Raw genomic sequence first — 288,265 nt, 5'->3', positions numbered from 1 at the left:
ATTATTTGTTCGTTGTCAGAAAAATTTCTCCTCAATGAAACAATAGCTGTAATGAAACTGGGCAACGCACGAGCATGGGTGGATTTTGTCAACCTTCCCTGCCACACTCCATTTTGTTGGCTGTCCAGTAAGAGGAGTTGTTGAGTAGAAACCCCTGTTTGTTTAACGGATTATTAATGCCTGTGCAGGCCTCACAAAATGCCTATATCAGGAGGCTCATGTGGACTTCCATTACTGCCCGGGTCAGAATGCAGTAAAGCAAGCAGTGTGCCCATCCAAGTCAACTCTTGTCCAAAGCATTGCTGGAGGAAATCATCACATGACCTGCCCATCTCCAGTTGCCCCACCCTTCATGTTTCTGCCACTGGACAGCTGACATGCGCACCCTCATGGGGTATGGCCTTGCCACACTGATCAGGAAAGCAAATTGTGCAAAAATTGTCGCCGTTATTGGCTGATTCTAGAATGTCATTCAAGCAGACCTTCAATCAAAATCTTCAATATTTTACATTTACATTTAGTGACACCATCTAGTTTAACTACCCAGATTTCTAATTACACCACCAGGATGTGGGAATCACACCCAGCACTTTACCTGGAAGGTGTTATCTTAGTGGGACTGCACAAAGCGCCCAATGCTGGGCCTCTTCCATTGCACAATTTAGTGCGATGTTAACTATAAGCCTGATGCTTACCGACACTTTCAGGAGGAATGGCGAGGCTTCCCTTCCCTCCATGCGCAGAGTGAGAATTAATGAAGTGAAATGTGTTATTTGATACAATCAAGCTGGCTGGATGATTGGAGTGCTCTGCATGACAAGTACAAAACTCAACCTTGCATGATAAAGTCATAGGGTCATAGAGGTTTACAGCATGGAAACAGGCCCTTCGGCCCAACTTGTCCATGCTGCCCTTTTTTTTAAAAAACCCCTAAGCTAATCCCAATTGCCCGCATTTGGCCCATACCCCTCTACACTCATCGTACCCATGTAACTATCTAAATACTACTACCTCTGGCAGCTTGTTCCAGAAACTCACCACCCTCTGTGTGAAAAAATTGCCCCTCTGGACACTTTTGTATCTCTCCCCTCTCACCTTAAACCTATGCCCTCTAGTTTTAGACTCCCCTACCTTTGGGAAAAGATATTGACTATATACCTTGTCTATGCCCCTCATTATTTTATAGGCCTCTATAAGGTCACCCCTCAGCCTCCTATGCTCCAGAGAAAAAAGTCCCAGTCTATTCAGCCTCTCCTTATAACTCAATCCATCAAGTCCCGGTAGCATCCTAGTAAATCTTTTCTGCATTCTTCCTAGTTTAATAATATCCTTTCTATAATGAGGTGACCAAAATTGCACACAGTATTCCAAGTGTGGCCTTACCAATGTCTTGTACAACTTCAAAAAGATGTCCCAACTCCTGTATTCAATGATGCTTCAACACATTTCAGCACGAGTGCAACACTAACACATATAATACAGCGCTAACACCATACCAATATAGCACTGCTAATACAGCGCTAACACCACAGGAACACAGCACTGCTAAGACAGCATTAAAACCATGCTAACAGCAAAGAACAAACAAAGAACAAAGAACAGTACAGCATAGGAAACAGGCACTAACACCATGCTGACATAGCACTGCTAATACAGCGCTAATGCCACACTAACGCAACACTTTAATACAGCACTAACACCACATTAACACAGCACTGCTAATACAGCACTAACACCATGCTAACATAGCACTGCTTATACAGTGCTAACGCCACACTAACACAGTACTGCTAATACAGCACTAACACCACATTAACACAGCACTGCTAATACAGCACTAACGTCACACTAACACAGCACTGCTAATAAGAACAAAGAACAAAGAACAATACAGCGCAGGAACAGGCCCTTCGGCCCTCCAAGCCTGCACCGATCATGTGTTCCTAACTAGACCATCCGTTTGTATCCCTCTATTCCCAGTCTGTTCATGTGGCTATCTAGATATGTCTTAAATGATCCTAGCGTGTCTGCCTCAACCACCTTACTTGGTAGTGCATTCCAGGCCCCCACCACCCTCTGTGTAAAATACGTCCCCCGCATATCTGTATTGAACCTTGCCCCCCTTACCTTGAACTTGTGACCCCCTGTGTTTGTCATTTCTGACCTGGGAAAAAGCTTCCAACTGTTCACCCTATCTATGCCCTTCATAATTTTATAAACTTCTATTAGGTCACCCCTCAACCTCCGTCTTTCCAGGGAGAACAACCCTAGTTTACTCAATCTCTCCTCATAGCCAATACCCTCCATACCAGGCAACATCCTGGTAAACCTTTTCTGCACTCTCTCCAAAGCCTCCACGTACTTCTGGTAGTGTGGCGGCCAGAACTGGATGCAGTATTCCAAATGTGGCCTAACCAACATTATATATAACTTCAACATCATATGCCAACTTTTACACTCTATGCCCCGTCCAATAAAGGCAAGCATGACATATGCCTTCTTCACCACCCTCTCCACCTGTGCTGCCACCTTTAAGGATCTGTGGACTTGCACACCCAGATTCCTCTGTGTGTTAATACTCCTGATGGTTCTGCCATTTATTGTATAGCTCCTCCCTGCATTAGTTCTACCAAAATGCATCACTTCGCATTATCTGGATTAAATTCCACCTGCCATTTCTCCGCCCAATTTTCCAGCCTATCTATATCCTGCTGTATTCTCTGACAATGTTCATCACTATCCGCAACTCCAGTAATCTTTGTGTCGTCCGCAAACTTATTAATCAGACCAGCTACACCTCCTTCCAAATCATTTATATATATCACAAACAGCAGAGGTCCCAGTACAGAGCCCTCCGGAACTCCACTAGTCACAGACCTCCAATCAGAAAAAGACCCCTCCACTGCTACCCTCTGTCTCCGATGGCCAAGCCAGTTCTGTACCCATCTAGCTAGTTCACCTTTGATCCCGTGAGATTTAACCTTTTGCACCAGCCTGCCATGAGGGACCTTGTCAAATGCTTTACTAAAATCCATGGAGAACACATCCATGGCCCTTCCCTCGTCAATTATTTTTGTCACCTCCTCAAAAAACTTAACCAAATTTGTGAGGCACGATCTCCCTCATACAAAACCATGTTGTCTATTGCTAATGAGATTATTCAGTTCTAAATGTGCATAGATCCTATCTCTAAGAATCTTCTCCAACAATTTCCCTACCACGGACGTCAAGCTCACTGGCCTAGAATTACCCGGGTTATACTTGCTACCCTTCTTAAATAACGGGACTACATTTGCTATCCTCCAATCCTCTGGGACCTCACCTGTGTCCAATGAAGAAACAAAGATTTCTGTGAGAGGCCAAGCAATTACATCCTTTGTCTCTTTCAGTAATCTAGGACAGATGCCATCTGGCCCTGGGGATATGTCTACCTTAATGCTTCCTGAAACACCTAACACTTCCTCCCTTGTAATTGAGATTTGTTCTAACTGGTCTACACATCCCTACCCTCTCCTTTATGAAAACTGATGCAAAGTATTAATTTAGGATCTCACCTACTTCCTTGGGTTCTAAGCAAAATTCCCCTCCTTCGTTCTTGAGAGGTCCGACTCTTTCTCTGACAACCCTCTTGTTCCTAACGTATGTATAAAATACAGCACTAACACCACACTAACACAGCACTGCGAATACAACGCAAACAACTAACACAGTACCGCTATTACAGGCTAACACCACACTCACACAGCACTGCTAATACAGTGCTAACACCATATAACACAGCACTGCTAATAGGCACTAACACCACACTGACACAGGACTGCTAATACAGCGCAAACACCACACTAACACAGCACTGCTAATACAGTGCTAACAACGAACACAGGTCTGCTATTACAATGCTAACAACTAACACGGCACCGCTAGTACAGCACTAACACGGCACTGTTTTACAGCACTAACAACTAACACAACACTGCAATTACAGGCTAACACCAAACTATCACAGCACTGCGCATACTGTGCTAACACCATGCTAAAACAGGACTGCTACTACAGCACTAACACCACACTAACACAGCACTGCTAATACAGCACTAACACCACACTAACACAGCACTGCTAATACAGCGCTAACAGCACACTAACACAGCAATGCTAATACAGTGCTAACACCACACTAACACAGCACTGCAAATACAGCACTAACACCATACTAACACAGCACTACAAATACAGTGCTAACAACGAACATAGTATTGCTATTACAACGCGAACAACTAACACGGCACTGCTAATACAGCACTAACAACTAACACAACACTGCTTTTACAGGCTAACACCACACTAACACAGCACTGCTAACACTGCGCTAATATCATGCTAACATAGCACTGCTAATACAGCGCTAATATCACACCAACACAGCACTGCTAATACTGCGCTAACATCACACTAACACAGCACTGCTAATACAGCGCTAACACCACACTAACACAGCACTGCTAATACAGCGCTAACACCACATTAACACAGTACTGCTAATATAGCGCTAATACCACACTAACACAGCACTGCTAATACAGTGCTGACAACTAACACAGCACTGCCATTACAACGCTAACAGCTAACACGGCACTGCTAATACAGCACTAGCAACTAACACAACACTGCTGTTACAGGCTAACACCACACTAATACAGCACTGCTAATACAGCACTAACACCACACTAACACAGCACTGCTAATACAGCGCTAACACCAGACTAACATAGCACTGCTAATACAGCACTAACACCACACTAACACAGCACTGCTAATACAGCGCTAACACCATGCTAACATAGCACTGCTAATACAGCACTAACACCACACTAATACAGCACTGCTAATACAGTGCTAACAACTAACACAGGTCTGCTATTACAATGCTAACAACTAACACGGCACCGCTCGTACAGGACTAACACGGCACTTCTATTACAGCACTAACAACTAACACAACACTGCAATTACAGGCTAACACCAAACTATCACAGCACTGCGCATACTGTGCTAACACCATGCTAAAACAGGACTGCTACTATAGCACTAACACCACACTAACTCAGCACTGCTAATACAGTGCTAACACCACATTAACACAGCACTGCTACTACAGCACTAACACCATACTAACACAGCACTGCTAATACAGCGCAAACAGGACACTAACGCAGCACTGCTAATACAGCGCTAACACCACACTAAAACAGCACTCCTAATACAGCGCAAACAGGACACTAACGCAGCACTGCTAATACAGCGCTAACACCATGCTAACACAGCACTGCTAATACAGCGCTAACATCACACTAACACAGCAATGCTAATACAGCGCTAACAACTAACACAGTACTGCCATTACAACGCTAACAGCTAACACAGCACTGCTATTACAGCACTAACAACTAACACAACACTGCTATTACAGGCTAACACCAAACTATCACAGCACTGCGCATACCGTGCTAACACCGTGCTAAAACAGGACTGCTAATACAGCACTAACACCAAACTAACACAGCAATGCTAATACAGTGCTAACACCACACTAACACAGCACTGCAAATACAGCACTAACACCATACTAACACAGCACTGCAAATACAGTGCTAACAACGAACATAGTATTGCTATTACAACGCGAACAACTAACACGGCACTGCTAATACAGCACTAACAACTAACACAATACTGCTTTTACAGGCTAACACCACACTAACACAGCACTGCTAACACTGCGCTAATATCATGCTAACATAGCACTGCTAATACAGCGCTAATATCACACCAACACAGCACTGCTAATACTGCGCTAACATCACACTAACACAGCACTGCTAATACAGCGCTAACACCACATTAACACAGCACTGCTAATATAGCGCTAATACCACACTAACACAGCACTGCTAATACAGTGCTGACAACTAACACAGCACTGCCATTACAACGCTAACAGCTAACACGGCACTGCTAATACAGCACTAGCAACTAACACAACACTGCTGTTACAGGCTAACACCACACTAATACAGCACTGCTAATACAGCACTAACACCACACTAACACAGCACTGCTAATACAGCGCTAACACCATACTAACATAGCACTGCTAATACAGCACTAACACCACACTAACACAGCACTGCTAATACAGCGCTAACACCATGCTAACATAGCACTGCTAATACAGCACTAACACCACACTAATACAGCACTGCTAATACAGTGCTAACAACTAACACAGGTCTGCTATTACAATGCTAACAACTAACACGGCACCGCTAGTACAGGACTAACACGGCACTTCTATTACAGCACTAACAACTAACACAACACTGCAATTACAGGCTAACACCAAACTATCACAGCACTGCGCATACTGTGCTAACACCGTGCTAAAACAGGACTGCTACTACAGCACTAACACCACACTAACTCAGCACTGCTAATACAGCGCTAACACCACACTAACACAGCACTGCTACTACAGCACTAACACCAAACTAACATAGTACTGCTAATACAGCACTAACACCACACTAACACAGCACTGCTACTACAGCACTAACACCAAACTAACATAGTACTGCTAATACAGCACTAACACCAAACTAACATAGTACTGCTAATACAGCACTAACACCACACTAAAACAGCACTCCTAATACAGCGCAAACAGGACACTAATGCAGCACTGCTAATACAGCGCTAACACCATGCTAACACAGCACTGCTAATACAGCACTAACATCACACTAACACAGCAATGCTAATACAGCGCTAACAACTAACACAGTACTGCCATTACAACGCTAACAGCTAACACAGCACTGCTATTACAGCACTAACAACTAACACAACACTGCTATTACAGGCTAACACCAAACTATCACAGCACTGCGCATACCGTGTTAACACCATGCTAAAACAGGACTGCTACTACAGCACTAACACCAAACTAACATAGTACTGCTAATACAGCACTAACACCACACTAACACAGCACTGCTACTACAGCACTAACACCAAACTAACATAGTACTGCTAATACAGCACTAACACCAAACTAACATAGTACTGCTAATACAGCACTAACACCACACTAACACAGCACTGCTACTACAGCACTAACATCAAACTAACACAACACTGCCCATACAGCACTAACACCACACTAACACAGCACTGCTAATACAGCGTTAACACCACACTAACACAGCACTGCTAATACAGCGCTAACACCACACTAACACAGCACTGCTAATACAGTGCTAACACCACAGTAAGAAAGCGTAGCTAAGACAGCATTAACACCATGCTAACATAGCACTGCTGATACAGTACTAACAACATACTAACACAGCACTGCTAATACAGCACTAACAACACAGTAACACAGCACTGCTAATACAATGCTAACACCATGCGAACATAGCACTGCTAATACACCGCTAGCACCACACAAACACAGCACTGCTATCACAGGCTAACACCAAACTAACACAGCACTGCTAATACAGCGCTAACAACTAACACTCTACTGCTATTACAAATCTAACAACTAACACAGCACTGCTAATACAGCGCTAACAACTAACACGGCTCTGCTAATACAGCACCAACACCATACTAACACGGCACTGCTATTACAGCACTAACAATTAACACAACACTGCTATTACAGGCTAACACCAAACTATCACAGCACTGCTAATACTGCGCTAATACCATGTTAACACAGCACTGCTACTACAGCACAAACACCACACTAACACAGCACTGCTAATACAGCGCTAACACCACACTAACACAGCAGTGCTAATACAGCGCTAACACCACACTAACACAGCACTGCTAATACAGCACTAACACCACACTAACACAGCACTGCTAATACAGCGCTAACACCACACTAACACAGCACTGCTAATACAGTGCTAACACCACAGTAAGAAAGCGTAGCTAAGACAGCATTAACACCATGCTAACATAGCACTGCTGATACAGTACTAACAACATACTAACACAGCACTGCTAATACAGCACTAACAACACAGTAACACAGCACTGCTAATACAGCACTAACAACACAGTAACACAGCACTGCTAATACAATGCTAACACCATGCGAACATAGCACTGCTAATACACCGCTAGCACCACACAAACACAGCACTGCTATCACAGGCTAACACCAAACTAACACAGCACTGCTAATACAGCGCAAACACACGAACACAGCACTGCTAATACAGCGCTAACAACTAACACTCTACTGCTATTACAAATCTAACAACTAACACAGCACTGCTAATACAGCGCTAACAACTAACACGGCTCTGCTAATACAGCACCAACACCATACTAACACGGCACTGCTATTACAGCACTAACAATTAACACAACACTGCTATTACAGGCTAACACCAAACTATCACAGCACTGCTAATACTGCGCTAATACCATGTTAACACAGCACTGCTACTACAGCACAAACACCACACTAACACAGCACTGCTAATACATCGCTAGCACCACACAAACACAGCACTGCTAATACAGCGCTAACACCATGCTAACATAGTACTGCCAATACAGCACGAACACCACACTAACACAGCACTGCTAATACAGCGCTAATACCATGCTAACATAGTACTGCTAATACAGCACTAACACCACACTAACACAGCACTGCTAATACAGCGCTAACACCACACTAACACAACACTGCTATTGCAGGCGAACACCACATTAACACAGCACTGCTAATACTGCGCTAACACCACACTAACACAGCACTGCTAATACAGCGCTAACAACTAACACAGCACTGCTAATACAGTGCTAACACCACACTAACACAGCACTGCTAATACAGCACTAACAACTAACACAACACTGCTATTACAGGCTAACACCACATTAACACAGCACTGCTAATACAGCGCTAAATACTAACACATCACTGCTAATACAGCACTAACAACTAACACAGTACAGCTATTACAGGCTAACGCCACATTAACACAGCACTGCTAATACAGCGCTAACACCACACTAACACAGCACGCTAATACAGCGCTAACACTATGCTAACATAGCACTGATGATACAGTCCTAACACCATGCTAACACAGCACAGCTATTATAACACTAACACCATGCTAACACAGCACTGCTAATACAGCACTAACACCACACTAACAAGCACTGCGAAGACAGCATTAACACCATGCTAACATAGCACTGATAATACAGAGCTAACACCACACTAACACAGCACTGCTAGTACAGCGCTAACACCACACTAACACAGGACTGCTAATGCAGCGCTAACACCACACTAACAAAGCACTGCTCAGACAGCATTAACACCATGCTAACATAGCACTGCTAATACAGCATGACATCACACTAACACAGCACTGCTAATACATCGCTAACACCACACGAACACAGCACTGCTAATACAGGCTAACACCACACTAACACAGCACTGCTAATATTGCGCTGACAGCATGCTAACACAACACTGCTAATACAGTGCTAACAACTAACACAGTCCTCCTATTACAATACTAACAAATAACATGGCACTGCTAATACAGCACTAGCAACTAACACAACACTGCTATTACAGGCTAACACCAAATTAACACAGCACTGCTAATAATGCGCTAACACCATGCTAACACAGCACTGCTAATACAATACTAGCGCCACACTAACACAGCACTGCTAATACAGCGCGAACCCCACACTAACACGGCACTGCTAATACAGCACTAACCCCACACTAACACAGCACTGCTACTACAGCGCTAACAACCTAGCACAGCACTGCTAATAAAGCGCCAACACCATGCTAACATAGCACTGCTAATACAGCACTAACACCACACTAACACAGCACTGCTAATACAGCACTAACACCACACTAACATAGTACTGCTAATACAGCGCTATCTCACTAACACAGCACTGCTAATACAGCGCTAACACCATGCTAACATAGCACTGCTAATACAGCGCTAACACCACACTAACACAGCACTGCTAATACAGCGCTATCTCACTAACACAGCACTGCTAATACAGCGCTAACACCATGCTAATATAGCACTGCTAATACAGTATGAACACCATGCTAACACAGCACTGCTTTTACAACGCTAACATCACACTAACACAGCACTGCTAATACAGCGCCATCACCACACAAACACAGCACTGCTTTTACAGGCTAACATCACACTAACACAGCACTGCTAATATTGCGCTGACAACATGCTAACACAGCACTGCTAGTACAGCGCTAACACCACACTAACACAGGACTGCTAATACAGCGCTAACACCACACTAACACAGGACTGCTAATGCAGCGCTAACACCACACTAACAAAGCACTGCTCAGACAGCATTAACACCATGCTAACACAGCACTGCTAATACAACATGACATCACACTAACACAGCACTGCTAATACATCGCTAACACCACACGAACACAGCACTGCTAATACAGGCTAACACCACACTAACACAGCACTGCTAATATTGCGCTGACAGCATGCTAACACAACACTGCTAATACAGTGCTAACAACTAACACAGTCCTCCTATTACAATACTAACAAATAACATGGCACTGCTAATACAGCACTAGCAACTAACACAACACTGCTATTACAGGCTAACACCAAATTAACACAGCACTGCTAATAATGCGCTAACACCATGCTAACACAGCACTGCTAATACAATACTAGCGCCACACTAACACAGCACTGCTAATACAGCGCGAACCCCACACTAACACGGCACTGCTAATACAGCACTAACCCCACACTAACACAGCACTGCTACTACAGCGCTAACAACCTAGCACAGCACTGCTAATACAGCGCTAACACCATGCTAACATAGCACTGCTAATTTGGCACTAACACCACACTAACACAGCACTGCTAATACAGCGCTAACTCACTAACACAGCACTGCTAATACAGCGCTAACAACCTAGCACAGCACTGCTAATAAAGCGCCAACACCATGCTAACATAGCACTGCTAATTTGGCACTAACACCACACTAACACAGCACTGCTAATACAGCGCTAACTCACTAACACAGCACTGCTAATACAGCGCTAACACCATGCTAACATAGCACTGCTAATACAGTACGAACACCATGCTAACACAGCACTGCTTTTACAACGCTAACATCACACTAACACAGCACTGCTAATATTGCGCTGACAACATGCTAACACAGCACTGCTAATACAGTGCTAACAACTAACACAACACTGCTATTTCAGGCTAACTCAACACTAACACAGCACTGCTAATACAGCGCTAACACCATGCTAACATAGTACTGCTAATACAGCACTAACACCACACTAACATAGTACTGCTAATACAGCACTAACACCACACTAACACAGCACTGCTAATACAGCGCTAACACCATGCTAACATAGTACTGCTAATACAGCACTAACACCACACTAACATAGTACTGCTAATACAGCACGAACACCACACTGACAAAGCACTGCTAATACAGCACTAACACCACACTAACACAGCACTGCTAATACAGCGCTAACAACTAACACAGTACTGCTATTACAATGCTAACAACTAACACAGCACCGCTAATACAGCACTAACAATTAACACAACACTGCTATTACAGGTTAATACCACACTAACACAGCACTGCTAATAATGCGCTAACACCATGCTAACACAGCACTGCTAATACAATGCTAGCACCACACTAACACAGCACTGCTAATTCAGCGCCACCCCCACACTAACACAGCACTGCTAATACAGCACTAACCCCACACTAACACAGCACTGCTACTACAGCACTAACACCACACGAACACAGCACTGCTATTACAGGCTAACACCACACGAACACAGCACTGCTATTACAGGCTAACACCACACTAACACAGCACTGCTAATATTGCGCTGACAACATGCTAACACAGCACTGCTAATACAGTGCTAACAACTAACACAGTCCTGCTATTACAAATCTAATAAGTAACATGGCACTGCCAGTACAGCACTAACAACTAATACAACACTGTTATTACAGGCTAACACCAAACTAACACAGCACTGCTAATAATGCGCTAACACCATTCTAACACAGCACTGCTAATACAGTGCTAACAACTAACACAGTCCTGCTATTACAAATCTAATAAGTAACATGGCACTGCTAATACAGCACTAACAACTAATACAACACTGTTATTACAGGCTAACACCAAACTAACACAGCACTGCTAATAATGCGCTAACACCATTCTAACACAGCACTGCTAATACAGCGTGAACCCCACACTAACACAGCACTGCTAATACAGCGCTAACACACTAGCACAGCACTGCTAATAAAGCGCCAACACCACATTAACACAGCACTGCTAATACAGCGCTATCACCACACTAACACAGCACTGCTAATACAGCGCTAACAACTAACACAGTACTGCTATTACAACACTAACAACTAACACAGCACTGCTAATACAGCGCTATCACCACACTAACACAGCACTGCTAATACAGCGCTAACAACTAACACAGTACTGCTATTACAACACTAACAACTAACACAGCACCGCTAATACAGCACTAACACCACACTAACACAGCACTGCTGATACAGCGCTAACACAGTAACACAGCACTGCTAATACAGCGCTAACACCATGCTAACATAGCACTGCTAATGCAGCACTAACACCACACTAACACAGCACTGTTACTACAGCGCGAACACATCACGAACACAGCACTGCTAATACATCGCTAACACCATGCTAACATAGCACTGCTAATACAGTATGAACACCATGCTAACACAGAACTGCTATTACAACGCTAGCACCATGCTAACATAGCACTGCTAATACAGCATAACATCACACTAACTCAGCACTGCTAATACAGTGCTAACACCACACGAACACAGCACTGCTAATACAGCGCTAACAGCATGCCAACACAGCACTGCTAATACAGCGCTAACACCACACTAACGCAGCACTGCTAATACAGCGCTAACACACTGTGGTGAACCATCGTTGGTTCACCACTGGGGTTTGTTACTATGTTACTGTTGGGCTAGGGTGTTGTTACTGTGGGGGTTGTACTATGTTGTTGGGTTAGGGTGTTTACCTGTTATAAGAGTTATCATGGCACATTCCAGTGGGGTCCCGCCTCCGGTGGCAAGGTATAAGACCCCCTGCTCCGGCAGGACCCCTTCAGTCTGAACTGGTGTATTCGTGTTAGTAGTTCCCTTGTTACTTTATTAAAGCCTTCAATACCGAAGCCTTGGTTCCATGTGCTTATTGACGCGCATCACACACTAACACAGCACTGCTAATACAGCGCGAACAACTAACACAGTACAGCTATTACAATGCCAACAACTAACACAGCACTACTAATACAGAATTAACAACTAACACAACACTGCTATTTCAGGCTAACTCAACACTAACACAGCACTGCTAATATAGCACTAACACCACACTAACACAGCACTGCTAATACAGTGCTAACAACTAACACAGTACTGCTATTACAACGCTAACAACTAACACGTCACTCCTAATACAGCACTGACAATTAAATCAACAGTGCTACTACAGGCTAGCACCACACTAACGCAGCCCTGCTATTACAGGCTAACATCACATGAACACAGCATTGCTAGTACTGCGCCATCACCACACTAACACAGCATTGCTAATACTGCGCTGACACCATGCTAACACCGCACTGCTAATAGAGAGCTAACACCACACAAACACAGCAGTGCTAATACAGCACTAACACACTAACACAGCCCTGCTAATACAGCGGTAACACCACACTAACGCAGCACTGCTAATACAGTGCTAACACCACGCTAACACAGCACTGCTAATACAGCGCTAACACCACACGAACACAGCACTGCTAATACAGCGCTAACACACTAACACCGCACTGCTAATAGAGAGCTAACACCACACGAACACAGCAGTGCTAATACAGCGCTAACACACTAATGCAGCACTGCTAATACAGCGCTAACACCATGCTAACACAGCATTGCTAATACAGTGCTAATACCATACTAACGCAGCACTGCTAATACAGCGCAAACACCACACGAGCACAGCAGTGCTAATACAGCGTTCACACCACACTAACGCAGCACTGCTAATACAGTGCTAATACCATACTAACACAGCACTGCTAATACAGCGCAAACACCACACGAGCACAGCAGTGCTAATACAGCGTTAACACCACACTAACGCAGCACTGCTAATACAGCGCTAACACACTAACACAGCACTGCTAATACAGCGCTAACAACTAATACAGTACTGCTATTACAATCCTAACAACTAACACAGCACTACTAATACAGCGCTAACAACTAACACAACACTGCTATTACAGGCTAACACCACACGAACACAGCGCTGCTAATACAGCACTAACACCACACTAATACAGCACTGCTAATACACCGCTAACAACTAACACAGTACTGCTATTACAGCACTATCAATTAACACAACACTGTTATTACAGGCTAAAACCACACTAACACAGCACTACTAAAACTGCGCTAACACCAGTCTAACACAGCACTGCTAATACACCGCTAACACCACACGAACACAGCACTGCTAATACAGCGCTAACACCACACTAACGCAGCACTGCTAAAACAGTGCGAACACATCACGAACACAGCACTGCTAATACATCGCTAACACCATGCTAACAGAGCACTGCTAATACAGCGCAAACAACTAATACTGTACTGCTATTACAATCCTAACAACTAACACAGCACTACTAATACAGCGCTAACAACTAACACAACACTGCTATTACAGGCTAACACCACATTAACACAGCACAACTAGTACAGCACTAACACCACACTAACACAGCACTGCTAATACAGCGCTAACAACTAACACAGTACTGCAATTACAACGCTAACAACTAACACGGCACTGCTAATACAGCACTATCAATTAACACAACACTGCTAGTACAGGCTAACACCACACTAACACAGCACTGCTAATACAGCACTAAACCACACGAACAAAGCACTGCTAAAACAGCATTAACACCATGCTAACATGGCACTGCTGGTACAGTACTAACACCGAGCAAACACAGCACTGCTATTACAATGCAAACACCATGCTAACATAGCACTGCTAATACAGCACTACCACACTAACACAGCACTGCTAATACAGCGCTAACACCACACTAACAAAGCACTGCTCAGACAGCATTAACACCAGGCTAACACAGCACTGCTATTACAAGCCAACACCACACTAACACAGCACTGCTAATACAGCGCTAACAGCATGCTAACACAGCACTGCTAATACAGCGCTAACACCACACTAACACAGCACTGCTAATACAGCGCTAACAACTCACACAGTACAGCTATTACAATGCCAACAACTAACACAGCACTACTAATACAGTGCTAACAACTAACACAACACTGCTATTACAGGCTAACACCACACTAACACAGCACAGCTAATACAGCGCTAACAACTAACACAGTACTGCTATTACAATGCTAACACCTAACACGGCACTCGTAATACAGCACTAACAACACAACACTGCTATTACAGGCGAACACCACACTAACACAGCACTGCTAATACTGCACTAACACCACATTAACACAGCACTGCTAATACTGCGCTAACACAAAACTAATACAGCACTGCTAATGCAGCGCTAACCTCCATGTTAACATAGCACTGCTATTACAGGCTAACACCACACTGACACATCACTGCTAATACAGCACTAACACCACACTAAGACACCACAGCTAATACAGCACTAACACCACACTAACACAGCACTGCTAATACATCGCTAACATCTAACACAGCACTGCTATTACAGCGCTAACACCACACTAACACTGCACTGCTAATACAGCACTTACACCACACTAACACAGCATTGCTAATACAGCGCTAACATCATGCTAACATATCACTGCTAATACAGCATTAACACTACATTAACACAGCACTGCTCATACAGCGCTAACACCATGCTAACATAGCACTGCTAATGCAGTGCTAACATTACACTAACACAGCACTGCCAATACAGCGCTAACACCTCACTAACGCAGCACTGCTAATACAGTGCTAACACCGTACCAACATAGCACTGCTAATACAGCACCACAACTAACACAGCACTGCTAATACAGCGCTAACAACTAACACAGCACTGCTAATACAGCGCTAACAACTAACACAGCACTGCTAATATAGTGCTAATAACTAACATAGCAGTGCAATTACTGCGCTAACACCACACTAACACAGCTTTGCTAATACAGCGCTAACACCACACTAACGCAGGGTTAATGTAGCACCACCACAGGATTAACATTATGCTGTCACGGAAGAATAACACAGCACAAATGTTGCAATTGCACCACTCTAACACAGGACTAACACCATAATATGGCAATGCCAATTCAGAATTAATCTGTCAATAATAGAGCATTAACACAGAACAATTGCAGAACTATTACAGGGCAAACATAACACTGATGAGGTGCTACTGCAAGATTAAAGCAACACTAAATCATGACTAACGCAGCACTCCCACAACACCATGACAAACAGAGGACTAGCAACATACCAACAAAACTCTAACACCGGACGGACACAGCACTAACACTGAATTAATAGGATTCGCAGCACTAACACTGCATGAACATATGACTAACACAGAACTAATTCAGCATTAACAGAACACAAATACAGTATCAGTGTTCAGCTGGGAGGATGTTTATTTATTCAATTGTAGGTCAAAATTACAATCAATACATGGAAATATTGTAATACATGTGTGGGAATTATAGCTGGATTGCTGGCATCTGAGTCTGATTTAAAGGGCATCTAACATTCCTGGGATGGTGCCATTTGAAAACTCAAAGAGAGTGAGTCAGTGGGATTCAAAGAATTTCAGGAATTCCTAAACTTGTGTGAAAGAATGCCATCAGGCATTTACATCAACGCTGGCCTTTCACATTCATGGGAGGACAGTTAGTAATGGGTTATCGTGGAGGAAAATGCCATGCGGCAATTCTGACAAAATGCCCAAGATGTTTACCCATCTGCAGTTGCTGAATAATCCCTAATATGCCCCTATTTCTCCTTCAGATCTCCAACAGCTTATTTATAATGCTTTAATTTGTCTCGAGACACCTCTGACTTTTTACCAAAACACATTCACGGATTTAGTGACCCAGAATGCTCCAGTCTTTTGCCCTCATGGCCACATAGGTGTGTACCAAAGAGGATTTCACGTAGAACTACACAGCACAGCAGCAGGCCATTCAGCCCAACCACACCCACCCCTCCAAATGGAAGAAAACTTGGTAATGAAGTAAAACCTGTCTAAACTGGTCTTACCATAAAATGGAACCCCAGTATCACTTGGGGCCGGTATTACTGTTTTTCAATGAGGTTTGACAAATTTGAACTGTTTTTTCCCTTTGCTTGATATCCATTCCTTTCCCCTACATGTGTTTACCTAGCTTCCCCTTCAATATATCTATGTTATTCCCTCACCAACTTCTTGTGATTGGTTTAGCTCAGTTGGCTGGACAGGTGGTGAGTAATGCCAATAGTGTGGGGTTCAATTCCTGTTCTGGCTTGAGGTTATTCATGAAGGCCCTGCCTTGTCCCCTCCCTGAGGTGTGGTGATTAAATTGCCACCAGTCAGCTCTTTCCCACTCAAAGAGTAAAATGGACAATGGTGACTTTACTTACTTTTTAACCTTGTGGTAGCAAGTTCCGCATTCTTATCACTCTCTTGGTGAAATAAATTCCTGTATTGGGTTGTTAATGACTACCTCATGTGTATGACACCTAGTTTAGTTCACCCTGGTTAATTCTAATTATGATGTGGAGATGCCGGCGTTGGACTGGGGTAAGCACAGTAAGAAGTCTCACAACACCAGGTTAAAGTCCAACAGGTTTATTTGGTAGCAAATACCATAAGCTTTCGGAGCTCGCTGCTCCTTCGTCAGATGGAGTGGTCTCTGTTCTCCAGCAGTGCACAGATACAGAAATCAAGTTACAGAATACTAATTAGAATGCAAATCTCTACAGCCAGCCAGGTCTTAAAAGGTACAGATAATGAGGTTATTCATGAGGATAATGAGGATGATGAGGATAATTAGGTTATTCATTATCTGTACCTTTTAAGACCTGGCTGGCTGTAGAGATTTGCATTCTAATTAGTATTCTGTAACTTGATTTCTGTGTCTGTGCACTGTTGGAGAACAGAGGCCACTCCATCTGACGAAGGAGCAGCAAGCTCCGAAAGCTTATGGTATTTGCTACCAAATAAACCTGTTGGACTTTAACCTGGTGTTGTGAGACTTCTTACTGTAATTCTAATTAGACAGCACCCTTTTTATCTTAAAAATGTAATCATTGTGATTAATCATTAATCATCATGACTGTTGCTGACGACACAAAGATTGGTGGAATTGCGGATGAGGACCGTCAGAGGATACATCAGGATATAGGTCGGTTGGAGACTTGGGCGGAAAGATGGCAGATGGAGTTTAATCCGGACAAATTTGAGGTAATGCATTTTGGAAAGTCTAACACAGATGGGAACTATACAGTAAATGGCAGAACCCTTAAGAGTATTGATAGGCAGAGGGATCTGGGTGTACAGATACACAGGTCACTGAAAGTGGCCATGTAGGTTGAGAAAGTAATCAAGAAGACATACGGCATGCTTGCCTTCATCGGCCAGGGTATTGAGTTTAAAAATTGACAAGTATTTATAGAACGTTAGTTAGGCCGCACTTGGAATATAGTGTTCAATTCTGGTCGCCATACCACGAGAAGGATGAGGAGGCTTTGGAGAGGGTACAGAAAAGATTTACCAGGATGTTGCTTGGTATGGAGGGCATTAGTTATGAGGAGAGGTTGGAGAAACTTGGTTTGTTCTCACTTAAACGACGGAGGTTGAGGGGAGACTTGATAGAAGTCTACAAGATTATGAGGGGCATGGACAGAGTGGATAGTCAGACGCCTTTTCCTAGGGTGGAAGAGTCAATTACGAGGGGGCATAAGTTTAAGTGCGAGGGGCAAGGTTTAAAGGAGATGTACGAGGCAAGTTTTTTACACAGAGGATGGTGGGTGCCTGGAACTCGCTACTGAGGGAGGTAGTGGAAGCAGATATGATAGTGACTTGTAAGGAGCGTCTTGATGGGAGTAGAGGGATATGGTCTCCAGTAGGGTAGGGGCTTTTAGTTCAGTCAGGCAGCATGGTCGGTGCAGGCTTGGAGGGCCAAAGGGCCTGTTCCTGTGCTCTAATTTTCTTTGTTCTTCTTTGTTCTTTGTTTTGTCAGTACATTAGCACCATCCATGTACAAATGTTGCCCATTCATGTTGAAGCTCCTCAGAGCTAGTGCCAATTCCCAAAAAGATGGAGTGCCCCTTCCTGTCACAATATATTTAGCCCTGCGTTGTCCCTCTTATCCATCTGAGTTTAATACTCATGAAGTTCTTTTCCTGGACTTTGGAACTAACCTCTTAAGTCCACCTGGCATGATTTCAGGTCTTTGCATCTATCATTAGATTCTCACATGGTCTATGATGATCACTAACTATCCCTTACCATTGCAAAATCTATCTCTGGGATGACGATAGTTGACTTCATGTTGGAGTTCTTTTTGTTTTGATAACTTAAGTGAACTGCAATGACTCCAGGTGCTTGATGCTAAGGAGCAAATAAGAAAGAGGATACGTTGGGGAGAACAAGAAAGCTAAAGATTCATAGAGCAGCATTCATTGTCTCAGAGCATCTCAAAGCATTTGCAGCCAATGAAGTGTATTTAATATGTGGTCACCATTACAGCAGCTAATTTGGACACTGTGTGTTCCCAAAGCAGCCCCAAGGTCTTTTTGACTCAGGAATGTTGCCCAGGATATGGGTGAACTCTTCTGTTCTTTCCTGATCTCTGTGGGTTCTTTTGATCTTGCACTGACAAGGTGGTTCAACCTCTCATACATAAGATAGTACCTTTGACACTGCTACACTCCTTCAGTATCAAATCGGAATATCAATCTGGCACCTGCTATGATTGTCTTCAGCTTCTCTACACCAAAGGAGTGAGGGGAAGAGGTGGGAATCATCCAGGGTTCTTACACCCCTCCCCCACTTCCTCCCTCCCCCCCACCATTACAAAGTGCACGTAGAAGGATGTTGGAAGCAGACTGGAACTGAACTGAACTATCATGCCTCCTGTAGTTGAATGGCATGCTGCCATCTACCCTTGAACCTCTGATCAACATAAAAGCAACTCTTGATGATATGTCCAAGGGCTTCAGGTTCAAATCCTGCTTCAGGTTCAAACCCCACTCCAGGACTTAAGCATGAAAATCTAAACTGGTGATTCAATGTAGGATTGAGGAAGTGCTGCACTGTTGGAGGTGCTGTTATTTTTTTGGATGAATTGTTAAACTGAGGTCCCACCTGCCTACTCCAATGGATGTAAAGATTTCATGGCACTATTTTGAAGAAGAGCAGGAGAGTTATTCTTGGGCCAAATGCTTACCCTTCAATTAAGCTCATTAAAAACTGTATTCTCTGGTCATTATCACATTGCTGCTTCCAGGCATCAACAATGTACAATTTTGGCTGACGTAATTTCCACTTTACAACATGTCTGTAAAACACTTTGCTCATACCTGATGTCCGTAAAATTGCAAATCAATGAAAAGCTTTCTTTTTGACTGCTCAGTATGTTTATTATTAATATTGTAAAAAGTAGATGATCAAAGTTACTTCTTGATGATGATTATTTGTTAAGCAGAATTTGCACTAAAGACTATTTTGGACTCTAATAAACTGATTTTAAAAATCATGAATCCTTCATTTTTGGTTAATTTTAGCATGAAAAAAGGTTTTTAAATGCAAATAATATATTTCTAATCCTTGTTCCTTATTTCAGTCGAATATTAATATTGGATATATATATAAATAAATATATCTACTTGGAACAGAACAAAAAATGCAGGGCTATGGGAAAAAGTAAGGAAGTGGGACTACTTGGATAATCATTTTTAAAAGACAGCAGGAGCACAATGGGCCAAATAGCCTCCTGGTGTGTAGTAAAATTTGATGATCCCATGATGTTGCAGAGTCACTCCTGTTATTTTCTCCTTCATTCATTTTACTGTTGTATTAGTTACTTTTTCTGCTGCTAGCTCCTTTTCCTGACTCACACAGCCAGGAGACAAGTGCTAAGCTTAGTACCATGTGAACACTATCCAGATGAAATCAGTGATGCCCAGGTTACCCACCCAATGCCTTTTACTAGTGCCCACTGCAAATGTAAAAGTTAGGCTCTCCAGGCAAGCCTGTGCCTCGTGTGAGAATCTGGCATAGATCTACCTCAGAGTTAACAGTAACCCTAGCTATCATTGAGGAATGCACTGGGCATAAAACACCTACAAGATGCACTGCAGGAACTATCCAAGGCTCTTTAGGCAGCATCCTGTAAACCCAGGACCACTGCCATCTGGAAGGGCAAGGGCAGCAGATACCCTGGGAACACCACTGCAAAAGGTTTTCCCTACAAACCACTCACCATCCTGACTAGGAAATATATCGCCACCGTTCCTTACTGTCACTGGGTCAAAATCCTGGAATTTCTGCCTCCCTCCCCCTTCCCCCCAACAGCACTGTGGGTGTGCCTACCTACACCTCAGGGACTGTAGTGGCTCAAGCAGGCAGCTCACCACTAGCTTCTCAGGAACAATTAGGGATGGGTGATAAAAAATGCTGGCCGAGCCAGTGACACCCACATCCTATGAATTTCTTTTTAAACAGGGCACAAAGGAACAACAAGACATCAAGTTGCTCTTATAGTACCTGCTTGTTCAAGTCTGGTTACTGTCCTTTTTTCAGAGTTGAGTCAACACAAATTGTTGTGAATACCTTGTTCATGGTTCATCTTGTTCTGCTCTGGGAAGATTATTGTTGTAAAGATAAATTAATTAAAATGCTGGGCTTTAGTGATTGCCAGAAAATGGAAAGAGTGGCAGCTCAGAATCATGTTTGTTTAATTGAGTCAGAATGGAAGTGATTAAGTTGAGAATCGCAAGTGGGCTTACTTAACCAGAGAAATTGCAAATGAAGGATAATTAGCTTAAAGGTCAGTTTGAGGATAGTCCAAAGCAGGCGATGTAGTTATGGAGATGGGTGGAGCTTCGAAAAAGCTCCCTGGTTTCAATTTATTTGAGTGTTTGCTGGAGGTGATGTTTAGTTACAGTTTGGACCTTATGTGGTTTGCAGCTCACTGAGAAACATTAATCAAAAATAAATTATAGTTTGACAGATCTTCACTGTAAGCAGATCATCAATAATGTGGAAGGTGGGTGAGGCTTAATCTCAGTTTGGGTGTTGTGAGGAACAGAGGCTGGAAGATTGCCTAGTTCAATGCCAATGGGTGAATCTACAGTCGGCCTCATGGTGTCTTGTTAAAGACTAAAGTAACCAGCCAATTAGCTTGGAAGTTTTGGAAAAGTAACCAGAGCTAGGGATTGAGACCTCCTCCAGAGGGCAAATTCGAGCTTACTTTAAAAAAAAATCCTTTCTCAGAGTTACAAAGTCAATGTGCAGAGTGGTAGGCCCTTAATCCAACTCCTTGATTGCTCAAAAAAAAACATTCAAATTGAATCCAATGCATAGTCCTCAGATGAAGATATACTACATCCAAGCTGACAAGAACAAGCACTGCACCTCATTTCATGCTTGATCCTACACTTGATCTTGCCAAAAGATTGAATTGGAGAGTAGCTGGAGTTGAGAAAAATATTCATTGTTGGTCCCTACCAAAGTAAATAAAACTTTAAGGATAAGACCATAAGACATAAGAGCAGAATTAGGCCACTCAGCCCATCGAGTCTGCTCCGCCATTCAATCATGGCTGATATTTTTCTCATCCCCATTCTCCTGCCTTTTCCCCAAAACCCCTAATCGCCTTATTAATCAAGAAACTATCCATCTCTGTTTTAAAGACACCCAATGACCTGGCCTCCACAGCCTTCTGCGGCAAAGAGTTCCATAGATTCACCACTCTCTGGCTGAAGAAATTCCTCCTCATCTCTGTTTTAAAGGATCATCCCTTTAGCCTGAGTTTATGCACTCTGGTTCTAGTTTTTCCTACTAGTGGAAACATCCTCTCCACGTCCACTCTATCCAGGCCTTGCAGTATTCTGTAAGTTTCAATAAGATCCCCCCTCATCCTTCTAAACTCCAACAAGTACAGACCCAGAGTCCTCAACTGTTCCTCATACGACAAGCTCTTCATTCCAGGGATCATTCTTGTAAACCTCCTCTGGACCTTTTCCAAGGCCAGCACATCTTTCCTTAGATATGGGGCCCAAAACTGGTCACAATACTCCAAATGGGGTACATCCCTGCTCTTGTATTCTAGCCCTCTCGACATGAATGCTAACATTGCATTTGCCTTCCTCACTGCCGACTGAACCTGCACGTTAACCTTAAGAGAATCTGGAGCAATGAATCCCAAGTCCCTTCGTGTTTCTGATTTCCTAAGCATTTCCCAATTTAGAAAATAGTCTAGGCCTCCATTCTTCCTTCCAAAGTGCATAACCTCACACTTTTCCACATTGTATTCCATCTGCCACTTCTTTGTCCACTCTCCTGACCTGTCCAAGTCCTTCTGCAGCCCCCCTGCTTCCTGAATACTACCTGTCCCTCTACATATCTTTGTATCATCTGCAAACTTAGCAACAGTGCCTTCAGTTCCTTCCTCCAAATCATTAATGTATATTGTGAAAAGCTGTGGTCCCAGCACTGACCCCTGATGTACACCACTAGTCACCGGCTGCCAACCTGAAAAAGACCCCTTTATTCCCACTCTCTGCCTTCTGCCAGTCAGCCAATCCTCTAATAGGAAGGATCTTACCCTTAACACCATGGGCACTTAACTTATTTAACAGTCTCCTATACGGCACCTTGTCAAAGCCTTTTGGAAATCTAAATAAACCATGTCCACTGGTTCTCCTTCATCTAACTTCCTTGTTAACTCCTCAAAGAATTCTAACAGATTTGTCAGACGTGACCTCCCCTTGACAAAGCCGTGCTGACTCAGTCGTACTTTATCATGCACTTCCAAGTACTCTGCGATCTCATCTTTAATAATGGACTCTAAAATCTTGCCAATGACCGATGTCAGGCTAACTGGCGTATAATTTCCCGTCTGCTGCCTCCCTCCCTCCCTTCTTAAACAGCGGTGTTACATTAGCTACTTTCCAGTCCTCTGGTATCCTCCCTTCCTCCAGTGATTCCTGAAAGATCACCACCAATGCCTCCACAATTTCCTCAGCTATCTCTTTTAGAACCCTGGAATGTAATCCAGGTGATTTATCCACCTTCAGACCTTTCAGTTTCCCTCGAACGTTTTCCTTAGTGATGGCCACTACACTCACCTGTCCCCCCCCTGACTCTCCTGGAGCCCTGGCATCCCACTGATTTCTTCAGTGAAGACTGCTGCAAAGTAACTATTCCGTTCCTCTGCCATTGCTTTGTTTCCTATTATTACTTCTCCAGCCTCATTTTCCAGTGGTCCAATGGCCTTTTTTGCCTCTCTCTTACTTTTTATATATTGAAAAAAATTCTTCCTATCTTCTTTTATATTACTAGCTCGCTCACACTCATATTTCATCCTCTCCCCCCTTATTGCTTTTTAGTTGTCCTCTGCTCACTTTTAAAGGGTTCCCAAACCTCTGGCTTCCCACTAATCCTTGCCACTTTGTATGCTTTTTCTTTTGCTTTTATGCTGTCCTTGACTATGCTTCTCCTTTAATGTATCTTATAAGATAATTCTTGAGAGAAATAAGAAGTAAATCTGAGTGCATAACATGGAAACCATTCTGTGACGTTAATAGTGTTTGTTTTGTCTCAATCTTTTATAGACAATAATGTTTGTTTTTTGAAGAAAATGGTGTAATTCTATTGGTTAAAATGAGGTATTTGGATGTGTTTTTAAATGTTAGTGTTCCCCTCAGCAGATTGTAACAAGAATACGTATGACTTAGCTTTGAAAGTGGAATCCATACATATCCATAAGCCACAGGACCAGATTCTCCAACTTTGCCTGCAGCTAGGATTCTCCTGTCCTGAATGGAGATTTTGCTGAGTGCCAAATTCTCCATTCTCACTGGCTGCAGTGGCGGGTCATGAACAGCTGGAGAATTCTGACCATAGTTAAAGTTTAAGGTCAATGGAAAATTCAACAACCCGAATTTCTTGCATGCGCGGATCAAGTTTGAAGCAATTAGTCCAAATGTTTTCGCTTCATGGATACTTAATGAGACAATTGAAGACCTGAAAGATGTTCAACATGCATCACTGTCTGTTGTTCATGCACTGAATAGAAGGCATGTAAAATTGTTTCCTTTCTTGATTCGCTATTTCAAGGCTTATGAAAGCAGTTCAAGTTAAGTTTGTGGATTTGGTCGAACTGACAAGTTGGATGTCAGAACATATTGCAGCTGAGATAAGAAAGGTCATGCACAATTATGGAAGTGAAAATAAGGATGTGGCATTATCACCAAATAATTATATTACAATCTTTTGAGAACCAGACAGGAAGCCTGCATTTCAAAGTAAAGTTGAGTTTGAAATGGGAACACCCTTGATCATCCTGCTCACACTGTGCACAAACTGTTATCAGCATCGACAGTCTTGGATGTGATTGCCATAGATCTGAATTTACAGATCAGGCTAGAACTAGACTGTTAAAACTTTACCTTTTATTGATCTTTATATTAATTATTTATAATACAGATTCAGCACGAGGCTCCACATAGAAATTTCTCTTTCCATATCTGTTATAATCTTACATCACTGATGACATAGACATTGGGCTTGCACGAATCGAGAAGCGTAATGGGATGGGAAATATGAGCAAGAGACAAAAAATCAGGCTCGGGTCCGATTTCTTGCCTTTCCTGGTATTGCTGGCCCCGTTCTACGGCATAAGCCACCTTGCACCCTTCCAGGCCCATTTAAATATTTATTATCCCATTTTAATGTTATTAATGAGCCCAGGACATAATAGTCCGAGCTCACTTAGCTTTCAGACCTCGTTGTTGGAGGTCCTCACTGGCAAACATCACAGATGATCCCCACCAATGGGGACCAGGTGTGATGGCCTCGCCTTTGGGACTGGAGGCCATTGAAGCCTCACCCTGGTGGTTGGGGGCAGGGGCAGTAGTGGCCCTTGGGGGGAGCAAGGCCTGAAGGGGTGGGGTCTGATGGGGCGGGGTCTGGTGGGGATAGAGTTCCCAGCCCGCGCCCTGGCTGGCTGGCATGTTTCCTGTGATGTATTATTTTGCATCGATCAGGTGGGTGAATCCTACCTGGCAGGTGCTGCCAATGCCAGCATGAAATATTCCAGTTTTCCTGTTGGTGTGAACACTTAAGTTTAAGTTTATTCATTAGTGTCACAAGTAGGCTTACATTAATGACGCAATGTAGTTGAAAATCCCTTAGTCGCCACACTCCGACACCTGTTCAGGTACACTGAAGGAGAATTTAGCATGGCCAATGCACCTAACCAGCACTGTGGGAGGAAACTGGAGTATCCAGAGGAAACCCACGCAGGCATGGTGAGAACGTGCAGACAGTGACTCAAGCCGGGAATTGAATCCGGGTCCCTGGCGTTGTGAGGCAGCAGTGCTAACAACTGTGCCACCGTGCTGCCATGTGCCACCATGCCACTCTACACTTAGTGCTGATTGGGTGAATTGCGGCCATTATTTCCTCTGGTTGGAGAATCTAGAACACGGTGGCGGGGGGGGGGGGGGGGGGGGGGGGCATTCTCAAGATAAGGAGCCAATCATTTCGGACTGACATGAGGAGAAATATTCTTCACTCAAAGTACTGTGAATCTTTGGAATTTTCTATCCTACAAAGTTGTGGATGCTCCACCATTGCATATATTTAAGACTAAGATAGACAGAATTTTGATCTCTTGTAGAATGAAGGGATATGGGCGCGGGCAAGAAAGTATAGTTGAAACCCAAGATTAGCCATGACCATATCGAACGGTGGAGCAGTCTCAATGAGCTATATGGCCCACTCCTGCTCCTACCTTAAGATAGGGAAACTGTGTAAATGGAATGACAGAGCTACAATTAATGTTCACTTGATTGATTCCAAGAGTGAGAGCATTGTCTTACAGCAAGAGATTGTGTTTCCTTTGCCAGTTTCCTTTATAACTGTGTGTCACACTGAAGAGTCTTGGAACGGTTTGTTTACATAATCACCTCTACCACATCAATCAAAACATAAGGAATGCAATCAGGACAATGCCATCAACCACTTGAGCCTGCTCCTCCTTCCAATATGATCACAACACTTTGAGAGGAATAATTCCTCCTCATCTCTGTTTTAAATCTGCTATCCCTTAGCCTAAATTTATGACCTCTTGTTCTAGATTGCCCCACAAGAGGAAACATCCTCTCTATATTTACTTTGTCAATCCCTTTTATCATCTTATATACCTCAAATAGATTTCCTCTCATTCTTCTAAACTCTGGAGAGTGTAGGCCTAAACTGTTCAAACTCTCTTCATAAGACAAACCGCTCATCTTTGGAATCAATCCAATGAACCTCCTCTGGCAGAACTGATCGTGTGCCTGCAGTGTAGCGGGATCTTTCTCTTTATTCCACTTACAGGCCGGTATTTGGGGGTCTGCCGATAGCTGCAAGTGTCTCTCTCTTACAGGCCTTGAAATTTAAAGGCCGGGGAATGCTGCACTGGGGCAACTCCGCAGGAGAGAGAGCGCTGAACCAGGCTCACCGTTTATACCTGACCGGTAACCTGATACTTATATCATACAGCCATCCTAAAACCGCCACCAAGGCCTGAGTGGTTCTCTCCCTTGTTGGTGGGACAATGGCCACCCAGCACCCACTCCACTCGAGTAGGTCCCCAAGAGAGGGAACAGAGAGACTCTGTCCTTTTTATCTCCTGACCAGCAGTCTCCCTTGAGTGAGCGGGTTCAAATCGCTCAGATCACCCTCACTTCTAGACTCCGGATTTATGGTAAGGGATATTGAAACTGTGACCTCGTCAGAGTGCGCTGATGAGAGGACAAGAGGCAAGACAAACTCCAAACGAGTTTCAAAACTTACACTGATTTATTTAACAATAAAATCAACCTCTCCAATACCCCACCACACAGGAATAAAACTTATACTTTATACTATCACTATGGGAGAAATGCTAACGGGTACAACGTAAAATCTTATTTTACACAGTTCACAACAAGATTACTAAACTTTAAAATTACAATACACCACCCCTCCCCTTGCCTCAACCTCTATCCTATCCTCGGGAGCTTCACAAGGTTGGCTGGGATACTCACAATTCTAAAAGGGGTTCCTTTGTGGTGGGCTCGAATGTCTCAGTGCAGGGTCGAAACTGGGCTGCTGTTGGTCTTCACCTCTGCACATCAGCTTGCGATTCTGGAAGAGAGCTCCGTCCTGCTTGTCTGTCTCCCTTGATCTTAACTTCAGCCTAATTTAACAACCAACTTCCCTGCCCCCGTAGGTGATTTCCAAGGACAATGGGCTTCCGATCACCGGCAGTCTCGGTTTAATTTATTCAAGTCCAAACACAAAAGGCTGGAACTGCCTTGACCCCCGTGGGTCGTTATTTTAATGTCTTCTTAGTGCTCCTCCAGAGCTTCCTGAACAGTATCCCATTAGTGGGATGGGTCTTCTTGTCTTCTGTGGATGGGCCGATTTCCATGGCCATTGTCTCCCTGCTGGTCTGTTTACTGTTCGTCTGCTGGTCTCCATCTCCCTTTGTCCTTCTGATGATTAGATCACTGGTGTGTCTGCCTTTCTGACCACTTGCATATTCAGGGGGCTCACACCTTTTCTTAGCACAGTCCACAGGCAGGTTTTGTTTGTCCTGCCGAGCCTTCTGGGAGGTTTTTATCAGCCAGCAGCCAGAGTTGGCCACTTTTAAACTGTCAGGTTTCTCCTGAGTCCTTTTAAAATATGGAGGATTTCCCTGAAACTTACAGCAGTTCTGCTTCATAGAATCATAGAATCCCTGGCAGAATAGCAGAAAGAGGCTATTCGGCCCATTGAGCCTGCACTGACAACAATCCCACCCATGCCCTATCCCAGTAATCCCACGTTTTTACCTTACTAAGCCCCCTGACACTAAGGGACAATTTAGCATGACCAATCAACCTAACCTGCACATGTTTAGATTGTGGGAGGAAACCCACGCAGACACGGGGAGAATGTGCAAACTCCACACACACAGTCACCCATGGCTGGAATTGAACCCAGATCCCTGGTGCTGTGAGGCAGCAATGCTAACCACTGTGCCACCGTGCTGCCAGAGCATAGCAGAGCATCCTTTCTGTCATGAACATCCCTTGGACAAGCAGAAAAATCCAGATCCAAGATCGAACCTGTGAAACCATTCTCACTGTCAAAACAAATTTCACTTTGCAGTGTCTTGAACTCTTCACCAAACTGAGCAAGAACTTTTAAATTCCAAAGCAGATACATTGATAAAGCAGATACAGCTGATACTCCAGTAAGTGTCTGTTGTGTTACCAGCATCAGGAATACTGTGGACACAATTTCTCATGTGCATCTAACAGTGGGATGTTTTTGACTACAGCCAATATCCATCTCCTAGACATTTTTGGAGAACTGTGAAAATTAAGATTGATAATTTTATATTACTCTACCTGCAAGCTGTGTAAATCATTTTGTTTGTAATTTTGTAATGTGCCACTAGGTGGCAAACATCACCTTTGTTCATTCTCATTGAAATTTTAAGACTGATTCTATCTAAATTAGCGTTAACCACAGTCATAATACGTCAGTGAAAAATAGATCACTTAAGGAGAATGATGTAAAGAAAGATAGCTTATAGACAGTGAGCATGAAAATCTGCCGTTCTTGAGTATTATATTCTTTATAAATAGTGTTTGATTGCTCTTCGACACTGTGACATCACATCTGCAGTAACTGTTCCTTTTACATTTGTATTTACTGTTGAAAACATTTTGCTTCGCAGCCTATGTATTGAGCACTGGTTGCTTCGCTGTGTTCTTGCTCTGTGTGTAGCCAAAAAACATGATCACCCCCTAGTAAGGATAGAGAACAAGCTTTGCTCTTGCTTACAACAGCTGAAAAAATTATTTTAAAATATGCAACTTCAAGAGTGCTGAATTCTTCGACCGAGCATTCATTCGTTGCATGAATTTATACATCGAAGTTTTTAAGGTAAAATATTGAACCATAATTCCTTCCTTTACATTCTTACCCAAACGCGTTTACATTTTAGGCTTCAGTTCATCCATGTAGGCTCAGTCTTCTTCTGAAACCCTATCCTCTTTACTCCAGAACCAAAAGAAAGAAACTTTTGCATTTATATAACACTTTTCATTATCTCATGTCATCCCAAATTGTCTTATGGCCAATGAAGTCCTTTCGGAGTGTAGTCCTAGTTTTATCGTAGAAAACAAAAAGCAGCCAATTTGTGCACAGCAAGCTCGCAGAAAGAGTAATGTGGTCATGACCAGATAATGTGCTTTAGTGATGTTGGTTGAGGTTAAATATTGTCCGGGACACTTTGTCCTTTTCTGAATGGCGCCAGGATATCTTTTTCATCCAGCTCGGAGGGAAGATAGGAATTTGCTTGAAACATCTCATGCATCAAACAGAATTGGATGTCAATGATCTCACCAAGTTAACAATGGACATTCACACTTTGTGCAGATGCCACTTCACATTTGATTAATGTGCAATAACAGGTGTAAGAAGTGAACAGCTTCATATCATATGAGTCATTCACCGCTTCCCTGCATATTAGGTTATGAGTGAAGGAACAATGGCAGGGGATTTGAACTAAGAGTCAGAGAGACTGTCACAGAGGCAAATACCTTACTCTTTCTCTGAAACCTCTCTCATCAAAGCTGAACTCTTTGTGGTTTAAAAACTCACTTATTGCTGTAAAGATAGAGTTCTTAAAGAAAGATTCCAAATCAATTTACAGAATTATTTTTCTAGTGGGAAACCCAGTACCAGTCGTTATTTTAGAAAGTGATCCTTCAGCAGTAAACAAGGATCCGGACAATCTGTGAATAATTGTTTTTTGTAATAACTCCACGGAGGCGAAAGTCCCGTCACCAAGTTACTTTATTTACACCATACACCTGTACACAGCCAGCTCTCCAATTGCTCACTGCTGAATGCAGGCTGGGGGTCTGACACACCTGCTTTAAATAGGGAGCAAGCAGGCTCCCTGATTTAACCATCAATTAAGACTCATCAGGTAGTTCATACTCTAGCAAGCCAACCTCATTAGCCTGGCTGAAGTCATCACATTTTTAATGTTACTTTTTACTTGCCCAAGTTTTAAGCTCTGATACTTCATTGATCATTGAATTTTGTATCTTTTATGCATGAATGGGGTGTGTGTGTGTGTCTGTGTGCATGTGTGTGTGTGTGTGTGTGTGTGTGGGCGCGCACGCTCATGCGCATGTGTGCGCGTGTGTATGTATGTGTTGTTTTTGCATTAATCGATAGTACATCTTAAACTTTTTTTGTTAATACTTTACCTGAATGACCTTTAGTAACAAAATTGCCCCTTCACTTGTTAACTTAAGGAACCTGGCTGGTTTATTTCTTACATTGAGTGACGCACAGGTAATATATATTTTAAAATTCAACCTTGCTCTAGCCAACCCAGGAGTGGGATAGCAATTGGAGTCAGTTCATTCTTCCTAATCTGGTGATAACAAGAAACAAATACAGCAAATTGGAGGGGGAGGGGGGTAATGTTAGAAAGATGGCGAGTGGGTTGCTGAGACGAAGTGGAAAAAGGGATTTGTTCACTGGATTGTAGATCAATCACGCATCTTTAAAAAGAAGATTGCAAAGTTGTTGAGTAAATCCATCCAGTTAAAAAAGAGACTACTTCTAGACTCAGGATGGCATGAACAATTAGAGGTTAGAAATGAACTAAAATTGAAGAAGAGGACATGTCGGTGTGTTAGAACTGATGAAAAAGGAGAATATATAAGTAAAGACAAGTAAATAAGTGAAGAGAGGGAAAATGAGGATATATGAAGGGAGTCTGCTGATCGTTCATTTCCTGAAATACCTCCTCCAAGCCTGGTAGACCCTTCAGCAAATTTAGATTTATTTTACATATTCAGCAACACTCAGACAGGTACTTCCTCATACAGAGTATAAGTCCAGAGTGCCAGTAACCCTGACACTCCACATAATGTACACATGCAGGGCTCCCTGATTGGACAAACCATTTCTGCCTTAATCAGAGAGCTAGTATTCTAAGAGGTCCACATTGTGGGCCTCGTTAAAATCTTTACGTCCCTCCCCCTCTGGGACCAAGGAACACCAGCAGTTTGTTCCTGTTGTGAGCTTCTTGAGATGTTTAAGCATTGGGTTCAGTTCCTCAAGCTCTGCGTCCGATATAGGCGAGGTGTAGTGAACCGGTGCTCATCTCTTTTGTCCAGCGCACTTTCTTCAGGTAGTGAGGGAATAGACTGGGCTACGTCCGCTATGTCCATTTTGGACTCAGAGGTTCCAATAACTGGAGATGGAGAGTGGGAACTGGCGGCTCTCAAAAGTCTTTCTACGGCTTCCGACATGCTGGCATGGTTTGTTCCGAAAGGCCTGAGAATTTAAGGCTTTTGAACGGTCCAGGTGTTTCCTTAGGATGGCATCCCCCATGCGGGGGTGGAGGGAGTGCATAAAGTGACTTAAAAATAAACGTGGGGATTTCAAAACTCGGACCGGAGTGAGAGTGAACTTGCAGATTAGCATCCATCTAAGCTGGAATGACAAAGAGTTGAAAACAGTCTTTTGCACATTATTCTGAGACTGTGTTTCAAAAGCTTCATAGCGTGACTTACTTCTGTTTGTTTGGTGCATTTCATGTCTTTGATGACAGGGAGGGAGGTGCCTGGATAATATATTTATCCAGAGTTGCCTGTGGACTGAACTCACAGAATTCAACACACCACAAGCTGCAACTATCCGTGAATCAATTTCCCAAACTGTTGGTTTATTCTTCTTGTCTGGTAAGTCGCTTAATTCCGTCAAACACAAGTTAACATTTTTTAAATTTAAATTTAACACAACTTGCTTTCTAATCTTACCGTGCATATAAAGGGTTTCTCACCATCGCTGCTGAAGAAAGAACTTGTTTTATTCAGTGATGCTCGCAATCAAGGCAGTCACAGTAGTGTAAGAAATGGGGCATGAAGTTTATATACAGCAATTTGATTTGATTGGATTTGATTTGATTTATTATTGTCACATGTATTAATATACAGTGAAAAGTATTGTTTCTTATGCGCTATACAGACAAAGCATACCATTCATAGAGAAGGAAATAAGAGAGTGCAGAATGTAGTATTATAGTCATAGCTAGGGTGTAGAGAAAGATCAACTTAATGCAAGGTAAGTCCATTTCAAAAGTCTGACAGCAGCAGGGAAGAAACTGTTCTTGAGTCGGTTGGTACGTGACCTCAGACTTTTGCATCTTTTTCCTGAAGGAAGAAGGTGGAAGAGAGAATGTCCGGGGTGCCTGGGGTCCTTAATTATGCTGGCTGCTTTGCTGAGGCAGCGGGACATGTAGACAGAGTCAATGGATGGGAGGCTGCTTTGCATGATGAATTGGGCTACATTCGCGACCTTTTGTAGTTCCTTGCGGTCTTGGGCAGAGCAGGAGCCATATCAACCAGAAAGAATGCTTTCTATGGTGCATCTGTAAAATCTGTAAAAGAATGTCCCACGGTCAGCAATGGGAAATAGGCTGTAGATAAACTGGTTTGGTGATGTTGGTTGAGAGATAACTGCTGACCAGGAAAATATCTTCCCTCTTTGGAGTCATCTGGGTGCAGTCAAAACCAGAAAGGGGAGATGGGCAACCAGAGTGATCTATCTCCTCACCACTGGCAATCTGCAGCACCCCTGTGCCGCCCCGACCCATGCCTCCACCCCACAGCTGCCACTTCATACATGATTCAGACTGAACACCAGTTCAACACTGACAACATGACACTCTTTGCAGGGCGTACTGCTGCAATACATGCCTTGATGTTTAATTTATTTAATCTGTCAATACTTGCAGTTAATCACCCAGATTCTGTGGAATACAGGGAATTTCTCAGCGTTCCCTTGTTAATTAGGCTTTCCCTCTCACCTCTCACCTCTCAGCTTGAAAACTGTTTCTATCACAAGTTACCTGAAATGTAAGTGGATAATGATGCGATGTGGGCACGGGGGTTCTGGAACCTTGGTAAGTGACGGGACAGATAGTCTATTGCCTTAACTGATGAAATTTAAATATCAAAAAAGAAATCGACATCAACAGCAAAAGACATCGCAGTGAATTTTACAACTCTTTCCGCTGGTGGGATTTTCCAGTCCCGCCAATGGCAATCCTGTACAGCAGGTTCCCCGGTGGCAAGGCTGTTGACCAACACAAAAGACTGTAGACATCAGCAGGACTGGAAGACCCCACCACTGACCAATGGTGGGTTGCCTCAGCTGCCGGAAAACACAGGGTGGGTGGGGCAAAAATCCCATCCAAGTGATTTAGAGTCCAGTCGGAAACAGAATGAGAAAATAAAAGAGACAGGAAGATTAGATTAATAGAGAAAGAAAAACGAGACCTAAAATTAAAGTAAGAAACAGGAATACATTTTGTGTGCAGCAATTTGTTGAATCTCAGGAGTTGAGAGTGAGCTATCGTTTTTGTGCGGATAAAGGGGGAGCAACTTGTGGTGATTCATAACCCACAGAGTATCTCTTCCTCACCACAGGTTGCTGTATGGTTTACATACAAGTACCAGCATATTATAGTGCCGCCCTTGTTTTGCCAGCAAGTTCAGGCCCAATAATTAATAAATGGCCAGTGTAATTATTGGATACCACTGTTCAAATTAGAGAGCAAGACTCTTTCAGACTGACTACATCTGGTTTTTTTGGGGGCTTTTTCAAGCTTGTGTTTAGATGATGTTTGACTAATAAATACTTTGCTTCGGTTAAAAACCAGATGTAGGCGTTTACAAGTCCTTGAATGGACTAGGACAAGCTAAGATCGCGTACAGTTTGAGAGAGGAAGTTTCTCCCACTGCACTGCTATGTGAGGTCAGAAACCAGAGTCCAGTGTTTGATGGACATGATAGACCTTGTTTCTCATGAAGAGTGTAGCCTGGCTCAGTTATTTACTTAAAACTGTTTATTTTATACTATGTACAAGGTGTGTTACAATATATAAAAGGTGGATTACTGCGCGGGCACATCCCCTGTCTGCTGTACACAGTCTTTGACATCTGATTGCTGATGTCTCAAATATATCAGCTGTTTTTCCAGCTGTTCCCGGTGAGGGGATCTTCCGGTTCTGCCGACTATGATACCTGCCATGGGTTCCCCAATGGCAGAGGATCCAAACAATGGGAAAACCCATTGACAGTTGCAAATGGCGGGCCACCTCCATCACTGCATAGCATACAGCAAGAGGGTGGAAAATTCTGCCCATAATCGACACTCATTAGCATCTCTATTGTTTTAACTATAGGCGGGATTTTATGGCCTCACTCAAATGAGACCAGGGCTTCCCGCCCAAGGTCAACAGACATTCCCATTGTCCACCCCCCGCTCGCTCCAATTCCATGGCGGGCGAGGCTGTAGAATTCCGGTGTACACCTCCCCACAAGTATACTATCTGCTTTTTTGAGAACAGTGTCAACTATATCAAAACTACGTACATCACATTTACTTTCAACTATTTACACATGTTCAGGAACACCAATTGCGTGTGAAGCAAAAAGGTCATTTTAAGGGATTAGTGACTGGAGGATGAATGCAGGCCGGGGTGACTGGAATAGTATTAATTCAGGGTTGTACGTCAGGTTGGATAATTTCCAAGATCGCTGATCATGTCACAAGTCATTTGATCACATGACAGTTAAGTGCACGGAGTCTGATCACATGGCACTTGCCCACAATTTGCAAAGGTTGTTTGCATTTACCTCATCAAGCCTGCCCTCCCTATGTTTATGTATCTTTGCTCACAGTTCTCGCTACCTTGTGGAAGGTTTTGATAATCGGGAGGCGACCCCCCCGTAAGAGGAAAGTTAAGTAGACAGCCAAATGGAAACCACAATCCCTAATTTGCCCCCAGGTTTCTGGCAGTCATGCCCAAGGGTTACAGTTTCCAGTCTGTCAGACTCCTCAACAATTCAGGAGGGTCAGCAACCCAACTGAAGGGGCAACTAACCTGTCAACTGTCTAATAACAAACACAAACTAGTAATCATGTCAAGAGAGAGAAAAATGGTTTGCACCTTTGGTTCAATGTGTTGAAGAGAAGATACAAATCTTCTAAAGAAAGGGTATAAAAAAAACAACAGAATTCCTGTCATTGATGTCATTGGGGCAAAGGTTGAATGCTGCTACCAACTGAAATGAAATGCACATTCAATATAATTAGAAAAAATTGAAACTTGAGATTGGTAACCAAGGGAATGCTAACTAGGAGTATTGTGACTGGAGGAGCGGTGATGGAGGAGGGGTGCTGAGAGGGATGAAGGGTGAATGAGGAGGGGCGAAGGGTGATGGGTGATGTGGAGGGGTGATGGGGAGGAGTGATGGAGAGGGATCTTGATAATGGGGATAGGTGATGAGGGAGAGGGGCAGGAGAGTAGTGCTGGCATTGTGGTAACTAAGAGTATTATGGACTCGTAACTAAGGCTATTATGGACTGGGGGTAGTGCATGAGAAAATGAATTAAGATGAGGGGATTGGTGACTGGAGGCATGTTGACTGACAAAGTGCTTGTGGGGTGAGACAGCTGGGGGTGTATGATTGGAGAAAGTTGATCCCCAGTGGCAGAGACTGTTGACTTGGGGAGTGGTAAAACTTGGAATTTGCTTAGATAGTTTGAGGCAGTGAATTGCAGCAGAGAATGGTGAGTGAGTGTTATAGAATATAGACATAGAACATTACAGCGCAGTACAGGCCCTTCGGCCCTCGATGTTGCGCCGACCAGTGAAACCAATCTAAAGCCCATCTAACCTACACTATTCAAATATCATCCATATGTTTATCCAATAATCATTTGAATGGTTCTTTTTCCCTTGGGACGGTAACTCATCTCATAAACTGATGCTTCAATGAATGTCAAGTCTTTTAAAACAAAGGCAGTGATAAAGGAGGGAGGATATCAGACGAGGTGCAGATCAGCAGTGGTAGTATAAATTCCATCCATTGGTAGGTTAATGGAAGAATATAAATGCTTAAAGTCAGAGCCAGTAGGTGCATTGAGTCCCAGTTGAGATGAAGGCAGACTGCAGCTCACAGAGCTGAACAACAGAGAGAAACTGGGTGTGAGAAACCTGAGGATATACGCCATGCTGGAGCCGAAGAGCACAGGAACAGCAGTAGGCCATTCAGCTTCTTGTGCCTGTTCTACCATTTAATTAAACATTGGCTGATCTTCACTTTGACTCCATTTAATAGCCTTTGCTCCATCTCTCTTAATACATTTACGAAACAAAAATTGAAATATCTCTGCCTTGAAAGGTTTGATTGTCACCCAATATCTATTGCCCTTTGGGAGAGAGAATTCCAGATTGCTACTAACTTTCTTGTGAAAAATGCTTCTTGATTTCATTGCTGAATTACAAATGTTAATTATAAGATTATGTCTCAATATTAGAACCATAGAGTCCCTACAGTGCAGAAGGAGGCCATTCAGCCCATTGAGTCTGCACCGACTCTCTGGAAGAGCATCTTACGCAGATCCAACCCCCCACACCCCCACCCTATCCCTGTAACCCTGAACATTTACCATTGCCAATCCACCTAACCTACATATCTTGACACACCAAGGGGCAGCTTTAGCATGGCCAATCCACCTAACTTGCGTATCTTTGGACTATTAGAGGAAACCAGAGCACCCAGAGGAAACCCACGCAGACACAGGAAGAACGTGCAAACTCCACACAGACAGTCACCCAAGGCCAGAATTGAACCCAGGTCCCTGGTGCTGTGAGGCAGCAGTGCTAACCACTGTTATGAATGAATATTGGCTTGTCACTTGTTGCAAATCCAGTGCGGCCTGTTCCCTTGTCGCTTCTAAAACACATTGTTGCAGAAACCTCTCCTGGACAAACTCTAGTAAAACTGATCCTATACAATTAAATATTGAGACAAATATGGTGCAGTGTTGAGATTTTAGATGCTTTTCTGTTCTGAGTCCTAGGCTCAGGAAGAGAGAAATGGGGAAGAGGACTCTGAATAGATCAGAACCTCATTGGAATGAATGAGCAAAGTAAACCAGATATTTGCCAATTTAATATTGGATCAATAATATTCCTGTTAAATTCTCCTACAGGCCTACAAATCATTTCTATTGAAAATGGGCTACTGTGGATTGAGGAACGGAGTGCAGATTGCATGTGTTCTGGGTGTTATCATCAGTCTCTCTTCCCCTGTCACTTATGGAGCTAAGATTTTGGTCGTACCTATTGATGGAAGCCATTGGATCAACATGAAGATTCTAATTGAAGAACTGAGATGCCATGGTCACAACATTACTACGCTTTATTCGTCAAAGGCTTGGTACATCAAAGAGAGTCCTGATCTCTATCAATCAATCACTGTCCAATTGCAGGGTGGAACTACCAATTTTGATGATTCAAGCGGAATACAACATTTTCTTCATAAGTTGCTGACAGCCTTAAGACGTGGCCTTACGCCATGGGCTTTTATTCAGATCCAGTATCAGATGGTATCCTTCCTGCGTGCATGGCATCTTTGGGCTGGAGAGTTCATTACTAGAATTTTTGAAGATGAGGAATTGTTGAAAAAGCTCGAGGAAGCAAACTTTGACTTAGTACTCACGGATCCCGCTCTTGGTATCGGTTCAATGCTTGCCTATTATTTGCGAGCTCCTTTGGTTTACAATGTTCGATGGATCACCAGAGGAGAGGCTCATTTCCTCTTTGCCCCATCACCGCTCTCCTATGTCCCTCTACGAGGGTCACATCTGACGGACAAGATGAGCTTTCTCCAAAGAATTCAAAATGTTTTACAGCATCTCCTTGAGCTATTCATTTCTGAGTTTTTTATTCACCCTATATACAATGAAGCCTGCAGGCGTTATCTAGGCACAGACATAGACATCAAGACTATTCTTCTCCAGGCAGATGTGTGGCTGATGAGAGTAGATTTTGTATTTGAATTCCCAAGGCCAACCATGCCAAACATTGTGTACATTGGAGGTTTCCAATGTAAATCACCAAAACCTTTGCCTGTGGGGCTTGAGGAGTTTGTGCAGACCTCAGGGAAGTATGGGATTATCGTCATGTCTCTAGGGAGCCTCGTCAACTCTTTGCCAATGAACATTACAATGAAAATAGCGGAGGCCTTTGCTCAGGTACCTCAGAAAGTAATTTGGAGACACAATGGAGAGATTCCTCCCAATATAGCCAATAACACACTACTAGTAAAATGGATCCCTCAGAATGATCTGCTGGGACATCCTAAGACACAAGCCTTTGTTGCGCATGGTGGGACAAATGGAATTTATGAAGCCATCTACCATGGGGTGCCAGTCGTTGGTCTCCCTCTGTTTTACGACCAGTTTGACAACTTAATTAGGCTTAAAGTCCGAGGAGCGGCCAAAATGGTTGACGCCGCGACCATGCAGTCAGCGGATCTACTGCAGGCACTCAATGAAGTCATAAATAACACATCCTATCGGGCTAACATGCGGCAGCTGTCTGCTCTCCACAGAGACCAACTGGAGTCTCCAATGCAGAGAGCTGTTTTCTGGATTGAGTACGTGGCACGGCACAGAGGGGCAGCCCATTTACGCTCTGAATTTTACCACCTCCCCTGGTACGCTTACTATTGCGTAGACGTGGTTGCCTTGCTCCTGTCTGTGTTTCTAATTGCTGCAATGCTGATCGTTTTAATCTTGAAGAGATTTTGTAACATCACGGGGAAGAAGAAACAAAAAATTCAGTAGGATCCACCCAACTGATATAATTATTACTTTGAATTTCACACAGAAATTTATATCCCTGTATTAGTGCTCCTCAATGTCTTTAATAATGCCAATTAGTATAATGATTGCTTGGCAATGTATTAAGTGAGTGATCTGTCACAGGCAAAAGTAACATTTTGTGTGTGGGCACTGAGAAGCACATTATGTATTGAGTGGAAGGGAACAACAGCCTGCATTCTAATTACTGTTTTGGAATAATCCAATGAATCACAGAATCATACAGCACAAAGGAATACCATTTGGTCCATCACACCTGTACTGACTATCCCACTATCACATTCTTCCCATAATGCTGCAAACCCTTTCTTTCTAAGTATATATCCAATTCTCTTTTGAAAGCTACCACTGTATTTGTTTCCCCCACCCTATCAGATACCATAACAACTCACTGCATCACCCTGCTTACTTTTACCCCCTGCTCCAAAGCCTTAATATTTCCCTTACAACAAAGGCAACTTTCCCACCATGCCTCCCCCCCCCCCCACCCCTCCCTTTAATAGTTTAAAGCCAAAATGATGAAGTAGGTAATGGTGAGATGGGTAAGAGTTGCAGAATGTGAGAAAGGAATCAGGAAAGGTGGGAGAGCAGGAGTCTCTTTTTCAGAGATTTGTGTTGTTACACATTATCAGGGCGGGATTTTCCGTCCACCACCATGGTGTGTTTTGCGGAGGTGGAGGAGGCCCACAATTAGCCTGCAATGCGATTTTTTGCTCCTGTCACTGTCAAAGGGGTTTCCCATTATATGCACTCCCTGCTGCTGAGAAACCCACTACCAGGATTCACTGTCAATGAGACCTGAAGATCCCGCTGGTGGAAACGGCCGGAAAATTCCGGCCAAACTTTTGAACTGCCTTTCCCAGAAGGAAAAACCCAGTAAATCTTTGGAAATGACTGGTCTGAACTGGAATTTGGTGTTAAGGTATACAATCCAAAGATGTGCCGGTTAGCTGGATTGGCCATGGTAAATTGCCCCTTAGTGTCTTCCGAGATGAATAGGCTAGGGGAATTAGCCATGGTAAATGTGTGGAACTCCGGGGATAGGGTAGAGAGAGGGCCTGGATAAATGCTCCTTCAGAGAGCCGGTGCAGACTCGATGGGCCGAATGGCTTCCTTCTGCACTGTAAGAATTCTATGATTCTGAGACCTGTTCAGACCAACACCGGTCATTTCTCAAGATTTACTGTTTGTTCTTCTGGTTGGCAGAGCAATTGAAGCCTGGCTCCCGAACCTGGAAAATGTGCTACTCTTTCAGCCTCCTCAATCCCCCAGTATGCTGCAGCCATTATTCCAAAACATTATGTTTGACATTATCTCATCTGTCATGCTACTGAACAAAGATTACAGTGGTCCAGGGTGAGGGACAAGTACATTAGCAAACCGGAGTGAACTTTCCAATTCTCCACCATCAACTCATATAAAAGGAGGAACTGATGAGAAACCATTGGCATTTCCAACCACTTGTTTAATTTTTGTGGGTGGGAACTGAGGTAGCTTTAATTTTATCTGCTGTATTTTTCAGAAACAGCGACTGGATTTGAATCTTAGCCCTGACCAATCGGACACATGTCTCTCATTGGTTGTGAAAGACACAAAGTAAAAGAGTCCAGCTAACACAGTGTGTGCCTTCATGAGATGGAGGCTGACAATGCAGGGCTGACTGCAACATGGCAGTCATTGGAATTAGGAATCTGCCATGCAGCTATGTGCGGGAGTAAAAGTGGGGTTTAGCTGCCTAGCTTTGGGCTGTTTTTATTTAAATTGGGGAATAATCAGGAGCTTCGACAGCATTGGAAGGTGAGGAATGGAGGCGGGGGGAAGGATCAGACTGCAGCATCAGCCTCCTGGGCAAAAATCGTGGCCCAAAGTTTTGTGCCTGGGGCGGGTGCACAGAATTGGGAGACTTCCTGACTCTGCAAATCCACAATTTTAAAATGCCTGCTCACAAGTCAGATTTCTGGTTGGTAGAGGGGCGATTGGGGGCAGGTGGATTTGGGTTGAAAAAGGAGTTGAGGCAGGTGTCCATGGAATGAGTGAGGCATCTGTTGAGTACAGAGGCAGACTGGGCACAAAGTCTGCCTCTGTACACCAGCACTGTCTTCAAATAACTCCAAGAAAAGATTAAAATAAAAACAGCCTTCCATACACTCCATTCATGCCAACCTATGCCCTCAACATCCACTCCCCCATGGCCTTTCATACCGTTTCTGCAAACCCATGCCCCCACCCACAGCCCTTTGCCCTTACCCGCTCCATGCCAACCCATCTAGTATTCTTGGACTCTTCCTTGACAGATTTGACAACTTTGACAGTTCCTTGCCAGTTCTTTAATGGCTGGACAATCCTTTGACAGTGCTTTAACAGGTAGATGGTTCTTTGACAGCTGGACAGTTTTTTGATAGCTGGACAGTTCTGTGGCAGCCTAACAGTTCCAATGAACTTACGTTTAATGTTAACAACCCCAAATGGTGCTTTACCTCTCCCAAAAGGCCTTACTTTATCCATGGACCATATTCAAAGAGGTACCTTACCTTTTCAAAGGCTGCCCAAAAAAGGTCCACCAAACCAGACATCCCCTTATGTGTTCTAATGTGCAATTTCTGGATTTCCACTCCTGGCCTCAAAAAAAGGTCCTACTTCTATGCAGGCAGCAGGTGATTTAATTGGCCAGCTGCCTCTGTGAATCACGTAGGCAATAACCCTGGCCTGACTACAGACCTACCCCCCTGAGGATGGGAAATGTCAGGTTCAGGCGTGGTATTTAGGATTTTTGGTCATTTCTGGAATTTTTGCCACAATGAAGAGCCTCTCCATTGTGGTGAAAATCTGGACCATCATGGAATGTGAGTCTCACATGATCTGTGATAGTCATGTTTTGCACGCATAAGGATGGCCTCAACCAGGATCTTGGGTTCATGTCACATTACATGCAACCCCCACCGTTTAGCCTGGGCTTGCAAAATCCTGCTAACTGTCCTGGTTTGAGACAATTCACACCTCTTTAACCTTTGATTATCCCTTTCTCCATTCGCACTGTAAAAACTTGATTACCTGAAAAGACTTGCATTCCAACCATTATCTTCCAATTGTGTTTTGTCTATATATGTCGTGTTTGTGAAACCTACCTCTTCATTCACCTGATGAAGGTGCAGTGCTCCAAAAGCTCGTGATTCTAAATAAACCTCTTGGACTTTAATCTGGTGTTGTGAGACTTCTTACTGTGCCCACCTCAGTCCAACGCCGGCATCTCCAAATCAATAACAAAGGGAGAGCCATAGAAGTTTGTTATACCTGCAGAGGTGCTAAATGCCACCACCTATCTTCAAAGGTAAACAATGGATTTTGACCAAAGGCACAGAAATGACTTGTTAGCCTGCAACCAGCTCATTCATGGACCACAATACATGAACTAAGCTTCTGTTCTTTGGAAAGTTTTAATATTACGTTCTGAGACTCATAAGTCAGCCTTCTCTAAGCTCCAGCCTTCAAACATCAAAACAGGACTCCAGGCTGACCAACAGTCTGCATCGAGTCTAAGCCTCCTCAAAGCCTATTTCTTTGGAAGATTCCTGCTATCACCTGTTGAACAGACCGAGTTTCTTGGTACCAATATCATCTCACTGTGTCACCAAGACATCTGCAAAATCCTGCTTAAGCTAGCAGAACTGTAACTCCTCTATGAAGGAACCTTCATTGGACTTTGGGTTTCTGAGCTCTGGCAATCACATGAACTGGTATCCATATCTGTGGTGATTTTTCTTTAGGTTATTCATAGATGCTAAATCTCCTCTTTCCTATTTTCTTATTGTGTGCTTGTGAATGCATGTGAAGTTGCCACCCATGTTTTGAATGTGTGATTTAGTTTTGATTTAACCTTAAAGCGAGTTTGTTGCAATTCACTTCAAAAATTTATCCCACGAAACAAAGGGTTTGGGGAACCACAGCACAGCCTATTTCAAAAATTAAAGTACCTCTGCTTAAGAACAGATGAGAAAAATAAAGGAGTTCGGTTTTTCTCTGTAACAGTATTTTCATGCCACTAATTCCGAGAACTTTTGTGTTTTGGGGAAGCGAGAGATTTTAATACTGGTAAAATTCAGATTCCCCATTCACTCACAACGAAAATAATCTTTCCATTTCCACCCACAATAAGATCAGCAGCTTTCGCTCAGTCTCTCTCAGTGTCATCTCAGCATGCACTGCGGTTCTCAACAATTAAATTAAAGGTGGTTCCCATGGCCAGCCCAGCCCAGCCCCCCTCTCTTATTCCCTGACCGTCTGTCTCCCTCTCTCCCTCTTCAAGAGCCCGAATGCCCTATCTTCTAACCACAAAATTCACGGTTTCTCAGTCTTCCCCATGTCCAAATGCCAAACTCCAGTCCCACTCTCTTCCCATTAAGCCTCGTAGTCCTGCCACCATTCCTCTCTCTATTCCATTCTTTCTCCCACCCAGCTGAAACACTCCACTTCCTTCTTGAAGACTCCTGGGCGATCAGGGAAGGTTGTTGTCTTTACCCAAGATTCAACCTGTGGTCTTTGTGGACCTTTATCAGTCATAGTTTGGAAAAGATGAAGAAATGCCGGAATTATCCTCAGTACCTCTGGATGTGGAAACCGATATCAGAAAGGCTGCTCTCTCTTGAACTCTGTTAAATTTTTAACAAAGCAAAATATCCCACAACACCTCACATAGGGTTTTAGATATTAGGATATATAAAGCTTGGTCATAAAGATGTATGTTTTAGTGGACATATTAAGGGAAGCATGAAAGGTATAAAAGCAGAATTTTCGAGAGAGAATTCCGGAGCTTAGGGCCAAGGCAACAGAAGGCAAGACCACCAATCATAGAATCATAGAAACCCTACAGTGCAGAAGGAGGCCATTCGGCCCATCGAGTCTGCACCGACCACAATCCCACCCAGGCCCTACCCGCTAATCCCTTTTTTTTTACCCGCTAATCCCTCTAACCTACGCATCCCAGGACTCTAAGGGGCAATTTTTAACCTGGCCAATCAACCTAACCCGCACATCTTTGGACTGTGGGAGGAAACCGGAGCACCCGGAGGAAACCCACGCAGACACGAGGAGAATGTGCAAACTCCACACAGACAGTGACCCGAGCCGGGAATCGAACCCGGGACCCTGGAGCTGTGAAGCAGCAGTGCTAACCACTGTGCTACCGTGCCGCCCAATGATTGATCAATTAAAATCATGGATATACAAAATGCCAAAATGGGAGGAATGGAGAGAATTTTTATTCCTTCATGGAAAGTGAGTATTGCCAGCATTCCCAACATCTATTTTCCATCATTAATTGCCCTTGATAAAGTGATCACTTCAATTGCTACAGTCCATTTGGTCCAAGTACACTTTTAGTCTTTCGAGAAGGACGTCCAAGATTTTAGCCCAGTTGACATTGAAGGAACAGCAAACTAGTTCCAAGTCAGGATGGTATGTGACATGGAAGGAAACTTGGTGGTGTTCCCGTGCATCAGTTATCTTTGTTTTTCATGGTGGGAGAGATCGGAGGTTTGGAAGGTGCTGTTGGAGCAGCGTAGAATCATAGACCGAAACTCTACCATCTTGCCCGTCACGGAATTGAAGCCCAAGTGAAGTCGTAAAATCCCACCCATAGAGTCATCAAGGTTTACAGCATGGAAACAGGCCCTTCAGCCCAACTTGTCCATGCCACCCAGTTTTTACCATTTAGTCCCAATTGCCTGTGTTTAGCCCATATCCCTCTACACCAACCTTACCCATGTAACTGTCTAAATGCTTTTTAAAAGACAAAATTGTACCCGCCTCTACTACTACCTCTGGCATCTTGTTCCAGACACTCACCACCCTCTGTGTGAAAAAATTGCCCCTCTGGACCCTTTTGTATTTTTCCCTTTTCACCTTAAACCTATGCCCTCTAGTTTTAGACTCCCCTGCCTTTGGGAAAAGATGTTGACTATACCTTATCTATGCCCCTCAGTATTTTATAGACCTCTGTAAGATCACCCCTAAGCCTCCTACACTCCAGGGAAAGAAATCCCAGTCTATCCAGCCTCTCCTTATAACTCAAATCATCAAGTCCCGGTAGCATCCTAGTAAATCTTTTCTGCACTCTTTCCAGTTTAATAATATCCTTCCTATAATAGGGTGACCAGAACTGTACACAGTATTCCAAGTGTGGCCTTACTAATGTCTTGTACAACTTCAACAAGATGTCGCAACTCCTGTATTCAGTGTTCTGACCAATGAAACCAAGCATGCTGAATGCCTTCTTCACCACCCTGTCCACCTGTGATTCCACTTTCAAGGAGCTATGAACGTGTACCCCTAGATCTCTTTGATCTATAACTCTCCCCAGTGCTCTGCCATTAACTGAGAAAACCCTGACCTGGTTCGATCTATCAAAATGCATCACCTCGCATTTATCTAAATTAAACTCTATCTGCCATTCGTCAACTCACTGGCCCAATTGATCAAGATCCTGTTGCAATTGGAGATAACTTTCTTCACTGTCCACTATGCCACCAATCTTAGTGTCATCCGCAAACTTACTAACCATGCCTCCTATATTCTCATCCAAATCATTAATATAAATGACAAATAACAGTGGACCCAGCACTGATCCCTGAGGCATATTGCTGGTCACAGGCCTCCAGTTTGAAAAACAACCCTCTACAATCACCCTATGTCCTCTGTCATCAAGCCAATTCTGTATCCAACTGGCTACCTCACCCTGGATGCCATGAGGTTTAATCTTAACATGCCAAGTTGTTGCAGTGAATCATTTAAACAGTATACCCTGTTGCCACTGATAACTGAATGTTGAAGGTGGTGGATGGGGTGCCAATCAAGCAGGCTGTTTTGTCCTAGGTGGTGTTGAGCTTCTTGAGTTTTGTTGGAGTTGCATTCATCCAGGCAAGTTGTTAGTATTCCATCAAACTTATAGATGATGGGCAAGCTTTGGAGAATCAGAAGGTGAATTTCTGCTGCAGAATTCCCAGCTACTTAAATGCTCTTGTAACCACAGTTATTTATTTAGCTGGTCCAGTTCCATTTCTGGTCAATGGTAACTCCCAGGATGTTGGTGGTAGAGCATTCAGCGAGGATCATGCCATTGAATTTCAAGGGCAAATGGTTAGATTATCTATTGTTGGAGATGATCATTGCTTGGCACTTGTGTGGCATGAATGTTACTTGCTATTTATCAGCCCAAACCTTATTGATGTCCAGGTCTTGCTGCAAGTGGACACCGCTTCCTTCGTTATCTGATGAATTGTAACTGATGCGGAGCATTGTGCAATCAGCAACAAAACATCTCCACTCCTGATCTTGTGATGCAAGGAGAACTGTTGAAATAACTAAAAATGGTGGGGCAATATTTCAGGACTGCAATGTTTGGCTTCCAATAACCACAATCACCTTCCCTTGTGGTAGGCTTGATCCCAGCAGTGGAAGTTTCGGGTGGTGGGGGGAAGGGGATGGGAGAGAAAGGGGAGGGGAGAGATGGGGGAAAGAGGGGGTGTCCTCCTCCATTCCTATTGACTTCAATTTTGCTGAGCCTCCTTGATGCCAAGGGCAGCCAATCTCACCTGAACTCTGGGATTCCTTTCTTGTGTATATCTTTGGACTGAGTTTATATAATCCCGACACTGCAGAAGGAGGCCATTCGGCCCATCAGAACTTCACCGACCACAATCCCACTCAGGCCCTATCCCCATAACCCCAAGTATTTACCCTTCTAATCCCCTGACACTAAAAGGTAATTTAGCATGGCCAATCCACCTAACCTGCACATCTTTAGACTGTGGGAGGAAACAGGAGCACCCATGCAGACACAGGGAGAATGTACAAACTCCATACAATCACCTGTGGTGAACCATCATTGGTTCCCACTGGATAGTACTGAGCCAGGGTCTGGCCACTACTACAAGGATGTACATATGTTACTGTTGGGTTGTGCTATTGTTGCTGTTGGGGTTAGGGTGGGGTTGTTACACCTTTGTACTGTAGCGTTGTGGAACATCCCAGTCGGGCTCCGCCTCCTGGGAGAGGTATAAAAGTCCCTGCTCTGGCCGGGACCCCTTCAGTCTGGGATAGTGTATATAATTACTGACTGCTTCATTACAGTAAATAAAAGCCTTTCATTTACCGAGCTTCAGGCCTCGTGTTTGAGTAGCGCATCAATTTTATTTACTGTAGTTAAACTCTCGTCGGAGAAAAAAAAAAGAGAGAGTATGGAGCAAATCCTGAAGCCGGAACGCCTTACACTAGATCCACGTGCGGTGGGCGCTTCTAACACCTTCGACCACTGGCTGAAGTGTTTCGAAGACTACCTGGCAGCCTCCGCAGCAGTCACCACAGATGATGACAGACTCCAGGTCCTCCATGCGTGGGTAAGCGACACTGTCTACCTCGCGATCCGTGCGGCCACCGATTATACTAAGGCCCTCGAGCTTCTGAAGAAGCGCTATATCAAACCACCCAATGAAATACACGCTCGTTACCTCCTAGCCACTCGACGATGGCAGTCTGGCGAAACGATGGAGGAATATGCGAACGAGCTCCTACAGCTAGCCAGGGGCTGTAACTGCAAAGCTGTATCGGCTGAGCAGAGCATGAACGACCTCGCCCGAGATGCGTTTGTGGCGGGGGGGCGGATCGTCGTACATTCGACTTAAACTGTTGGAGAAGGGTAACCTTGATCTTACCCAGGCCATCGAGCTAGCGGAGATGCTCGAGACGGCCTCCAAAAGCTTAGTATTATATCTGGAGGACCATGTGGAGACAACGTGGCAGGAGCAGTCGCCAATCCCTCCTCGTCCCTCGGGTTCGAAATGCTGCGTAATGGCGTGCTCACACTCGGGCCAGACGACGGCAGCAGCCCCGGGCGGCCCGCGGTGCTATTTCTGAGGGGGAGCGAAGCATACTCGGCAACGGTGTCCCGCTAAAGCTGTGTTGTGCACCGCATGCGGTAAAAAAGGGCGCTATTCGAAAGTGTGCCGATCTAAACCCAGGAACGGCAGTGCGGCCTGCGACTCTTCAGAGCTCGGGTCTTCGTCGTCGAAGTCATCGAGGGGTTCGTCCACGTGCGAGGCCAGGACGACGCCATTACGGTCGACGGAGTCGGAGGTGTGTGACCACCAGGGGTCGCTGAGTTTGGCGCCCTCACCCACGTGCGACTCATGGGAGCGGCCATGTTGGTCGACACTGACCGCGAACGACCAGCAGGGGTCCTCCTCATCGGTTTCAGCTGCCTGCAGTGGCGCTCATGAACCAACAGTGGCGTCGGTCATCCTGGACCAGGCCAAGCCTCATAGACTTGACAAATCTATGATGAATATCCAGGTAAATGACCACGTGATTTATTGTCTGTTTGACAGCGGGAGCATTGAGAGCTTTATCCACCCAGACACTGTGAAGCGGTGTGGACTCCAGATTCAACCTGCCAAACAGACAATCTCTATGGCATCAAGGTCCCAGTCTGTTGCCGTGCTAGGGAGTTGCGTGGTAACTTTGAAGGTGCAAGGCACAGTTTACGAGCGTTTCAAGCTCCTCGTGTTGCCGTATCTTTGCGCGCCGATACTTCTCAGACTAAACTTCATGGTCCACTTGAGGAGTGTAATCCTACAGTACGGTGGGCCACTCCCTTCACTGGCAGTGGGAAAACAGCAGCAGCCTCTCGACGCTGAAGATCACCACACCCTCCTTGTTCCAGAATCTTGTGCCAGGCTGCAAGCCCATCGCGACTAAAAGTAGGCGTTACAGCGCTGAGGATCGGATCTTCATTCGATCTGAGGTTCAGCGGCTCCTCAAAGAAAGGATCATACAACCCAGCGCTAGTCCATGGAGAGTGCAGGTCGTGGTGGTCAAGAGCGGGAACAAACCCCGGATGGTCATTGACTACAGTCAGACCATTAACCGATATACGCAGCTGGATGCGTATCCTCTCCCGCGCATATCTGATATGGTCAATCAGATTGCGCAGTACCGGGTGTTCTCCACCATAGACCTCAAGTCTGCCTACCACCAACTCCCCATTCGCCCAGAGGACCGACAATACACGGCTTTTGAGGCGGATGGTCGCTTGTATCACTTTCTCAGGGTTCCCTTTGGTGTCACCAATGGGGTCTCAGTCTTCCAGCATGCTATGGACCAAATGGTGGACCAGAACGGGCTGCGGGCTACCTTCCCATACCTGGATAATGTCACCATCTGCGGCCATGACCAGCAGGACCACGACACGAATCTCCTGAACTTCCTACGCACTGCATCTCGCCTGAACTTGACCTACAACAGGGAGAAGTGCGTGTTTCGTACGCGCCGTTTAGCCATCCTAGGATACGTGGTGGAAAATGGGGTCATTGGCCCTGATCCAGACCGTATGCGCCCCCTTTCTGAACTTCCCTTGCCTGCTAGTGCAAAAGCACTGAGAAGATGCTTAGGCTTCTTCTCTTATTATGCGCAGTGGGTTCCCAACTACGCGGACAAAGCCCGTCCGCTCATTAAGTCCACGACTTTTCCCCTAACGTCAGAGGCCCGATTGACCTTCGATAATTTGAAAGCCGACATTGCGAAAGCTACGATGCACGCTGTTGACGAGTCCATCCCCTTTCAGGTGGAGAGCGATGCATCTGATTTCGCCCTGGCCGCCACACTTAACCAGGCGGGCAGGCCCGTCGCATTTTTTTCCCGCACCCTCCAAGGCCCCGAAATTCGGCATTCAGCGGTGGAAAAGGAGGCCCAGGCCATTGTGGAGGCCATCAGGCACTGGCGCCATTACTTGGCGGGAAAACGGTTCACCCTGATCTCGGACCAGCGGTCCGTGGCGTTCATGTTTAACAACACGCAGAGGGGCAAGATCAAGAATGACAAGATCTTGCAGTGGAGAATTGAACTCTCCACCTATAACTATGACATCATGTACCGTCCAGGGAAACTCAATGAGCCCTCGGATGCCCTTTCGCGTGGAACATGCGCCAGTATACAGGAGGACCGTTTGCAGGCCCTCCATAATGACCTATGCCATCCTGGGGTCACTCAGCTCTACCACTTTGTCAAAGCCCGCAACCTGCCTTACTCGGTGGAGGACGTCAGGTCAGTAACAAGAAGCTGTCGGGTTTGCACGGAATGCAAACTGCACTTTTACCGACCTGACCGGGCACATTTAGTCAAGGCCACTCGTCCCTTCGAGAGACTGAGTGTCGATTTTAAGGGCCCCCTTCCCTCAACAGATCGGAATGTGTACTTCCTCAATATCATTGACGAGTACTCTCGGTTCCCTTTTGTTGTTCCCTGCTCTGATACATCCGCTGCCACGGTTATCAAGGCATTCCATGATCTCTTTACCCTGTTCGGGTACCCCGGCTACATCCATAGCGACAGGGGCTCGTCGTTCATGAGCGATGACTTGAGGCAATTCCTGCTCTCATACGGGATTGCTTCTAGTAGGACCACGAGCTACAACCCTAGGGGTAACGGACGGGTGGAACGAGAGAATGCTACAGTCTGGAAGGCTGTCTTACTGGCGTTGAAGTCAAAAGGTCTTCCAGTCTCCCGTTGGCAAGAGGTGCTCCTTGATGCGCTCCATTCTATTCGCTCCCTCCTGTGTACGGCAACCAATGCTACTCCCCACGAGAGGATGTTCTCATTCCCTCGGAAGTCTTCCTCGGGGACCTCATTACCGTCTTGGTTGACGTACTCAGGACCCATCCTCCTGCGGCGACATGTAAGGGCCCGCAAGTCCAACCCGTTGGTTGAACAGGTCCATCTCCTCCACGCCAACCCTCAGTATGCCTATGTGGCATACCCTGATGGGCGAGAGGACACGGTCTCGATCCGAGACCTGGCACCAGCAGGGGACGTAGCAACCCCTGTCGCTCCCATACCCCCTGTTACAAACCCTTTAACTCTTGGTTTCTTCCCCGGACACGGCGCGGGCAGCATCGGGACCATTGCTTAACCATTTTACTCCCATGTACAGCTTGCCTGAGCCCAGAAGATGGTCGCCACTGCAGGGCATGTCAGGATCCCATGGACTACCGTCACCTCAGGGTCAATCGGCCTGTGAGTCTGTGGAAGAACAGCTGGACGCCGCCTTGGGGAGAACGCCACCGCAAGTGCCTACTCCGGCGTCACCGCCGGTATTGAGGAGGTCACAACGACGGTGCGGTCCCCCTGACCGTCTGAACTTATAGACTGCTGACACTTTATTCTGTTTTTGTACCCCGCCGGCCTTTGTTCTCAAAGGAGGGGTGAATGTGGTGAACCATCGTTGGTTCCCACTGGATAGTACTGAGCCAGGATCTGGCCACTACTACAAGGATGTACATATGTTACTGTTGGGTTGTGCTATTGTTGCTGTTGGGGTTAGGGTGGGGTTGTTACACCTTTGTACTGTAGTGTTGTGGTACATCCCAGTCGGGCTCCGCCTCCTGGGAGAGGTATAAAAGTCCCTGCTCTGGCCGGGACCCCTTCAGTCTGGGATAGTGTATATAATTACTGGCTGCTTCATTACAGTAAATAAAAGCCTTTCATTTACCGAGCATCAGGCCTCGTGTTTGAGTAGCGCATCATCACCCAAGGCTGGAATTGAACTCGGGTCCCTGGCGCTGAGAGGCAGCAGTACTAACCACTGTGCCACCATGCCACCCCATTGTTATGATGGGTTCTGGAGCTGCGTGATCCTGGCATCATTGCCGAGCAGGTTATTACTGCTCTGTAAGTGCCACTGGATAGCATTGTCGGTGACACCTTTTGTCACTTTGAGTAGGGTGACGGGGTGGTAATTCACTGGATTAGATTTGTGCCTTTTTCTGGACAGGACATACTTGGGCATTTTTCCACATTGTCAGGTGGATGCCAGTGTTTCAGCTGTGGGATAGGTTTCACAGGCTTGTGGGGCTGGAGGAGGTTTCTGAGAAGGGAGATGGAAGAATTTTTAAAAGTCGGATGAGAATTTTAAAATTGAAGTTTTGACAGACCAGGAGCCAATGCAGGTCAGCGAGCAGACGTGAGATGGGTGAATGGGACTGAGTGAATGTTAGGATATGAGAAACAGAATTACGATGAGCTGAATTTTATCCAGAGTGGAAAACAGAAAGTTAGCCAGGCTTGCATTTTAATAATCAGACCTTGCCCAATAGGTTTGCCTTTCTGTTCAATGGCTGGTGGCTTCAAACCTGAAGAACCACTCACCTGAAGAAGGGGCTTAGAGCTTCGAAAGCTTGTGTGGCTTTTGCTACCAAATAAACCTGTTGGACTTTAACCTGGTGTTGTTAAACTTCTTACTGTGTTTACCCCAGTCCAACGCCGGCATCTCCACATCATGGCTTCAAACCACCAGAGGGCAGAAGTGCATTTTTCATTCAATTGCAGCATGTTCACCCACAAAAAAATGTCAACATTCCAACACGTGGTGAAAGACTCCACCAGTATGTAGGCAACAAGAAAATCTTTGCACCCTGGGTCGTGGTAATGTTTTCTGAAAGGCAACATTGTTGCAAGTTTCCACAATCCCCAGGTTCGGAGGTGAATAGGTTGAACATGGCTGACCAGAATAACAGAAAATCCTTTCTGTATGAAGATAAATTCATACAGAAAAGACAGAAAAACCCAAGGGGACTGAAAATCAGAGTGAACTCTTCCTGTTCAATCGAGGAACAACTCAGTAGATGGGGATGAGGCCAATATAGGTTTGAAAGCGTACACACTGGAAAAGATCTTCTGGTCTATTCAGCTCGTCCCAGTCAATATATGCACTACCCACCCCCCCACTATATGTTCTCCTGGAACAGCTGATGGTATATATTAATGTGGTCAGCTCACTTGTACAGCACATGGTGGGTTACTTAACCAGTTTGTGGAGATGTAATAGTGCTTGCTTACAGTCCATGCTGCACATGGAAGAGAGGGAAAAACCCACTGCTACACATCACGTGACTATTGGTTTACAATGCATAACAGCTGATAAAACAGTAAAGAATTTGGGTCACTTTGAGGAAAATAAATTGGAAAGTCTTTTCCAGCCCGCAAAGGCAAACAGAACGAGTCCATTTTAAAAAAAATTAATTTATTATTGTCACAAATAGGCTTACATTAACACTGCAATGAAGTTGCTGTGAAAATCCCCTAGTCGCCACTCTCCGGCAACTGTTCGGGGACACTGAGGGAGAATTTAGTATGGCCAATGCACCTAACCTGCATGTCTTTCAGACTGTGGGAGGGAACCAGAACACCCGGAGGAAACCCACACAGACACAGGGAGAACGCGCAGACTCCACACAGAGAGTGACCCAAGCCAGGAATCGAACCCAGGTCCCTGCTGCTGTGAGGCAGCAGTGCTAACCACTGTGCTGCCGTGCTGCCCAGATCATTCTGGCCCTGACATTTCTATGCTGTGCCTTTCTTTTATATGAGCTGATCTCAGCCAGAAACAGATCTGGCCCCTCACTCGAAAGAATTCAGTGAAGCAATGTCCACCACACGAGTCGGCATCCTAATCCAAACGTTCATCATTCCCAGGAAAGAGCAACCTCCTGACATTCAACTGGAGTTTTTATTTATTTGTTCATGTGATGTGGGCATCGGTGGCTAATCCAGCCCATTCCTAATTGCCTTCGAGAGCTCCTTTCTGAACCATTGTAGTCCATCAGGTGTAGGTACACCCCCACTGCTGTTAGGGAAGGAGTTCCAGCATTTTAACCCAACTAAAGTGAAGGAACAGCAATATATTTCCAAGTCGAGCTGATGAATGGCTTGGAGGGGAACCTGTGCCTGGTGGTGTTCCCATGCATGCGGCATGGTGGCACAGTGGTTAGCACTGCTGCCTCACAGCGCCAGGGACCCGGGTTCGATTCCTGGCTTTGGTCACTGTCTGTGCGGAGTCTGCACGTCCTCCCCATGTCTGCGTAGGTTCCCTCCGGGTGCTCCGGCTTTCTTCCACAGTCTGAAGATATGTAGGTTAGGTTGATTGGCTATGCTCAATTGCCCCTTAGTGTCAGGGATTAGCAGAGTGAATACGTGGGGTTAAGAGGATAGGGCCTGGTTGGGATTGTTGTCGATGCAGACTCGATGGACTGAATGGCCTCCTTCTGCACTACAGGGATCAGCAGCCCTGATGGTTGGCTTCTGAGTGACAAGGGTTATCCACTGAAGTGATGGCTCATGACACCAGTGAGGGCACCCAGAACAGAGACGATATAATAACAGCCACGGGAGCACCAGTGCCATTGTCGGGCAGACTACCAACTTCTTGAAAATGAGGTTCAGATGTCCTGACAGATCAGGAGGGGCATTACACAGATGTGATCACATGTGTCCCTGATGGTGATGGTATGCCACACCCTCCATAACATTGCTATCCCTTTGAGGATGAGGACAGAGCAGATAGGCTGAGGGCGAGGATGAGGCGTAGTTAACAGTGCTATCAAGTGGCACTTATTAACCAATAATTTTCTCACCAATGCTCAGTTTGGGTTCTGCTAGGGCCATTTGGTTCCTGACCTCATTACAACCTTGGTCCAAACATGGACAAACATGCTGAATGCAAGTGGTGAAGTGACAGTGACCATTAAGACACAGCATTTGGTCAAGTTTGGTACCAAGGAGTTCCAGCAAAACTGAATTCAATGGGAATCAGGGGAAAAACTCTCTACTAGTTGGAGCCAAACCTAGCACAAAGGAAGGTGATTGTTGTTGTTGGAGGTTAATCCTCTCAGACCCAGGATATAGTTGCAGGAGTTCCTCGGGGTTGTACCCTGAATGCAAGCATCTTCAGCTGCTTCATCAATGACTTTCCTCCATCGTAAGGTCAGGAGTGGGGATGCTCATGGATAGTTAGCATCATTCATGACACCTGATACTGAAGCAGTTTGTGTCCATATGCAGCAACACCTGACAACATTTGTGCTTGGGTTGATTGTGACAAGTAGCAGTCATGTCACTTAAGTGCCAGGCAACAACCATCTCCAACACGAGAGAATTGAACCTTGAAACTCAACAGCATTATAATTGTTCAAATTCCCCACTGTCAATATCTGAACCAACCATATAAAAACTGTGGCTAGCAGAGCAGGTCAGAGGCTGTGAATTCTGCAGTCACTTCCTGACTCTCAAAAGTCTAGCAACCATCCATTATGCACAAATGAACAGTGTGTTGTAATATTCTCCACTTTTCGGGATGAGTGTGGTCCTTGAGAAGACCAGGATAAAGCAGCTCATTTGAATGGCACCCCATCCACTATCTTAACCGTTCACTCCCTCCACCACTGATACACTATAGCAGCAGGATATACTATCTATAAGATGCACTACCGTAATTGGCCAAACCTCCTTTGGCACCACCTTCCAAACTCATGACCTCTACCACCTCAAAGGATAAGGGGAGCAGACACATGGGAATAGTATCAACTACAAGTTCTCCTCCAAGCCACTCACCATCCTGACTTGGAAATACATTGCTGCTCCTTCACTGTCGCTGGGTCTAAATCCTGGAACTTCCTCCCTAACAGCACTATGGGTGTATCTGCACCAGATGGGCTGCAGCAGTTCAAGAAGGCAGCTCACAACCACCATCTCAAATGGGCAGCAAATGCTGGTCTTGACAGCGATGCCCACATCCCCTGTGAGAATAAAGAAAGATAAAGATCTGCACGTGATGGCATGATTTCTATTTTCTATGCAATAAAAATCAAGTATTTTTCAGCATTTTTAAATTCCTACAAGTTTGGTTTTGAAAAATCCCATTGCAATATCCAGATTTTGGGTTATGCCCCAGTATTTAATTTTTAAAAGAAAAATTGACAATTTGCTGACAAACTGTAAGTAAACATTTTTAATAAGTGAATGTGAAGTATCTTTCCTTCTATAATAGGTTCTGCTGGATGTTTTATGCTACTGCTTAGAGTGGTTCCTTGTTTAGTAGGACCACTCAAACAGATTCACTTCTGATGATGAGGAGCTCATACTAGACTGAATGAGCAGTTAGCAGCTGTCATTAATTCGCAAGACATCCGGATCACATGCTCTGAATGCACACCGCAAAAGTTCAAAGATTTTTTTGTTGCCTAACCACGTGAACAGAGGTTGTCATGATGTTCACATCTGCTTCATTCTCTGCTCTCACACCATGCATTCATCACTAGCTCACAATGTACGCAGACTAGCATCCATTTTTTAAGCTTCCTCTGAGACTTATACAAGAGTGGCCCTAACTACATTTTCCATCCAAACTGTTCAGCTCCTCCATCTCAGGAGATGGCCAATATGTATCCAACTTCAGCGTGGTTACATAATGCACAAAACCAGTGAAGCAGCAATCCGTACACTCAGTGAATTGACAGACTAATTCAGTGTTACGCAGTGAATTCACGTTGGGAGGCATGATCCATGTCGGAGTAGAACTTGTAATGATATTGTGCTGAGGGTATTTAAGGAGGTAGGATTCAAATTAAAGCAAAAAGCTTAAAGGTAATAATCGCCGGGTTGTGACCTCAGCCACCTGCCAATTGGCATCGGATCAAGCAGATCTCAGGATTAAACATCTAACTCAAAGGGCCCTATTTTACCATTGGCTTGCGCCCGTTTTCGGGTGTGAAAAAATGGTAAAGTCGGGTGAGAGGCCATTATCGCGATCCGCACCCACATCTGCGCAGATTGTCACTTTACCGAAACCCGGGAATGGCGGCGATTCGATTCGCGCCCAAAACGGGCGATTTAAATGCATTTGAATCATAGAATAGAATCCCTACAGTGCAGAAGGAGGCCATTCGGCCCATCGAGTCTGCACCGACCACAATCCCACCCAGGCCCTATCCCCACATATTTACCCGCTAATCCCTCTAACCTACGCATCTCAGGACTCTAAGGGGCAATTTTTAACCTGGCCAATCAACCTAACCCGCACATCTTTAGACTGTGGGAGGAAACCAGAGCACCCGGAGGAAACCCACGCAGACACGAGGAGAATGTGCAAACTCCACACAGACAGTGACGCGAGCCAGGAATCGAACCCGGGACCCTGGAGCTGTGAAGCAGCAGTGCTAACCACTGTGCTACCGTGCCGCCCCATGCATTTAATTTGAATTAATGAACTGCCCGCTCAACTTTATCAGCATTTCCCCCTTTACCACCGCGTTTGCCAATCCGGAACCGCACCGCAATGGACCTGCTAAATAAAAGTCTGAAACGGATGCTCCAGCTTCTGAAGAGCTCGTTCAGTGTTTCCAACGGCTCTCTGACTCAGATCAGTGGGGGAGGGGGGGGGGAGAAGAGGGAGGTGGGTCAGATCATTCTCTGGTTGGGGGCGGGGGGGGGGAGGAGGAGGGGAGTGAGGCCAGTTCGTTGTCTGGTTGGGGGGTGGGGAGGAGGAGGCGGGTCAGATGTATCTCGGGGGGGGGGGGGGGGAGCGAGAAGGCCGACCGTTGTCTGGTGGTGCGGGGGGGAAGGGCCGACCATTGTCTGGTGGTGGTGGGGGAGGTTGGGCTGACCGTTGTCTGGTGGGGATGGAGGAGGAGACGGGTCAGATATTCCTCTGGAGAGGAGGGGGAGTGAGGCCAGACCATCAGACCATTCTCTGAGGGGGGGAGGGGGAAAGAGGGAAGCCAGTTCATTGCCCGGGGGGGGGTGGGGGGGGTGGGGGGGGAGTGAGGCCAGATCGTTGTTTGGGGGGGGGGAGGAGGGAGGCGGGTAAGATGTATCTCGGGGGGGGTGGGGGGGCGGAGGGGAGACCCATCCACTCACTGGTGGGGGAGGGTGATGGATCTCTGGTGGGGAGGGGGGCAGATGGATCTCTGGTGGTAGGGGGGCAGATGGATCTCTGGTGGTGGGGGGGACAGATGAAGTTCTGGTGGGGGGGGGCAGATGGATTTCTGGTGGGGGCAGGGGGGTCCGCTGCCACTCTGCGGGCGATCGGTGGGGATAGTGGGGGGGGTGGATATGTGATATGTAAGTGATATGTGTGGCTGGTGGAGGGGGTGGATAAGGGGGACAGCGATGTCTGTGGGTAGTGGGGGGGATAGACATGGGGAACAGTGATGTGTGTGGGTAGTGGGGGGCTGGATAAGGGGGACAGTGATGTGTGTGGGTAGTGGGGGGGTTGATAAGGGGGACAATGATGTGTGTGGGGGCTATCGCTACGGCTTTTCACTCCCAGGCCGCTTTCTCCGCTTTCTGCGGCCTGGGAGCGATCTGACACGGGCGCGCTTTTTCAAATTTTTTTCAAACTGTGCATGCGCAGTTCAGAGCTCCGATTGTTTCGGCCGCGCTAAGCCCCGCCCACAGCACGAATGGGACTGGAGATGGCTGAGAGCATATGGGGGCACCTGAAAGCAGATTTCTCAGTCGGATCTGCATTACGCCCAGATTCGGCACTTAGAAAATGGTAAAATCAGGCCCAAAGAGTGGAGTTGTAAGAGGGGGTTCAATTATGGGGCACTGACCCTGATACTGGGGAAAGAGGGAGCTGGCACACTTAAATCAGGCTGTATTATTGTGATCAGTTGAGACAGGAGCCGGTTTGTTGCAAACAAACATGAACTTTATTGGGATGTTCACAGGTTCGTCGCCATTTTACTACCTGCAGCGCAGCATGAATGCCACCCACCAGTTACTTGATAGGAGGGAGGGGCAACCATTCCCATTGCCACAATTAGTAATAAGGTTGTTGAACTAGCGGTACTAATAGAGATAAATGGTTGATATATACTCACCATTACAGATATATGGTTACAAGGTGACAATGTTGGGAAATAAACATTCCAGAGTTCACAACATTTCAAGACAAACAGAATAGCAAGTGAGGAGCTTTAATTGTAAAGGATGACATAATGACAGCAGTGAGAAAGGATCCTGACTTGTAGAACAGGAAGGAGAATTAGTATGGGTGGAAGTTAGAAAAAAAGTGATCAGGAAACACTGGTGGAAATAGTTTATATACTGCCTAATTGCAGTTACACCATTGGACAGAACATAAAGCATGAAATAGTTGGAGCTTGAAACAAATGCAATGTAATAAACGGGGGGGGGGGGGGTCAAGGAGGGGTCTAAGCTTCATTTAGATTGGACAAATCGCATTGGCAAAGGTTGTTTTGAAGACATATTTGTAGAATGCTTTTATGACAATATGTTGTGCAACCAACTGGAGTAAAGCTATTTTAGAGCCAATATTGTGCAAGTTTAATTAGTAATCTCATGCAACAAAATGCTATGAAAAAAAAAGGAATCATAAAACAATTTAATTAAGCAACACCCTCCGGTTCCAAACAAGAATCTTTAATTTAATCCAATTCAATTACATATGGCACAGTGGTTAGCAATGCTGCCTCACAGCGCCAGGGACCCGGGTTTGATTCCCAGCTTGGGTCACTGTATGTGTGAAGTCTGCATGTTCTCCCGTGTCTGTGTGGGTTTCCTCCGGGTGCTCCATTTTCCTTCCGCAGTGTGAAAGTTATGCTGGTAAGGTGCACTGGTCATGCTAAATCCTCCCTCAATGTACCCAAACAGGTGTGGGAGTGTGGCGACGAGAGATTTTCACAGTAACTTCATTGCAGTGTTAATGTAAGCCTACTAGTGACACTAATAATTAAACTTAAAACTTAAATTTACATAGGTATGAGGGTAGAGTTGGATAAGGCTGATTAGATAAATGACTAAATGAACATACTCAAGGGGCCGAATGGCCAACTCCTGTTCCAATTATATAACATCCAATAGAAAAGGAAATTCAGTTACCAATGTAGCATTCGCAGTGTTCTCTCATTTCAAAAGGAGCTAGCTTTTGTCACAGGTAGCAGTAGCCCTTAACCAGCACAGTGGCCGGAATTCTCTAGGCATTCACGCTGGTGGGATCTTCTGGTCATGTCGACAGCACACCTCCGCCACGGATTTCCAAGCAGCAAGGAGTACATTCAACGGGAAATCTATTGAGAATGGTGGGAACCAGAAGATCCTGCTGCTGGCCAATGGCAGGCTACCTTTGTGAAACACAGTGGATTGTGCAGAAAATCCTACCCAGTGTGTGTCATCCGGCTAAATCAACCACCTTGAGCCACATAGTCAAGCTCAATCCTGCCATAATCCTCAACACACAGCCTTGCCAATTAAATTCAGCTTAATGAATTCATGTAAACTAAATGGTGTTATCAGCGAAGTTGTGGAACTCAAAATATGCACATTTTCTTAAACTTAAAAATTTGCTGGAAAACATGAAATGAAAATAAATACAAGAGAAAAATGGGATGACAGAGCAGAAACATGTAAATGCATTAATCTTTGAATGCAATTAGATTTTTATATATGTTTACTTGGTCATCCCATGATTAGAGTGGAGCTAACTTTTTAAGTATTCACAGTGGTGTAATGATATTGTTGCTGGACTAGTAATCAGGAGACTCAGGATGATACACTGAGAACCCAGGTTTGAATCCCACCGTGGCTAATGGTGAAATCTGGAATTAAAAGCAGTGTGGTTGACTCTAAATGCCCTCAGGGATGGGCAATAAATGCTGGCCCAGCCAGCGATGCCCACATCCCATGAACAAATAAATTTTTTTTTTTTTAAAGTTTCGAATATATTTTATTCAATTTCATTTCTCTGTTAGTCCACTGGGTGGTGACTGAATACCATTGTTAGCAAGTGGTTAGTCACATGATGTTGAGATGCCATTTTATGTCAGGCAGCGGAGGCTATTTTTGAGGGGGTGGAAACTAAAAGAGACCTTGGGAACTTTAGCAATTGTGTTTTCAAAAAGTGGACATGATGCCAGAAATACAAGAAGCTAACACCATGCCTGCTAAAGGCACGCCCCCAATGGAAGTGACTAGTCATACACCTTTAACCCTCAGAGTTGGGTCAGCTCAGGGGCCTGTATTTGTTAGTTTAACAAATGCACCAGAGTTGATTTCAAGCACATTTTTTTACAGAAGCGTTCCCTTCCTCCTCCCCTGAAATATTTCACCAGACCTTTAAACTGGCAGAATGGGCAAAATGCCTAATGTCTGGCGTTCACAGAGAAATTGCTTGCAATGAACTGGAACACAGTCAAAATGAAAATGATAAATTCAACACAGTGTGTCCTTGGGAAGCCATATTTGCATAAATTTATTAGTCCAAGACATGTACTGTAGATACAAACATAATTAAATACAAGAAACAATTTCTAAACATCAATCACCTTGGTAAAGTTGTCCTTACATCTTTTTAAATCACAGGCATTTTTTTTGGAAGAAAATGGTAATTAAAAATAGTCAGCTATTCAAACCTCATTAACTACAGAAGATTTTAGTGTTTTTGTTTGGAATCTGAACTGAACCAATGTGAGCAACACACCCAGTACATCCTGGAACACTGGGTCAACACACCTCCCATTTAACTCCGAGTTCTTGGCTGCATCATGCTGTCTGTAAGCTGCATGTACGATGAAACACTCCAATGCATCAGTAGAAATTAAGTAAAGCATTAGATATTTGAAAGCCTTCATCAGTTGGCATGTCAATTAAATACTGGATAAAGGGACAAAGGAGATGCGCTGCTCAGTTATTATTGAGCCACAATAATTAGATAAAATGATGGACAGATGGCAGCTATTTGAGGTCTCGTGGCCAAAGTTATTGTGAATTTACCCTGTTTCTTTCAATTCAGTTCCTTCTCCCAATTTAGAATGAGAGGGTAACTGCATTTAGTTCCCACTAGACAGCAAATTCTCCATGAGACATGGTTGCTTTCTGTACTACTGTGGACTGTAATCTTCATTGATCTCCGATGGCTTTGATTTTAAAATGTGACCTATTTGGAAGTATTTTTCAATCAAGTACTAATAAGACCCAGGTCCCTTTGTCTAAGTGGGTTTATAATCCATCTCACTCATTTTTATAATAAATCCCCCACCTTTAGATCTTGGGAAAGTTCTGAGGAGAAAATGGGACTGTATGGTCAGGGCGCTATTTTAGCAAGGCTTTCCCTCACCAAATCCCACAAGAGACCACGTTCTGTTGGAGGAGGGGGTTCTCTCATGTCCCTGCTTTCCTTTTAATCTGATGAAAGGAATACGTTCATCATTGCGTCAAAGTACTGTTCTTCCATTCTCTGACAAGCTCATCATTTACAATGGAAGATATGCCTGTGAGAGGAAAAGGGGCATGTTATTCATCTAAGAACAGCATCCCAGCTGTACGGGGGTGTGGGGGGTGAGTTACTTCTTTTTAAAAAAAAACAGGGTTTCTCGTAGATGTTTATAAGTGAAGCTGGCTACAGGTTTGACTATACAGCTTGTACTCAAACAAACATGAAGTATCGGAAGCATTTGTTTGAGGGCTCCCTAGTCATATCATTGCTAAATATTCCACTAACACATTGCTGGTTGGAGGAAATAATCCAGGAGCATTGAAAAAAAACCAATATGCTGCTTTTGTACTGTTTTAAGGCTGGATAAAATATATTCATTAAAATAAGTCCTTGCTAAGGAGAGGGTCATGGTAGTACTAACACACAGATGTAATACCTCATGGTTAGTCTCTAAGTAGGGTGGTGTTGAGAGGTAGTATGTGCGTGTTTGTGTGTGCGCATACACACACATACAGGCAAGCAGCAAAATAAAGAGTGTGAAAGCACTTTAGGTCTCTGAAGTAATGCAATGTATGACTTGACGAGCCAATTCCTAGAAAATTCAGCATCATGCACAAGGTTTAACATGAATACACATCACGACTATTGTTCTTTAAAAGGATGCATTGATTACAGAGTGTTTGACGCTATAGCCAAGAAATTATGAAGAAAAAATTACAACTTTTTTCAGGGCGCGCTGCGAATTTGACAGATCAGCCCATGAATCAATCAGATTTATTTTCACAATTCTGTCCCCCACCTTCTCTCGAGGGGGGAGGGGAGGGGAAGGAGGAGGCGATTGCCTTCAAAAGAAAATTGTCTGGGAAGCGTCATCTCTGAAGAGGAATTGAGAGGGTTGCTTAACGGCATGACAACCTGAAGTGACTAAACGTTGGAGCTGATGCAATTTAGAAGCGAAGCCAATTTGTCCAGAAACAGAGGGAAAAGAAAGATTTACCTGACACGTTTTTCAGAGGGACAGTTTCACCATATGAATACTTGTGTTTGAATTACAGGACTTCAAAGGGCATGGTCAAATTTGATACGAAGTCAGAGCCAAAATTTCAATGAAGAGTGAGAACTGTGTAAACCATCAGTTCTTTCCTCAAATTAGTCACGACACTTAAGCAGAAGGTTCACAAACGTAGGATTATGGGGATAGGGCCTGGGTGGTATTGTGGTCGGTGCAGACTCGATGGGCCGAATTTCTACCTTCTGCACTGTAGGGATTCTATGAATCACAGGTAATACATGAGGTTTAAATCAGAAGTGGACCTGATGCCTATTCTGAGGGGCAATGCAGAAATTTAAATAAGGTGAGTTATTTCCTTTGGGATGGACAGCGGGGGCGGTGAGAGGGGATGGGGAAATGTTGTGAAAACAAATTAATAGAAAAATCTGTAATCTTTGCATCCCTACTATCAACTTGTAAACTGTGACAGCTTAAGGCTAAATAAATGAAAACAAGACATTCTTAAAGCGATGGCAAAGTAGCATTTCTCATCAATAAGGCTTGAGGCACTGTTTATATTCAATCCAAAGTAACCATTTATTTTGTTTTCTTTTGTAGGACAAACACAATTATCTTTTTTTGCTTTTCTTTGCAATACGTCATCAATACAGCACAATTTCTTTCTTCTCTCCCCCTCTTTCTCTCTCTCTCCTTTCCCACTGCAAGCTTCAACTGAGCGAGGTGATGTTTGAGCGGCCACCAGGAGGCGCGACGATGCGATGACCACTGCGACGAGGACCGTCGTCCACCTGAGCCCCTGTGAAGTGAAAGGAAGGGAATGGGCATGAAGCAGAGCAGCCCTCGCAGGATACCAAAAATCCCCATCCCCCCCACCCGTTCTCCCCTCCCCCTCACCTAATATTCCCCCCCCCCCCCCCACCGACCCTCTCCCCATACACTCAACAAACACCAGCTTTTTTTTGGTCCTTGATAAGGTCAGTCCGGTTTGTGTCAAATCAGTGACTCATCTTACTCAATCCAATGAAATCCCCATGTGACTTGCTAAACTGTAGACAGCACACACAGGATTTGTCCCAATATTGCAGCAGTAATTCAGTCAGTCTACACTAATTAGCATGAGTGCCATTGGCCTTGACATCTTAACACAGCAAAGGTGTCTTCAGGTGATATCTCTGTTCTCCACTTTCTGAATCCCCCTCACCTTTGGCATCCGCCTACAGTTAACAAGGATAATTTTTTTTTCACCCTCCATCTTGGTTACCCCCATCCCTCCCCTGCCTCGTTCATCGTTCCGCCGTTAGCCACTAAATTAGGTAGCCAAGCAAACAACTGATGCTGATAAACTAAATGGAAAGCAGGCCGCTTATTGACTGGGAGACAGGTGGAAACTCGGTAACCTGTCATGTGAACTCCTCAGTTTGGAGCATGATAGAAAGAATCGGAGGCAGATTGTACTCTCCCTAACTTCTCCAACGTCATTTGTTTGCTGACCTCAATCATAAATTCACCTTTCCTGTATCCACTGCGCACTCTCAACTACATAAAGCGTCAGCGTTCACTTCCCAGCTTAGGCTAGCCAATATGGGTATTTATCAACATACGAAATAGGAGCAGACATTGGCCATTCAGTCCCTCGGGTCTGCTCCACCATTCAGTAAGATCATGGCTGATCTGTTTGTGTTTGTGTTTCCAAATACACATTGCCATCTACCCTACACCCCTCCCCCTAACCTATGATTCACTTGCCTAACAAGAATCTATCTACCTCCACCTTAAAAATATTCAATGACTCTGCCTCTACCGCCTTCTGAGGCAGTGAGTTCCAAAGTCACAAAATCCTCAGAAAAAATTCTCATCTCAAAGAGCAACGCCTGATCTTGAAACAGTTCCCCCTAGTTCTGAACTTGCCCACAAGAGGAAACATCCTTTCCCCATTCACCTTGTCAAGACTGCTCAGGATCTTGTATTCGTCAATCACATCACCCCTCACTCTTCTAAACTCCAGTGGAAACTAACCCAGCCTTTCAAACCTATCCTCTTAAGACAACCTGCTCATTCCAAGTACCAATCTAGTAAATCTCTTCTGAACCACCTCCAAAGCATTTACATCCTTCCTTAAATACGGAGACCGAAGATGTGGTCTCATCAATGCCCTGTATAACTGAAGTATAACATCCTTACTTTTATGTTCAATTTTGACACATATGGGTTGACAAGATCGACTGGATAAACACAGGGGGCACTGAGGTGGTGCAGTGGAGCCAGAGGGGTATTAAATTACCAGAGGGGTAATTTAAATCTCTCTCTTCGCATAGGTACCATGAGCTGATGCGGTTCCAAAACCAGTTACTGCCTTAGCTTAAGGCTGTCGACCTATTGACCAGATTGGAGGAATGGCTGTTGTGGGAAGTGTACCATTGGAGGTTTGGGATAGAAGGGGTCCTAATGCCCAGAAAGGGATCTCAAATGAGATTGAAGGGGTTAGAAAACAGAGTACAAGAGAACATCACACAACCTTATGGTCTGTCCTGGAATTGACCCGAGAATGTTTGACCATAACACTGGGCGGGGGCAAGGTGTTTCGCTCCCCATTCAACTCTTCACCTTCATCAGAACCAAGATCCATATATATATTTTTTTAAAACCACAAAAGGAAAGTAGCAACTAAGAGTTAGGGAAGCTGAGCACTCACCCATCAACATCATGCATCATTACAGGGAAGCTTTGTGCCTCGCAGGAAGGTTTAAAGTGATTAAAAAAGCAAAGATCCCAGAAACAGTAAATGTATTCGCTCAAGGCACAGACAACAGATCAACTGTTTGGCTTTCCTTCAGGGCCAATATCAAAATAATCTTCAAACCATATTAAAAAAAAACTGTCTGCAATTCCAAGCTAACACTTTCTGCATTACTTCACACTCCACCAGTTTAGAAGTAAAGACAACAGAGTTGGAGAGTGGGGGAATGTGGAATGTTCGCTTAGGCCTGTGTCCAATCTATTTCAGTAGATTAAATCCAGTCAGTTGTATTCACAAAAAAAAAATCTCCCTTTGCCTCGAGGGCACAAGTAATTTTGATTTTTAAACTTGATTGTTCCATACCTGCATTTGGTTTTGTAAAACCATCAGTAGTTCTTCCTATTGAAATGAACGGAAATGTTTAATTGACAACGGCAATTGGCCAATTTTCTGAAGGGCTCTAATAACAGCTTCAAATCATCACCTTTGGTGATATTGTTTTTTCATCAAATAATTGCTTCACAGAGTACTCTCTGGTATTTTGAATAATTTTAATGAAAATTTCATTCTCACTAAAAACAGACATAAACATCAACAACATTAATAAGGCACCTTGAATGTAGTAAAATTGCTTCACATGGGCAAAGGTCAAACAACACCACTGGTCTGGTGGAATGCCCCCTCTGTGAGTGTGGACTTCAGTCGATCAATCAGCTGTGTGAAAGCCCCAGGGCAACACAATCCTTACTTGTGATTGGATGGGGATGATCATGGTGCCAACTCTGCACTGCCGCAACATCAAATGACCCAGACCCAAAAGAAGGCAAGGCCGTCGTGGGGGTAGGAGGTAATGGGGGTCTAGATTGGGGTCGGGATTCCTTGAGCAGCAGCAGGTTTTCCAGAGCCCGGGGGAACATTTCTGCTCCTCACCAGCCCCATGAAAATATATGTAGCAAGTACCCGCAGACTCCTTCCATCTATATATAAATATATCTCTGGTGGGACTCCAACTCACAAGTTTAAAGGGATCAGCATTTTGAGTCAGGCATCTGCTGTGGCCACCCGCAGGTAATCCCGGTGGAGGTTTGCTATGGTGAAAGCAATGAATGAAACGGTGCAGTAGGCCATTCCTCTGCTAGCAACATGACAACATGTTCAGCACAACATTGTGGGCCAAAGGGCCTGTTCCTGTGCTGTACTGTTCTAAGTTCTATTTAACTACTGATCACACCCCTGCCCTCCTCCACCCGTTTTCACTAGACTGCTGACCTCGTGATCTTCCCTTGTAACACTAAATGTAAAGTATGGCATTGGTTATTCGATTAGTTTGATTAATCTTTCTGTCATCCAAATATCGCAGTGTTATTTTTTGCAGATGTGCAGAAGCTTGAAGCATGATTAAAATGGTCAAAACGGAGCAGCCAGCAGTAAAGTATTGAAACCAACTGACTGAGGTCACTTCAATGACTAACACCACATATTGTAATAGGCATTCCTTAGAAACTTCTCAGAAGCTAGCATCTCCAAAAGCCAGTCCTTGAACTTTATACTTGAGCGGTATTCTCTTCTGATTCAGTACTTTCTACTCAGTCCTGCAGTAAAGTAAAACACTGATCTAAAAGGAAAGTGAAGGCCTAACTGATGAAGAAGCCTCAGTATTGTGAACGCGATGGGAGAGACTAGTTGGTGGGGGGTGGGCGGTGGGAAATCAGCCAGAAACAATGCTCTTGATTTTCATCCCGTGCTGGCAGGTATGGACATCAACTGAGAGAAGAATGTAGCCCTGCGCTTCCAAGGACTTACTGATCCAAAGATGTGCGGGTTATCTGAATTGGCCATGCTAAATTGCCCTTCGTGTCAGGGGAACTAGCTAGGGTAAATGCATTGGATTATGGGGATAGGGCCTGGATGGGATTGTGGTCAGTGCAGATGGGCCGAATGGCCTCCTTCTGCACGTAGGATTCTATGATCCCTTCTGGACCCTCACCCTGACATGAAGACCAGGGGTGAGGTACCAGACAGCTACAAAGTGCGCATGTCAGCATACTCCATTATGTTTTGGACAGTGGTAAGAAAATAGGCAAGAATTTCGAAGGGGAGAAAGTTAAAAGAAATTCACGGTAAAACAGCACATTTAAATTTCATTTCTAAATCAAGTAAAGAATACTCACCAAAGCCTGGTGTAGCTCAATCCTTCGAATCAAACACTCCTTCATAAACCATGGGGAATGATCCAAAGCTAGCATAGCTTGACTGGACAAATTTTCTGGTTACCTGTCCTTTTAAGATCTCTTGTCCCTCAAATCTGCACCCTGTACAATGCCCTCAAAGGCTCTCTTGTTCCCTTCAACTAGCCATGGCCTCAATTCAGCACTTTTGCCAAACATAACAGAGAAAGCACCTTCCCTTTGAAGAGCTGATATCCATCGACTTAAGAGCACATTTCCCAATCAAAACAAGGCTCAATCTCTTCCCACTCACACATATGTCTTCTTGAATTGCCTTTCAAGCACAATGAAGAGCCAGATGGAAGCTGGTGGGAAGGCTGGTACGTTCAGAAATTTATCTGGAATATGAGTACAACCTTCCCACACAGTAACCTTTCTTCATCTTTCTCCTTATAAGCTATCACTCATAAGATGGAAGTTCCGAAGGTGAAATAAATTCACGGTGGAATGTTGCTAATTTACATGTTGTTCCGATAAAAATACAATTAATGTCTACTCTCTGTCTAAATATCCTTGTGTTGAGCACCACTCAACAGAGCAGGGTTGAGGATTGGTAAGGCTCTATCAATTCTACTCCATCCAGCCCTGGGCAAGTCTGCTACCCATCCCCCCCACCCACATTCCAGTATTTCTCCTGACTGTGGATGAGCAGGCCCATTTTCATTTTGACTGCATTCCTCAATGACGTGACTGAGGTTTTAAACTCCCCATGGAGTTGTAAACTCCCCATTACCGTCTTGGATCCCCCCTCCCTCCCCACACCATCTGAGGGAATGAGAGAGAGAGCAAGCTGAACTTCCTGAGCGATGGTTCAGGAATGTGGCTGGGCAGCAGATATTTAACTGCATAGAATCTTACAGCATAGAGACAGGCTATTCAGCTGATGGTGCTGACATCTGCTATTCAAAAACTTTGTCCAATTAGTTCCAGTCCCCTGCTCTGTTCCCCATAGTCCTACAAATTTCTCATTTTCAATTATATATCCAAATCTCTTTTGAAAGTTACAACTCTATCGGTCTCCACTAGCTTTCATCCACAGCATTCCTGACCATAGTAACTCGTTGGATTAATACATTTCACCTCATCATCCCCAGCGGTTTATTTCGCTAAGTACCTTAAACCTCTGTCTTCTTGTTACTGACCAACCAATCAGTGAAAATATTCTCCCCAGAAATTCTATAAAAATCTCTCAGAAAATGTAAAAACCTCGATTACATCTCCACATAATCCTCTTTTCTATAAGGGGGATGATTCTGGCTTCTCTAGTCTCTCCATAAAACTGGACCCCCTCATCCTGATACCAATATAGTAAATCTCTACTGAAACCTCTCCAAGGCCTTGATCCTTTTTAAAATGGGATTCCCAGAACTGGTGACAATAGCCTAGCCATTTACACAGAAACTTATAAAGGGTTACCATTACTTCCTTGCTTTTGCATTCTATGCCTAAGAAAGCCTTTTTCCTAAAAAAGCTTTGCAAACGTTTCTTGCCATCCTTCAAAGTACAAGTTAATCCCACAAGTCTTTCTGTTCCTGCACCCCCTTTAAGTGTACAATTACCTCTCCTCATTTCTGATTCCAAAATGCATCACTTAGCACTTCTCTTCAGCATCTTCAAGGCTTTACATTCTTTCTAAAGTGTGATACTCAGAGGGGCACAATAATCTAGCCAAGCTCAAAGCAATGATTTATAAAAGTATGCCATAAACATGCTGGTACGCCACCCAACTGACAAGAACCCAGTGTTTTCTTAAAGTGACAAGGATCCCATCATGTTGTCCTGCTGGCTATTGTTGTCTTTGAATAGCACACCATGGTACATGGAAGATTCAAATTGGATTATCTGGAGTTAGAAATGGGCCTCTTGATGCTGAGCTCTTACCTGAAAGACTGAAGCCGGATTGGTGTAGATTTCGAACTGGTTGAGGCTGTTTGGAAGGGGATGTCTTGGCTGATGCTGATGGAGTTCCTGCTTTGGGGGTTCCTAGGTCGTACACTGGGCCATCGTACATTCCCCTAGGTACACCACGCACTTGTGCCAACTAGGAAAGATAAAGGTATACATTAGATGTAGATTGCATCTATACAGGGCCAACGGTCAGGCCTGGCCATGATGACGCCAAGAAAGAACTTTCCCTGTCTCTCAATGATTGAATTTCTCATAGTCTATCTCTTAACGTACTTCCTTCTATCACTTGGCCATCAAACACTCAATTCTTTCACTAAGGCAGTGGCAAGGCAGCTCATCCCCAGATCTTTGCCGGCTATGCGGCTGCTAGATGGTACATTGTCAGAGCAACTCGCCCTGTTTCTCCAGAATGGCCACCACACGAGGCGGATTAACCGAGGTGGAAAAGATCTTGCCAGAGCCAGATCCATTTCAGTGCAATGTGTGGCCAAACTGTAGATAAGAAAGCACGGAATAAGAGAAAAAAACAACATTCAACCAGTGAAGCCTAGCAAATATACACAAAATGCACAAAGAATTCCCACACATCCTTTCCACAGCTGACAATTCCCTCAGGAATAATAGCATTCCATGGATTACTTCTAATAATCTTGAATTCCTTTCCGAACCATTTATTCCTCATCAAAATAAAAGAAAGAGAATTTATAGATTGTCCTTCATGATCTCAGGGCAACGCAAATTGCTTTGCAACCAGTGAAATGTGGTCACTGTTGTAATGTTGAAGTAAAACTCTCCCTAACCCATGCCATCCAGGGGAGGATTGTGAACGGCATAATTCTTTCACGGAATGTGGGCACCATTAACAAGGCCAGTGTATGTTGCCCATCCTTAATTGCCTTTGAGAAGGTGGTGGTGAGCCACCTTATGGAACAGTTACAGTTCATGTGATGCAGGAACATCCACAGTGCTGTCAGGAAGGGAGTTCCAGGATTTTGATCCAATGACAGTGAAGAAATGGCGACACAGGTCGAAGTCGGGATGGTGAGTAGCGTGGAGGGGAATTTGCAGGTGCTGGTGTTCCCGTGCTCCTGCTGCCCTTGTCCTTCTAGGTGGTAGAGGTTGTGCATTTGGAAGGTACTGTTGAAAGAGCTTTGGTGAGTTGTAGAAGTGCATCTTGTAGACGGTACACAGTGCTACCATTGTGCATCAATGATGGAAATAAGGAATGTTTAAGTTGGTGAATTGGGTGCTGATCAAGCGGGCTGCTTTGTCCTAGATGATGTTAAGCTTCTTGAGTGTTGTTGGAACTCCACTCAACCAGGCAAGTGGAGAGTACTCCACCATAGTCCTGACTTCTGCCTTGTAGATTGCAGACAAGCTTTGGGGAGTCAGAAGGTGTTTAAAAATGATGTAAAGATAAGCTCAGCAATGACAGATCAGTCAGTTTAACTCTGGTGATGGAGAAACCTCTAGAAACAACAACGATGAACAAAATAAATAGTCACACGGTCAAAAGCAAGTTAATGAAAGAAAGCCAGCATGGATTCCTTAAGGGAAAATCGTATTTAACTAACTTGCTTGAGTTTCTTGAAGAAGTGACAGCAAGATATGAGGAAGGCAATGCTGTTAATATTTTATCAGTGTCACAAATAGGTTTACATTAACACTGCAATGAAGTTACTGTGAAAATCCCCTAGTCGCCACACTCTGGCACCTGTTTGGGTACACTGAAGGAGAATTTAGCATGGCCAATGCACCTAACCAGCAGTGCTAACTACTGTGCCACCATACACTCCCCACAACAAGCCATGTGGGTAATGTTACAGTTCATGGAGTAAAAAGGAAAGTAGCCACATAGATGCCACAGGGGTGGCATGGTGACACAGTGGTTACAGAGTGTCACAGCGCCTACAGAGTGTCACAGCGCCAGGGACCCGGGTTCAATTCCGACCTCTGGTCACTAGCAGTGTGGAGTTTGCACATTCTCCCTGTGTCTGCGTGGGCTTCCTCCAGGTGCTCCAGGTTCCTCCCACGCTCCAAAGATGTGTGGGTTAGGTTGATTAGCCATGGAAAATTGTTCCTTAGTGTCAGGGGAAGAGCAGGGTAAACATGTGAGGTTACAGGGATAAGGTCTGGGTGGGATTGTGGTCGGTTCAGACCCGATGGGCCGAATGGCCTCCTTCTGCACTATAGGGATTCTATCATTCTATGAGATAATAAATTGATTAACCACTACTGTCTCTCAGTCAATATTCCTCTGTTTGGTGGAAGGTTTGTAGTGGAGCTCCCCAGGGGTCAGTGTTGAGATCCTTGCTTTTCCTGATATATGTTAATGACCTGGACCCTGGTGTACAGGACAAAATTTCAAACTTTATGGAACTTGGAAGCATTGTAAACTGTGGGGACGATAGTGTAACTTTGGTGAAATGGACAGACAGGTGGCAGATTAATTTAATGCGGAGAAATATGAAGTGATCCATTTTGGTAGGAAGAACGGGCAATATAAGATAGGGGGAACAATTCTAAAGAGGGTGCAGGAGCAGAGGGACCAGAGTGTATATGTGCAGGGGTCTTGGTGGCATGACAGGTTGACTGCACAGTCAATAAAGTATCCTGGGCTTAATTAATAAGGGCAGGGAGCACAAGAGCAAAGACGGTTGTCAGACTTGTGTGTAAGACTCTAAATTTGGCTTCAGCTGGAATATTGCATCCAATTCTGGCCATTGTATTTTGGGAAAAATGTGAGGGGCATTGGAGACAGTGCAGGAAAGATTCACGAGAATGATTCCAGGGATGAGAAACTGATTGATTGGAGAAGTTGGGACTGTCTTCCTTAGAGAAAGGAAGGGTGAGAGAAGATTGGATAGCGGTATTCAAAATCTTGAGGGGTTCGGACAGAACAGATAGGAAGAAACTGTTCCCATTTGTAGAAGGACCGAGAACAAGTAGGCACAGATTTAGAGTAATTAGTAAAAGAAGCAAAAATGCATGGAAAATAACTTGTTCACATGGCGAGTGGTGAAGGTCTGGAATGCGCTGCCTGAGAGACGAAGAAGGCAGGATCAGTGGGAGCATTCAAAAAAGAATTGGATCATTATCTGAAAAGGAAGAAAGTGCAGCTTTATGGGGAGAAGGCAGGAGAAATGCACAAAGCAATTGCTCATTTGGAGAGTTGGTGCAGACACGATGGGCCGAATGGCATCTTTCTGCTCTGTAAAAACAAAATTTTGCTCATCTTAGAATTCCCAGTCTCCGATCTACTCTTGCACCCACAGGGCCTGATTTTACCATTTTCATTCTAAGTGCTGAATCTGGGCGTAATGCAGATCTGACTTAGAAACCTGCTTTCAGGCGTCCCCATACGCACTCAGCTTGAAAAGAAAATTGCGGGTCCCATTCGTGCTGTGGGCAGGGCTTAGCGCGCCTGAAATGATCGGAGCTCTGAACTGCGCATGCGAGGTTGTAAAACAATTTGAAAAAGCGTGCCCGTGTCAGATCGCTCCCAGGCCGCAGAAAGCGGAGAAAACGGCCTGGGAGCGAAAAGCGGGAGCGATAGTGCCCACACACATCACGGTCCTCCTTATCCACCCCGCCCGCTACCCACAGACATCACTGTCCCCCTTATCCACCCCCCCCCCCCCCCCCGCTACCCACAGACATCATTGTCCCTCTTATCCACCCCCCCCCCCCCGCTACCCACAGACATCATTGTCCCTCTTATCCACCTCCCCCCCCCGCTACCCAGACTGGTTGCCTGCAGAGTGGCAGCAGACCTGCCCCTGCCCCCAGAGATCCATCTATCCCCAGCCACCAGTGAGGGATCGCCCCCCAGAGATACATCTAACCCGCCTCCCTCCCCCTGCACCCCCCCCCTTCCCCCAGAGAATGGTCTGGCCTCACTACCCCCCCCCCCCCCTTCCCAGAGGAACATCTGACCCGCCTCCTCCTCCCTCCCCACCAGACAATGATCGGGCCTCCCTCCCCCTCCCCACCAGAGATACATCTGACCCGCCTCGTCTCGTCTGCTCCCCCCCCCCCCCGCCAACCAGACAACGATCTGGCCTCACTCCCCTCCCCCCCAAAAGAATGATCTGACCCCTCCACTGATCTGAGTCAGAGAGCCGTTGGAAACTCTGAATTCGCCTCTTCAGCAGCTGGAGCGCCCGATTCAGACTTTTATTCAGCGGGCTCATTTTGGCGCGATTCCGGATCGGCGAACGCCGTGGTAAAGGGGGAAATGCTGATAAACTTTGGGCGGGCAGTTCATTAATTCAATTGAAATACATGCAAATTACATTTAAATCGCCGTTGCGCCCGTTTTGGGCGCGAAGTGGATCGCCGCCATTCCCGGGTTTCAGTAAAGTGGCAATCTGCGCGGACGCAGGCACGGATCGCGTTAATGGCCTCACACCCGACTTTACCACGTTTTCGTGCCCAAAAACGGGTGTGACACAATGGTAAAATCGGGCCCACAGTGTTTACATGGCTGATTTGTTCAATTTTTGGTTAAGGATCATAGAATCATAGAATTCTTACAATACAGAAGGTGGCCATTTGGCCCATCAAGTCTGCACCGACCACAATCCCACCCAGGCTCTATTCCCGTAACCCCACTTATTTACCCTGCTAATCCCCCTGACACTAAGCGTCAATTTAGCATGGCCAATCAACCTAACCTGCACATCTTTGGACTGTGGGAGGAAACCGGAGCACCCGGAGGAAACCCATGCAGACACATGGAGAATGTGCAAACTTCTCAGAGTGACCCGGGCCGGAATTGAACCCAGGTCTCTGCTAACCACTGTGCCACCATATAACCGTACCCATCTCAGGATGTTGAATGGGGGGGGGGGGGGGGGGGGGGGGTGGGCGGATAACTCAGCAATGGTAATGCCACTAATGTCAAGGGGTGATGGCTGGATTCTCTGTTGTTGGGGATGCTCATTGGCCTGGCACTTGCGTGGTGTAAATGTTACTTGCCGTGCGTCAGCCCAAGCCTGAATGTTGTCCACGTCTTGCCGCATATGGACATGGGCTGCTTCAGTACCCGAGGAGTGACCGCATGGTGCTGAACAATGGGTGCAGTCACAAGTGAGGAGAACAATCTTACAGGTATTCAATGGGTTAAACTTGAATAAATATACGGAGCTTCAGTGATAAATAGAAATGCTCAAGTTCTGCCAGGAACATGCAATACCCCATGGAAAATATTGCCGAAGATGTTCAGCGTTTTGATAGGCTGGCAGTAATTTATTTGCAGGGTGGCAGGAGCATGTATAAATATTATTACAAGTCTGCACTAATTAACACTAATCCAACAGCACGGTACTAGGAAAACTGAAGCCAGATGTTCCACGCAAAAAAAAAATGATAATGGGATTAGTATGAATTACTGCTGGATCCATGATGAGTTAATGGGTGAATCAACAACCTGACATTTCCAATCTTCGCAGAGTCGGGCCGATGAAAAGGGTTTATCTGTTATTCAGAAACTCAAGGTGAAGGGCCAAGGCAAACCGAACAGGCATTACCAGACGAAAAGACAGTGAGGAACGAAAGATAAATCAAATAGCAGAAGTGATACCCACGTGGGTTTTAATGGTCTGCAGATTGTCAGGAGGAAGAAGCAAAGTAGCCGATACTTGCTGCGTTATGAACTGAGAAACATCGCTCTGATGGTGGCAAGCTTGCCTCATCCAGCAGGCTTGCTCAAAAATCTCCGCAATCATCTTCAAAAGCTTCTGTTTATTTGTCATTGGAATGAAGAAATGGTCAGATCCCTGAAATCCCACCCTCTGCCCTTTGAACTGTTATAGTCATTGGATTGACAATTTTATTTCCAAATGCACAACAATATCTTATTTCCCTTCATCCAAGAGGTGTTGACTGGGTTGCTGCTCGATTTGCTGACCATTCGACTCAAGGCCAGCGCAGATCCTGCCTCACTCAATGTCTAAACACACTCACCCAGCAAGGGGTGGGGGGTGGAACCGAGCCCAGCGTGGGGAGGGGGGCTGGAGACAGGGGACAGAACCCAGCAAGAGGGGAAGGGAGAAAGAGCCTAGCGCGGTGGACAGAGCCCAGGGTTGGGGGGAAACAGAGGCCAACCGGAGCCCAGCGGGGGACATTTTGCCCCACTTTTGTCTGAAAACAATGTTTTAACCACAGGCATTGAGGTATATGGGGGAATGGCTGGTTTCTGGAGCTTGGTTACAGATCAGTCATGATTGCACTAAATCGACTCCTGTTCTTTTGTTCTCAATGTGTTTTATTTGATAATCTAACAGTCACAGTGCTACAAGAAAACTCAGTGCATGTGAGGTACTTTGAAATATTCCTGAGCAACGTTTTATTTAAGTCTAATTTAACCAATGCACCTGTGGTTTGCACCAAGTTTAACTGGATCTTACTAATGGGAGGAGGATGAACAAACTGGATTCAGTCCCGTCTTGAGAATTCATCAGCAGGGGGAGCTCTTATATTGCTGAAGTTTTGCCATCCACGTCTAGCCACAGCTGCAAGTATAACTCGGGCAGGCTGACTCTGTAACTGACTCGAGTGGGCTGGTTCCAGACCGTGGACAATTATCAGGTCAGTCTGTGACAACTTATGCTGCACACAAATGTAGGGGAGCGGGGGGGGGGGGGGGCGAATGAAGATAGATGAGAGAGGAGGGGAGAGGAGAGGAGAGAAGGGGAGGGTGTCAAGAATGGGAAGGAGGGGAGAGGAGAGAGAGAGCACAGAGGGAAAGAGAGCGAGAAAGAGTGCAGAGTGAGAGAGAGAGAGTACAGAGTGAGAGAGAGAGAGTACAGAGTGAGAGAGAGAGTACAGAGTGAGAGAGAGAGAGTACAGAGTGAGAGAGAGAGAGTACAGAGTGAGAGAGAGAGAGTACAGAGTGAGAGAGAGAGTACAGAGTGAGAGAGAGAGTACAGAGTGAGAGAGAGAGTACAGAGTGAGAGAGAGAGTACAGAGTGAGAGAGAGAGTACAGAGTGAGAGAGAGAGTACAGAGTGAGAGAGAGAGTACAGAGTGAGAGAGAGAGTACAGAGTGAGAGAGAGAGTACAGAGTGAGAGAGAGAGTACAGAGTGAGAGAGAGAGTACAGAGTGAGAGAGAGAGTACAGAGTGAGAGAGAGAGTACAGAGTGAGAGAGAGAGTACAGAGTGAGAGAGAGAGTACAGAGTGAGAGAGAGAGTACAGAGTGAGAGAGAGAGTACAGAGTGAGAGAGAGAGTACAGAGTGAGAGAGAGAGTACAGAGTGAGAGAGAGAGTACAGAGTGAGAGAGAGAGTACAGAGTGAGAGAGAGTACAGTGAGAGAGAGAGTACAGTGAGAGAGAGAGTACAGAGTGAGAGAGAGAGTACAGAGTGAGAGAGAGAGTACAGAGTGAGAGAGAGAGTACAGAGTGAGAGAGAGAGTACAGAGTGAGAGAGAGAGTACAGAGTGAGAGAGAGAGTACAGAGTGAGAGAGAGTACAGAGTGAGAGAGAGAGTACAGAGTGAGAGAGAGAGTACAGAGTGAGAGAGAGAGTACAGAGTGAGAGAGTACAGAGTGAGAGATCAGAGGAAGGGTAAGTCAGTACAGAGAAAAAGTACGCAAAGAGACAGCGAGAGAGAGAATAGAGAGAAAAATAGAGTGAGAGTACAGAGAGAGAAAGAGCACAGTGAGAGAGAACAGAGAAAGAAAGGGTAGAGAGAGACAGAGAAAGAGTATACAGAGACCGAGTGAGAGTACACAGAAAAATAGAGCGAAAGAAAGTACAGAGATCCACATTTTCACCATTATTGAGGGGCTCTCCATTTCACGAAAATTGTGGAAATAGTGAACAAGACTAAGTCCCGCCTTCGAACGAACAAGGCACTTCCTTTTTTCTGGGGCGGGGGGGGGGGGGGGGGGGGGGGGGGAGGGAGAAGAAGAACCGGGGAAAGAAGAACAGGGGATAGAACACATTTCACAGAGGTAGCTGGCTACTTAGATCATCAATGGCCTCCACTGAAACGGAATTTTGGTTGGCCAGGAATTTAAAACCGAAGTGTGCAGAATTGACCAACGAAGAGAAGGTGTGAACTTCATGATTCATTTGGATAGCCAGGGTTCCACTTTGGATTTGGTGTCAGGACACCTTTGGATGAGGTCAGGTGCCCTTTGGAATTGAGTAGGCATAAACATGTGATGGAGCCCACGAGGGAACAGGCTATTCTGGACTTAGTGTTATGTAATGAGCCAGACGTGATAAAAGATCTTAAAGTAAGGGAACACTTAGGAAGCAGTGATCATAATATGGTAGAATTCAGTCTGCAATTTGAAAGAAGGAAGGCAGAATCAGATGTGAAGGTTCTACAGTTAAATAAAGGTAATTACAGGCGCATGAGGGAGGAACTGACAAAAATCGACTGGAAGCAGAGCCTAGTGGGAAAGACAGTAGAACAGCAATGGCAGGAGTTTCTGGGAGTAATTGAGGACACAGTGCAGAGGTTCATCCCAAACAAAAGAAAGGTTATCAGAGGGGGGATTAGGCAGCCATGGCTGACAAAGGAAGTCAGGGAATGCATCAAGGCAAAAGAGAGAGCCTATAATGTGGCAAAGAGTAGTGGGAAGTCAGAAGATTGGGAAGGCTATAAAAACAAACAGAGGATAACAAAGAGAGAAATAAGGAAGGAGAGGATCAAATATGAAGGTAGGCTAGCCAGTAACATTAGGAATGATAGTAAAAGTTTCTTTAAATACATTAAAAACAAACGGGAGGCAAAAGTAGACATTGGGCCGCTCCAAAATGACGCTGGTAATCTAGTGATGGGAGACAAGGAAATAGCTGAGGAACTTAATAAGTACTTTGCGTCAGTCTTCACAGTAGAAGACATGAGTAATATCCCAACAATTCAGGAAAGTCAGGGGGCAGAGTTGAATATGGTTGCCATCACAAAGGAGAAAGTGCTAGAGAAACTAAAAGGTCTGAAAATTGATAAATCTCCGGGCCCAGATGGGCTACATCCTAGAGTTCTAAAGGAGATAGCTGAAGAAATAGTGGAGGCGTTAGTTATGATCTTTCAAAAGTCACTGGAGTCAGGGAAAGTCCCAGAGGATTGGAAAATCGCTGTTGTAACCCCACTGTTCAAGAAGGGAACAAGAAAAAAGATGGAAAATTATAGGCCAATTAGCCTAACCTCAGTTGTTGGCAAAATTCTAGAATCCATCGTTAAGGATGAGATTTCTAAATTCTTGGAAGTGCAGGGTCGGATTAAGACAAGTCAGCATGGATTTAGTAAGGGGAGGTCGTGCCTGACAAACCTGTTAGAGTTCTTTGAAGAGATAACAAATAGGTTAGACCAAGGAGAGCCAATGGATGTTATCTATCTTGACTTCCAAAAGGCCTTTGACAAGGTGCCTCACGGGAGACTGCTGAGTAAAATAAGGGCCCATGGTATTCGAGGCAAGGTACTAACATGGATTGACGATTGGCTGTCAGACAGAAGGCAGAGAGTTGGGATAAAAGGTTCTTTCTCAGAATGGCAACCGGTGACAAGTGGTGTCCCGCAGGGTTCAGTGTTGGGGCCACAGCTGTTCTCTTTATATATTAACGATCTAGATGACGGGACTGGGAGCATTCTGGCCAAGTTTGCCGATGATACAAAGATAGGTGGAGGGGCAGGTAGTATTGAGGAGGTGGGGAGGCTGCAGAAAGATTTAGACAGTTTAGGAGAGTGGTCCAAGAAGTGGCTGATGAAATTCAACGTGGGCAAGTGCGAGGTCGTACACTTTGGAAAAAAGAATAGAGGCATGGACTATTTTCTAAACGGTGACAAAATTCATAATGCTAAAGTGCAAAGGGACTTGGGAGTCCTAGTCCAGGATTCTCTAAAGGTAAACTTGCAGGTTGAGTCCGTAATTAAGAAAGCAAATGTAATGTTGTCATTTATCTCAAGAGGCTTGGAATACAAAAGCAGGGATGTACTTCTGAGGCTTTATAAAGCACTGGTTAGGCCCCATTTGGAGTACTGTGAGCAATTTTGGGCCCCACACCTCAGGAAGGACATACTGGCACTGGAGCGGGTCCAGCGGAGATTCACACGGATGATCCCAGGAATGGTAGGCCTGACATACGATGAACGTCTGAGGATCGTGGGATTATATTCATTGGAGTTTAGGAGGTTGAGGGGAGATCTGATAGAAACTTACAAGATAATGAACGGCTTAGATAGGATGGACGTAGGGAAGTTGTTTCCATTAACAGGGGAGACTAGGACGCGGGGGCACAGCCTTAGAATAAAAGGGAGTCACTTTAGAACAGAGATGAGGAGAAATTTCTTCAGCCAGAGAGTGGTGGGTCTGTGGAATTCATTGCCACAGAGGGCTGTGGAGGCCGAGACGTTGAGCGTCTTCAAGACAGAAATTGATAAATTCTTGATTTCTCGAGGAATTAAGGGCTATGGGGAGAGAGCGGGTAAATGGAGTTGAAATCAACCATGATTGAATGGTGGAGTGGACTCGATGGGCCGAATGGCCTTACTTCCGCTCCTATGTCTTATGGTCTTATGCAGAAGAAGCGTTTAAACATATCACTGTTAAGCTGACTGGAACTGTCAACAGACATGGCAAAAATCAAGAGGCAGTGGCAGAGTGATATTAACACTGGACTCAGAATCTAACGAATCCCACCACAGCAGATGGCGAAATTTGAATTCAATAAAAATCTGGAACTGGAAGTCTAACGATGATCATGAAACCATTGGTGATTGTTATAAAAACCTATCTGGTTCACTACCTTTAAGGAAGGCCCAAAAATGTGTGGATTAGGTTGATCAGCCATGCTAAATTGACCCTTAGTGTCAGGGGGATTAGCAGGGTAAATATGTGGGGTTTCAGGAATAGGGCCTCGGTCGGATTGTGGTCGGTGCAGACCCAATGGGCTGAATGGCCTCCTTCCACACTGTAGGCATTCTATGATATCTGCCATAGTTACCTGGTCTGGCCGACGTGAGACTCCAGATCCACAGCATGTGATTGACTCTTAAAAACTGACCTCAATTCAATGGCAATTTGGGGATGGACAATAAATGCTGGCCCAGCCAACCAGGCTCACGCCCCATGAATGAATAAAACAAAACTGTCAGAAGCACCTGTCAAAGGGAACTGTGAAGGCAAGTAAATGTCCTGCACTTGAAATCCTGGGGAAAACAAAATGTCTGGAGGTTTACAAAATGATTGCTTGTGATTTCGCTCTGTTGCCATAAGCCTGAGGATCCCATTCACTGTATGACTGGTTTCACAATCATATATTATCACGGTAGGGTATCTGCACTTTCACAGTTTGATTGACAGCTACATGTGTTTATAGACTCTGAAGTGGGGGTTTGAACTGTCATAAGGAATTGCACACTTACATAAAATATTTGTTGTTATAATGCTGTATTAATGCAGTTGCTATAATGCTGTGCTGATGTCTCTGGAACGGGACGTGAACCCAATATCTTCTGATTCCAAAGGAGAAAGTGTCACCGAACAAAGACTGATACCAAATTCAGCAAGTAATTGCTACAATGATTTATTTAGCAAAGGAGTGTACATATAGTAAATATTTTTAATGAATGAGAATGTTTTTCAATATAGTGAAGTCTACAACGATGCTTAAAACTTATTTTATATATAAAATTATCATTTATAAAACAGAAAACATGAATCACATAAGACGACATGAAGATAGGTGGCCAAATCATTGGCCAAAAAATGTAGGTTTTAAGAAATTTCTTAAAGCGGTAGAGGCAAAGAGGTTTAAGGAAGGAAATTCAAAACATGGGGCCTAGGCAACTGAAGCACGGCCACCCAATGCGGAGTGATTAAAATCAGAGATACTTAAGAGGCCAAAATGAAAGGAGTACAAATATCTCAGAGTTGTGTGGCTGGAGGAGATTACAGAGATAGGAAGGAACAAGGCCAAGAAGTGATTTGAAAACAAGATGTTAATTTTAAAATTAAAATGTTGCTCGACTAGGTCTTCAATAGCATCAAGTCTACTGAGGGTAGAAAGTGGGAAGTTGGCCAGGAGTCCATTAGAATAGTCAAGTTTAGAGGTGACAATGGATGAGGTAATTAGACTCCGGTGATGAAAGTTGAAATAGTTGTTCTTGGTGATGGCGTAAAAATGTGGTTGGCAACTCATCTCACGGTCAAATATGAAAGCAAGGTAGCGAACAGTTTGCTTCAGGTTTAAACAGGTGCCGGGGAGGGGGATGCAGTCAGTAGCTGGGAAATGGAGTTTGGAATGGAAACTAAAGATAGCCAAGAGGGCAAACCAGACCTTAACTTTATGTCTCATCCAAATGATGGCACCTCCATCAGTGCTGCACTCCCTGAATGGACAGTCGGTTGGCTCGGTTAGCTGGACTGCTGGTTTGTGATGTGGAGAGATGCCAACAGCGCAGGTATAATTCCCATACCTGCTGAGGTTATTCATAAAGACCCTGCCTGAGGTGTGGTGATCCTCAGGTTAAATCACTACCAGTTAGCTCTCCCCCTCAAAACGGAGTGCAGCCTATGGTCATCTGGGACTCTGGAGACTTTACCGTACTCCCCGAATACTGCTATCTCTGGAACAGGACTCGAATCCACAACCTTCTGATTCCAAAGGAGAAAATGTCACCGAACAAAGACTGATGCCATTTAGATGCAATCATCACTCCTGATGATTTGAATTGCTACGGGATATTTCTTACACACCTGCCAGAGTGAAACTATAATGTAAATCTTCCGATCTCCCACTCTCAAAATGCTTTGACTGCCAGTGAGAGATTTTCCGATGGATCTCCATGGAAAAGTATCACTGTGTTGCAATATGGAGAACTGAAAATATAACCCTCAGGTCTTTACTACTGAAACACTCAACACAACTTGGCCCTGATCAAACATCATGAATTAAAACTGAATTGTGTGCTAGACGTGGAAATCCTTCTCCTGCTAAACATGTGCCCCATGCAGTGGAGCTTGCTAATTAGGGATAAGCAGAGAGATTGCAGGTTTATGACTCTCAGCTGAATGTTGTAAACGCTTTCAGAGGGGGGGAAAAAGAAATGTTTCAGGCAAGGGTGCAATTTCCTAATTAACAAGGCACTGGCTCCATCACTGTGGATCAGAGCAGCAAGGGACATATCATGCTGAGCGCGGCAGCAGTTTGTGGCTGTCTCAATAATTAAAAAGTGAAAGGAAAAAGCTTTACTGAAAGAAAGCACATCCATTTTGGACAGACTGGCCTGGAGGAATCATTTTGACTTGGGCCAAATGTGAAACGGAGAAAGGACATGAAAATCGGAAGAGATGTCCAGCACGCAGCTGACCAGACAGTGCCTGTGTTACACAACATTGGCCAGAGGCAGAATGACTCCATGGATGGGACTTTACAGCCTTGCTTGTCCCAAAACCGTAAAATCCAGCCCGAGGTCAATGGACCTTGCCATTGTCCGCTCCTCGCCCGCTCCGATTCCCATGGCGGGCGGGGCGGTAAAATTGTGGCCCATCTGTCTTATCCTATGAACAGTGAACATGAGAATGAACAGGATTAAAGAGCAGCAAGTTTTGAAAAATGCTTTCAATCCAGTTTTAATGGTTGGAGTAGGGTAGAGGGGGGTTAGCAGCCAAAAGTAATTTCCATTGTGCCAACAGCCTCACAATTAGCGGCAATGCACTTTGCTGTGATTTATGATGCTTCCTTTAGAAGAAAATAATTTTTCAAATACTTGAATGAAGACAAAAATATAGCGGAAATACTCGCAGGTCAGGCAGCATCTGTAAAGAGAGGAACAGGGTCCACGTTTCAGGACAATGACCTTTCGCGAAAGCGAGGAAAAAGTTCTAAGATGTAACAAGTGCAAAGATGGGGAAAGGAGGACGGGCGAGGGGAGAACAAGAGGAAAGGTCTGTGATAGGGTGGGAGGCAGGAGGGATTCAATGACAAAATGGACAATGAAATTGAAGGAAGTGAAAGAGCAGATGTCGCTTCTCCTCCGCTTACATGGCAAGTTGCTCTGCAAGGGGGAGGGGACATTTTGAGGTGGTTGAGGGGGCACAGAGGGAATGGTCATTTAGGAATAAAGGAAGGAGAGGGGAAGGGAAGATGTGTTTGGTGGTGATGTCACACTGCAGGTGATGGAAACGGTTCTGGGTGATCTGTTGAGTATGGAGAATGGTAGAGAGTAAGTGGAGGTAAAGGTCCTATCGTAGTTCCGCGAGGGAGGGAAAAGGGCAAGACCAGAGGAAAAAGAATGGACACAGTTGAAGGCTTTGTAAACCTTGGCAAGGGCAGGAGGTGAGGAATCCTTTAATGAGGGAAAAGATAGATGTTTCAGGAGCACTGGTATGAAATGTTTGCACTGTCAGAATAGATGCAATGGAAATGGAGAAACTGGGATAATGGAATTGAATCCTTACAGGTGGTGGGGTTGGAAACGGGGAGGTGAGGAAATGTAGTCAGGGCAGCTGTGGGAGTCAGTGGGTCTACCCCCAGAAATGGAGACTGTGAAATTGAGGAAGGAAAGGCAGAATCAGAGATGGACCATGTGAAGGTGAGAGAAGGGTAGACAATTGGAAGCAAAGTTGATGAAATGTTCCATTTCAGGGCACGAGCGGAAATGGCAGTGACATATTCATCACTGTGCTGGAAAAAAGAGGTGAGGGTGTGGAGTGTTTTGGAGGGGAGGGGGTGGGGGGGTGGGGGGCTGTTGGAGGAACCAGATTCAGACCGGGAATGTTCCGTATATCCCTTAACAAGGCAGGTATAGGTAGCATCTACGCGGATTCCTATAATAACATCTTTGGAGGAAACGTGTTGAGTCAAAAGTTGTTCAATGCTCGATGGAGCAGTAGAAAGGTGGATGGGGTCTGCCTTTGTTCTAGGAAGAAGCAGAGAGGGTTCAGAACATCTCGTTGGGGGGGGATGGAGGTGCAAGGGGTTAGAAATCCCCTAATGAAGAGAAAGATAGGGTTAGGAAACTGGGAACTAGGGAAATGAAGGAGAGCAACTGAAGAGTTGTGGATGGAGTGGGAAGAGACCAAACAGTGGGAAGAAAAATTAGTCACGATAGGAAGAAATCACTTCAGTGGGGCAGCAGCAAGCTGAAACAATGGGTTTACCAAGTTGTGGCTCTTGGGAAGGAGATGGAAGCAGTACGTAAGGTTTGGAGGACTTTCAAGCTGAGGCTCTGCAGGGAGCATCTCCAGAAGAGCCAAGATAGGCAACAATCTTGGAAATGATGCCTTGATGTTGGGTGGTGGAAACATGGTCCCGAGAAGGGAGGTTTCAGAGAGTTGACATTCAGCCTATGCAGGTGGAGACTGTTTGGTTAGATAACAACAGTGGGGATTCTATAATGGCGGCTCACCACCACCTTCTCAAGGATGTTTTGAAAAAAAAAAACAGAACAAGGGGCAGCACGGTGGCACTGTGGTTAGCTCTGCTGCCTCACAGCTCCAGGGACCTGGGTTCGATTCCTGGCTTGGGTCGCTGTCTGCGTGGAGTTTGCACATTCTCCCCATGTCTGCGTGGGTTTCCTCCGGGTGTCCCGGTTTCCTCCCACGATCCAAAGATGTGTTGGTTAGGATGATTGGCCATGCTAAATTGCCCCTTAGTGTCAGGGGATGTGTAGATTAGACGGATCAGCGGGGTAAATGTGTGGGATTGTGGGGATAGGGCCTGAGGTGCGATTGTTGTTGGTGCAGACTCGGTGGGCCGAATGGCTCCTTCTGCACGGTGGGGATTCTATGATTCTATTCTACAGTGTCCTCCTTGTTAGCAGATACAGATGTTCAGAAAGCAGTAAGCTCGAGTGAATGAGGGGAACAGAGAAATTGAGACAGCCAATATCATACCAACAGTTCCCAATGAAAGATCTAAGAGAGGATGAAAGGCCAGAGGAAGGGATCCATGTGGAATGGGAATTCTGAGGAAGGGCCTGCCGATCAGGGAAAGACTCCTCACTCAAAAGTGGGCGTGGAGGTGAAGGTGATGGAATTAATTGTGGTGAGGGAGTAAGGGGACAAAGCTGAGGTTTTTTTCTGAAAACTGATTGTTCAGCATCAGGAAGTGGAAGGTCAGAGGGGATACTGAAAACACAAAGGTCGTGGCTGGTTGAGTGGGATCTTAAAGGGAAAGAAAGATTTAGACAAGTGTGGATATTCAGAAGTTTAAGTCCTTGCTCCATTAAAAATCTTGACACAAATTTGTGTTTGTGAGAATCAAAAGTGGTATTCCTAAACATGTTGTATCATTATACTGGCAATCCTTTCATTCCGGAGGTGCCCAATCCTGCCATGTCCAACACACCAGACAGGTTACTGAAATGCTTGAATTATGAGTGGATGCAAACCATTGCCAATCATTGTGGGGCGAAGACAAAGATCCACTGTCAACTACCTGAACCTGACTGAATAGACCATTTCCGAATATGAAACTAAACAGAATGTCATATTACTATGCCACCTTCTATTTCAAAGGACAGGAAGTCAATGTGACTGGGAAATACAAGGTCCTCTGTGAGAACTTACACACCCATCAAGGGTACACAAAACACATCAAGGCTCAAACTCTCATGCGAATGGGAGGCCTTCTCAATAATACATCTGGAATTCCTGAGCAGAAGCCTTATGGATGCCCAAGGGAAATATTTTAATCTGCTCCTGGTTGAGCCTTTCTGCCTGATAGAGGTATCCATGACCCATGGTCCTCACTTCGATATGCAAACGACATTGTATTGTCGCTGTCATTGCGCCAAAACAGTTCAAAAGAATATTGTGCCATTATATGGATAAGCAGCAGGCTGTCCATTGTTGTTCATGCCCAATAACCTCAACTTCCAAAACTATGTAGTAACCATGGTTATGAAAATATTTAGCTAGAAACTAGCTTTCTGCAATCATGCAAAGTCACTCATTTGGCTGTTGGCTCATCCATTGACGAAGGTTGGGTTGCTAGCTCTCAGCAGCAATCTTGGGAAATTGAAGGATTACTCCCCAGGACACTGTGGCAAGCAACCCAGGAGAGTAACATTAAAAAGAAACATCATTTTCTTTAAATATTTTCATTGATTGAAAAATCACTGGAGATTGGGGAGAAAAATGGCTGTTTGATCTACAATCAAGAATTATTCAATTGGGTAGACTGGGGGGTGTTCCTTTCTCAATTGGAATGGGAGCGCACCTCGAGGATTGACGTACTGAGTGGCCAATGATATGTCTGTGGGGGTGAGTGATTGGCAGCAGGGGATGGTGTTGCAATCTCTGGTTATATATTCAGAGTTGGCAACCCCAGCCCTGGTGGCACTGCAGTGACTGTAGGGGTAATGATCTTAATGGTAATTGTTGCTTCAATGACACCGATTAGAAGGAATTTTTAATTGAATGCGTCCATGCCCCCATGACATCAGAGAGGGGAACTTGTGCTGCATTGGAAGTGGCATTTTGCAGTGTCAACATGGTGGGAAAGAGCAACACAAAATTGCCACTCCCTGGAAGCTTCCAGCTAGCAACTTTAAAGCTTGGACAATATAGGTCACATCACAAGGTCCCTACAGTGCAGAAGAGGCCATTTGACCCATTGAGTCTGTGCCAATTCTCTGACAGAGTAACTTACCCAAGGCCCTCTCCCCCACCCCGTAACCCCACACATTTCCATGGCTAACCCATCTAACCTACACATCTTGGGACACGAAGGGACAATTTAGCATGCCAATCTAACTAACCTGCACACCTTTGGACTGTGGGAAGAAACCAGAGCACCCGAAGGAACTCCACACAGACACGGGAAGATCGTGCAAACTCCACATAGACTGTGACCCAAGACCGGAATTGAACCAGGGTCCCTGGAGTTGTGAGGCAGCAGTGCTAACTCACTGTGCTACCCCAGTCCAATCAAATACAGATCTTTCTCTCTTTCATTCAGTACAACTTCTGAATTACAAAATTTTCTTACAAAGCGTTTGTCTTAATGAGACAACAGTCTGCCTTAGTGTTTGTAATAATGAGCCCCTTCCAATCAGGCCGAAATGTGCAAATCCCAGGGAGGAGTGTGGGCTCTCCTTGGCCATCTGGGAATTGGAGTTGAAGCATTCGGTCGCATCATTCTCACTCTTGATAAATAGTTATTAGCGTTGATAAGTAGCTTTGTTGTTACTCTACTTGGCCACTCTTTTTACTATATTACAGAGTTAAAAATGATAGAAAATTTCATACAATTCTTTTTTGAACTGCCAAAGGAAGTGTGATGGTACACCAACATCTTTCATATGCACTTTTAAAGATTTAATTAGAGGAAAGTAACATCTCCAAAAGAGCTATGTAACAACTAAGACATTGTGCCACAGTAATGACCCTGGGCGTGGTGAAAGGAATCATTGTAACTGTTTTTAAATGAAAGTGGTGTCAGATGGTGTGCAGTTGTAATCTAAAACTGAAGTCGCTCACTCATCTCACCCCTCTCTCTTTCTTTCTCTCTCTCTCCTCTCCCCTCCTCCTCCTCCTCCTCCCCTCCCCCCCCCCCCCCCCCCCGGCCCTCCCCCACACAAGTACCAGGCAAAGTAAGAAAGTTCCAATCCCGTTGACTATTGCGACAAGGAAACACTGGGAAAGCAGGGAGGAGAATAATGGAGGATGATCTTGATATTTTTTTCATGGATTATGTCACCTCAATCCAAATCTTGGATTGTCCCTCATGGACCCAACGAACCCCTGCTCAGGTCCTGACTGTGTGGGTGTGGTTGAACCTCTATCCAACAATGAAGTTTCAATGCCAATTAACTTGGGTACTATCTGTGGTCCTATCCTCCACCACCCACTGCACACAGACTTCCTCTGATCTCACACACACCCCCACTATCCCGTTCCCCATTCATCTTCCTGCACATGTTGCAACTACCATCATGTTCTGCCCACTGCTGATGCCAGCACTTTTTTATGGTGCACAGTCACTTGGGATGGATCATTACAATCCCTGGGCATCCTTGTATGGGAAGGGTGGAAAACCAACTTGATCAGAAGGCCAGTCTATATTTGGCTCTGTGAGGCCTTTGAGTCTTCCAAATTAAAGACATGTGGTGTAAAAATCCAAGCATCCGAAGTAAAAGCCTTCAAAAAGATGCCCAATTAAATTTGAGCTAATTATTGAGGCTGCGATTGCTGACACAACAACTGCAGAGAGCTAGCTTGGCACACAGTAATGAGGTCAGCAGTGGGAGGTTTTGAGTTGCTATTCCAGTTTGGTGTGAGGAGTTAGTGATTAATTAATGCCAGTGGAATTGAATACTTTTTTAAAGATTCATAGAAATTAGAAGTAGGTGTAGGCTATTCGGCCTTCGAGCCTGCTCCACCATTCATTTTGATCATGGCTGATCATCGAATTCAATATCCTGATTCCCCCCTTCCACCCCATATCCCTTCAGCCCCAAGAGCTACATCTAATTGCATCTTGAAATCAGACAAAGTTTTGGGTTCAACTACTTTATGTGGTAGTGAATTCCACACATTCACCACTCTCTGGGTGAAGAAATTTCTCGTTACCTCAGTTCTAAAAGGTTTACCCCTTATCCTCAAACTATGGGCCCCAGTTCTGGATTCCCCCACCATTGGGAACATTCTTTCTGAATTTACCCTGTCTAACCCTGTTGGATTTTATAAGTTTCTATGAGACCCCTTTCTCACTCTTCCAAACTTCATTGAATATAATCCTGACAGGCTTAGACCAGTTACTTCCCCTCTAGTCATCAGAAACAGAGCAAGTCTTTAGTTTATTATAGTATCTCCACCTCTGAGTTAGAAGTAAAAGGTTCAGGGCCCACTCCAGACGGCCCATTTGAGTGAAGGACCACAATACGTTCTCTGGATACCGAGTTGACACTCAGCGATGATTCCAGACTGGGTAGAGTGACCAGAGGCTCAGCAGTGGTTTTCCCACCTGAGTCAGAAGCATAAGTGCTTCCATACTCCGCCACAGAGCGTGTGCATGTTTTAGGAGAAGGGGAATTTTTTTTTCCAAACTCTTTTGTGGTGTTTCTTTTCCCAGAACTACTACTCAAGGTTTATTTTAAGTGGAGCAAATGATTTTCTGAGCCTTGAAACAAAAAAGGAATTGAATACTGAACTAACCAAAGATTGAAAATAGATGGACATCGCTGTGTGTGCTAAAAGTCATAACTAACTGAACAAACTTTCCGACTGGATTAAGTAAACCAAACTGAAGTGACAGCTACTGACATGAGTAATGCACCCTAATAGATTGAGGAGTGCTCCAGGCTCTTTGCACAGGAATGTTTCACAATTGCATTTTTGCCCAGTTCCTTCTGCCCAAGAATGAGCTCCATATATAGTGCAGCTGTACATCAATTAGGGAAAAGAAAATTCTTTGAACTCTTCCCTTCTTCTGCTTTCTGGACGGAAAGGTGCTGACATCATGTCGATGCCATGCATTTGCGAAGTATTACATTATAAAGCGCTGAAACATCCATTCAAATAAAGAATGGATTACTTTGCCCCTGTTATGCTTTACTTCGTCTAGAAATACAGGAAATGGAATCGGTTGTTCAGCCTTTCAAGCCAACTCTGCCATTTTGTTAAACATAGAACCACAGAAAAGTTACAGTGCAGAAGGATGCCATTCAGCTCATCTTGTCCATGTCTGTCCAAGGACACCTTGGTGCTCTCTTTAATCCCACCTTCCTGCACATGGCCCATAGCCCTGTGGCTTACAACACTAAAGGTGCCGATCCAAGCACTTTCAAAAAGAGGTTAGGGTCTCTGCCTCCACCCCAACTCGGGCAGCAAATTCCAGACACCCACCACCCTTTGTGCAAAAAAGTTCTTTCTCATGTCCCCTCTACACCTACTGCCACTTACCTTGAAACTATGTCCCCACTTGTCAGCTTTTCAACCCAATTCCTCTCTTTTACCATTTTCTTTAATACCTATTTTTTGGGATATCTTAGTCCGATTTAAACATCTCAATTGACTCTGCATCAATGGCCTTTATATGACAGCGAGTTCTCGCAACATTTTTATACAGATCTTTTTCAACAGTATACTCTTTCAACTCTGTGCTTATTGACACATATTGGCTCCTAGCACACCCTATGAAAATAGGAACAGGAGTGGCATCACGTCTGCTCCGCCATTCAATGGCATTATGGTGAACTGTGATCTAACTCCATATGCCCGCCATTGCCCCACACCCCTTAGTACCTTTGGATAACCAACATTTATCAATCTCTAGATTTATAATTGACATTATCACCCAGCATCAACTGGTGTTTGTAGGTGGGTTTTCTAATCTTTTACCACACAGAGTGTATAAGTGTTTTCTAATTTCACTCGCCCCAGCTCACTTCAATATATATATATATACCAGTGAACTGTTTCCCACAATGGCATAGCTATTTGCATACACTGCTGACTTATCCCTGGTTTTCCAAGTGAAAGACTTCACCCTGCTTACTCCAATACAGGGTCGTGGGGAGTCAGAGCCTATTCCGACGGACACAGGGCAATAAGCAGGGGACTGGAGGGTTGGATGGAGAGAAATTTGTTGACTGAATTCAGGAGGAATTTCTCATTCAGTATGTGGATGACCCGACTAGAGAGGTGGCAAAACTTGACCTCCTCTTGGGAAATAAGGAAGGGCAGGTGACAGAAGTGTTAGTGAGGGATGACTTTGGGACCAGTGACCATAATTTTATTGGTTTTAAGATAGCTATGGAGAATGATAAGTCTGGCCCAAAAGTTAAAATTCTAAATTGGGGCAAGGCCAATTTTGATGGTATCAGGCAGGAACTTTCAAAAGTTAATTGGAGGAGTCTGTGGGGAGGCAAAGGGATGTCTGGTAAGTGGCACACTTTCAGAAGTGTGTTAACCAGGGTTCAGGGTAAGTACATTCCTCTTAGAGTGAAGGGCAAGGCAGGCAGAAGTGGGGAACCCTGGATGACTCGGGATATTGAGGTCCTGGTCAAGAAGAAGAAAGAGACACATGACATGCATAGGCAGCTGGGGGTCAAGTGAATCCCTTGAAGAGTATAGGGGGTGTAGGAGTAGAGTTAAGAGAGAAATCAGGAGGGCTAAAAGGGGACACGAGATTGTTTTGGCAGATAAGGCAAAGAAGAATCCAAAGAGCTTCTACAAATACATAAAGGGCAAAAGAGTAACAAGGGAGAGAGTAGGGCCTAAGGATCAACAAGGTCATCTATGTGCGGATCCACAAGCGATGGGCGAGATCCTAAATGAATATTTCTCATCAGTATTTACTGTTGAGAAAAGCATGGATGTTAGGGAACTTGGGGAAATAAATAGTGCTGTCTTGAGGAGTGTACATATTACAGAGAAGGAGGTGCTGGAAGTCTTAAAGCACATCAAGGTAGATAAATCCCTGGGACCTGATGAAGTGTATCCCAGGACATTGTGGGAGGCTAGGGACGAAATTGCGGGTTCTCTCGCCGAGATGTTTGAATCATCGATAGTCACGGGTGAGGTGCCTGAAGATTGGAGAGTGGCAAATGTTGTGCCTTTGTTTAAAAAGGGTTGCAGGGAAAAGCCTGGGAGCCTCACATCTGTAGTGGGTAAATTGTTGGAAGGTATTTTGAGAGACAAGATCGGCAGGCATTTAGAGACACAAGGACTGATTAGGGACAGTCAGCATGGCTTTATGAGTGGAAAATCATGTCTCACAAATTTAATTGAGTTTTTTGAAGGGGTAACCAAGAAAGTAGATGAGGGCAGTGCAGTTGATGTTGTCTCCATGGACTTTAGCAAGGCCTTTGACAAGGTACCTAATGATAGGTTGTTGCATCAAGTTAAATCTCACAGGATCCAGGGTGAAGTATCTAAATGGATACAAACTTGGCTTCTTGACAGAAGCCAGAGGGTGGTTGTAGAGAATTGTTTTTCAAACTGGAGGCCTGTGACCAGTGGTGTGCCTCAGGGATCAGTGCTGGGCCCACTGTTATTTGTCATTTATATTAATGACTTGGATGAGAATATAGGGGGCATGGTTAGTAAGTATGCAGATGACACCAAGATTGGTGGCATAGTGGACAGTGAAGAAAGTTATCTCCAATTGCAACAGGATCTTGATCAATTGGGCCAGTGGGCTGACGAATGGCAGATGGAGTTTAGTTTAGATAAATGCGAGGTGATGCATTTTGGTAGATTGAACCAGGGCAGGACTTACTCAGTTAATGGTAGGGCATTGGGGAGAGTTACAGAACAAAGATCTAGGTGTACATGTTCATAGCTTCTTGAAAGTGGAGTCACAGGTGGACAGAGTGGTGAAGAAGGCATTCAGCATGCTTGGTTTCATCGGTCACTTGGAATACTGTGTGCAATTCTGGTCACCTTATTATAGAAAGGATATTATTAAACTAGAAAGAGTGCAGAAAAGATTTGCTAGGATGCTACCGGGACTTGATGGATTGAGTTATAAGGAGAGGCTGAATAGACTGGGACTTTTTTCTCTGGAGCGTAGGAGGCTGAGGGGTGACCTTATAGAGGTTTATAAAATAATGAGGGGCACAGATCAGCTAGTCAATATCTTTTCTCAAAGGTAGGGGAGTCTAAAACTAGAGGGCATAGGTTTAAGGTGAGGGGGGAGAGATACAAAAGTGTCCAGAGGGGCAATTTTTTCACACAAAGGGTGGTGTCTGGAACAAGCTGCCAGAGGTGGTAGTAGTAGAGGCAGGTACAATTTTGTCTTTTAAAAAGTATTTAGATAGTTACATGGGTAAGATGGGTATAGAGGGATATGGGCCAAATGCAGGCAATTGGGATTAGCTTAGGGGTTTTAAAAAAAAGGGCAGCATGAACAAGTTGGGCCAAAGGGCCTGTTTCCATGCTGTAAACCTCTATGACTGGACTCCAATCCTTCCCAAGTGAAAGACCTTCAGGACATTGGGAAAACACTCGCTCACTGAGGATCTATGTTCTCGAGAAGCCTCCTTCAGAAAATAGAGCCTTTGACCAAACATTACCTAGTCTGTCATTTCAGCCTTCAGTTTGGACAACTCGAAGGCTGGGGAAGAACTTCATATCCAGCTTTGTGGTCAACCACCTATTCACATCCAAAATACCTTGACATCGCTCTTAACCATACACTGAGCAACCAGCAACACTGGATCGAGGTCAAGACAAGAGTAAATCTTTGATGGAAACTGGCTCGTACGACCTGCGGCAGCAGAGCCAACACACTTGTAACTGTTTCACTCATCCCGTTCTGCCAAACAGCAGAGCACTGGGGCTCAACCTGGCTCTGGAGCCACTTCACAAATGAAATCCACCCAGGAAGCGGTGATAATTATTTGTGGGGTGTTGAGACCAACACAGCTCGAGTGGCTTCCTGTGCTAGCACATGTTGAACTTCCTGGTGTCTGCAGGGAGAAAAATCCTCCTCAAAGAACACTGCCGGCTGACAAATAATGAAGCACTCCCATTGACACACAACTTTGAAAAAACCTACGCATGCAGCTTAAATCCCATAGTCACTACTGGAACGCACTCCACTGGTGAGACTTCTCAATTATGTACTGCCTGGTTGACGAAAAACATCACCTACCCCAATCTGACACAAGTGGTGAAGTCTCAGGTTTTAACCTACCATGGAGAACCTGGACTATCCTCAACCACTCAAGATTCAATTAGCCTTTTTCTGTGCTGTAGAGCTCTGTGACTCTATGACTCTGACTCTTCTGAATGGACCGTAGAAGATGTGGTCACTCACACCACAAGTGGAACATGAGAAACATCTCACATTGTGACTGTGGCCATCCCGGTCAGACCATCACCCATGTACTGAACTCCTGCCCTGAGAGATCCATTCCTGGCATCACTACCATTCACACTGTGTCAGCTGAAGTCGGTGACTGAACCGTTAATCTCGTCAGTGAGGTATAACTGCTTCACTGCAACCATACGAATAATGAAAAAAATCCTGAAAAGCATGGCTCCCATTTTTAGGCTATGTCCCTTCGTTTAAAGTTCCCAAATGGTTTCTCATTATTTACTCTCGTTGCTCCTTTTAATATCTTAACAGCTTTGATACAGTCACCCCTTAATTTTCTAAATTCCAGGGAATTATGGCCCAGGTGGTAAATATAGACTGAGCTCCCTTGAACGCTAGTTATCCATCCTAGTGTGTGGTGCCCAGAACTGCTTATAATTCTCCAGCTGTGATCTAACCAGGGCTTTGTGTAGCTGAGGTATGACTTCTTCCTCCTTGTGATTCTAGCCCTCTAGATATAAAGGGCAGCAACCTATCATCTTTTTTCATTACTATGGTTATGAAATTTTAATGAGCTTTGTACATGACCCAATTTGGGCTTTCACTGTTCCTAGCTTTTTACCAATTGTATAAAGTACTCTGACCAATTAGTTTTAGGCCCAATACAGGTAACCTCCCATTAACCCATGCTGAAATCTACTTGCCACAGATATACCCATTCACTTAATCTGTTAACATTCCTATTCGTAAATGAATTTTATGCTTTCAACTACACTGCTGAAATTGCCACCTATCTTTGTGCCATTGATACACTTAGATATGTGGATTTTCATCCCCTTAACAAAGTTGAGGATCCAATAAAGATCCCTGCAGCACCACTCATCACATCTTGCCAATTGGTGTACACTCCCATCATCCTTCCTTTCTTCCAACCACTCAACCAATCTCCTAAACAAGTCCTTAATTCCATTTAGCTAACAATCTCTTTGACAAATGCTTTCTGGAAGCCTACACATGTGTTGTCACCTTATCCGTATTTATAGATTCCAGTAATTTTCTGACAAAAGATATTAAGTTATACAGCCTATAATTCCTTTGGTTTCTTTTTCACTCTCTCTCTTTCTCTCTCAAATTTCTCAAGTTGCAGAATGACTTGCGGAATTTTCCAATCTCAATTCCTGCATCAAGAGAACTTTTGAAGATTGTAGTTGGGGTAATGGCAATACCTTGATTTTAAAAATTCTCATCCTTGTTTGAATTCAACAATCTTCTCATCTCTGTAACCTCCTCCAGCCGTACAACCATCTGAGAGATGTGTGTTTCTCCAACTTTGGCCTCCTATGAATTTCCCACTTCCTTCACTCTGGCATTAGAGCGGGCGCCTTCAGCACCCCAGGGTCTAACCTCTGGAATTCCTTCCACAAACCTCTCCTACGTCCTGCTTTAAGGGTGCTCCTTAAAATCTGCCCGATTGGCTAAGCTGTTTGTCACCTATCCTAATGTCTCCATCTTTGGCTCGATGGCTATCTGATAACTGCCAATATGCATTATTATGATGGCCATAGGGGGGAGGGGGGGGAATCATCAATAGATCTCCCTCCTTGAGCCTTTTAGAGTACAAGCTCCTCCATTAAGCGAGTGGAGGCTAACCCAACAGGAGAGGAGGAGCAGGGGATTTAGAACAAGCTGGCTCCACTCAGGCCAGCAGTCGAAGGACTCCGGGGTTTGACTTGTAGCCTCAAGAGCAATCCTTTATGCATGTTGTAAATAAAGAGTGTTGGTGACAGAAGACTGGCCTCGGCGAGATTATTACATGCACCTTGAGACATTTTGCTTTGTTGAAGACACTGTAGAATTGTAAGTTGTTTTTGCTTAGCTCATTTTTTTCAGATTATACTTGTTAATGTAGGGACTAAGATCTCTGCAGTGAATACGCTTGTCTAATTAACTATGCAAATCATGGAATGATAATTTTTTTCATGCTTATTTTCTCCTTTCCTCTTCTGCATGTGGTGTCTCACGCAGTGGCACCTGACCAGCCTTTGGCTTCCTGCCCAACTGGACAGTCTTCTTGCTTCTACTTGGACAGTGAGTGCCACCAGGCTGTACAACTGCATGGGAAGCAACAGAGCCATTGCCTGTTCATGTCCAACATGCAAAGTCTCCAGCAGGCTAAAGACTGGACAGCGATTAGCTGGAGGAATCCCAGGGGCATATGTTCTCTTCCCCCAGCCCAGGAGCATAATCCTAAGGGATTTCATCTCAACTCTGCGCAGGGGGAAGCAGGATGGAGACTGGATGGAGATTTTTTTGGTCTGGGGGGTTCAGTTCATTGAATTGAGCCAACTACCGCATCAAGGAAACTTCTGGTAGCAAAGGCCACTTAACTGTCGAGAGTAACAGACAGAGCTACAGGATGCGAGTTGTGCTTCCCATGCATGTTAATAAGCTTGAGCAGACAATTCAACTCCTCTATTAACAAAGACAAAATCATTTAGCTGTCTGGGGCACCAGGGTCACTCTGCTCCAATAATTACTAACAATGTATAAATCTCATTAAATGCTGAAACAGATAAAAATGACAACAACTCTCCAAAGCCAACATTAAATATATTATCACCTGATACATTCCAGGATTAGAAATACTTCAGCGAAACCATTTTATTCTTTGCCTACAGAGGAGTTTCAAGGTTGTCTGGGTCCTGTTCATTTGATGTTTTCCACAGTGCAGGAAGGGGGGTGGGCGGCAATAACTGCTTTGTTTGACATGAGTTGCTGCTTTGAAAAGTCAGGAGGGAGGGTGGCATTTTGTTTTTTGTTTCCAGTGAAATGAAAGGGATTGAGCGAGGGAGGTATTGGGTTCACTCTTAATGCCCAAAGGCTACGGTTTCTAATGTTCTGTAACCCCTAGATCAGCAGCACAGGTCAGTAATGTGATAACATTCTCCTAACTTGTCCAATTATGTTTATTCAGAATGCTGCTCTCCTTAATGTTAATTGTAAATGAAAACATCAAGCATTGCTGACTTCAAATAAAAACTTTTAAAAACCAGATTATTGCAGACTGACGTTTCGATGATTTCTCCCGTACCATATTTTATGAAGAATCCATTAGTAGGTCCATCAACATTAAAATAATCTAGTAATGATCATGAAAGTCTTTTATGATGTCTTTGTCACATCCTGATAAAAGATCACCCCAAGCACAGAATGGCACCGCGTCAGGAGGTACGAACTGTAAGATACGAAACACAGATTTGAGGGGCAAGGGCTGTGGAATTTTAACTTAACTGATCCACCAGCTGAAAGGAGCATCGTGGGTGGGAGGTGTCGTAGTTCCCTGTTTCTAGTGGAGATGCAGTCCAGGCAAAGCTGCTGGCTCAGGGAATGCCGTTTGTCCACGCAGGGAAGTAATTGGTCCCAGCATTTCAGGAAACGTTGGCCGGGTGGGGCAGGGGAGGGAAGGGGCCATTCCGAAAGCTGGCAGCGTGGAATCATAAGCCTCAGGAGGGGATCAGAGGGATCTTTGGAGAGGTGGGTGCGAAATCAGAAGCCTTGGTGCGCGGAGAGAGATCAGAGGCGTTGGGGGTTTTATCGGATGCTTTGGGGAGGCAGTCAGAGGATGGAGGGCTGGTGTTGGGGTGGGAGTGGAGGTGTTGGTGGGAGGATGGAAGGGTCAGAGAAGTGTGGAACATACCTGACCCAAACTCGACCATTTTGGGGGCTGAAGATAAGGGTCAGAGCAAAGTTCAGCGGGACAATGAGCAGGTGGGGAGGATGTCACACATGGTAAAATTTGCAGACTGAAACATGTCAGACAGGCACATATCACACATGGCACAATGTAGACCGAAGCATATCAAACACTGTGCAAGTGAAGCAAGTTAAAAATGGGCAACTTACAGGGGCATACGAAACACGGGACTATCAAAAGGCAAGAATCAAAAAGTGTAGAATGTAGGACTAAGGGACATTACAATCACAAATGCAACCTGAAATCCAGCTGTGGCTGGATCAGTTGACCACATCTATTTGTGGTACACTCCACATTTACTGCTGGAATTAATGCAATGACTTCTTATTATTCCTGCAAATTGAAGTAACATTGGAATGATAGCTGGATTTGGAGGATCAAATCACAAGGGCAGATTAGATAAACCAGCATTGCGCTCCAGCAATTAAGGATAAATGGTGATTTGATCAATGTTTTCAGGGCATTAAGCAGAACAAATAGGGCAGAGGGAAATGATTCCCGCCAGCTGGGGAGTCTACTAGGCGGCACAGTCAAAAAATTACAACAGGGACATTCAAGAGTATAGGACAGACTTGCAAAGAAGTTTCAAAGTCCCTTCCACAAACATAATTAGAGCTAGATTAAACATTATTTTAAAACTTATGGATTTCTGTTCAAAGGGATTGAGGAGAATGGCACAAAGGCAGATTTTATGCCTAGCTTGTGGATCAGCCATGAACTGTGGAACAGGCAGTAAGATCGGAATAGTGTCTTCCTGTACTCACGATTATTAGCGGCAGATATCTGGCTTCACAAATGTAAAGATTGTAAAGAGATAATTTTTGACAAGACCTGATTATCAATTGAGATTTGATTGTGGGAGGAGACGGGAGACATCCAAGTGTGCACAACTCCCCGGCAATGTCGGGCCCTGGAGGAGAATAATTCCAGCAGTTTCTCGGAAATAAAGATAAAGTAAAACAAAGTTCTCTCCTGAATTATGAAACATTTGTTGTGCTTTGGTCCTTAAAGGGTTCAATAGTAAAACCCGCCTCAAACTAGTTCAAGAAAGTTCTCAGTTATGTTATGGCAAGGACAGAGGCCCCAGTAATTTGAAAAAGATTTTCAGAGTAAAGTTACGGCTAAAATAGCCTTCATTAGCGAATAGAATTAACAGATGAACAAATGAGCAGACATTTGGAGATCTTCTCCTGTTTTAGGCATGTGCTCTGTGCTGGCTATTCTTATTGACAATGTTTATCTTTCTTGATCTCTTGCACAAACAGTCAGGATCTTGGGATGTGCGGATCCTGGCAATACTGGGGGAGGGGAGTGCAAGTGAAGAGCACCAAACCCTCTCACACACAAAGTGGCATTGTCAGCTGCATCTTACAGTTATGTAGGGGGAGGGAGAGGATCAGGAGCAGGAGAAATTGGTTTTCGTCTTCTCCTGCACTATCCACTGTCCTCATAACTTCTGTCTGACATTCCAGCAGGAGAAATTATTCAAGAAATGCAACTCAGCTCTGGACAGAGCCAGTGTGTGGCTTTTGCTACCAAATAAACCTGTTGGACTTTAACCTGGTGTTGTTAAACTTCTTACAGAGCCAGTTCAACAGAAAGCAGACGGCTTGGAACACTTACCAAATCTGACACTCAAACTCACCATCTGGTAGTTGGGACTGGGTCTCAGAACCAGCGGAGCTGTTATTAAGTGGCCCAGGAATGATGACACAGTGACAGGAATAGGGCTATGCCAGCATTCAATGAGACCACGGCCAATCTATAACCCAACTCCAGCCAACCATGTTTGTCACCTATTCCTAATGACCTATCGTCGAAAGAAAATCTATCAATTTCAATTTTAAAATTTACAATCGATAGCATCAATTGTCTTTCGCAAAATAAGTCAATACTCCTCCATGTTTAACACCACTTGGAGGAAGCACTGAGGGCGGCAAGGGCACAGAATGCATTCTGGGTGGGGGACTCAGTGTCCATCGCCAACAGTGGCTTGTTAGCACCGCTACTGACCGAACTGGCTGAAGTATACTGTTGCTTAAACTGGGGTCTGGGTCAGGTGGCGAGGGGATCAATAGTAAAGGAGGATAGCTCGCCAGAAGTGTCGAGGAAATTAATAGTGGATTGGGGACAGGATCTAAATAAAATTAATGCAAGCAAAATATCGATAATAAGGTATTAATGGAACTAAAGAGCGACAAATCACCAGGAGCTGACCATTTCCATCCGAGGGTGTTAAAGGAAGTAGAGGAGCACATTGTTGATGCCTTAACTGTAATCTTTCAGAGTTCTCTAGATTCAGGAGTCGTCCCTCTGGATCGGAAAATTGCTTTTTAAGAAAGGTGAAAGAGGAAAACCAGGGAATTACAGACCAGTTGGCCTAACATCTGTGGTGGGGGAATTATTAGAGTCTATAGTCAAGCTTAGGGTAACTGAATATCTCAAAGATTTTCAGTTAATCAGAGGGCCAGTATGGATTCATGACAGATAGATCATGCCTGACAAACCTCATTGAAATTTTTGGAGAGGTTACTAAGGTAGTGGACAGGGGAATGTCTATGGAAGTTGCTTATATGGACTTCCAGAAGGTATCTGACAACGTGCCACATAAGAGGCTGTTAACTCAGGTAGAAACCCACAGAATTGAGGGCAAATTGCTGACGTGGCTTGGAAATTGGTTGAGTGGCAGGCGACAGAAAGTAGAGGCAATGGGTAGATACTCAAATTTGCAGGATGTGACTAGCGGTGTCCCACAAGGTTTTGTGTTATAGCCTCACTTAATCTCATTATTTATTAATGGCATAGAAAGTCATATGCCCAAATCTGCTGATAACAGAAGTTAGGTGGCATTGTAGACATGCACACACTCCACCACTGACTCACAGGGGCAGCAGTGTGCTCCATCTACAAGATGCACTGCACCAACTCACCAAGGCTCTTTCAACAACGCCTTCCAAACCCACCACCTCTATCATCAAGACAGATAAGGGCAGCAGATGCATGAGAACACAACCACCTGCAAGTTCCCTTCCAAGGAAACAGCCATCCTGACATGGAAATGTATCACCGTTCCTTCATTTTTGCTGGGTAATATTCCTGGAATTCCATTCCTAACAGCACTGCAGGTGCACCTACAACACCTGGACTGCAGCAGTTCAAATAGGCAGCTCATCACCATCTTCTGAAGGGCAATAAGGGATGGGCAATTGGAGGATGGAAGTCATGTGGTGACACCACCCAATGGAAATCCAATCCCAGTTGGCAATCCTACAACATGGCCTCATGTGATATTCCTATATTTGGATACTCCGCTCTTCCAGGAACTTTCTACAGGTGCCAAAAGGTGGGAAAGCATGCACAATGGGTCCTGCCCCAGCCCAAATCCAATTCTCCAACACCAGAAATCAACCCTGCCATCTCCTTCTGCCTCCACTAAAGGTGCAGGGTGGAATTTTACAAGACTTTTTCTTAGTGTCCAGCCAGCGCGAAAATGGGAGAGTTGCTGATCCATTTTTCGGACGAGTTTTCACACTCAATTTTATGCACTCAGTTTTTGAAAATATGGGCTGGACTGTTTCTAGCCGCTCGAGGCAGTGGGCGGGGCCTAATTCACCAGACAGCCAGCAGCTCGGATCAGAGCCACAAACTGCATGTGCAGGAAAAGCGGGAAAAAAAAATAGTTCTGCTGACAGAACTCTCCCGGGCCAGATACAGCCACCCCCTCCCCCACACAGACATCGGAGACCTCCCCCAACATAACTGACCCCCTTATCCCCACCACGCCCCCCGGCCTCCTTTCAGATAGCCTGCTCATCACCCACTCTGGCCCCGATGGTTGACTGAGATGACCCCCTCTCTTCCCTGCCCCTGATCATCACAGAGGCACAAATTCCACCCCCCTCCTTAAGCACACCTGCAAGTGCTGACTTGGCTTCCCCTCCATGATGACAAGGCAAACTGCATTAAACTCACAGAAATGCTCTAATGAGTGAGTGACTCGCCCAAACTGCCTGCAGCTGATCTGCCCTAACAAGGGAAAGCTCCATTAAAAACCCCTAAGAGTGGACAGACAGGCAGGCAGTGCAGGAAGAAATGGCCTCCAGGAAGACAGTTCCCCGTTTTTCAGATGCTGACCTGGTCAGGCTGCTGGACTCAGTGGAAGCAAGGCGGGACATCTTCTTCCCCCAGCAGGACACCGTCCCAGAGGAAGGGATAGAAACGCGGCCTGGGAGGCGGTGACAGCATGCATTGGTGCCAGGGCACTGGCCAGGAAAACCAGGAAGCAGTGCCGCAAAAAACTGAATGACCTAATCTGGGCAGCAAGGGTGAGTGTTTAACCTCATCCAGCATCTTCCCCCTAAATGACCCCCAGATCCCCCCAATCCCCTGCATGCTTCCAACCCTGACCCCCAAGCACCTCCCTTCTCCCACCCAAGAGTATCACAACCCTTGTCCTCTGGAGGGTCACCTCCTGAAAGCCTGCAGAACTCGTGCCATCAGATTTTACATGGTTGCTTCTGTCCCCGCAGAAGAAGAATATCCATAATCACCGGGAGAGGGTGAAGCCAGGGGGTGGCATGCCTGAAATCTGGGTCCTCACCCTCTTTGAGGAGCGGACATTGGAGCTTGCGGGAGAGGAGGGGATACGGACCATTAGCGACAGCATGGTCGGGCTGGAGCATAGAAGTGAGCACCTGCCAATCCTCCACTTGTTTGAGAAATCTCAAGTAAGTCGCATGCAGCACAGATTCCTCTCCCTCCCTTGCACTTAACCTTGTGTCCTGTGTTTTAGGAAGGGACACCAACGCACCCGGGCCATGTGACATCCCGGCCCCACTACTGCTCCCATCCATCCTGCCCCTGACAGCTCAGAAGACTCCTCGGAGGAAGCGGATGAAGGGATCTCCGAGGCCGGCTCCAGTTTTGCATCAGCTTCCACCTTGCAACTCACCATCCCAGTGACTCTCACATCGGTGGGTTAAGTTAGTGGCGAGGCATCTGGGTCAATCTCTGGTGCGTACAACACATTTGCTGACGTACATCGAGTGGAGGGAACGTCCGAGGCCTTAGGCTGGCCCCAGGCTACATGCTGGGCCTCTGCGATCACTTCTCCCTCAGCTGCTGGATATGCAGCAAGAGAGCCAAGGAATGCAGGAGGAGCTGACAGCAACACTGGACTGACTCCCTTTCTGACACCTCAGGGATAAAGGGGGTGTCATGGAAGCCGGAATTGAATTGAATTGGGTCCCTGGAGCTGTGAGGCAGCAGTGCTAAGCACTGTGCACCATACCGCCCATAAAAAGCTGGGTTTACCTGCAGGAATTAGCAAAGTATTGGGAGATTCACAGGTATTTTCAGGATCTAAACTGGCAGATGAAATTCTCAGAGGGCACCAACTGTGTGGTCACCATTGGAGGAACTACACTTGAACCAATACACTTTAAGACTGAGCATTGAACTTGCATCATTTACTTCGTGCATCACCCAACACATTCCTAATGTTGCCATGACCAGCATTTCATACTCAATGTTAGTCAACCCCAAGCCACTCTAGACATAACACAAATCTGCAAAGACAAGAGCTGCTACGGTCCTGCAGGGTTTCCCCATGGTTCGAGCAGAAGCATGACAACGTTTAAGCACTGGCCTTTACTTCGACTCAGCAACAACAGCATGCAATTGTGAAATCATTCTTAGGGGTTGCACAGGAGACTGGAAAAACAAAATCTGACGCTGAGCCATATAATGAGGTTTTTAGGATCGGCGACTCAAAGCTGGGTGCAAGAGTGAGGTTTGATGGAGAGGTAGAGAGAGATGGAGAGCTTTACGAGGGTGGGAAGTCCAGACCCTCAAGTCTCTCCAGCTGAAGGCATAGCAGGCAATGGTGGAGAGAAGCAAGTTGTAGAAATGCTCAAACCATGCTCATCCGCAGAACCAGAAAATCCCCTACTGTGCAGAAGGAGGCCTATTGGGTCTGCACCGACTCTCCAAAAGAGCATCTTACCCAGGCCTACACACCCTGCCAACCCCCATCCGCATAACTCCGTGCGTTTACCATGGCCAATCCATCTATCCTGACTGTGGGAGGAAACCGGAGCACTTGGAGGAAACCAACGCAGACACAGGGAGAATGTGCAAACGCCACACAACTTCACCCAAGGCAGGAATCGAACTTGGGCCCCTGGCGCTGTGAGGCAGCAGTGTTAATCACCCTGCCACCCCCTGAGTCACTCACACAGATAGTGGGTGCCTTACCTGTTTCCGTGCCTTGATGCGCTTGTGGACGTAGTCTGAAAACGGCTTGCAGGGAATAAAGCGGCCATTTCCTGGAGTAACGTGCAGGTTTCCATCTTCGAGCACAATCTTCCCCTGACTAATGACGACGACTGGAGCTCCACACAAATCCGTCCCTTCAAAGATGTTGTATTCAGCAGCCTGAGGCACAAATGTAAAAATTAAAGGGAAATTATTAACAATTACATGCATTCATGTCAAGTCTTTCATAGTTAAATGGACCATTTAGATCAAACGTGCTAAGCATTTGGTTCAACCTTTTCATTAAAGACAAAACAACCCACTGGACCAGCATCAACTTCCTGGGGGTTACCACTGACCAGAAGCTGAACGTGACCGGTCTGTATGAATACTATAGCTACAAGAGCAAGTAAGAGGCTGGAAATTTTGTGGCAAGTTCCTCATCCCATGATTCTCCAAAGCCAGTCCACCGTCTACAAGACACAAGTCAGGAGTGTGATGGAATGCTTTCCACTTGCCTGGATGAGTGTAGCTTGCAATAACACTCAAAAAGCTTGACAGTATCCAAGGCCAAGCAGCTGCTTGATCCATATCCCATTCGCTATCTTAAACATTTACTCCATTCACCAGCGACACACAGTAGCTGCAGTGTGTACCATCTATAAGGTGCAGTGCAGCAATTTGCCATGTCTCCTTTGACAGCAACTTCCAAACCCGCAACCTTTGCCAACAAGAAGGAGAAGGAAGCAGATGCATTGAAACACCACAATCTACAAGTTCCCATCCAAGTTACTACACTCACTTGACTTGGAAATATATTGCTGCTCCTTCAGTCATTTGGTCACAATCATGGAACTCCCTCCCTAACAACACTGTGAGTGTACCTCGTGAAATGCAGCAGTTTAAGAAGGTGGATCACAATCAATCAAGGGCAGTTAGGGATGGGTGATAAATGTTGGCCTTGCTAGCAACACTCAGATCCAATGAAAGAACAGATAAAAGGCTCGTGTCCTGAACATGCAGGTCAGGAGGTTGTGAGAGGACGACCACCTCACTCACCCTGCGTATTCTTAATAAAATATAGATATCCACATGGCTATCTAGAAAAGACCAGTTAAAATGGCTGAAGCTATGTCTGCCTGTGGCCCTCGAACAAAATGAGTTTTCTGGCAGGATCAGGGAAACTTATAGCTTGTTACAGAGACAACAGCAACATCACTTTTTTCCTCTTTGGTCTCTGTAAAATAAACATTTTTCTGCTTCCCTCTTTTACTGTATGAACGCAAAGGAAGCCATGTTGCAGCCCTCCTGCTGCAGTTTGAGTGTGTGCAAACAAACTTTTAATTCACCGTATCTGGAGTTTGTTGTGGGGTTATTAACAGAAATCTAATCCCATCAAAACGGAGGAGTTGGGAAATATGTCACCACTTATAAAAGGGGGAAACAAATCAAAAACAACTTCCTGTCTACAGTGGTAAGAGGAGAAATTAGTGCTGCTTAAATTAATCCCCGTTCTGTCCATGACAAGATGGACATGGTGCCCGATTTAATCTCATCAATGTTGCTTTCACTCAGGCTAACAACAGAGCCACAACAATCGACACGTCACTGAGGCAAGGGAGAGGACTCAGTCAGGGTTCTGACTCCTCATTATCCGCAAAGCCTCTGGAAAAATGTTGACATGAGGGCAGGGTTGGGCACTGCGATGCCCACCACATGGAACTTGCCTGCCCCTGCTCACACCCAGGCTTGTAGTGGAAGTGGCAGGGAAAGAGAGCTTCAATTGAGAGAGAGAGAGAGGGGGGGGGGGGGGGGGGGCACCAAGAGAGATAAAAAAGATGGTATGTGTGCTGGTATTCTGAAAAACACAGAAAATGCTCCAAAAGCAGGACAGATCAGCCAGTACTCAGCAATGACATGTTGGGTGAAACCTTTATCAGAATGAGTTCTGTTTTTAATTAAAAGGTCAGCAGTCTAACTGGCACAGATTAATTAGCCTGAGCAGTGCTTTTAAGACAAAAAGAAAATACTTTAAACGAGGCAATAAACTAGAGATTGAAAGTAGCTGTAGGTTCAAAGCTGCTCCCCGCAGCTGGCTAAACACAAACGGTTAACAGAAGCTTGAACAATAATGGGGGACCTCAGCCCTGAGAATTCCCAGCCACATAGCTGATCAGTTACTACGCTAGGGACTGCAGAGCAATCCAGAATCTATGACATCCATTTTGTTTCTCTGAACCCGGAGATGCAATTCTACAATATCCGTGACAGGCTCAAAACGGTGAACTGGGCAGAGAGGAACGGTCAGTGACAAAATTAGATTCTCTGGTGCCAAGTCCGCTTTTGTAACACTGCAAGTGGTGTGTTCAAATTCTCAGCGGTAACAACAGGCTTCAAACACAGTTGTACCTCCTCACTTTGGCTGCCATTTGATTTATTATTGTCACATGTATTAACGTACAGCGAAAAGTATTGTTTCTTGCGCGCTATACAAAGCATACCGTGCATAGAGAAGGAAATGAGAGATTGCAGAATGTAGTGTTACTGTCATAGCTAGGGTGTAGAGAAAGATCAACTTAATGCGAGTTTAAGAACTCCAGTCTGAGCCAGGGTCACAGGCAATGGCTAAGTTTATTTATTATTCGTGTCATAAGTAGGTTTACATTAACACTGCAATGAAGTTACTGTGAAAATCCCCCAGCCGCCACCTGTTAGGGTACACTGAGGGAGAATTTATCATGGTCAATGCACCTAACCAGCACATCTTTCGCACTGTGGGATGAAACCGGAGCGCTCAGAGGGAACCCACGCAGACACGGGGAGAATATGCAGACTCCACACAGGCAGTGACCCAAGCTGGGAATCAAACCCGGGTTCGTGGCACTATGAGGCAGCAGTGCTAACCACTGTGCCACTGTGTCGCCCTGAAGAGGATGGAGCAAAAACAGGCAAGATTGGTGTACTTCTTAGCCAACCAGGTCCAGCATCAACATGATTATGAAATCTTCTAAAGCTGCCCTGGCTTGACTTATCCACCTTGGGTTGTGGAGTGGGAGGGATTTTAAAAATAATAATACAAAACAGAATTGAACTTAACTGTCAAGCGCCTGCCAGGAACCGCATATCATGGTTACTGTTCATCACTTTTAAGAATAATAATTAACCAACGAAATAAAACAATTCTACCAGTTGATAGCCATGTCCTTCCTCTGTTTTCTCCTTGTCATTCGATGCAGGGCAGCTAACAGGGTGGGAGAGAGGGCATCTAATGGGGAGAGGGTCAGCATTAAGGCCTTCAGAATGGTTGTGTGCCTGAATCAGGCCCATGAAGTAGACTGTAGGACCCCGCCAGGAACTGATCCACTGCCTACCATTGGGTTAGAGCAGGTGAGCTGAGCTGTGGGCACAATTCACAGTTGGCAGCTCGCCAACCTTGGGAAAGCAACAAGATTGACTCAGATGCTGACATGAGTGTCCCAGTTAAGCCCGGGGCGACTGAACATTGAGGGATGGGGAGCAGGAGCTGTCATGATGGGAGTCATTCAGGAGGAGGTGAATAATGACCAGCAGTGACTCTGATGTAGAGCTGCTCAAGTCTTCCTACTCTAAGCTCAGCAATGAGGTGAGGAGAAAAACTCACCTGTTGGGTGCCAACCTCCAGCGACCCTTTTAAGAATGGCTGGTAAGGCAACTAAATGTGTGAGAAAATTTGACCAGAGTGCGTGTGGCACGCCCGGTAGTCACTCGCAGTCCAATTTGGTAAAGGGGCCTCGAATAGACGAAAGGCACCCCGATTTGCATTTCCAGCCAAGCTAGAGGCAGGCTCGCCTCCCGACTTTCCAACTGGATGGGTGGGAAGGAGGTGGGTGGGTGAGGCCACCACCACCGCGTAAAATTCCAGCATTGGCCTTCTAGGCTGAACACTGAGCACATCCATCACGAATGCCTTGAGCCACTCCCAAGACTTAAATACAGAGCTGTTAAAATAAACTCTCCTCTTCCCCGGCACCATTAAAAGAAAATGCTTCAGGACTTAAAAGTTCAGAAATTGCAAGGAAACAATATAAAAACATTAATGGGATCCCCCCCCGGAAGGGCTGTAAAAGTATTACAGATGAGGGGTTACTTCCATCAGATTAACCTCTCATTCTCTCCCAGATACTAATGGCCTTGCTCTACGCGTCCAGCATATTTTTGTGTTTTCGCATTTACGAGCCTTCACATGGTATCTGGCATTACTCAAAGCCAAAGAAAATTGGATCAAAGGAGGAAATGAATGCTTGGTTTGGTGAATGTGCTAAAAAAGCTAAGTTTAGCTATACAGGCCAGAATCAGGACTAACCTCTCCTTGAGTCAAGTGCAACCTCTGTGAGCTGAAATTGGGATGAGGGGGGCATTTCATGTTCCAAAACCCTGACTACTTCCCAGCAACCGATGCTGGAAAAACAAAGCGGGAGGTAAGCTAGGCCTCAGCTGAGAATGCTGCAGAGCTTCCAACATTTACTGGCAACGCTCACTTCAAGAACATCCAACCATCTGTGGAAGTCAACCCCAGGAAATTTCTGTTTCAGAAAGGGGAACTTTATTGCCATTCATTCATGGGATGTGGGTGTCGCTGGCTGCCAGCATTTATTTTCCTTCCCTAATTGCCCTTGAACTAAGTTGTTATTTCAGAAGGACTTTTTTTTAAAGATCCAACCTTGATAGAAGCAGGGAAGTTGTTTCCACTGGCAGGTGAAACTAGAACTAGGGGGCATAGCCTCAAAGTAAGGGGAAGCAGATTTAGGACTGAGTTGAGGAAGAACTTCTTCACACAAAGGGTTGTGAATCTGTGGAATTCCCTGCCCAGTGAAGCAGTTGAGGCTACCTCATTGAATGTTTTTAAGGCAAGGATAGATAAATTTTTGAACAGTAAAGGAATTAAGGGTTATGGTGAGCGGGCAGGTAAATTCAGCTGAGTCCACAAAAGATCAGCCATTATCTTATTGAATGGCGGAGCAGGCTCGAGGGGCCAGATGGCCGACTCCTACTCCTAGTTCTCATGTTCTTAGAACCACATTGTTGTGGATCTGGAGTCACGTGGGCCAGACCAAGTAAAGATGGCAGATTTTCTTCCCTTAATTAGCAAACCAGAGGGGCTTTGACAACAATTGACAATGGCTTCATGCTGATCAAAATACTTATAATTCCAGATTTTTATTGAATTCAAATTTCACCATCTGCCGTGGTTACTTGCGAACCCGGGTCTAGAGTATTACTTTGGGTCTTTGAATTACTGGTCGAGTGCAATACCACTATGCCACCACCTTCCCACAGGGCACAGAGAGTACAGATTCATCTTTTACTTCCCTCCAGTGAAGGTGTTGCCACCCTGGGATGAAGTGAACAATTAGGCCGAAACTCCAGAGCCTTTTAGCATTTCCCTGAGCATGGGAGCACTCGTTAACTGGGTCAGACTCTGGACTGCTGGCTTCCCGACAGCTTCTTGGGAAAATGGCTGGGTTCTGGACGCAGTGATTTATGAGTCTGGCTGAAAGAGAGATGCAAAAATGAATTTTGTGTCTCAGCACAGCTGGTGAGACAGATAAGTGGAATTGAAAATTGCTACAGAAAAGGAGATGATGGTGGGGAGGGGATAATAAAACAAAATTTAAAAAGAAAATCACAGGAACGTGGTTGGATTTCTACTCATAAAATTTAATCGTCGCCTTCTTCCAGTTAAGAGCAAGCTCTGCCCTTTGTGCAGAACAGGCCTCAAAATCTCTGCTGACCATGTAATTGTTCCAATTATGTCCCCTCTCACAACTGAAAGGCTTGTTGCCTGGCAACCACTGGTTTCATCTTAGTGCCACTGTTTCAAGCATCAGGCATGGGAGTTATTTATAATGCGAATCAATTGGGAAAGAAGTAAGAGTGTTTAAAAGGATTGCAAGTAACAGGAGTTACCAAGTGAGTTTAGAGTGTTGAGATGATGGGAGGGTAGGGAGGAATTCATATATATATTTCCATCGTTGACTCAGTTGGCACCAGCACCTCAGGTAGGAATGGAAAAAGCTGCTGGTTTACGCTGGTAGAGCTGAAACACTGTCCAGAGACTCCAGCTGTAGCTGATGAATCACTGATGTACTAATGAGGCAAGTGCAGCTGGCAAGGATGCCATGAGCCAAGAGGCAATTCCCTGTGCCAATGGCACTGTATCCCAAAGAAATATGCTGCACAAGAATTTTGTACTCTCCAGAAAGTTAGATGGTCCAGTGCATTGGAGCGGAGCCACTGCTTCCTTTACCTAGATCATAGTTAAAGGGATATTCCCTTCAAGGCAAAACATGATGGGGAGGTGGTGGTAATATCGCTGGACTAGTAATCCAGTAGACCGAGGCTAAGACTCTAGGGACGCAGGTTCAAATCCCACGATGGCAGCTGGTGGAATTTCAAATCAATTCATAAACCTGAAAAATAAAGTTACTCTCAATAATGACGACTGTAGAATCACAGAATCCTACAGTGCAGGAGGAGGCCATTCAGCCCATCGAGTCCGCACAATCACAATCCCACCTCGGCCCTATCCCCATAACCCCATGAATTTACCCTAGCTAGTCCCCTTGACACTAAGCGGCAATTTAGCATGGCCAATCCACCCAACCTGCACATCTTTGAACAGTAGGAGGAAACCCATGAGGTATCATTGAAGGAAATCTGCCATCCTAACCTGGTCTGGCCTACGTGAGACTCCAGATCTACAGCAATGTGGTTTAAGTGCCCTCTGAAATGGTCCAGCATGAACTCAAGTTCAAGGGCAATTAGTTGGGCAACAAACACTGACCATGTCAGCGACGGCCAAGACTCATGAAAGAATAAAGAAAAAAAAACATATCACCCCGCCCCAACACCCCCCCATAAAATCTGATTAGATAAAGGAAAGCTACATCTCACTGAATCTTTCCATATTCCCTCAACATAACAAACATAAATCCTTGCTCCACTTCATAAACAATGGCTGCTACCCTTAGCTAGTGTACCAACACCCTTTTTACTTCATTGTTAAGACATTATTACCTGCAGATTATTCCAATGCCCCTTTCCACTGGTCTCCCACTTTGCACCATCCATAAAATTGAAACTCATCGGAAAATCTGCTGCTCAAAGTTTTTGCTAAGTCCCGTTCACTCATCATCCCTGCGTTTGTTGACCTAGTGACTCCCGGCAACACCGCATATGAATCATGCCAAATAGTTCCAGTTGATGGATCATGCCCATCTGACTTAGCCAATAGGTTAGTGGCTTTGGAACCAGGCTGAGATTCATGGCAGTTGAAGGTGCATAGTCATGAATTTTATGGCATAACTAGTTTTGGGAAAATAAATTTTATTTGGTGTTATAGAGTAAATCTTTCCTACTAAGTCCCCTATCTGCCATTCCATCTTCAGCATTTCAAGTGAGTCCTATCATATTCTCAGGAGGAAAAGAATATACCGTATGTCAGGTGGCACTTTATTCCCAGATGGAGGTCTGCTGGGATTCTGTGTCACTGAAGCAGGTGCATACAGCTCTCTTTTCACCCCAATGAACAGACCGTTACCAGGGACCTTCTGACAATCAGAGGGTATTGATCACGGTCTAATAAACTCACTCCTCATCAGACATTGCTTGATTAAAGCGAGAGTGGAATACTGCTGTACAGCGGCAGCACAGTGTTAGCACTGCTGCCTCACAGCGTCAGGGACCCAGGTTCAATTCCAGCCTCAGGTAACTGTCTGTGTGGAGTTTACACGTTCTCGCCATGTCTGCGTGGGTTTCCTTCGGGTACTTGGGTTTCCCCTCACACTCCAAAGATGTGCAGGTTAGGTGGATTGGCCATGGTACATTGCCCCTTAGTGTCCAACAATGTGGGGGTTAGATGGATTAACCATGCTAAATGTGTGTGGTTATGGGGATAGGGCGGGGGCGGGGGAGGAGGCCTCAGTAAAATACTCTGTCAGTGAGTCAGTGCAGACTCGATGGGCTGATTGGCCTCCTTCTGTACAGTAGGGATTTGATGATTCGGTCAGTGGGAAAACGAGGCTGGCACCCAGTGCCAATGAGTTAGAGTGGTGTTCAGTCTGCAATGATGGCTAAGGGTTTAACTCCACACAGCTCAGAAGAGTTCCAAGCAGAACATCATTCCAATTGGTCCTGCCTGAGAACAAGATCAGCTACAAAGATGGCTGCCACACAACATTGAAATTATCAAAGGTGTGCAGTGGGGAGCAGGGTGTTCCTCGGAGGCTTCGTCTGCAGGGAAGCTTTACTGCGCTCTACCCTACACGAATGCTTGCAATCTCTCTGTGATCAACTCATGCATGACCAAGTGCTCAGTTACCTTGTCCCTGATGCTCTTGTCGTATCCCTGATGAAGTTCTAACTGAGCATTGCCCAAGAGTTGAACCTGGGACTTAATATTTTTCTTAACTGCATTGCTCAATGTCACTGCATGGTTCATTATCCATTGAGCCATCATGGGACATATACCTCACTGCATCGTAGCAGCGAGCAGGTCAGATCTGAGATTCGATTTCTCACTCTGTGCTGAGTTAGATCACCCCAGACGCGACAGAGATGATGGGAGGCGGGGGGGTGTGTGTGGTGGTGGTGGTGGTGGAAGTGGAAGACATCTGAAATAATCTTAAAATTGCAAACCTTGGTCAGTCTTGCTCAAAGGTAATTTTGTGTGAAGTGACAGGGGGGCAAGGTACAGGTACTGGACCCGGGAAACTCAGGACCATACATGTACCAGATAGTGGCATTTTCTGAACTTTGGCTCCTGCAGGGGGAGGGAACTGTCAATCTTTTTGTTCATTATCCTGTCTCTTATTGAGTACTGTTTAAATAATTCAACATGTTTACTCCCTCTCTATGGTTGCTCACTATCTTTTCTCCTGTTTTTCAACTGTATTGAAATAAAAAAGAAAGTTATTGTAGATCATAGAATCCCTATAGTGCAGGAGGAGGCCATTCGATCCATCGAGTCTGCACCAACAACAATCCCACCCAGGCCCTATCCCCATAACCCCACATATTCACCCCACCAATCCCTTGAATTTACGCATCCCAGGACACTAAGAGGCAATTTAGCATGGCCAATCAACCTAACCCGCACGTCTTTGGACTGTTGGAAGTCTGAAAGTTTTTGTTCCTATTTCTTATTTTTGTTTTAATCCTTTTGCGGGATATAAACTTCACTGGCTGGGCCAGTATTTATTGCCCATCCTTAACTGCCCTTCATTTCAGAGGCATTTGAGTGTCAACCACATTGCTGTGTGTCTGGAGTCACATGCAGGCCAGACCAGTTAAGGATGGCACGTTTCCTTCCTTAAAGAATATTATTGAATAAAATTGGCTTTTTACGACAAGCGGCATAGCCTTTCAATTCTAGATTTTTATTGAACTCAAATTTCACTATCTGCTGTGGTGAGATTTGAACCTGTGTCCCCAGAGTCTCTGGGTCTCTGGATTACGAGTTACCCTGGGTCTCTGGATTACGAGTCCAGTGATAATACCACTGCCTCCCCTATATACATTTTAAAATTAAAATACATAGTTTCTCATAATCATCAGCTCTGCTGAACGTTAGATCTGAAAGTCATGGCCTGTTTGACCCTATGAGCAGTTGCTGACTGATCTGTGTACTTTAAAAATGCCATCGTCGTTCTTGGATTCTTCTGGAATTTGGGACACCAGTTAAAGGGTCCAATACTTGTCCCATGTCAATGGAAGACGCAGCAGTTGTTAGATAATAACAGCTAAAGCACAACGTGAAGAGTTATTTTACAATTCTCAAGGTAGAATTATAAGGAAATAAAGAACCTAAGAAAGGCCGCGCACCAACTTAGTGAGGAGTCAACAGGAATGTTAGTGTTAAATATTTAGGTATCACATTTAACAATGTAGCTACAGGCAGCAAAAAATCTGTGTAAACTGTTCACAGAAACCCACTCCTACTGGCTCATGACTTTATCTTATTCACAAGCAAAAAAATAACTGCAGCTGAAAAATGGCTCCATTCCACAAAATGGAGTTGAAGTGTCCTTTGATTGAGTGTTATTTGAAGGAGGTCAGGGTTTGCTGATTACAGTCACTCAGACCTCAGCAGTAGTTGGCAGCACTTCAGAGAGCCACAGGTTTTCATGTTATGTGAATCAGAAATGCCATCTTTCTACTGCTGGCCTGATTTAACACAATGTCTTTTTTAAAAATCATACAGCGATGTTAATCCAAAGTCCTGCTCAGGTGGAGACAAAGGATCCCTTGGCACTAATTCAAAGAACAGCAGGTGAGTTCTCCCCAGTGTCTTGGCCAATACTTATTCCTCGACGCACATCATTGAAACAGACTGTCTGAGTGTTGTTTTTGGAGGCTTGCTGTGTATCAACTGGCTGCTCAGTTTCCGACGTTACACCAACAATACTTTTCACTGTATACTAATACATATGACAATAATAAATCGAATCAAATCAAAACAACACCTGCATTTCTTATGTCCGTCAGCACAGTGGCACAGTGGTTAGCACTGCTGCCTCACAGCGCTAGGGGCCCGGGTTCAATTCCCGGCTTGGGTCACTGTCTGAGCAGAGTCTGCACTTTCTCCCCATGTCTGTGTCCAGTCCGAAAGACTTGCTGGTTAGGTATATCGGCTATGCTAAATTCTCCCTCAGTGTACCCGAACAGGTGCCGGTGTGTGGTGACTAGGGGATTTTCACAGTAACTTCATTGCAGTGTTAATGTAAGTCTACTTGTGAGACTAATAAATAAACTCAAGTGCCATGGGATGTCCCCCATGTAGGCTGAGAAAGGTGCTACATAAATGCAAATCCTTTTTTTCCTTCCAATTGGTGCCTGTGTCTAACTAGCACAAAAGCATCCACCCGGAGGATGTCTGGGCAAAACTTCTAAAGGGCAGATTACCAAAGCAGTTAATAAACAATGTGCGATTCTGAAATTGCTAAACGCACATAAAACACTAAGTTAGCCTTAGCTGGTGTATTGTGTCCATCCTAGGCACCATACTTGGGAAGGACAAGTAAACTTCAGAGAGGGTATGGAAGAGATCCATCAGAACGGTTTAAGGGATGAGGGATTTCAGTTATCTGGGGCTGTTTTCCAGACAGCGGGGAAAGCTAACAGAAGATTTGATAGTGGTGTCACAAACGGTTTTGAAAAAATATTAACGAGAAACTTTTCCCAATGGCTAAAGGTTCGATAACCAAAGAACACAGGTGATCTGTAAAATAACCATGAGGAAATAAATACACAAGACAAAACAAATGGTCGGGATTTGGAATGCATTGCCCAATAGGGTGATGGATCCAGATTCAATAGGACTTTTCAAAAGGAAATTGGATAAATACTTGAAGAAAATTGTAGGGATATGGACACAGAAGCGGGAAGTAGGACTAACTATAGGCTGTTCTATGAAAGAAACAAGCCCTGATTCAATGGGATAAATGGCATCTTACATTGCTATGCCATTGCATGATTCTATATGACCCAGGCAGAAATTCGGGCTTCAAGTAGATCGCAGAACTCCATAAAGAGTGACAGGTTTCCAAAAGTCTTTCAATGGGAGACAGTAATGATCCCTCAGGTGAGGAGATCCTGAGGCACAGACTGATGTTTCTGAAGTAGGACTTGAACCCACAATGACATGCATAGGCAGCTGGGATCAAGTGAATCCTTTGAAGAGTATAGGGGGTGTAGGAGTAGAGTTAAGAGAGAAATCAGAAGGACACAAAGGGGACACGAGATTGTTTTGGCAAATAAGGCAAAGGAGAATCCAAAGAACTTCTACAAATACTTAAAGGCCAAAAGAGTAACTAGGGAGAGAGTAGGGCCTGTTAAGGATCAACAAGGTCATCTATGTATGGATCCACAAAAGATGGGTGAGATCTAAATGAATATTTCTCATCAGTATTTACTGTTGAGGAAAGCATGGCTGTTAGGGAACTTGGGGAAATAAATAGTCATTAACGCTGGTCCTAGCGTTAAATTGCTGCAGAACAGCTGTTGAGATTGTGGGTACGCACCCTCCCCCCGCCATTAACTTCTTAGCCAGTGGGGGGGTAGGTAGCACACCTGTAAAATCAAGCCCTAAAGGCTCACACTCGGGTAACAGCTGCCTGTTTGAAATAACTGGTGGGGGCCGGCATCCAGAAACAACTTCCAGGTCAGCCAATATTTTTGGAGGCGAGAGAGAGAAAGGGGTAGTGCGCCCTCAAACAATTGCACAGCAATCAGTAATATGCAGTACAGAGAACAAACAGACTGTGTACAAGCAATATTCCCCATGAGATATGCATATGCACCATTGCACATCAATCTTAAAGTAAGGTAAGGAACTTCTGTTGCAACTACACAAGGTATTGGTGAGGCCGCACCTGGAGTATTGTGCACAGTTTTGGCCCCCTTATTTGAGGAAAGATGTAGTGGCATTGGAGGCAGTTCAGAGGAGGTTCACTCGATTGTTTCCAGAGATGAGAGGTTTGTCGTATGAAGAGAGATTGAACAGTTTAGGCCTATATTCTCTAGAATTTAGAAGAATGGGGGATCAAATTGAGGTATTCACAATGATAAAGTAAACGTGGAGCAGATGCTTCCTCTTATGAGGCATTCTAGGACGAGAGGTCATGGTCTTAGGATAAGGGGCAACAAATTTAAAACAGAGTTGAGGGGAAACTACTTCTCCCAAAGGGTTGTGAATCTGTGGAATTCGCTACCCCAAAGTACGGTGGATGTTGGGATAGTGAGTAAATAGGAGGAGTTAGAGAGATTTTTAATTGGTAATGGGTTGAAGGGTTATGCTGAGAAGGCAGGAAAATGGGGATGAGGAGCATATAACCATGATCGAATGGCGGAGCAGACTCGATGGGCTGAATGCTGCTCCTACATCTTATGAACTTAAAGGGACTGCACAGTGCAGGTCACACTCAGTAAAGTCACAAGGAAAATTGAGAGGCGGCAGGGAGGTGACAGTAACAAAAAAGAGAAGCTGGTTCAGGTTATTTTTGGATGTTTTTACTGACAAAAAAAACATTTAACAATATCTTTCCATGAAAGTGCCTGACAGATGTGTAGGACTCAAGTGACAGTGAAAAGTAAGGATGGCCATTTACATGGCCACGTCTGCCGTTAAGCAACATTCAATGCCAAGTCAGCTTCTCCATCTATCGGAAACCCCCTGATTCCTGTTTATTTGACGAATGTCTGTTTTCGTTGCCAGGTTTCAAATCCTAAAGAAATTGAAAATGAAGACTCTCACTTGGACTGCGTGTTCACAATAAGCCAATGAAGTCGTGAAACAAAACTGCAATCCAGAAGCACGAAATGTAACTAAAAACTGGCCATTTCTACAGATCAGTTTTAACTATGAACTGAAGAAAATTTATGGACTTCTTTGTTTCTTCCTAGGAAATGAGAGAGATGGTGGTATTTCCTGTCAGGGTGGGCACCGGTTCAAGTATATTAAACGTAGATTTGATTTGATCATTCTTGAAGAGGAGACTGGTTGGGCCAAATTCCGGTTCTGAAATCGCCATGTTTACACAGACAGGCACAATACTCCCTGAAGTCAAGGCTCTAATTGGCATTTCATGTCAAATGCACGTCATTTGATATAGAGACACGTAACCTTAGACAACACTCAGAATTCTGCAGTTGCCAGTCTCGACCTCTGCCTGCAAACACACACATACACACACAAACAGACGAACACACAAAGTGCTCGAGTTGGGGTATAATGGATGGTGCTGCAGCCCACCAGGATAGGTTTTCAGACTACAAAGGCCTTGTAATTTGGCAGTTTTATTCCCATGATTCTCAATTACTGGCATTTTTAAAAAAAAATTCTCTGCTCTGCTGTCAAGTAAACAATTTTTCAGCCAAATACACACCCCTGAACTCTCTTCCCAAACTGCTTTATCTTGTGACCCATCATCCTGCCTTGGAAACCCTGCTTATAACCTTGACCTCAGTGTCTCTCTTTCACACTCTGAGCCTCCAGGACTCCCTGTTGGGTACAGATCGCTTTGTCGAGCTTGAAGACTTGACTATGAGACCTGTTACCTAAATGTCTCCAGTGACCTAAATTGCCTAAATCCTCAAATGGCCCGATCCTGGAATCCATGTTTTAAAGGGACACAGTCCTTCATGAAAAACCTTTTATTTCCATTTGCTTACAGACTTAGCAAAATATAATAAAATGTGTTAAAAGGCAAGATTTGTATCGGTTGACTAAAATGGAACACGTATTCTCCTTTCCCCAAAACAAAAGGGGTTTGTGGGAACATTTGTCCCCTTTTTAAAAAAATAAAGGCCACACCCCTTAAAAAAAAGTACAACAGGAGTAACACACAGCTGGAGTGCCCCAGGGTTCACAACAGATGGGCCTCATCCAAGGTAGGGCTAAACACAAAGCCTGTCGGAAAGAGAGAAAAAAAATAATCGCCAGGGTCAGGTAACTGCGACCCACTAATGAAGTGCTAGGTTGAGCAGCGGTGGAGGGTCCAAGCTACAGGAAACATGAGAGTCAGCAACAGCTCATCAATTGCATTGGGGAAAAGAGGGGAAGATTAATCACTGATTTATAGTCATGAGAGCTACAGAGCTCTGCAGGCAGGTAGAGCAAACACTTCTTAGCTGCCCGAAAGAAACATGCAAGGATCTCCTCAGCACTCCCCAGCCCCATTTCCAAGTGGCAAACATCTCCCTTTAATCTCAAGTCATTTTCCAATAAATGCCCCCTTTAGCCCCTTCCTTCCTCCAACTTGGTTGCCAGCTGAGAGCTCACTGATATTTGGAGTTGAGGGATGAGAGAGAGGTTAAACTGAGCTCCTGTCTGCAGGAGAGAAATAAAATAGAACCTGTCATTTAGTGCCAACAAATGGCAGGGATTTAGTGGCTCCTAACAGAATGGGCATGATGGAGGGAGGGGGAGCCAAGAGAATCGAGGCGGCACGGTGGCACAGTGATCAGCACTGCTGCCTCACAGCGCCACGAACCTGGGTTCAATTCCCAGCTTGGGTCACTGTGTGGGTTTCCTCCGGGTGCTCCGATTTTCTCCCACAGTCCAAAGATGTCTAGGGTTACAGGGATAGGGCCTGGGTGGGATTGTGGTCGGTGCAGACTCGTTGGGTTGAACGGCACTGTAGGATTTTATGGCACGGTCTTTCTGCACTGTAGGATTTCACTGTCCTTCTGCACTGTAGGATTTTATGATTCGCCACACTGTTTTCTACCACATGATCCTGTTTCGAAGAAGAGGAGGGGAGATGTCCTGAGACTACTGAACAAATATTTATTGTTCAATCAACTAAAATAGATGATCTGGTTGTTATCATATTGCTGTGTGTGGGAGCTTGCTGTGCACTGATTGTGGGCCACGCTTCCCACACTACAATAGTGACCACACTTCCAAAGTACTTCATCAGCTGTGAAATGCTTTGGGATGTCTCGAGGTTGTAAAAGGTGATATATAAATGCAAGTCCTTTCTTTCTAAATGTTTTAGATCAACATTTCCCAACCTTTTCCTTTATGTGGACCACTAGATCATCATGAAAAGCCTTTATGGACCATAACGTATGCAAGCTGTTTTAAACATTTGGTTTTAACAGAGCTTGCTGGGAAACCTGACAGGGTTTGCTGGATGGTCGTTAGGGGGACAATGGAAACCCTATTGAATCCTTGAGCCACCTTTAAATTCCACTGGGCTCAGACACCCTTCCAACAGCAGGTGGACTTCCCATCTCTCACTAAATTGGGAAAATGTGTTCCGACGCTGGGAATGGGAAGCCAGTGCTCCTGGTCGACTTTCCATCCTTTCCCGCTATCATGCCTGCTCTGCCGAGGTCAATTAAACCCCAGATATGCCAGGTTGTCAGAACTAAATGGCCAGCCTGCTTTTATTTTTCTCCTTTACACTTTTGGCCTGAAGATTGGATGTCTTGTTTTGCAAATTAGCTTGTTGGCCATTTCCCTCGATTCCTCTCAAATGGTATTTGCAGATCCCACAGCCTTTCCTCCTTTCATTTGCTGCCCATGCGCTTCTTCCCACCTCTCCCCATTTTGCTCACTCAGCTTCATGGTCTCCATCCACCTTAATCAATCCTTTAACAAATCGAAGAGATTTGGAGACTCCCATTCAGACAGCAAAGTGGACATTCATTTTGCAGGCCTTGTCCAACTGTGTTGGGCAATGAGGTTGTGAAGGTAAAGACGGTTTTGCACTTGGGGGTCTAATTTCCATCCCCACTGAAGTCAATGGAAAAGAAAATTGAGCAGAGTGCAAATCCAAAGGGTTTCTTTGGAAGGGAATGAACCTAGATACAGTGAGTGGCCTTTTGCCAGTTAAATTTACACTGTGATCCTCAGCCCCTGCTCAGCAAGAGGAAGGGATGTCAGCGCTGGGCAAAAGGACTCTCTCTTCTCAGAATCCAGCCCGTGCAGCATCAAAGGTATCCCCTAATTTGGCCCCAACCATATCTCTTGACCCCAGTCTATAGACCCCATCTATGCAACAGTTCCCACTAGACTTCCAATAGCATTTGAGTGAGGCTGCCAGCTCAGCACCAGTAAGGGATGAACTGTGCCCGTCTACAGGTGAGTTGGCATCATGGAAAGGCTCGAATCTGTGCAACGCTTTCACCACCTCAAGAGCATCCAAAATATTTTACAGCCAGTTAAATGCAAGGAATGGACTCACTTCCAATAGGATCTAGGTTGAGCCATGCAATTCCCTAAATCATTTTAGAAACTTAAGGGAGAGAGATATTTAATCCAGGTCAGAATGGGTGACAGGGAAACAGGCTATATTCAGCCCCTCAAGATCTGCTACTCAAATAGATCAGCTTTGGTCAGTTGCTTAACGCAATCTACCTGCCTTGATTCCATGACCCATAATACCTATGCCTATGTTATCATTAAAATCATGTTTCAAAAATGAACAGTCTATCAAAAATGAAATGGCCTAACAAGTTACTCACTTGTAGTAGCGGTGGGCAATAAATGCTGGCCTTTGCCTGTGATCTTCACATGCCCAGAACAAATAAACAAAAACAAAATCAGGGTATCGTTCCCATTTGACAACTAATCTGGATTTTGGGCAGCATTTAAGAGTCATAAAATATTGTTTGGTTGAACGGAAGCCTGATGGATTGAGGAAAGGAAGAATAAACTGCCAAAGACTTTGAATGAGCTACACTTGGTCGATACAGGCCATTAGGTTTCAGAGAAGATAGTCAGAGATTAGTGTGCAAGGCCATCTGGGAGATACGCTCATGATTCAAGGGGGAAGGAAGTTCACCAGGAAACCACAGAGTAGTCTGCAAAAGTCTTCACACCCCCATCCAGCTGGATACAAGAAGTCAGTGGACAGAATCAAGGCAGTCTTATGGTGAATTTCCTCAGTGAATGAATGAGCACATCACTGAAGTGGCAGCCACCTCATGTACCCAGAAAAAGGCCCACTTATTCAGCTATGTATATAATAAGGTGTTTCGTAAATACAAATGGTAATCACCATTAACTTTAAATTAATAGTCTGCATAAGTTTGACTTGTATTCCCTCAAGTACAGAAGATCGTGTGTTGCTTAGATAAAGAGACAGAGTAATATATCAAAGTTTGCTGATGGTACCAAGCTAGCTAGAAGGCAAGCTGTGAGCATGACACAAAGGGTGGGAACTTACGATCTCGCGTGGACGAGATCGTAAAATCCTGCCCGTGGCCAACGCAGATTTCCGATCTGCAAGCCTCGGGGATCGGGGTGGGCAAGGTGGTAAAATTCCAGCCAAAGTATCTGCAAAGGGATATAGACAGGTTAAGTGAGTTGGCAATGAGATGGCAGATGGAGTATAATGTAGGGAAGTGTGAAGTTATTCAATTTGGTCTTAAAAATTGAAAAACAGAATAGTTTTAAAAGGTGTGAAACTTGGAAGTGTTGAAGTTCAAAGGGATTTCCAGGTGCTAATTAGCAAGGAAAGTGGCATATTGACCTTTATTGCTAGGAGACGGAGTACAAGAACAAAGAAGTCTTGCTACAATTGTACAGGGTTTTGGTGAGACCACATCTGGAATACTGTGTGCAGTTTTAGACTCTACATTTAAGAAAGGATATATTCTCATTGGAGGTGGTATAGTGAAGGTTCACTAAATTGGTCCCTGGGGTGAGGATTACCTATAAAGAGAAATTGTCCTACAGTGAGCAAATTGGGTTCATTTTCCCTGGAGTTTAGAAGTATGAGGTGATTTCATTGAAATTGACAAAATTCTGAAGAGGGTTTGATAGGGTGAACACAGACTGTTTCTGCTAGTCGGGGAATCTAAAACATGGGGGCACATCTCAGGATAAGGTGTTAATCCTTTAGGATTGAGACAAGAAGAAATTATTTCGCTCAAAGAGCTGTAAACCTTTGGAATTCCCTACCCCAGAGGGTTGGTGGTGCTCCGTTGTTGAATATATTTAAGGCTTGGATAGGCAGACTTTTGGTCTCATTGGGAGTTAAGGAATATGGGAAGCAGATGGAAAAAATGGAGTGGAATCCCAAGATTAGCCATGCCTAGTTGAATGGCAGAGCAGGCTCAATGGGCCATAAGGTATATTCCTGCTCTTGTTTCCTCAGTCTGATCAAAGTGTTTAGAAACATTAGGACTTAATAGAGTAAGTACAGAGAAATTATTTCCTCTGATGTGGGAATCCTGAGCAAAGGAATATAATCTTAGAGTCAGACCATTAAGGACTAGGTGGGAGGCCTTATGGTACAGTGGGTAGTGTCCCAACCACTGAGCCAGTAGCTCTGAGTTTGAGTCCTACTACTGGACTTCATTGCCACAGAAGATGTTATTACCATTAAATCCTTCCAACATACCTATAGCAGGTGGTTGGAGCAGTTGAGTCTCCTGGTTAGCCATGTTTGATGAGAAGTGGTGCTCCTCAAGCTCTGGTGACCTGTTCCCGGAAAAACTAACTACAGAAAGTGATGTAAGCACATGCTTTGTCTGCCTCGTGTATCATTTCCACTCCATCTGACAAAGGAGCAGCGCTCCGAAAGCTTATGGTATTTGCTACCAAATAAACCTGTTGGACTTTAACCTGGTGTTGTGAGACTTCTTACTGTGTTCACCCCAGTCCAACGCTGGCATCTCCACATCGTGTATCATTAGCAGGAGTGAAATGAGGAAGCATTTTTCCCATGCTAAGGATAGTAGATGTCTCTCCTCCAAAGTACCGATGAGCAGGGAGTCCAGTGATTGAATGGCAATCTGCTTTTGCTCAAGAGGCGAGGAAACGACAATGGGATTGGGAATGAGGGAGAGGAATGCAGGTCAAGCATCCAAAAGAAATAATGTAACCACTTCAAGCTCAGGAAGTTGAGCTCAGGAGGAAATGCGGCTAAATCATTAAAACAGTAAAATGCATTAATATTCATAGTGTAAGTGAGGCAATGAATAATGAAACACAGAAATGCCTCCTAGATAGCTGAAGAAGGAAATCTGATGAAAAGGTGCAATAGAGGATTGTTACTAATGTAAATAGTTTAGCTGGGGATAAAAGTTTTAGCGTGATGTCGGCAAAGGTTCAATTCTCTGATGGAGATCCCCAATAAAGAAAAAAAAAAATCACATTTCCACAACATTCAGTGTGAGCCTACAACCCTTGAGATGTAAAACCAGCCATCCTGGTTACGCAGATCGTTCACCTTGTGGTCGAGTTAAAACTGTCTGTGAATCATTGAAATTGGCATTCAAGATACAAATGAAACAACCCAATTTAACTGGACATCCCCAATCTCCAGTCAGTCTCTTCTTAATGCCACCCACTGTCACACCCCTCACCCACCCCCCCCCGTCACTCCCCGCCTCCCCCCACCCCTGTCAATCCCCCCTCAACCACCTCTCCATCAAACCCCTCATCCTCCCTCGGCACTCCCCCTCACTCACCGACTCCTCCCTCACCCTCTCCACCCATACCTACTCACTGACCGTCACCTATCCACCATCGACCTACTCCCAACCCATCCATTGCCGCTCTTCCCTCCAACACCCACATTTCCTCCCCTCGCCCACCCCAACTCACCTCACCCTCCATCATCTCCACCCCACCTCCATCATCTCCACCCCACTTCCTGACGTACCCCGTCATCCACTGTCACTCCACACCCCTCTCTCCCCCACCAGCCACTGACCCAACTCACCCACTCCACCCACACCTACCCACTGACTGTCATCCACCCACCATCGACCTATTCCCAACCCACATAATGGTCAGACCCCTCCCACCCATCTCACACTCTATTGTTACCTCTTCCGCACCCCGCCCATGGTTCCCCCTCCCCCTCAGACACCCCATTTGCCATCATCGCCCCTCCCCTACCCCACCTATCATCCCTCCATCATCTTACCCACTGTTTGTGGGGCTCAGAAAGCCCTGCGATTTAAAAATTAATAAAATTACTGAACAGAGGAAATTAACTTAGAATAAGGACCACACAATGTGCCTCATACTTACCTTATACAAAGGTACTACTTGCATAGGCACTCATTGAACTACTGCTATGAAAATTTAACATATATTTTAGATTTAAACAAGTATTTTTGAATGTATTGTGCACCTTGGCCAAATGCAAACTGCCCTGGAGCATAATGGGAAGAGTAAACTAGACAGGCCACATTCTTTGGGAACAATAAGCCACAGAATACAGTTATGTTATCAGGAAAGTCATGGAGAGTTCAAATTCTCATACTTTAGGAAATGAATAGAAGTATTCACAAAGTATATAAAGTATTCAATTCCACTGATTAAAACATTCAATTTTCACTGATAATAAGGCGGTACGCGATGGTGGGAACATCACCTTTTCAATTCTTTTGGCCAGAATTGGCCTTTGAACTTTACGATTTACATAAGTGAGGTTGCTTAGCGACAGTAGGAACATCCGGGCCCTACAAACCAATGAATTCCTAATTCTGCTAGGAGGTAGAATGCAATTGGCCAAGGTAAATAATGTGTACTAAGAAGGCAGGAGAAATGAACAGTTGAAAATATATAACCGTTTTGCCATTGCATTGTAAACTTCAGAAAGGAGTTGGCATATCTGGCTGCCTTTCCCCCAGCACATGTTGGCCAATAAAAAACATCTTTAACCAGCATACTGTCTTTCGCGATTCTGTGTGTTTAGTCCGGGTCCAGCTCAACGGAGAAAACCTCCGCTTTACCCGTCGTCTTACCACCCCCACCCATTGTCAAATGCCCTCAACTGCCCCGCCCACTGTCATCTCCTTGCCCGACCAACCCACTGTTGCTTCTCTCCCCACTCCACCAATTGTCACTGCTTTGCACCCACCCTATCCACTGCCTCCCTGCCTGAAGAATGAACTAAAACAATGCTTCTAGTATGGTTACAGCCGTTAGAGCTTCAAGACACTTGGTAGCAGAGGTAATTTAAAAGAACACTGGAACAAAAAAAAATTGTAGTTTCCCTCCACAGCACACTACTTCTGAGTTCTGTAAAGGCAATGCTTGATTTGAATACACAGTACACATACAAGGATGCCCTCTATTAATCTCACTCCACTTTCTAATGAGGCTTTCCATGACTGTTTCGTAATAGGTTACAACTGGACAATGAACCTTGATGTCAAGAGAGAATCTTCGAAACTCTGGCAGGGTAAATGTATAAACTGTGTGGAGACTTTTGTGATCAAACATGCAGACAGCAGTATAAACATCCTCTTCCTGTTTACAGCAACAATTGATAGCAGGTAGCAGGCCATCAGTAACCCTTAGCAAAATATTTTGGTTGGCTTTTGGCAATTAGAACTTTTCTCAAATTCCCAACTGGAACCATATTCACATCATGACTGACGTATACAATTATAGTTTGGGAAATTTTCCCCTGAACTCTATCTTTAGTGCAATATTCTGCTTTTTCCCCCCATCCTCTCCTTTCTGAATTTGCTGTCTTGTTGCCAAGGTATTGACTGCAGAGACACTGGGTGGGATTTTCCAGCCACGCTCACTCCAAAATCAGAGAATTCCCGCCCAAGGTCAACGATCTTTGCATGGTCCGTGTCCCACCCGCTACAATTCCTGTGGTAGGCTGGGTGGGAAAATTCTGCCCACTGCTGCCTCCTTAGACCATTCCTCAAGTGTGAACCTTGGCACAGAGTTCTAGCAGGCTATTTTCCTTTTTTTTAAAATTCACCCTATCAAGTCGCCATTGTTCCACATAACCATAGGCTGCTTTCTCCTTTGAAAAGGGAGAGCTGATTGGTGGTGATTTGAGGGTCATCACACCTCAGGCGAAGGGCAAGATTAAGGCGGCCTTCAAGGATAACCTCAGCCAGTGCGGGAATTGAACCTGCACTGTTGGTGTCACTGTACCTCACAAACCAGCTGTCCAGCCAACTGAGTTAAACAAACCCTCGGGGTATGGGTGTAACAGTCAAAGGTGGTATTTATTGCCTATCCTTGATTGCCCTGGGAGGTGGTCGTCATTCTTGAACTAAGCAGCTTGTTGGGTACCTTTAAGAGGAGAGTGAAAGGACTACATTATTTGCAAGTCTAGGGCCACATTGGCCAGGATAGCAGGTTTCTTTCTTGTAAGGGATTTTCCTGGGGCTTCCCTCTGGGGGATCTTGTATTCAGCCAATCTTAGCTTAACACAAAGACTTAGAATCATACAGTACCTACAGTGCTGAAGGAGGCCATTTGGCCCATCGAGCCTGCACCGACAACAATCCCACACAGGCCCTATCCCTGTAACCCCACATATTTATCCTACTAGTCTCCCGGACATCCCCCTAACACTAAGGAGCAATTTAGCATGGCCAATCAACCTAACCCACACATTTTTGGACTGTGGGAGGAAACTGGAGCACCCAGAGGAAACCCACGCAGACCCAGGGAGACTGTGCAAACTTCACACAGACAATGACCCAAGCTGGGAATCGAACCCGGGTCCCTGGCACTGTGGGGCAGCAGTTCTAACCACTTGCAAAAGATAGTATGCTACTAAAGACGTTTTTATTTGACCAACACTTATTGAGAGAGAGAGATGGTTAGAGAATTCTAACCTCTCTCTGACGTTACATCACATGAGCACAACAAATATACATTTCTGAAGATTTGACCCTCCCGCCCAACCTGTCACCCAGGCTGGATGGTCCAATTACATTAATACACTTTATTTGCTTTGGCCAATAGCATTCTACCTGTCAGCAGAATTATGAATTCATTGGTCAACCGAACCCAGAAGTTCTTTCCTACGCAAATCTGGTAGGTTCAAAGGTCACCCATAACATCTGCAGTCCTGAGAACTAGAAGGGAGTCAACTTCTTTGGTCTGTTTTCTGTCCCTTTATCAGTGCAGCTATTCATTACAGCTAGGAACTGAATCCTTCTATTTATTTCAATAATAATCATGGTTGCCTGTAGCTGCTTGGCCTTCCCTGATAATAGGGTATATGCTCATTGTTCCAAAAGTATGTCTAATCAAACTCATTTCCCATCATGTTATGGGGTAAATTGCCTGACGGCCAAAGCTCACAAGAAAATACAAAAATACAGTTAACTCTATAATACTTGTTCAAAAATGATTATATGTATGCTTGTACATACAATATCTTTGTATGATATATAAGTGAGGCACATTGTGATACCTTTAATATATACATAAGGCACACTTATTCTCAATAGGTGGTACCAATTCTAAACTAATCTACTTGTTTTAATAGTCTCAAAAGCAGGGATTTCTGTATCCCCTGCTCGTCCTCCCTTCTGGTCCTTGGCTAGCCCAAGATTAGGCCACTAAATAGATGTAACCCAATACATGTTCTTAGATCCCGATAAAATACCTGGCCTCCGGCATCCTTTCTTTTTTGCCCTGACTGCCATCACTGATGCTGTACTTTGTGGACTTAGCAACAGCCATATTTAATTAAGTTTATGATTACACCAATGCCAAGACTACAATAAAAAAATAATACGATCCCTTGCAGGATTGATGTTCCCAAAGAGCCTAGCCAGCCTGAGAGCCAACCACCAAGAGTGAATGGTTCGGTGTCTTTGAGTTTCTCCACCTCTTTTTTGATGTGATCAACCAGATTAGTTATGCTTTCTGAACTATCTGGTACGTACTTGCAACACTCTGATCCAATTACTGCACATGTCCCACCCCTTGCTGTCAAGACATAATCCAATGCCAATCTGTGTTGAAGCACCACAGCGTGCATGGCTACCATCTCATTATTGATCTTAGTAAGGGCGGTGGCGGTAGCGATATCATTGGCAACTTGTTCCAAGATGGAGCATAGAATCAGAATTTCTCACATTACTTTAGCCACTCCATATCGGGGAAACATTATGCCAAAAAACCATTCTGTCTCTGTAATAGCTCGATGATGTCTTGGCAGGTGAGGGAATTTAGGAGTATGATATTTTATTTAGATTTCCAAAAGGGGAGTTGCAGAAGGACTTAGACAGGTTAGGAGAGTGGGCAAAGAAGTGGCAGATGGAATACAATGTGGAAAAGTGTGAGGTTATGCACTTTGGAAGGAGGAATGGAGGCACAGACAATTTTCTAAATGGGGAAATGCTTAGGAAATCAGAAACACAGAAACACTTGAGAGCCCTTGTTCAAGATTCTCTTAAGGTTAACGTGCAGGTTCAGTCTGCAGTTAAGAAGGCAATTGCAATGTTAGCACTCATGTCGAGAGGGCTAGAATGCAAAAGCAGGGATGTACTTCTGAGGCTGTATAAGGCTCTGGTCAGACCCCATTTGGAGTATTGTGACCAGTTTTGGGCCCTGCATCTAAGGAAAGATGTGCTAGCCTTGGAAAGGATCCAGAGCGGCACGGTAGCACAGTGGTTAGCACTGCTGCTTCACAGCTCCAGGGTCCCAGGTTCGATTCCCGGCTCGGGTCACTGTCTGTGTGGAGTTTGCACATTCTCCTCGTGTCTGCGTGGGTTTTCTCCGGGTGCTCCGGTTTCCTCCCACAGTCCAAAGATGTGCGGGTTAGGTTGATTGGCCAGGTTAAAAATTGCCCCTTAGAGTCCTGGGATGCGTAGGTTAAAGGGATTAGCGGGTAAAATATGTGGGGGTAGGGCCTGGGTGGGATTGTGGTCGGTGCAGACTCGATGGGCCGAATGGCCTCCTTCTGCACTGTAGGGTTTCTATGATTTCTATGATTCAGAGGAGGTTCACAAGAATGACGCCTGGAATGAAGACCTTGTCGTATGAGGAACGGTTGAGGAATCTGGGTCTGTACTTGTTGGAATTGAGAAGGATGAGTGGGGGATCTCATTGAAACTTACAGGATACTGCAAGGCCTAGATAGAGTGGACAGAGAGAGGATGTTTCCACTAGTAGGAAAAACTAGAACCAGAGGCCACAACCTCAGGCTAAAGGGATAATCCTTTAAAACAGAGACGAAGAGGAATTTCTTCATCCAGAGAGTGATGAATCTGTGGAACTCTTTGCCGTAGAAGGCTGTAGAGGCCAGGTCATTGAGTGTCTTTAAAACAGAGATAGATAGGTTCTTGATTAATAAGGGGATCAGGGGTTATGAGAAAAAGGCAGGAGAATGGAGATGAGAAAAGTATCAGCCATAATTGAATGGTGGAGCAGACTCGATGGGCCGAGTGGCCTAATTCTGCTCCTGTGTCTTATGGTCTTATATATGTATAGGATTACATATCCAAGGTAACAAGATCCCTTCCATCCAACAGAAAGCCAATCATGCGCTCTATCCCCACAAATCCAATATGTACCATTGAGAGTTGGATAAGTGTTGCCTCCTCTGAAGCAATAAGATGTGTTGCATGACTGGTCATTACTGGGTGGATTCAGGCATAGCCTACCACGTAGTCACTCATTCATGCCTAGGTTTTTCCCTTGGCCTACCATATTTCTAGCACAAATATGCTCCTTTTGGTATTGACTGCTTTAAAGCTAGACCAGGAGTTCATCTTATTAAGTTATAGACAGGCGAATTTTCCTTCATATAGTGTAACCTTCCTGCACAAGCCTTACTGTTGTGAAACTCCTCCCTTACCTCCATACTCGCAAATCCTGGTATATAGTGTCCAGGATATTTGGCATTCTGAGCTGTTTGATCTGCCATTATCAATTCTGCCCATGACAAGGGCATTGGTTGTAAAGGTATTCCCTCCTCCCGCATGGCTGGGGATATGTGAACATACCCAACGCTCCTCTAAAGAATATTAATGATCAATTTTGTTGCAATAATCTAGCAGCTCTAAATTGACTATTGCTGATCCCATCATTTGATCTTCAGACTTAATTGTTTTATTTAAATAAAACAGTTTTAAATTCTCAAATGGATACGATGGGCTTTGAATTAATTCCTGGATTATTAGTCTCGGCCTTTGTGTTCCTAAATAGAAACTGAAAATGCTGGAAGGACACAGCCGGTCTGGCAGCATCTGTGGAGAGAGAACCCACTCGAGTTAACGTCGAGTCTGTATAACTCTTCTTCAGAGTTGAAACTGCCAGATTGGCTGAGTTTTTCCAGCATTTTCTGGTTTTAATTCAGGTTTCCAGCATCCGCAGTATTTTGCTTTTATCATTCGCATTTCCTTGTCCAGTTAACACACTTGTCACACCTTGTCCAAATGACTGGTGCCATGATCGGAGAGCCTCACCGAAAGGACAGTCCACCCACTGTTGACCCTGTCACGTTGAACCCTGGCTGGGCCTCAAATTCTTTGCCGACTGAAAAATTGGTTACCTCAGAATTCAAGGCATGGATCCAATTTGGGAGCTTTCCAGTTGCATTGATTCAGCACCTCAATAAGTGCCGCATTGATTCACTGAGCTCTCCACTCACATGTTCTACCTGTGTTTGCGTGAGTTTCCTCTGTGTGCTCCGGTTTCCTCTTACAGGCCAAAAATGTGCAGGGTAGGTGGATTGACCATGCTAAATTGTCTCCTGGTGGCCCAGGATGTGTAGGTTAGGAGGATTAGTGGGGTGAATACATGGGGTTTTGGGGATAGGGCCTGGATCAGGTTCTCTTACGGAGGCACAGTGGCTAAGTGGTTAGCGCTGCTGCCTCACAGCACCAGGGACCCGGGTTCGATTCCTGGCTTGGGTCACTGTCTGTGTGGAGTTTGCATGTTCTCCCCAAGTCTGCGTGGGTTTCCTCTAGTTTCTTCCCACAGTCCAAAGATGTGTGGGTTAGGTGGATTGGCCATGCTAAATTGCCTCTTAGTGTCACAGGGAATAGTTAGGGTGAATGCATGGGGATAGGGCCTGGGTAGGATTGTGGTCAATGCAGACTTGATGGGCCGAATGGCCTTCTTCTGCACTGTAGGATTCTATGATTCTCTTGATAGTTTAAAGAGGCAGGCAAACCTAATTGGTAAAGCTGTCACAACAGAGGGTGGAAGGCTACAGAGGCGATTCCTCAGGATGTTGCCTGGACTGGAGCATTTCAGCTATGAGGAGATGCTGGTTAGGCTGGGGTTGTTTTCCTTAGAGCAGAGAAGGCCGATGGGAAACCTCATTGAGGTGTACAAAATTATGAGATATAGATAGGAAGAAACTTTCCTCCTTAGTAGAGGTGTCAGTAACCAGGGGGCATAGATTTAAGGTAAGGAACAGGAGATTTAGAGATTTGAGGAAAATCTTCTTCACCAGAACAAAGAACAAAGAACAGTACAGCACAGGAAACAGGCCCTTTGGCCCCCCAAGCCTGTGCCGCTCCTTGGTCCAACTAGACCAATCGTTTGTATCCCTCCATTCCCAGGCTGCTCATGTGACTATCCAGGTAAGTCTTAAACGATGTCAGCGTGTCTGCCTCCACCACCCTACTTGGCAGCGCATTCCAGGCCCCCACCACCCTCTGTGTAAAAAACGTCCCTCTGATGTCGGAGTTATACTTCGCCCCTCTCAGCTTGAGCCCGTGACCCCTCGTGATCGTCACCTCCGACCTGGGAAAAAGCTTCCCACTGTTCACCCTATCTATACCCTTCATAATCTTGTATACCTCTATTAGATCTCCCCTCATTCTCCGTCTTTCCAAGGAGAACAACCCCAGTCTACCCAATCTCTCCTCATAGCCAAGACCCTCCATACCAGGCAACATCCTGGTAAACCTTCTCTGCACTCTCTCCAATGCCTCCACGTCCTTCTGGTAGTGCGGCGACCAGAACTGGATGCAGTTCTGGTCGCCGCTTTTTCCCAGGTCGGAGGTGACGATCACGAGGGGTCACGGGCTCAAGCTGAGAGGGGCGAAGTATAACTCAGACATCAGAGGGACGTTTTTTACACAGAGGGTGGTGGGGGCCTGGAATGCGCTGCCAAGTAGGGTGGTGGAGGCAGGCACGCTGACATCGTTTAAGACTTACCTGGATAGTCACATGAGCAGCCTGGGAATGGAGGGATACAAACGATTGGTCTAGTTGGACCAAGGAGCGGCACAGGCTTGGAGGGCCGAAGGGCCTGTTTCCTGTGCTGTACTGTTCTTTGTTCTTTGTTCAGTACTCCAAATGTGGCCTAACCAGCGTTCTATGCAGCTGCATCATCAGACTCCAGCTTTTATACTCTATACCCCGTCCTATAAAGGCAAGCATACCATATGCCTTCTTCACCACCTTCTCCACCTGTGTTGCCACCTTCAAGGATTTGTGGACTTGCACACCTAGGTCCCTCTGTGTTTCTATACTCCTGATGACTCTGCCATTTATTGTATAACTCCTCCCTACATTATTTCTTCCAAAATGCATCACTTCGCATTTATCCAGATTAAATTCCATCTCCCACCTCTCCGCCCAATTTTCCAGCCTATCTATATCCTGCTGTATTGCCCGACAATGCTCTTCGCTATCCGCAATTCCAGCCATCTTCGTGTCATCCGCAAACTTGCTGATTACACCAGTTACACCTTCTTCCAAATCATTTATATATATCACAAATAGCAGAGGTCCTAGTACAGAGCCCTGCGGAACACCACTGGTCACAGACCTCCAGCCGGAAAAAGACCCTTCGACCACTACCCTCTGTCTCCTATGGCCATGCCAGTTCTCCACCCATCGAGCCACTTCTCCTTGTATCCCATGAGCCTTAACCTTCTTAACCAACCTGCCATGTGGGACTTTGTCAAATGCCTTACTGAAATCCATATAGACGACATCCACGGCCCTTCCTTCATCAACCGTTTTTGTCACTTCCTCAAAAAACTCCACCAAATTTGTAAGGCACGACCTCCCTCTTACAAAACCATGCTGTCTGTCACTAATGAGATTGTTCCGTTCTAAATGCACATACATCCTGTCTCTAAGAATCCTCTCCAACAACTTCCCTACCACGGACGTCAAGCTCACCGGCCTATAATTTCCTGGGTTATCCCTGCTACCCTTCTTAAACAACGGGACCACATTCGCTATCCTCCAATCCTCAGGGACCTCACCCGTGTCCAAAGAAGCGACAAAGATTTCCGTCAGAGGCCCAGCAATTTCACCTCTCGTCTCCCTGAGCAGTCGAGGATAGATGCCATCAGGCCCTGGGGCTTTGTCAGTTTTAATGTTCCCTAAAAAACCTAACACTTCCTCTCTTGTAATGGAGATTTTCTCTAACGGGTCAACACCTCCCTCCGAGACACTCCCGGTTAACACACCCCTCTCCTTCGTGAATACCGATGCAAAGTATTCATTTAGGATCTCCCCTATTCCCTTGGGTTCTAAGCATAATTCCCCTCCTTTGTCCCTGAGAGGTCCGATTTTCTCCCTGACAACTCTTTTGTTCCTAACGTATGAATAGAATGCCTTAGGATTCTCCTTAATCCTGCCAGAGGGTGGTGGGAATCTGGAACTCGCTGCCTGCAAGCATGGTAGAAGTGGGAACCCTCACAACATTTGAGAAACGGCACGGTAGCACAGTGGAGGGCGGCACGGTAGAACAGTGGTTAGCACTGCTGCTTCACAGCTCCAGGAACCTGGGTTCGATTCCCAGCTTGGGTCACTGTCTGTGTGGAGTTTGCACATTCTCCTCGCGTCTGCGTGGGTTTCCTCCGGGTGCTCCGGTTTCCTCCCACAGTCCAAAGATGTGCGGGATAGGTTGATTGGCCATGCTAAAAATTGCCCTTAGTGTCCTGAGGTGCATAGATTAGAGGGATTAGTAGGTAAATATGTAGGGATATGGGAGTAGGGCCTGGGTGGGATTGTGGTCGGTGCAGACTCGATGGACCGAATGGCCTCTTTCTGTACTGTAGGGTTTCTATGATTTCTATGATTTCTAAGCATTCAGATGAGCACTTGAAATGCCATAGCATAAAGGGCGAACGACCAAGTGCTGGAAAATGGGCTTAGAATGGATAGGTGCTTGATGGCCGGTGCAGACATGATAGGCCGAAGCGCCTTTTTCTGTGCTGTAAAAATTCTATGACCCTTCTACGACTCAAAAGTTGCAGGAATCAAGCTATTTTCTTCTAGAAAAAGCAGGTAGATGGCCTACTTTCCCTGCACGGTGTTTGTACTTTTGCAAGCATTTTGTATGAAGAACATGGCAGAATTTTTCTCAGTATCACAGAATCAAATAGTAGAATTCCTACAGTGCAGATAGAGGCCATGCAGCCCATCAAGTCTGCATCAACAACAATCCCATCCTAGCCCTATCCTCATAACTCAATGCATTTACCCATGCTAGTCCCCCCGATACGAAAGGGCAATTTAGCATGGCTAATCCACCTAACCCGCACATCTTTGGATTGTTGGAGGAAACTGGAGCACCCAGAGGAAACTCACGCAGACACGGGGAGAATGAGCAAACTCCAAATGGACAGTCACCCAAGGCCGGAATTAAACCTGGGTCCCTGGGGCTGTGAGGCAGCAATGCTAACCACTGTACCATTGTGCCACCCCAGTACCTTCTAGAGAAAATTAAACTCTGCTACAGATAGATAGTGAAATGTTGGTCTTGCCAGTGAAGTCCCCATCGTACAAACAAATAAACAAAAAAAAAGTTTAATGGGATAACACTACCTAAAAATCATCCAGAATCCATTTCCACACAGAGAGCTGTGTAAAGTTTCAGCAATATAATCGGGTCACAAATAAATTCAACATGGAATCATAGAATTCCTACAGTGCATAAGGAGGACAACTGGGCCATTGAGACTGCACCGACTCTCCGAAAGAGCATCTTACCTCGGCCCACAGCAGAAAGACTATGTTGATGGGATTGGATGAAGTGGGCTGGGAAGGGGCTCGTGCGGAGCATAAATAGCAGCAGACACTAGATGGGCCGAATGACCTTGCTTGGACTGAAAACTCCAGGCAAAAAGTTTGACACTTACCGATTGGTGGGTTTTGGCAGTCACCGTCTTCACCGCATCTGGATCCCAGATGACCAGGTCACTGTCAGAGCCCACGGCCACTCTGCCTTTCCGTGGGTACAGGTTGAAGATTTTGGCAGCATTGGTGCTCGTTACGGCCACAAACACGTTCTCGTCCATTTTACCAGTCGCCTGCCAGGACAGAAAGAGTTGATATCCTCATTCAGCTTCTCTCCGAGGGGTCGGGGATGAAGGGGGAAGGGCAATATTCCTTTAGAACACGCCAAACAATTTAGAGGAAAAGTGACATTCCTGTTTCTGAACTTGCACAACTTTAAGCCCAAGACATTTAGTCCAAAGGTGTGCTTGTGGAAGTACAGGAGCACGGGGTGTGTGGGGAGGGGGAAGGAAATAAGGCAAATCTCATATATTAAATAATGCAAATCATCTCTGATCTAATTGAATAGAGGAGCAGGCTTGAGGGGCCTACTTCTACTCCAATATGCTTAATTTGTTTTTGTCGTCCTCCACCACCCCCATACCTCTCACCAGTGCACCAAAGCTCCACTCTTACCTATTGGCACATTGCTTTAATATATGGTTAATGAAATCTTAGCCAATGTTGATGAGAAATGTCAATGAGTGGACAGGATGGGGGGAGGGGGGGGGGGGAGAGAGAAAGAGGGAGAGACATTCCAAACCACACTACTTAAAAATCAGGAGACGTTGTAGTATAGTTTCACCTTACTTCCCAGATATAAACCTGGCAATGTGCTTCGGAGGTTCCTCTATTGGGTGGTCCATGTGCAGTGCCAGTTTTGTATCTGGGCAGCAAGTTGAAATACTATCCCCTTCTACTCAAAATGCCCCAGGGCCTAGGGGGCGATCAGTCGGGGGGGGGGGGGGGGGGGGGAGGACCCCACTGCCAATCTGCGGGGGGGGGGGGGAGGACCCCACTGCCAATCTGCATTGGGATCACTCGGGCGGGTGGAGGGGAAAAAATAATTGGCAGTGCCAGGGGATGGGTCGGGGTATATGGTTGGAAGGGGGGGGGGGGATCATCGAGGCTGGCCTGGAATGGGGGGGGGGGGGGTTGGGCAGCACTGCTCACGTCCCAGGCTGGCCAGCAATCAGGAGGCTGACAGTTCGGGGCCACTGCGCATGTGCCCACTGGTTTCAGCCTACTGGGCAGAAATAGGCCCTGCCTCCTGAACTCTAATGATATTCACGCTGATGGCCTCTGTAGCACAGAGTGTGGGAGATTCTGGTGTGAACTTCCATTGAAAAAACACCAGCGTGAATTACTCCAGTTTTCCCGTGAATTCCAGGCTTAGGCCAGAATTTTATCGGAATTGGGGCGGGTGAGCATCGCAGAATGGCATTCCATATTGGCCTCGGGATCTGACAAGCCTTGGGCGGATGTGCCGGTAAAATTCCACATTTAGAATTTTTTTGGGGGGAGAATTCCGGCCGATATTGCTTAATGAGGAACTTCTTCACCCAAAGGGTTGTGAATCTGTGGAGTTCCCTGCCCAGTGAAGCAGTTGAGGCTACCTCATTGAATGTTGATTAGGACAAAGATGGATAGTAAAGGAATGAAGGATTATGGTGAGCGGGCGGGTAAGTGGAGCCGAGTCCACAAAAAGAGCAGCCATAATCTTATTGAATGGCGGAGCAGGCTTGAGGGGCCAGATGGCCTACTCCTGCTCCTATTTCTTATGTTAATGTGGAATGCAATTCTTGAAAGTGTGGCAGAAGCAGATTCAACCTTCAAAATGGAATATGGCATGTACTTACTGGAAAAGGAATAATATGCAGAGCTTTAGGGAAAGGGAAAGCAGGACTAATAGGATTGCTCTTTTAAAGAGCTGGCAAGAGCATGATGCAGTAAGAAGTCTCACATCACCAGGTTAAAGTCCAACAGGTTTATTTGGTAGCAAAGGCCACTAGCTTTCGGAGCGCTCGCTGCTCCTTCGTCAGGTAAGTGGGAGTTCTGTTCACAAACAGGGCATATAAAGACCCAAACTCAATTTACAAAACCCAGTAGGCAATTTCCAACCATTATTTTGTAAATTGAGTTTGTGTCTTTATATGCCCTGTTTGTGAACAGAACTCCCACTCACCTGACGAAGGAGCAGCGAGCACTCCGAAAGCTAGTGGCTTTTGCTACCAAATAAATCTGTTGGACTTTAACCTGGTGTTGTGAGACTTCTTACTGTGTTTACCCCAGTCCAACGCCAGCATCTCCACATCAAGAGCATGATGGGCAGAATTGCCATTTTCTGTGCTGTAAAGCTCCAGCTGTAAAGCATGTTGACTCTAAATGAGTTCAGGAGCCTGCCACTAACACGGTGAAATGTGACCCAAATTCCAGATGCATTCCTGGAGATAGATTAAAAACATGCACATTTTTTTTGCATGTAAATACTTAAGTACGGCTTACTGGTAGAAAACCAGTAGCTCTCTGGAAACCAGGCAACAACAAAATCGTCTCACCACAGAAAAGTTAGTGTAACAATTTCACTTACCACTGCCTTGTCCCAGATGATAGACATGCGCTCCTCTGTCCCATTCGTCCCCTCAGGAATTTGAGTGAAGTCATCCTTTCCGATTGCCTTCTGTGCTGTGCTGAATGTGCAGTGAGCGCTTCCTGCTACTTGCAGATCACCGCTAGAAAAAGATTAGGCACAGTCACTTAATGGAGCCAAGCGACTACATTCACATTCCATCTCAGTGTTGATCCACAAAAATAAGTCAATACATATACAGCCTTCCCACAGACTAATATCGTAGGACAGAAACATGTTTAACATTCAGCGCCCCTTCCCTTGCTAGCAGGTTGCAAAGCAAGAGTGACTTTGAAACCTGTTGAGTATCCAACATATGCCAGAGGTGAAGTAAAGGCAGGAACATTTAACTCAGGACAAGAGCTAACTGTGATTGGCAACAATGTACAATTTCACTAATATTGTCCCAATATCGCTCTATCCGCAGCTAATGATACAACAACTTATTTTAACAAAATAAAGGACAATGAAGGAGCTGGGTCTGGGTTTGAATCCATTTCTGACTGATGAGGTAAACATTTATTTTGACTTCAAAAGGTCCTGCGTGATGCAATTAGCTGAATCATTCCTAGCATTAGGCCAAAGAAGCCACTGGATGCTAGATATGGAAAATTAAAATAAATCACACCAATCATTAGGAATGCTTTTCTGGAAGGGAGACAGAGGCATATCTCAGAGGCTTAAGCAATGTGCGAGGACATGAGACCTATACTGGCAAGGGATCCATTCTTCAGTGCTGACATTTAGCACCTTGAGTATAAAACTGAACAAAGAGAAAGGTATAAAAATCCTCCACAATGTCCTTTTCACTTTAAAACGCTGAGCACATGACATCAAAGGGTTAAGTGCGGCATAATCCCCAAACCCTTCTGAGGAGAGAGAAAGAGGCCAAGGTGACGCCTGCTGAATTGTGGCTAAATTCTGCTGAAAGCTTGTGCACAAAATATTTCATTAACTCCGCATGTTGGGGGGCACAGTGGTTAGCACTGCTACCTCACAGCGCCAGGGCCCAGGTCTGATTCCCAGCTTGGGTCACTGTCTGTGTGAAGTCTGCATGTTCTCCCTGTGTCTGCGTGGGTTTCCTCCGGGTGCTCCGGTCTCCTCCCACAGTCCGAAAGACGTGCTGGTTAGGTGCATTGGCCATGCTAAATTCTCCCTCAGTGTACCCGAACAGGCGCCGGAGTGGGACGACTGGGGGATTTTCACAGTAACTTCATTGCACTATTAACGTAAGCTTACTTGTGACACTAATAAATAAACTTTAAACTTTGACAGAGAGAGAGAGAGAGAGACTGTGGCTGAGTTAATACTTCATACTTCAGTAGCAGTAAATTTGTCCAATAAGAGTAGCAAACTGATGAGCTCTCTCTCAGTTATGCTGATTTGGATTGGAGTAGGGTGCGAACACACGATAGGAATTATAATTTAAAAATCCCTGTGGTTGTCATTGAAGCTCCTCTTCTATCCACACACACATGTCTCAACATAGAAAGGCTTGCATTTATATAGTCTCCACGTTATGAGACGGGCCAGGCACTTGTAGAACAGGAGGCCATTCGACCTATTCTCCCTCTGCTAGCATTTTGAAATGACTGTCCAATTAGTCTCACTCTATCCTTTTTCCAGTCCTGCAATTGTTTCCCTTCAGGTATTTATCTAATTCCTTTTTGAAGGCTACTACTGAACATGCTTCCACCACTCTTTCAGACAGTGCATCCCAGAATATAACTCAATCTGCAAAATATTCTCATCCCTCAATGGATCTTAGCAACTACCTTCAACTTCTGTCCTCTGGTTACCAACCCTCCTGCCAGTGGAAACAATCTCTCCCTATTGACTCTATCAAAACTACTTAAATTTTAATACTCTAAATCCCCCCCTTAGCCTTTGCCGCTTTAAGAATATTCCCAGTGAACTATGATACCAGTGTGTCACTCTCCCCATTTCCCACACCCAGCATCCTGTGGCCTGGCTGTAGGGAATGCCGATTAGTGCAGAGTTAGTGTTGAATTTCCGTTGTGGGCAAAATGATTCAGAGGTCAGTTTATTGGAAGAAGACAGTCTGTTCTGTGCCACTGACTTATTTCTTAACACAGCAGCTCCACTGTAGCCAACGTCATCAATAATGTGATACTACACGCAAGACCGTTCCTCGAGCTGTGCGGTCATTCAGCCCATCACATGGAGGTGCCAGCCTGCAATGATGTTGTCTTGTATCCTCCAAGTATGAAGCTTATGGCTTCTGTTCACGAGTCAGGCCTAAGGGGCAGCACGGTGGCACAGTGTTTAGCACTGCTGCCTCACAGCACCAGGGACCCGGGTTGGATTCCCGGCTTAGGTCACTGTCTGTGTGGAGTTTGCACGTTCTCCGCGTGTCAGCGTGGCTTTCGTCCGGGTGCTCCGGTTTCCTCCCACAGTCCGAAAGATGTGTTGGTTAGGCGCATTGGTCATGCTAAATTCTCCCTCAGTGTATCCGAACAGGCTGCCCAATGGGCCAAAGTGTGGCGACTAGGGGATTTTTACAGTATCTTCATTGCAGTGTTAATGTAAGCCTACTTGTGGCTAATAAATAAACTTTAACTTTAAGGACGTCATGTAATACCACTTCTTGATGTGGTGCCTCAGAACAATCACCCCAGTGTAACACCCTGTGCAGACAGATCCCCTCCATGGGTTGAGAATTTATTCCAAAGGTTAGCAAGGATAAAGCTGAAATCAAACTAACTTTTAGGCCAGGATCTCCCACCCCCTCCCCCATGGCGGGCTTCCCTGTGATGGATGTGGCTGCATGGGACTTGATGTGGATTTCCCACTCCGCTGCTGAGGGTTGATTTGGTGGGACCAGAAGACCCTCTGACAGGAGGGACTGGAAAATCCTACTCTTAGCTACAGAGGGCAGGATTTTCCGTGCCCCCTGCGGCATGTGTCATGGCGCCAGAGGAGGTGTGCCACCAATGGGCAGCAGCAGGATCTCCTGGTCCTGCTATTGTCAATGGGACTTCCCGGTGTATGGACCCCCCCACCTTCGTGAATCCCGCAGCAAGGGTTCACCGTCGGTGGGAACGGCCGGAAAATTCCAGCTTTGGGTGTGATTTACCTATCCCGCCTGCCATGGGAATCATCCCGGGGGTGAGGACAGAAAGTTTGGTGGGCAAGCAAAAATTCCATTGACTTCGGGCAGGAATATCCAGACCCGCGGCGTTCGGGAAAGGAAAATCCCGACCTGTGCAACTGATGGCTAATGTCACAAATGAACACTGCTTAGCAATAATCTCAATCTAAAACACTTGTGAAAGAAGAGGCAGACATTTAATTAGCCAGCATGTTTTCCACATTAATTATGTCAGTTTAAAAGGCTGCAGGGTGGTGAATAGATTTCTAAGTTTGGTAATGAGAATCCATTCAACTTGTTCAGAAAAAATAAATGAATCAGTTGGATGGGCACTGTAAAACCATTCAAGTTTCTGACATCAATTGGCATCTTTTCTATTCAAAATGGCAGTGATATGTGTTATGGGTCCAAGCCCCTTTGAGAACTTAATTCTGAAGATTTGGCCTGTCCTGTATTTGGAGTGCAAGATTTAGTTCCAGTGCAGAAAAAGGGCGAGGAAAGCTTACAAAAAATAAGGCTAATCTTCATCCAGTCCCTGTAGCCTTGATTCCACAGCGGAAACCGATTCAAATTTGGCACCTCACCTTCAATAGGAAGAATTGTGTCACTTTACCTATTGCTGTTTTCCATCCTGTAATCTCCTCTGCCATCAGCTGAACTCCTCACCTCCCTTCTCTCAGCAACTGAGAAGTTTCCAAAAACCCAAGCTTGATATCACCTTATTTTCAATTTGCAGTATCTGCTTGTCTCATTCTTTAAACTGGAGGCTTGTGACACATTTGGCTATGTTGTTGAGTCAAAGGCACTGAGGACACCAGGATATTTCTCCAATGGGTAGGCGGCACAGTGGCTAGCATTGCTGCCTCACAGCGCCAGGGACCCGAGTTCAATTCCCTGCTTGGGTCACTGTCTGTGCGGAGTCAGCACCTTCTCCCCATGTCTGCTCCGGGTGCTCCGGTTTCCTCCCACAGTCCAAAAGATGCACTGGTTAGGTGTATTGGCCATGCTAAATTCGCCCTCAGTGTACCCAACCAAACTCCAGAGTGTGGCGACTAGGGGATTTTCACAGTAACTTGCTGTGTTAATGTAAGCCTACTTGTGACACTAATAAATAAACAAACTGGTATCAGGGGCACAGTAGCTGCCTGGGGATGATCAACCAATGACAGAGCGGGGGGCGGTTGGGACTCCAGGATGTCTATTCCCTGCCTACCTGAATTTGTTAAACCTGTTGAGGGGGCATCTCAGGTTGGATGTGCCTTCACTTTCCCTTACCTGTAACGTCAGGCTGCAGTCCCTTCAGAGCTGCCTTTCCAACTAAGTGGCTCACCATCTCAGAGGGGCCAGCTTCGATCCTTAATTGGATGATAAACATACCCTCCGATTACCAGTCAGCCAATTCGGGCAAAATCACAGTGGGATGTCTGCCCCTGGCGAGATCAGGACCCCCATTTAATCGCTACTTAGGGGTCCTGACCCCCAAATGCAGTCCAACATGTCAAGTTAGTGGTAGGAGTCTGAGTAAACAGCCTAAGACACATGGAGACTGAAAGCTTTCAGCACTAGGAGTTGTGTATTCGATTCATATTTTTACTATTAATTGACATTCGAAAACCCTTTTCCCTTCATCCCCTCTCCCCACAAGTTCACTGCCATTCAAACACTTCTGAGTTCCAATCTATTTGGCTTTACCTTGATAAGAGAGAAATCAGGTGATCAGGGGTAGTGGGATCTGGGCTGAGTGGCGGGGAAGTCACGAAAGCTGCAGCCTTGGCCCAATTTTTGCTCCAATAGTGCGTGCCGTCTGTGCCAAGACTGGCACTGATTGGCTCTCCAAACACAACGTTACCTAGCAACCAGGAAAACAAATGGTTTGGCGTTAAATCTTAAATTCCTCCACAAGTGACTGCAAACATTCATCAGGCAAAACAGGCAGGAAAAGAGCACTGGACCCCACCTTTTTTCTTGGCTTGGGCTATGATGTCTGCCGCAGTCTTACTCATTACTTTTGTGACGTAAAGAGGACAGTTGGTCTGGCCAGCGATTGTGATTGCACGGAACACAGCTTCTGCCTCCAACTAAATGATAAATAACACATGTTATAGACCAAACTCTCGGTAAAGCTAGTCTGTGAAAGCCTGTCAATTCCTGTCAGAATGAGTGAGTATCCTGCGGAATATACATACAGTGACAAGTCACTCTATTTACCGTTACCCACTTGTTCAAATCGGCTTTAGCATAGTACAAACATTTCACTTTACAGGGGAGTTATCAGAAAAAACTTGAGACACAACCGCATAAGGAGACTTTGGGACTGGTAAAGAAAATGGTGTATTTATACCAAACACTGAACAGTTTAAAGCACTTTACTGCCAATTAAGTGCTTTTGAAGCGTACTCAGTGTTGGAACACAGAAAATGCAAGAACTAACTTGCACACAGCAAACAATGAGATAATGACCAGATAATCTTACGATGTTGATTGCGGGATTAATGCTGGACAGGATCTCTGTCCTTCTTCAAGATAGCGCCACGGGATCTTCTGCATCTACCCGAGATAGCAGACGGGACTTTAGCTTAATGTCTCATCTGAATAAAGGCACCTCTGGCAGTGCAGCATTACCTCGGTGCTGCATTGTGGCGCCAGCCTTGACTTTTTTTGCGCTCAAGTTATGGAGTGGAAACTTCCGATAATTTGTCAAGAGAAAACCGATGTTTAGATTTCCAGCCACGTTTTCTCTCCAGATGTTCTGGCATGCTGTGCACAGAGATTCTGAGGGTGGGGTTTCCTGTGTCATTGTGGCGGGGAGGGGCCTGATAGAGTTGCCATCTTTAAAGGACACTGTAATCTACATTAGAAATAAACTCCTACCACCCCCCCACCACATGGACCTGCCTCCCCCCACAAGCACTAGGTCAACCACCCCCGCAATACCAAAGGGAAACCCCGACCATGGGGCTCCCCAGTGATCCTACCCCTGGCACTGCCAGGTTAGCACTGCCCAGGCGTGTCCATCTACCCCCAGGGAATATACTTGCCTTTGCACCCCCGGTGGGCTCCTCTGAATAACTTCATGTTTTGCAGGGGCGGGGGGGGGGATTCTTTCCTTCCGGGGGTGGGGTGATATGGGTGCCTGGGGAGGGGGACATATGGCAGGGAAGCACTTTAAAAACATTTAAATTTATTTATATGTATTTACAGGAGTTTCCCAGAATGGCTGGAGGAACCTCATTTTGTCACCAGTATGGGGTGGGAAACCGCCCCCCACTCCCTGAGAGTGCCTTGAGTGCAGCATCTTCCAACTCAGAAGCTAGAGGGCTACCAATTAAGCTGCAGCTGATGCAGCCAGGTCATCCAAAGCTTGGTTCATCTATCTACATCGTAGCTATCCCGAGGATCTTATTGTTGACTCAATTGATGGGAACAAAGCTTTCATTTCAATTATTGGCCTGTGCAACATACTGCCTTCAATTCATAAATACTTCACCCTCACTCCAATGCCTGCGCATGCTACCTTGGTTTGATGGCAAAGCTGAAGATATCTAATTTGTGAGATTATATTGGGAGTGCCCTAAGTTATCGAGGCAGAGCATGTGTTGTAGTCGTCCTCTTCCCAGACATTTTAACCTGTGTCCAGTACTGGGCAGACCATGGGGCTGCTAAACATGTTAGCTTAATCCCAGCTATCCAGTCCAGATGTTAGGTTGGGTTGATTGGCCATGCTAAATTGACCCGAGTATCAGGGGATTAGCAGGGTAAATATGTGGGGTTACGGGAATAGGGCCTGGGTGGGATTGTAGTCAGTGCAGACTTAATGGGCCGAATGGCCTCCTTCTGTACTGTAGGGATTCTACGTGAGCTAAGAAACATCATCGCAGCATTCATGACTGCAGAATCCAGCTTTGTTCCGACTGGAAGTGAATTGGAACAGATACAAGGTGGGAGAGAGTTGTTTCCTTACTGGGCCAGACAGTAACTCCAACCAGACATGTACAGTTTGCAGCAGAGTGGTGCCCTTGTGTTCAATGTACAGGCAAGTACCGTGCCTTCATAAACCTTCACTGAGAGAAAACATACTGCTACTGTTTTACTTGCACATCATATGATGCATGCTATCATCCATGGTTCAGGTGGAGCATTCCTGACAGATGATCCATTCGAGGCTTTTATTGGTGTTTATATTTTAAACCCCAGGCACTGTTGTTTTATTAATCTGATTTTCAACGCAAGGGTGTTCACTTTTCTCCACTGTATCCAATAGCGCATAGCTAATGCATTTGGTTCTGACACTACTGCAGTTCTCAAAGCATCCCAACTTTATTATTCTCCCCTCCCTTCCTCCTGAGCCCATCCCCATGCTGTTGAGCCACTACTAGGTGTATTTGGACAGCAGCCCTTGGCACTATGTCCACTGACCATTATCAAAGTGAGAGTCCAGGCGCAAAGGGCCCAATTTTAATTCTAAGTGGACAGGTTTTGAGTAACTTAAAAAAAAAAGCAGGAAATTCGACCCCAGTCACTGGTTTCCCAATGGCAACATAAGTGAAAAACATACAACGCCATCGACTTCAGCGGGACCAGAAGATCCCACTAGCAGCCAATGGTAAGCCACCTTTGCAGTGGGTAAAACCACCGCAGGGGGATTGGAAAGTCGGGGGGGGGGGGGGGGGGGGCGGCGGGGTGAGAGAGAGAGAGAGAGAGAGAGAGAGAGAGAGAGAGAGAGAGAGAGAATTCTGCCATTTGTGTCCAAAGGCTGTGAAACAGAATAGTCTCATCTAGCCTAATCCCACCACGACCCAGTATCCAATTCTTCATCCCAGCAGATTCTCCAACACCTGTGGAATCCTTAGCACCACGTTTGAAAGGATCACTTAACCTATCACAGACTAGATTTATAACTGGGAATTTAACCAAATCATAGAACCATAGAATCCCTACAGTATAAAAGGAGGCCATTCGGCCTATCAAGTCTGTACCGACCATATCCCACCCAGGCCCTACCCCCGTAACCCCACATATTTACCCTGCTAATCCCCCTGACACCAAGGATCAATTTAGCATGGCCAATCAACCTAACCTGCACATCTTTGGACTGTGGGAGGAAACCCACGCAAACACGGGGAGAAAGTATAAACTCCACACAAACTGTAACCAGAGGCTGGAATTGAATCCAAGTGTCTGGCGCAGTGCTAAGCTAACCACTCTGCCACCGTGCCGTCCCAAATGAAACATCTGAAGCACACAGGCTTTCTTTAAAAGAAAAATCACCTGCAAAAGCAAGGTTAATCCACCAATGAAAATGAAGTAAAACAGGAGATAAATACAAAGGACCACTAAAAAGATAAAAGACTTGCATTTGTATGGCACCTTTCCCAACCCCTGGACGTCTCAAGACACTTTACAGCCAATTATGTACCTTTGAAGTGCAGTCACTGTTGCAATGTAGGACACGCAGCAGCCAGTTTGTGCACAGCAAGCTCCCACCAGCAGCAATGTAACAGTGACCAGAAAACTGTTTTTTGTACTGTTGACCGAGGGATAAATCTTGGCAGGATACCGGGCATAACTCACCTGTTCATCTTTGAAATAGCATCCCAGAATCTTTTACATCCACTCAAACAGACAAATGCGTCCTCAGTTTAAAATCTAATTTGAAAGACGGCACCTCTGATTAGTGCAGCATGAGGGAGTGCTGCACTGAGTGCATTTGTGCATTAAAATTCTCCAGACAGAGAAAATCATTGGAAATGGAGCATTATATGTGATGCCCTGCAGAAGTCATTCTAATCTTATTGATGTGGAGGAGGGCTGTTTAATTCTCTGCCTGTACTTTCCCTACGGCATTTGGAAAATTTGGAAAATCCACCTGAGGTTAGGAGGATCGGCCATGATAAATTGTCCCTTAGTGTCAGGGGGATTGACAGGGTAAATATGTGGGGTTTGGGGGATAGGGCCTGGGTGGGATTGTTCAGTGCAGGCGCGATGGGCCGAATGGCCTCTTTCTGCACTGTAGGGCGTGTATGATTCCAAGACTGCTGCAGATGAAAGGAGATCTGCCTCTTTTCGGCTCATTGTGAAGCTAATTTTTTTTTCTCTATTCACTTGTGGGACATGGGAGTCGCTGGCTGTCCAGCACTTATTACCCATCCCTAGTTGCCCAATGGAGGTTGAGAGTCAACTACATTGCTGTGGCTCTGGAGTCACGTGTAGGCCAGACCAGATAAAGACGGCAGATTTCCTTCCCTAAAGGACATTAGTGAACAAGATGGATTTTTCTGACAATCGACAATGGCTTAATGGTCATCAGTAGATTCTTAATTCCACCATCTGCCATGGCGGGATTCGAACCCAGGTCCCCAGAACATTAGCTGAGTTTCTAGATTAATAGCCTCCCGATAATACCACTGGGGCATCACCTCCCCCTGCTCAATGATAGAACCAGACTGAAAATTAGGGACAGATAACTACTACAACTAAATTAACTTTAACTGAAATTACAAATCTCAATTCTGTCCCTTCATCTTAGGTTGCCTCCATTTTCTCTTACCCCTCATTCTTTTTATTTTAAGATTCAAGTATCTCATTTTATGTGGATAATTTACCTTCTTCTCTTTTCCGTAAAAATTTTTTTTACACATTTAGTTTATTTTTTGTGATTTGTCATGCTCATATTGCCAGGTCAGGAAACAAGATTTTTTAAAAAGGTGAGGGTCCTTAAAAATGCCGTAACAAACCAGCTTTAAAGAAGAGTTGAAACTTTGATTTACTGTTATTTTTTAATTTTGTATGTTTATTATTACAGCAGTAAAGACCCCAGGGAATTGACATAAATCGATCAACCTGTTTTGTGTTTCTATTCAAAGGGGGAAGGGTTAAGCAATTGAACTGATGACTGAACCAAGGATCCTGACATTGTCCAAATGACCGTTCTCTTCTGCACCTCTGAAAGGGTCAAAAAGTGAACCGCTCAACGTCACCCTTTCGGAGTCTCTCTTGACTGGCTTAAGAGTGGCACTGGCAACCTCCTACCACCACATCGATGAGGAAATGTCACACCGAGGTTTCATGAAACAAAAGCTAAGTGACACCCTACTCTCGCCAAAGGAAATAAATTCTCTATGGTCCTCAAAAACTCAGAAACTGAAGGACTTCACTCTAAAGAGTCAAACCTTTCATTCGTGGTGGGTGATAAAGTGAAACAAGCCTGAAGTGGTTAACATATTTCCACAAATGGCACTGACATTTACTGAGGGAAAAAACAGATTGCGGAGTAGGCGGATCTTCCACTGGAACTAAACAATGGGTCAAAGGTCAATTCTAGTGAAGCAGAAGCAACAAAGGAAACTCAATTTCCCTCCTATTTCCTCCCCATGCTTCTCTGCGAACTGCTGTTTGCAGCACAGTCTGTCGGTTCATTATGAGTCGGCTGAAAAACTACCTTAACTCAGCTTCCCAGCACCCCTAATGCCCCAGCTATGAGCAGTTGCCCCTCCCCTAGTGCTACTGTGTGCAAACAGGCTGCTGCATTGCTCTACGTTACAGCAGGGACAACACTCCACAAGAGCATTCCATGCTCGAAGAGGCAAAAATTGCTCATCTCGTTACCTCCTCTGGTCGACTGAGCACGTGTCCCTCTGGACCGTTGATCCCCATCTCCAGCAAACGTCTTTGTTCCTGTAAAAGATGCAAACCATGTTGAAACTGCCACACATGCATACGGTAATACTGTTGAATGATTTTCACTGGCCAGGATTGGATTAGAAACTGGAATCTAGACAAGAAAGTAAAAACAAGCTCCATTCGCACTTCAGTTTATGTCATCTCCTAAGTCCCATAATATAATAAAGTTATTGACTATTTATCGTAATCTGTATCCATTAGTCTACAATAGAGCCAGTCACGAAGTGAGGAAAACCCTCAAAGGAAGAGGGGCTTTGCAAAGCGTATCACACGTCACCCAAAATAAACCGTATCAGATTGGTTGGCGGTTCTCCGAGGCGTGAATTCCACTCGCGCGAGGGGTGCCAATCTGCCTCCTGCCAATTAACATTCCTCGGCACGGCAAATCACGGTCAAAGTCTCAATGCACTGACCTGGGCAATGATGTCCCCATTCTCCGCGTGGACTTGCATTATCCCTCCAAGGTCTCCCACATACTTACAGATGTCATAAAGCTGCAAAGCAATTGGAAAAACACAATGAAGAATTTGCGGTAGGTTCAGCTCACGACATTCTGGCAGCCAATGGGGAAATTCAACAAGTTTCATTTTCCTTACATCCCCACTCCCTAGTCTTTCCTTCCTCAAATTTTATGTGATACACATCAGCATCTGGGCACAATATTAATTAAACCTAGATAAAAGCCATCCCTTTGCTCTTGGGTTAACTAGTCATCTACCATTTGCTGAAATCTTCCTTGTTTAATACAACGGTTTCATCCTCTGGGACTGGTTATTCAAATCAAAATAGTCTTTTGCCAGTCCTGTCCATGTCTATGCTCCTCGTGCCATACCCATGGCTTCATGGATCATGCATTTGCCACTACATGCAGTGTCCCCAGAGGTCTTTCATTGGCCTTGTCTGGGTCAGACACTCAAAATGCTGCTGTTCCCACTCTTGGAAAATGCAGCATTTTGCAACGTTTGTGGAATTCTGTCAGACCTTCCTCCCAATTTTCCTTGCATCTGTCATCCAATTTCCATGACAGCATGGGGAGTTTGGCAAAAGAAACATGTGAGCTGTTGGTTTTGGCCAAAATATTTCAAATTGTGAACAAAAGCTCCAAATTTGCGAGAAATGTTTAATGCTCCTGCACACAGTTACCACCCCAGACTGGCTTTCATCTGCTCTGACGGAAACAAAAAGAATTACCCAGCTAAAACCAGGTGTTGAATTAACATTTCAGCCAACTGATGCATTTTAAAACGCTTTCAGAAATTAAACCATTGGATTCAACAAAGCACCACAATGAAATGAAATGCCAGAACTCCCAATGCTTTGGCACATTCTTTGTTTTGGGCACAGTATTATAATCTTTGAAAATAGGCGTGGGTAGCCTTGCAGAGTTATGTAGCTGGCCTGACAATGGGCTGTGCCCAAGCCATCGTGGGTCACATCTTCTTGTCTGCAACAGTACAAGGTTTCTAGTGGGAGTCTGCGGACTTCAGAATTAACTTGGCACGCGCGCGTTTTCATAATAGCTAGCCCAGATGGGTTACAGCATCCTTCCTTGCTGAAGCTATCAAAATCCCACATGTACATCTCTCAATGGCTTCCAAAACACTGTCCTCCTCAGGATAATCCCAGTTACAAACAATTTGAACATTCTAGAATCCCAGGATAGCACCAAACGCTTATTGTTAAAAGTTACCATGTGAATGTCGTGCTACCGTGGCAGATGTGCGCATAACTAAAGCCAAAGAAGAGAATACAGCTTTCACTTTTATTGCATTTTTACCTCAGCATTCGACATCTGATATACATCTTTATATGCCATGTAGACAAGGAAGGAGTTCACACCTGTCAGTAATAAAACACAAACACAATTCAAAAAATATAGCAAAACAGGATTAGAATAAAATACGTTACCTAGTTTGAAAAGGAGAGAAAAAAACCATTCCTGAATTAAATGGCACTCCGAATGACGAATAATAAATGTGCTGAAGAACTGCCGACCAGCAAATAGCTCTGCAGATTATTTTAAAAGTCATTTGAAACTGTGTTACTCACAAATGGTGGAGTGACACAGGGATTAATGATTAAGTGTTTATTTCAATCAAATGTTTCCAACAAACTACTCCTATTTAAAAATCAAGTAATACCGTAAATCACGGTGCTTAAGTTGAGCCAGCACCTCCCACCCCAAACCTCCCATCTCACCTTTCACCCATGACGCGTTATACTCAAATAACTTTAGCCACAATTACTCATCGAACATATGCATGCTTTACTCACTGGTATCTTATAACTGGGTGTAAGGGATCAAGGAGGTAACACGGGCTGGTGTTACAAAGATGTGGAAGAGTTTAAGACACACCAACATCTTGCGATGACATTTCAAAACGGTGGCCATGCACACTTGTGCTGGTGGCTCACTTTTACGTGGCTGACTTTTATACTCAGTATATAAATTTATAGAAGTTGGATCAAGGCTTCAACGAACCACTTATATGCCGACAAGTACGATATATTTTTTAAAACCATTTTCTTCACTGACTTAAAAATGCATCTAATTTTCATGCAATAAATGAAAGGATAATTTGTTAGGTAGCTTCGAGCTCACGTTTTGCAGAAGTATGGTGGAGCAATATTCTAGATGCTTCCTTTCCAAACACATTACATAAATAAGTAATATTTCCTCTTTCCATTTACACACTACATGCACGGCGTTACTTATAAATCACTTTCGACTGAATAATTCATGGTGGTCTTAAATGTTACCATCTGTGGCCAGCTTTTAGAATAATCAGCATTCAAGAAACTGATCACATAATTCAGCGGATGTCCAGCTAGAGGACACAACTAGGAAGGTAAATGTATAAGGCAGGTGGAGGGGAAAGGGGGGCGGGGGTTAGGTATGTTGTCAATCTGTTGGAGGGGGGAAGAAAATGTGGCATTCCTGGGGGTAGAATCATTGATTCTGGAGGGGGGAAGGAACAGCTGTTGTTTGGAGACCTCATGTGGTGCTTAAGAGATCTGGAAGGGCGGGCAACCAGAGGGGGGCAACCAGAGGGGGGGGGGAACTTTGCGGAGGGGAAGGGGTCCATTGGAGGGGGGAGGGTCAGGGGCCCACTGGGGGGGGGGGCAGTGGCCCACTGGGGGAGGGGGGGGCAGTGGCCCACTGGGGGAGGGGGGGGCAGTGGCCCACTGGGGGAGGGGGGGGCAGTGGCCCACTGGGGGAGGGGGGGGCAGTGGCCCACTGGGGGAGGGGGGGGCAGTGGCCCACTGGGGGAGGGGGGGGCAGTGGCCCACTGGGGGAGGGGGGGGCAGTGGCCCACTGGGGGAGGGGGGGGCAGGGGCCCACTGGGGGAGGGGCAGTGGCCCACTGGGGGGGGGGCAGGGGCCCACTGGGGGGGGGGCAGGGGCCCACTGGGGGAGGGGCAGGGGCCCACTGGGGGGGGGGCAGGGGCCCACTGGGGGAGGGGCAGGGGCCCACTGGGGGAGGGGCAGGGGCCCACTGGGGGAGGGGCAGGGGCCCACTGGGGGAGGGGCAGGGGCCCACTGGGGGAGGGGCAGGGGCCCACTGGGGGAGGGGCAGGGGCCCACTGGGGGAGGGGCAGGGGCCCACTGGGGGAGGGGCAGGGGCCCACTGGGGGAGGGGCAGGGGCCCACTGGGGGAGGGGCAGGGGCCCACTGGGGGAGGGGCAGGGGCCCACTGGGGGAGGGGCAGGGGCCCACTGGGGGAGGGGCAGGGGCCCACTGGGGGAGGGGCAGGGGCCCACTGGGGGAGGGGCAGGGGCCCACTGGGGGAGGGGCAGGGGCCCACTGGGGGAGGGGCAGGGGCCCACTGGGGGAGGGGCAGGGGCCCACTGGGGGAGGGGCAGGGGCCCACTGGGGGAGGGGCAGGGGCCCACTGGGGGAGGGGCAGGGGCCCACTGGGGGAGGGGCAGGGGCCCACTGGGGGAGGGGCAGGGGCCCACTGGGGGAGGGGCAGGGGTTCACTGGGGAGGGGCAGGGGTTCACTGGGGAGGGGCAGGGGTTCACTGGGGAGGGGCAGGGGTTCACTGGGGAGGGGCAGGGGTTCACTGGGGAGGGGGGAAATTCAGAGCCTTGGGGAGGGGGGAAATTCAGAGCCTTGGGGAGGGGGGGAGAACCAATCACGGGGAGGCGAATTAAAGGCAAGGGTATGAGGTGGGTGGCAGGAACATAGATGAGAGAACTAATGCCTTTTGGAGGAGATTGAAAGGGTCAGGAAGTGGGGCACCCAAGCAGACATGCTAGATCCAGCAGGTAAATGTAAAGACATTCACTTCCTGAATCCAATAGCAATTCTTATTTCCAATAGTCGTCATCAGGATTTAGCTGCCGGGCTCCCCGAGACTCCTCCCCAATTAAATTTCAAAAACCTAACTTGCCAGCCCGCCCCCTTGTCCCACTTGCACCAAATGCTGGGATGGGTGGGTTAGAGGGTAGGGCCTGGGTGGGATTGTGGTCGGTGCAGACTCGATGGGCCGAATGGCCTCCTTCTGCACTGTAGGGTTTCTATGATTCTATGATTCTATGAGGCTTTGGGTCAGGATTCAGGTCTTTTTACCTCTAACTTCCCACCCAACCCAAACCTGTAAGATCATAGGATCTTAAGAAATAGGCATAGGTATTGGCCATTCAGTCCCTCAATCCTGCTCCACCATTCAATAAGAGCATGGCTGATATGAACGCAGCCATAACTCTACTTTACTGTGTATCCCCCATACTCCTTGAACTCATCCTTGGATATATTCAATGACCCATCTTTCACTGCTCTCTGTGGAAGAGAATTCCAAAGACTAACAACCCTCTAAGGGAAGACATTCCTCCTCATCTCTTTAACTGGGAGACCATTTGTTTTTAAACCACATCCTCCAGCTCCAGATTCACCCAGAAGGGGAAACATCCTCTTTGCATTTACAGTCGAGGCCCCTCGCAATCATATGTTTCTATAAGAAATCATTCTTCTAAACTCCAGTAAGTACAGGCCCAAACTGTTCAACCTTTCCTCATAACAGAAACCCTTCACATCCCAGGAATCAGCCGAGTGAACCTTCTCTGAACTGTTTCCAATGCAAGTCCTTCTTAAACAAGGAGACCAAAACTGTACGCAGTACTTTAGCTGTGGTCTCACCTATGCCTTGTATAGTTGTGGTTAGACTTGACTATTTAATATTCCATCCCCCTTGCAATGAAGGTCAATATTCCACATGCCTTCATAATTACTTGTTGTACCTGCATGTTAAATCTTTTATGATCTAAGCCACCTGTTATTTTAGGTTAAAATTCCTTCCCCTGTTTTGAGTTTCTAATACAGCTCCAATTGGAGATATCGCGGGGTGCACGTCAGATCAACTTTGTAAGAATGCCAAGTCCTCCATTTTAAACGCAAGCTCATTGCTGTGGATATTCTTCTGCTGGGGCTTGTTGAACAATGACTCCTTATGTGTAACAGGAAAGAGCAGATCACCCATTCAATCTGCTGTCAATGAGCTTCAAAAACATATGCAATCTATGTAATACTAATCCACGGTTTCAGGGTGTGTAGAATCATCAAATTATACAGCATAGGAGGCCATTCAGTCAATCATGTCAGTGCCTGCTCTCTGAAAGGACTATCTAATTAGTCCTACTACCCCACTCCCACCCACCTCCCCTGCTCCCCTCCCACACTCTCACCCCCCTCTCCTTCCCCTAGGTTGGGGGTATATTCAGGCCACCAAATAAAGCTGCTTTAAACACAAGCCTTAAACTGAGAAGTCCAGCATCAGTTGCCACTGGAACACCGTATAGTTGAGCCAGGAGACAAGGCTCCCAAATAGTCAGGCAGCGACCGAAAGCCCTTTACCAGACAGACTTATTATCGCAAGTAGTATTGGTCTGTCTGGGGTTCAATGCTCAGTCTTTACCCCAGCATCCTTGGCCTAAGCCAGGGATCAGGATTAATCACTTAACTTGCTGCTCAGTGACTCCCCCTAAAAGTAAAGAGAGCACAGGGGAAAAAGAGAGGCAGCAGAGACAACGGGCCCGATTTTACCAATCGGAGCCTAAGGGTGGGATTCAGGCGTAATACGGATCAGAGCCCGGAATCCTCTTTGCAGCGCGCCCATACACGTTTTGCTGGCTCCGGTCCGATTCGTGCTGTGGGCGGGGCTTAGCGCTGCCGGAATGATCGGAGCTCTGAACTCTGAACCCCTGCCCCCTCCCTCCCCACCGATCGGCCGCAGAGTGGCAGTGCCCCCCCCCCCTACAAGAGGATGATAAATCACACCCCCTCTCCTCCCCTCCCCAGGGAATGATCGGTCACACCCCCTCCCCTCCCACCCCCCCAGAGGATGATACGTCACACCCCCTCTTTCCCCCCACCCCCAGAGGAGGAGCTGGGTCAGAGAGCCGTTGCAGTCTCTGACCCCGCTCTTTGGAAGCTGCAGCGGCGACTTCGGATTTTTATTCGGCAGGTCGATTAGAGCGCGGTTCCACATCGGACCAGAAGATGGTAAAGTGGGATTTGGCGGTAGAGTTGGGCGCGCGGTTCATTAAGTCGATTTAAATGCATGCTAATGCATTTAAATCGTCGGGCCGCCCAATTTGGCTGCGGGCCGGACCCGCGCCCGAATCGGGTGTCGGTAAAGCCGCGATCTGCTCGGAATCGGGTGCAGATCACGGTATAGGCCCGACACCCAACTTTACCGCGATTTTGCGCCAAGTTTTGGTAAAATCGGGCCCAACGAGGGAGAAACAAAATAGATAAAGAGAGACAACAGAAGAAAGACAGTTAGAAACAGGTTCATAGAAAAACAAAAGTATAAAGAACAAGAGAGGCAGAGAAACTAAAAAAGAGACAGAGAGATCATGAGGAGCAGACGTAGGGAAAAGTGGAAATGCAGTCTCATCGAAGGAGTGAGCTAATTAGCACAAATAGGAAACGTTGAAGGAGCAAAAGGGAAGTCAAACCAGAGGCTATACTAATATGTGATGAGTGAGTGGCTAACGATTCTCTGACACTGGTGCTATAAATGGAAGGTTTAAAGGAAGTTATTCCTAGTGAGTGTCGTATGTGAATTTAATGCAGAAAGACCTGTTCCATAAGATGGTAAACTGACCTTTATCTTTGACCAGTGTCTGGATTTCTTCCTTCACGCCCTCGTTCCAGTCGGTGAGATCCACATGCAGTGAGTAATCACAGCACGCTTTGCTGTCTGCCCACTCCCGCCATTTCTCATAGGCACCAATGATGCTGCTCTCAGGTTCAGGGACCACGTGGTCAACTGTGAAAAGTGAAAAGGAAAAGCTGCGTCATTGTGTGATACCTCCAGACAACCTCAACCACAGGCCGCAAGAATCTCACTTTGCGACTGCGTCAATCTCCTCTGTATCTAAGAACTCTGTGCTCTCTAATCTGGCCTTCTGAGCTTCCACAATTTAATTGCTCCATATGGGTGGCCTAGGCCCAATTTCCTCCCTGAACCTTGCTACCTCACTTTCCTCCTTTAAAAAAATCTCCTTTATGACCTCTTTCTTTTGGCCATTGAACTTACCATCTCCTTATGTGGCTATTTTATAATGCTCCTGTTAAGCACCTTGGGGGCGTTCCATTATGCTAAAGGCACTACCTAAATGTTGTTGCTTGTATTTTCTACAGTGCTAATGCGTACATCCTGACAAAATGCTAATTGCTTCAGATATACACAAGACCAATAGATTTTTGTTCACAATATGCAATGAACTTACCCCTTCGATGTTCAGCTCCTGTGGGAGTTGATTGTGGAACCATAACCATAAGATTATAACAGCCAGCTCAGATTTCCAGAATAATCGACAGGCAGAAACCACCAAAGTGCTTTATCCTCTTTTGAAGAGGTGATTTTCACATGGTCAATATTTTTCTAGCCAAATCCTCAGTTACAATCTTGCCTCCCCGCCAATCCTGTGGAGAACCATTGGATGTTGAACACTTCTGGGTTGCCAGTTGTTCCTGAATGGGTGGCGCTAGCCTTTTGCAGGCATGTTCTTCACTGAGCATGCTCTGTTACCTCCATACGGCACTTTGTCCAGCTGCCAATCATTCAGGAATGGCTCACTTCTAGGTCTGTCCCACAGAGGTTACAGAATGAAGAACGGGTCAAGAAAGATAAGCTTAACATCCTTTCCATTATCAGTGCTGGAATACCCAACCATAGAAAATGATTAGCACACCCACTGCTGCTCAGATCACTAAATAACCTGAAAAGAAATAACTGCCACACTCTCTTCTGATGGTGCGGTTGCTCACTGAGGTACGATCCTACAATAATACTGCCCCAGTTTGCTGCCCTCCACACCAGCGGTTGTAGAGTTTAATCATCAACAGCATCGGTAGACTATTGCACCACAAGATGAAATTGGAAGCAAGACCAATCCTGTCATCATAGCATCATACTGGGGGCCATTTGGTTCATGCTACCTGTGCTAGCTCTTTGTAAGTGCTATCAAATGTGTCACACTTCCTCTCACCGACTCTTTCCCCCATAACCCCTTTTCAAGTTGATATCAAATTCCCTTTTGACTCAACTGCCATCTTTGTCTGTAGCCAGCTGCCTTGTCACAGACCAGAGATTGAATCTGGGGGCATTCGATGCCTCTGTATCACACTGGCCGGATGCTTTACCCATCGGTCCACTGGGACACCACAATGGGCATTCCTGTGCCATTCAGCATTTTCCACCTAGATTGAGCTGAACATACTTGTTGTGGCATTCTGCACATTTGGCAATGGACTGTATCTTGATCAAGATTCACTGGACAATTAACTCTTTCACTTCATGCTGAGCCACCTCTGATTGGACTCTGTTTTGTCTCCTAGTTTAACGTTTCCCAGCTGCACTAATCAAATCACTGCCTCAAAGCTTTATTTCCTCTTTGTCCTACGTCTGTTTCTCGTTGTCTCTACCTTTGCATGTGTCATTCTTTCTTTTTGCTCTTCCTACCTTTGTTCCCAATGTGCTTTGTCTGTGTGTCTGTCTGGAATACCAGTCAAAATGTTCCAGTCTCTGTTGTGCTCCTTCTGAATCTGCTGGAATACTGAGATTCTCTCCTCCCATTTTTGCTACAGTGGAGATGGAAGGGTGATCTGCGTAAGGCTTAGCAAATATTGGATGGGATTTTCCAAAACAACGGCCAGTGTCAGGTTCGGACTGAAAATCGGCATGTTTCTCTCAGAGAAATAGGGCATTTCCTCTCTCCAGATGTTCTGAGACTTGTCAAAAAAAAAAGCAAGGAGGTGCATTTTATGCTGTCAATCCTGAGGGGCGGGGCTGAAAGCCACAAACCCAGCTCCATCGAGGCGCTGCTTTTAAAGAGTGCCCTGATCTCAAATCGCCCCATCACCTGCATTAGAGCCTCCCACCAGTAATGCAAGCATTCCCCCCACTTTCCACCCCACTACGAACTCCGCCCCCCCGCCCCCCTCTCCCAACAGAGCAAGCATCCCCCCTCTCCTTTCCACGCACGGTGGCACAATGGTTACTGCTGCCTCGCGGCACTAGGGACCTGGGTTCGATTCCCAGCTTGGGTCACTGTCTGCGAGGAGTCCCCATGTCCGCAGGGTTTCCACATTCTTCCCATGTCCGCAGGGTTTCCTCCGGGTGCTCCGGTTTCTTCCCAAAGACCGAAAGACGTGCTGGTTAGTTGCATTGGCCATGCTAAATTCTCCCTCAGTGTACCCGAACAGGCGCCAGAGGGTATTTTCACAGTAACTTTGTTGCAGTGTTAATGTAAACCTACTTGTGACACTAATAAATAAACTTAAAACACTACCAACCCTCTCCCCAACAGTGCAAGCATCCCCCCTCTCCTCCCCATCCCCCCTGCAATGCAGGCATTCCCTCCCCCACCATCACAACCCCCCCACTTCCCCACCTCCATCGCCCCAAACCAAATAATGGGAATCTCCAACGGGCAATGTCCAGCCATCTCCCTCACCACCCGGGGGCTATGCTCACCTCTGAATCTCCGTCGTGGTCATCAAAACTGGTTCCCATGTTTGGAAATCAGTAGTGATTCCCACCAGCATGGCTGCACACTGGCAGAGGGGAGCATACACAGAACCCAGCAGCTATGGCATAAAACTGTTTATGCATTTTTAAATAGATGGAAAGTTTAAAGTTTAATTATTAGTGTCACAAGTAAGCTTACATTAACACTACAATGAAGTTACTGTGAAAATCCCCGAGCCGCCACACTCTGGCGTCTGATCAGATCACTGAGGCAGAATTTAGCATGGCTAATGCACCTGTTCAGACAGTGGGAGGAAACCGGAGCACCCAGAGGAAACCATGCAGGCACATGGAGAATTTGCAGACTGCGCACAGACAGTGACCCGAGGCCGGAATTGAACCTGGGTCCCTGGCGTTGAGAGGCAGCACTGCTAACCACTGTGCCACCATGCCGCCCTCAGGTTCAGGCTCACGCCCAGATTACATTGCCGGTAGGGGCGAGGGACATCTTATTCTGAGACTGTGGTTAGCACTGCTGCCTCACAGTGCCGGGGACCTGGGTTTGGTTCCCACCATGGGTGACACACTGTGTGGAGTTTGCACTTTCTCCTCATGTCTGTGTGGGTTTCCTCCGGGTGCTCTGGTTTCCTCCCACAGTCCAAAGATGTGTAGGCTAGGTTGATTGGCCATACTAACTTTCCCCTCAGCGTCAGGTGGATTCAAAGGGGGTTAAAATACATGGGGTTACAGGATAGGGTGTGGATGGAATTGTTGTTGGTGCAGATTCGATTCCTTCAGCACTGTAGGCATTCTATGAGATCTCCCCCCACGCAAATCCCATTGTGGCCCTCTTGCGACAGTTCGTGGTCATGCCAGGATCTGCATAAACGTCGAACGGGCCCAGAAAATTCCAGCCTGTGTTTCCCTAGGCCATCCTTGAAAGGCAACAAAAGCCCATTCTGAGTGAACCTTTAACTACAAAGAAGTTAAAAAGAAAATCATCAAGTTTCTTGTGAAGAAACTGCTCCTTAACAAACAGAGAACAACCTCACTTGGGCTGGGTTCAAAGCCTGGTGCCAGATGTTGAAAGGTTAATGTTATAACCCACACTGCACAAACAAGTGCCTGAGGGAGTGGAGGGGGGAGGGGGATTTCAAAATCACAAAGAAAGGGAAACCCTGGGGAGCCAATGTAATTACCGAGGATCCACATTTAAACTACTCTATTCCTCAAAAATCTCTGTTTGTAACTGTGCTACCTATCAAGGAAGTGAATGTTTTTTTCTTCAGCTTTGATTTATCTGGAGAACTTTAAGCCTCTGTTGAGCAAATAAAGGCTAGCAGAAGAATATTTGAAAGGTCAGAGCTGAACCTGGGCTGCACTTCATTTCTTACCTGACTTGTGGAAAGGCACCTTGTCCAAAAGGTAGCACCCCCACCGCTCCACTTCGCCCCCACAGCTCCGCCCCATGCCCAGCAGCGCCCCCCCCCACTCCCTGACAACCACCACACCATGTATCCAACAAAGAACTTGGCTCCTCCATTAAGTGACAAAGTACATCACAGCAGACTCAAAGCAGGCTTCCCTTTGGTTATATATATATATACATATATTTAAACTAAACTCATTTTCTCCACCGGCGCAAGGAACAAGGAATCATTATATTGAGGTAACCGCTTTTCAGAAACTAGAAGGCAAGGAGAGAAGGGGAATAAGAAAAACAACACCAGGCACGCTGGCCTACAGATTCTTAAAATCCCTAATGTGCTTTTATGAATCTGTTTAAAGACTTAGAACAGCAAACATAATATTTCTGTAGTGGGCCTAATGATGTTGATGTCAGTCAAAAGGTCAACGAACAAAACTGAAGACTTTAAATCTGCCAAACTCCAGAAATATGGAAGATTTAATACTTAGGAGCCGAGGCGCCATTCATCATCACCATGGGGACCTAGTGAAATCTATATCATATAAACGTTCACTTGTATACTGAGAGTTGTCCCAAATTTCCATGTTTCTGTTGCTATGAAAAGTGTGCTTTTTTTAAAAATTGTTGCTATGGTAAATTTTTTCTTGTTGTTACTCAACATGACTAATACAACCCAAGTTTAAGGAGGTAGCCATTTCTCTAGGGACAAATTGAAATCTTTATGACAAAAAACTCCTTACAGACATGCTGGGAGCTCCTGCAGACTCGAACAGCAGGACTCCTGGAAGTCGATCACATTTGGATTTGAATAAATATCCCAGCAGTTGTTGTTCTGTAGCTGTTCCAGAGAAAGCGAGTGCAATATATGGGTGTAAAAGTCTACAGAGTTATGGTCACTGAGCTTCCCTATTCCTCCTTCAGCACCATTTACTTACTTCGGCACATTAATAGTCCCAATGTCTCAAATACTCAAAGCTGTTATCAATGGAGCACCTGCGTAGTAGAGTTCACAATATCTTCCACACTGTAATTTCCCAGGAGTTTTGCCACAAGATCTCTGCCAGAGCCCCTCCCAACATATCCCCGCCTCCACCCATTGAAAACAGACCCAAGTGTAACTTTTCCAGATTGACACTAGATTTCTTGTGATGCTCCGCTACTGCTGAGAAATCTAGACACAGGTGAGACCCGAGCGCACGCCCGCTAACAGTGAAATTTATGGTTGTTAAATAAATTACCTCAGTGCTCCACAGCCCACAAATTACTTTGTACAGCTTCTGCACTTGTAACGCAGGAGAAATCGTTTATACAGTATTTGAGCTAATGGAACCCAATACAGCTATTTGAGTTCAACAGCTTTATCTGTCATTTGGAATGGATTCCAAGTTCTTTTCCTTGCTCACACTTCTTACTGACATCTTCCATTTTCCTGCCCAGAGTTCCGTGACTGGTGATAGTCAAGATTTTCAGGACCTCTGTCCCAAATCACCCATCTCAACATGTTCAGAGGGGTCTTCAGTGGCTGCCTCACTTAGCATCCCCCTATCCACCTTACATTAGTGACCACGCTTCCAAAGGACTTTGTTGACTGCAAAATGTTCAAGGATGTACAGAGCAAAGGAGCTAAATAAACCCAGGTCTTTCTCTCTAATAGGCAGCAGTGGAGGGAGGAGGCATGGTACATGAGACACCATCGATTCTGAGCTACCACCCAAGGTTCCAGGGACGGATGTGGGTCATGTCTTGCCCGAGACCCATAGATACTTGCAGTTTGCAATCTGGTATAAGCCAATTACTTTCCCAAATCCGTTCAACCATGACTTGTGACATATCTTGCCAATTATGCTATACCCATAAATTCACCACCTTCCAACCATCAGATATCTACTTGCTAGTTGTGGATTAGTTTACCAGGAAATTACGGCTTAAGTTTGTGTCAGGTGCACACCAGCCTTTACGGCGGTAATTTAAATTCCTGTAAACATCCAGCTAATGTACTCTTGAATCATACCCTCCTACTTTTGAATTGTCCATGTCCAATGCGCAGGACTACTCTCTTAACACAGGGGGACACAAAAACAGAACAATCCAGAGGCCGAAGAACTTCTCCCTCACATTCTGAAACTACAAGGGATCACAATGCAAGCCCCGATGTTCAGTAACATTTTCACTAGTCCCTTGCTGCAAAACTCAATTATAGAATTGAGTCATGGAGTTAAGGGCAGACATGAAGAGCAACAGCAACAGGGCACAGGTGTGGAAGTCATAATGAGTCAATTATATTTTCTCCAAAACTAAAGTCCCAGTGCACCAAAACTGAGGTGAAATTTTAAAAAATACAAAAATGGGCAGCCCAGCATGTGAAGATTTCCCTGAAGAAGGGAGCACCAAAAGAGTTAATTACTTGAATATAAATTAAGCACAAACAATGGTGTTCACTCAGGTAGACAACCATAGTAACTTGTTGAGTGCTTACCCAGAGGGCCAATGAATAAAATGTCAACAGTAATCCAGTCACACTGTTAGTTAACTCTCAAGCTGACACTATTTCCAACAACTCAAATTTAGATGGCTTCACTGCGGAATAGAAAAAGACAGTCATGTTAACCGTTATAGTGTTGCTGACAATGTCACTTAAATGAGGTTCGTCTCCCCAGTTAAAAGGCACCGGCTGCTTATTGCAACTGATGAAAATCCATCTCAAAAAGGACTTCAACAGCTACTGAAGAGACAGAAGAGCCTTTGAACGCTTCTTAAAATGTCAGGGGCAGCCATCTTAATTTATACTGACTTGATTCAATTTTGAAACAAAAAAAAACACAAACCAGGCTTCCCGCACTCCAAGGGAAACCTAGTTTCAGGATTTTACTCAGAGGTCAGGTGCGCAGAGATGCTGGAAGTCTTAAAGCGCATCAAGGTAGATAAATCCCCGGGACCTGATGAAATATATCCCAGGACGTTGTGGGAGGCTAGGGAGGAAATTGCAGGTCCCCTAGCCGAGATATTTGAATCATCGATCGTCACGGGTGAGGTGCCAGAAGATTGAAAAGTGGCAAATGTTGTGCCTTTGTTTAAAAAGGGCTGCAGGGAAAAGCCTGGGAATTACAGGCCAGTGAGCCTCACATCTGTGGTGGGTAAATTATTGGAAGGTATTTTGAGAGAGAGGATCTACAGGCATTTAGAGATGCAAGGACTGATTAGGGACAGTCAGCATGGCTTTGTGAGTGGAAAATCATATCTCACAAATTTAACTGAGTTTTTTGAAGGGGTAACTAAGAAGGTAGATGAGGGCAGTGCACTTGATGTTGTCTACATGGACTTTAGCAAGGCCTTTGACAAGGTACTGCATGGTAGGTTGTTGCATCAAGTTAAATCTCACGGGATCCAGGGCGAGGTATCTAAATGGATACAAAATTGGCTTCTTGACAGAAGTCAGAGGGTGGCTGTAGAGAGTTGTTTTTCAAACTGGAGGCCTGTGACCCGCGGTGTACCTCAGGGATCAGTGCTGGGCCCACTGTTATTTGTCATTTATATTAATGATTTGGATGAGAATATAGGAGGCATGGTTAGTAAGTTTGCAGATGACACCAAGATTGGTGGCATTGTGGACAGTGAAGAAAGTTATCTCCAATTGCGGAATCTTGATCATTTGGACCAGTGGGCTGACGAATGGCAGGTGGAGTTTAATTTAGACAAATGCAAGGTGATGCATTTTGGTAGATTGAACCAGGGCAGGACTTACTCAGTTAATGGTAGGGCATTGGGGAGAGTTACAGAACAAAGATCTAGAGGTACATGTTCATAGCTCCTTGAAAGTAGAGTCACAGGTGGACAGAGTGGTGAAGAAAGCATTCGGCATGCTTGGTTTCATTGGTCAGAACATTGAATACAGGAGTTGGGACGTCTTGTTGAAGTTGTACAAGACATTGGTAAGGCCACACTTGGAATACTGTGTGCAATTCTGGTCACCCTATTATAGAAAGAATATTATTAAACTAGAAAGAGTGCAGAAAAAATTTACTAGGATGCTACCGGGACTTGATGGATTGAGTTATAAGGAGATGCTGGATAGACTGGGACTTTTTTCTCTGGAGCGTAGGAGGCTGAGGGGTGATATTATAGAGATCTATAAAATAATGAGGGGCATAGACAAGGTAGATAGTCAATATCTTTTCCCAAAGGTAGGGGAGTCTAAAACTAGAGGGCACAGGTTTGTGAGAGGGGAGAGATACAAAAGTGTCCAGAGGGGCAATTTTTTCACACAGAGGGTGGTGAGTGTCTGGAACAAATTGCCAGAGGTGGTAGTAGTAGATGTGGGTACAATTTTATCTTTTAAAAAGCATTTAGATAGTTACATGGATACAATGGGTATAGAGGGATATGGGCCAAATGCAGGCAATTGGGGTTTTTAAAAAAAAGGGCGGCATGGACAAGTTGGGCCGAAGGGCCTGTTTCCATGCTGTAAACCTCTATGACTCTGAGATAGGAGAATTCACGGCTCTACCAACCCAACTGTTAAAAATGGCCGCCCCACGAATTTGGGATTTTGTTTTCCTTCATCTCTTACCACCCCCCATGCCTCATCCACTTAACCTCATGAGACCACCCACCCCTCATGACCCCTCACATCCCCTGTGCCAACCCATGCCCTTCTGCCCAACCCCCATAGTCCTTCATATGCCCTATGCCCCTCCTGCATTCCAATGGTCCTTTATGGCCCTTATGCCAATTTAGTGCCAACCCGTACCCCAGCCCTCCATCATTTGTCCTTACCCTTTCCATATCAAAGACCCAGACGTAGATTTTCCAGTTTCATCCGCCATGGGAATTGTTGCAAGCAGGCTGGAAAATTTCGCCGACCATTTATTTTTAAGAATATTTTACTGAAAGTTTTGCATTTGACCACAAAACTCAACAAATGGTAAATGTGTAGGTTGACTGTGGTTAGGGTGGGGGAGAGGACCTGGGTAAGATATTCTGTCATCGCTGCAGACTCAAATGGGCCAAATGGCCTACTCCTGCACTGTAGGGATTCTATTTATGATTCTTAATGTAGTTTGCTTTACACAGGATTTTTTTTCCCTTTATCAAACTCTCTGCTGAACGCACAATTCAATCTTTAAGCGCTCTCAGATGTTTGCCTTCAGGAAACAAAGTGGGAAAACCGTCTCTCTCAGGGGCCATAAGTTTCCAACGTTCAAGGAAATGGGACTGAAAGTGGATAATGCTTTGCACGTGAATGGAAGTCCTTTTTGTCCTGTCACAATCCCCGAAGGAGCGAACAGCCCAGAAGGAAAAAAAACAGTAAAACGGGGAAGTAAGAATACTGGTCAGAATTGTTTTTTTGCTTCTGGGAGGGAATTATGAAACAGATTAATTTACTCACATTTCTGTGCTTCCATCCCCTTTGCTGCCTTGCATCTCCTTTGTTCTTAAAAATGATATACATGGAGATCCCCCCTTCCTCACCACTGCCGATCCATATAATCATGCTCTTTGTAAAATCAGGTGGATGCTTGGTTCAAAAGAAGAGCAGCAAAGCTCTCCCTGATATCCTGGCCAACATTTCTATCCCTCAACCAACAGATAAATTGGCCATTTTCATATTGTATACAAATTTAGCTGCCTTGTTTCTCACATTAACAGTAGAGATGCTTGAAAAGTACTTCATTGGCGCTTTGGGACATCCTGAGGTTGTGGAATTGTGCTATTGAAATCCAAGTTCCTTTTCCTTCTTTCTTTTGCCCATTCATGTTCCCTTCCTGCCATGTGTATACCCCCCTCCTTAAGGTCACCAAGGATGGTGTGGGAGGAAGTTAGGGCACCCACAGATTAGCAACAAAGTACTGCTGAGGCTGCTTTAAACGCGACATTGCTCTCCCCTGACATCCTCCTTGCGTTTAATCCTCATGCACTGCTGGAAATTAGTAGCTGTTTTATGCCGGCTTGCCACATGGGATAGTAAAACTCTGCCCCTTTGTTTCATGAGGCTCAGTCCAAGAGAATGTTTTCCCACTGATGGTTCATGATACAAGGAATATACTGCAGGGTCAGTTCTGTCACCTGTGGCCTCTGGACTCTACCAGGCTATGCTGCGTCCATTTTGGACAATCCACTTTCCTGCAGTTTAACGGTATGGCCAGGATGTGCACCAGCACTCTTGAAAGACTTCTATTGTCGAATGAAACACAGAGGAGGGAGGAGTGCGTTTGTAACTTTGCCCATTTAGTATTTTGAACAGGAGGAATGTGCTCATTACAAAATGCACCCTTGTGAATTTTGCTTTGTCAGGGATGTGAAGCTGGAAGATTCAACTTGCACATTACTGGTTCAAGGAGTCAAGTCTGGCCTGGTTCAAATTTTCACAGCTCTGTTCTGAAAATCACATGTCACACAATGCCAAGGTTGTTAACTGACAGGGATTTTTTTTTTAAGCATGTTTGTGGCACATTGCTGAAGGTCACAGGTCACCATTTGTAATAAATCAGTCGGAGGCTGTGACCAATGCACTACAAAGTCTTCAGTGGCAAGCATATAAAAGGCCAATAGCAATTGAATCAGATCACGGAATAAAGTCATTCACCATTTGGATGAGAAGCAAAAGAGCTTGCATTTATATTCTGTCTTTCACAGCTTCAGTAAGCTCAAACCACATCACAACCATTTAAGTGCAATGAATGGGGAGTTTTGTATAGGCAAATGCAGACACCAGTTTATTGCTTAGGTTGCCAAAACAGAAGAGAGATACATGACCATCTCTTTGCTGCAAAAAGAACCCCCCAGCTCATTTAGGTTAATGTCATTAGATCTTTTTACATCCACCCGAGAGGATAAGTGGAGCCTTACCTACAAATCTGACCTAAAGCACCACAAGTGTCATCCATATGACTAAGCCTCCCAAGTGACCCAGAATGGCCACCCCCAACTCCCCTATGCACCTACTCAGGCACCACCAGAGGGCTTTCTCCTTAACAGGTTAAATAACTAACAAAGTGATCATTTTCAACTCTCCTTTCAATTTCTTTTGGGACTGCCAAGTAATTACCATAATGTGAATGGCTGGAAGGGTTTTATCCATTCCTGGTACCCCCCCCCCCAAACTCTGTGAACTATCAATGCATTGTTGACCAGATCAGCAAAAAGTAGCATGAAACACACAGATTTGTAACCCTCCCATGTTTCACCTCAACACTGGGTCATAGTGTAGGTCAGCACTGGGCTTGAAGCTAACTAAGAATGACGAGAGGAAAGCCTCCTCTCTCTCCCTCTGCGGGCTGTGAGGTGGATGTAGTTTATTTTCACATGGTTCCTGGTGGTCAGTGACCCAGCTACTGCACAGACAGTCTGCAACTTGGCATGAACATTTTGGCAATCATCCCTCCAAGTGACCATAAAAACTGCTGGTGCGGGGAACTCCAAATGTCACAGGTGTGGTAGGAAGCCCCGATTCAGAGGTCGAGTATGAAGGATCATTGTTCAGTTACCAAATGGGGAGCTTTACTCAGCAGCAAATATGCGATTTATATTCTACACTGGAGTGCTTCATGTTGACACTGAATGGCTAAAGTGGGAATGCTTCCATTCCTCACTTTGAGCAACTTGACAAGGCCACCCAAAGTCTATTTACTATATATATTTAGAAAAACAAACATGCAGCCCTTGATCTTTAGAAGTTGGTGACAAAGACTGGGATTTCAAATATAGTTATGCTCAGTTTGCAACACTCCCATTTTTCAGTCAGATTGCCATGGTTCAAGCTCTCATGGCAATATGAGAGAAATAGAGAATTCTTTTGTTGCCTTGGTCAACACGGCACAGTAGCACAGTGGTTAGCACTGCTGCTTCACAGCTCCAGGGACCTGGGTTCGATTCCCGGCTTGGGTCACTGTCTGTGCGGAGTTTGCACATTCTCCTCGTGTCTGCGTGGGTTTCCTCCGGGCGCTCCGGTTTCCTCCCACAGTCCAAAGATGTGCGGGTTAGGTTGATTGGCCATGCTAAAAATTGCCCCTTAGTGTCCTGGGATGCGTAGATTAGAGGGATTAGCGGGTAAAATATGTAGGGATATGGGGGTAGGGCCTAGGCGGGATTGTTGTCGGTGCAGACTCGATGGGCCGAATGGCCTCTTTCTGTACTGTAGGGTTTCTATGATTCTATGATTTATAAGAGAGGAGCGATTCATCCTTCCATTTTTAAAAACAATTATCCAATTACTACTCATGGGATCCTACTGTGTGCATGTTGACTGCTGCACCTGCCAGAATTACAGACACTGCACTCCAAATAATTCGCTATGTTCCTTGAGATGTCGATGAGAGATGTAACAAATGCAGTTTTTCATCTAAAATAAGGATCTGAGGTACTAACCTCCTCATCCCAAATAATCTAACTGACTATAACTCCCATTTTCCTGTCAAATGGTCAACTGGAAATTTTTTGCCACTTTTCTGTGACCTTCCATCCATTTTAAAACAAACTACTTCTGGGGAAAACGTGCCTTAGTTCAAAAACAATCCTAAAGTATATAATCCAGGCAACTCTACTTATTAGTGTCACAAGTAGGCTTACACTGCAATGAAGTTACTGTGAAGGAAATCCCCTAGTCGCCACACTCCAGCACCTGTTCGGGTACACGGAGGGAGAATTTAGCATGGCTAATGCACCTAACCAGCATGTCTTTTGGATTGTGGGAGGAAACCGGAGCACCCAGAGGAAACCCACACAGACACAGGGAGAACATACAGACTTCGCACAGACAGTGACCCAAGCCGAGAATCGAACCCAGGTCCCTGGCACAATGAGGCAGCAGTGCTAACCACTATGTCATCATGCTGCCCATATTAAGTCTGAAGAATTGTCCTGCTCATGTGTAGTGGCAGCAGGTCAACACGAGCTACACAAAAATCACAGAAAACAAGGAAGAACTTGCAAAAAAAGAAACACAGCTGTGGCCATTCAAACCCAACCCCCAAATGATCACAGCCACAGAGTGCACAAGGTACCTTGTTCTCTGTACCTCTCTTATTCTGGAAGCTTGCACGTCTGATTTTTAAACATTTCACTAGGCAACAGCGCCCTCAGCTTCCCAGGCCCCAAGTCCTGAACCTCCCTCCTAAATGTCTCCGCCTCACTCTCCTTCTTTAAGATGCTCCTCAAACCCTCCTCGACTCATTTAATTGCCTGTCCCACGAATTCTATGCGGCTTAGTCCCATTTTCTTTTGGTCTGATCATGCCTCTGGGGACATTTTGGCACATGAATGGCACTATACAAATGCAAGCTGTTGCTGTTACACACAGTTGGCCCATGGGTGAAAATACAAATAGCCTATTGGATCGTAGATTAAATTTGGATGTCAATTATTTGTAGAGTGCATAACATTAATGCACTCATCCATCAATTCTAATCCAAACAAGAAAACACTCCAAATATTTTACCCATACCCAAAGTAAAAGTTGGCAGTAACTAGAGTTCAGTGCGGACAAACAACAGACAGTTCAAATCTTTTGCAATTACTAAGAAATTCTCTATAACAGAAAAGAACAAAACATGATTTTTTGCATTGGAATTTTAACACTGCAAAGGCAAGTAAAGAATAAATGAGCCTGCGTTTATAAAAAAGGGCCTTTCGCCATCGCAGGATTAGCTCGAAGTACTCCACAGCCAACAGATTACTTTGTGAAGTGTCAGCACTGTGTAATGTAGGGGAAATTATTTATAGCCTTTGTATTATAGTGTCTGAACAACTGAGACACCTTTTTCCTCCGCTTCACCAGTGATAGCATAAACTTCACTCATCATTGCCCCCCCCCCCAATCTCCAGATCAAGTCATTCCATTTGAATTCGTTATTGGATTAATTAGCAAGGGGAACATGCTACCACAGGGAGCAGTTGTGGCAAGTAGCATAGGTGCATTTAAAGGATAAATTAGATATATGCATAAGGGAGAAAGGAATAGAAAGGCAGATTGATAAACATATCAAGTAGGGTAGGAGGATGCTCAAGTGGAACATACACACCAGCATAGACCAAATGGCCCGTTTGCATTATAATTCTTCATAAATTCTTCTGGTTCTTCACCCCTGTTTCTCTCTTTCCAAAATATCACTTCATTCCCTCCTAAAATTTTGTTTTGGCTGAACTGCATTTAAAAAAATTACAGTTGGATTTTCTTTATAATATATTAAAGGTGGTATATAAACTGTTTTTGTTGCAACGTTTTTGGACAATGCCTCATCTCTCCCATCCCAATTTGAATGGTGATTATTTGTAGAGTGCATAAGTTGTAGAAAAACATTTTCAAAACCTGCCTCTGGCCATGCACTGAGTCACCTCTCCCCTAACCCTTAGTAACCCACTATGTGGAGTATCTGAAGGCATTTTGTCATGTGAAAACTCTACATGGGAGCACAGGTTGTTTGCATAAGACCATAAGACATAGGAGCAGAGTTAGGCCACTCCAGCCCACAACCATGGCTGATTTTTTTTTCATCCCCATTCTCCTGCCTTTTCCACATAACCCCTGATCCCCTTATCAATCAAGAACCTATCTATCTATCTTAAAGACACCCAATGACCTGGCCTCCAAAGCTTTCTGCGGCAAAGAGTTCCACAGATTCACCACTCTGGCTGAAGAAATTCCTCCTCATCTGTTTTAAAGGATCGTCCCTTTAGCCTGAGGTTGTGTCCTCTGGTTCTAGTTTTTCCTACTAGTGGAAACATCCTCTCCACGTCCACTCTATCCAGGCCTCTCAGTATCCTGTAAGTTTCGCAGTATCCTGTAAGTTTCCAAGAACCGCCATGATGATGGTTCTTAAAAGCACAAAATTCAGAAGATCAGCCCCTGGGTTCATGCACGCTCACCTTTCATAAACAGAAGTCTTCCACAAGTTAATGCCCCATTTATATCACAAAGCCTATGCTGTTCCAGATTCACAAGAGGTAGGTGATTTACAGCACCAGCACTTTGACAGGTACTCACAGAATTGTGTTCTCCCTATGGAGGAAACTAAACCTAATTTACCAAATGACCCCCAAATTAAGAAGTTACCAACAAGATTTCACTATTTGTAACCTTTACTTTAACACAAATCAAAATCAATGCAAATGAAATATAAATTAACAGGAAAATTATATTTCAAATTACAAGGTAAATTTTACCTAATGCAACAATTAATGCTTACACAACCATAAGCATCCACACCATGCCCCGCACAACTCTGGCACCATGTGAAATCTCGTAATCATTCCAACTCAATTGATTCAGCCCTCGAGTCATAGTCACCAGCAGGCACATTCCATCTAACATCCCTGGACACAGTCGGAACCAACATGACGCATGTCCACCAGTCCTCTCTCACTTCAGTCGTGCTGGCACAGCTTTCCCGAGTTCCTCTTCCACTAACTAATTAACAACACTTGATTCATGATTTGGTCCTCTGATACAAACACTTAGTACTTTCAAATGCCTGAAATATTTGGACCATTTTTGCCATGCCGTTCCTTTGAGCTTGTTTATGCATAACTTCCCTAAGAGCTTCTGGAATTTTAGCTTTCTTCTTAATACCAAATAGACAACCTATCTTTTCGTGGAGCTTTTCCGGCTTCTCCTCACACAAATTCTGCATTCCTTTTTCTGTCTTTGCCTGCTTTCTCTTTGTTTCTGCATCTCTGCGAACAAACTGTCGTCACCCTCCAGCCCTCCTGCTTCTAGCTCTCCTTTGTCTACCTCAGACCACAGCTTCTGGTATTAACCTCCTTCCTGTTGGGATTGCAGACCAGTATTACTTATTCCAGAAAATTGCAATTGCTTCAATTATAAATGGATCAAACTCTTAAAAGTCCTTCACATTCTTAAAAACAATAACAGATTCCATAGACATTTCAAAGAAATTACAAATTTTCCTTATTCTACTGCTTTTGAGTCACAGGTCATCATGTAGCTGTGTGCTCCAGACAACTGGGATAAAATAGGGACCTGACAGTAGCACTGAGACCCTATATCTGGAACAATGACGAGATTTTTATATGGCCACTTATATCACAAAGCAACATTCAAAAGCACAATATAATTCTCTTTTAATGGCACTCATTCAACTCAAATCTACGTGTCAACTCTTGTATTTATGCCACACCATCTGGTTTCCATAGCCTTGGAGTAGAATCAGAAATCCAAATTTTTCAGGATCCACACATTTGGGATAAGCTGAACTTTTTAAGTGTCCACGCAAGGTCTCCTGGAACCTGAATGGAAGGAATCATCTGCATTAAAGCACCTTAAAGAGGTCGCACTTATGAAACCATTTGTCACAAGGTGATCAAACAGAAGAAAATAGCACTACGGTGACAACCACACTCAAAAGAGTGGCTGATGTGGGAAATAAACAATATCTGTGTAGTGGAGCAAGTGGAGGGAGCTCTACGTCACATCTTCCTACTGAGGTTAGCTAGTTGCTGACTGGTTCACTGAAGCGGGAAAGAGTCCCATTCATTAACAATAACATCCCTCACTGTGATAAGAAAAATCTATATGTGGATAAGTTGTATCTTAACTGGGTATTCATCCTTCCCATTCTAAATTCAATCTACTTCCTTTGCCCCAGAGCATGTATTCACATCGAACATCCTTCTGGGATTCAATTTATCTATTTCATTGTGGATTTTAAGTACCTTTTTATCTTTATATCCCTTGCACCTCATATAAGTCTATCCCCATATCTCAGGTGGCTAGTCCAATACATGTCCCTTTTTTGTACTCTCTCCAAGACCAGGATATCCGAGCAGCTGTAATGTGGCCCGAATTTCACACAATGCTCAAGACAAGAATGTTTTGCACAGTACAGTTTCCATTAGTCTTTGTGGGGAATCTCTGATTGGCCATCAGTTGGAATCAGGGGATAGTAAAGAAGGGTAATTCAATGCAAATTAAAAAGAAAAGCACACAATTGGGGGGTTCAATTTCAATTTAAACCCAGAAAGGTCTGCATCTGTAATTCGGCACATTTATCACCGATGTCAGAAAACCTAAGTGTTTGTATGATACTGCGGATTAAAAACATGACTGACCAAAAAATATCCATGCGGAAAGCTTTCTTTCCAAAGTGCTTTGTTGAGGTGTGCTGTTAAAAGGTCCATTAACTCTGCTAAAAAGGCTTTTTTTTTTAAGTGGATGGGGTTTTAAATATGAATGAGGAAGCTACTCGACTCACTTATCATAGTGGTTCCACCTGCCAGGGCAGCCTTTGTTCCTTGAGTGAAATCGTCGGCAGTGGTGGTCCCCTTGTAGGGCATCTGGAAACGGGTATGCACGTCAATGCCCCCGGGAATAACCATCTTGCCATGAGCCTCAATGATCTTCACACCTCCGGGGACAATCAGGTTATCACCGATTTGCCTGATGTGAGAAAGAAAGTAAGCGTAGGTCATTTTTAAATACTAATTTTCATGTATGCAGAACACAGTTTTTCTGTTTGTTTTCACACAGAATAAAGGCAAAGTCATAGAGGAGTCAATCACAAATGAAAAAAAGTCAATGGGCTAATGGGGCAATCGCTGAGATAGATACAAGGTCAATGTTCCTCAGTTAGTTATGGGTCTCTTGTTACAAGCATTCATTTTGAATCGAAGCTGCTTCAGCTGTGAAGCAAGGAGTCACCATCCCACTTCTTCCCCATCTTTCCTGCCCGTCTCCTCCCAAGTGCACTTTAAATGGGAATCTGCTCAGCAGGAACTCAGTCTTATTTCTTTCAGACAAATCTCCACCCTTCCTGATGGAACGCAGCCAATGAACTATCAAATCCAACCCTGATGCCACCGGATGTTCATACACCAAACATACGTATGCCAGAGTAGGGATTTGGAGCTGGGTCCCCAGGCTTCCCTAACTCAGAGGTACTGAGGTCAATGACAGCACCTCTTCCTCCATCATCACCAACAACAACAGGGGCTCTTCTTTGTCTTACTGGATAAACACCTTTTTGGACCTATTACATTCACATTTTTGGAGTGGGGACGTGTGGGTACACACCTCCTGTATTAATCCCCACCACCACCACCTCCAGAGTTTTCTCCCATTCTCTACAAGCATGACCCTCATTGGGTGCTGTTCCCCATGTGTTCAAACATGGGACCCTGCCCAATGGCTGGTTTTCATGGATGTATCTAGACAGTGTTAACAGAATATTGGATAGTTGAGTATGGTGGGAATGCGGGGAGTCCAATTCTGTTTCCACTCAATACATGCAGGGATTCCTTAGTCAATAGCAGCTGATTTTTATCTCCTATCTACCCATAACACAAAACACCATTGTAACAATGTGTCACGACCAGCTAACTAACCTGGACTGTGGATTTCTTTTGAAAAACTAGTGCTCTTATCTGCATGACTCAATTTTGGGCTGAACAATGTACTTACAACTGAGACTGTCACACTTAAATAAAAATAGTCAAAATACTCAATGGCTGAGGTGATGTGATAGCAAATTCCAATGATACTGTCCGATTGAACAAATTTCTCTTCCTCTGTCCAGAATGGCCTTTCCCTCATCTTGACATACGATCCCTAGGTTTAGACTCTCCATTCAACACCTTTTCAGCATCTGCACTACCAAGCCCTCTCAGAACTTAATATGTTTCAGTTTGAAAGGGGTCTGGACAGACTAGATAGGGAGAAACTGTTCCCGCTCAAAAAAGGATCAAGAATGAGAGGGCACAGGTTTAAAATGATCTGCAAAAGGAGCAAATGTGATGTGAGAAAAAACCTTTCCACACAGTGAGTGGTTCGAGTCTGGAATGCACTACCTGCAAGTGTATAGCAGGCTCAATCAATGCATTTGATAGGGTATTAGATGATCATTTGAATAGAAACAACATGCAGGGGTACAGGGAAAAGGCAGCAGAATGGCACTAAGTCATGATGCTCATTTGGAGAGCCGGTACAGACATGATGGACCGAATGGCCTCATTCCGCACTGTAACAATTTTGAGACAGTGATCACCTCTCATTTGTCTAAGCTACAGTGAATATAGACCCATACTGCTCAATCTCTCCTCGAAGCACAAACCTATTCTCACAGGGATCAATCTACTGAACCTTTGTTGCTCCCCATCTTAGACAAATATACCCTTCCTAAGGTGTGGAGGCTAAAACTGCACAATACTCCAGATGTGGCTCACCAAAGCCCTGTACAATTACAGCAAGGCTTCCTTACTCTTGTACCCCATGTGCTCTATCCATTAGTCATCACCGGAAAGTAATCAGTAGTAGTCATGACTGATTTCCCTCTGCACCACACCCTCAACCCTCTCTCTCTCTCTCTCTAAGGCAGCGAAGTTGATTGTAGTTCCTAACTGCTGAGCTGGCTAGGCACTGGCTAACTTGGGGCAGATCAGCAAATGATCCCAGGACCAAAGAGCTCCCTTGGCTTTGGTATTTGTGGCTTACTATAGCATTCTGTCGAGCTGCACGATGAATGTGTCTCCCGGCAAGAAAATATCAAACTCACCACAGTAACTGATCTCAGCAAATGGAAACCATTCACTGTAAATTGTGGTCTAACTGGCAGATGAGATGATAAGAACAAATTACTATTGGAAAATAAACCACCCGAGGTGCTTTTTGTGTAGTATGTGTAAGTTATTTGAGACCACCCCAATTTTGAAAGATACTGCTCTGAAGTCACAGAGACTAGGAAGATCCTGGATTCAATCACTGATTGACTAGGGAAGAGGTTGGGGCGCTACAGCTGGCCTCAATGTTTCTTCACAACAGCAAGGGCCCTCCTGACTCAGATGGGTGGGCATTATGAGGGAAGAAGTGGGCTTGGCCATGACTTTCCCACCAGATCATCCACTAACCAAAGATCGACTGGCCTGTCACAGTTTTGGGTCACAAAAGAAGAGCGATTAACAAAGATGGGGCACCAGAATGTTGGTGAGACAATAGCACCCTAGTATTAGTCACTGGACTGGGGAGCAGGGGAGAGACATAACAGGAAATTATGGGAGAGAAATACAACTAAGCATGAAGTGGGAGGGAACATCTGGCCCATACCAAATTCAGCCTCAGGCCTCGCTCAGACTGGCAAGCAACGGAGGTGGATCAGCCCTTCAATGTAACTCACCATTTGACTGTTTTGCCCATCTCCAAGCAGAGCTGGCCCATAAACAGGTCTTGGCCATGATGTGGGGGGCGGGGGTGGGCCTCTGAGCACAGCTGGTCCAAAACAAATCTTCAACCATTAAGCAGTGACCACCAGTCAGGACGGTGAAAAGCCAGGTGATGCATACATAGTGCATACCCCACCCAGGTGAAGCCCAATTTTAAAACTGGCTTCAGGAACCCAATTTGTATATCGAAGGCATCCAACCCGTTTTGGGCAGTGGGCAGGCAAGCTTGCATGCCTCAAAGCCAAAGCTGACATTTGAGGGGATGATCACATCTCGAAATTCATCTTCCCAATGATGTCCAAATTATTCCCAAGTTAGTAAGAGTGATTCATTCATCCCAATCAATTGGCTTCTTCAACTCAAGCCATTGCGTACCGCAAGGGTAATGACCAACAGTGCACTCATAGTCCCATTCCTTTTAAAGCTGTACTCTGATCGCAAATGAAAGCATTAAGATATTCTGTATAGAGGAATAATTATAAGATTCAGACTAAACAATGAATAATGTTTGCTGACTGGCGGTGTGTGGGATGTGTCATAAACACTACAAGCCACAGCATGAAAGGCTCAGATAGCTGAGGGGCCAGGAGGGAACTATCTTTATCATTTATTTCACTGGGGTTGGTTATCTGGTATGGAGGAGGTTGCTGTCCCTGAACAGCCAGCACAGGGAAGGTGATCATGCAGCCATCACATTGCCAGCAGCAAACATCATCTCTTCAAACCACAGCCTCTAATTATTGTCACATTCTCAGGCAAATGAGAGAGATAGAAGACAGGGCTCTGTGTGCATAGAAGGTTACAATATAGAAATGGGAAAACGCCTACATACACACAAACATATGCATATAAGAGAAGACCGTTTGGCTCCTTGAGCTAGCTCTGCCATTTAATAAGGTCATGGCTAATCTGAATGTGGCCATTTCCTGCCTAATCCCTTCACCCATTGACTCCTTTATCAATCACGACTCTCCCTCTTCATCTAACTCAGCCTTAAAAATATTCAATGACCCTGCCTCCACTTCTCTCTGAGGAAGAGAGTTCCACAGATCAACAATCTTCCATTAGAAAAACAACTCTCCGCATCGCCGTCTTTAATAGGGGACCTCTAATAGTCCCCTAGTTCAAGTCTCTCCTATAAGTGGAAACATCCTCTCAGCATTCACCCTGTCAAGTTCCCTCAGGATCTCACAGGTTTTAATAAGGTCACCTCTCATTCTTCTAAACTCCAATGAATACAGGCCCAACCTTCTAAACTCCAATGAATACAACCCCTTCATCCCAGGAATCAATCAAGGTAACCTTCTCTGCACTGTCTCTCGTGTAATTATATTGTTTCTTAAAAGGAGACCAAAATTATACATAGTACTCCAGATGTGTTCTCACCAACACCCTGTACAACTGCAGCAAAACATCCCTGCTTTTATAGTCCACCCCCTTTGCAATAAGCAACAACATTCCATTTGCCTTCCTAACCACTTGCTGGACCTGCACGCTAACATTTTGCCACTCTTGCACCAGGATAACCAGATCCCTCTGTACTGCAGAGTTCAGCCACTGAATACCTTTGCATATATTCTTCATGTCAAGCCATTTTATATGGCTACTCTATCTGAAGTATCTCACCTAGTGCCAGCCAGCCCACTTGCAAGGCACCTCCCAGATGTCTGATCTATTCAAATTTCTAAAGCCCACCAGCAAATTTGGAGGAAGTCCCTGAAGTCATCCTTGGAACAGTGAAGTCTTCAGTCCCACAATGATTGATGATTGTGTTTTGAAATTTTGACCCAATAATAAAGAAGAAACCACAATTCAAGCCTAAGAGTGGATGTTTGAGGGGAACTTCGGAGACGGTGATGTTCTCCAAGGGTTTACATTGTGACATTGCAGCAACTAACATTGTGAATGAAGAATTCAATCCCAAATTCAATATTTCCATTAGTTACAGCACTGGAGGAATTTACACAGAATGACTGCTCAGAATTTTAAATATGAAACAAAATAACACGGCTAACAAGAGAGATGCCATTGGATGTATGGTTAGGTACTATCTTTCAGTCTGCCAAGCTCCAATAATTTAGTACATCATTTATTGGCAGTGTTCCAACCAACACTTACTGCAAGCATCGCGAGAGGTAGTAGTTATTGGAGTAGGCTTTTAACATCTGAGTAGGTACAGAAAAGTCTCACCCATTTTTCTCCCATTACTTTTTCACCTTAACTTAATCAGACCTTATTTTGGGGGAGACGGTGGTGTAGTGGTAATTTCATGGGACTAGCAATCCAAAGATGCAGGCTAATGCCCAGAGAAAATGGGATCAAATCCCATCATGGCAGCTGGTGGAATTTAATAAAAATCTAGAATATAAAGCTAGCCTCAGTAATAGTGACCATAAAAGTATAATTGATAGTTGCAAAAACCCACCTGGTTCACTAATGTTCTTCCAGGGAAGAAAATTTGCCATCCTGACCTGGTCTGGCCTACTTGTGACTCCAGACACACGGCAATGTGACTGACTCTTAACTGTCCTCTGAAATGGCCTAGCAAGCCACTCAGTTCAAAGGCAATTAGGAATGGGCAGCAAATGCATGTCCTTATACCCCCACCATATCCCATTCACCTAGCAGCTACCCGTGTTCACTGACCTGCACAAGCTTCAAGTCAAGCAAGGTCAGAATTTTATTATCATCCTTGTTTTCAAATCCCCAATAGCTTTGTCCCTCCCCATCACTGTAATCTCCTCCCACCCCACTTCCCTCCAAGATATCTGCTCTTAATTAATTCTAACGCCATTAATAGTCCAGAAGATAATCACTCCACCAATGGTGGTCAAATCTTCAGTCGCCGAGGCCCTAAGCTTTGGAATTCCCTCCCGACACCTCTCCACCTCGCGTTCCTCCTTTAAGACATTGTGGCATGGTATGTTATTTTATGCTCCGGTTAAAGGGCCTCGGGACATTTAATGATGTTAAAGGTATATAAATACAAGTTGTTGTGCAAATTACTGCTTCAGTGGAGCTAGAGTCCAGACTGGAGGAGGACAGATTTCCTTCCCTAATTGAATCAGCTGGAACTTTACAGCGGTTTGACATCAGCTTTCCAAATGGTATTCAAATTCTCAAACTGACATGATAGGGCTTGAACTTGTGTCCTTTGGGTTAATGTTCTAAGTCATTAGTTACTAGCCCAGGTACATAACCACTACACTACTGTACTCTCGAATAATTTTGCTGGTGATTACGTCAGGGCACAAACAAACTAAGCTTGGTGTGTTCGTTTCTAATTTCATTCCTGGAGAATGGAAAAAGTGCACGTACTTGATGAGGCCATCTTCCATGTAGAGGTCCGCATAAAAAGACTGGTCATCGTTGACAATCCGGCCTCCTTTGATCAGCAATCGGTCACTCTATGGATAGAAATTCAAGAGTTATTTCCAGCACATTCATCAAAATACAAATCAATTCATGGTTGAAACTGTACAAGTGATACAGATCTGCAGTCCAAATGCGATCTACCTGCTTGGGTTGTCATGCTTTTTGAATGCGCCGTGCTGCTAAGGAAACTTAACAATGCATATAGTTAGGATTGCCAAATTTTCAAGGTGGCACAGTGGCTAGCACTGCTGCCACACAGTGCCACAGGGACCCAGGTTCAAATCCAGCCTCGGATAACTTGTCAGTGTGGAGTTTGCACATTCTCCCCGTGTCTGTGTGGGTTTCCTCTAGGTGCTCTAGTTCCCCCCGCACTCCAAAGATGTGCAGGTTAGGTGGATTGGCCATGATTAATTGCCCCTTAGCGTCAGTGGGACTAGCAGGTTCGATACATGGGGTTATGGGGATAGGGCCCGAGTGGAATTGTTGTCAGTGCAGACTCAATGGGCCAAATGGCCTCTTTCTGCACTGTAGCGAGTCTATGATTAACACAGAATCACAAAATTGTGACAGCTTAGTCAGGGGCCATTTGGCCCATCGATTCTGCACTGGCAGTTTTCTGGGATTCTTCCCAGGATTAACCCCCAGGAAACTGCTGTGAACAACCCAAGAGAAAAAAATTGTGGCATTGAACAAAACTGTGTTTTTTTCCCCCACCTTTCTTTGAACATTTTTAGTTGTTGGAGTTGGGAAAATTGTATTTTACTAATATTCAGGGTGACAATCGATCATAGATAGATACCCTACAATGCAGAAAGAGGCCATTTGGCCCATCGAGTCTGCACTGACCACAATCCCACCCAGGCCCTACCCCCATATCCCTACATATCTACCCACTAATCCCTCTAACCTACACATCTCAGGACACTAAAGGGCAATTTTAGCGTGGCCAATCAACCTAACCCGCACATCTTTGGACTGTGGAAGGAAACCGGGAGCACCCGGAGGAAACCCATGCAGGTACAAGGAGAATGTGCAAACTCCACACAGACAGTGACCCAAGCCGGGAATCGAACCCGGGTCTCTGGAGCTGTGAAGCAGCAGTACTAACCACTGTGCTACCGTGCCGCCCACTGTTTCCCATCGGTTTCCTTTCTAATTTGCGTGGGAAGGTAGGACACCTGAAGGAATGACAGATGGCAGGAGCATGCTGGGAAGGTCATGTGATGATATCTCCCGACCAGACAGAGCCCCGACATCCAGGTATCCATTCATTATTATTCATCTGTGGGATGTATCTCCGAATCCATCCCAGAAAGATTTTTCTTTTCTTTGGGATGTTACAAGATTTTGGGAACTTGCAAATCTTATTTCTAGTAAGTGTGGCCTCACCACTTAAGACCTGCCACAAATGCAAAGGTCACCCTTAAAGGCCTAAGGACAGGTGATGTGGAAAAGACAAAAATGAAACCTTGACTCCGGTGCAGAGGATGCTCACCTGAGATTGGGACAAGTAGAGGAGAGCTGTGCCTCACAGCTTGACAAAAACAAACACCTGTTCAAGGATATATCTAACATGGCTTATAAGTGCAGACAAAATCAGAGCTGGAGGAGATGCCTGCTCCGTCATTCAATTTGATAAGTTGTGACGCAGTTATTCTTCAAAGAAAATCACACACAAGCCAATACATCTCAAAGATGTGATGAAACATTTTATTTACAACCTTGAATTTACTAGCACCACTACAAATGCTGGCCTTGCCAATGACACCCACATGTTATGAAAAAATAAAGACCAGCTCATTCCAGATATTGCTTCATCAAGATGAAGAACAGAAAGGTACTCTACCCATAATTCATTATGAACAGACTATTGCGGGGTCCAAATGGGGGTCACTGCAGAGATCTTGCTCCTTTCAGTGAGTGCAAAATTTTATGACTCCTCTGCTTTTTGGTTGTAAATTAAACATAGAGGCTCTCAATAAAGTCCCAGCAGCTCATTATATTGGCGGGCCATCCTGTTTGGAACATTAGGTAACATGTACATAGGGACAATCGGACTTCTCAATGCCAGGCAAAGCAAATTAAATCAAGGCAGTAAGCTACAGCAAATCCACATATACACTCGTGTGTGCAAGGACAGAATTAAAGCTGCACTTTTTCAATGGAAGTAATTTAGATCTTTTGATTTACATGCAAGGAAAATGCAATTTATGGATTGAGGAGAGGACAGGAATTATCAATAGTTCTTTACTGTCCCTGTGGGATAGAATGTTTATAATAAAAGGTTTAGATTCCAGTGGGTTATAAAGGTCTGGTCTGAAGTACATATAAAAGCAGTCACTTCAAACTTGATTGATGCAGCAACTTCAAGGAGTCTCTCAGTCTAATGAGTCCAGTAAGAGAGCAGGATTTGCCCATAAAACACAGCACAGGCCACACTGGCAAAGACAAGGCTAACAAAGCGATGACAGCTCTAAGCAAACATATACATTAACGGTGTCTGTATGTGGTTCAGCAAAATCTGAGACTCATTAACTCAACTTGCAGCATGACTATCTGCATTCATAGCTTCGACAAAGGGACAGAGGCCGAGATTTTCCAGCTGTTCCCACCAGCGGGATCCTCCGGTCCCACCGACAGCAACCCTCCCGCCCCCTCCATCGTGGATTCTCTGGCGTCAGATGCTGCAGACAACAGGAAAATCCATTGACTGCAGTGGGATCAGAAGATCCCGCCTTTGGCTAGAAGAACAAAGAAAAGTGTAGCACAAGAGGAGGCCCTTCAGCCCTCCAAGCCCATGCCGATCATGATGCTCTAACTAAACCAAAAAAATAACTAATGGTGGGCCATCTCCACCGCTGCAAAGCATGTCACGGGGTGGGCAGAAAATCCCGCCCAGAGAATAATGTATCTAAGTTTGCTTAAAATACAAACTGTATCATTGCTAGATGGGAATACAAGCTATGAGGAGGATACAAACAGGCTGCAAAGAGACATGGACAGGTTGAGTAAATGGACAACATGATGGTAGGAGGAGTATAATATGGGGAAGTGTGAGGTTATTCACTGTGGTCAGAAGAAGAGAAAAGCACAATGTTTTGTAAATGTTATTGTTCAGAGAGACTTTGATGTACTCGCACAAGGAACACAAAAACAGGTACAGCAAACAATTAGGAAAGCAAATAGCTTGCTGGCCTTTACTGCAATGGGATTGGAGTGCAAGAATAAATAAGTCTTAGTACAATTGTACAGAGCTTTGTTGACTACACATAGACTATGGGATGTAGCTGTGAAGTCCATATTTAAGAAAGGATAGACCTTGTTTGGAGATAATACAGCAAAGGTTCACTAGATTGGGCTACACGGTTGCACAGTGGTTAGCACTGCTGCCTCACAGCACCAGGGACCTGGGCGAGTCCCTGCTTGGGTAACTGCCTTTGTGGAATCTGCACATTCTCCGTGTCTGCGTGGGTTTCCTATGGGTGCTCCGGTTTCTTCCCACAGTCCAAAGATGTGCGGGTTACATTGATAGGCCATGCTAAATTGCCCCTTAGTGTCCTGGGATGTGTAGGTTAGAGGGATTAGCAGGGTAAATGTGTGGGGTTGTGAGAATAGGGCCTGGGGTGGGATTGTTGTCCGTGCAGACTTGATGAGCCGAATGGCCTCCTTCTGCACTGTAGGGATTCTATGATTGGTCCCTGGGATGAAAGGGTTGTTCTATGATGAGAGGCTGAGCAAACTGGATCCAAATTCTTTAGAGTTTAGAAAAGGTGATCTCATTGAAACAATCAAAATTTTGAAGGGGGTTGACAGGACAAAACTGAGAGGTTGTATCCCCCAGCTGAACAATTTAGAACAAGGGGACACAGTCCAAGCATAAGGGACTGATGATTTAGGACTGTGATGAGGAGATATGTCTTCACCTGTAAGGCTGGTGATCTTTGGAACTCTCTACCCAAGAGGGTTGTGGATGCTCCATCACTGAACATATTTAAGGCTGAGATAGACAGGTGTTTGTTCTATTGGGGAATCAAGGAATATGGGGAGCGGGCAGGAGGGTGGAGTTGAAGCGCAAGATCAGCCATGCTCTTACTGAATAGTGGAGCAGGTTCAAAGGACCATATGATCTCCTGCTCCTATTTCTTACATTCTTATGTTCTTAACTTCCAATGACTCAAATAGCCCATGGCTTTGAATGGAAAGGGCAGAACAGAAAATAGCTGGCTTACGGCAAAGAGCATAAGTCAGGAACAGAGGTAGGCCATTCAGCCCCCCGAATCCGATCCTGCCATCAAATTAGGTTATGATTCCATCAGCTGTACAAATTTCTCTATTTCTTTCCCCTTCAGACCCAAGCAGCACAGATGCATGTTAAAAGCAATACAATTGCTCTCCTTTTCTCCAGCAGGTACTGATTTTGCTGGGATATGGGTCCATGGCAAATAACACACTCAAGTAGCTTTTTTTTTCATATCTCAGCTTGGATGGCAAGTGTCACTGGGCCATTTGGCCATGGAAAGCGATGGCGACTGAATTCAATTCACGCTTAATAAACCCCCACAGGCACACGCTCCAGGAACCCTGATGTACTTTTCCTTTCACTCCATCAGGAACAACTCTCCTGAGGAGAGGCGGGGAGTCAGCTTGTGTGTGTTCCAGCACCTCACTCGAGTGACTGCCCTTCAAGTGCAAGTCAAACGAAGCAACAGTACCATCCTGGCCGATGTTAGCCAGTTCAGCACAGACTGAAGATTGAAATTATAACTTTCCTAAGTTTACCTGTATACGTTGAAACTTTGGAACAGGACTAAGCCATTCAACCTTTCAATTAGATCATGGCTGATCTATATCCTACCTCCATCAACCTATCTTGGTTCTGAAACCCATAAAACCCTTGCCTAACAATATCTCATCCATCTCAGTTTTGAAATTTTTAATTAACATTGAGCATTAACAACTTTTCAGGGGAGAAAGCTTTACATTTCTACTATCATTTGTGAAAACCTCCTGACACCATCCTCAAATGGCCAAGCGCTTATGTTAAGGTTATTTTCCCTTTGTTCCCAAGCCCACTAGATGAAATAGCTTCTGCACAGCTTATCAACTAAATTAATCACCTTACACTATACTGGCCTCGGGCAGCACGGTGGCACAGTGGTTAGCACTGCTGCCTCACAACGCCAGAGACCCAGGTTTGATTCCCGGCTTGGGTCACTGTCTGTGTGGAGTCTGCACATTCTCCCCGTGTCTTCGTGGGTTTCCTCCAGGTGCTCCAATTTCTTCCCACAGTCCAAAGTTGTGTGGGTTAGGTAGATTGGCCATGTTAAATTGCCCCTTAGTATCAGGAGGACTAGCTAGGGTAAATACGTGGGGTTATAGCGATAGGGCCTGGGTGGGATTGTGGTCGATGCAGACTTGATGGGCAAAATGGCCTCCTTCTGCACGGTAGATTCTATGACGAGACAACTTGTTCTGATAATTTAATCCTTTTAATCCCATTAAGTACCAGCACCATCTTCCAGTCATCAGAAATAAAGATGGTGGGACATTTGACTGCAGTGAGACGAGGCTAGGTTAAGTGGCACCATCCCCAAAGTCACTGAATTGAACACTGTTCATCATTGTCTCCCAGAATCTAAAAGACACCATGTACGACTTCTGACAAGAGTGTGTATGTAGAGTACTAACATCTGAGCTCTGCAGGCACTTGCCAAGTTTTTAAAGATTCTGGCCGCTCATGCATTCAAAGACGCACGTGGTTCAATTCCATCGAAACACGGAGGCAATTCTATTGAGAATATACAATGGGGGAGGGAGGGCAAATCCTCCTTTCGCAGAAGATCCAGCTAATGGAATGAGCCCAGACAGGAAACTGCCAAGGTTTGCAGGGGTTTTTTTTAACATCCAATCTGCTAAACCAAGCTTTTGTTCATATATTGAAAGCAATCTAATTTTAAAAATGGGTGGATAATACTGGAATGCATGCAGGGAGTCATTCACTCAGTGACATCATGTCTAAAAACAGCCTACACTTGAATACTACTGAAGCTGCTTTGAATTAGGTTGCACGAGCTGGAAATATGAAGGGAAAAAAAACTTTGCACAGTAGCCTAGAACTCCAGCATCATCCATGCAGGGAGGTGGCCTATTACAATGGATGCTGTGTTTGTACTGCCAGGCAACAAACTCCAATCCCCATTTAGACAGGAGTTAGTCCAGTTAGCAAAAGTTGTTTAGGACAGTGAGTGCAATGTGTCTGCATGCGTGCGTGTACATATGCATGTGTGTATGTGTGCACACACAGTCGTGTGTGCATGTGCGCACGTGTGTACACATGTGCTCTTGTATTAACATTTGGTGAAAATTAAGTGGCAAGTTTTAAAGTTTTCTGCATTGTCGTCCACCCCCCGCCCCAAAAACACTCCAGGCAAAAAACAAACGAGAGGCCTGTAAAGCACTCCTAATTGGTTAGAACTGATATTATGGATAAAACCTACCTCCTAGTACGTGGGAAGGTGGCTGCAAAAAAATCTTCCAAACCTCCCTTGCTGTTTCCCATTAGCTGTTTAAATACAGGCACTTGGCCTTGCTGACACATAGACCCTGGTTCCTATTGCAGTATAAAGCTAGATACTGTGAAAAGAATTTGAAAAAACAAAGCAAGGGCACAAAGAACACTTCTCTGTTCTGAATACAGCAGACCCCTTTTACAAGAGAGATGTTTAGAGTGTGAATATAGAGGGCCTGTTCTACAATTCCCTATTAGCAAACTAGACAGAAAGGCCAGCATTTTATGGCCTCGCCACAGTGCGTCTCCCCCACCGGCGGATGCGGCGGGCCAGTTAAATTGCCGTTTACTTTGGCGGGACCATAATAATCAGGTGGGAGGGGCCATAAAACCTTGGCAGAAAATTCTGGAATACACCGAGAGATCAGAATATAACAGACAGCCAGGCAATGGGAAGGGAAATGAGATTAAAACCTTTGTGGATGTTAGCCTAGACTCCAGGAGATCTGCAGTCATTAAAACGTTTCAAGGTTTATTGAATACTCTTCCTTTATAGGATACAGCCGAGACAGGCTAATTAGGTTTGCTGTCGAGAGAAAACAGATGAAAGAGCTGCAGGAGTTAACTGTAAAACTGCCCTGGGTCGAATGTATCTATCCCTTCAGAACCACAGCAGCAATGCAGTGCATGCCATACAGGGGGAAATCAGCAATGCTTAAAGCGTTGTCCAAAAATATAAAATTCCCTGCAGAAAAATATTCTGACCACTTAACTTGATTACAAGTTGAAGAAACTAAAACAAAAAGCTCCATTTTCTTCCAGTCACTTCTCCTTTTCGACTTTAGCGGGTAATCAGTTTTTAATGCTTGTGGCCTGCCTTGATCAGACCTGACTGACCGAGGTTTATAGACTCAAAGTCCCCCACTGAAGCTTAATTGAGTTAAGTAGGACACGAGTACAGCTGCACACATTGAATGGCTGCTCCTGTTCTCCCACTCCCCTCCCCCATTCAAACATAGGCAGACACAGATTCCCCAACACATTCATTGTTGGCAAACTGAAGGTAGGGAGCTTCTTGTGGGCTTCACAATGAACGTCGTACACTGCTTCAGTATGACTAATAGTTCAATCAATACCACAATCCAAACTAATGCCTTTACTCAAAGATCACTCTCAAAAATGCTGCTATACAGAGATAACTGTCAGCTTTGTCCCTTATAATTATCCCAACATCCTAGCATTTGCAGCTTAAAAATCTCAGGATTTTTGAAAGTGGCTTTGGAGCAAAGTTCACCCACAGAGTTATTGGGATTTAGCTTAGAAGCTAAGAGATCTTCCAGTTTAAACTGTCTCCTTCATCCCATCGGCTTCCCTATAATCCACATTAGCTCCCACTCCAGCAACACACTACAATTATAAAATTCTCAGCATCATGTTCATTCAAGGTGGCGCTGGAGCAAGGCGACTTCTTGCGAGCTGTCCCCAGCATGTCCTCTAATCCTATCTTTTACTCTCAATCTATGGTCTTAAAACTGAACTCTAACCCGTTTGAACTACATTATATACTGCACCCTCTCCTTCCTTTCTCCCCTATGTACTCTATGAATGGTATGTATTGTCTATATAGTATGCAAGGAAACAGTACTTTTCACAATAGATGTGACAATAATAAATCAAATCTCCCCCATGGCCTCCTTGCCCCTCCCAATGTCACCTCCTCCAGTCAGAAGATCCTCCAAGGACTTAGTTCCTCCAACTGCTGCCACAACAACGCAGATAGCCAGGATTTCATCCATCTGGCTTCAGGGATGCTGGAATCCCTTTCCCAGAGCGTTCCATCTCTCTCCCTCCCTGTAAAGATCCTCATCTCTTTGACCAGACATTTAGTTCCCCTCCCAATATCGCCTTCTTTGGCTTGGTGTCAATGTTTTGCTTGACTGCGCTCCTGTGGACCACCATCAGGAGGTTTTCCTTTGCTAAATGCTAGTTGTTGCTGCTGCCCTGTTCAGTACAGTGGGAATCACCAGTCAGTTCGCTTTTAATACAATTTCAGTCTCAGTTCCCAACAAGCGCAAATGTGAGTTGGAGTTTTGGTGCTGATGGAGACTTTAGGTAAGAGCCATCGAATCAGAAGTCTACTTTGTACAAATTAACCCACCACCCACAATGCTGTGCAATGGCGGCTTACGACCACCATCAACTCTTACTACCTTGCTGCTGCCCAAGACTAGCATCATCAGGGCCAGAGGCTCTCCAGCTGCAGTACTCTACTTCATTTCAACCCACACTTCCCAGCACTCAGTCAGTTATGATTAAGTAGACGTCTCCCAGCCAACCAAACCTTCATGTTCACGCCAGCAGCAATTACTGGGAACGGATTGGCAAGACCGAAAGCCAATGTCACAACAGCATTTGCAAAACCCAAGTAACTGGGCTGTGGCTCAAGTGTTTTTTTTCCTACATAATAAACTCCTTGTTCAATTTACTGTGGTGGGCAAGTGAAGACATTTCAGGACATCCCAAAGTGGGTTAGAGTCACTGCATACTTCAGAATGCAGGAAACAAGGCTGCTAACATGAGCCCCAGCAAGATCCCACAAACACCAACTGACTGTTTTTAATGATAATGGTTGAGGGAGAAATGTTGGCCAGGACTCCGGGGAGAACTCGCCTGTTCTTCTTTGAAATCACAGAATCCCTACAGTGCAGAAATAGTGAAATAGTGCTGCTCTTTCTTTTACGTACACAAGATGGGGAGTCAACTTGACCCCGCATCCAGAAGACAGCTTTTCTAACAGTGCAGATATTCCTCAGTACTGCATTGACGTGTCAACGTGGATTTGTGTATATAGATCTATTTTAACAGGCCTCCTTCTCTTACTATATGGAGATGTGTGTAACAGTATTTCCAGATAATGGTCTCTGATGCACCACCTTCTTTCCCAACATTTCTCGCTCAAGAGTGAAAAAAAAGTAGAAAGATCTCTGAATCCCAATCTGATATCTCATTGCTAGGGTTGGGAGATTGGCTCAGAGTCAGGATGGGGGCAGATATATCTGAGGTCTACCAAGGGAATCAGGTGAAGGGAAAGATTGGCTACGGATGGACTAAGGGCCAAAATAAGAGCTCTATTTTAAAGTTGGAGATGGCAAGACATGCACATAGAAGCACATGAAATCCAGTACCATCCAGCAAGAACCATTTACAAGGGTGGCTGTAAACCCAAATGAATATGGAACAGTAATTTGATGAATGACACTGGGTTATTGGCACAATTGAGAAAAGGGTCTTGAAAGCACATTCGTTTACCCCCCCCCCTTCCTCCAAAAGTCATCACCACTTCAATCACGCACTGAAATCTAGACATCAAGATGTACTGAAATCAGGGATGCTCAGAGAGTCATACAATTATGTGGAGTCCAGAAAGTCACATATAAATTGAGGTTCCATTAATTTCCCTGTACCTCAAGTTATTAACACTAACAAATCTTGATGTGACTATCAACCACCGAGGCCACTGCCACTCCACAAATATAAAACTGCAAACTGAGCTTTGAGGCCCAGGTTGTCAAGGTCACAGATGGGAGACCCACACTTTGGGATTTTGCCCCATTGCCCTGCCCTGTCACAGTTCTACCTTGTGGCCTGTCCATGCTTGCCTGCAGTCATCTTTTTTGAAAAGAACACAACTTAAATATGAAAAGAGACTCAGTCACTGAGGCAGTGTGTCAGAGTTTCCAACCAGGAATGGGCAGCGTGCCCATCCGAGAGAGGAATCAGATGTGATAATGAGGGTAAGTCACTGACAAATTTTGATTTAAGCTCCACACAAAGCAGTAGATTATTGAAGCAGGGAGACAGGCTGACAGGGAAGGCTTAGTATTTCCAAGTATTGGAAATGTATTGGAAATAAAATTTGAGGAGTAAAACAGATGCAAACAGAATAATTAAAGGTTCAAACTGTGCAGGACAATTTACACGCCAATTCTGGAAGACTTAATTAGTAGGTGCTGTTACTCTTTTAATTCAGTCCTGGTGCATTCATGCTCTTGTTATACATGCTGAAAGAACTCCAGTTTGTGACAATCCTAACGAGCCTGAAGCAACCCGTCCTACCATATGGAAATCTGGACCCCCAGCCAATTTCTACATTTCACACAAAATGGACCCAGATGCCAAGCCATTCACTGTAAGTATAGTGATCTCAACTCCAGTAGAAAGGCTGGTATTACCTTCAGAAGGTCACCAAGACCCTTTAGTTGGGAAGTTAAACGTCAATGTACGTAGAAAATTTTACAAAGATCAACACACAGCCACCAAACATCAATTGGATGTTGAGTAAGAGGCAAAAATCCTGAAGTAATTTAACAGAGAAACTGTAAGCAGGAGTAGGCCATTTGGCCCTTCGAGTCTGCTCTGCTATTCATTTTGATCACGGCTGATCATCGAATTCAATATTCTGATCCCCCCTTCTCCCCATACCCTTTGATCCCTTTAGCCCCAAGAGCTATATCTAATTTCTTCTTGAAATCAGACAATGATTTGGCCTCAACTACATTCTGTGGTAGTGAATTCCACACATTCACCACCCTCTGGGTGAAGAAATTTCTCCTCACCTCAGTTTGAAAAGGTTTACCCCTTATCCTCAAACTATGAGCTCTAATTCTGGACCCCCCCCCCCCCCCCCCACCCCACCATTGGGAACATTCTTTCTAAATCTATCCTGTCTAATCCTGTTAGAATTTTATAGGTTTCTATGAGAACCATTACTATTTAAGAACCAGCTGGAAGTTATGATGGAATACCTTTGGTACATTTGGATGGGCAGGTTGGGATGGGTTTGATATCCTATCTGTCCCTCATGTATCCACCGACATGCACCTAGTCCTGATTTCCTTCCAGTCACTTCTAATTACACAGCTCCAACAGAAGCCCATGCACTGTCCACCCACCTCAGATATACACATACAGCGCAGTACTCCTCCTGCACTATGATGAAGATCCCAGACACATAATTTCTTTGTGAGTGCCAAAGAGGCAATTACATAAAACGCATTGATACCCCAGGGTAAATGCAACATTTCCTCAAACCCTCTCCTTCCTAAGGGTTTCCAAGTATTTGGTGAAATATCAAAGTTGAGGGTATTCAAGAGACAAAAAGAAATCAAATGCAAATATCCCAAATAATCCCACACCATCTCTATACAGTGGCCACATTGCCAAACAATTGCCCCATTTTAGTCCACTGTCATTCTTCACTATTGTTTTGATTCCACAAGAGGTGCACTAGCTTAAAGTGACTTCATTCCTTGAACTCACTCACTCATACACTAATTCCTCTGGATGGTGCTTCCCCCAACCCTAAATTTCTTCCCCCAACATGGGCTTCTGTTGGAGCTGTGTAATTAGAAGTAACTGGAAGGAGATCAGGACTAGGTGCATGTCGGTGGATACATGAGGGAAGATAGGATATCAAACCCATCCCAACCTGCCCATCCAAATGTACCAAGAGTATTCCATCATAACTTCCAGCTGATTCTTAAATAGTAATGGTTCTCATAGAAACCTATAAAATTCTAACAGGATTAGACAGGGTAGATTTAGAAAGAGTGTTCCCAATGGTGGGGGACTCCAGAACTAAGAACATAAGAAATAGGAGCAGGAGTAGGCCATCTAGCCCCTCGAGCCTGCCCCGCCATTCAACAAGATCATGGCTGATCTGAAGCAAATCAGTTCCACTTACCTGCCTGCTCCCCATCTCCCTTATCGATCAGAAATCTATCTACCCGTGATTTAAACATATTCAACGAGGTAGCCTCCACCACTTCAATGGACAGAGAATTCCAGAGATTCACTACCCTCTGAGAGAAGAAGTTCCCCCTCAACTCTGTTCTGAGGCTGTGCCCTCTAGTTCTGGTTTCCCTTCTAAGTGGAAAGAATCTCTCTACCTCTACCCTATCCAGCCCCTTCATTATCCTATATGTCTCTATAAGATCACCCCTCAGCCTTCTAAACTCCAACAAGTACAGACCCACTCTGTTCAATGTCTCCTCATAAGCTGCACCCCTCATCTCCGGAACTAGAGCTCATAGTTCAGTAGATCAATACACCATGTGGCGTATTTCCCAACCATAGTTTCAGGTAGATCCGAATCCCATACGTGGTCTGTTTTGGCTTGGTTGACCTTGGAAGGGACAACATTGTTGGTGTCGTAACTGTCTTCGGTGCCCCTGAGCTAAGGATGTAGGTGGGAGGGAAAAAAAAGTACCAGCTTTAGTTCTATGAGACAAAACTAGTCTCCCACTGTAGGACAAAATAGGCATTGGCAATTCAGCATTCTATTTTACACCTCGCCCATTTTCTTCTCGGCATGGTAGCACAGGGGTTAGCACTGCTGATTACAGCACCAGGGACTCGAGTACAATTCCGGCCTTGGGTGACTGTCTGTGTGCAGTTTGCACATTCCCCCCCGTGTCTGCATGGGTTTCCTTCGGGTGCTCCGGTTTCCTTCCACAGTCCAACGATGTGCAGGTTAAATGGATTAGCGGTGACAAATTGCCCTTTAGTGTCCAAAGATCTGTAGGTTATGTGGATTAACCATGGTAAGTGTGCAGGTTTATGGTAATAGGGCAAAGGACCTGGGCAAGATGCTTTATTGGAGGGTCGGTGCATACTCAATGGGCCAAATGGGATTCAATGGATTCTATGGTTCCCCATTGTCAAGTTTAACACCATCTATGTAATATTTGGGATCAACCTAGGAAGTAGAATTATGGAGAACTATAGCTTGCGTGCTCTATCCAGTGACGTGCCTGGAGGTCTAGCAAGGCTGGTGTCTAGCATGCCTTTTGATCTGCCAAGGTATAAAACCAGACCAAGAATTGTTGCGTGGGCTTAAAGATACAGAATGGGCAGATCAGCCTCACGTGCTTTGAATGGCAGCCCTGTACGAGTCAGCATTTCTCAGGAAAGGACAAGAACTGGGGACGGGAGAACGGGAAGCTGGGAAAGGCAGGCAAACCAGGAGACCCTAAATTCCATTATTTGTCTTTGACTGGTAGCCACCTTAGTCAATGTGACATTACGGATGCTACTGTTCGTGTCAGGACCATTGACTTGGGAAGGGAAGTAAAATCAAGCAGGGTTCCCATTCCTACCCACTATAAGGGTGGAATCTACACTTGCATAAAAAGTGGGTCTGTTCAAAACCAGGCTGCCTACAGCCATACCTGGAGGGGGAGTGTGGGGAATGAGGGCTACAGAGGTAAAATAGTGCCTATAAAACCCTACTCCAAACATGGATTTTTCCTTTAGAATAAGACGAGAAGGAAGAAGGGAATAATATGGGAAGAAAACCTCAGGACATCAGGAAAACATTCTTCTCTGTTTCCACTAGAAATGTATGATTCAAGTCATCCATATTTGCCAGATGTGGTGAAAGACCCAAGCAGCATTAACATAGCAAATATCCCAAGGGACTTCACAAAAGTGTGGAGTCATTGACCAGGCAATAAGGTAAGATTTGGTTCTCAGAATAGGCTCGAAGGCATTTGAAGAGGATTTAACAACGCAGAAGTATTTAGGAATAAAACTGCACAGTGCTGAGGTGCGATGACTGCCAGGTGTTCCACAGGTGGCAGAATGGCAGAATGCCATGTTAATGGGGGCAGGGTAACGAGAGGAGAGCTGGAACGTATGAAACAGAGAGAATCATCAAAGCACAGGATGTGAGCTGGGATGTAGGGCTGCAGGACGTTATGAGGTGGGATGGAATGAGCTGGGATGAACAGCTGAAGGTGGTTGCAGAGGCAGGATGAAGCGAAGCTATGGAAGCGCTGGTAAATTAGACTGTTTGACATTTCAAGACGACTAAAAAGCATGGTCTCTCCTTCGTGTTAAATCTGTAGACCTACATTTGAACAGCCTGTTTAGAATGCAGCTCTAACGTGACTGCCACAGTGATAATTATCTCTGTTAACTGTGCATTACTCTGTGCCCTCCTCCAGCCCTACATCTCAGCTCACTTCATTCTACCTCTGGAACCACAAGACCAGTCCCAATTTCCACACACACGCAGCCTTATGCACTCCTGTGCTCAAACTGGCCTCCCTGGTTACATGACATAGAATTTTTTTATTGTCAGTCATGTCTGACCCACTGAACTCCTGATGCATTGAGTGTTCCTCAGGCTGCTGGAAGGATAATGGGTAGCAAGGCAGAATTCCACAGGATTGATGTTTGTTGTGTGGGACAGGGAAAAGAAGGAAAGTATGGAAAAGCAGGTTAAATGAGTTGTGGGATGTGTGGAGGAAATTGGAAGGATGCATTGCTAAGGCGTTGCCACGAGAGGGATACCAAACGCTCAAATGGCTTTCAGGAGGCCTCTAGTGGCCAAATCCCAGTACTACCAATGCCAGCCTGCCCTCTCGTTGAAAGATGCCATTTCTCCAACTCTCTGCCCCATTATAACAAATAGCTAACCCATGCTCTCACTAAGATTGTCCACATTTTTAACATAGCATTACATTTTCAAATCTTTTGTGATCCCCTAGATTGTATGCATAACCTAGATGAGGTATTAAAACATCAACCTCATGAATTCAAATAACCTTCTACTGAATGGCAGCATTGCTGTAGTCATTATTTGCTGTTTATCTTTGCAAAAGTCCTGTAGAATTTTTCTTTGTTTTCTCATATAGCAAAGCTCCATTACTAAGATGGAACGATTGATTGCAGCCACTTTATACCACAGAGAGGTTGCAAATTAAATATCAATATTCGAACATTAGTGTGACTGAGAGAAAATTTAATGAAATCTATTGCGAGGCGGAAGTGAGTGCTGAGTGAAAACTGCAGAAGCCTCTTCTTTTGCAATATGACCGCGTTCATCATATTCCTTAAACTTGCTGACTCACTGAGATCACTCAGAACTTCACCTAATGAAGGAGTGGATTGCATCCGAGGCTTTTTTCTGATGCAACACATCTGCAATTACATAACCTTGACTGGAGCTCCACATTGCAGCTTCGAGAATGTACTATCTGCAAAGTGAAGGTCCATCTAATTTGCCTGCTACCATCCTAGTAGTCACGTGGTACAACAATAATGGAGACGCTGACTAATCTGAGGGATCAATTTCTCAAAGAACTGCTTTAAAAACGATGCAGTACTTCACCACTTTATAATTACTCACAACCTTTCACTAAAACTAAAGGCAGCAATTTCATTCCACCAGTGTGAAATGTAGGTTCCAACCTCAGCTTCCTAGTTTTAATAGAACAGCAACAATCCCAAGGACACTAGCTAGAATCAAGTGCCTTTCAAGGTCCACCATAATATCAATGGCAAAGATTAATGAGTGCTGCACTGTGGAAAATTATTGGCAGAATCCCCTACTTTGTGTGCATGCTTTCTTCCCCACAATTAACTCTTCCTCCTGTCCTTAACCAAAGCTAAGGTAGTGTGTTCATGAGTTAAGTCCAACCTATTTTTCATTTGGTGTTGCACCAACATTAGTCATCTCAAGTCAACTGTTAACCTTCTCAATATCTCAGGATGCAAGCCATTATTCCCAAATCCTATTTGAGTGGCTGAGGCAAGAAAGACTGATTTAAGAGAACAGCACTATCACCACACCCTCGCCCATCAACGCTTTCAACTCCCTTGCCCTGCTGAGAGAAAACTTAAAGCGCCACACTTACGCATAGCACTGTCGAGAGGCAGAGAAAGAAACAAGCAGACAAGCTCAAGGCAAGAGGATCAGAACAAAAACTCGGACACTTTGGCCCTCAAACTTAGATTGAATTGCCAATTCAATGAGACAGGGCATGTATTTAGCTCTCATATTAACGCTGAAGCCAGTTTGGACAGAAAGAAGGCAGGTTCAATAGAGTTGTCTATTGCACCAAATGATCTGAGTGAGAATTTCTAAAATACTCAAAGCCTGGTTTTCAATGAAAGTTCCTTCATATCCCATCACCAGCCCTCCTTCCATCCATCAACCCTCTTTTTAATTCAACTTTCGCCTGCAATTTTGCAATGGTCATCTGGCCCATCATATCAGTGCCCATGCACACTTTGAAAGAGCCCCCCCTATCATTTGCTCATTTTGTATAATCCTACATTTCCTTTGCCTTTTCAAGTACATATCCAATTTTGTTTCGAAAGTTACTACTGAACATGCTTCCACCACCCTTTCAAACACACTGCAGATTATAACAACTCGTGGGGTGAAACTCTGCAGTGGAGTCATTAATGCAAGTTCCCACTGAGGTTTACACTCAGACCAACCCCTTTGCCCTCATCCTCCCCTTCTGACCCGGTCAAATGCCAAAACAATCAGCAGTCCCAATGCCAAAGTCAGGCTCAAGATGGCAGACAGTAAATCACAACGGAGTCATGTAAGGGTGATAACTTTTTGGAGAGAAGAACAAAGACTTCCTTTAGGTAAGCTAGTTCTCACAAGATGCAAATTTCACACGTGTGTGTGCAAGTATGATGCATGGCAGCAGATCCCAATTCTTGTACATCGAATAGAAGATACGCAGCAAGGACTTTTGGAAAAAAATAAAAATCCCTTTTATGTTTCATCAAATCGAGAATATAATTTCACTCATTTATCTTTACAGTTTGTGGATGGGGTTGAGGACATATTACAGAAACCAGTATCATCGAGCAAACTGGAATTCAATCCCATTCAAATGAGCAGAGAGCTGCCACATTGTACTGTCAGGAGACTTTACACCCTACCCATCCCTTGACTCCACCCAAAGAATAGAACACAAAGATGTACCGAACAGTCAAAAATGCACGGCCAATTTTAACTGCTTTCCAATTAGATCGTTTTGGAATATTGCAAACGATCTAAAATTAAGATTTGGAATTTATTCTTATGAAAAAAAAAAGCAAAAATAAAATTTAGTATTGATCCGTACATTGAACGTGTGCGCGCTGGCCAGTTTCCTTTCTCAAACAAAACAACACGGCTCAAACCTGCTGCCAGTCCCTTTTTGGTTTAAATTCTTTTGTCTGACCTGGACACACGCCTTCCCAACATATTCCAATTCGTCAGAGACAAAGGCAAACAGCCCCTGCACGACAATAAAAGGCTGCTCCAGAGAGGGAAGCCAAAGGGGACACAACCAGTGCAGCGGGGGGATTGAAGTTAACCCCGCCGGCCACTGCCTCAGATTCAGCCCGCCAAAGCTCACTGACTCGGGATCTATTCAATTTCACTGTGGAATTGCAGTGTTACTGATGTAACGGGGAGCCTTGTGCCATAAAGCGCTAACTGGGTGGTGTCTTCGCGCTTGTTTGCTAACTGGTCCCACGCTCCCCATGTTGAAATAAAATATATACACACACACACACAAAATACGTGGACACATAAAAGTAATCACCCCGCTGGAATTTACGCGTTAAATGGGCACATGAAAGCAGCACAAAGATTGCTGTAAAAATTCAACCTTTCCAACCCCTTGGATCGTTCACTAAAAAGAGTACGTCTCGTTGGTGAACAGAAAACATTATTTCCTAACGGTAGCCACCCCATGAACCTGCGTTTTTTAAAAAACAATTAAAAACCTTCTTTTCAACAGCTTTAGTCATGTTTTCAAAGTTGCAAATACATAACAAATGTTAGGTGGGGGGGGGGGGGGGGAAGCAAACATCGATTCCCCCCTTGGGATAAATAACCTCGATTAAAATTCAAGACAGATTTCACATTACCTTCCTGCAACCGTGCTCCCCCCGAAAACACACACACACACACACAAAAGCCCCACTTTTAAGATTTGTATTATCTGCAGCACAGTGCACTGAAGGCTAGAAGCCAGCAACACAATGCAGTAAATATACATCTCTGACCATTTGCAGTCTTATCTAGTCCCGATGCAAAGAATCCCAAGGAGGGGGGGACAACTGCACGTTTAGAAGATGCAACGCACACACACACACGCACAAAAATAGGCTTGATACATACCGTTATACGAGGAATGTTCTTTTTACCCTGATATCCCGACATCATCATTTTTTTAAAAATGGGTGTTCTAATCTATCAGTTAAAAATAAAAACTAAGCACTTTCGCTCTCTCTAGCTTCTTCTGCTGGAGTCTTGCAAGCGACGTGATTTGCTCCTGTTCCCATACAATAGCAGCGCTGTGCGAGTGTGCAGGGCTCTAACTATAGGCTGCTCCAGTGCTGCACCTCCCTCCAGCTGCTATTGATCGCTGTCTGCAGCTCTCGCCTCGCCCAGGCTGTGTTGTGTGTCTGTGTAGGCGACGCAGCACAGCCACCACCAGGCGGAGCCAAGGCTACTCCCAACACCCGGCACCTCAATGAAGACACCCCCAAAAAAAAGCAGTAAAAAAAAACAGAATGATATATAACCCTCTTGGGTTTCCTATAATTAGGGATCTGACCCAATTCCAACCACCCCTTCCATCTGAGAGGCATCCAAATTGTATTGTAATGTGCATAAAGCATATTTTTCTATTTATAAACCTGCCTGTATCATGTAAAAAAATCAATGGACAAAAAAAATCAGCCACATGGAGTGATTTTGTATTGTGCAATGTATAACATTTCCTGGCTGTGATAAATTGGCACGTCATCATCCCCTGGTAGTGCACTGCACCTTTCATGCAACCACGAGATGACTTGTGGCTTGCTCAAGGCATTTTCGAGGATACTGTTTTAGTTCGATGTATGTTAGATGTGGGAAAGGGAAATCAGAGGTGTAGAGTTGCTAATTCTGGTCGAATCTATTGCTGGATTTTTGGTCAACAATTCCGTCTCAAACTGCCCCGTTCCCCACCTCCACACTACCCTCATTAGTGACCTGGTGTACCACCTTGCCATATCAAATAGAACATGAACTGCCAAGAAACATCCAAAACAGCCTATCTTCAATAATTTGTCAGAGCTAATAAACAGAAGCATTCAAAGAAAGAAAGGGGAAAAAAGGCACAATTGTTTCTAGTGTTCCTATGATTTTGTTTCACCCAGTGTTACTCAGGGGTAGTGGCCTGGAGATGACTCTTCCATTCCTCATGACTTCAGGCCAATTCTGGAAGTTTGGCAACTCTTCAGAGGGGACGATTTAGAAAGAATTGTGTGAAAAGTGCACTCAAACCGTGAAAGGATTTTCTTTTTGCTTTTGAGTGCCTTAAATTTCCCAACAACCAATCAGAAAAGCGTGCCAGATTTCTGTTCATACTTATATAATCCGAGCAGATGGCTGGATCACATGAGTAGGTTAAATATGATCTTTTATGAGGACCAGATTATTTATTTTTTATTTTTTTGTAGGTTGGCTAGGTCATCATTTCTTTCTCATCCTTAATTGCCATTGGGAAGGTGGTGGGGAGCCACTGCTACACCACAGTGCGTTACCATGTTGACCTAAAGCACTCACAGCACAAACACAAGCTAGTTGGTCCACTCGAGGGTTAATGCTCCAAATGAACATCCTCCCCATCCCCCCACCACTCTTCATCCAACACCATCAACATAGCTTTCCAATTCTTCAACAGCAAGAATGCCAGATGCTAAAAACCAGAAATAAAAAAGCAGAAAATGGTGGAAATACTCAGCCGGTCTGACATCTCCAGAGAGAGATACAGGGTAGGATTTTCTGGCCATGTTCGCCCTGAAACTGGACAATCTTGCCTGAGGTCAACAGACCTTTCCACGGTCTGCCCCCTGCCCACTACGATTCCTGTGGTCGGCGGAATGGGAAAATTCGCCACACAGAGTTTATACCTCTAGTGGCTCAAGCATTCCCATTTTGGTCTCCACAAATGCTGAAAAACCTGCTGAGTATTTACTGCATTTTCTGTTTTTATTCTATCAGTTTATTTCTCCTTCATGTGAGTATCCAATTTCCACTTAAACACACTTGCCTCAACTACCCCTTATGGTGATGAGTTCCACAAACTCTTCACTTGCCTGGATGAGCTATCCTCAAGAAACTCAACATCATCCAGGCTGAAGCATAATGCTTGATTTGCACCCAGTCCACCACCTTCAATATTCACTCCCTTCACCACATTGGCAGCACTGTTAACCATCTACAAGATGCACGCAGCAACTCACCAAGGCTCCTTCAACATCACTTTCCAAACTTGCAATCTCTACCACTTCGATGGACAAGGATAGCAGATACCTAGGACACCACTACCTGGAAGTTACCCTCCAAGCCACACATCATCCTGACTTGGAAATATAATCACCGTTACTTCACTGTTTCTGGGTCAAAATTTGGGAACTTCCTTCCTAGCTGCACTGTGGGTGTACCTACATCACATGGACTGCACAGATTCAAAAAGGCCTCAACACTACCTTCTCAAGGACAATTAGGAATGGGCAATTAATGTTGGTCTATCGAGTAGCATCCACATCTCTCGAAAGTATAAAAGAAATTCTAACCACTCTCAGGTTAAAAAAGTCTCTTCGGAATTTCCTATTGGATTTTTAATGACTACCTTACCTTTCTGGCTCCAGGTTCTGGTCTCGCTCACAAGTGGAAATGCTTCCTCTGAGTCTCCCCTCTCAAACCTCTTGACCCTCCATCGAGTCACCCCACAGTTTTTCCTTTTCTCGAGAACACGACACCTGCCTGCTTAATATTTTCAGATAGGTATAACCTTTCAGCTCTGGTATCATTCTTGTAAAACTTTTATTAATCAGTTCCTCTAACCCTTCCTGTAACTCGAATACCAAAACCTCTCACAAGGTCCTATACAAGTTTAATATAACTTCACCGGTTTTAATTTCTATTTCCATAGATATAGTGCAGAACCTTCCCACGGGAATCGTAGCTGGCAGGACGTGGACCATGCAAAGGTCCATTGACATCGGGATAGGATTTTCTGGTTTTGAAGTGAGTACGGCCAGAAAATCCCACCCATAGACTCCATTGCTTTGTTTCTTTTATGGCTGACTGTATTGCTCATTTTAGTGGTCTGTCTATCTGTACCATAAGATGAAGTTTTTCAGTTTATTTATTTGTGTCACAAGTGGGCTTACATTAACACTGCAATGAAGTTACTGTGAAAATCCCCTAGTCGCCACACTCCGATGCCTGTTTGGGTACATTGAGGGAGAACTTAGCATGGCCAACGCACCTAACCAGCACATCTTTCAGACTGTGGGAGAAAACCGGAGAATCAGACGAAACCCACACAGGGAGAATGTGCGGACACCGCACAGCCAGGAATCGAACCCGAGTCTCTGGGGATGTGAGGCAACAGTGTTAACTACTGTGCCATCATGCTGCTCTGTTCCTCCTGTAAGACACTTAAGAGAGGTATTTAATGGAGGTACTGAGGGTCTTACCTGCCAGCTGGAGACTCATTAAGCACCTTGCATCACCATGGTGAATCCATGCCCGCTGCTGGGTGAATATCAGCAGTGGCAGGAGAAGGTAATTAATTGGGCATTAATGACCTCAATCGGCAGTGGTGCAAGGAGGTCATCAATGGGCCTTCCCACTACAGACTTAATCTGGAGTCCCCACCCAATACCCTGCTACCTAATTAAATGCTCTCCCCATTCCACCAAACCCACCCCGGGACATGGCCTTAAATTTCCGAGGAGTTTGAGTCCTTATTCTTCCTTACCAAAATATATTGCCATGTACATTGCCTATTGATGTTTATTTCCCAATTATATGTCCACTTATGAATGTCTTCCTGTATTTTGTCACTGCTGCATTAAATGTGAAGCTCATTCACAAATTGAACCCAGAGGCTAAAGTATTTATGTAAACAGTAAACAAGACTGGTCACCAGCGCCAACTCTTGTTGAACACCACTTCCCATCATTTCCTCAAGATGTAACAATGTACTACTAAGACTTAAGGATTCAAGGACTTAAGGACTCAAATTCTAATTCCTGTTAGGCACACACTCAACAATGTTGAGGATTTGGTTATTTTCCAGCCTATAGATCTTCTTAAGTGATAATTGTCAAGTTTGCTCAAAGTTTATGGACAGTTTGGATCCCAGCTGAAACGGTTAACCTTATTAGATGGACTTTTTTGTCACATTCCTAACAAACTCCCATTCCACAGTTCCCATGCTGAAGCATTATAAAACATGATGTATTATTATAATCATCAGCTCCGAAGAAGCGATATGCAGACTCAAGACCTCAACTCTGAATCTCTGTCCACAGATGCTGCCAAACCTGCTGAGTTTTTGCAGCATTTTCTGTTTCTATTATGATGTTTCATTACTCTGCTACAGTGTGTATGCCTGCATCCTGGTAAAACTATCAAGTTTTAATCGCTGTCATGCAAAACTAGGTATGTACAGAGGTCATTAAGATACCGCAGACAACTTGACTCTGGCATTTTGTGTTCTTAGAAATTTCCTTTATCTCTAATTCTACTTTCCTTTGAACTGCATCACAGAAAGTGGAGTGTGACACTTGATGTGCGACAGGCATGTTTGATGTTATGGTTTAATAACATTGCCAGTGACTCTCTCATAGCTTTGCTCATGGTTAGTCAGCAAAAGCTTTGAGAGAAGGGGTGAGGGGTGATGGTGGTATTTTAAAGCAGCCGCCTGGACATAGCGATGCAGATACAGAGCTGCAAAATGCTATGATTCCATGTTACTAATTGAAAGTGTTACCCAAGTGTTACCAGTCTTCCCGGAAAGTTATCAATTTGTGACAACAGGGAGTCCCAAGAATAGATATGATACTAACAAATCTGTTAAGGCACAGCAAGTTGAAATTCTGTTATTTTATAACAATAGTGGTGTTTATTCCATGGTGGACTATTGATCAAGGCCACTGATTTACAATGACCGAAACGTCAAATTCTTATCAAATGGAACTCCAGGATGTGAATTCTACAAGTCTCTCCATGATTCTGTAGATAGCAAAAATAACCGACCTTAATTTTAACAGAGATAATTTTACCTATGTATTTATTTTTATTCTTTACATATTTTAAAACTAAGAACACAGCAAAATGATATGCAGGCTATCGTAATACGAATCAAATAGCTGGACCACAAAAAACCCATGGAGCAACTTTCTAGTTCATATAAGCGCTCACATGCACTTACTGGAAACCTCCACCAGTGTCTGTAGATCTCGTTCAGCTGAACATGCTTTCTGAAGTTTTCTAAAGGAAAATCTATTTCCTTCTTAAATATATTCACTGACCTGGCCTCCACAGCCTTCTGTCGGAGAAAATTCCATAGGTTCACCACCCTCTCAGTGGAGAGATTTCTCCTCATCTCAGTCAAAAATGGCCTACTCCATATCGTAGAGATGCCGGCGTTGGACTGGGGTGAACACAGTAAGAGTTTTAACAACACCAGGTTAAAGTCCAACAAGTTTCTTTGGTAGCAAATACCATTAGCTTTCGGAGCGCTGCTCCTTCGTCAGATGGAGTGGAAATGTGCTCTCAAACAGGGCATACAAAGACACAAAATCAAGTTACAGAATACTGATTAGAATGCGAATCCCTACAACCAACCAGATCTTAAAGATACAGACAATGTGGGTGGAGGGAGCATTAAGCACAGGTTAAAGAGATGTGTATTGTCTCCAGACAGGACAGCCCGCAAGTCCAGGAGGCAAGCTGTGGGGGTTACTGATAATGTGACATAAATCCAACATCCCGGTTTAGGCCGTCCTCATGAGTGCGGAACTTGTCTTTCCTCTCCAAGGTGGCCTTCATGACACACGACAGCGCAGTCGCTGAGCAGAAACTGATAGGGACCCAGGTTCAATTCTCGCCTTGGGTGACTGTCTGTGTGGATTTGCACATTCTCCCCGTGTCTGCGTGGGTTTCCTCCGGGTGCCCAGGTTTCCTCCCACAGTCCAAAGATGTATGGGTTAGGTTGATTGGCCATGCTAAATTGCCCCTTAGTGTCAGGGGGGTTAGCAGGATAAATATGTGTCGGGTTACGGGGATAAGGTCTGGGTGGGATTGTTGTTGGTACAGATTCTATGGGCCAGATAGCCTCCTTCTGAACTGTAGGGATTCTATTCCGGGACAGTTGTTTTGTTCTTTAAGCAATCTCCATCTTACTCATCCCATGAACCCTTAATTGTGTATCAATTTCACATGTGGCACCCTAACAAATACCTTCTGAAAGCCTAAATATCCTGCATCCATTGGTCCTCAAGTTGTTACATCCTCAAAAAACTCTAATAGATTTGTCACTGTTTCTTTTGTGTAAAACTATGTTGACTCAAATCATATTTTGAATTTTTAAGTGTCAGATCACCATTTCCTTAATAATGGATTCCAGCATTTACCTTTATTTTATTCATTCAAGGGATGTGGGCTTCGGCGGTTAGGCCAGCATTCATTGCCCATCCCTAATTGTCCTTGAGAAGGTAGTGGTGAGCTGCCTTCTTGAATTGTTGCAGTCCATGTGGTGTAGGTATACCCACAATGCTGTGAGAGAGTTCCAGGATTTCGACCCAGTGACAAAGAAGGAAAGTGATATATTTCCAAATCAGGATAGTGACAGGCTTGGAGGGGAACCTCCAGGTGATGGTTTTCCCAGGTATCTGCTGCTTTTGTCCTTCGAGATGGCAGTGGTCATGGCTTTGGAAGGTGCTGTCTGAGAAGCCATGGTGAGTTCCTGAAGTGCATCAAAGTCAATGACTGATGTCAGGCTAACTAGTTTGTAGTTTCTCTTTTCCTTCTTTCTTGAACAGCAATGTTACATTTGCTACCTTCCAATCACTTACACCATTCCAGAATTTGGGGAATTTGGAAGATCACAACTAATGCATCTGCTATCTCTGTAGCCACGTCTTTTAAAACACTAGGGTGTGGACTGTCAAGTGAGGGGATTTATTAGCTTTCTAATCCATTAATTGCTGAATTACTATAACTTCCTCACTCTCATTAGCCTTTTGGTTCTCCATTATTTCTGTTTGCTTGTCGTGGACAAAAATATCAAGTCCGGAAGAAAGAATAAACATGTTATTTATGTAACACCTTCCATGACTTCAGGATATCCCAATATAATTCACAGAGAGTTAAGTGTTTTGAAATGCATTGCAATGCAGGCAAATGTGGCAGTCAATTAGCACAGTAAGAAGTTTAACAACACCAGGTTAAAGTCCAACAGGTTTATTTGGTAGCAAAAGCCACACAAGCTTTCGAGGCTCTGAGCCCCTTCTTCAGGTGAGTGGGAATTCTGTTCACAAACAGAACTTATAAGACACAGACTCAATTTACATGAATAATGGTTGGAATGCGAATACTTACAACTAATCCAGTCTTTAAGAAACAAAACAATGGGAGTGGAGAGAGCATCAAGACAGGCTAAAAAGATGTGTATTGTCTCCAGACAAGACAGCCAGTGAAACTCTGCAGGTCCACGCAACTGTGGGAGTTACAAATAGTGTGACATAAATTCTGATTCTAGGATCGCATGATAAAGACTCAGGAGGAAAAAAGCAGAAATATTTATGTGAAATAGTGTGACATAAACCCAATATCCCGGTTGAGGCCGTCCTTGTGTGTGCGGAACCTGGCTATCAGTTTCTGCTCCGCGACTCTGCGCTGTCGTGTGTCGCGAAGGCCGCCTTGGAGAACGCTTACCCGAATATCAGAGGCCGAATGCCCGTGACCGCTGAAGTGCTCCCCAACAGGAAGAGAACAGTCTTGCCTGGTGATTGTCGAGCGGTGTTCATTCATCCGTTGTCGCAGCGTCTGCATAGTTTCCCCAATGTACCATGCCTCGGGACATCCTTTCTTGCAGCGTATCAGGTAGACAACGTTGGCCGAGTTGCAAGAGTATGTACCGTGTACCTGGTGGATGGTGTTCTCACGTGAGATGATGGCATCTGTGTCGATGATCCGGCACGTCTTGCAGAGGTTGCTGTGGCAGGGTTGTGTGGTGTCTTGGTCACTGTTCTCCTGAAGGCTGGGTAGTTTGCTGCGGACAATGGTCTGTTTGAGGTTGTGCGGTTGTTTGAAGGCAAGAAGTGGGGGTGTGGGGATGGCCTTGGCGAGATGTTCGTCTTCATCAATGACATGTTGAAGGCTCCGGAGGAGATGCCGTAGCTTCTCCGCTCCGGGGAAGTACTGGACAACGAAGGGTACTCTGTCCACTGTGTCCCGTGTTTGTCTTCTGAGGAGGTCGGTGCGGTTTTTCGCTGTGGCGCGTTGGAACTGTTGATCAATGAGTCTAGCGCCATATCCTGTTCTTATGAGGGCATCTTTCAGCGTCTGGAGGTGTCTGTTGCGATCCTCCTCATCCGAGCAGATCCTGTGTATACGGAGGGCTTGTCCGTAGGGGATGGCTTCTTTAACGTGTTTAGGGTGGAAGCTGGAGAAGTGGAGCATCGTGAGGTTATCCGTGGGCTTGCGGTACAGTGAGGTGCTGAGGTGACCGTCCTTAATGGAGATGCGCGTGTCCAAGAATGCAACCGATTCCGGAGAGTAGTCTATGGTGAGCCTGATGGTGGGATGGAACTTGTTGATGTCATCATAGAGTTGTTTCAGTGATTGTTCACCATGAGTCCAAAGGAAGAAAATGTCATCGATGTATCTAGTGTATAGCACCGGTTGAAGGTCCCGTGCGGTGAAGAAGTCTTGTTCGAACCTGTGCATGAAGATGTTGGCATATTGAGGTGCAAATTTGGTCCCCATGGCTGTTCCGTGTGTCTGGATGAAGAACTGGTTGTTGAAGGTGAAGATATTGTGGTCCAGGATGAAGCGGATGAGATGTAAAATTGCATCTGGAAACTGGCAGTTGTTGGCGCTGAGCACTGAGGCCGTTGCAGCAATGCCATCGTCATGGGGGATGCTGGTGTAGAGTGCTGAGACATCCATTGTGACGAGGAGCGCTCCTGGTTCAACTGCTCCATGTGTGCCGAGTTTCTGTAGGAAGTCCGTCGTGTCGCGACAAAAGCTGGGGGTTCTTTGTACAATGGGTTTCAGGATGCCCTCGACATAGCCAGAGAGGTTCTCGCACAGGGTCCCATTGCCCGATACGATGGGACGGCCGGGTGTGTTTGCCTTGTGTATCTTCGGGAGGCAGTAGAGATCTCCAACGCGGGGAGTACGTGGGATGAGAGCACGGAGGGTGTTCTGAAGGTCCGGATCAAAGGTCTTGATCAGAGTGTTGAGTTGACGGGTGTGTTCTTAGCAGACAGGAAGCTCCCCGATTTTGGTCGAGATATAAATGTTAACACCTCGAGTAGTCTGCTGCGGTTTTTCCAAGTAGCGCCTTAAAATTACTCATGTCTATTTATTTACTTTTCCTCATGTCTATTTAAGAGGGTAGCTATGACCTTAGGTATAAGTTGTCAACAAAATATTGCTCTCTTCGATAGTTCAGTACTCCTGCAGTACTGCCAGCCAAGAGTCTCTTGAGAAGGATTTGAACAAATGATCTAAATATGTATCCAAACATTTGGGAGAGGCAGAAAAACTATAATTTACCTCATTAAAGACAAGCAATTAAAAACAATTCAATGAATAAAATCAAATATCCACTTGTTTACTTTTATTTAATCATCTTATTTTGGCTATTAAAAATTTTAGTTATGGAGAAAAAGGAAATTGATGCAAATTTTTTCAAACTGTATTTCAACTGATTCAGCAGACATTGCTGTTGACGCATTTAGACAGCTATTTCCTTTGTGATATGACAGAGCTATCACAGGGTGAAATGTGTTGGGTTATATACTGTTTGAGGTAGTGGAGCAGCTAGAATAAGGCAGAAAGTCAGTGATTACTGGGAGCCAATCGATTGCTCCCATGAAAGCCGGTTGAAATTTTGAGCAAAGCACATTGCCCTCAGGCGGGTGTTTTGCCATCTTCTTCCGGTGATAATTAAATATTCACTTCAAGGTTCTCTTTAAAGGTGGAGTCTTGAACAACTCTTAGCGCATGCTTCCTGCTTTCCCTCATTGTCAGCCTTGAGTAATGTGGAATTTAATGGCCCTGTCGCGGTGGGGGAGGAGTTGTAAAAATGCAGTGAGCCGTTCAAAGGTTCTTTGACTTTGGTGGGACTGGAAGATCCCGCTGATAGAATGGGCCATAAAGCTCCACCCATCGGCTTGTTTATGTTACTCCTACAGCAAGTGACCTCTGTAATAAAGTTGTGATTCCCCATTTCACTTCTTGCAAGTGAAATGGGGAATTATACTTTTGAATTGAGAAGCTATTTAATCTGACTGGGTGGTGGCAGGGATTTGACCAATGTACTAGGTTGAGGGTGTGTATACGCATTATGCCAGACAACATTTCACAAATGAATTCCTATGCAGTGGCTTTCAGGAACAGGATATGGTACCAGAAGCAGCATCACAGCCAAATGTGATTCTGTCCTCCTCCTCCATAGACACAAGGAGCAAAATATTCCCATCCCACCCGCCATGGATTTGCAGCAGGCGGGACATGGACCATGCAAAGGTTCGTTGACCTTGGGCAGGATTTTCCAGTCTTGGGGTGAGCACAGCCAGAAAATCCGGCCCAAGGAATTTCCACAGCTGGCTGTGCAACCACTTTCCTTTCTTCCCCTGACTATGTTTGTTCCACAGTAAGAAGTCTCACAACACCAGGTTAAAGTCCAACAGGTTTATTTGGTAGCAAAAGCCACTAGCTTTCGGAGCGCTGCTCCTTCATGAGGCAAGTGGGAGTTCTGTTCACAAACAGGGCATATAAAGACACAAACTCAATTTACAAAATTGAGCTATCAGCCAAGTTCCGCACACATGAGGACAGCTCAACCGGGATCTTGGGTTCATGTCACACTATCTGTAACCCCCACGATTTGCCTGGGCTTGCAAAATCTCACTAACTGTCCTGGCTGGAGACAATACACATTTCTTTAACCTGTGCTTAACGCTCTCTCCACTCACATTGTCTGTACCTTTAAGACTTGATTACCTGTAAAGACTTGCATTTCAACCATTATTTTGTAAATTGAGTTTGTGTCTTTATATGCCCTGTTTGTGAACAGAACTCCCACTTGCCTGACGAAAGCGCAGCGCTCCGAAAGCTAATGGCTTTTGCTACCAAATAAACCTGTTAGACTTTAACATGGTGTTGTGAGACTTCTTACTGTGTTTACCCCAGTCCAACGCCGGCATCTCCACATTATGTTTGTTCCAGCAAGGGGTAAAAATAGCTGAGCATAACAACTAACCTCAGCATTTCCTGGTGTGCACGGAATGACATATACTCAGGAACACGTGCTCATCTTTGTGGGAGTGCCCCATTCATACCACGCAGAATGCCAGTATAGAATAAAGGTTCAGATACCCACATAGAGTCATAGAGGTTTACAGCACGAAAACAGGCCCTTCGGCCCAACTTGTCCATGCCACCTCTTTTTGAACCGCTAAGCTCGTCCCAGTTACCCACATTTGGCCCATATCCCTCTATATCCCTCTTACCCATGTAACTGTCTAAACACTTTTAAAAGATAAAATTGTATCTGCCTCTACTACAACCATTGGCAGCTTGTTCCAAACACTCACTACCCTCTGTGTGAAAGAATTGCCCTTCTGGACCCTTTTGTATCTCTCCCCTCTCACCTTAAACCTATGCCCTCTAGTTTTAGACTCCCCTACCGTTGGGAAAAGATATTGACTATTTAGCTGATCTATGCCCCTCATTATTTTATAGACCTCTATAAGATCACCCCTAAGCCTCCTACGCTTCAGAGAAGAAAGGTCCCAGTCTATCCAGTCTCTCCTTATAACTCAAATCATCAAGTCCCAGTAGCATCCTAATAAATCTTTTCTGCACTCTTTCTAGTTTAATAATATCCTTTCTATAATAGGGTGACCAGAACTGTACACCGTATTCCAAGTGTGGCCTTACCAATGTCTTGTACAATTTCAACAAGACGTCCCAACTCCTGTATTCAATGTTCTGACCAATGAAACCAAGCATGCCAAATGCCTTCGTCACCACTCTGTCCACCTGTGACTCCACTTTCAAGGAGCTATGAACCTATACCCATAGACCTCTTTGTTCTGTAACTCTCCCCAATGCCCAACCATTAACTGAGTAAGTCCTGCCCTGGTTCAATCTACCAAAATGCATCACCTCGCATTTATCTAAATAAAACTCCACCTGCCATTCGTCAGCCACTGGTCCAATTGATCAAGATCCCGTTGCAATCCTAGATAATCTTCTTCGCTGTCCACTATGCCACCAATCTTGGTGTCATCTGCAAACTTACCAAACTTACTAAATTCTCATCCAACTCATTAATATAAATAACAAATAAGAGTGGACCCAGCACTGATCCCTGAGGCACACCGCTGGTCACAAGCCTCCAGTTTGAAAAACAACCCTCCAACCACCCTCTGTCCTCTGTCATCAAGCCAATTTTGTATCCATTTGGCTACCTCACCCTGGATCCTGTGAAATTTAACCTTGTTCAACAACCTACCATGCAGTACCTTGTCAAAGGCATTGCTGAAGTCCATGCAGACAACATCAACTGCACTGCCCTCATCTACCTTCTTGGTTACCCCTTCAAAAAACTCAATCAAATTTGTGAGACATGATTTTCCACTCACAAAGCCACGCTGATTGTCCCTAATCAGTTCTTGCATCTCTAAATGCCTGTGGATCTTGCCTTTCAAAATGCTTTCTAACAACTTACCCACTACAGGTTCACCGGCCTGTAGTTCCTAGGCTTTTCCCTGCAGCCCTTTTTAAACAAAGACACAACATTTGCCACCCTTCAATCTTCAGGCACCTCACCCGTGACTATTGATGATTCAAATATCTCTGCTAGGGGACCGGCAATTTCCTCCCTAGCCTCCCACAATGTCCTGGGATACACGTCATCAGGTCCCGGGGATTTATCTACCTTGATGCGCTTTAAGACTTCCAGTACCTCCTTCCCTGTTATATGTATACTCCTCAAGACGTCACTATTATTTTCCCAAGTTCCCTAACATCCATGCTTTTCTCAACAGTAAATACTGATGAGAAATATTCATTTAGGATCTCACCCATCTCTTGTGCATCTGCACATTGATTGCCTTGTTGATCCTTAAGAAACCCTACTCTCTCCCTTGTTATTCTTTTGCCCTTTATGTATTTGTAGAAGCTCTTTGGATTCTCCTTTGCCTGATCTGCCAAAACAATCGTGTGTCCCCTTTTTAGCCCTCCTGATTTATCTCTTAACTCTACTCCTACACCCTCTGTACTCTTCAAGGGATCCACTTGAACCCAGCTGCCTATGCATGTCATGTGCCTCCTTCTTCTTCTTGACCAGGGCCTCAATATCCTGAATCATCCAGGGTTCCCTACTTCTACCAGCCTTGCCCTTCACTCTAAGAGGAATGTGCTTACCCTGAACCCTGGTTAACACACTTCAGAAAGTCTCCCACTTATCAGATGTCCCTTTGCCTTCCCACAGACTCCCCCAATTAACTTTTGAAAATTCCTGCCTGATACCATCAAAATTGGCCTTCCCCCAATTTAGAATTTTAACTTTTGGGCCAGACCTATCATTATATCTTAAAGCCAATAGAATTATAATCACTGGTCCCAAAGTGATCCCTCACTAACACTTCTGTCACCTGCCCTCCCCTATTTCCCAAGAGGAGGTCAAGTTTTGCCCCCCTCTCTCGTCAGGCCATCCACATACTGAATGAGAAATTCCTCCTGAATACACTCAATAAATTTCTCTCCATCCAAGCCTCTAATACTATGGCTGTCCCAGTCAATGTTGGGAAAGTTAAAATCCCCTACTATTACCATCCTATTTTTCTTGGCGCTATCTATAATCTCCTTACATATTTGCTCCTCAATTTCCTGCTCACTATTTGGTGGCCTATAGTACGACTCTATCAAAGTGATTTCCCCCTTCTTATTTCTCAGTTCTACCCATATGGGCAAACCCTCGGATATATCCCCTCTCAGTACTGCCGTGATGTTTTCCCTAATCAAAAGTGCCACTCCCCCTCTTCTCTTACCACCTGTTCTATCTTTCCTATAACATCTGTACCCTGAAACATTGAGTTGCCAATCCTGTACCTCCCTTAGCCATGTTTCAGTAATTGCTATAATATCCCAGTCCCATGTACCCATCCATGCCCTGAGTTTACTGCCTTGCCCATCAGGCCTCTTGCATTGAAATAAATGTAGTTTAATCTGGACTTCCCTTGCTCTCTGTCTTGCTTTTGCCTGATCTGCCTAGTACTAGGATTACTAACACTGCCTTTACTATTTAATGTCTCTCTTTAACTTCTGTACTGTCCTCAATCTTCTCTTCTGTCTCCCTACTGCTTTGGGTCCCACCCCCCTGCCAAACTAATTTAAAACCTCCCGAGTGGCTCTAGCAAATCTTCCTGCCAGGATATTAGTCCCCCTGCAGTGCAGGTGTAACCTGTCCCTCTTTAACAGGTCACTCCTTCCCCAGAAGAGATCCCAATGATCCAAAAATCTAAATCCCTGCCCCCTGCCCCAGCTCTCAAGCCACGCATTCATCTGCCTAATCTTCCTATTCCTACTCTCACTAGCAAGTGGCACCAGTAGTGATCCAGAAATTACTACCTTCGAGGTCCTGCACTTTAGCCTTCTGCCTATCTCTCTATATTCACACTTCAGGACCTCATCCCTTTTCCTACCTATGACGTTGGTACCAATATGTACAATGATCTCTGGCTACTTATGTGTTGATACCAATATGTACAACGACCTCTGGCTGATCACCCTCCCCCTTAAGAATGTCCTGCAACTGCTCAGAGACGTCCTTGACCCTGGTCATGTTGTGATGCCCTGGCTGGGAGAATGCTGCAACAACATCACGATGCTCTCAGCATCCATGTTTTGAAATGAGGTGAAGAAGAAAACATCACGGATAGCTTCCAGACATCTTCATTATCCAGTTCACCCAGCCTTCCCATAAATGTTGGGAGGGGCTAGGATTGTACCCGATTGCAATGCATGCATAGTTGAACAGTTTTCCAACACCCATGGTGTGAGCCATGTCCCGTCAATGGAGACTGAGCAATCGAGTGCAGCTGAGGGTGGCTGCTGGGCTATATTCCAGTACACATCAACTCACATTTACCAAGAGTGGACAAATTGGACTGTAGCATAAAAAGTAAAATGCTTGATGGCACAAGACACCCCCGCCTTGCTCCAACATCACCCTAACAATAAGAATCCCTCGATCTGTAAGGAGTAAATGGCATTGTATTAATCATTGAGTGCTGCAGAGTATTGAATGGATAATTTAAATACCTGAAATTGACATGAATTGACAACCAGCTCATTAGAGAATGAGAGCTGCAGCTTTAAAAGGATCATTATTCAATCACCATTAGCTTTACCACAATATTATTCTATTTTGATTGATTTTCTAATCCATTTCTGGCTTTCACTTCTTCCCGAGCAAGAGCCAGTAATCACTTATACACTCAGCCTGTCATTGGCATGAAATATATATGCTCCAGAAATGATTAGCACTTCTGTAATGCTCTGTCACATCGCCCAAAAACTTTGTAGAACCACAGAATTGTTACAGTGCAGAAGGAGGCCATTTGGCTCATTGTGACTGCACTGGCTCTCCAAAGGAGCATTATGGCCTAGTGCCATTCCCCTACCTTATCCCACACTCCTGCACATTGTTTCTACTCAAATAATCATCTAATGCCCTCTTGAATGACTTGATTGAACCTGCCTCCACTGCACTTTCAAGCAGTGCACTCCAGACTTGAACCATTCGTTGTGTGAAAAAGTATTTTTCTCACATCATATTTGCTTCCTTTTGCAAACCACTTTAAATCTGTGCCCTCTCATTCTCGATCCTTTTGCGAGTTAGAACTTATCAAGATATCTCACAAAAAATTAATCACATGGAAGGGCAATGACCATTGTTAGATGGACAGTTGACATGTTGATTCCTGAACATAATAAGGTATTACTTACTGCCTCCCAAATTACTTTGATATTAATTTGATCTGAATTCCTTTAATGCATTATTAAGCATGCTGTTGTCTCGTCGTTTCAAAGTCTCAACAAATACAATGAGAGTGCAGTACTGTGGATTTGTTGCAACTGGCAACAGCGGTGAGGATCATAGAAGCATAGAAACCCTACAGTGCAGAAAGAGGCCACCTGGCCCATCGAGCACCGACCACAATCCCACCCAGTCCCTACCCCCATATCCCTACATATTTACCCGCTAATCCCTCTAACCTACGCATCTCAGGACACTAAGTGGCAATTTTAGCATGGCCAATCAACCTAACCCGCACATCTTTGGACTGTGGGAGGAAACCGGAGCACCCGGAGGAAACCCATGCAGACACGAGGAGAATGTGCAAATTCCACACAGACAGTGACCCAAGCCGGGAATCGAACCCAGGTCCCTGGAGCTGTGAAGCAGCAGTGCGAACCACTGTGCCACTGTGCCGCCCACTAATATCAAAACTTGCAAGGATCAGAAGAGAAAGAAAGATGAGGATTTTTTAAAAAGTGTGTGTGAGAGAGAGAGAGACAAGAAGGTGAAAAGAGAGAGAGAAAAGCACTTTCATTTCTATGAGTTTAGGCTTTCTTCATACTCCAGTGTCATGTTCTGATTCAAAATCATCCAATCCCAGGGTTGGACTTTCAGGTTGTTAGAATTAAATAGTTAATGAATCAGAATTAATAAAATTCTTTCGGACCTATGCTTTAAGAATGCATTCCCCGTGGGTGCCTTTTGTTATAGATCGTTTTATCAGCAACTTCAGGAGGAGATAAAATTAGAGAAATAAATGAATATTCATTTAATGGAAAATCCCTGGAGCCATTTTCTTTTCACATTGTCTCCCCCAATGTGTTGCCCAGTAACTGAGGTCAGCATCACTAAAAAGGCAACAGTCTCAGGTGGTGACATGCGAAAACTAAATAACATTGGAACTAAAGTTTTAAGGCCAATTCTGCATAGGGTATGTCAAGAATCCAAGGGTGCACCACTCATGGTATTTCATTCATTTATTTTAATGAACGGAGACTCATAATGGAGACTCATAACTGTATCCCTGTAAGTGTCTCTCCCTGCTGGTGGTAGAATGGCATGGAATAAGCACTTGTATTCTTAGTGATTCACTGAAAATAGTGTAATGATCGTAAGGGATGCTGGGGGCGATTGGCAGGCAACAACTACCACAGAAGTATCGCTGTTAGAGCTCTGGGAATGCACAATAAGCCAGCTCATCACATGGTGTGGTATAAAACCACACAGAATGGCAAAGGTCCCACTTTGGTTCTCCGTTCTGCTGATTTCATTGATCTCAGCCAGTTTGGAAGTAAGCAGGTTAACCCCCTTTGGACTGGGGGTAAAAACTCAAATGACCTTCACGATTCCTCTTTGAAAGCAGATGCAGTCAGTATCATGCACGGCTATCATGGTTGAACAGACAGCAGCATTCACTGTTAAGGCGCACACGTGGGTGGCTGCAGTTCCTTGCACCTAAAAACAGGAGCTTGAATGGTAACCAAGTAACAGAGACATAGCATGCTTGGTTCTTTAGTTAGCAGTGTTGACCAGACCATTAATCGATCAGTCTTGGGCCCATTAAGAAAATTAAAAAAGGTGGATTGATATTACCACCAACACATTCAAACCTCCATGGTGCCACCAAGCCTTCTTGGGCTCTAGCAATTTCTCACTATCATCAGTTCACTGCAAAAGCAAGCGGATCGAGCAGTTACATACCAACAAGAGCTGAGTGCCAAATGTATGTGTGGTGGAATTGCCCAGCAAGACTGAGCTGTGCTTGATGGAGTCTGTTCACTGTTAACTTTATGTGTGCTGTTCTGTCTCAGAACAGGGCTAGAGATGCATTGACATTAAGTTACTGTAGTTGCTCAGATATTCTATCCCACCAAGAGACACTTCTTGTTTTCAGCGTTGTTCCAAAGGATTGGGCTCAGGCTGGTGAAGATCGATGAGTTTTGAGCTAAGTTGAAGTGAAATATTTGGGGCTGATGGTAAAGAAGTGCAATGTAAACTGGCCTCAAAAGGTCGTGAATGAAGCCCAGTCCATCTTGCAAACCAGCCTCCCATCTATTGACTCTGTCTACACCTCCCGCTGCCTCGGCAAAGCAGCCAGCATAATTTAGGACCCCACGCACCCCGGTCATTCTCTCTTCCATCTTCTTCCATCGGGAAAAATATACAAAAGTCTGAGGTTAGGTACCAACCGACTCAAGAACAGCTTCTTCCTTGCTGCTGTCAGACTTTTGAATGGACCTACCTTGCATTAAGTTGATCTTTCTCTACACCCTAGCTATGACTGTAATTACATTCTGCACTCTCTCCTTTCCTTCTCTATGAACAGTATGCTCTGTCTGTATAGCGTGCAAGAAACAATACTTTTCACTGTTTGCTAATACATGTGACAATAAATCATGTGACCAAAGTATGAAAGTGGCGGATACAGAGACATTGCTGCAGTCCATTATAGGTGGTGCTCAAATGAGGCAGATGATGAGTCATGTTCATAGAATTATAGGTTCCCTACAGTGTAGAAGAAGGCCATTTGGCCCATTGAGCCTGCACCGACAACAATCCCACCCAGGCCCCATTCCCTTAACCCCACATATTTACCCTGCTAAACCCCTGATACTAAGGGACAATTTAGCATGGCCAATCAGCCTAACCCTCACAGGAGGAAACCGGAGAACCCAAAGGAAACCCTCGCAGACACGGGGAGAACGTGCAAACTCCACACACAGAGTCACCCATGGCAGGAATTGAACCTGGGTCCCTGGCGCTGTAAGGCAGCAGTGCTAACCACTGTGCCATTGTGCCACCCTGTGTTGTCGGTGCGGAGAACAGTAGAGAAAGTCTGGATCTCATCAACTGGTTTTGCTCGCCTGAGGGGATTGAAGAGGCATTTTCCAGAGTATTTATTCACTTATTGACTGTGGGTGTTATGTGCCTCTCCCGGCATGGCTGCTGGGGGTGAAGGGTTGGAAAGTGTCTAGACATAATACTCCAGCCTGCAGGAATGTGGAGAAGACTTGATGGGCTCTCTGGTTTTATCCTCCACATCATTTTTGCAAGCTTCACTCTGCACCTAACCTGTACTGTACCTTTCTTGAATGTTGACCCTGCGTAGAAAAGTGTTTAATTTCTCAGCCATAATATCCCACGACTCAGAGAGCAGTGAACAAAAACATCAAATTTAAAGAACTGTTCTTATTTTGACAAGGTGCACAGTCATTGTGCAGTGTCGATGTCTGGAGTGTTTCAGTTTTACCCTTACACAATTGGGTTTAACAGCATACTTTCAAACACTAAACACTTGATCTTATTAAGTAAGATCAAATTCTAAGGCCTTTGTTTTTGAAGTTTAAAGTATCCTGGACCATAGGGAACCTGTATACCCACTGCTCACTGGCCACAGATTTACTCATTAATTTCCTTGAGTTAACACTGGGAGACTTTTTCAAGTTTTAGAAGATGGATTTTGTTTTTCCTTTTCATGTGACATCTGTAAAAAAAAACCATATGTAATGCTCTATGAAGTTATAAAGTGGAGCTTGGGAGACTTGGAGAAGAAGGAAACATTTCTTGCAAGGTCACAGGCTTTTATGGAAGTGGTGTTTGGCAAACCATTTCTCATTCTGTTGCAAATATTTGACATGATAATTTCAGTCATGAAAATACATAATTATTTCACTGGTGTGATGCTGTTGCACTAAAAATGACTCATCTTCCTCTGAACTTTACCCATACCTGAGACCCATTTTACCTATCATTGTCACCTCAGTAGTATTAAGAACAAAGAACAAAGAACAGTACAGCACAGGAAACAGGCCCTTCGGCCCTCCAAGCCTGTGCCGCTCCTTGGTCCAACTAGACCAATCGTTTGTATCCCTCCATTCCCAGGCTGCTCATGTGACTATCCAGGTAAGTCTTAAACGATGTCAGCGTGTCTGCCTCCACCACCCTACTTGGCAGCGCATTCCAGGCCCCCACCACCCTCTGTGTAAAAAACATCCTTCTAATATCTGAATTATACTTCGCCCCTCTCACCTTGAGCCCGTGACCCCTCGTGATCGTCACTTCTGATCTGGGAAAAAGCTTCCCACCGTTCATCCTATCTATCCCCTTCATAATCTTGTACACCTCTATTAGATCTCCCCTCATTCTCTGTCTTTCCAGGGAGAACAACCCCAGTTTACCCAATCTCTCCTCATAGCTAAGACCCTCCATACCAGGCAACCTTCTCTGCACTCTCTCTAACGCCTCCATGTCCTTCTGGTAGTGTGGCGACCAGAACTGGATGCAGTACTCCAAATGTGGCCTACCAGCATTCTATACAGCTGCATCATCAGACTCCAGCTTTTATACTCTATACCCCATCCTATAAAGGCAAGCATACCATATGCCTTCTTCACCACCTTCTCCACCTGTGTTGCCACCTTCAAGGATTTGTGGACTTGCACACCTAGGTCCCTCTGTGTTTCTATACTCTTGATGGCTCTGCCATTTATTGTATAACTCCTCCCTACATTATTTTTTCCAAAATGCATCACTTCGCATTTATCTGGATTAAATTCCATCTGCCACCTCTCCGCCCAATTTTCCAGCCTATCTATATCTTGCTGTATTGCCCGACAATGCTCATCGCTATCCGCAAGTCCAGCCATCTTCGTGTCATCCGCAAACTTGCTGAAAACACCAGTTACACCTTCTTCCAAATCATTTATATATATCACAAATAGCAGAGGTCCCAGTACAGAGCCCTGCAGAACACCACTGGTCACAGACCTCCAGCTGGAAAAAGACGCTTCGACCGCTACCCTCTGTCTCCTATGGCCAAGCCAGTTCTCCACCCATCTAGCCACTTCTCCTTGTATCCCATGAGCCTTAACCTTTTTAACCAACCTGCCATGTGGGCCTTTGTCAAATGCCTTACTGAAATCCATATAGACGACATATTAGGGTTTTCTGGACTGCAAAGGGACTGGGAAACAGTACTGCCCACATTATGGTGTAACAGGAGGCATATTTGGGATGGCACGGTAACATAGTTGTTGGTACTGCTGCCTCACAGCGCCAGGGACCTAGGTTCAATTCCTGGCTTGGTTCACTGTCTGTGTGGAGTCTGCACGTTTTCTCCGTGTGTGTGTGGGTTTACTCTGGGTGCTCTGGTTTCCTCCCACAGTCCAAAGATGTGCTGGTTAGGTGCATTGGCTATGCTAAATTCTCCCTCAGTGTACCCGAACAGGTGCCGGAGTGTGGCGACTCGGGGATCTTCACAGTAACTTCATTGCAGTGTTAATGTAAGGTTACTTGTGACATTAATAAATAAACTTAAACTTAAAAGGTCACAAAAGCCTCTGTTGTTCCAATAGCACAGATGATTGCAGGTTTCACTTGTGGCCCAGTTGGGCTGCACCTATATCACAAGGTCCTAGGTTCAAGTCCCACTTCAAGGGGTCAACAGCAAGCAAGATGCTGAAGTTGACATTATTGTTCCTGCTGTCACACAGCAGCATAGATCAGGAGCGGGATTTACCACACAACCTGCCACAGCAGGAGGAGGCCCGTCATTAGCTGGTGGTGGAATCTACTGGTCAATGGAGTTTCCCACTGAATGCACCCCTCACCACCGTGAAATCTGTGGTGGACATGCGCCATTGGTGGGAATGGAAGATCCCCCCACTGGCATGAATGGCCAGGAAGTTCCAGCCCCGGAGTGGAAATTTGGACCTCCCTGGAGTCATGGGAGAGTAATTTAGACATATGTGTGTAAAAAAAGAGCAAGATTGTTTCACATTTCTTCTGATTCAATCAAATGAAAATCAGCAGAGGTGGATAACAAGCAACTTTACCTGTTTCAGCCCAAATCAAAATGACCCAATTCTCAGTAACATGGCAAACAATGAATTAATCCACTCAGACATCAGGGAAGCTTCAATTTTGAATGAACAAAACTATTACAGCAAGTATTATAGAGAACCTATACATTAATAATAGTTCTTTTCACCTCAGCTTGCAAATATGTACTTCCCAACAACAATGACTAGCAGTTACTGCAACTATATTTCCATTTGTAATATGAAACCAGATTAAATTGTATGTCATATAGGAAATAACAAATATCTGGGTGGGGGTGAAAGACTATAATTCGCTGAGTACTTCATGCTAGTAGGATCTGTGTGATTGAATTATAGCTCTAATACTTCCCTCCTGCAGGGCTCTTGCTTCGATCTATACTACACATTCAATATTGTGATGTCCTTCAAGTCTCGCTGGGTTAGCACTGAATTTGTGTCATGGGTTCCAAAGCTTTAGGGATGATTCAAGGTCAAAAATAGTAAATCGTCAGCCATCGACTAGACAGGGTCTCAAAGAAGAGAACACAAAAATTGCCTTGTGATACAAGGGAAGCCTCACAAAATTCACAATGCAGCTTGCCTTGTCCCAACATCCCAGTGAATATGTTCTGACATAAACCATGTTTCTCTTTGCTAGAAACGGACACATACACCGAAACTAACCAGAGATCCCTCCACTTGAACACTGAAAGGAAGGGTTTAGTGTTTTACTGGCATTCCATTATTTTTTTTAGAGAAAGCACTTCCACTTGAACCCCAGAGGAATTCAAACCAGCCTGTGCGCCTACATTAAAAAAAAATTGCTTTGCCTGTTACACTGAGCAGGAAGTGACCTTTGAACCAGGGCGACAGGCCTGTCAGACCATTTCCTCCCTGATAAAACTACGTTCCACTGTTAGATATCAATTCATAAGGGGACTATGTTATATTTTGTGCCACTGCATGCATACTTGAAGCAGAGTATGTAAATTAAATTCAATTCTCGTTTCTTTCTATCCCTCCCGAAGGTGCTGACTCATGCTCACAAAATCCGAGCTCATTCAAATGACCACGTAGCATGGAAAGACTCAGACACTGTCTCAACAGTTAATTCCATACATGCCAACCTGTTCACACTGACAGTCGATGTTTCACATGGCATTAAGAAAATATCGGTGCAAAACTGGGCCCCACTCTCCACTGGGAGCTCATCCTTTGAGAGTCCTGTCACAGTTGGGAGTGATTCTGCACTTTGCACGCTGTTCATGAAGACAAACATGAATAAAGGAGTTCCAACCTATTGTGCTGGATTTTCCAGACTTGGGGTGAGCGCGGCCGGAAAATCCCACCCAATGTCACCTATAAGGAGTCACTGGATGATAACAAACAGCGATCTTTGCAGATTTCTTTCCCTCATCCTAGACAAGAGGTACGGAATGCTACCCGGCCTACTCAACAACAGTCAATTCTGGATACTTGCTGGGTAATTACCTCAAATTGTGGGCCATCTACCCTCTGAACATTGTTGGAGCAATCAATTCTCATTTTTGTTCGAATACGCAGAGATAAAAAGCTAATGCTTCATGCTACCATTTTGTCAATGAAATGGAAAGTAATTCTACATTAATGTTTCTTTGTAGGACAACTTAGTTGGTACCACTCACATCGCAATGAAAACTGCACAACATTGAAGTGTATGGTGATGCAGACTGATGCTCCAACGGAGATTTGGAATGTAACATTAGGGGATGATGATGTAGTGGTAGCGTTACTGGACTAGTAATCCAGAGGCCCAAAGCAGTACCGGACATGTTAGAATGTAACCCATGATAATATATGATCTGTTGCAGTTTGACCAATGGTAACAAGCTGTATGTGTCAGCTGACCCAATAAACTATGTAACCAATGGCAAAATGATGTGATGATCAGCTGACTCAGTATAGACAATTTTAGTGCGTCAGCTGGTCAGCTGTTCATCACATCATTTTGTCATTGGTTACATAGTTTATTGGGTCAGCTGACCCTTACAACTTGTTACCATTGGTCACACTACAACAGATCCAATGTTATCATCAGTTACATTCGAACAGATTCCCCTTTATTTTCAAAATAATTTAAGACAATCATCCTCCAGTATTCTTAATAAGGCATAGCTAAAAATGAAGTGCCAACTTCATGCAGCTATGACACAGGACATATTTCAGAGGGACTGCAGTGGTTCATGCATGCCAAACAGATGGAAGCAGCATGTGATAGACAGGGCAATAAGTGATCCCACAGCCAACGGATCAGATCAAAGCTCTGCTGTCCTGCGCATGCATGAGTAGTGGTGGACAATTAAACAATTAATCAGGAGGAGCGGCCCCATAAATATCTCCATCCTCAATGATGGGAGAGGCAGGCACATAATTGCAAAAGACAAGGCTGACACATTTGCAACCATTTTCAGCCAGGTGTGTGGAATAATAATTCATCTTGTGTCTCCCTTCTGAAGTTCCCAGCATCACAAATGTCAGTCTTCAGCAATTTCAATTCACTCTATGTGAAATCAAGAAACAGCTGAAGACATTGGATACAGAAAAGAATATGGGCCTTGACAATATTACAGAATCCCTACGGTACAGAACGAGGCCATGCGGCCCATCGAGCCTACATCGACAACAATCCCACCCAGGCCCTATCCCCGTAACCCCACGTATTTACCCTGCTAATTTCCCTGACACTAAAGGGCAATTTAGCATAGCCTATCAACTTAACCTGCACATCTTTGGACTGTGGGAGGAAACCCACCCAGACATGGGCAGAATGTGCAAACTCGACACAGTCACCCGATGTCAGAATTGAACGCGGGTCCCTGGCGCCGTGCGGCAGCAGTGCTAAGCACAGTGCCACCATGCCATCCCAGCAGAAGTACCGAAGGATTGTGTTCCAGAACTACCTGTGCTCCTAGCTAAGCTGTTCCAGTATAGCTACAACACTGGTATCTACCTGGCAATGTGGAAAATTACCCAGGTATGTCCTTTACACAAAAAAGCAGGATAATCAGGCCAATTACCACCCTATCAATCTAATCTTGATCATCAGTGAACTGATGGAAGGTGCAGTTGACAGTGCTATTAAGTAATACTTACACAGGAATTATCTGTTCACTGATACTCAGTTTGGGATCTGCCACAGCTACTCAGCTCCTGGCCTCATTACAGTCTTGTTCTAAATGTGGAAGAAAGAGCTGAACTCAAGTGTTCGTGAGGTTAGGATGCCTGCCCTTGACATCACAGCAGCATTTGACCGAATGTGGCATCAAGGAGCCCTAGCAAAACCGGAGTCAATGATAATCAGGGGAAAACTCTCCGCTGGTTGGAGTCGTACCTGACATAAAGGAAGGTGGTTGTGGTTGCTGTGGGCCAATCATCTCAGTCACAGGATATTGTTGCAGATATTCCTCAGGATAGTGTCCTAGGCCCAAACAGCAGCTTCAACAACAATGTTCCCTCCATCATAAGATCAAAAAGTGGGAATGCTTGCTGATGATTGAACAGTTTTCAGAACTATTCAGGACTCCTCAAATAATGAAGCAGTCTCTATCCATATGCAGCACAACTGGGAGAACATTCAATCTTGGGTTGATAAGTAATAAGATTATTTGTGACCATCTTTAACAAGAGAGAATCTAACCATCCCCCCTTAATGTTCAACATCATTACCATTGAGGAATCCCCCACTATCAACATTCTGAGGGTTACCATTATACATTCATAGATTCTATTTGCTGCTACTCTGCCCACCTGGCTAGTCCATTGATATCCTCTTGCAATCTACTATTTACCACCCTACCAATTTTCATATCATCTGCGAACTTCTTGATCATACTGCCTATATTTAAGTCCATTGATGTACACCACAAATAGCAAGGGCCCCAGTTCCCAGCCCTGCCAAACTCCACTGGAAATCAACTTCCTGTCACAGAAGCATCCCTCAACCATAACCTCCTGCTTCCCATCTCTCAGCCAATTTTAGATACAATGTGCCATGGTGGGGCTTGAAACTTGCTCCACTGTCATTGATTCAAAGTCTGGGGATTGCCTCCTTAACAGCACTGGTTGTACCTACTCCAGAGGGACTGCAGTGGTTCAACAAGGTGGTTCGGCACCACCTCCTCAGGGGTAATTAGGGATGGGCAACAAGATTGTCAGCAACGCCCACATTCTGTGAAAGAATAAAAGAATTGGAATATTCCATCCTTTATATGTCATATTAAACCCATCTGTCTGTCACAATAGTTCAAGTAGATGTTAAAGATCCTTCTGGAAGAGAAAGCGTCACCTGGTGACCCAATCAGCCAGCCTCAACCAGTCTCAAACAAGCTGTGAGAAGTGTTCTCCAGGGAGATAAGAAGATTAAGGGGAGATGTAATACAGATATTTATAATAATGACGGGTCTTGATCGAGTAGATAAGAAAAAACTGTACTGGCTGGAAGCTGGGTAACCAGAAAGTATAAGATTTAAGATAATTGGCAAACGAGTGAGAGGAGAGATGAGGAATGCTTTTCTCAGTGAATTGTTATGGTTTCAAATGCATTCCTGAAAAGGTGGTGGATGCAGATTCAGTAGTAACCATTGAAAGGGAAGTGGATACATGCTTAAAAATGAAAAAAAAAGCATTGTTTTAAAGAGTGAACAGAGGAATGGGACTAATTGGATAACTCTGCCAAATGAACTGGCATAACAGACTGAATCGCCTCCTTCTCTGCTGTATCATTCGAAGATTCTATCACACCACCAGAACCAGATTCACTGGACACTTACTTCATTGTTGTTGATGGTTTCTTTCTGTTCATAATGTGACTGCCACATTGACTAGAAGAGTCACTGCACTTGAAAATGAGTGTGCGAAATTTCTTGAGTGAAAATTTCCCGTCCCGCTGGCCCCGGGAATCGTAGCGGGTGGGACACGGACCATAAAAAGATCCGTGGACCTCGGGCGGAATTTTCCGACCTTGGGGTGAACACAGCTGGAAAATCCTGCCCTTTGTGTCGGTGTCACAAAACAAGGGCCCATGCAAACATAGGCTTTCTTCATTGTATCCAGTGGTTATAAGATTAGGTGTATAGGACGATAAAGATGAAGGGGATTGACAAAATGAACGTGAAGAGAATGTTTCCTCTTCTGGGGCAATCAAAATGAGAAGTCGTAGTTTTAGGATAAGGGGTAGCAGATTTAAAACAGAGATGAGGAGAAAGGGTTGTGAATCTGTGGAATTCAATACCCCAGGGTGTGATGGATGCCGGGACATTGAGTACATTTAGGGAGGATTTAGGCAGGTAGGGTGGATAGTGGGGTCAGTAACCAGGGTCTCTGCTTTAAGATGAGGTGCAAGGCCAAGAGGGGAGTTGAGGAGAAGCTTTTTCATGCAGAGGATGGTGGAGATCTGGAACTCACTGCCTGAAAAGGATAGTTGAGTCAGAAACTCTCATAGACTTTAAGACGCATTTAGATATTCACTTGCGCTGCCATATTCTCCAGGGTTATGAGTCAAGTGCTGGAAAAGTATAGTCAGATTTTTGTTAACCAGCATGGACACAATGCTGTTCTGTAAACATCTATGATTCTATGGCCATGGAAGATGCATTCATAATGTAGCTAAACAAGTTGACTGTCAGCTTATAAATCTTTCCACTACACCTGGTGGTTGGCAGTAAGGAGAGTTTCTTAGTCAGTCATACTGCAGAAGGTAACAGCCACCTACTGCAGTACTTTGCCAAGCCAATAGAAGTCCATGGTCACCAAGGCCCTCTTCAGGCATGGTAGCTAAAGAAGGAGGAGGAATGTGACTCCAACTGTGATTCACAGTGCCACATAGGCAAGACAACAAAGTTTGCACCACTAACAAACAGAAGCACACTTTGACGAAAATCGATACTCCAGCCACAAACACCAAACTAAGTTCTACCCTTTCAGCAAGTTGAGAAAGAAGCTTCACGGGGAAGCAGAATTTGAATTTTTGTATAGGCTTGTCGATCACATCAACCTCAGGTCTAAGTAGGTCAAATCTATGTTTGGCAATGGTACGACTGAAATGGCCCAGTTGAATTGCTACAGAAACTGTTTGTGACCTTTCTGTCCAATTGAATTCTTGTCCTAGACTGACTTATCTGAGATTTTCCAAATTAAGTTCACTTGCACCCTGGGAAAATGCCATTAACAGGGGATGGAGTCAGACTACAATTTCTCAATAGCTGAATATTAGTGACACCAGTAGCATCACTGGTCACTGTCCACTGAACTGTTTCAAAGGATCGATGCTAACAGTAGGCTGTTTAATGCTGATTCAGAAGTCAATGACATCAACACCAGGGAAAGCACAGTTGTTAGTTGTTATTGATTGAGAAAAAGTTAAGTTAAAACATTTTGTATTAACTCCAGTAGAAGTTGCTGTATCTCCATGGCCTGTGCATTTAAATTTAGTCATTTTCTTAAAACCATTGTTTCTCTTCATTTTTGAGTGAGGTGACCATAAAACACGGTCAGATGAAGAACGTCATTCAACTTATCTGATTCATCCACTTATAATATACTAACTCCACAGGCTGCCTATTACAGTCATTATGGTGAAAGTGGCAGGGAGGGAGGGGAGGGGCGGGTGGCGGGGAGGGGCGGGTGGCGAGGACGGCTTAGTGGTATTATCTTGAGACTATTAATCCAGAAACTCAGCTAATGTTCTGGGAACCTGGGTTCGAATCCCACCATGGCAGATGGTGGAATTAAATTCAATTTTTAAAAATCTGGAAATAAGAATCTGCTGATGATCATGAAGTTGAGATGCCCCAGGAATCCTCCCTCTCTCCACTCATATTGTCTGTACCTTTAAGACTCAATTGCCTGTAAAGACTCGCATTCCAACCATTATTTTGTAAGTTTGTGTCTTTATATGCCCTGTTTGTGAACAGAACTCCCACTTACCTGATGAAGGAGCAGCGCTCCAAAAGCTAGTGACTTGTGCTACCAAATAAACCTGTTGGACTTTAACCTGGTGTTGTGAGACTTCTTACGATGATCATGAAACCATTGTCAATTTTCCGAAAAACCCATCTGGCTTACTAATGCCCTTTAGGGAAGGAAATCTGCTGTCCTTACCTAGTCTGGCCTACATGTGACTCCAGTACCACAGCAATATGGTTGACTCTCAACTGCTCTTGGGCAACTAGGGATGGGCAATAAATGCTGAAAGTTTTCCACACTGAAGGTGTGTGATACAGTACCAGTAAAAGGAGTCCCCATAAAAAGGAAATAACCAGCTTTTGTGGGAATACCTGAAAGTTCTCTCTCTCTCTGACTGTGGAAGTCAACCAAACAGCAAAAAGGATTACAGCTGGAAAAGAAGAACTTCAATATCTCTACCAAACCACAGAATGTGTGAATTGAAGAATTAGCTACTTACCTGCAAATGTCAACTATACTGGAATCAATTCATAACAGCTGCAATGCTCATCATCTATTTCCTGCAAGTCAAGGTCAGTTCCATATTCTAATTCTCTTCCCGGACTTTGTAGTGCAGACTATCACCAGGGACTTATAGATTGAAAGGTGCCACGCCACATCAAGCCTGGCTGACTAAGAGTCTCTCCCGCTGTTACCGCCAGCCATTGGTCTGTTTGCAGGTTCATAGAATCCTAACAATGCAGTTGTACACCATTTGATCCATCGAGTCTGCACCGACCACAATCCCACCCAGGCCCTATCCCCATAACCCCATGCATTTTACTCTAACTAGTCCCCCTGACACTAAGGGGCAACTTAGCGTTGCCAATCCACCTAACCCGCACATATTTGGACTGTGGGAGCAAACTGGAGCACCCGGAGGAAACCCATGCAGACACAGGGAGAATGTGCAAACTCCACACAGACAGTGACCCAAGCTGGGAATTGAACCTGGGTCCCTGGCACTGTGAGGCAGTAGTGCTAATCACTGTGCCACCGTGCTCCCCCCAGGTTGATGCATTCGACCTGCTTGGCTGTGTTATAAACTCAACTTCCCTAGCCATCAAATCCTGGGGTGGGACTCGAAGACAGAGCTACTGGCTCAGAGGAAGGGATGCTCTTCACTGCATCATAAAACCTTGACTGTTCCATGTAACTTTTTATTTCTATTTACTTACTCCTGGACTTAATTCTTACTTCTAATCCATATGAATGTCAATGCATGTGTTTTATCATTTCTCCTTAGCTTTTTAGCCATTAATAAACTAACTCTATCTTAACATGAGAAGGCTTGATTACATTGAATCCTTTTTAAACATAATAGGCCGGATTCTACAACCTCACTCGCAAACTGGGATTCTCCAGCCCCACTGCAGTGAATGGAGATTTGGCTGAGCACCAAATTCTCCATCCTTGATGGTAGTGACGGTGGGACGAGAACGGCTGGAGAATTCTAGCCAACTACTGGGTCTGGAAAAAATATCCAAGGGAAGGAGAACCTTGTTATATTAAACCTTGTTGCTACCAGTAGAGGGTGGGTTGAATAAAGACACTGAGCCAGTCAGCCTTCTCACCCGGGTTTGTAACAGTTTTGGGGTACCGCAGCCAAATGGTGACAAATTGAGGGGCCTGATCCAGATCAGCAGCTTTTTGGGGAACCTCACCTGGGGCTGGTTGTAAAACAGTACCTAGTATTTCCTGAATGAGCCAAGTGTAGGAGCTTCAGCCCTTTCTGCTATCAAGTGTAGCTTACTCCCCTTTTCATTCTCAGTCATCTGTTTCCAAGCCTTGGCTGAGAGGGCAGGGAGGGAATTTGCTCCTCGGACTGTAACCTGTTCAATTAAGATGTGGCACCTTGACACTATGTGGTTAATCTTCCACCAATAAATGTAGAATCATAGAATCATAGAATCCGACAGTGCAGAAAGAGGCTATTCGGCCCATCGAGTCTGCACCAACCACAATCCCACTGAGGCCCTAGCCCCATAACCCCATGTATTTACCCTACCTAGTCCCCCTGACACTAAGGGGCAACTTAGCATTGCTAATCCACCCACACATCTTTGGACTGTGGGAGGAAACAGTAGCACCCGGATGAAACCTACGCAGACACAGAGAGAACATGCAGACTCCACAAAGACAGTGACCCAAGCCAGGAATCGAACCTGGGTTCCTGGCGCTGTGAGGCAACCGTGTTAACCATCTTACTTTTGAGGTGTGACATTGCAATTGCTACCTAGTAGAGAGCTATACACTTTCTGTGAGTATTGTGTCCGTAACTTATGAATCTAGAGTCATAGAGCACAGGAACAGGCCCTTCGGCCCACCATGTCAATGCTGACCATCAAATACCAATCTATACTAATCCCATTTACCAGCACATGGACCAACCTAACTTCAACACATTCCCTGCCTCACCGGTACTTTGTGAAGGAGAGTAATAATATGAGGGACTACAAATAAAACATGTAAACTTGCAGCCCATAAAGCTGTAAAAATAATTTAAAAGGGCGTGACCATATCTGTACCTGGAATTCCCTTGGAAAACTAAAATGAATTTCACTGGAGCAGAGAAGCAGAGAAAATTAATGAAGAATTTATCAATGATCTGATTGAGTGATTGTGGATGGATGATTTTGTTTTTTGGAACTTAGTAACAAGATGTCAAACTGCCACTGAATAGTGAGGAGAAAAAGATATGAAGAAATGTCTTTATTCAAAGAATTGTTGGAACATGGAATGCTTTTTCACAGGATTGGTTATATTCTTTAATGGAAAGTTGGATAAATATTTGATGTAGAGGAAGATGCAGTACCAGGAGAGAGGTTGGGATGATAGGATAACTTCTGAATTCCTCCAGTGAAAGGCCAGTACACAAACGTGAAGCTCGAACCCAGACCTTTTGTTTCAATGGTAGGGAACAGCACTGCACCACAACACTTCTGGCGTGGAGAATCAGGCACGCAAAATCAGATGCAAGAGCTGCAGCTGCAATATTCACATTCCTCCAATGACCCGTGCAGCCAATGGAACATTGTAAATTGGGCCTCATATCTCTAATGGGTTTTGTCTCTGGATGGTTCAACTGGGGTCATGAATGCCATGCATGTGGAAAAAATGCAGTTCTTTCTTGGCTCTCCCTGGCCACTTTTTGCCTTAGTTCCATCCGCAGTGAAAACCTCTGCCTGATACATTTTGCTCTTTCAAAGCTACGCATTGTTCTTTTGTTCAATGAGATTCCCATTACATTAATTGAAATAGACTGAAGTGTCCAGTGAGCAACAAAGCCCTTTTCTCAGGACAGAATCTGAGCTGTTCAAAACCACCTCACTGCTGCTTTTCAGTTAAGTATGTTCCCAGTACATTCTCAAACATCATTCATGATTTACCGTGTCACTAACTTTGCTTTCCGTGAGATATTTCAAAGCACTGCACATGTTTTTGAAGCATGTTTTCATCACTGTAGCATATGCCTAGAACGTTTAAAGCTTATATTTCAAAAACTAGGCTCTAAACACCGTTTCATCCCACTATCCTCAGCTGTTATCTCTATCAGGCCAGAATCTGAGGATTTGGGATTAGCTGGCTCAGGGATTTTTCTCTTCTCTTTATTCCTACTCTCTGAGCAGTGGGAAAAATTTCTGGTGGAAAGCAGCAGCTCAACTGGAAAACAACGTGCCAATCAGTTTGAGCCAGAATTTACTGCAGCCTGGAATCTCATCATGAGTGCTGTGAATTGGATTTTATTTTTTAATTTTTCCTCCATTCTTAAAGTTACGCACAGATGGACCGGGTAGATCTGAATCCATCTCCTTGTTTGCTCCAAAAACCAATTCAAATTCAAACTGAATCCAATTCATGGTCCCCACCATGATATACAGTTTAAAATGTATTTATTGGTGTCACAAGTATGCTAACATTAACACTGTAATGAAGTTACTGTGAAAATTCCCTAATCGCCACACTCCGGCACCTGTTCGGGTACACTGAAGGAGAATTTAGCATGGCCAATGCACCTAACAAGCACATCTTTCAGACTGTGGGAGTAAACTGGAGCACCTGAAGGAAACATAGGGAGAACATGCAGACTCCGCACAGACGGTGACCCAAGCAGGGAATCGAACCTGGGTCCGTGGTGCAGTGAGGCAGCAGTGCTAACCACTGTGCAACCGTGCTGCCCCAATCCAAGCTGACAGGAAAAGGCATTGCACCCCATCTTGGGCTTGATCTGATGTTTGACCTAGCCAAAAGGCCGAGAAGCGCACCCCTGCCAGGTGATCTTGGTTCACCCCTGCCAGGTGATCTTGGTTCACCCCTGCCAGGTGATCGTGGTTTCACCCCTGCCAGGTGATCTTGGTTCACCCCTGCCATGTGATCTTGGTTCACCCCTGCCAGGTGATCAAGGTTTCACCCCTGCCAGGTGATCTTGGTTCACCCCTGCCATGTGATCTTGGTTCACCCCTGCCAGGTGATCATGGTTTCACCCCTGCCGTGTGATCTTGGTTCACCCCTGCCAGGTGATCTTGGTTCACCCCTGCCAGGCAACATCAGCTCCAATTGATTTTCCACCACATGTTGCTGAAAGTGCAGATTGATAGCAAGGGCAATGAGACCTTGATGTGTGTTGAGTGCAACAGTCTATCTCCTTAACTGATTCAATTGAAGGATTTGTATGGTGAGCAAAGCTTTGAATTGGCAGCTGATTCTGATTCTTGGAACAGTGTTTATCATTGAATTATAAGGAGGAACAGGTGTAATTCTAAGATTTTCCTGCCTGTGGGAAAAGAGACATGATCGCCGAACACCCAGGTTCAGATTTCAATTGTTTTTTAATTCACGTGTTAATTGCAGAGTCATCACGGTGCTGATGGGTTACTGAAAGATTACTTCTTGCCCTTCTCAAGGGCAATTAGGACTGGGCAATAAAATGCTGGCCCAGCCAGCAACACCCACATCCCATGACTGAATTTAAACCAAAAAGACATGCTTTGAAGGGCAAGCATAACTTGAGGTTCTGACTTCCTGAAATTAAGGTAGGATTGACTCCCAGCCACAATCCACAGCAAATAAATTTAATAGAACATTTTACTCAGTGAGAGAAATCAATTTAACTTGCATCCTGATTGTGTGCTTTACGTGACATGTGCCGTCATTACCATTTAATTACAAACCAGTTTCAAAGTACAAGGCCACTGGGAGCATAAAGTATCCCACTAACAGGGTCTTTAAGCCTCAAAATAGCAGCTAGAACTTTCTGCAGTAAGTTTAATTATTTATTTGATGTGCTTATTTCCCACTCTTCACTCTTGGCACTTTCTAACCAATAACACAGGCATGTAATCAACACTTACTCCATCAATTCATGAGCTGATCACTAGGATGCACTTGAAATTGTTCCAAGGTGATTTGTCCTGATTGTCACTCCCATTCCTGCGAGAATATAGTTAATCCTTATGGGATGGCACAAGCTGGAAGTCAACCACGAGTAGAGAAAACAATAGGAGGTGGCTTGAACCCAAATCAGCCCATTCTGTGGTATGAATCTTTTCAATACTCTGCTGTTACTGGATTCAATCATGTTTGAACATTGCATTCATTTGAAAACCCAGCAGGCTAGCTTTCGTAGAACTTTATTCAAGTCACAAAGGAAGACTTGCATCTGGAGAATGGTCCAGATTTTGTGGTGAAAATAATCAAATTGATACAGTTGGCATGCACTATCACTGTTCCAGTAAAACTGACAGCAATTTCAGGACTCTGTACATGTGCAAAATGGTGTGGAAATTCAGATCTTGATGTCAGTAATTCTGCATATTCCAGAGAGTGCACTTTTGAGGTTGTGTAATCCTTAAGAAATTATGAATTGATTAAACTTCCACTTTCGCACTGTTAATCTCATGTTAAAAATCTTGGAAAAAGTTCCATCTCATTGAATGAACTACAATTTGGAATTTAATAGTATACTAACTTCATAATTGCTGCTGAACATCGTCATTATCCCCGAAAAGTTAATTCTATATTTGTGAGATAGCAACTTTCCCATTATACTAAAAAGTTCAATGTAGTTTTGATTTTTTTTTACAGCTTTGTTTATATTGATACTTTAGCTTCTATCTAAATCTTAGTGCGCAATCATACCACCTGTTCACGCTGCACTCCTTCTCAACAAAGCATCAGTCTGAGGACTTGGGTAGGTCATTAGAGATTTGAAGAAAAATTTATGGGGTGGGCATGGTGGCACAGTGGTTAGCACTGCTGCCTCACAGCGCCAGGGACCCAGGTTCAATTTCGGCCTTGAATCACTGTCTGTGTGGAGTTGCACTTTCTTCCCGTGTCTGCATGGGTTTCCTCCCACAGTCCAAAGATGTGTGGGTTAGGCTGATTGGTCATGCTAAATTGACCCAGTATCAGGGGGATGAGCAAGGTAAATATATGGGGTTACGGGAATAGAGCCTGGGTGGGATGTGGTCGGTGCATCAAGGGCCAAATGGCTTCCTTCTACACTGTAGGGATTCCATGATTCTATGATAAATGCTTATAGGTCTCTTGATACTGTGCCAGATTTAAATTGTGTCAGGAGGGGGAGTGTCCAGAGATCATCAGATTAGTATGCCCTAAAGTGTTATACAGCCAGAAAATTACATTTTACTAAAAGTTTAGTCATTGTCATGTAAGCACATGTGGTAGCCAGTTTGCAACCTGCAAAGTCCTGGAAACAGCAATAAGATCAATTAAACTTATATTTCGGTGTTGATTAAATGACGACCGCTAACGAGGAGATTGAGAGGAGTTACTGTTCTTTCTTGAATATATGTCATCGAAACTTTTACATAAAGGCAAAATACTGCGGATGCTGGAATCTGAAACAAAAACAAAAAATGCTGAAAAATCTCAGCAGGTCTGGCAGCATCTATGGAGAAAGAGTATAGAGCCAATGTTTCGAGTCTGGATGACCCTTCGTCAGAGCTAAAATAGAATCTTTTACATTTACTGGAGTGTGGTGAACCATCGTTGGTTACCACTGTGGGGTTATTCCAATGTTACTGTTGGGTTAGGGTGTTGCCACTGTGGGGGTTGTTATAATGTTGTTGGGTTAGGGTGTTTACACTGTGGGATTAATATACCTGTGGTGGATGTTGTTATGGCACATCCCGGTCGGGCCCCGCCTCCTGGGGAGAGGTATAAGACCCTCTGCTCAGGCGGGACCCCTCCAGTCTGGATTGGTGTACTCGTGTTTGATAGTTCCATTGTTTGTCAATAAAAGCCTTCAATCGCTGAAGCCTTGTACCTCGTGCTTGATTGTCGCGAATCAATTTTATTGACAAACACAAAACTCTCGACAGTAAAGAGAGTATGGAGCAAATGCTGAAACCAGAGCGTCTGACGCTGGACCCACGTGCGGTCGGTGCCTCTAACACCTTCGACCACTGGCTGAAGTGTTTCGAGGACTACCTGGCGGCCTCTGCAGCAGTTACTACGGACGACGACAAACTCCAGGTCCTCCACGCGAGGGTAAGCGACACGGTCTATCTTGCGATTCGTGCGGCCACCACTTACCCGAGGGCCATCGAGCTCTTGAAGAAACGATACACGAGACCACCCAACGAGATTCACGCTCGTTACCTCCTCGCTACACGACGTCGGCAGTCGGGCGAAACCATGGAGGACTACGCCAATGAGCTCTTGCAGCTTGCCAGGGGCTGCGACTGCAAAGCTGTGTCGGCTGAGCAGTATATGTATGACCTCGCCCGAGATGCGTTCGTAGCAGGGGTAGGGTCCTCGTACATCCGGCTTAAGCTGTCGGAGAAAGGGAACCTCAACTTGACCCAAGCGATGGAGATGGCTGAGATGCTGGAGGCAGTGTCGAAAAGCTTGGCTCTGTACCCCGAAGACCACGTGGAGACAACGTGGCAGGAGCAAGCACAAATCCCTCCTCGCCCCACGGGCTCGCGCTCCCATATCGACCCGACGACGGCGGCAGCTCCAGGCGGCCAGCGATGCTATTTTTGCGGAGGAGCCAAGCATCCACGGCAACAGTGTCCAGCAAAAACGGCGATCTGCAGTCAGTGCGGTAAAAAGGGGCACTATGCTAAAGTCTGCAGGTCGAAGCCCAAGAACGGCAGTGCAGCCTGTGACCCTCCAGAGCGGAGACAATCTCCTTCGGCGTCGCAGTACCCGCGAGGCCCGACCACGTGCGAATCCAGGACGGCGCCATCGTGGCTGACGGAGGAGGAGGATGACCACCAGGAGTCGCTACGCTTGGCACCCTCACCCACGTGCGATTCATGGGGGCGGCCATCATGGTCGACGACGACCAGGAGCGACCAGCAGGGGTCCTCAGTATCAACCTCGGCTGCATGCAGTGACACCCGGGGGCCAACAGTGGCGTCGATCTCTCTGGACCAGACAAAGCATCACAGGCTTGACTGTTCGATGATGAACATCAAGGTAAATGGTCGTACTGTGTATTGTCTGTTTGACAGTGGGAACACTGAGAGTTTTATTCACCCTGACACTGCAAAAAGGTGTGGACTCCGGGTTCTACCTGCCAAACAGACAATTTCTATGGCATCACGGTCCCGGTCTGTACCGATCCAAGGACGTTGTATGGTAACCCTAGAGGTGCAGGGCACAATTTACGAGCGATACAGGCTCCTTGTGTTGCCGCACCTTTGCGCGCCAATTCTCCTCGGACTAAACTTTATGGTCCACATGAAGAGTGTGATCCTACAGTACGGTGGGCCACTCCCTTCACTGGCAGTAGGGAATCAGCCGCAGCCTCCAAATTGCCCAAAGCGCCCCGCATGCAATCTTTCCACACTGAAGATCACCACACCTTCTTTATTTAAGAATCTGGTACCAGGCTGCAAGCCCATCGCTACTAAAAGTAGGCGTTACAGCGCTGAAGACCGGATCTTTATCAGATCTGAGGTTCAGCGGCTCCTCAAAGAAGGGATCATACCTAGTCCGTGGAGAGCGCAGGTCGTGGTGGTTAAAAGTGGGAACAAACCCCGGATGGTCATCGACTACAGTCAGACCATTAACCGTTATACGCAGCTGGATGCGTATCCTCTCCCGCGCATATCTGATATGGTCAATCAGATTGCGCAGTACCGGGTGTTCTCCACCATAGACCTTAAGTCTGCCTACCACCAACTCCCCATCCGCCCAGAGGACCGACAATACACGGCTTTTGAGGTGGATGGTCGTCTATATCAGTTTCTTAGGGTTCCATTTGGTGTCACCAATGGGGTCTCGGTCTTCCAGCGGGCTATGGACCGAATGGTGGACCAGAACGGGTTGCGGGCTACCTTCCCATACCTGGATAACGTCACCATCTGCGGCCATGACCAGCAGGACCATGACACGAATCTCCAAAACTTTCTGCGCACTGCATCTCGCCTGAATCTGACCTATAACAGGGAGAAGTGTGTATTCCGTACGCGCAGGTTAGCTATCCTTGGATACGTGGTGGAAAACGGGGTCATCGGCCCTGATCCAGACCGTATGCACCCCCTTACTGAACTTCCCTTGCCCGCTAGCACAAAAGCACTGAGGAGATGCCTCGGCTTCTTTTCTTATTATGCGCAGTGGGTCCCCAACTACGCGGACAAAGCCCGTCCGCTCATCAAGTCCACGACCTTCCCACTCACGCCGGAGGCCCAATTAGCCTTCAAGGCTTTGAAAAGCGACATTGCGAAAGCCACGATGCACGCGGTGGATGAATCCATCCCTTTTCAGGTGGAAAGTGATGCATCGGATTTCGCCCTGGCCGCCACACTAAACCAGGCAGGCAGGCCCGTCGCGTTTTTTTCCCGCACCCTTCAAGGTCCCGAAATTCGGCATTCAGCGGTGGAGAAGGAGGCTCAGGCCATTGTGGAGGCCATCAGACACTGGCGCCATTACCTGGCGGGGAAGCGGTTCACCCTGATCACGGATCAACGATCCGTGGCGTTTATGTTCAGTAATACGCAGAGGGGCAAGATCAAGAATGATAAGATCTTGCGGTGGAGAATTGAGCTCTCCACCTATAATTACGATATTATGTATCGTCCAGGGAAGCTCAATGAGCCCTCGGATGCCCTCTCGCGCGGAACATGCGCTATCATGCAGGAGGACCGCTTGAAGGCCCTCCACAATGACCTGTGCCATCCTGGAGTCACTCGACTCTACCACTTCATAAAAACCCGCAAACTGCCCTACTCGGTGGAGGATGTCAGGTCAGTAACGAGAAGCTGTCGGATTTGCGCGGAATGCAAACCGCACTTTTATCGACCGGACCGGGCACAATTGGTCAAGGCCACTCGCCCCTTCGAGAGGCTGAGTGTGGATTTTAAGGGCCCCCTTCCCTCAACGGACCGGAATGTCTATTTTCTCAATATCATAGATGAATACTCCCGGTTCCCGTTTGTTGTCCCCTGTGCGGACACGTCGACTGCCACAGTGATTAAGGCATTCAGTGATCTTTTTACCCTGTTCGGGTACCCCTGCTACATACATAGCGACAGGGGCTCGTCGTTCATGAGTAACGACTTGAGGCAATTCCTGCTCTCATACGGGATTGCCTCTAGTAGAACCACGAGCTACAACCCTAGGGGTAACGGACAGGTGGAGAGAGAGAATGCTACAGTCTGGAAGGCTGTCCTATTGGCGCTGAAGTCCAGGGCCTTCCAGTCTCCCGTTGGCAGGAGGTCCTTCCAAATGCGCTTCATTCCATTCGCTCCCTCCTGTGTACGGCAACCAATGCTACTCCCCACGAGAGGATGTTCTCATTCCCTCGGAAGTCGTCCTCGGGGATCTCCTTACCAGCCTGGTTGACGTACCCAGGACCCGTCCTTCTGCGGCGACATGTGAGGGCCCGCAAGTCCGACCCCTTGGTCGAACTGGTCCAACTCCTCCACGCCAACCCTCAGTATGCCTATGTGGCATATCCTGACGGGCGAGAGGACACGGTCTCGATTCGAGACCTGGCGCCCGCAGGGGACGTAGCAACTCCTGTCGCTCCTATACCCCCTGTCACGAACCCCCTTTCACTTCTTTCTTCCCCAGACGTGGCGCGGTCAGCACCGGGACCAGTGCATAACAGTTATACTCCCATGTACAGCTTGCCTGAGACTCGGAGATCGGCGCCACCACAGAAGGTTCTAGGATCCCCTGCACCACCGCCTCACCAGGGTCAACCGGCCCGGGAGTCCTCGAGGGGACAGCCGGACGCTGTTTTGGAGAGAACGCCACCGCAAGCACCTGCTCCGGTGTCGCAACCGGTATTGAGGAGATCACAGCGACGGTGCGGTCCTCCAGACCGTCTGGACTTGTGAATTTTGTATATATGTGACCTGTTTTCGCACCCCGCCGGCCTTTGTTTTTAAAGGAGGGGTGAATGTGGTGAACCATCGTTGGTTACCACTGTGGGGTTATTCCAATGTTACTGTTGGGTTAGGGTGTTGCCACTGTGGGGGTTGTTATAATGTTGTTGGGTTAGGGTGTTTACACTGTGGGATTAATATACCTGTGGTGGATGTTGTTATGGCACATCCCGGTCGGGCCCCGCCTCCTGGGGAGAGGTATAAGACCCTCTGCTCAGGCGGGACCCCTCCAGTCTGGATTGGTGTACTCGTGTTAGATAGTTCCATTGTTTGTCAATAAAAGCCTTCAATCGCTGAAGCCTTGTACCTCGTGCTTGATTGTCGGGCATCATGGAGGCAGATGATGCACTTTCTCATTGGAAGGATGGCTGCACTCCCTCTACTGCACAAAAGTGTCTGAATAAATTATAGGCTCAAATCTCAATATGGGTTTTGAACTAATGACCTCAGTAACAAGAGGTGCAAACCAATGAGCCAATCTTACATGTGGAAAGGCTCAACGGTTTTTGTCTTTTCATAAAGGCAAGTTTTGCTTTTTTTGTTCAAAATGAAGTAACCATTTATAAACAGTGCTGTCTAATGCATGATTACAAAATGGGTCTTTGACATGGCACAGTTACAAGTTATCACCGTGCAACATTGCAGAGCTCTCAGTCAGGTGCCACAAGAACACCAGTAGAATTCAAGTCGATTTGATTTCCAATGTTAGCCAGCATGTGACTATGTCTTGGTGTACGTGATTTGGCCTGGTGGAAGGTCAATTCAACAGAAAGTCCCAATGTAGGTTAGACAGTCGACAGATTGCTGCATGATCTGAAGTTCACACTTGGCCTGTCTGTCTCTGTTAACGATTGTGGTGCTGAATCCGGATCTGAACCATCATTCTAAGCTACATGTATTGATACTGTGCACATAAGGCCTAATTTGCTCCTGGAGAGGTTGACCATGGGGGTGAAACAATGGGGTTTCCTAGTAGTGATAATTTTAATGCCAAGTCGGTGACTATGAAGAAAAGGTTATGTCTATTAATGAAGACTATCTTTTGCAAGTGAATGAATTGTGGGATTATCAGCTGCCATATCAGGAATGGATGGTAAACCATCAGCTGTGTAGCTCCAAATTCCTTACCAACCAGCAACACTCACAGAAGTAGCAGAGAAAGCTGGTAATATCTGCCTGAGCCTTGCACATCTTTCACTGTGCAAATGTTCTGCACTTGATCTTGTCACCAGCAGTTCCAGATGGACCTGATGGGTGTCCATTACTCCTGCAAAATACCCTTGTGCTGGACTTTTCTCTAATGTCCAGTGAAATATAGCTGATGATTGATTGCGGCACAGCATCAATTTGATATTGGAATATTACTGTTTATGTTTCTGGTCTGACATTCTAGAGGATGTGGGTTGAAACCCACGAAGGCATTTTAAAATCTGAATTTAGTCTAAAAGAAATCTGGAACTGAAAATCTGGTATCAACAACAGTAACAAAGAAGCTGTTGGGTTGTTGTAAAAAAAAACAAATCTGGTTCATTAATGTCCTTTTGGCAAGGAAACCTGCCATTCTTACAGTCCGGACTGTACCTGACTCAGGATCCAACCTCAATGTGGTTGACTCTTACCTACCTCTGTCATGGTCAGCAAGTCATTCAGTTGCAGTAAGCTCCAGAACACCATGGGATAGACAAAGTGCCAGCCTTGCTGGCAAAGCACATGTTCTAAGAATGAGGTAAAAAAGAGATCCTTTGCCAGCCGAATCATCTGGAGTTGATTCTGTGCCTGATTGAGCACTTGTCCCGGATACACCTATATATGGAAATTTCTAGGTCACTAAAACTGTTTCACGTACACCATCAGGCATCTCGATGTTAGTGTAATCAACCTCCTGTCTTTTGATGCATGATACTCACTCACAGAGGTGGATGATATTCCGTTTCTGTTGTTACCTAATGCTTGTATCCACCTGCTCCTCTGCTGGCATTGCAGGCCCAGAACCTTTCTCTGGGCTCTCACCATCATGCCTTCAAAGAACTGAAGTGCTTTGTCCTGCCTGGCAGGTGATTGCTCCTGTAGTGCAGCATCTCTACTTCTGTGAAGAAAGAAAGACCTTTCTTACCAGCTCATCACCATGGCATCAAGCCAACCACTACAGATAGGCAAGGACCATGTATTGCCAGATATGAGATAATTGAATGCATTATGTTGGCAATGGCGCCATTATCCTTTTTCTATTTACAGATTCAGATAGTAAAATTGTGTGATGTGTTTTAGGAAGGTACATTTATAGAGAAGATTCTTACCAGAATCAGTGCTGCTGGCCTAAATATCTGCAGCTGTGAGTTGATCCACACTTTAGACTAATCAGCTGAGACACTTTCTGAAAGCTGGCCTTGATTCTTGGGTGGCTGTGGTTCTCCACTACTGGCTCTTCTTGCTCACTGACTGAGTACAACCTACTCTTTGGCAGCCTGCTTCATATCATGGAAACATTTGCTGACCTCTTGCCAGCTCTGTATCTCCTGTTGTGATGGCAACTGCAATTGTATACAGTGTCCTCTGAGGCCTCATTTCTGGCTTAAGGGCTGGCTGGCTCAATTTCAGGCCTCTTGGCCATTGCCTCCTCCACAATAAGGATCATCTCCATTTCTACCGATGACCCTGCATTGACAGTGTCAGAAATTGCAGCATTTCCTGCCTTGCCAGTAAGCAAAGACATTCACAGCTGCTGAACTTACAGGCCTTAACTTTAACTCATAACTCAGCAAACGCAACCTAGATATTGAGCTGCTTAACTCTGCTCTTCAGCTCACTTCTCCCATCACCTACGAAGCTACAACACTCAGAAGTCAGTGTTGCTAATTCACAAATCAACTGTCACTCCGCACTGAAGAGTGAGGGCAGGCAACGAGTTTGACATCATTAAGGAATTATAAGGTACTGGACCTTAAAGGGCAAGGTCTCCATGAAATATCTGTCAAAAATATGATATGTATTTGCAAGGAAGTGCAAAACATTTGCCAAAATATTTTTTTCTTGAAGGCAGGGCCCCCTTTAACATTAAAAAGAATTCAAACTTGTCATTGTGCAGACTTTCTGTGATTGCAATTTTCTAACCATAGTTATCAACAAGGAATTTGCTTATCACTTTTAGTCGTTCATTCTGAGGTCTGTTCTGGATAATCACTCACTTATCTCTAAACCAGTCTGCCAATCAGCAGAGTCGCCCCAGTGGTTAAACCAGACACAGCAACGTAGGACAGTCAGCATTGGGAAGATCTACCTACTCTCAATGCAAGTTCCTGACCTGACTCATCGACATCAACATACTGGCAGGACTTGACACGATGGCATTAAAGTGAACGGTTCTTTTAGTCACGGTGGCCTTTGCTTTCTTTCCATTTACAATTGGCCAAATGGCTCTGTATCCAAAATGCATTCCCTCTTGATCATGTCAGGAACATGGGAATTACAAGCTCAATATCGGTCTAGGTTTCCTTCTACCATCCTGGTCATTGCCTGATCCAACGTTAATGGAATTGTTGACAATTGGTACAAAGCAGACAAAGAATGAGGTGAGGAAAATCCCAAATGTGCATAATTGGAAACGGTGATTGACATGACGTGCTTCAAGAAAGGAAAATAGAAGGGACATTAATTTCCAATGTGACATCAAGCAGTTGACTGCAAAGAAGAATGTACACTGGTGTTGTGCCTTTTCAGAAGATCTCAAATTCATTTCAGTTAAATATAGAGGTCACAAATATCCATGAGAAGGGCCAACAATAGGGATATAAGGACATAAGAAGTAGGAGCAACGGTAGGCCATAGAGATCATAAAATCATACAATCCCTACAGTGCAGAAGGATGCCATTTGGCCCATCAAGCCTGCACTGACAATAATCCCACCTTAGGCCCTATTTCCATAACTTCATGTATTTGCCCTGCTAATCCCCCTGACACTCAGGGACAATTTTGGCATGACCAATCAACCTAACCCACACATCTTTGGATTGTAGGAGGAAACCAGAGCACCCAGAGGAAACCCACACAGACACAGGGAGAACGTGCAAACTCCACATAGTCAGCCAAAGCAGGACTTGAACCCAGGTCCCTGGTATTGTGTGGCAGCAGTGTTAACCACTGTGCCGCCATTCTGTAAGATCTTGGATGATATTCTACATCAATTTACTTTCCTGTCCAATCCCCATATCCCTCGATTTCCTGAGTGTCCAAATTCCATCAATCTCAGTATGTACTTACTGACTGAGCAACCACCGCTCTCTGAGGTAGAAAATTCCAAAGATTCTCAACCCTCTTTGCTGTACACCTCAATTCTAAATGACTGCTCCTTTATCTTGAGAATATGTCCCCTAATTCTACATTCTACAGCCTCTCAGCAAGCTGGCCCTGCTCATCTTTCATTCTAAATTCCAATAAATAAGGGTCATTCTACTCAATCTCTTTAAGTTAGACAAGGTCTCCTCCCTGGAAGAAACATAGGGCCCAATTTTACCATTTTGATTCCAAGTGCCGAATCTGGGCGTAGTACAGATCCGACCTAGAAATCCACGTTCAGACGCCCCCATACGCTTTCAGCCATCTCCAGACCGATCCGCGCTGTGGGCAGGGCTTAACACTGCCAGAACGATCGGAGCTCTGAACTGTGCATGCGCAGTTTGAAAAAAAATTGAAAAAGCGTGCCCGTGTCGGGAAAGAAAAAAAAAGCAGAAAGCGGAGAGAGCGGCTCGGAGCGAAAAGCAGCAGCGAGGGTGTATCTCGGGGGGGGGGGGGGGGGGGCAGATGGATCTCTGGTGGGGGGGGGGGGGGGGGGGGCAGATGGATCTCTGGTGGGGGGGGCAGGGGAGTCCGCTGTCACTCTGCGGGCGATCGGTGGGGAGGGAGAGGGGTAACAGTGTTAAATGCATTGCCCATCTCCATCAATATGGAAGAATCGCCCATATCCAGCAGGATGAAGTCATTCAATATTACGATCAGCACTAAGATGCCGCCAATATATATCATTATGAAAATGTCACCCCGACCCATTGACACGAAGTTATCACCCATTCCCATCAGTGAAACAACATCTCCCACATCCTTTAGAATGAATATTTTTCCCATATGTTTCATGATGAAAATTTCACTCAGATCCATGACTATGAAAACATGAGAAATATTCAACAGTTTGAAAAATGATCTTCCATCCATCAGTGTGAAATAGTTCATGTATCCATCAGTCTGAAAATATCTCCCTCATCTATCAGTCTAGAAAATATCTGTCATATCCAAAAACCCCTCTCATCTCCATCAGTGTGAGAATAGTGTAGGCATACATGAGCATGGAACGATTTCCCTTGTCACAAATTAAGAAAGCATCTCCCCTATTCGTCAGCGCAGAAAATATCTTCTGCACCCATCCCACAATCTCTCAATCAATCTACATGAAAGATAATATCTAACAAACAGAACAAGCAACTAGCACAAAATCTCCAATGGACATAAATATGAAAATCGACCACCAATCACTGTAGTGATGGTGTATTCCTTTACAGGCCCAGCTTGGTCCTTCTCCAGTGTCTCCTCTTGGAGTTGTACCTGATCTTGTTGCCGGTTTTCATGCGGATCCACTGTGGAATCGGCCGGTTCTGCTTCAGCTTCTTAGCGAGGAATCGCTTGATCCTGAAGGTTTTGTGGGATGGCGTGGCCGCACGTCCACCCCGGGAGGAGGGATTCGTTCCTCCGGTGGGGAGGAGGGATCACCCGCAGAGTGGCAGCGGACCCCCCGCCCCCCCACCAGAGATCCATCCCCCCCCCCCCCGCCACCAGTGAGCGATTGGGCCTCCCCCCACCACCAGACAAGGATCAGCCCTTTCACCTCCCCCCGCAGAGATACATCTGACCCGCCTCCTCCTCCCCCCCTTTGAGATACATCTGACCCGCCTCCTCCCCCCCCCCAGAGATACATCTGACCCACCTCCTCCTCCTCCCCCTCCCCAGAGATACATCTGACCCGCCTCCTCCTTACCCCCCACCCCCCCGAGATACATCTGACCCGCCTCCTCCTCCTCCTCCTCCCTCCTCAGAGATACATCTGACTCGCCTCCCTTCTCCTCCGCCCCCCCCCCCCCCCCTCCCTTCCCCAGAGGATGATCTGGGTCAGAGAGCCATTGGAGGCTCTGAACCCGCTCTTCGGAAGCTGCAGCGTCGGCTTCAGACTTTTATTTAGCAGGTCGCTAAAAGCGCGGATCCAGAACAGTGCACGTGGCGATAAAGTGGGAAATGATGATAGAGTTGGGCGGGCAGTTCATTAAATCGATTCATTAAAGTGGCGATTTGCTCAGACGCGGGTGCAGATCGCGATAAAGGCCTCACACCCGACTTTACCGCGATTTCGCACCCGAAAACGGGCGCAAATTGTTGGTAAAATCGGGCCCATAGTGAAACTTTGTTACCTCAAAGACAGTGCATCATTCCTTAGTTTTAAAAAAAGCCAAATTGTACACAATATTCCTGGGTGTAGCCTACCCAAAGCCAACATTTGCAGAGAGACTTCCTTATTCTTATAATCAACCCCCTACAATAAAGTCCAACATACAATTTGTCTTGCTAATTACTTGCTGTAGCTGCAAATTAAGTTTCTGTGTTATGTGTACAAGGGCATGTCCCTCTGCATCTGAACATTTACCAGGGCGGCACGGTAGCACAGTGGTTAGCACTGCTGCTTCACAGCTCCAGGGACCTGGGTTCGATTCCCAGCTTGGGTCACTAACTGTGTGGAGTTTGCACATTCTCCTCGTGTCTGCATGGGTTTCCTCTGGGTGCTCTGGTTTCCTCCCACAGTCCAAAGATGTGTGGGTTAGGTTGATTGGCCATGCTAAAAATTGCCCTTAGTGTCCTGAGATGCATAGGTTAGAGGGATTAGTGGGTAAATATGTAGGGATATGGGGGTAGGGCCTGGGTGGGATTGTGGTCGGTGCTCGATGGGCCGAATGGCCTCTTTCTATACTGTATGATTTCTATGATAGTTCCTCTTCTATTAAAACATATTCGCTTTCCATTATTCCTACCAAGTTGACTAATTTATTGTTTCTATTGTTAGGGGGAAGTTTTTCACACAGACGGTGGTGGGTGAGTGGAATCAGCTGCCGTCAGTGGTGGTGGAGGCAAACTCAATAGGGTCTTTTAAGAGACTCCTGGATGAGTACATGGGACTTAATAGGATTGAGGGTTATAGGTAGGCCTAAAAAGTAGGGATATGTTCGGCACAACTTGTGGGGCCGAAGGGCCTGTTTTGTGCTGTAGTTTTTCTATGTTTCTATGGTATGTGCGTGTCACTGGCTGCACCAGCATTTATTGTCCTAGTTGCTCTTGAGATGGTGGTGGAGAGCTACCTTCTTGAATTGCTGCAATTCCTGAGGTGTAGGTATACACAGAATGTTGTTAGGGAGGGAGTTCCAGGATTTTGACAGAGCAACAGTGAAGGAACGGCGATATATTTTCAAGTCAGGATGGTGAGCGGCTTGGAGGGAAACCTGTTGGTGGTGGGTTGTCCACATTGTACTCCATCTGCCAACTTTGTGCCCAATCAATTCACAGGTCTATAATCCTTTGCAGTCACTTTACATCCTCCTCACAGTTCACTTTCCCACCTAATACCATCAGCAAACCCCATCCCCTCATCTAATCGTGGATATAGATAGTGGGCGCGATTTTACGATCTCGCTCGGGCGAGGCTCATAAAATCCCATCTGAGGCCAGCGGAGAACTCCGTTCTGCGAGCCTTGCCTGCCCCAATTCCAGGGCAGGTGAGGCAGTAAAATTCCAACTCGTAAATCGCTGAGATCAAAGCAATGATCCATCTGGCACTTCCCCACTTTCACCCTGTATCCCAAAAGTGATCCTGCTTTATTGCTGCTCTCTGTTTTGCGTTGGTTAACTGATCTTCAACCCATGCTGATAAGTTATCCAAACCTCACAATCCTATCCCAATGCCAGCGCCGGAATACAACATCCCAGGAATTCTGCCACGTGCCTTGAACAAATTTGGCAGTCAGGGGAAGGTGATAATAATGGTGGGTGCCCACACAACTAGGCCTTCAACCATGTTAGAGGAGTGGCAAACAGTAATAAACCTGCCTTCCTGGATGGTTTGGCAGTTAAACACATGGCCTGGTGCTGTGTTGAACCGTAAGTACCAAGAGGATCCAAGATTTCTGTTCAGTGAGCCTAAATTAAGCAGGGTAGCAGCAATTGAACTGAGAAGGGGAGCAAAATCCAAAAAAGAATCGCCCAGTGTTCCCAATTCTGATTCCTACGTCATGTGTCATTTCACACTCCCCCTCCCCGACCCCCCCCTCCAACCTCCCAACCACCCTCATCCTGTTTAATACTGCACCTTTGAGCGTGTTGAATGAAGAATGGATTAAGCTTGGTTTTGAAGTCATCACTAGTTGAATAACTTGCCCACATGTCCTGTTTGGACTCACCAATGAAGAATGGCTTAATGGGCAAGGCTCCATATGCTCATCCTAGGATTGTAAGACTGAGGTGCGAGGGCAGCAGACAGAAGCTCAGAAGTGGAGGAAAACACTGCTACAGGACTGATGGGACAATTGGCCCATTTCAGCTTTTTGTGTCTTTCCAAATCTTTTTGTTTCAAAATTGTTTTGGTCATCATGTTCCAGATCATGCGACATCCCAATTTGCCAAAGGCTGTGAAAGGGTCTGTCTTTGTCTAGATTATTGGGAACAATTTACATAATCCTGCTGGGAATCAACAGCAAATTCAGTTTGGCAATATTTATAAAGGAATTTTTTGTATCACAGGATTTCAATTGAGTTTTCTTGAACAAACTGGCCCTTCTTATAGGCCTTACTTAAAGTGTTAACATGAAGTCAGTTCATTCAATAAGCAATAAACAAATGAATAATCTAAGAGTGATGCAATAATGTCAAACTTACTGTAAAACTCATGTTGAAACACCTTGATAGAAAATAACAGTAAACAGATCACTATTCTTTCACTAATTAAATCTCTTGTACTGGGTTTAAGATCTACACAAGGTTTAAAGTATCCTGAGTTCGTGTGCTTTTAATCTCTCAAAAATCTGATAGAATTCCATTTTCTAAAAAAGATGCAGCCACATTTTCAAGAGAGATCTCCACAGCTAGCTGCCAGTGACCAATGGCCCCATCGAGAGAGTTTTATATACCAGGAATTGAGTAGGGTAGAGAATTCAGATACTTCTATAATTTGTCAATTCAACAAAAACTCTATTACTGATATACAAAAAGAACCAACCAATAGTCTGTGTGCCTTTGTAAATTGTGAATGAGACAATTCCTCCAATATTTGTGGCTGGGGACAACACCATTTTCCAACTTTGTAGCAAAATAATACATATTACTGTTCCAGTAGACTTCTTTTCAAGGTTGACAACCCTCTATGATTAGTCTAGAGACTGTGGGAATTGAACATTAATTTTCAACCCTTTGGTGAGACCACACTGGGCATATTGTGTGCAGTTTTAATCTCCATATTTAAGGAGGGATTTGCTTGCCTTGGAGGCAGAAGAGCACTGGTTTACTAAATTGGTTCCTGGGAAGAGAGGGTTGTGCTATGATGAGAGAGAATAAGTTGAGCCTTAAATCTCTTCGATTTTGAAGCATGAGTGGTAATCTCATTGCAACACTCAAGATTTTGAAAGGGCTTGACAGGGTAGACACTGAGAGGCTACTTCCCATGACCAGGGAATCCAGAAAGTGGGAGCACAGTCTCAGGACAAGCTGTTGATATAATCCCCAGTAATCCAGAAGTTCTGGATTAATAATTCTGGTAGAGTTCAAATCCCACCATGGCAACTAAAACATTTGACTTCAGTTTTGAAAAGATGCTATCAATAAAAATGACCACCAAGCTGTCAGTCTGTAAAACTCCAACTGGTTCAAAGATGCTCGTTAGGGAAGGAAACCAGTTAACATCACCTGGGGAGCCTGTAAGTGACTGCATAGTTGACTCTTAACTGTCCCAGGAAACCATTCAGTTGTATCAAGCCATTCAGGACAACAATGGATAGGAAATAAACACCTGTACAAATACTTATGCTTGTGAACCATACTAAAACCTTTAAAAATGACAAGGTTGGTAGGAAAACTACCACTAGGATAGGTTGCTGTTCACAGCCAGGAGCTGAGGGACATTGATGTGACATGGAAATGACTTGAATCCATCCATTTAATTTTAGTGATCTCCTTGCTCATTCACATTTGTTTCAAGCTAGTAAGATTAATCTTTTCTCACTTTCATTTTTCATGGAATGCACATTATCACACATTGATACTAATGATACTAAGATTGCTGGAGTTGCGGATAGCGATGGAGATTGTCAGAGAATACAGCAGGATATAGATGGAGAATTGGACGGAGAAATGTCAGATGGAATTTCATCCGGACAAATGTGAGCTGACGCATTTTGGTAGATCCAATTCAGGTGGGAGCTATAAAATAAATGGCAGAATTGTCAGGAGCATAGACACACAGAGAGATCTGGGAGTAAAGGTCCACAGATACTTAAAAGTGGCAACACAGGTGGAAAAGGTGCTGAGAAAAACATATGGCATGCTTGCCTTCAATGGCTGGGGCATCGAATATAAAAGTTGCCAAATTATGTTACAGTTATCTAAAATGTTGGTTCGGCCACTTTTGGAATACTGTGTCCAATTCTGGTTGCCACACTACCAGAAGGACGTGGAGGCTTTGGAGGGAGTACAGAAAAGGTTTACCAGGATGTTGCCTGGTATGGAGCGTATTAGCTATGAGGAGAGATTGAATAAACTGGGATTGTTCTCTCTGGAAAGACGGAGGCTGGGGGGGTTGCGGCCTGATATCAGTTTATAAAATTATGAGGGGCATAGATAAGGTGTAAGCTTTTTCCCAGGGCAGAAATGACAATTACAAAGGGGCACAAGTTCAAGGTAAGGAGGAAAGGTTCAGTAGAGATGTGCAGGGGAAGTTTTTTATACAGAGGGTGGTGGGGGCCTGGAATGCACTGTCAAGTGAGGTGGTTGAGGCAGACACATTACCAACATTTAAGACTTATCTGGATAGATAATTGGTGGAGAATTGAGGGATACAGGTGGTTGATTTAGATAGGACAATGTGATTGGCGCAGGCTTGGTGGGCTGAAAGACTTATTCCTATGCTATACTGTTCTTTGTTTTTTTGTTCTTTGAATGATCCTAAATGCAACAGTGAGTAAACTAGCTTCAATGTACAGAATCTCATAGTACAGAATCTAACTTAAAATACTTGGCAAGTAGAATCTTATGTCCGCTGCCTACATAAGAATCAGTGTTTCAGCAGCCAAAGTACTTTTAATAACACCTTAGCTTTTTAAGCTAAAGGAAAACTTTATCCATTTTAATCCATAGCAAATATTATGAAACCAGCTGTAGTAGAGTACCCATTAGGAAAACTAACATGTAAAGCATCACTAAAACTTACTATCTTCATGTCCTTTGGTCACTCAAGGATGGGAACTTAACTACACATTTCTGAAAATTTAATTTTTTAACATTTTATTTGTCCTTAAAACATGCTCAACTTTCGAGTGTTGCATTTAACTGCTTAACTCCAAGATGTCAAAACTAGCATCTGATTGAGTCTGAGTGCCCAACAAGTCCAACTAGCCAATCAAGCTTCACACATGTTCTGTTGCTCCTCAGGTGCAACATTATCATTTTGTGAGGACCTAGTATGTTTAACTGGAATGGGAGTTACACTCTCTAAATTGATTATTCATTTAAAATTATTCCATAAATACTCTGCTTAATATCAAAACCAACATATTTTAAAGCCCCAAAAATATGAGTCCCAATTTTAAATTCTTCTCTAAACTTATTAATAACACATTTCTTAAATCTTTCAGTACCACCCATAAGCAATGCATCACTAATGTTTTCTTCAGACCAACGAGCCTCACTTTAGTCTTGTGAGACCCACCTGCAAGGGATTTCTCAGTATAAATCCACCTATGTGACAAAGCCAATTGCCCCCTTATCTTCCAAACTCTCTACCACTAATTCCCTTTGTTTTGACTCTCTTATAAGTTTACACTCAAGTTTATTGTCAGCCACCAAAATGTTATGATCATAAGGACATTCGCTTCCAGTTCTTTTCTTAGACTGTTCTGTGGCCTTAATTTCATTGTGCAATCTATGCAAGTTATGGTCTCTATTGCATTTTTATGTCTAATGGGACTACTACTGCGAGATCTCCTTCTTGCAGGCTCTTTCTCCAATATGTAACTGTTTTCTGACGTGAGAGAAACCAGACCAACTGTCCTCAATGTGTTGCCATCACTAAACTTGCCCATATGAGACACTTAGAACAATCCAACAATGTGTACACTAGTACTGATGCAGGGATCCTAAACTGAGTTTCATCAATCTTTTATCCAATATGCTAATCCATGATATCTTCATCCATGGAACAACCACCTATTGCACAAAATCTATCAATGTTTGACCATGCTTCATAGGCATTTAACAGATCATCCTCTTGTAGACTTCACTCAGAAACTCTAGTAGATGGTCCAAACATCCATCACTATCCAACTGATGGGCATGAATCTCAGAAAATACTTCTGATTTTACTCCTTGCGTGAAGTGACAACACAAAGGCCATACCTTGTTTCCTTGTTGGGAGGGAAATAACCTATACCCGCAGATCTACTTCATTCCTTCATTGATCAGAGTTCAAGAATATCAGACAATAAGCATACACTGACAATTTGCACTTGCTTTCTGCCAATTCCCACAATGGGATTGTCATTTTATTTTTGATTTTTTTCTTAGTTTTTAATCTTCCCGCTTAGGTGAGCATTATCTGCTACCATGTGAAAACCAGTGAAAGATAGAACTGGAGCCAATCTTTATACACTTTCATAGGCATTTATTTAGAGTTACACATGAAGACATACACCTCCTATCCCAACATCCAGAGTTTTGATCTGTTATTTTTGAAAGACAAGTGAATCCCCGGTTAATACCTACTCTAATATCAATTCCTGCACCCACTGGTGCAATAAGACAGACTTTTGTCTGTTTCCTTAGTTAGTAATTCCCAGAACAGGTCATTAGTCTGTCACCAGGGGGTTATAGCTTGAGGGGTGCCATTCCACATCGATTGCTTTATGAATGCATTTTCCTTGGCCATCAGGTCCTGAGATAGGATTCAAATCTGGAGCTTCTGGTTCAAGGGCAGGGATTTTACCTACTGTGCCATAACACCTCCATTAATACCCACTACCTGCATGAAACTAAACGCATTTAACATGTCTTTTTTATTTCATTCTTTCATGGGATGCAGAGGTTGCTGGCTGGAATAGTATTTATTGCCCATCCCTAATTGCTCCCGAGAAGGTGACAAGCTGCCTTCTTGAACCACTGCAGTCCATGTGATGAAGGTACACCCACAGTGCTATTGCAGAGGGAGTTTCAGGATTTTGACCCAGCGACAGTGAAGGAAAGGCCATACTGTTCCAAGTCAGGATGCTGTGTGGCTGACAGGAATCTTTGAAGATGGTAGTATTCCCATGCATCATCTTGTCCTGCGATATGGTAGAGATCACAGGTTTGGAAGGTGCTGCCATATGAATCTGAGTGAGTTCCTGCAGTGCATCTTGTAAATGATACATACTGGTGCCACTGTGCCTCAATGGTAGACAGAGTGAATGTTAGGTGCCAATCAGGTGGGCTGCTTTGACCTGGATAGTGTCAAGTTTCTTGAGTGTAATTGAAGTTGCATTCAACCAGGCAAATTGGGAGTATTCCATCACACTGCTGACTTCAGCCTTCAAGATGGTGGACAAACTTTGGAGAGTCAGGTTGTGAATTATTCACTGTCCAATTCCAAACCTCTGATCTTATAGCCATAGTATTTATGTGGTTGGTCTAAATTAGTTTTTGGTTTATTGTAACCCCCAAGATGTTGATGGACATGGGGGTCACTTCAGTAATGGTAATGCCATTGAATGTCAAAGGGAGATGGTTACATTCTCCCTTGTTGGAGATTATCATTTCGTGGGATTTGTGTAGCGCGAGTGTTACTTGCCATTTATCAGCCCAAGCCTGAATTTTGTCCAGGTCTTGCTGCAAATGGATGTGAACTGCTTTAGTATCTGAGGAGTTGCAAATATGCAATCATCAGCCAACCTCCCACTTCCTCCCTTACAATGGAGGGTAGGTCACTGATGAAACAGTTGAAGATGGTTGGGCCTAGGACACTAACCTGACGAACTCCTGCAGTGATGTCCCAGGACTGAGATGATTGACCTTCAACAACCATAACCATCTTCCTTTGTGTTAGGAGTGACTTCAATCAGTGAAGAGACCACTCTTCACCACCACCCCCCTCCCCCAACCCCACCTCTCCGATTCCCATTTACTCCAGTTTTGGTAGGATTTGATCATGGGTCAAATGCTGCCTTATGTCAAGGTGAGTCACTCTCACCTCCCCTCTTCAGTTAAGCTCTTTTGTCCATGTTTGGACTAAGGCTATAAAGTGGTCAGAAGATGGTTGGCCCTGGCAAAACTCAACTGAGTGTCAGTGAGCAGGTTATTGCTGAGTAAGTGCCATTTGTTAGCAATGTTGATGACAACTTCCATCACGTTATTGATGATGGAGAATGGATTGATGGGATGGTAATTGGCCAGGTTAGTTTTGACCTGTTTTCGTGTACAAAAAATACCTGGCCAATTTTCCACACTGCTGGGTAGATGCCAGTATTGTAGATGAATTGGAACAGCTTGGCTAGGGACATAGCTAGTTATGGAGTACTATTGCCAGAATGTTGTCAGGTTCCATAGCCTTTGCAGTATCCAGTGCTTTCAGCTGTTTCTTAATATCAGGTAGAATTAATTGAATTGGGAAGAGGTATCATTTTTTGGAACAGATATTAAACTCTTCTCAATGCTCTCAGATAGACTTAAAAATCTCATTGCCTGATACAAGTCAGAAAAATACTTCTTTTAACATCCAGGATAACGTCAATTTCTCAACCAGAATTACAAAGAAACACTTTCTACCTACAGATCATACAGTGTGTCAGCCATGTCTTAGTTGTGAGCACTCTTGCCTCTGAATCATAAGATTCTGGGCTCAAGTTCCACTCCAGGGTTCGACTGCAAAAGTGTGACACCACAGTGCAGTACTGTACTGAGGGTGTGCTGCAATGTCAGTCTTTTGGATGAGACTTTAAACTGAAACTGAGTCTGCAAGCTCAGGTGGATGTAAGAGATGTATGAGTTCCCAGGACTCTATTTCAAAGAAGCACAGGGAAGTTATCTCAGGCGTTTGTCTCTCAATCAACATCACAGAGATAGAGTGCCACATCGTTATTATGTTGCTGTTTACAGGAGTTTGCTGCGTGCAATTTGACTGTCGCTATTCCCTACATTGTAACAGTGACTACAGCTCAGAACTACTTCATAGAATCACAGAATTCCTACAGTGCAGAAGGAGGCCATTTGGCTCATCAAGCCTGCACCGACAACAATCCCACCCAGGTCCTATCCCCATAATGTATTTACCCTGCTGGTCCCCCTGACACTAAGGGGCAATTTAGCTTGGCCAGTCAACCTAACCCGCATATCTTTGGCATGTGAGAGGAAACCGGAGCACCCGGGGAAACCCACACAGACACGGGGTGAACATGCAAACTCCACACACAGAGTCACCCAAGGCCGGAATTGAACCTGGGTCCCTGGCGCTGTGAGGCAGCAGTGCTAACCACTGTGCCACCGTGCTGCCCTTCATTAGTTGTGAAGCACTTTGAGACATCCAATGGTCATGAAAGGCGTTTTATAAATGTTAGCCCTTCTTTCTTTCATTGCAGCTTGTTGAATTAAATCAAATAAAAGCAAAATACGACAGATGCTGGAAATCTGAAACAAAAACAGAAAATGCTGGATCAACTCAGCAGGTCTGGCAGCATCTGTGGAAAGAGAAACAGAGTTAATGTTTCAAGTCTGTATAATACTTCTACAGAGCAGTGACAGCAATTCAAAAGTACTGAACACATGAAATAATTGGAAGTTCCTGACATGACAAGTATTCCTTTGCCATTGTCTCACAATTCTCTAACTCACTACTTGACTGCAACTGTAAAACCCATTATGAAAATGTAAGTTATTTCTTTCTTTACAATATTCATGATAACCTGGTCAGTTTTAAGCAGATTCCAATGGAAGTGTGCTATTTGCACCAAATTTTCTGAGGTGAGTGCAGGCTCATACAGGCATTGAAAGCACACCAAATGAAGGGAGGAGAAAATATTTGTAAAGTAATATTTAAAGGGATGGGAGCAATTAAAGGGAAATGACACATTCCAGTGACAAAAACAAATGCCCCAAAAGACTTTGGAGAGCATCAAAAAGGTATCCTCATCCACTGTATTCTTCACCATCCTTGGTAAATCAAAGGATTAATGAGATGCAGGAAATATGAAGTAAAGAATATCCAAGTTGTAGACATGAATCTACCAGTAAGAGATAGAGCAACTCATCACTGACATTCTCTGTTTGGAGCTGGAGTTCAGGTTGTGCTGGATAAGCTAGTTGGAGGAGGGTAATTGCGGCATTGCATGGCGCAATCCCTAGAGTTCATCATTGCAGAATGTCTGAAGAGAAACGGAGCCAAACTTTAGGCTGCAGCTGACCATTAATGTACCTATGCTGCCTGTTAGTTGCTGAAATTCTTGCATAAGACCATAAAAAATAGAAACAGGAGTAGGTCATTTGGCTCTTGGGTCTGCTCCACCATTCAATAAGATCAGGGTTGATCTGATTGTGGCTTTAACTTCACTTTCCTCTCTGACCCCAAAAACCTTGGGGGAGATCTTACCAGCTCATCACGCCAGTCTATTGGTGTGGTGAGCTGGTAAGATCATGCGAGAGGCGAAAAACCAGCTTTGCGATGTTACCGGCTGCATTTTGCCAGTGTAATCAGCCTCAGGAAGGGCGTGAGGCAGATTTAAATATTTATTTCATTTTACTTCATTTATTATTATGAGTCCAGTACATAATTGTCCGAGATCACTTGCTTTAATGACCTCGCTGGTCATTAAATATGGCCCAAGCAACAGAGTCCTGACGTGACGGCTTTGCCGGTGGAAGCAGAGGTCAGTGAAGCCCCCCAGTGTTCGGGGGCAAGCTCTGGGACCCTGGTAGTGCCAACCTAGTGATCAGGGATGGGAGGGGCGATGACCAGGTGAATGGGGGAGTGATATTTGTACACAGTGCACAGTGCACTGGAAGATCAGGGCACATGCACGATAGAGCCCCTACAGCTCAGTAGCCGACTTCCCAGAGTGAATAGGCTCTGTCCACTCCCTCTACTGGCAAGAATCACACTTTGCCTAATTTTCTTTCCAAGTGCCATACGATTGCGTCTGAGAGTTTGCCCAAAGAATGGACGTGATTCTGTCCCATTTTCACACTTGTTCAGAACTTAGAATTTCTTTTTGGTAAGATCACCCTCTCCCTTGACTCACTTGTCGATCAAAAATCTGTCTAACTCAGCCATGAACATATTCAATGACCCAGCCTCCACTGCTCTCTGGAAGAGAGAATTCCAAAGATTAACAACCTTCTGAGAGAAGAGATTCCTCCTCATGTACATAATTCATAAGAAGCACCTTATTTTACAACTGTGGTTCTTATTTACCTGCAAGAGGAAACATCCTTGAATCATCTACCCTGTCAAGCCCCTTTGGAATCTTATGTTTCAATAAGATCACCTCTCATTCTTCTAAACGCGAATGACATTAGACCCAAACTACTCGAACATGTCTCATAAGACAATCCCTTCATCCAAGGAATCAACCTAATGAACCTTCTCTGAACTGCTTCTTCTGAAATTATAGCCAACAAGATCTTCCTCTCTAATGAACTGGAGCCTGAGAAGGACTGTTCTCTGTAGTTCCCATCAGCAGATGTGCCAGGGCCTGTAGAAATGGTGGACAGCTTGACAGGTGTGCCCATTTGGGCCCATGGGGTAGAAATTCCTCCTGGATGGTAGCATAAAACCAGCAGTATTCCATCAGTCATCCAGTATATGTAACACTCAATATTCAGTTTCATTGCAGTCAACAAAATTCAATACCAATTGGGGAATGTAACCAGTGGCCAATTTTGCACTACTCATTAAGCACTGCTGCAAAGAGGACTTTCTATCTCACACTCTGTCTTGCTCACATTGGCATTCCTCATTTTGCAATCTGTACTGGAATTTAATCTCCACATCAATTTCCTTGTCTGTCCACTGCAACTTGGTTCATGGTGTTTTTCCAAGGGATTTTCATGGGTCTTCCATTGAAGTGATAGTGGACGATTAGGAAAACGTGATTTAATCCCATTATGTTTGGCGTACTCCTGAGGAAACGTCAGGTAGAAGAGTTAGTCACACAGCTTGGTGGTGCCAATGTGTCTGTGCCTTCAAGTACAGTCACTTCCACTTAAACAAATCATCTTCGGACGCATGTATGTTGGTACTGGTTGTTGGGCACAGAACAGTGTTTGTGCACTCTGATATGCTTGGCACCCGTCCATTTGTCCTCTCTTCTTCCAAGAGTCATAATAATCAGGCTGGGATTGGGCCAGAGTCAGGGCCAAAGATGAAATCATTTAGAACAAATATTACAATGGCTCATGAGAACCATAGTACCAGCAGAGGGAAACACACAAAACAAGAACAAACAGAAGTAGTTAAGAAATCAGGAGATGAGACTTCATTCATTTGACTCAGCTGGTAGTATTTCAACTTTCAGTCAGAAAGTCGTGGGTTCAAGCCCCAGCACATAGCCTAGGCTGACACTTGAGTGCAGTAGAGGGAGTGTGACCTTGTCCAGGATGCCACCTTTCAAATGAATCATTGAACTAAAACCCCAATCGGCGTCATTCAAGCAGACGCCAAAGATTCAATGGCATTTTTCTGAAGTGAAACAGGTTGGTTCTCCCCACTGACCAACTTCACTCCCTTAACCAACACCTTTGAAACAGATTAACTGGTCATTCACCTCATTGCCCCTGGTGGGAACTTGTTGTATAGAAATTTGTTGCTGCAGTTGCAACCTGAAAATGGACGCAACGTGCTGGAGCTGCAGCAGAACAGAACTCACCGTTCTGTGCCCAACAATCAGTATCAACATACATGCATCCGAAGATGATTTGTTTAAGTGGCAGTGACTGTACTTGAAGGAAGTAGGCACAGACACATTGGCACCACTAAACTGTGTGACTAACTCTTCTACCTGACATTTCCTCAGGAGTACGCCAAACATAATGGGCTTAAATCAAGTTTTCCTAATCGTCCACCATAACTTCAATGGAAGACCCATGAAAATCCCTTGAAAAAACATCATGAAACAAGTTGCAGTGGACAGACAATGACACAGAGTGTCATTTTCCAATACCACTTTATTTCCTTTGTTTATTCTTTCATGGGATGTGGGTGTCACTGGCAAGACCAGCATTTGTTGCCCATCCCTAATTTCCTTTGATCTGATTGGCTTGCTAGGCCATTTCAGACAGTTAAGAGTCAACCATGTTAAATCTGGAGTCACATATAAGCCAAACCAGGTAAGGTTTCCTTCCCTTAAAGACGTTAACCAACCAGCTGGGTTATTTTTTTCAATGATCACTCAGAAGGCTAGCTTTCCGTTCCAAATTTATTAATTTAATTTAAATTCCACCAGCTGCCATGCAAGAGATTTGAGCCCATGTCCCAAGAACATTAGCCTCTGGATTATTCACCCAATGACTTTACCACTTCACTACCATCTCCCCTAATTTACACAGCAGTGTCAGAAAATTGGACCTAGTGAGTGACTGATCCAGTCACTCAGAAAGGGTTGCTACCATTTTTGACCTACGAATAAGTACTTCAGGGCAGAATTTCAGGGGGGTCTCTGAAAGGCCTCCTCCTAACATCAATAGCAGATTCTTGGATTTCCATGGATCCTCCACCACAGTTAGAGCAGATGATCAATCAGGAGAAGCCAACGCGGAAATGAATACCAACTGGTTTCATTGGTTGGTTGATTCCCTCTCCTATCTTCCTTGACTTGGTTTGAAATCATATGAGCATTTGGAGGATCGCTCCCACCAAAACTGTCCAAGAGGACACTGAATGGATGGCCATACATTATCTCTGGAACACAATTCTCCAATTAGCAATATCGTGAGTCTCCTTTAATGGCAGAAGCTGGTAAGCATGTGGTTGTTGTAACACAATGATAATAACAACATATACATATATACTATATATATATATAGACACATATAAGCACACATATGTACATAAATATATACATACACATATATGTACATAAGTATGAGAGTTGATCTTAGCGACACATATAAGATCCTGAGGGGAACTGACCAGGCTGGAAGCTGAAAGGATGTTTTTCCCTTGTGGGAAAGAATCAAACTAGGAGACACCATTTAAAAATAGGGTTCCCATTTAAGATGAAGATGAGGAGATTTTTTTTCTCTCAGAGGGTCGTGAGTCTTTAGAACTCTCTTCCCAGAGAGTATAGAGGCAGGGTCATTGAGTATTTTTAAGGCAGAGATAGATAGATTCTTGATCACAAAGGAGCCAAGGGTAATTGAGAATTTGGAGTTGGGGCTCAATCAGATCAGCCGTGATCCTGTTGAATGGCAGAGCAAGATCAAAGTTCAAATGGCCGATTCTGGCTCCCAATTTGTATGCTTGGATATATACATACATACATATGCACATATACATGCATACGCACACATACAGCCACATGATGACGAAAGAATAGCCAAAGAGGTAGATTTTCAGAAGGAGGAAAATGAGGTAGTGGGGCAGAGAGGTGTAGGGAGAAAATTCCAGAGCTTGTGCTGAGGCAACTGAAGGCACGACCACCAATAGTGCAGTGATTGAAATTGGGGTTGCTCAAAAGGTTGGAATTAGAATAAAGAGCTGACAGAGGAAAATAAAACCTGCATTGGTTTTGCTCTATCAGAAAATGTGATTAATTTAAAATAAACTGCACTTTTTTTAAACTAGAGGAAAGGTCATGCTCTTTTTGTAAATTCCATGCTGGAACCCATCCAAAGTGTTCAAAGGAATATCCCTCCTGAGCTGCATCCAACAAGCACTGCATTGTGTGCTTTATACACAAAGCTTTGCACTGACTTAGGAATAAATGTGCATCACTGTTTCTACAATTAGCACCAAGCTATGGCTACCACTGCTTAAATGAACTAAACCAGTGAGGGCATGATAGCAGCGGGGAAGGTACTTCAAGAATATTAATTTTCCTGCCTGCCTCCAATCCTGCTGACCCTGACAAAGACTACCCTTGGCTCCATTAACAAAACCCTTTCTAACTTCCTATTTGCTCTTCTTTGGTCATTCACATCGCTACTTATGACTGTTCACAGTTCCCATGTTTTGGATTTAAACATTTATTTTCCCATCAAGGCATACCAGTGAAGAATTAGGCCCTGTATCTTATAAGCCATGGTTATTGCAGTTCTTCTGAACTTGTCTTCTACATCCAGATAGATAAAAGAGGAATCTTCCAGATTTCCAGCCCCATTTCATTGCCCCACAATTGGTTTTGGTATTCATCTAGTTTTTCACCTCTTCCAAGATACAACATGGCAACGAAGGAGGAAAGAGTATTTTAATGTGATGCAAACAATATCACAAAGGTACTGGGCAGGCAGGAGAGACCAGCTTGACTTTCCAATGCACCACTGCTGCTTCTTTGTACATTAAGGACAGAATTATCCCATCCCGCCCACCACGGGAACCATGGAAAGATCATGATGACCTCCGGTGGGATTTTCTGGCCATGGAGTGAGTGCAGGTGGAAAATCCCACCCTAAGTCTCCCCTTGATAAAATTGTAATACCTGCAACACCAAGAAAAATGTTCATTTATATAAAACCTTTAATGTAGGCGGTGTGCCAAAGTATTTCAGGCAGAGGAACAGAGACACAGAAACTACAGGGAGCCAGTGGTGTAGTGGTATTGTTATTGGACTAGTAACCTAGAGACCAAGGGTAATACTCTGGGGACCCGGATTCGACTCCCACCATGGCTCATGGTGAAATTTGAATTCAATAAAATTCTGGAATTAAAAGTCCAATGATGGCCATGAAACCATTTTGTCATAACTAATATCCTGGTCTGGAACAGATGTGAATGCAGGACAATGTAGTTGACTCTAAAAAAAATGGCCGAACAAGCCACTCAGTTCAAGGACAATTAGGGATGGGCAACAAATGTTGGTCCATCCAGCAATGCTCAATAAAAAAATGCTGCCCAATGGATGACTAGAAGAGATAAAAATTTTGGAGCACCAAAAGTTGCAGGAGAAATGGGATGACATTGGAGGATTTCACAATGATGATTTCATGTAGTTTGGGCGGGAACCAACACAGGTTGGTGAGGACAAGGATAACAGGCATCTGCGAGATCGGATGCAGACTAATGAATTTTTTGCAAACTGAAAGGTAGAAAATGGAAAGCCAGCATGGAAGGTGTTGAAGAAATCTAATTTAGAGGTAACAAAAGCATGGATAAGGATTTCAACAGTGGTGGAGTGTAATGGGGCAGTGATATACAATGCTGCAGAAGTTTAAAAAAATGGATTTGGATGTGTAATAACTCAGGAAGCCCAACTGGAAAGAAACATAGTTTATTTACAGAATGCAAAGTGAAGCTACTACCATGGTGTACACACATTAGTCCCTGACATTCTTTTTGGCAAATCAAATGAACTAAATCAAACAAACTGAGGAACAAAGTAAAAGGGGCAGCCCCTTAAAGGCGGAAGGGAGGAACTGCCTGAAACAAAAACAAAGCGTAAAGGAAACTTGAAAATCAAACCAAAATGTGATTAAAAGCATCACTAATACACGCCAGTCCCTGCGGTGACCAACAGGCTTATCAAAAGTCTTACCAAAGACATAGGCAATGAGTTCTGGCTGGGCAAGCCATTGCCTGTTACCAGGGGAAGTCACACTCAACAAGCCCCACAGGGAGATCAATCCCAATAGATCTCATGTGGATTATCACATCCCTTCCTCTCCAAGTCTGAGAATTCCCCCTTGCTCCCATGACGATGGGACCTTCTCCATCTCATGGCCATGGCTTCAACTCCAGCCCTTACAGGGTCTGGTCAGGGTATAATGGCGAGGTGAACCCCTCTTTCATGCAAAGCACTGAAGAGCCACTGCGGGGAGTTTATCCTCGGTGGCAACGTCTGACTTGGTTACTGCTGCATCTGTCTCCATATCTGACCAGAAACATCAACATCCTGAGGGCTGGCTCTTGAGGTTTTAGTGGGCAGAGGGTCCTGTCCACAGGTCGGTGTGAATGATCCAACGGTGGCACATCCGTAGAATCTGTTACCTCCGTGGAGGCATCCCTGTGATGGAGGTGATCAATGAAGGCCTTCTCCCTGGTCTACACCTTCTCTGACACCAGTCCAGTTTTTTTTTTAGAATAACTCCTGGAATCCATGGAGAACATCGCCCAAGTTCCTCATGTAGACTGTATCTCCAGACTCTATCTGGTCTCTGACCATCATGGCCCCTTTTCTGGGCTTCTTGTTTTAACACACCTTAGCCACCAAATTTGGGAACATCAGGCTAAGCCTAGTCCAAAGGCATATCAGCCTATCAATAGCTCCATCGGGGCTATTCCCATTATCATATGTGGCATAGTCTGATAATTGAAAAGGAAATGTGCAAGCTTTGTTTCCAGGAATCTATGGTTTTTTTCTTCACGCCGCTGTATCTGGACTACCCGCTCAACCAGACTGTATGAGGACAAGTATTAGGGTGCCCTGAGGGTGTGCCTTACTCCATCTGTATTCAGAAAGATCTGAAACTCCCTACTGGTAAATGAGGTTCCGAGGTCTGTTACGAGAATCTCCGGTATGCCATGCATACTGAAGGATTAATGGATTTCTCTATAGTATTGTAAGAGGCAATAGAGAATGTTTGGTGCACATCAATCAATTTTGAATGGACGTCAATGAGGATTAAAAACATGGAGCCCATAAATGGCACTGGAACTCACAGGCAGGGTCTCCCCAGCCAATTTCCAGAGTGCAATGAGACTGCTGGTGGACCCTTCTGGTTTTCCTGACAAGTTTTGCACCATTTGACCAGGTTTTCAATATCACTGTCTATGCCAGACCACCAGACATAGCTCCTTGTGAGCATTTTCATCTTAGAAATTCCTGGGTGGTCACTGTGCAATTTCTGAAGTATTGGTTGCTGGCCAGGACATGGGACGACCACCCGGGCTCCCCACAAAATGATGCCACCTTCTACACTCAACTCCTGATATTTTGAATGATAAGATTTCAAATCCTCCTTAGGACGCCCCTGTGGTCCATCATTTAGGATTATGTGACATAGTTTCGCCAATGTAGAGTCCGTTAGGGTCCATGCCTGGATCTGCTTGGTGGATACTGGCAGAGTGTCCATGATGTTCAGAGTCATGATGACTTCATCCATCTTCAGAGGTGAAGGTAGGCTGGTGGGTAGCGGCAGGCGGCTCAAGGCATTCACATTGGTGATCGTCTCCATGGACGATGTTCATAGGCACCTGATATCAATGCCCAGCATTGGATCCAGGCTGATATGATGGGAGGAATCACTTTGTCTTTGTTAAAGAGGCCCAGCAGAGGTTTGAGATTGTTTACTATAGTGAAATGCTGACTGTAAACGTACTGGTGGAACTTTTTCACTATGAACACCATGGCCAAACCTTCTTTTTCGATCTAGGCATACTTCCTCTCTGCATCCTCCACAGTTCATGATGCATATGTGATTGGATGTTCTGTCCCATCATCACAACCCTGTGATAATACTGCTCCTATCCCATAGGGGGAGGCATCACAGGTTACAATGAGTGGTCTCAGAGGGTCATAATGGACTAATATATTTGTTGGTGGCCATTGTTATTTGACTTTGCAAAGGCTTCCTCTTGTGGCATTTGCCACACCCATTTCTGATTTTTTTTTAAGAGTACGTGGAGGGATGCCAGGATGGTCACTGATTTCGGTATGAATTTCCCATGGTAATTTATGAGACCTAGGAAAGACTTCAACTACATTACGTTCCTTGGAATCGGAGCCCTTTTAATGGCCTTCACCTTCTCTTCGACAGGGTGTAATCCATCCTTGTCAACTCTGTACTCAAGGTACATCACTTCATTTACCTGGAACACATTTTTCACTTTGTAATTGGATGCCAACATCAGAAACCACCATAAGACCTCCTCCAAACTCTCCAAATGTTCCTTTGCAGTAGCTCCTGAGATTCAAATGTCATCCAGATAGATTACTATTCTAGGCACCCCTTGAAGGATGTTCTCCATCACCCTTTAAAAAAATGGCACAAGCCAAAGACACCCCAAAGGGTAAGCAAATGTACTCACAGTCCTTTGTGAGTATTTATGGTGGCATTTTTCCTGGATGACACCTCAAGTTCCAACTGGAGGTAGGCGTAGCTCATGCTCAATTTGGAAAATATATAACCTGCAGCCAGCTTGGCATATGAGTCTTCTTTCAGGCGTTGAGTTCTTTGAAAATGTGACCAAACACATTGACGAAGGAAGAGCGGTGGATGTGGTCTATATGGACTTCAGCAAGGTGTTCGATAAGGTCCCCCATGCAAGACTTCTTGAGAAAGTGAGAGGGCATGGGATCCAAGGGGCTGTTGCCTTGTGGATCCAGAACTGGCTTGCCTGCAGAAGGCAGAGAGTGGCTGTGGAGGGGTCTTTCTCTGCATGGAGGTCAGTGACCAGTGGAGTGCCCCAGGGATCTGTTCTGGGACCCTTGCTGTTTGTCATTTTCATAAATGACCTGGATGAGGAAGTGGAGGGATGGGTTGGTAAGTTTGCTGACGACACCAAGGTAGGTGGTGTTGTGGATAGTTTGGAGGGATGTCAGAAGTTGCAGCGAGACATAGATAGAATGCAAGACTGGGCGGAGAAGTGGCAGATGGACTTCAACCCGGATAAGTGTGTGGTGATCCATTTTGGCAGATCCAATGGGATGAAGCAGCAGTATAATATAAAGGGTACCATTCTTAGCAGTGTAGACGATCAGAAGGACCTTGGGGTCCGGGTCCATAGGACTCTTAAATCGGCCTCGCAGGTGGAGGATGCGGTCAAGAAGGCGTACGGCGTACTGGCCTTCATTAATCGAGGGATTGAGTTTAGGAGTCGGGAGATAATGCTGCAGCTTTATAGGACCCTGGTTAGACCCCACTTGGAGTACTGCGCGCAGTTCTGGTCACCTCATTACAGGAAAGATGTTGAAGCCATTGAAAGGGTGCAGAGGAGATTTATAAGGATGTTGCCTGGATTGGGGGGCATGCCTTATGAGGATAGGTTGAGGGAGCTTGGTCTCTTCTCCCTGGAGAGACGAAGGATGAGAGGTGACCTGATAGAGGTTTACAAGATGTTGAGAGGTCTGGATAGGGTAGACTCTCAGAGGCTATTTCCAAGGGCTGAAATGGTTGCTACGAGAGGACACAGGTTTAAGGTGCTGGGGGGTAGGTACAGAGGAGATGTCAGGGGTAAGTTTTTCACTCAGAGGGTGGTGGGTGAGTGGAATCGGCTGACGTCGGTGGTGGTGGAGGCAAACTCGTTGGGGTCTTTTAAGAGACTTCTGGATGAGTACATGGGATTTAATGGGATTGAGGGCTATAGATAGGCCTAGAGGTGGGGATGTGATCGGCGCAACTTGTGGGCCGAAGGGCCTGTTTGTGCTGTGGCTTTCTATGTTCTATGTTCTATGTTCTATGTATGGCATAAGGTATCTGTTGAGACAGATCGAAGTGTCAGGTTTTAAAACTGGGAATACTAGTGTGGCCCATTCAGCAAATTGTATTGGGCATATAATCCCAAGTTCCCTTAGACATCCCAATTCGGTCTCTATTTTGGCACATAGGGCAAAGGGGAATGGTCATGTCTTAAAGTGGAATGGTCATGCCTTAAAGTAGATTTTAGCCCTAGCATCTTTAACCTTCCCAATGCCTCCTTGAAACACTTCAGCATATTTTCTGATGACTTTGGACAGACTACCAGTACCCACTTTAAAGATCTATTGTCAGTCCAGGTTGACTTTCTATAGCCAGTCCCTTCCCAAAAGGCTGGGCCCTGGTCCTTGCACCTCTAGCAGGGGAAGTCAGACTGTCTGTTGCCTATGCATAACTGGGGTTACAGTGACCCCAATAAAACGTAAGGGCTCCCTTGTGTATGTGGCTAATCTAGCTTGGTGTTCTTTAGGCTTAAAGGCAAGATGCCCAATCGGAGTTGCCTAAATGTTTGCTCCCCAATAATAGATACAGTGGCTCCTGTATCTATCTCCATGTCTAGCGGGTGGCCATTTACCTGGAGTGTAATCTTTATTGGAGCCACTTTAGATGTGGTGATGCAGCTTAGCTGCATCAATTTCTCATCTTCAGGTTGGTTTATTTGTAAAACTCTGTTCTGAGGCGGCTTCCCCCTTCAGCCTGGGCAGCATTAATTTTGCCTGTTTTGGTTGCCTTGTCTGGGGCATACCCTTCGACTACAAGTGCAGCACGGATATGCTTGCTCCTCACTGTATGGCGGAGAGACTTCCCGTCCAGTTCTGGAAACTCTCGGCCTTTGACTCCAGTCACCCTTTTTTGGTGGCAAATGGGAGATGTGGGTATATCCCTCTGGGGTCTTGGTTCTGCAGTATGGAGGTCACACATGGCTCAGAATGGTATCATCTATGGACTCCTAGAGCTCCTGGGCCCTTTTTCCCGCATTTCCATGGGAAAAGGGCCAGTTTTATGGCTCTATTGAGGTCTAGAGTTGGTTGAGTCAGTAGTTTCCTTTGAGTCACAATATTATTATTATTGATGCCACATACCAAGTGATCCCCCAATACTTCTGGAAGTGCTGGCCCGTACTCACAGTGTTCCGCCAACTTCCACAGTCTCATCAGGAATTTGGTGACCGATTCCTCAGTTAAACCTATAGCATTGCAATATAACAGACGGTTTAAGGTCATAGTGGTTCGCTATCATATCTATCAATTTGTTGAAAGATCTTCAATCCAGGGCTGCCGGGTAGGTTAAACTTTTTATGATGCTGAAAGTTGGGGCCGCACAAGCGGTCAGGAGGTTGGCTTTTTGGCACTTGTTCCCTTCTGTTTCATTCGCCCGGAAGAAATATCTCATTCTTTTGGCATGCTGGGGCAATCCTTCACACCCACATCATAAGTTTTCAGTTTCCCAAACAGTGGCATTTTCAATATCTCTCCATCATTGTCAAACTCGGTTCCCTGAAAGGCAAGGCTTTTCAAAACATTTTCTGTTCCTCATCGCCAATGTAATAACTCAGGAAGCCCAATTGGAAAGGAACATGGTTTATTTATAGAATGCAACATAAAACCACTGAGACATGTAGTTCAGCAGGGCCAGTTCTGGGTCTGTCTTATAAGAGGCTTAGGTAATGTGTTCCAACAGGGAGATAAATCAGTGATTCCCCCTGGATCTTGTGGGAGTTATCACAGAATGGTAAACAGAATGAGAGTTTGAAGCTCAGCACTTAGTTAAAGAAAGTATTTTTCAGGATGTAATTCAACCTGAACTAATGGCGGGGGAAGGACATGGACTGTAAAAGGTGCACATGGACAGGCTTTCTTGTCGGTTTTTAAAAGAAAAGAGGATTTAATGTATTTAACGCCCAATCTACAAAATTAATAAAAACACTTCAACTCTCATTCACAAATGCATTTGAGAGTTCAAACGTACACACACATACTCACACATAAATAAGTTACAAAGCAGAAGGGTAAGTTAAATTGTTTGAGGGTCCAGAAACATTAGTTTTAATCAGTTCCTGTAGATTGATGCCTTGCATGGTTTCAGACTGGGCTCACTGATCTTTCAGCATTCCATGTTGAGTTTACTTAAGATGTTGACAGGTGATTTCTGTCTTTTCCTATGGAGTTAGAGCTACTGGTTGATTCTTAATATGCTGCCTGCAGCTGGTTAGAAAACAAGCAGGGTACAAACCTACAAGATGAATATAGGGAGAGAGTGCCTATTTAGGATTTCTGTTCTTCACTGGCCCAAAGAAAGACAGTTTCTTAAAACACAATAAAGATTAGTTTGCTCATCACTTAATATTCTCTTACAAACTGACCAGTTAGCCAAACATGGTCAGAACAAATGGATTTTAGGTCCATTGTTCAGACATGATTAGATTATGGCTGGTGGAGTTCCCTTCTCAGCCAGGGTCCATTGCCCAAAGTGAGTACGTCTAATGGCTTAGTCAACACCAAGCTGAATACACAAGTTATGTCTGGATGTTTCATTAATGGGTAAGGAGATGGGCCACTCGCACACACATAAGTTGATCATCTGTAGTGGGCTACTTCTAGACAACCCGACTCTATTCTAATGGCTTTGGCATTTGTAGGGTACAGCTATGCAAATGTTCAGCCATTTTAGAAGCTGCTGTTTTAAATCATTTCAAATGCTATCATTTGGTCTTTTTATTTATTCAATGCTTTGAGCCCGCTCATTAAATTATGTAATTTTAAACATGAAAAGTGGATTCTAGAATAGTGTCAAAGACTGAAATAAGTGTAGCTTAGCAAATCAAAACCAGAGAAGTTGCAACAAATCCATACACAGTGGCAATGAATTGGAAATTTGTAAGTGAATTTGAGGAAGTGTTGAGGGAAGAGAATTTTCCAAAGGCATATGCTGAAGACGGTGAAGTTGGGAGTTGGGCTCAGAATCACATATTTAAGAAAGCCTGGTTAAAAATGACATTCTCATCCATCACTGGATGCAGCTGGACCATATGTTCCTCTCCACAGGTACTTCTTCAGGTGGTCCAGCTAGCCTCTTCTGCAAGATTAACCTTGGAGTAAAGACATTGCCCAATGATGAACAGCATATTCTAACTCTATCCTCCAATGCCTTTGTCCTTGCATAACACTATCATTTCAACAACTCATGCAGTCTGCTCAGCTACCTCAGTCTGTCTCTTCCCTCTTTATGTGGAGATGCCGGCGTTGGACTGGGGTAAACACCGTAATAGTTTTAACAACACCAGGTTAAAGTCCAACAGGTTTATTTGGTAGCAAATGCCATTAGCTTTCGGCTCCGAAAGCTAATGGCATTTGCGGCCAAATAAACCTGTTGGACTTTAACCTGGTGTTGTTAAAACTCTTACTGTGTCTTCCCTCTTTATAGAGGTCTATCATATAGTCTATATTAGGTTCATCTCCTCCATGAAATCTGCAGTGACTACCAATCCTTGGCCCAATATTCCCAAACGTTATCAATTACTTCATTCCTTTAAATATAAGTCCATGAAAATGATACTGTTGTTTTGAACTACCTTCATCTTTTCCAATCTACATGTGACTCTCTTCAGTCTGCCCACAGTATGAAGACTGCTCTGGTCAAATTGACCAGAAATATTCTTGATCATTATTCCTCCTCCACCTGTTGGTACCATTTTCTCTATTAAGGCCATTCCATCCATGGTGTCAACTGTGGCTCAATGGGTAAGATTCTCTTCTCTGAATTGGAAGCCCCACCGAAGATATTTGAGCACAAAGTTCCAGTGTGGTACTGAAGTCGTGCGACACTGTCAGATGTGGAATCTTTTAGATGAGATGCTCAACTGAGCTCTCATCTGCTCTTACAGCTGGATGTAAAGAGATCCCATTCCAAAGAAGAGCAGATGAGTTATACCCAGTGTTCCGGCCAATATTTATCCCTCAAGCAACATCACGAGAAACAAATGATTTGATTATTATCACATTGTTGTTTATGGGATTTTTCCTACACTGCAACAGCGACTTCACTTCAAATGTATTTCGTTGGCTGTAAAGTACTTTGGGATATCTGGAGGTCAGGAACGATGCTACAGAAATACAAATCTTTCTTTTTCATGTATTTCATCAATGGCACCACATTCACCCATTTCTGCACTCACCCATTCTAACAGCACAGTTACGGCAATACCTATTCCACCCATTCCACACTGTGTAGATGCCCCATGGATTATTCTCTGTCCCTTGATTTCCTTATCGATATGCTGTTCATCAGTGACTTGTCGTAGGCAACAGATTGGCTTCTGCTTGTACATTAACTCCAGTAAGAAGTCTCACAACACTAGGTTAAAGTCCAACAGGTTTATTTGGTAGCAAATACCATAAGCTTTCGGAGCGCTGCCCCTTCGTCAGATGGAGTGAAAATCTATTCTCCAACAGTGCACAGATTGGAGAACAGTTGGAGAACAGATTTTCACTCCATCTGACGAAGGGGCAGCGCTCCGAAAGCTTATGGTATTTGCTACCAAATAAACCTGTTGGACTTTAACCTGGTGTTGTGAGACTTCTTACTGTGCTTACCCCAGTCCAACGCCAGCATCTCCACAACATGTACATTAACTCCCAGCTCTATCTCTAGGCCACCATCTTTGACTCTACAATTATCACTTTCACTGATCACTTGCTGAACAGCAAGTCCTGAAGGAGTCAAACTTCCTCCAGGTTGACAGCACAAAGAACAAAAGTATTCCTTTCAACTGCCATAAAAAATTCTTCCCTAGCCCTGCTCTCCCTGAATATGATGGTTCACAGGTATGAGTTCTGTTGAAGCTTAAGCTGAACTTCAAGCCCTATATCCTACCCATTACCAGCCTTACATCATCTCATCCATTCCTTTATTACCTCCAGGCTCCATTCCACAATGCTGTCCTCATTAGCCCCTTGCATTTCAACTAACACAAACTCTGACTTCTGCAATAACTTTCAGCCCCCATCAGCCCTGGTCTCCCTAACGCCCAATGCACTCAACTCCAAACTCCTCATTTACAATCTCACCATGGCCTTCCCTTTAACTCTATGACTTCTCCAATTTCACATGCCAATCACATCACCTATTCCTCCAGCCAGACTCTGACCTCTTTTGCATCCCTCTCCGCTCTTTGGCTAACTCAACCCAACATGCTGGAAGACCTCTTGCCCCTTTCCCTCTGTCTCTTTGGAAATTGGATTATTGGGAACAGGAATAAGCCATTCTGGCCACCTTGAACCTGCTCTGCCATTCAGTGGCTCATCTTAATAGTTGACCTTCAAATTATCTCCTTCAAACCTAGCTGCCTGACCACAACCCCAGAGTGCCTCCCCCTAATTCCCCTGCTATTTAGCATCCATATTCACCTTCCTAAAGCACATTGAAGCAGTTCCCATATTGAAACTACATAAATTAAAGCTTTCATCACATAAAAAAAGGTAGTAAAGTTGAAAAAATAAAGTTCCCTTCTATGACAACCAGAAGGCATAGAGACATCCAATTTACTTTGCAGGGACGGGCGAGGCAAAATCCACACTGGCCAGATCCATAAAACAAGACGACTGACACAAGTTGGGAAGGGTACTCTTAATTTACCCATGAAAGATTCTGAGTCAGCCATTTCGCTGGCTTTATTCTGGCCTGCTGTATAAACCACAAGCTATCGGAACTGGTCACCAATACAGGCTGCACCACCCAAAATAGAGTGGACCTGTTGATGAAAAAATTGTAATTCTTCCTCTGCCTCCCCTTCACATCGGAAGCAGCTGTTGCCAGATTAAGAGGGTGCTACGCCAGAATGCTTCTAATAGACCTGGGAAAATCTGGAAGCAATTTAAGTAATTCGCCATGGGAGAGTTTAATCATTGCTGAAAATGGCTTGTAAATGTGCGAGAGAAAGAGTTTATGCGCCTAGCAACTCTGGCGTGTTAAATAGGTAACCAAGAACAAGATATTGTTGTGCATGGCCAAACGCATTGGTCCTTATGGAGGCTCCACAGCAAGTCCCACTGAGGCTTCAGCTGCAGTGGGCGAGGCAGGTAGAGTTCCGAGACGTTCACCCTCTCTGGAAGGAGCCGCATTTCCACTGCTGCAGTGCAATTCTTGCCTGCTGCCACACTGTGGCTCTACTTCCTTTGCCTATTCTCCACCATCTCACCTGTCAGCTCTTCAAGAACCCCCCCGCACCCCCCCCCCCCCCCCCGGCCCAACACTGAGGACCAAGGCGAAAAAGAGCCGCCTGTCTGCCAACGCGGAGAACAACCTCTGCACCACAACCTCTGCCCAGTTTAACAACACTAAAAAAAATGTTTCTTTGTTTGTGCGTGGTGTGTTTGTGTGAAGAGGGTCTCTGCAATTGCAGCAACCAAAACTGCATTTTCTGTTCATTCTCTTTTAGGAAAAAAAAGGAATCACAGGAACGTTTCCCCGGGCTGCAGAAATAAATTAACACCACACGAACCAATGCAGCATTGACTAATGCAGAACTCAGCAACGCAGCCTCAGCAACAGCTAAGCAATGCAGCATTTGTCGACATTAATGCCGAACTAACCAGATCAATCAGCCGTTTTTGATGAGGATTGTTCATTTCTGAGTTTGATAATAAAAGAAAATCCTTTTCCCTTCGCCTTTCTCAAGGGGCATGTCTCTGGCCTCTCGCACAGACTGGGGTTTAACCTTCAAGGCTCTATCCCTTGTCCAGTCATTGAAGTTTGGTGCACTCAAATGACTCCACGGTCGCTATCATTGGACAAGCAATACGCCTCCCTGATCCGGTTACCAAAGCCACCGGTCGCAGACTTGGGCTAGACTGAATGAAATGCCACCTGACAGGACACACGCTTATCAAACCAAACCTTTAATCCACATGAAATAACAATTTCACACAACAAAAAACACACACCAAAAAATAAATAAACCTCCAGCTGGAATCTCTGAACTTCACCAGCAGCAAAGGGATATTTCACACAAGGTTTTCTAGTCCATGTTATTATCAGCAGTTTCACTTAATCTCAAAGCAAACCCCGGCAGATTAAATGGCATTCTTTTTTAAAAAAATAAAGTTGAACAAGTATTTTGCCCTCCCTTCTGCCAGTTGGATTTGATTGTGTGAGATGCAGTTGGAGATAGAAAGAGGCGGATTTTTTTTACCTGCGGCTCATCCCGGTTCTGGAGCCTCTCCTTGCCGCTGGCAGTGGTGATTTGGACCCCTGGGTTGGCGGCTCTCTCCGCCGTCTCCGGGCTCTCGCTGGCCGTGTCGCTGGACGCCTCGGTGTCCTGGGACGAATCGTGGCGGCCGGCGCTGCGGGAGCTGCGAGAGCTCTTGCGGCCAACGCTCAGGGCATCGAAATCCAAGGTTTTGCTCTCGTAAGCTCCCTCCACCGAGCAGAACATCCCCCCGTACTTCTGCCGGGGGACCTGAGCGGCCGTGCCAGGCCGGGCCAGATAGACTGGCAGGTCATCTTCCTTGTCCCAGTTCCTCCTGCCCTCGGCCATTGATCTGGGTGGGCTGATGGAAGTAAAGGTGTGGGGCTGCCTGGCTGTAGATGTAGATATTGGTGGGCGTGGGGGGGCAGGCAGAAGCTGAGCCGCTAGTGGTAGACTGCTCCTAAAAAATCCCCTGACACGGAAGTGATAACGCCTGAGTACTGCACACTGAATGGATTTTGTTAAAGTACAGTTACCCCCCTCTCCGTTTGCCTGGCCTTTCGCAAGAGCAAGTCCGTCCGCCTTTGAGCAAACCCAGGCGCCATCCCTTTAGATTGTGGGGTGCGGACAAGTCGCCACCGGGAGGCCATAACTATTGTGACATTTGAATGGGGGGGGGGAATGAAAAGTCCACACCTTAAATCACAGCCAGGCAATTGTTAAAGTAGATTTAACATAAACAATTCCCACTTTCACAGCATTCAATTCCAAGATTTACACCAATCATCCTTTAAAGGGGGGAAAGAAAAATAAACTAGAGTTTTCATACTCCTCCACCACCGTCACACTGAAACAAGCTTTTAGCATCCAATTTACTTATAAATTCATTGCTGACTCAGATAACACAATGCAGGTCCTGCCCTGAATACCAGCCTTACTTCCAGCTGGAATCTCAAGTTAATAGTGATGTGGGATTCTTAAGTATATTAGTCCGGACTGGTAAAACATACAGACACACACAAATAATATAAGAAACAAGATGTAACATTATCAAAAACATACACACACACACATAATGTTACATCTTGTTTCTTATATTATCAAATACTGTGCCTATTACAGGGAGCAAGGGGGAGGGGGTGGGGGTGAGCTGAGATGTAAAGCGATTAGAAATGCCGACACCAGCTGGACGGGCCGATTGGCCTTCCCCTGCGTGTGGCAAGATCCTCTGCTATGATTATATAGAGGTTAAAGTTGGCAGAAGTTTGTAGAATGAATGAAACAGGGCGTTTGATATTAGCACAGTTGTGTGAGGTTGCGGGAGAATCTTCTTTGCTCAATTCGGAAGCATATTTTTCTTTGCCCTCCCTCTATAAACAAAAGCCCTTTTGATTTCGGTGCTGTTTCAGAACGCCCCCCCCCCCCCTCTTCCACCATTCCCACCCCTCTTTACACTGCAAACCGGTCTGTGCCATTTTATCAGGTACCAACCCTGTTTCATATAAGATGTTCGCAGGTTATTCGCCTTGATGTCGAGCAGCCCGGAAGGGCAGCAAGTTCACCTCGAATCAGGTGAGAAATATCAGATTATCAGAGAAAGACGCACACACACATGTGAACTAGCCATCGAATAATGTTCAAAATTTGAGTAGCCAGGAGTGCTCCGGGATGTGATTGATATCGAATTAATAATTCCCAAACTAACTGCAGGCTGGTACAGAATTGTGTGGTCTTTTCAACCTTGATTTCAATATTTAAATAAAAGCATATATTTAAAGAAAACTTGAAAGCAATCAAATCCCCATTTTATTAAAATCATGTCAATAATCTCAAGGCGATATATTCTTTGAGACCCAAGGCAGACCTGTGCCAATTGATTGGTTGCATTTTGATTGTAACCTTACTTTCTGGACCTGGCTGCCTCGCATTTATTTCCGAGGAGGACATCGTTATTCACTGCGCATCAGGAGGAGAGGCCAATTGCATCCCTGATGCACAAGCTTGCCGTTCCCCCGGCAGGTTTGCATCCTCGCCCTTTTGTCGTGCACGGAGCTGCGGCGCTCCCAAAGGGAACTGTCCCTTCAGCACCCTCACCCATCCGCCCTGACTCACCCGGCACGCCATTGAACCACCCAATGGCCGGCCTCTCCCACACTCACTCCAAGCGAAGACTGCTCCCCAATCCACAGGCTGGCCATCTTCCTCTCCTTCCCTGGCCACCCTTCTGGCAGCACTATGTCTCCTTTATCCCAGGGTCAGACAAATAAAGTACTCGGTGTTGTTGCCATTAATGTCTGGGTGTTCGGCAAAATCACTCCTGTGGGAACTCACTTTACCAAGGGTTTGGGGGTGCTTTACTGATTATAATGCTCCCCAATAGGGGCAGGACAGGTTCATATTTCTTTGTCATATCTTACATTACAACAGTGGCCACATTGAAGAGTACTGCTTTGATTCGTGAAGACTACTGGGACGTTCTTAACATACGAATTAAGAGCAATAGTAGACCATTCGGCCCCTCGAACCTGCTGTGCCATTCAATATGATCATGGCTGATCCAAAGATGTGCAAGTTAGGTGGATTGGCCATGATAAATTGCCTCTAGTGTCCCAAGATGTGTAAATTCGACGGATTAGCCAGAGTAAATGTGAGGGGTTACTGGGATAGGACGGGGATGAGAGCCTGGGTAAGATACTGCGTCAGAGAGTCGGTGCAGACGCAATGGACCAAATTGCCTCTTTTGCATTGTATGGATTCTTTGATTCTATGGTCTGATTGAGGCTTCAACTCCACTTTCCACCCATCGCCAATAACCTTTGACTCCCTTGTTAGTCAAGAATCCAACCACATTATTCAGTGGTCCTGTCTCCACCGCTGTCTGGGGAAGAAAGCTCCACACATTCACTGCCCTTAAGAGAAATACATTCTCTTCATCTCTGTCTTAAATGGGATACCCTTTTATTTTTAAACTGTGTCCCCTAGTTCTGGACTCTTGCACAAGGGGAAATATTATTTCAAGTCCCCTCAGAATCTTACATGTTTCAATAAGATCACCTCTCAATCTTCTAAACTCCAACGAATACAGGCCCAACCTGTCCAACCTTTCCTCATGAGATAACACTCCCAAACCACCACCCCCTATCCCAGATATCAGTCAAGTGAACCTTCTCTGATGTGAGATGTCACTTGCACAGGAACAATCAATGGTCCAGGGTATGGCATCACTCTGAAAGAGTAATATTGCTCGCTGTGGGCAAAGTAAAGAGAGTGGGATTAATTGGACACGTCCTTCAAAGAATGCTACTGGCCTTCTTCCACGCTGTTTGGTTGGTGCAAACCTTTCCTTTTCAAATATTTATCCAGTTTCCTTTTGAAAGTTACCCCTGAATCTGTTTCCCTTACACTTTGGGACAGTCCATTCTAGATCATAATAACTTAATAAAAAAATCTCTTCTTCATCCCTCCTCCCATTCTTTGCCAATTATCTTAAACCTATGCCCTTTGTTTACTGACCTACCTGGTGGTGAAAATGGTTTCTATTTGTTTAATGAAAACCCCTCACAATTTTTGATACCTTCATTCAATCTCTCCTTAACCTTCCCTGCTCTAAGGAGAGCACTTCCTTCTTCCACAGTTTATCCATGGGTATCACTTGTTCCTATTCCAGCTATACCAGTGCTGCTGGTCTTTATGGACCAGATGGATAATTAGACGGATAATTTGAGCCCTTGCTACATCGTAGTTCGCTCAATCTGGTCAAACAGCATGTCAGACTGGACAAGAGCGTTGGCAAGCATGCTTTCTATGCAATGGAAGCAGTGTGCACAATGAACGAACAATGTATTTCCTTTGTGTTTAGAACCTGTGGCACTCAGAGCTCTTCTGAAGACGTCCCTGGAGTTATGGCACATTGCAGTTTACCATAATTGCACAGTAAACCTTTCCACGCTCCCCATGAGATCTCTTTCAAGATCTTTTGTACTTCAGAAATGACTCAAACATTTTTTTTAATGTTTAAGTTTATTTATTAGTGTCACAAGTGGACTTACATTAATACTGCAATCAAATTAGTATGAAAATCTCCCAGTTGCCACACTCCGGCATCTTTTCGGGTACACTGAGGGAGAATTTAGCATGGCCAGTGCATCTAACCAGTACAACTTTCAGACTGTGGGAGGAAACTGGAGCACCCAGAGGAAACCCACGCACACACGAGGAGAACATGCAAACTCCACACAGATGGTGATCCAAGCTGGGAATCAAACCCGGGTCCCTGGCACTGTGAGGCAGCAGTGCTAACCACTGTGCCACCAATCCTGGTCAGACAGAAATCTTTTTTTATATACTTGTTCTGTGAGGTCAGAATCTCGATATACCACTTGAAAGGCAATGCTTCAATAGCTACTAGGTGCCTGTTCTCCATCTGTCCATATGATTTGCTCCTTTCCTCCGATTTACCCCCAGCTTGCTCCCAACGCTCACCAGCTACATTATCAGAGTGTGTAACTGTTCTGCTGCTTGTCTCAGATAAGAGAAAATCCAGTGTACCTGGTTGACTGAGGATTTGACTATAGGATTGTATCTGTGGGCTTTAATCTTCTCTTGCAGGGTTACATAAATAGAAGAGGAACATATTTCAAAATGCAAATTCCAAAAACCCCTTTGAGTACTGCTTGGATTGCAATGTAGTGTAATTGGTGTTTTTGAGATTTGATGTATGTTTGTGAGTCTTTGACTGAGTAGGGAACAACACATAGTTAGGATATAGTGGGTACTAATTTGAGATTTGTGTTAGGCATTTGACTTCACTCTTCCATACTTGCTTGATACTGTCACACTCTATGATACCTACTGGAACTGCTTCAAATGAACCAAGGATAGACAGTGTTTGGGCCCCTCCAGTTCGGCAATGCTCTTTCCTTACCTTGAGTCACATTGGTCTGTGATCAAACAAACAAGTAAGTAATCTTACAGGTATCCAGATACAACTCTCCTCTCTTCAGCCTCAAGGACAGCAAAAGGAGAAAATAGATGGGGTAATGATCTGCCCGAGAGTGCCTGAGACCTTGTGGTCTTGCAGTTTCCTCTTCAGTTGCTTATAGGAAGCCTCCATTTGCAATTTCAAGGAGCAATATGACTGGGGGAAAGAATACATGAGACAGTTTCCCCTTGTCTTCCAAATGTGATACAAGTTCTCTTCTCGCAAGATCTTCTGCCTGTAAGCAACTGTTGTCCTTCGAGGTTTTAGCTCTTCTACCATCACCACAGAAGATTTATTGGGTCTACTGTTGACCACCATTCATAACCCTGAGCTTGGACTCTTATCTGGGCTTGGGTAAACTTACAAAAGAGCAGGGCGACTACCCCCTGAGGTCTCAGATGTTTTTACAGATGCACCATGGAAAACATCCTTTCTGGATGTATCACAGCTTGGTATGTCTCTTGCTCTGACCAAGACCGCAAGAAACTACAAAGGGTCGTTGCCGAAGCCCAGTCCATCATGCAAACCAGCCTCCCACCCATTGACTCTGTCTGCACTTCTCACTGCCTCAGAAAAGCAGCCAACGTAATCAAGGACCCCACACACCCCGGATTTTGTCTCTTCCACCTTCTTCCATCGGGAAAAAGATACAAAGGTCTGAGGTTACGTACCAAACGACTCAAGAACAGCTTCTTCCCTGCTTCCATCAGACTTTTGAATGAACCCACCTTATATTAAGCTGATGTTTCTCTACATCCTAACTATGACTGTAACGCTACATTCTGCACCCTCTCTTTTCCTTCTCTATGAATGGTATGCTTTGTCTGTGTAGCACATAAGAAACAATACTTTTCACTGTGTACTAATACATGTGACAAATCAAATCAAATCAAAATATCAAATGACCCTGCGACCGAAACGTACATATACCCTTTGACAGACATTAACTGTGCAGTTCACTGATTTTTAACTATACAAAAATAAGTCATCATGCTTCTAAGAGTTTAATATATACATTAGATTGCAATTTTGTGACTCACTCAGAGTCATTTTCTTCTGTACAATTCACCATTCATTGGGCACATCTTTCAAAACTATCTGATCCATGAATTCTGTGAACAAAATGGTCTAGGATAGTTCAATTTTGCTATTCTCCAGGAATTCTATTCTCCTCTGGCAAAGCCCTGCTCTTACAAAGTGTATTAGCACACCTTTTACCACAGCCTTCTATAAAGAATATAATTTTATTGCATAATTAATGATGGCGAGCCTCACATTGAAGCCAAGTATTACAGTCAGCTTTAAATCAGCAATTTATTAATGACTATTATCTGTCCATATTGATATGCCATTGGCGGCTTGTTAAGGACTACTGAGGTGAAAGGCAATAGTGCAGATCAGTCAAAGTACATTGAACATGCATTGGAAGAGCATGTAGCAAAGGCAATATGATAAACCGTTGACTGGGAGGCCACCAGAACCATCAGCAAGATATGATAAATAAAGACAATTCTGCAAATGGATTGACTAAAAGTACTGTTGGAATTCCAGGACATAATATTAAAATTCTGAAGATCCCACCTACCTCAAGTCGATAACTATAACTAAAGCGAATTTGAAATGCTGGAACAGTACTTGCACTTTTTAAACCTCTTTCACTGAATCTATTAATTTCTTTCTTACTTAATATATTATATGTTGCTTTGTTTTCAGCCTTGACTCAATTTTCTCACTGTCATCTCTTGAAGGCAGGAGTTGTGGTTTCAAATTCCACTTCTGGACACTTGAGCACAAAAGTTGAGGATCAGTCTAGCACTGAGGAAATGCTCCACTTTCCAAGCCGCAGTCTTTTAGATGGGCCATCAAACTAAGGCCCCAGCCACCCTCTCAGATAACGTAGGCGATCCCACAGACACCATTTCAAGAATAGAGAAGTTCTTCCTTGTGTTGAGGCCAATATTTATCTTTCAATCAACACCTGCAACAGATTTTCTCGGTTATTTTACCACATTGCTGTTTATGAGACTTTGCCATGTACAAATTGGCCACTACGGCAGGACTTTCCAGCCGCACTCACCCCAAAACCGGAAAATCCCGCCCAAGGTCAACGGACATTTGCATGGTCCACCCCTCCCCCGATTCCTGTGGCGGGCAAGATGGGAAAACTCCCCCCTACATTTCCTATATTGTAACAGTAATAACAGAGCAAATATACTTTGTTGTTTGAGGAGCATTTATGGATATCTTGCTGTCATGGTACATTTTATATGGATGCACCTGCTTTCTTCATTTTCACTGGTCTGCTGACCAGCTGTTAAATCTTCTTGTACATTTGCTCAAAGACTCTTACTCCAATTGCAGATCACTTACTGCTGTATTTATGATAGCTTTTTAATCCTCTTATTTACCCATCGCTTACGGTTTGATTTCTTATAAATCTGCTCTCTAGCCTTTCATCCATCAGCTATGTCAATTTTCTTTTAATCTAAACTTATTCAGCAGAATACTACACACAGCATGCCATGCATTCTGATGACCATGTGGGAGTGTTCTATCTGTGCCCTAACTAGACAGAAATACATATAAATCAATTCATAAAGAACCAATATAAAGTTTCATTCCATCTATCGCATTGAGGAAATGTCCCTTCCATGTGGTCATTTTCTCAGAGTGAACTTGTTGGTACCTCTTGTCATTATTGATTCGCCAGCTGGTAGCCATTTTATATTGCAGGTATAGCTTACTGGCCATTGGTCAGATTGCCAACTGTAAATTGTTATTCTTTTCTGCTAACGGGGCACGTGTCTTCACCTATAGGGCATAGGATCAGTATGGCAGGAAAGTGAAACACTCTTACATGTTTTGACAAGTGCTTCCAAGTGATTTGCAACTTATGTTCACCAAAGCAACATGGGAAAACTCTAATTACCGGTTTGGCTCAGTTGATGGCACTCTCCCCAATGAAACACAAGGTTGCGGTTCAAGTCCTACTACACATAATGTAGGCTAACTTCAGTACAACAGTAAAGCAGTGCCATGGGTGTCTGATTGAATCTTGAAGCCTGCTCAAGTGATATAGAAAGCTGTATGACACTATTCAAAGAACCATTCTCCCACTATCCTGGCCCCAAACCACACCACCAAAACCTGATTAATTGACCACTTACTGATTTGCTGTTCACTAGACCTTCTGATGCACAAATGACTGTCATGTTTACCCACCACCAACAGCGACCATATTTCAATTGTAATTTATTAGCTTGGAACATCCTGAGAATATAACAAGATTTTATAAAAATGCAAGATTTTAAAAAATTTCTTTTTCCACAGTGTTTACAGCGATGAGCAAGACATAGCCATCCCAACAGAACTGGTCTTGCATTTACAGTTCACAATGAGTGACAGGCAACTTAACAACAATTAAAGGCAAATTATGACAAATATTTTGTGGATTGTCTTTTTAATTTGTTAAATGGGATGTGAACATCACTGGCCGGGCCAGTACTTATTGCCCATCCCTAATTGCCCTTGACCCACTGACAACTGGAAATATCTTTTCATTGAAACCTCTCATTGAATCATTCCTCCCAAAAATCTGGATTCAATTCATACCCAGGTCACACATATGAGAGTATTCTAATTCATCAAGCTACACATCCCTCCATTTCTAATTATAAAATGATTAATGTTTTCAACTCTGTATTCCATATGATGCAGATTGCAAGATCACAAGTGCATGTCCTTGAACGCATTCCAAATAGTATTGCATACGAACAAAATGAAGCAGTACTATTTTCTGGTACTAGGAAAATTAACTATATTCTCCTGACTCAGACCTGAATAATGTTAGTGAATGTAATCTTACACCAGAACAAATAGGTTCAATTTTGGAATAAAAGCTGTACTTCCAGATACAAACTTTGCATTCCAGGATATGGAGTAGCGTAATGCAAATTTAAAGTACAGCTTTTTGGTGAAATGGAAATGTCCGATAGCTGACCTCACTTGTCCCTGTAGATCAGAAGGGATTCAAAGCTTATGCTGATTACAATAAGTCAAGGTGAACAACTGTTGTGTGTAAGTCATGCAGTGAGGTTGAGGAACATCTCTTAAGAGCTGGCAAGTTTCATGGAACAATGAAATCTCTCGTCATGGCTCTCATAATAATGGTTCCTGTCATAACTTAATTATCACACTCAGTCAAACGATCAGGCAAATTTATGCCAAAATTCACAAGCAATTATAGTTACAGTGATTAATTCCTAAATTCCCCACTGCACTACATTAAGGGTGCAGTTACTGCACTGACAATCACAGCAATGTACTCTGATTAAAAGCCTAGAGTCTCTAAATGTCTTATCCTTCCAATGTTGGTCACCCCTTTCATGGGTAAATGTACACTTCAGAGTGAGAGATGTCAAGAGACAAAGGGATCGAAAACCATCTCAGGCAGTGGAGCAAATGGATGGTATTAGGTTAGTAGCAGAACTCTATAGCTGAGCTTGATATTCAGTTCCATTGCAGTTAATGGAATGAAGCATATAATGGACAGCTGATCTGATATGGTCCTTTTTGAGCCACCACCAAACATGCATATGGAACTCGCATTCTGTAATGCCCACAAACTTGAGAAAATCAGAACAATGCTTAGGCTTGCGGAACCAACTTTTGGTCTAAATCCCCAAAAAAGTGCACCTTAAAGTTAGAAAGGCATATCACATAAACAATCAAATTAGTTATCCATCACACTCAGCAGAATATAGATTAGCCAACCTCAATGGCAAGAAGTCAATGGGAAGCAGCAAAAAAGGGTGGCTAAGACGTCAACCAGTGTTGGGATTGGTGACTGGGCTGTACCAAGGGTTTTCCACAATTTGTCATGGGAGAGAGAGATTACAGCAGGGGTAACTTAACCTTTTCTTGGGGGCCTGCCGAGAGAACATGGCCAGTTTGGATAGGTGTCCTGTTCACCAACTCTTAATTACAGGTGAAAATTGGAACTGCTTTGCTCCCAGAGTTTCTAGCTGGATAAGTAATGATTTTAAATGCACACCTGACCAGTTTGTCATATTCAAGTAAAATTATAATAGCACCCTTTCCCCCTGGGGCTCTTGTATAGAGTAGCACAGTAGCGGGGTGGCATAGTGGCTCAGTGATTAGCACTGCTGCCTCACAGCTCAAGGGACCAAGGTTCAATTCCAGCCTCGGGTGACTGTCTGTATGCAGTTGGCACATTCTCCCCGTGTCTGCATGGGTTTCCTCCTGCAGTCTAAAGATGTGCAAGTTAGATGATTGGCCACACCTAATTGTCCCTTTGTGGCTCAAGGTGTGTAGGTTAGATGGATTAGCCATGATTAATATGTGGAGTTGCAGGGAAGAGGGACTGGGTAAGATACTGGGTCAGTATCCAGTATTGAGTTGGTGCAGACTCAAAGGGCTGAATGGCCTACTAATGCTATTAGTAACTTGAGTGGCTTAATTTAACCTATCTACTCTTATCTCAAATAAGACTTACAGGTGACCAGCCTTTGCTGAGCTTGTGTCTTTGAAACATAAAGGGATAATGTAACATAAGTGTTACCAGTAAGAGTCTCAACCACCAGCCTCACACATTGAGCAGTATTTAATGCAGGTGATAGGGACTTGCCCATCCGCTGGAGAACCAGCAAGTGCTCTGCATTACCTCCTTTGGGAAGTCTCCTGTCAGGCCAAACATGGACTTTCCCTGGGATCAAGGGTCAGGGATGGAAAATGCTGGCCAACCAGACGTGATGTGGAGATGCCGGCATTGGACTGGGGTAAACACAGTAAGAAGTCTCACAACACCAGGTTAAAGTCCAACAGGTTTATTTGGTAGCAAAAGCCATTAGCTTTCGAAGCGCTGCTTCTTCATCAGGTGAGTGGGATTTCAGTTCACAAACAGGGCATATAAAGACACAAACTCAATTTACAAAATAATGGTTGGAATGCGAGTCTTTACAGGTAATCAAGTCTTAAAGGTACAGACAATGTGAGTGGAGCGAGGGTTGAGCACAGGTTAAAGAGATGTGTATTGTCTCCAGCCAGGACAGTTAGTGAGATTTTGCAAGCCCAGGCAAGTCGTGGGGGCTACAGATAGTGTGACATGAACCCAAGATCCCGGTTGAGGCCGTCCTCATGTGTGCGGAACTTGGCTATCAGTCTCTGCTCAGCGATTCTGCGCTATCATGTGTCGTGAAGGCCGCCTTGGAGAACGCTTACCTGAAGATCAGAGGCTGAATGCCCGTGACCGCTGAAGTGTTCCCCAACAGGAAGAGAACACTCTTTCCTGGTGATTGTTGAGCAATGTTCATTCATCCGTTGTCATAGTGTCTGCTTGGTCTCCCCGATATACCATGCCTCGGGACATCCTTTCCTGCAGCGTATCAGGTAGACAACGTTGGCCGAGTTGCAAGTGTATGTATCGTGTACCTGGTGGATGGTGTTCTCACGTGAGATGATGGCATCCGTGTCGATGATCCGGCATGTCTTGCAGAGGATGCTGTGGCAGGGTTGTGTGGTGTTGTGGTCTCCTGAAGGCTGGGTAGTTTACTGCAGACAATGATCTGTTTGAGGTTGTGCCGTTGTTTGAAGCAAGAAGTGAGGGTCTGGGGATGGCCTTGGCGAGATGTTCGTCACACACTTGGACACACGCATCTCCATCAAGGGCGGTCACCTCAGCACTTCACTGTACCGCAAACCCACGGATAACCTCATGATGCTCCACTTCTCCAGCTTCCACCCTAAACACGTTAAAGAAGCCATCCCCTATGGATAAGCCCTCCGTATACACAGGATCTGCTCAGATGAGGAGGATCGCAACAGACACCTCCAGACGCTGAAAGATGCCCTCATAAGAACAGGATATGGCGTTCGACTCATCGATCGACAGTTCTGACGCACCGCAGCGAAAAACCGCACCGACCTCCTCAGAAAACATGTCATTGATGAAGACGAACATCTCGCCAAGGCCATCCCCACACCTCCACTTCTTGTCTTCAAACAACCGCACAACCTCAAACAGACCATTGTTTGCAGCAAACTACCCAGCCTTCAGGAGAACAGTGACCACGACACCACACAACCCTGCCACAGCAACCTCTGGAAGACATGCCGGATCATGGACACGGATGCCATCATCTCACGTGAGAACTCCATCCACCAGGTACACGGTACATACACTTGCAACTCAGCCAACGTTGTCTACCTGATACGCTGCAGGAAAGGATGTCCTGAGGCATGGTACATCGGGGAGACCATGCAGACGCTACGATGATGGGTGAATGAACACCGCTCGACAATCACCAGGAAAGAGTGTTCTCTTCCTGTTGGGGAACACTTCAGCGGTCATGGGCATTCGGTCTCTGATCTTCAGGTAAGCATTCTCCAAGGCGGCCTTCACGACACACGACAACGCAGAATCGCTGAGCAGAGACTGATAGCCAAGTTCCGCACACATGAGGACGGCCTCAACCGGGATCTTGGGTTCATGTCACACTATCTGTAACCCCCACAACTTGCCTGGGTTTGCAAAATCTCACTAACTGTCCTGGCTGGAGACAATACACATCTCTTTAACCTGTGCTCAACCCTCTCTCCACTCACATTGTCTGCACTTTTAAGACTTGACTACCTGTAAAGACTCGCATTCCAACCATTATTTTGTAAATTGAGTTTGTGTCTTTATATGCCCTGTTTGTGAACTGAAATCCTACTCACCTGATGAAGAGCAGCACTTCGAAAGCTAGTGGTTTTTGCTACCAAATAAACCTGTTGGACTTCAACCAGAGGTGGACAGCTCTTCATTGTGGGTATCGCCACTAGGGGAGTGATGACAGTTGTTGGCAATGCATGCACCTGAGGCCCAGGATCACTGACGGACCCCAGGGCAAAGGTGGGTGAAGGTGGGATCAGGGTCAGGAGGGAGAGAGGGGTCATTCGTAAGGGCACAAGTTGCTCTCAGTGGACCAACCCGCCCCACCCACTCCACCCCTTTCTTGATGCCGGGCCCCTCAATCAGGCACTGAGTGCCTTTGAATGAGGAACACACCACCCTCCCCCACCACAGGGAGGGCTCCTTGAATGGCGATTACCCCACCAGCCACTAGTTGAATAACAGTGGTGTGGGACGAGACCTTAAGTCAGTTAATCACCCACTTAAAACCTCAGCTAGTGGTGGAGCATGGAGACTGTCCACAAGCTGTTCAGACATGGGCTTCATTGGAGCAGACATGGGTGGGTGCAGGGTCACTGCCGGCCATCCTCTGACCCAATTAAATTCACCACGGCCTCCAAACGTAACTTGGATGAGCACATTATATTCCAGCCATTTGGAAATAGTGGGTGTGCTGCCTACAGTTTTCCATTTGGGAGGGAAATCACTGGCACTGCCTGACTGGAAAGCAAGGCTTTCCAACTTGTTTAGCACAGTTATAGAGTTGGATGTAACCTTGCAGGAAAAGGGTTACATAGGACTACATAGGATAAATGGCACAGCAACAGGCCATTCTACCCAGCAAGGTCATGCCAGTATTCTCCTTTTCAGCCTTCTCCCATCTTCTGTCAAAATCGGCCATTGTCACCCTCAAATGCTTGTTTATCTTCCTATCTTCATCTACATGATTCACTTCAACCATTCCCTGTGGTAGCAAGTTCTGCATTCCCACCATTCTCTCGGTAAAGGAGTTTCTTCTGAATTCCCCCCTTGGGTTTCTTGTTGATTATCTGATTATGATGGCAAACAACAAATGTTAGCTAACACTTGTTTATAGTTTTGGTCATATTATATCAGAGCGTTTCTGCATTTGTGCCATTAAAGGTTAATCAGAGTTCCAAGCTGAAAAATTATTGTTAGCAATATTATTCAACAGTCAATAAATGGATGAGATGTCTTTGTCCATCATGTCGGCAGAGGCAATACACATTTAT

At 44.8% G+C, this 288,265-nt stretch overlaps 1 protein-coding gene and 1 pseudogene across 4 annotated transcripts; one reads left to right on the top strand and one right to left on the bottom strand.

Moving 5' to 3' along the window:
- Positions 1–30,320: 30,320 nt before the first annotated feature.
- On the top strand, positions 30,321–40,289 carry LOC144505520 (UDP-glucuronosyltransferase 2A2 pseudogene; annotated as a pseudogene).
- A 22,103-nt stretch (positions 40,290–62,392) lies between these two features.
- On the bottom strand, positions 62,393–274,792 carry LOC144505234 (dihydropyrimidinase-related protein 3-like). Of its 4 annotated transcripts, none has more exons than XM_078231249.1 (15): positions 200,115–200,374; positions 181,570–181,658; positions 175,293–175,477; positions 157,788–157,952; positions 152,456–152,517; positions 151,092–151,172; positions 150,604–150,672; positions 144,956–145,076; positions 144,691–144,847; positions 139,848–139,989; positions 137,341–137,511; positions 106,003–106,182; positions 71,240–71,399; positions 67,494–67,529; positions 62,393–65,189 (listed from the first exon to the last, which is right to left on the bottom strand). In XM_078231249.1, exons 1-15 carry the CDS (start codon positions 200,160–200,162, stop codon positions 65,101–65,103), a joined length of 1,755 nt encoding a protein of 584 aa, XP_078087375.1. In that variant the 5' UTR covers positions 200,163–200,374; the 3' UTR covers positions 62,393–65,100. The 4 variants fall into 4 exon arrangements, with proteins under 4 accessions (XP_078087375.1, XP_078087373.1, XP_078087374.1 ...); XM_078231247.1 differs by lacking the exon at positions 200,115–200,374 and adding an exon at positions 274,342–274,792 and having other exon boundaries at positions 62,397–65,189; XM_078231248.1 differs by lacking the exons at positions 67,494–67,529; positions 200,115–200,374 and adding an exon at positions 274,342–274,792 and having other exon boundaries at positions 62,397–65,189.
- Between the last annotated feature and the right edge of the window lie 13,473 nt (positions 274,793–288,265).

Source organism: Mustelus asterias, chromosome 16 (genome assembly GCF_964213995.1).
Source record: "Mustelus asterias chromosome 16, sMusAst1.hap1.1, whole genome shotgun sequence".
NCBI lineage: Eukaryota > Metazoa > Chordata > Chondrichthyes > Carcharhiniformes > Triakidae > Mustelus > Mustelus asterias.
The sequence above is the reverse complement of the archived record's forward strand: the minus strand, read 5'-3'. Positions and strand labels throughout refer to the sequence as shown.

Coding starts and splice junctions, on each gene's coding strand:
- LOC144505234 (XM_078231247.1), bottom strand. CDS start 274,686: ATGGCCGAGGGCAGGAGGAACTGGGACAAGGAAGATGACCTGCCAGTC. Junction 175,478..181,569: donor ATGGAAGATGGCCTCATCAA/GTACGTGCACTT, acceptor TTCTCACATCAG/GCAAATCGGTGATAACCTGA. Junction 71,400..106,002: donor GCATCAAGGCACGGAAACAG/GTAAGGCACCCA, acceptor TATCTTTCCTAG/TTGGCACAAGTGCGTGGTGT.